At 45.4% G+C, this 288,358-nt stretch overlaps 2 protein-coding genes, 3 non-coding genes and 2 pseudogenes across 5 annotated transcripts; 3 read left to right on the top strand and 4 right to left on the bottom strand.

Moving 5' to 3' along the window:
• Positions 1–44,718: 44,718 nt before the first annotated feature.
• On the bottom strand, positions 44,719–44,836 carry LOC126110052 (5S ribosomal RNA; annotated as a pseudogene).
• A 10,398-nt stretch (positions 44,837–55,234) lies between these two features.
• Positions 55,235–55,352, top strand: LOC126109930 (5S ribosomal RNA; annotated as a pseudogene).
• A 30,617-nt stretch (positions 55,353–85,969) lies between these two features.
• LOC126109486 (homeotic protein proboscipedia) lies at positions 85,970–231,903 on the bottom strand. The gene is made up of 7 exons (XM_049914512.1): positions 231,711–231,903; positions 218,282–218,482; positions 114,031–114,269; positions 96,344–96,601; positions 96,231–96,283; positions 87,342–87,641; positions 85,970–87,257 (listed from the first exon to the last, which is right to left on the bottom strand). The coding sequence occupies exons 1-7, from the start codon at positions 231,901–231,903 to the stop codon at positions 86,456–86,458; spliced, it is 2,046 nt and encodes a 681-aa protein (XP_049770469.1). The 3' UTR covers positions 85,970–86,455.
• Positions 122,385–122,459, bottom strand: Trnat-ugu (transfer RNA threonine (anticodon UGU)). Its single transcript has one exon. It is a non-coding gene; the product is annotated as a tRNA-Thr (tRNA).
• Trnap-cgg (transfer RNA proline (anticodon CGG)) lies at positions 167,289–167,363 on the top strand. The gene has a single exon. It is a non-coding gene; the product is annotated as a tRNA-Pro (tRNA).
• Positions 231,904–240,751: 8,848 nt separating the features above from the next.
• On the bottom strand, positions 240,752–246,500 carry LOC126109485 (WAS/WASL-interacting protein family member 1-like). The gene is made up of 2 exons (XM_049914511.1): positions 246,299–246,500; positions 240,752–241,383 (listed from the first exon to the last, which is right to left on the bottom strand). The coding sequence occupies exons 1-2, from the start codon at positions 246,498–246,500 to the stop codon at positions 240,752–240,754; spliced, it is 834 nt and encodes a 277-aa protein (XP_049770468.1).
• Trnat-ugu (transfer RNA threonine (anticodon UGU)) lies at positions 243,600–243,673 on the top strand. The gene has a single exon. It is a non-coding gene; the product is annotated as a tRNA-Thr (tRNA).
• Positions 246,501–288,358: the final 41,858 nt, after the last annotated feature.

The raw sequence follows: 288,358 nt of genomic DNA, 5'->3' as shown, positions 1-288,358 counted from the left end.
TACTTGGAGGCCATTTGCTGCCATTCATGGACTTCATTTTCCCAGACAACGATGGCATTTTTATAAATGACAGTGCACCGTGTTACCAGGCCACAATTGTCCTGAATTGGCTTGGATAACATTCTGGACAGTTCGAGCCAATGATTTGGCTACCCAGTCGCCCAACATGGATTTCCATCGACCATTTATGGGACATAGTCGAGAGGTCTTCTGGTCCAACTGCACCGATCATTGATTAAGATTGGTTGTGATCTGCTACTTGGAGACCATTTACTGCCATTCATGGACTTCATTTTCCCAAAAAACGATGGCATTTTTATAAATGACAGTGCACCGTGTTACCAGCCCACAATTGTTCTCAATTGGCTTGGATAACATTCTGGACAGTTCGAGCCAATGATTTGGCTACCCAGTCACCCAACATGGATTTCCATCGATCATTTATGGGACATAGTCGAGAGGTCTTCTGGTCCAACTGCACCGATCATTGATTAAGATTGGTTGTGATCTGCTACTTGGAGACCATTTACTGCCATTCATGGACTTCATTTTCCCAAACAACGATGGCATTTTTATAAATGACAGTGCACCGTATTACCAGGCCACAATTGTTCTCAATTGGCTTGGATAACATTCTGGACAGTTCGAGCCAATGATTTGGCTACCCAGTCACCCAACATGGATTTCCATCGATCATTTATGGGACATAGTCGAGAGGTCTTCTGGTCCAACTGCACCGATCATTGATTAAGATTGGTTGTGATCTGCTACTTGGAGACCATTTACTGCCATTCATGGACTTCATTTTCCCAAACAACGATGGCATTTTTATAAATGACAGTGCACCGTGTTACCAGCCCACAATTGTTCTCAATTGGCTTGGATAACATTCTGGACAGTTCGAGCCAATGATTTGGCTACCCAGTCACCCAACATGGATTTCCATCGATCATTTATGGGACATAGTCGAGAGGTCTTCTGGTCCAACTGCACCGATCATTGATTAAGATTGGTTGTGATCTGCTACTTGGAGACCATTTACTGCCATTCATGGACTTCATTTTCCCAAACAACGATGGCATTTTTATAAATGACAGTGCACCGTATTACCAGGCCACAATTGTTCTCAATTGGCTTGGATAACATTCTGGACAGTTCGAGCCAATGATTTGGCTACCCAGTCACCCAACATGGATTTCCATCGATCATTTATGGGACATAGTCGAGAGGTCTTCTGGTCCAACTGCACCGATCATTGATTAAGATTGGTTGTGATCTGCTACTTGGAGACCATTTACTGCCATTCATGGACTTCATTTTCCCAAAAAACGATGGCATTTTTATAAATGACAGTGCACCGTGTTACCAGCCCACAATTGTTCTCAATTGGCTTGGATAACATTCTGGACAGTTCGAGCCAATGATTTGGCTACCCAGTCGCCCAACATGTATTTCCATCGATCATTTATGGGACATAGTCGAGAGGTCTTCTGGTCCAACTGCACCGATCATTGATTAAGATTGGTTGTGATCTGCTACTTGGAGACCATTTACTGCCATTCATGGACTTCATTTTCCCAAACAACGATGGCATTTTTATAAATGACAGTGCACCGTATTACCAGGCCACAATTGTTCTCAATTGGCTTGGATAACATTCTGGACAGTTCGAGCCAATGATTTGGCTACCCAGTCACCCAACATGGATTTCCATCGATCATTTATGGGACATAGTCGAGAGGTCTTCTGGTCCAACTGCACCGATCATTGATTAAGATTGGTTGTGATCTGCTACTTGGAGACCATTTACTGCCATTCATGGACTTCATTTTCCCAAACAACGATGGCATTTTTATAAATGACAGTGCACCGTATTACCAGGCCACAATTGTTCTGAATTGGCTTGGATAACATTCTGGACAGTTCGAGCCAATGATTTGGCTACCCAGTCGCCGAACATGGACTCCCATCGACCATTTATGGGACATAGTCGAGAGGTCTTCTGGTCCAACTGCACCGATCATTGATTAAGATTGGTTGTGATCTGCTACTTGGAGACCATTTACTGCCATTCATGGACTTCATTTTCCCAAACAACGATGGCATTTTTATAAATGACAGTGCACCGTATTACCAGGCCACAATTGTTCTCAATTGGCTTGGATAACATTCTGGACAGTTCGAGCCAATGATTTGGCTACCCAGTCACCCAACATGGATTTCCATCGATCATTTATGGGACATAGTCGAGAGGTCTTCTGGTCCAACTGCACCGATCATTGATTAAGATTGGTTGTGATCTGCTACTTGGAGACCATTTACTGCCATTCATGGACTTCATTTTCCCAAACAACGATGGCATTTTTATAAATGACAGTGCACCGTATTACCAGGCCACAATTGTTCTGAATTGGCTTGGATAACATTCTGGACAGTTCGAGCCAATGATTTGGCTACCCAGTCGCCGAACATGGACTCCCATCGACCATTTATGGGACATAGTCGAGAGGTTGGTTCGTGCGCAACACCATGCACCGGGAACACTTTTGCATCTATGGACATCCATAGACGCAGCATGGCTCAGTTTTTCTGCAGGGGCTTCCAACGACTTTTTGAATCCATGCCACGTCAGGAAAAATGGGGTCTGACATTATCTTAAGAGATATCCTACGACTTTTGTCACATCCGCGTGTAAATGTGCTATTCCGATTGTGGTTGTTTGTGCCGGTATCTATGACTGTGTTTATTTTCTATGAAATTTAACAAAAACTTGAAACTTCCTGGCAGACTAAACTGTGTGCTGTACCGAGACTCGAACTCGGGACATTTGCCTTTCGTCGGCAAGTGCTCTACATTCTGGTAACATAATTTTAGTCCCGTTTCTGACTACAGTGTTTCAACTCTGATGGATATCATATAAAATGTTAACACTTCTTCTATTTAATTCTATCAGATTTCATGGATTTATGTATTTTCATTCAGAATTCTGAAAGTCTCTTTTCTTCTTGCGCTTAATCTTTACTATACATGCTCCATGGGTTAACCTGTAATTGTCTGTTTTGATATATTCTAATTGCGTGTATTTTATTTGTTCGTTGGTTTATGAGAGTTTTTCTGCTGTTTTAGTTGCTACGTAGGGGCAGTTTAAAGCCCCGAAAAAATTGTAAAATGGAATCGTCTTTGAGGCCAATATGCACGTTAAGACTGTGGATGACAGAGGCTTGCTGTTTATTGCACATTGGGTGCAGAACGCTTGTTTTATACATTTCTTTTAGTGCCTGTGGATCACATAATTCTATTTCACATATAGTTGTGTTCATCCTAATGGAAATAAACGAGTGTAAACTTTATTGTTTTCTATAAGAAGCGAAACTGTCTTCGAGGCAAATTAAACAATTTATGTTGTTTTGAGTAAATGGGTTCTTACTGGTAGTTTTCAATCCCTCGTCCTTGCTCTCTACCTTTTCTTTACGTAATTGCTCTATCAACTCTATCTGATACAGACATCGGACAGTTTAATGTTTTGTAACTTACCTTCTTTGTTGTTGGACTACGCTTATTGGTGACTCTTCCAAGGAATCTCAATCCCTCATTTGTATTACCTGCGTTTGGTTTTATGCGATCGTTGCACTTTAAATCGCTCCGTACGCATACTCTTAGATCTTTTAATGTCGTGACTGTTTCCAGTGAATGTTCTCCAATCGTGTAACTACACAATAATTGATCTTCCTATTTATGTGCAAAACTTTACATTTGTTTATCTTGAGCATCAATTGCCAACCCCTACAGCCAGCGTAGATCCTCTGAGGATGTTCATGCACTTCACTACAGTTTTCCAGCGCCGCCACGTCTCTGTACACAACAGCATCATCCGCGAAAAGCGTCATGAGCGTTACGACGTCATCCCTTAGGTCATTTATAGATATGCAAGCTTAGCACCTGCTGTTTCGCTCACGTTGCCTGTATGGTCTGCACGGATATAATATTGTTTTTCGTTAATCAAATTTTTATGTTTATCACAAACTGCAATTCTAAGCGCCGGCCGGAGTGGCCGAGCGGTTCTAGGCGCTTCAGTCTGGAACTGCGCGACCGCTACGGTCGCAGGTTCGAATCCTGCCTCGGGCGTGGATGTGTGTGATGTCCTTAGGTTAGTTGGGTTTAAGTAGTTCTAAGTTCTAGAGGACTGATGAACTCAGCTGTTAAGTCCCACAGTGCTCAGAGCCATTTTTGAACCTGAGAGCAGTAGAACCGTGGTCCTTTTCTGACCAAAAAGCGATTCTGGTAGCTGGAGGTCAAGGTTTTTATTAATCATGCCTTTTGCATTCTTGTGGATCTATTTGCATAGAACATTTAATCCCGTAACACCTATTTCTTTATATCTAAGCTAGAAGTGAAATACAAATTTTCACAGATTTAGCTTCAAAATTTTTTTTTAATATTTTATAACGACATATTTTCTTGAATTTTCATCGCGTTTTACCCCCCCCCCCCAAAAGGGGTTGAATTTCAAAAAACACTGGAACATGTAGTTTTTTATTTCTAACGCAGAAGCCAAATGAAAATTTCGAAGATATATATTTAAAAATGCTTTTATGACGAAGTATTTCATAAAACAGTTCATTCCCTATTTCACCCTATAAGGGGACATCCTCCTCTAGCATTACTTTTCCTCAAGAGTAGTTGTCGAAACCAGTATTATTTTTCGAATTTTGGACAGGTCAGTATTATCTCAGTTGCTGTTTGAAAGGTTTCATATAATTTTATACACAGTTTGATATGTTTAAAGCTAAAATTTATGAAAAGGAATTACTTTATAAAATATTTTAGTTTCGGTGTTATAATCGGTAAGTACTAGTTCTGAATGTACAGTTAAAATTATTTTTTTTGAAGTATTTGAATTACGAATTACTGGCACACTTGAAATTCCTGTTATTAATTACGCAATTCTGTATTGTTTACTATGTTCATTTCTGGATCCATTTATGAAATAATAACGGAAATTGATAATCGTACGGAAACTGGTAGGTATTAATTTGTTAAAAAAATATTAAACCCTTTAGAATACGGTTATTTCCGCAGAGCGTGGAAGTCGAATCACTTCTCCGATGTGATCGGACGGATTTTTTATGTTTTTGTGCGAACAATCTACACTCCTGGAAATTGAAATAAGAACACCGTGAATTCATTGTCCCAGGAAGGGGAAACTTTATTGACACATTCCTGGGGTCAGATACATCACATGATCACACTGACAGAACCACAGGCACATAGACACAGGCAACAGAGCATGCACAATGTTGGCACTAGTACAGTGTATATCCACCTTTCGCAGCAATGCAGGCTGCTATTCTCCCATGGAGACGATCGTAGAGATGCTGGATGTAGTCCTGTGGAACGGCTTGCCATGCCATTTCCACCTGGCGCCTCAGTTGGACCAGCGTTCGTGCTGGACGTGCAGACCGCGTGAGACGACGCTTCATCCAGTCCCAAACATGCTCAATGGGGGACAGATCCGGAGATCTTGCTGGCCAGGGTAGTTGACTTACACCTTCTAGAGCACGTTGGGTGGCACGGGATACATGCGGACGTGCATTGTCCTGTTGGAACAGCAAGTTCCCTTGCCGGTCTAGGAATGGTAGAACGATGGGTTCGATGACGGTTTGGATGTACAGTGCACTATTCAGTGTCCCCTCGACGATCACCAGTGGTGTACGGCCAGTGTAGGAGATCGCTCCCCACACCATGATGCCGGGTGTTGGCCTTGTGTGCCTCGGTCGTATGCAGTCCTGATTGTGGCGCTCACCTGCACGGCGCCAAACACGCATACGACCATCATTGGCACCAAGGCAGAAGCGACTCTCATCGCTGAAGACGACACGTCTCCACTCGTCCCTCCATTCACGCCTGTCGCGACACTACTGGAGGCGGCCTGCACGATGTTGGGGCGTGAGCGGAAGACGGCCTAACGGTGTGCGGGACCGTAGCCCAGCTTCATGGAGACGGTTGCGAATGGTCCTCGCCGATACCCCAGGAGCAACAGTGTCCCTAATTTGCTGGGAAGTGGCGGTGCGGTCCCCTACGGCACTGCGTAGGATCCTACGGTCTTGGCGTGCATCCGTGCGTCGCTGCGGTCCGGTCCCAGGTCGACGGGCACGTGCACCTTCCGCCGACCACTGCGACAACATCGATGTACTGTGGAGACCTCACGCCCCACGTGTTGAGCAATTCGGCGGTACGTCCACCCGGCCTCCCGCATGCCCACTATACGCCCTCGCTCAAAGTCCGTCAACTGCACATACGGTTCACGTCCACGCTGTCGCGGCATGCTACCAGTGTTAAAGATGCGATGGAGCTCCGTATGCCACGGCAAACTGGCTGACACTGACGGCGGCGGTGCACAAATGCTGCGCAGCTAGCGCCATTCGACGGCCAACACCGCGGTTCCTGGTGTGTCCGCTGTGCCGTGCGTGTGATCATTGCTTGCACAGCCCTCTCGCAGTGTCCGGAGCAAGTATGGTGGGTCTGACACACCGGTGTCAATGTGTTCTTTTTTCCATTTCCAGGAGTGTATTTCGGCTTTGTTGGAGTGAAAAATCAAAAGACTGTATGATATACTGAAATGTGAGAAAATATATTTGCGAAAAAATGCTGCTACAAATTTATTTAGTTCAAACCAACCGTGAAGACGTGATGTGAGATATTCAGCTTCAAGAATCAGACCCCTAGACAAGAAGAACTGGGGCCATCTCAACATGACAAGTTAAGTAAACTTGAAAGTTTATTGTGTGTAATCTTCGCTCCTCTCAAATCTTCATAAAAGACTTTGCTTATTATTTACGTGGACTGGGCAGTGCTTAATGTGGACAATAGATGGAAAAAGGAAGCCAGGGGGGCATTAGCAACAACCTTAAGCGTCGCATTTCCAAAAACACTGAAACTAAGAAGTCAAACACCAATTTTTCGTAGCTGTACCTATTCAAGATACTTTAGTACTTCTTTAATAAGGATTTATTTTCAAAAAATCAGCCAGTATTTCACACCATAGTGGCTCAATATCCGTAAACGCTGAAACAGGTGTTTCTTTATGCGCGACCGAGAAATCAAATAGCAAATTTTCGTAGGCCTGGCTTCGAAATTGCCTTAATAGCAACTTATTTTCGAAAACCTCTCATCCCCTATTTCTCCCACGTATGGGCTGAATATCGAAATATCCCTTCTTAAACGACGCCTACAGCATAAGATCAACACCTTCTGCAAATTTCAAGTTTCTATCCTTAGTGGTTTGGGCTGGGCGATGATAAGTCAGTGAATTGTGACATTGCCTTTTATGTATAGCGACTGTGGAAGGTATAGGTCCTACAACATTCCCTTGGGAACGCCTGAAGTTATCTCTACGTCTGAAAATTTCTGTTTGTTAAGAATAACATGCTGTGTTCTTTTTCCCAGGAACTTTTCAGTCCAATGACACAGCCACTGTGATATTCAGTACTCCCCCATTTGTTTATTAGGCGACAGTGCGTAACTGTGTCGACTGCCTTGCAGAAGTCAAATGACTCCATCTATGGAAGCGCTGATCTTTACCACTTTGTAGGTCTCGCAGTCGAACAGGGCGAACTGAGTTCCACGTTGTTTTCGAAAGCCATGTTACTCAGGTCAACTTTCACCGCGAGGCAACGAATGAATAATTCCAGCGGCACACCACTTTCGTCTTCCACGAATAGCCTCCGCGGACGTTCCTCGGAAGTGCACACCGACGCCTCAGAACTTTTAGGGCAACTCCGTTCGCGAGCAAACAGCAGGTAGATCTAGTTCCGTCCGGATAAGACCGGAGCTTCCGAGAAATTCCGGCGCGGTCCGTTCAAATATTTATTCTCTTAGCGGTACGAGAACGAGGGACATCGATCGCCAGTTCGGACCGTGCCGGGCAGTGGTGAATAATTTCTGGGCCGCGTGGGCGGAAGTTGAGGGCCTCCTCTGGCCCTTTGTCGTTAGGGCAGCGCGGCCGCAGAGGGCAGCTTGTGGGAAGGTGCTGAGTACACCCAGCTGGAGGACAGACGAAAGGGAGGTTAGAGAATTTTGTTCGACTCGAGCGATATATCGTCTCATGCTCCTCCCCCCCCCCCCTCCACCATGCCCCCCTCACTCTATCACGAGCCAGATAGTACGGTTTCTACAGTCTCCATATTGTTTTTACTACTTTGCTGACAGAGCTTGTAATATTTCTGGCTAGCCATCATATTAGGCTCCAAGAAGCTGTTCCCAGAGCAGTGGAGATGCAAGAAGTATATAGATGAAATGTGGTGTGAGGTACCTGTGACAGACGTTAGATTCGGTACCATTCCCGTGAGAAAGACCGCCTGCATAATGCTACTGCTCTATGATTGGCTGCTGTGTTCGCAGCAAGGGCGCCAAAACGTTGAAGTATAGTTATTATTATTAGTTAAACTACTCATTGGAATGACTTCAGTTTTTAATATAAATATCTCTCAACAGCTGACTATCAATCAGTCATTTTAGAATTATTAAAAACAATTTAAATCAAAAACAAAAGACTGACGAAGCACTTCGGAAGCGTTCGGGTCACGCCTTTTCTGGTATGGCGCGCGGAGTGTTTCGGGCTGTTCGTCTCTCTGGATTAGGCAGTCGAGAGGAACAGAGATGTTGTCTGTCGTAGGATGTGTTTCCACTCTGTCACTCTGGATTAGGCATTCAAGATGTACAGTCATGTTGTCTGCGGTTGGATGCGTTTGCCAGTATTCAGTATTAAGAGATTCACTCCGGTAGGCATGAGGTACAGACACATGCCAGAAATAGTGTAAAGGTACATTTTCGTAAACATTGTGTTTGATCATGTACTTTGCTGTATCAGAAGATGTCGTATTAAGATCATGCAGTCTTCTCGTGTGGCTATATTAAAATACGCGAGTGGCATCCCAAAGAAGTGATACATTATCTCAGAACAGAACCTCGCTAAAAGTCAGTTTCAGCCTCAAGGTACAGAACCTACGACCTGCGTGCTGTTTTCTGCGCTGGGGACATCAACTTGAAGACAGCAGGTTAGTGGACTATAACAGAACCTTCGTCTTCCGCACAGTGCAGTGGAAACAACTAGGCGCCTCACGTGTACTGCATGCACAGAACAAACGTGCTCAGTGACCCGTCATCTGCAGTAATGCAAAAATGGCTCTGAGCACTATGGGACTTAACATCTATGGTCATCAGTCCCCTACAACTTAGAACTTCTTAAACCTAACTCACCTAAGGACATCATACAACACCCAGTCATCACGAGGCTGAGAAAATCCCTGACTCTGCCGGGAATCGAACCCGGGAACCCGGACGTGGGAAGCGAGAACGCTACCGCACGACCACGAGCTGCGGACGCAGAGGAGGTAAAGGAGGATGATCGTTGTTAACACCAACACTCAATTCATTCTTCCTTTGTTGCCGTAAGCTACCCGTTTTTTTTTTTTTCTCTCATCAGTCTACTGACTGGTTTGATGCGGCCCGCCACGAATTCCTTTCCTGTGCTACCCTCTTCATCTCAGAGTAGCACTTGCGACCTACGTCCTCAATTATTTGCTTGACGTGTTCCAATCTCTGTCTTCCTCTACAGTTTTTGCCCTCTACAGCTCCCTCTAGTACCATGGAAGTCATTCCCTCATGTCTTAGCAGATGTCCTATCATCCTGTCCCTTCTCCTTATCACTGTTTTCCACATATTCCTTCCCTCTCCGATTCTGCGTAGAACCTCCTCATTCATTACCTTATCAGTCCACCTAATTTTCAACATTCGTCTATAGCACCACATCTCAAATGTTTCGATTCTCTTCCGTTCCGGTTTTCCCACAGTCCATGTTTCACTACCATACAATGCTGTACTCCAGACGTACATCCTCAGAAATTTCTTCCTCAAATTAAGGCCGGTATTTGATATTAGTAGACTTCTCTTGGCCAGAAATGCCTTTTTTGCCATAGCGAGTCTGCTTTTGATGTCCTCCTTGCTCCGTCCGTCATTGGTAATTTTACTGCCTAGGTAGCAGAATTCCTTAACTTCATTGACTTCGTGACCATCAATCCTGATGTTAAGCTTCTCGCTGTTCTCATTTCTACTACCTTCGTCTTTCTCCGATTTACTCTCAAACCATACTGTGTACTCATTAGACTGTTCATTCCGTTCAGCAGATCATTTAATTCTTCTTCACTTTCACTCAGGATAGCAATGTCATCAGCGAATCGTATCATTGATATCCTTTCACCTTGTATTTTAATTCCACTCCTGAGCCTTTCTTTTATTTCCATCATTGCTTCCTCGATGTACAGATTGAAGAGTAGGGGCGAAAGGCTACAGCCTTGGCTTACACCCTTCTTAATACGAGCACTTCGTTCTTGATTATAACAATAAAACATGACACTTTAAATGTTCAATCTAAGAGGGGCATTCACAATGTAATGCAAAAAATTTTTTTCTGAGGTCAGGTTGGTTTTTATTCAGGGTTCCAATCCATCATACGAGATCAGCTGAAGAAATTTCCGGAACGCTGTCCATAAAATTTTTCTACGCTTACCTTCAACTTATTGTCCGCAGCTCGCGGTCTTGCTGTAGCATTTTCGCTTCTCGCGCACGGGGTCCCAGGTTCGATTCCCGGCGGAGTCAGGGATTTTCCCTGCCCCAAGATGACTGGTTGTTGTGTCGTCTTCATCATCATCATTCATCCCCATTACGGTCGGAGGAAGGCAATGGCAAACGACCTCCGCTACGACCTTACCCAGTACGGCGGTGCGGGTTTCCCGCATCGTCCCCTACGCACCTCGGAGTATGGGACCTCATCATCGTTACCTTATTGTGCATGGTCTTCTTCGAAATACTCTGCTGCACAATTTCTACACCACTTCCGACATGGCGGGGTCAGGGATTTTCTATGCCTCGTGATGACTGGGTGTTGTGTGATGTTCTTAGGTTAGTTAGGTTTAAGTAGTTCTAAGTTCTAGGGGACTGATGACCATAGCTGTTAAGTCCCATAGTGCTCAGAGCCATTTGAACCATTTTTGAACTCCGGACGCCGTTTCCACTTCCGGAAGCGGTCTTGTACGCCTGTTGCTAGCTAGCGCGAAGCGCCGTCTACGAATTGTCTTTTATCTCGTCTGTCGTTGCAAATCTTCATTTCAACGGAGTTTTCAGCTTTGGAAATAAAAAAGTCCTCACGAGCCATACCCGGAGAGTATGGAAGATGAGGCAGCACAGTGATTTCGTTTTCTGTGCAACAGTCACGCACCAAAAGAGATGAATGCGCGGGTACGTTATCGGGATACAAGAGCCGTGAATTTTCTCGCCGCATTTCAGGCCTTCTCACTTTTCCTCGCATACGTCGCCACACGACCCGATAGTACCATCGACTAATTTTTCCCTGTGGCAGGAATTCATGAAGATCTAATACTTGAATGTCAAAGAAAACTGTCAACACGGGTTTGGCATTTGATCTGACCTGACGAGGTGTTTTGATCATGCAGAACCTTTTCCCACCCACGTTCGTTGGATGGTATGTGGCTGCTTTTATACACAGAAAAACAAAACTTTCGTACTTCGTTTCTGATCCAGAATATTACGCTATCTTGCTGTTCGCCTGTGTCGGGAGAGGTGTATCGCATGTGGCGAGAAAGGCTACGGAAACTGTAGCGCGAATTACGACCTCTTCTGCTCATTATTTATGTCTCTGTGTGTGATGGGGAAGTGCTTCTTTTGCGTGTGTGTGCTTTCTGTTCTGTGTCCTTGGTCAGTTCTCTCAGAGCGACACACGCGAACAGCAAGATGGCGTAATATTCTAGATCAGAAACAAAGTGCGAAAGTTTTCCTTCTCTCTGTATAAAAGCAGCCACATACCATCCAACGAACATGAGTACACGAATAGCTAAGAAACAGCTCAGTACACACCAAATACACTCCCGGAAATTGAAATAAGAACACCGTGAATTCATTGTCCAAGGAAGGGGAAACTTTATTGACACATTCCTGGGGTCAGATACATCACATGATCACACTGACAGAACCACAGGCACATAGACACAGGCAACAGAGCATGCACAATGTCGGCACTAGTACAGTGTATATCCACCTTTCGCAGCAATGCAGGCTGCTATTCTCCCATGGAGACGATCGTAGAGATGCTGGATGTAGTCCTGTGGAACAGCTTGCCATGCCATTTCCACCTGGCACCTCAGTTGGACCAGCGTTCGTGCTGGACATGCAGACCGCGTGAGACGACGCTTCATCCAGTCCCAAACATGCTCAATGGGGGACAGATCCGGAGATCTTGCTGGCCAGGGTAGTTGACTTACACCTTCTAGAGCACGTTGGGTGGCACGGGATACATGCGGACGTGCATTGTCCTGTTGGAACAGCAAGTTCCCTTGCCGGTCTAGGAATGGTAGAACGATGGGTTCGATGACCGTGCACTATTCAGTGTCCCCTCGACGATCACCAGTGGTGTACGGCCAGTGTAGGAGATCGCTCCCCACACCATGATGCCGGGTGTTGGCCCTGTGTGCCTCGGTCGTATGCAGTCCTGATTGTGGCGCTCACCTGCACGGCGCCAAACACGCATACGACCATCATTGGCACCAAGGCAGAAGCGACTCTCATCGCTGAAGACGACACGTCTCCATTCGTCCCTCCATTCACGCCTGTCGCGACACCACTGGAGGCGGGCTGCACGATGTTGGGGCGTGAGCGGAAGACGGCCTAACGGTGTGCGGGACCGTAGCCCAGCTTCATGGAGACGGTTGCGAATGGTCCTCGCCGATACCCCAGGAGCAACAGTGTCCCTAATTTGCTGGGAAGTGGCGGTGCGGTCCCCTACGGCACTGCGTAGGATCCTACGGTCTTGGCGTGCATCCGTGCGTCGCTGCGGTCCAGTCCCAGGTCGACGGGCACGTGCACCTTCCGCCGACCACTGGCGAAAACATCGATGTACTGTGGAGACCTCACGCCCCACGTGTTGAGCAATTCGGCGGTACGTCCACCCGGCCTCCCGCATGCCCACTATACGCCCTCGCTCAAAGTCTGTAAACTGCGCATACGGTTAACGTCCACGCTGTCGCCGCATGCTACCTGTGTTAAAGACTGCGATGGAGCTCCGTATGCCACGGCAAACTGGCTGACACTGACGGCGGCGGTGCACAAATGCTGCGCAGCTAGCGCCATTCGACGGCCAACACCGCAGTTCCTCGTGTGTCCGCTGTGCCGTGCGTGTGATCATTGCTTGTACAGCCCTCTCGCAGTGTCCGGAGCAAGTATGGTGTGGGTCTGACACACCGGTGTCAATGTGTTCTTTTTTCCATTTCCAGAAGTGTAGCTGGGTTTCCACAACACTACCACAACCCCAAGTATATATTGCTGACATACGAAGTTGACCTTTTAGTATTTCATTTACTAACAGCCGCTCACATGGTTGCAGATGACATGGTGTTCGCTAAGTAAAAAAACGGCAACAGAAAAAAAGGGCATAGAAAGTACACTCCCGGAAATGGAAAAAAGAACACATTGACACCGCTGTGTCAGACCCACCATACTTGCTCCGGACACTGCGAGAGGGCTGTACAAGCAATGATCACACGCACGGCACAGCGGACACACCAGGAACCGCGGTGTTGGCCGTCGAATGGCGCTAGCTGCGCAGCATTTGCGCACCGCCGCCGTCAGTGTCAGCCAGTTTGCCGTGGCATACGGAGCTCCATCGCAGTCTTTAACACTGGTAGCATGCCGCGACAGCGTGGACGTGAACCGTATGTGCAGTTGACGGACTTTGAGCGAGGGCGTATAGTGGGCATGCGGGAGGCCGGGTGGACGTACCGCCGAATTGCTCAACACGTGGGGCGTGAGGTCTCCACAGTACATCGATGTTGTCGCCAGTGGTCGGCGGAAGGTGCACGTGCCCGTCGACCTGGGACCGGACCGCAGCGACGCACGGATGCACGCCAAGACCGTAGGATCCTACGCAGTGCCGTAGGGGACCGCACCGCCACTTCCCAGCAAATTAGGGACACTGTTGCTCCTGGGGTATCGGCGAAGACCATTCGCAACCGTCTCCATGAAGCTGGGCTACGGTCCCACACACCGTTAGGCCGTCTTCCGCTCACGCCCCAACATCGTGCAGCCCGCCTCCAGTGGTGTCGCGACAGGCGTGAATGGAGGGACGAATGGAGACGTGTCGTCGTCAGCAATGAGAGTCGCTTCTGCCTTGGTGCCAATGATGGTCGTATGCGTGTTTGGCGCCGTGCAGGTAGGCGCCACAATCAGGACTGCATACGACCGAGGCACACAGGGCCAACAGCCGGCATCATGGTGTGGGGAGCGATCTCCTACACTGGCCGTACACCACTGGTGATCGTCGAGGGGACACTGAATAGTGCACGGTACATCCAAACCGTCATCGAACCCATCGTTCTACCATTCCTAGACCGGCAAGGGAACTTGCTGTTCCAACAGGACAATGCACGTCCGCATGTATCCTGTGCCACCCAACGTGCTCTAGAAGGTGTAAGTCAACTACCCTGGCCAGCAAGATCTCCGGATCTGTCCCCCATTGAGCATGTTTGGGACTGGATGAAGCGTCGTCTCACGCGGTCTGCACGTCCAGCACGAACGCTGGTCCAACTGAGGCGCGAGGTGGAAATGGCATGGCAAGCCGTTCCACAGGACTACATCCAGCATCTGTACGATCGTCTCCATGGGAGAATAGCAGCCTGCATTGCTGCGAAAGGTGGATATACACTGTACTAGTGCCGACATTGTGCATGCTCTGTTGCCTGTGTCTATGTGCCTGTGGTTCTGTCAGTGTGATCATGTGATGTATCTGACCCCAGGAATGTGTCAATAAAGTTTCCCCTTCCTGGGACAATGAATTCACGGTGTTCTTATTTCAATTTCCAGGAGTGTATGTTGCAAACAGCGCCAATAATTGCTTAGAACATGCTGTAACATACAATAAATAAGGCAGTATGAAAGTATCAATAGAAAACTGTATTTCAAAAGATGAATAGTAAAAGTGTAATAATGTTTTTCTGTGTTTGTATAACCATGCTATTTTCTGCATGTTTTAGATTAAAAAAAACCACTGATGATGGTGATATTTGCCGCCGAAACTAGTTTGGGATAATAAAGAAATAAACGAATAACAAGGTGTTTCATATCAAGGCGGACTCAATTTCTGATATTACTGTTTTTCTATGCAAACACGGACCAAATGGAAGAGTTCCAAGATAAAATCATAGCTCACACGGATATAGAGCCACTACCGGCTCGAACAGTGCCTTGTTGATTATCTGGGTCCATGGCTTCGTGGGGTCTGAGTCACACTTGAAACTTACCATCAGCTCTTACCATCTGAAATCGGGACTCATCTGACCAGACCACGGCTTTCCATTCAACTGATATGGTCACAGCCCAACGACAGGCGCTGCAGGCGATGACGTGCTGTTATAAAAGTGAATTTGGTATTCTCGGCACACTTTTGACACTGTGGATCTCGAAACATTGAATTCCTTAACGATTTCTGAAAGCGTTATGCGACTAGCTCCGGCTACCATTCTGTGTTTATAGTCAGTTAGTTCCCGTCGGAAACTTTTTCACATAAATCACCAGAGTAGAAATGATAGCACTGCCAATACACTGCTTGTGTACTCGACGCTACCGCCATCTGTATACGTGCATATCGCTATCCCATGACTTTTCTCACCTTAGTGTACTACGTAAGAAAAGAAATTCACTATCTTATATCTACACTACTGATGACAAACCATTGGAAACACTATCTACTATAAAATATCTAGGAGTAACTATCCAGAGTAGACTTAGAGAAAGTTTCTGACAATTTTGACTGGAATACTCTATTTCAAATTCTAAAGGTGGCAGGGGTAAAATACAGGGAGCGAAAGGCTATTTACAATTTGTACAGAAACCAGATGGCAGTTATAAGAGTCGAGAGGCATGAAAGGGAACCAGTGATTGGGAAGGGAGTGAGACAGGGTTGTAGTCTCTCCCCGATGTTATTCAATCTGTATATTGAGCAAGCAGTAAAGGAAACAAAATAAAAAATCGGAGTAGGAATTAAAATCCATGGAGAAGAAATAAAAACTTTGAGGTTCGCCAATGACACTGTAATTCTGTCAGAGACAGGAGAGAACTTGGAAGAGCAGCTGAACGGAATGGACAGTGTCTTGACAGGAGGATATAAGATGAACATCAACAAAAGCAAAACGAGGATAATGGAATGTAGTCGAATTAAGTCGGGTGATGCTGAGGGAATTATATTAGGAAATGAGACACTTAAAGTAGGAAAGAAGTTTTGCTATTTGGGGAGCAAAATAACTGATGATGGTCGAAGTAGAGAGGATATAAAATGTAGACTGGCAATGGCAAGGAAAGCGTTTCTGAAGAAGAGAAATTTGTTAACATCGAGTATAGATTTAAGTGTCAGGAAGTCATTTCTGAAAGTATTTGTATGGAAGTGAAACATGGACGATAAATAGTTTGGACAAGAAGAGAATAAAAGCTTTCGAAATGTGGTGCTACAGAAGAATGCTGAAGATTAGATGGGTAGATCACATAACTAATAAGGAGGTGTTGAATAGAATTGGAGAGAAGATGGGTTTGAGGCACAACTTGACAAGAAGAAGGGACCGGTTGGTAGCACATGTTCTGAGGCATCAAGGGATCACAAATTTAGCATTGGAGGGCAGCGTGGAGACTAAAAATGAAGACGGAGACCAAGAGATAAATACACTAAGCAGATTCAGAAGGATGTAGGTTGCAGTAAGTACTGGGAGATGAAGAAGCTTGCACAGGAGAGAGTAGCATGGAGACCTGCATCAAACCAGTCTCAGAACTGAAGACAACAACAACAACAACAAAACAACAACAACAACTATCCAGAGCGATCTTAAGTGGATTGACAACATAAGGCAAATAGTAGGAGAAGCAGATGCGAGACAGAGATTCATAGGAAAAATCTTTACGAAATTTAACTGATGCAAGGGGCATATAATGCGCTTGTTCGACCCGCTCTTCAGTATTGTTCATCAATCTGTGGCCGTTACCACGTAGAACTAATAGAAGCGAGAGGAAAGATCCCAAGAAAAATTGAGCGGCGCGTTTTGTCACAGGATTGCTTAGTCGGCTCGAGAGAATTACAGAGATGCTTGACAAACTGCAGTGGTACATAGTACTTCCTTGCATTTCTTTTTGTTTTGAAATAAACCGACACCCTAGCTGCCAACAGGCGTTGATATACATCATTGGGGGCATGTTGAAAATTTGTGCCCCGACCGGGACTCGAACCTGGGTCTCCCGCTTACATGGCAGACGCTCTATCCATCTGAGCCACCGAGGGCACAGAGGATAGTGGGCCTGCAGGGACTTACCCCTTGGAGGCTCCTCATGATCGATTTGATTATCATTTCGTTCTAGAGAAGCTGCACGGTCATCAATGGTATCTGATCTTTCGGGAACAGATACTACCTTCGTATATATTTACATACATAATCTTTTTGTTTTGTTTTTTCAGTCATCGGTCTTCTGACTGGTTGGATGCGGCCAGCCACAAATTCCTGTCCAGTGAGATCTCTTTTTATCTTAGAGGAGCACTTGCAGCGTACGTCCTCAATTATTTGGTCGATGTATCCCAGCCTCTGTCCCCTTCTACAGTTCCTAGCCTCTGAAGCTCCTTCTAGTACCGTGCAAGTTGTTCCCTCATGCCCTAACAGATGTGCCATCATTCTGCCCCTTCATCTTATCTGTATCTTCCATATATTGCTTTCCTCGCCGATTCCATGGTGTACCTCCCCATTACTTACCCTATCAGCTCACCTATTTTTCAACGTTCATCTATAGCACCATATGTCAAATGCACTGTCATGTCTCACTGCCACACAATTCAGTGCTTAAAACGTACATTCTCAGAAATTTATTCCTCTAATTAGCACCCACGTTTGATACAGCAGACATCTCTTGGCCAGGAATGCCAGTGCTAGTCTGCTTTTATGCCATTTCTTTCATTATTACTTCTTCGACGTACGGACTGAGCAGCAGAGGCGAAGGGCTATATCCATGTCATAAATCCTTTTCCACTGTTATTGTTCTGTCTTTCTTCCCCTGCATATTGCATATTACTCGCCTTTCCTTACAGCTTACCCCTATTTTTCTCGGATTTCACATTGTCGAACGCTTTTACCATGTCAACAAATCCTATGAAATTCTCTTGATTATTCAACAGTTTTGCTTCCATTATCAGCTGCAACGTCAGAACTGCCTGTCTAGTGCGTTTACCTTTCCTAAAGCAGAACTGATCATCATCTAGCAGATCCCGATTTTAATATTCCATTGTTCTGAATATTACTCTTGTCAGCAACTTGGATGGATGAACTGTTAAGCCTGATTGTGCGGTAATTCTCTCACTTGTCGGCTCTTGAAGTCTCGGGAATTATGTGTTAAAATGTGTGTGAAATCTTATGGAACTTAACTGCTAACGTCATCAGTCCCTAAGCTTACACACTACTTAACCTAAATTATCATAAGGACAAACACACTCGCCCATGGCCGAGGGAGGACTCGAACCTCCGCCGGGACCAGCCGCTGTTCAGATTACCAGCAATTACTCTAATTTTTATTGCTCTCCCACCACTTCAAAATGGTTCCAATAGCTCTGAGCACTATGGAACTTAACTTCTGAGGTCATTAATCCCCTAGAACTTAGAACTACTTAAACCTAAGTAACCTAAGGACATCACACACATCCATACCCGAGGCAGGGTTCGAACCTGCGACCGTAGCGATCGCGCGGTTCCAGACTGTAGCACCTAGGACCGCTCGGCCACCCTGGCCGGCTCTCCCATCACTACGACTACTTTATTTACTTGATGATTCAGTAGATGCAATAATCACAATCAAAATAATTGCACGACAATGGTGACTGCAGCGCCTCAGACCGCTCGGCTAATTCCGCGCGGCGGAATTGTGTGAATGATGTTTTTTCCGAAAGTCTGATAGTGTATCACCAGTCTCATAGATTGTACAGTAATGCGATTACTCGTTTTGGTGACACTTCGGCAAATTTTTGAGAAATTCGTATGGAATGTTGTCTATCCCTTCTACCTTATTTTATTTAAGTCTTCCAACACTCTTCTAAATTCTGATTCTAATACTGGATCCACTAACTCTTCCTATTGACTGATGTTTCTTCCATCACATTATCAGATAAATCCTCCCCCTCATAGAGGCCCTCCGTGTACTCTTCCACCTATCTGCTCTCTTGTCTGTATTTAACAGTGGAAATCCCATTGCACTTTTTACGTTACTGCCCCCTCACATACATCTCGCGAATGACTGGACGATCAATCAACACCAGGATCAAAGAACATAAGCGACTTTGCAGGTTGGGGCAGGTGGAGAAATCGGCCGTGGCAGAGCACGCGCTGAGTGAGACCGACCACGTAATAAAATTCGCCGACACTGAAGTTCTGGCTGTAGAGAAGCTCCATCACACGCGCTTATTTAGAGAAGCTGTATAAATACACAAACACGGGAACAGCTTCAACAAAAAGAGGAAAGCCGTAAGATAAACAGATCCTGGCTTCCCATACTGCAGCGAACGACCGTCGCAGGTAGCAAGAGGAGAACCGCACCGGAAATGACCGCGGAGAAGCCCTCGGACGTTGGCGCGCCAGGTACATATAGTCTGCGGCCGCGAGCTCGCCTCCAGTTAAACACAGGCAATGGAGGGTGAAGCTTTGACAATGCCAGCCACTCGTGCTGGCGAAACGTCAGAAAAATCATTAGATGAACGTCGGCCGAAGAACCCGAGACAGAAGCCAATAGGCAGTTTGTCTCTCAAAACTCTTCTAAATTCTGATCCTAATACTGGATCCACTATCTCTTCCTGTCGACTGGCGTTTCTTCTATCACGTTATCAGATAAGTCCTCCCCCTTACAGAGGCCCTCTGTATACTATTCCACCTATCCGCTCTCTTGTCTGTGTTTAACAGTGGAAATGCTGTTGCGCTTTTTATGTTACTGCCCTCTCACATAAATCTCGCGAAATGACCAAGACGAGGAAATTCGAGAATTTAGAATACGTAGAGTGGTAACTGGAAGAAACCAGCCCTCGATCACTATTTTTAACGAATTAACCGGGTTTCAACACTGCTAGGAGGGTCTTCCTCAGAATTTAAATCAAAGAATGGGGTGTAACATGGTCACAGAATTATGACTAAAAACGTGTGATAGAGAGTATAAGTACAGAATCATCGTGAAAGACTGGCAGTACTTATATCATTTACAGTTACAGGTTGCAAACGGACTGTAACGAGCAGCCCTTAGTGGCTCTCCATCACAGTTTTTTATCTTAAATATCTTTGTGACTAATGTCCTTTTGGCATATTTATTATTTTATAAATGACATACAAGTACTGCCAGTCTTTCACGATGATTCTGTACTTATACTCTGTGTCATGCGTTTTTAGTTTTAATTCTGCGACCATGTTATAGACCATTCTTTGATTTAAATTCTGTGGAAGACACTCCTAGCAGTGTTGAAACCCGGTTAATTCGTTAAAAATAGTGACCGAGGGCTGTTTTCTTCCAATTGTAACAATTCACGGTCTCTGAACGTGCAGCCATGTACAAAATTGTATGTAGAGTGGCTTACCGACAGTCACTGTTCCCATGCAGCATTCATTAGTGGACCAAGGATGGAAGGAAGATCAGTTAGTGGAATAAAAGGACCCTCCTGGACAAACAGTTATGACGCTTGTTGAGTATGATGTAAAGGTGTTGGCTGAAAACGTTTTCCGTTACATTATTACATAAGCGAGCGGCCAAAATGCCCCACATCTCCAGTCACAGGGATGGACATAGTCACAAGGATGGACATACAAGAATTTAATATTCCGTCTACGGGACACTAGATCTTCTTATGGTTATGTTAATGAATTTCGTTCTGGTCATTTGCGACCTAATCAAAAATGACTGAAAGCAACTGATACAAAATGTGGTAGTTCTCCAACGAATTATGGACTGACTGCGCAACCTTCGTTTGACGTGTAGCTGCACTAAGCCAGCGAGTCCCTGCTCTGGTACCTGGGAACACTTTCACTGCTTTAATGGTTAAATATCTTTCGACCGTTAAGATTAAGAACAGCCGTAACTTTTCTTAAGGACGACATTTCTGGGGACACAAAATCAAATTTACTACCCCAGTATCACATCTAAGATGAAAATTAATCTTAGCATAATTTGGTGCCACACCCAGAAATAAGTGGACGGTCAGGGTTGCCAAACTTCTCTTACGATGTTGCTGCTAGTTTATTAGCAGCAGTAATAACACGTGTCCATAGCTTTAGTCGATGCTAGACGGGTCCGTCATGCACCGTGGGCCATACTAACCAGGCGAGATGGCGCGCCGAGGCGAGGGTATCGGCCACGCGTTAAACTTCGGTTACACGATAAATCAGTCCAATCTAAACGCCGTAAATTCAACTAAATACCTAGGAATTACAATTACGAACAATTTAAATTGGAAAGGACATACAGAAAATGTTGTGGTGAAGGCTAACCAAAGACTGCGTTTCACTGCAGGACGCTAAGAAAATGTAACAGAGCTGCTAAGAAGACTGCCTACACTACGCTTGTCTATTCTCTTTTAGAATACTGTTGCGCGGTGTGGGATCCTTACCAGATAGTTCAAAGAAAGGCAGCACGTTTTGTATTATCGCGAAATATGGGAGAGAGTGTCACAGAAACGATACAGGATTTGGGACGGACCTATATCTCTAACGTCGATCAGTTGTAGAATTTTGGAACACGTATTATGTTCGAGTATAATGACTTTTCTTGAGACTAGAAATCTACTCTGTAGGAATCAGCATGGGTGTCGAAAAAGACGGTCGTGTGAAACCCAGCTCGCGCTATTCGTCCACGAGACTCAGAGGGCCATAGACACGGGTTCCCAGGCAGACGCCGTGTTTCTCGACTTCCGCAAGGCGTTCGATACAATTCCCCACAATCGTTTAATGAACAAAGTAAGAGCATATGGACTATCAGACCAATTGTGTGATTGGATTGAAGAGTTCCCAGATAACAGAACGCAGCATGTCATTCTCAATGGAGAGAAGTCTTCCGAAATGAGAGTGATTACAGGTGTGCCGCAGGGGAGTGTCATAGGACCGTTGCTATTCACAATATACATAAATGACCTTGTGGATGACATCGTAAGTTCACTGAGGCTTTTTGCAGATGATGCTGTGGTGTATCGAGAAGTTGTAACAATGGAAAATTGTACTGAAATACAGGAGGATCTGCAGCGAATTGACGCATGGTGCAGGGAATGGCAATTGAATCTCAATGTAGACAAGTGTAATGTGCTGCGAATACATAGAAATACAGATCCCTCATCATTTAGCTACAAAATAGCAGGTCAGCAACTGGAAGCAGTTAATTCCATAAATTATCTGGGAGTAGGCATTAGGAGTCATTTAAAATGGAATGATCATATAAAGTTGATCGTCGGTAAAGCAGCTGCCAGACTGAAATTCATTGGAAGAATCCTAAGGAAATACAATCGCGAAACAAAGGAAGTAGGTTACAGTACACTTGTTCGCCTACTGCTTGAATACTGCTCACCGGTGTGGGATCCGTACCAGATAGGGTTGATAGAAGAGAGAGAGAAGATTCAACGGAGAGCAGCGCGCTTCGTTACAGGATCATTTAGTAATCGCGAAAGCGTTACGGAGATGACAGATAAACTCCAGTGGAAGACACTGCAGGAGAGACGCTCAGTAGCTCGGTACGGACTTTCGTTAAAGTTTCGAGAACATACCTTCACCGAAGAGTCGAGCAGCATATTGCTCCCTGCTACGTATATCTCGCGAAGAGACCATGAGGATAAAATCAGAGAGATTAGAGCCCACACAGAAGCATACCGACAATCCTTCTTTCCACGAACAATACGAGACTGGAATAGAAGGGAGAACCGATAGAGGTACTCAGGGTACCCTCCGCCACACTCCGTCAGGTGGCTTGCGGAGTATGTATGTAGATGTAGATTAAAATAAAGGCGTTTTTCACTGTGACGGACTCTTCTCACGAAATTCCAATCACCAACTTTCTCCTCCGAATGCGAAAATATTTTGTTGACACCGACTTACATTGGGAGAAACGATCACCACGATAAAATAAGGGAAATCAGAGCTCGTACGGAAAAATATAGGTGTTCATTCTTCCCGCGCGCTATACGAGAATGGAATAGTAGAGAATTGTCAAGGTGGTTCGATGAACCCTCTGCCAGGCACTTAAATGTGATATGCAGAGTATCCATGCAGATGTAGATGTCCTTGGCCTGGTTTGCTATATCAAATTCACCCCATCTTTCTTACTCACCCAGTGCTTTCTCAACAGTACCACGAGAGTTAATAAGATTGTCGCCTGTGTGGGTAAAAAAGACGGTAGCACTTAGCCGGAGAATAGGTGCAGAATTCTTCCGCTTGCTGGAAAGTGGCGACCGCGCCAGGAGCGGTGGGTGGGTAAGGCGAAGTGCGGCGGGCCCGGGGCGGCGATTAAGCGCTGTATCGGCGCGGCCGTGTTTGTGTGCATACGTCTCTGTCAGCGGCACAAAGGGACGAGCGCCGACAAGCCACGGCGCTGCCACGGCCGCCGGCAAGATTGATGGACACCGCCTCCGCCTGCGGCCGGTGGTCTGTGGTCTGGCGCGCAGGTCGCTGGCGAGCCGGGCGGGCGGCCCTGGGAAGCGCACGGGGCAGCCAGCGCCAGTACACTGGCGCGCCAGTTTCCACAAGTGCAGCGCAAGGGCAGTCAGTTCTCATACTATGTACTGCTATCCGTAGTGTTCGGAATCAAGTGGAAGTTGCGAAACTAGCTTCGACTGGTGACATAGTGAACATGCAGCTCTCTCTTCTTCTTCACATTTTTATTTTAGCTGTATCTGTTTGAATAGAGGGCGCGTTTGCTTTGCAGTGCCCCCTTATGGTCCTCGATGTATCACTTTATGTTTGACCTCTGCTTAAGACAGTATTACTACTCAGGGCACGTATCGGTTAACAGCAATGATGATGGCTGTTAATCAGTTGAAATCGATTTGCAAAAGTGAATAAATAATATGATTTTGCGACTGGTTGCTGCATATTTCGTAATTTCAAAATAAGAAAAAAATGGTTCAAATGGCTCTGAGCACTATGGGACTTAACATCTATGGTCATCAGTCCCCTAAGAACTACTTAAACCTAACTAACCTAAGGACAGCATGCAACACCCAGTCATCACGAGGCAGAGAAAATCCCTGACCCCGCCGAGAATCGAACCCGGGAACCCGGGCGTGGGAAGCGAGAACGCTACCGCACGACCACGAGCTGCGGACTCAAAATGAGAAGGTTTTCACGAATACGGACTGCACCCAAATGGGAAAGCAGCTCTTCTGGACTGTCTATCGATGTCTCAGACACCAAACGCTTTAACTCCCGCCAGAGAAAGAAATCTACAGGAGGCCATCAACATGTCTCAAAGAATATTTGAATACCGCCTCTGAACATAGCAAGTGTGGTGGACCCCTGCTGGGAAAACTGTGCGTCTGTCACTTTTTGTCACATAAAAAGAAGTGTTTAACTGCTCTAAACATCTTTATAAATCGTTTTCTACACTCTGTGTAAGGATAGATTCAGAAATCTTACAATTATGAAGTGGGTTTACCATTCAGAAACCTTATTTGAATGTTGGTTTTGTGGTGTCACCGCCAGACACCACACTTGCTAGGTGGTAGCTTTTAAATCGGCCTCGGTCCGCTAGTATACGACGGACCCGCGTGTCGCCACTGTCAGTGATGGCAGACCGAGCGCCGCCACACGGCAGGTCTAGAGAGACCTGCCCCAGTTGTACAGCCGACTTAGCCAGAGATGGATCACTGACAACTACGCTCTCATTTGCCGAGACGATAGTTAGCATAGCCTTCAGCTACGTCATTTGTTACGACCTAGCAAGGCGCCATAGCATTTGATAATTATTATTGTTAAGCCTCTACAGTAACAAGAGCTATGTTCTACAATTGTGGATTAAAGTTAAGTATTCAAGAAACTACGTACTTTATTTACTAGACTCAACTCCTTTAACTGTTCTAGACCTCACGCCCTCCTGCGTGAGCTTATAGCGTGCATTTCGGCTTCCTCCAAACTCCGTGAATTGGCTCCTGCCAATTCACAACAGGTTTGTGAGAAGATAATGTTCTGGCTCGTGTAAGACGGAGAAACGGAGGAATTCATGTAGTGGCATAATCGTGGTCTGTCGAGAATATGGTTGATCGTTCCAAGACAACACTGATGACATTTTATATGAGCCCACGACTATTGTTGTTGTCGCAAGGGTCATCCTCTGTGCCAAACAGGAATCCAGTGGCTCCACGCGCCGAGACAACAGGCATTTCGTTAGCATACTGGGGCTAGCTGTTACACAGGCCAACTTGCTTTACCTCATGTAAGATGGAGAAACCACGGAATTCAGTAGCGACAGGATTGTGGCGTGTCGACAATGCGGTTGGTCATTCCATGACAATACTGCCGACTTTGTGCGTGACTCTCCTACTGTCACTGGGGTCGCAAGGGTCATACTCAGTGCCAAGCAGAGATCCAGTGGCTCCACGTGAGTAGCGCTCGAGATTGGTTGGTTGGTTTGGGGGATGAAAGGGACCAGACTGCTACGGTCATCGGTCCCAGCGCTCGAGAGGACAGGCATTTCGTCAGTAGACGGGGCAGCAGGGTACTATTCTTCCAATAGATGATAAAACCTGATCACTGAATGGCAGGCTATCAGTATTAGGGAGGCTGTGAGGGAAAATGTTCTTTCTACACTGATGTGCAAAACGTATTGACGAAAGTAACTTTCACGTGAATGATTGGAAAAGAGCACAGGTAGTCTCAGTCTTCAAGAAGGGTCGTCGAGCAGATGCGCAAAACTATAGACCTATATCTCTGACGTCGATCTGTTGTAGAATTTTGGAACATGTTTTTTGCTCGAGTATCATGTCGTTTTTGGAAACCCAGAATCTACTATGTAGGAATCAACACGGATTCCGGAAACAGCGATCGTGTGAGACCCAACTCGCTTTATTTGCTCATAAGACCCAGAAAATATTAGATACAGGCTCCCAGGTAGATACTATTTTCCTTGACTTCCGGGAGGTGTTCGATACAGTTCCGCACTGTCGCCTGATAAACAAAGTAAGAGGCTACGGGATATCAGACCAGCTGTGTGGCTGGATTGAAGAGTTTTTAGCAAACAGAACACAGCATGTTGTTATCAATGGAGAGACGTCTACAGACGTTAAAGTAACCTCTGGCGTACCACAGGGGAGTGTTATGGGACCATTGCTTTTCACAATATATATAAATGACCTAGTAGATAGTGTCGGAAGTTCCATGCGGCTTTTCGCGGATGATGCTGTAGTATACAGAGAAGTTGCAGCATTAGAAAACTGTAGCGAAATGCAGGAAGATCTGCAGCGGATAGGCACTTGGTGCAGGGAGTGGCAACTGACTCTTAACATAGACAAATATAATGTATTGCGAATACATAGAAAGAAGGATCCTTTATTGTATGATTATATGATAGCAGAACAAACACTGGTAGCAGTTACTTCTGTAAAATATCTGGGAGTATGCGTGCGGAACGATTTGAAGTGGAATGATCATATAAAATTAATTGTTGGTAAGGCGGGTACCAGGTTGAGATTCATTGGGAGAGTCCTTAGAAAATGTAGTCCATCAACAAAGGAGGTGGCTTACAAAACACTCGTTCGACCTATACTTGAGTATTGCGCATCAGTGTGGGATCCGTATCAGATCGGGTTGACAGAGGAGATAGAGAAGATCCAAAGAAGAGCGGCGCGTTTCGTCACAGGGTTATTTGGTAACCGTGATAGCGTTACGGAGATGTTTAACAAACTCAAGTGGCAGACTCTGCAAGAGAGGCGCTCTGCATCGCGGTGTAGCTTGCTCGCCAGGTTTCGAGAGGGTGCGTTTCTGGATGAGGTATCGAATATATTGCTTCCCCCTACTTATACCTCCCGAGGAGACCACGAATGTAAAATTAGAGAGATTAGAGCGCGCACGGAGGCTTTCAGACAGTCGTTCTTCCCGCGAACCATACGCGACTGGAAGGTAATGACAGTGGCACGTAAAGTGTCCTCCGCCACACACCGTTGGGTGGCTTGCGGAGTATAAATGTAGATGTAGATGTAGAATGAGATTTTCAGTCTGCAGCGGAGTGTGCGCTGATATGAAACTTCCTGACAGATTAAAACTGCGTGCCGGACCGAGACTCGAACTGACCAGCGAAGGTACCGTGTTCAAAGGATCTGGAGATGGCTACGCCCACGCAACATTATGCCTCGCCACACCATAACACCTGGATCAACAAAACGATCATGCCTGACAACGTTTATGTGCGCATCACGTGTCTTCACCTTTCACCTTGTGAAGGTACGTGCAGCATTATCGAACATGTTGACCAAGGGGCCATAGACCTCTGAGAAGGTCCGGCAACAAACACTTTCGCGAGCGACGAGATAGGCAACCAAGAGTTGCATTCACTTCACAAGGTGGTAATTCAGACTAGCGGCAATCTAATGAATGACTAATGATAGTCTTGCTGAAGCTATCTGATGTCCGATAAACCAAATGCAACTATGGAACAATACGCCAAAGCCGGAACTGACGGTCTGTACTACGCCCCCAGAATACTGTGTTAGAGCGCCCGGAACGAGAAAAGAACCACTACCACCAGAGTAGAAGAATCACCAACCGGCCTACAATCAAGAAAGCTGTCACAACTACACGCCTTACCGGACAGCAGCGGCAAGGCGAGGGAAAGGTACACTGCCATTACATACATTAACCCCCAGGGGAGGTAACTGGGGCGTTAGCGGCCACCATAGAAGAAAAATTACCACTGGTTGAACTTAACAAATTATAACAAGTTGAACGCAGTAAACAGTAATAAGAAGATAATCAGACCCGCCTTCCCCAAGCACTCCACTCGCTGCTCTTCGCCTCGGCGACACTACGACCAGCAACACGAACCCAAGTCAATGGAGAATCGCGAGATATACGAGGTGCATTCAAGTTCTAAGGCCTCCAATTTTTTTTTCTCCGGACTGGAAAGAGATAGAAACATGCGCATTGTTTTAAAATGAGGCCGCGTTCATTGTCACTACATCCCAGAGATGGCAGCACCGTACGGCAGATGGAATTTTACCGCCAGCGGCGAGAATGAGAACTGTTTTAAATACTTAAAATGGCGACGTTTTCCTTACTTGAACACCGTGCAATCATTCGTTTTCCGAATTTGCGTGGTGCGAAACTAATTGAAATTCATCGACAGTTGAAGGAGACATATGGTGATGGAGTTATGGATGTGTCAAAAGTGCATTCGCGGGTGCAACAATTTAATGAAGGCAGAACATCGTGTGACAACAAACCGAAACAACCTCGGGCTCGCACAAACCGGTCTGACGACTTGATCGAGAAAGTGGAGAGAATTGTTTTGGGGGATCGTCGAATGACTGTTGAACAGATCGCCTCCAGAGTTGGCATTTCTGTGGGTTCTAAGCACACAATCCTGCATGACGACCTGAAAATCCGAAAAGTGTCATCCAGGTGGGTGCCGCGAATGCTGACGGACGACCACGCGGCTGCCCGTGTGGCATGTTGCCAAGCAATATTGACGCGCAACGACAGCACGAATGGGACTTTCTTTTCGTCGGTTGTGACAATGGATGAGACGTGGATGCCATTTTTTCAATCCAGAAACAAAGCGCCAGTCAGCTCAATGGAAGCACACAGATTCACCGCCACCAAAAAAATTTCGGGTAACCGCCAATGCTGAAAAAATGATGGTGTCCATGTTCTGGGACAGCGAGGGCGTAATGCTTACCCATTGCGTTCCAAAGGGCTCTGCGGTAACAGGTGAATCCTACGAAAATGTTTTGAAGAACAGATTCCTTCCTGCACTGCAACAAAAACGTCCGGGAAGGGCTGCGCGTGTGCTGTTTCACCGAGACAACGCACCCGCACATCGAGCTAACGTTACGCAACAGTTTCTTCGTGATAACAACTTTGAAGTGATTCCTCATGCTCCCGACTCACCTGACCTGGCTCCTAGTGAATTTTCGCTTTTTCCAACAATGAAAGACACTCTCTGTGGCCGCACATTCACCAGCCGTGCTGCTATTGCCTCAGCGATTTTCCAGTGGTCAAAACAGACTCATAAAGAAGCCTTCGCCGCTGCTATGGAATCATGGCGTCAGCGTTGTGAAAAATGTGTACGTCTGCAGGGCGATTACGTCGAGAAGTAACGCCAGTTTCATCGATTTCGGGTGAGTAGTTAATTAGAAAAAAAATCGGAGGCCTTAGAACTTGAATGCACCTCGTAATAATGGTGGAGGTTTCTCTTCTTGGATTGAAATGCACTGATTTTAAAGATCGCTGGATCCGGTTTACGACGAGGTCTTGCACCCTCGTGACCACAGCCCTTCCATCTGGCAGTCCACGCGTGCCGCCAGCGGTCCCGGCGTTTTCTGGCACTGCACGAACCTGGCTCCTCCTGAGTCCCCAACCGTGTTGATGGACACGGATAGAAAAGTGTGCGGCCCAGATTATTTAAAAGATTAGCTGAATCACTTGCTGTCAGCTTTTACGAAAAATGGTTTCTCCTGTAAGGAGGTCGAGAAGAGAGAAAGCCGCTACTAACAAGAACACTAGCCGCCACTGCACGGAAAGTTTCCTTACCGTTTATTAACAAGATTACCCTTCTCACTGGGAAAGTATAGGCTTGAAACCATCTCTAGACTCACAAAGAAGATAAAAGAAGATTACGAACGACATGAGAGCTACAGCATCCGCTAGCGACACCTGGAGTATGTAAAATCCCAGATATTTGTGGGAAAGTATATATTGGAGCCACAAAAAGGGGTGTTATTCCATGGGGTCAAGTATATATAGGAACTACAAAAAGAAATATTAAGACTCGGTAAGTCGAAGACGAAAGGAATTGCCGCCTGCAACAACCGGAGAAAAAAATGGTACAAATGGCTGTAAGCACTAAGGGGCTTAACATCTGAGGTGATCAGTCCCCTACACTCAGAACTACTTAAACGTAACTAACCTAAGGACATCACACACATCCATGCCCGAGGCAGGATTCGAACCTGCGACCGTAGTAGCAGCGCAGTTCCGAACTGAAGCGCCTAGAACTGCTCGGCCACAGCAGCAAACGGACAAATCGGCTGTATCAGAACATGTTTTCCGACAAGGGAACCACGAAATGAAGTTCTGAATTCAGCGAGACGGGAGCTTTAATAAAAAACAACGCAGCATCGCACGTTCGTGTACAGCAAGGCTATGTAGATATACTGACTCCATAATAATTTTAGCAGGAAAGAAGAAGGTGTTAAGTTAGATATATCTATCTCGACCTTGCACCAACAAAATTATGATCGACTAGTTTTAATCTAAAGCGATGGCGCAATCAAAGGCAAAAGTGACAAAAAGCGGATTTCAGAGTACTTGCCGGCTCCACACAAAAGTTTTGTCTCAAGTACAGATAGTGTGAGGATCAGTGGACAAAGTTCAAAGCCATCGTACAATATGCATTAGATGAGTACGTGCCAAGCAAGATCGTAAGAGATGGAAAACAGAGATCGTGGTGCAACAACCGAGTTAGAAAACTGCTGCGGAAGCAAAGGGAACTTCACAGCAAACATAAGCAAAGCCAAAGCCTTGCAGAGAAACAAATATTACACGAAGCGAAATGTAGTGTGAGGAGGGCTATGCGAGAGGCGTTGAATGAATTGGAAAGTAAAGTTCTATGTACTGACTTGGCAGAAAATCCTAAGAAATTTTGGTCTTATGACAAAGCGGTAGGTGGATCAAAACAAAAATTTCCAGACACTCTGTGACCAAAATGGTACTGAAACAGAGGATGACAGACAAAAGGACGAAATACTAAACGTCTTTTTCCAAAGCTGTTTCACAAAGGAACTGCACTGTAGTTCTTTCTCTAGATTGTCACACAGATGACAAAATGGTAGATATCGAAATAGATGACAGAGGGATAGAAAAAAAATTAAAATCGCTCAAAAGAGGAAAGGCCGCCTGACCTGATGGGATACTAGTTCGGTTTTACACAGAGTAATCGAAGGAACTTGCCCCCCTTCTTGCAGCGGTGTACCGTAGGTCTCTAGAAGAGAGTAGCGTTCCAAAGGATAGGAAAAGGGCACAGGTCATCCCCGTTCTCAAGAAGGGAAGTCGAACAGATGTGCAGAACTATTGACCTATATCAATAACGTCAGTCAGTTGTAGAATTTTGGAACACGTATTATGTTCGAGTATAATGACTTTTATGGAGACTAGAAATCTACTCTGTAGTAATCAGCATGGGTTTCGAAAAAGACGATCGTGTGAAACCCCAGCTCGCGCTATTCGTCCACGAGACTCAGGGGGCCATAGACACGGGTTCCCAGCCAGACGCCGTGTTTCTTCACTTCTTCAAGGCGTTTGATACAGTTCCCCACAGTCGTTAAATGAACAAAGGAAGAGCATATGGACTATTAGACCAATTGTGTGATTGGATTGAAGAGTTCATAGATAACAGGACGCAGAATGACATTCTCAATGGAGAGAAGTGATTTCAGGTGTGCCGCAGGGGAGTGTCGTAGGACCGTTGCTATTCACAATATCCATAAATAACCATGTGGATAACATCGAAAGTTCACTGAGGCTTTATGCGGATGTTGCTGTAGTATATCGAGAAGTTGTAACAATGGAAATTTGTACTGAAATGTAGGAGGATCTGCAACGAACTGACGCATGGTGCAGGGAATGGCAATTGAATATCAATGTAGCAAGTGTAATGTGCTGCGAATACATAGAAAGAAAGATCCTTTATCATTTCGCTACAATATAGCAGGTCAGCAACTGGAAGCAGTTAATTCCATAAATTATCTGAGAGTACGCATTAGGAGTGATTTAAAATGGAATGATCATATAAAGTTGATCGTCGGTAAAGCAGATGCCAGACTGAGATTCATTGGAAGAATCCTAAAGAAACACAGTCTGAAAACAAAGGAAGTAGGTTACAGTACACTTGTTCGCCCGCTGCTTGAATATTGCTCACCAGTGTGGGATCCGTACCATATAGGGTTGATAGAGAAGATCCAACGGAGAGCAGCGCGCTTCGTTACAGGATCATTTAGTAATCGCGAAAGCGTTACGGAGATGATAGATAAACTCCAGTGGAAGACTCTGCAGGAGAGACGCTCAGCAGCTCGGTACGGGCTGTTGATAAAGTTTCGAGAACATACCTTCACCGAAGAGTCAAGCAGTATATTGCTCCCTCCTACGTATATCTCGCGAAGAGACCATGAGGATAAAATCAGAGAGATTAGAGCCCACACAGAGGCATACCGACAATCTTTCTTTCCACGACAATACGAGACTGGAGTAGAAGGGAGAACCGATAGAGGTACTCAAGGTACCCTCCGCCACACACCATCATGTGGCTTGCGGAGTATGGATGTAGATGTAGATATGTGATGTCCTTAGGTTAGTTAGGTATAAGTAGTTCTAAGCTCTAGGGGACCGATTACTTTAGAAGTCCTATAGTGGTCAGAGCCATTTGAACCTTTTTTTTTTTTTTTTTTGCTCCCCCCAGACAGTACAGGTGTCAAGCTCCTGTTCCCCTGGAAGACAACGGATTCGCGGCCTCCCATCGGCCTGATGAAGAAAGTGCCGGGATTTATCAGACCATGCAACTCTCTGCCACTGCGCCAACGCCAGTGCCTATGGTCACTTGCCCATTTCCGTCGTAGTTTTCGATGTCGTGGTGCTAACATTGGGACACGCGTGGGTCGTCGGCTGCGGAGGCCCATCGTTATGAGTGTTCGGCGCACTGTGTGTTCAGACGCACTTGTACACTGCTCAGCATTAAAGACTGATGTTAGTTCCGTCACAGTTCGCTGCCTGTCCTGTTTTACCAGCCTGCCCAGCCTGTAGTCTCCTAAATCTGTAATGTGAAGGCCGGCCGGTGTGGCCGAGCGGTTCTAGGCGCCCCAGTCTGGTACCGCGCGACCGCTACGGTTGCAGGTTCGAATCCTGCCTCGGGCATTGATGTGTTTGATGTCCTTAGGTTAGTTAGGTTTAAGTAGTTCTAAGTTCTAGGGGACTCATGACCTAAGATGTTAAGTCCCACAGTGCTCAGAGCCATTTGTTTTGTAATGTGGAGTGGCTGGCCGATGTGTGGACTTGGCTACACCAGGGAAGCGTCCTGGGACCTCTGCTGTTCCTGACCTATATAAATGACCTGGGTGACAATCTGAGCAGTTCTCTTAGGTTGTTCGCAGATGATGCTGTAATTTACCGTCTAGTAAGGTCATCCGAAGACCAGTATCAGTTACAAAGCGATTTAGAAAAGATTGCTGTATGGTGTGGCAGGTGTCAGTTGACGCTAATTAACGAAAAGTGTGAGGTGATCCACATGAGTTCCAAAAGAAATCCGTTGGAATTCGAAAAATAAAATGGTTCAAATGGCTCTGAGCACTATGGGACTTAACATCTATGGTCATCAGTCCCCTAGAACTTAGAACTACTTAAACCTAACTAACCTAAGGACAGCACACAACACCCAGCCATCATGAGGCAGAGAAAATCTCTGACCCCGCCGGGAATCGAACCCGGGAACCCGTGCGTGGGAAGCGAGAACGCTACCGCACGACCACGAGATGCGGGCGTTGGAATTCGATTACTAGATAAATAGTACAGTTCTCAAGGCTGTCAATTCAACTAAGTAACTGGGCGTTAAAATTACGAGCAACTTCAGTTGGAAAGACCACATAGAGAAGGCGAGCCAAAGCTCGCGTTTCATTGGCAGGACACTTAGATGATGCAGCAAGTCCACTGAAGAGACAGCTTACACTCCACTCGTTCGTCCTCTGTTAGAATATTGCTGCGCGGTGTGGGATCCTTACCAGGTGGGACTGACGGAGGACATCGATAGGGTGCAAAAAAGGGCAGATCGTTTTGTATTATCACGTAGTAGGGGAGAGAGTGTGGCAGATATGATACGCGAATTGGGATGGAAGTCACTACAGCAAAGACGATTTTCGTCGCGGCGAGATATACACTCCTGGAAATGGAAAAAAGAACACTTTGACACCGGTGTGTCAGACCCACCATACTTGCTCCGGACACTGCGAGAGGGCTGTACAAGCAATGATCACACGCACGGCACAGCGGACACACCAGGAACCGCGGTGTTGGCCGTCGAATGGCGCTAGCTGCGCAGCATTTGTGCACCGCCGCCGTCAGTGTCAGCCAGTTTGCCGTGGCATACGGAGCTCCATCGCAGTCTTTAACACTAGTAGCATGCCGCGACAGCGTGGACGTGAACCGTATGTGCAGTTGACGGACTTTGAGCGAGGGCGTATAGTGGGCATGCGGGAGGCCGGGTGGACGTACCGCCGAATTGCTCAACACGTGGGGCGTGAGGTCTCCACAGTACATCGATGTTGTCGCCAGTGGTCGGCGGAAGGTGCACGTGCCCGTCGACCTGGGACCGGACCGCAGCGACGCACGGATGCACGCCAAGACCGTAGGATCCTACGCAGTGCCGTAGGGGACCGCACCGCCACTTCCCAGCAAATTAGGGACACTGTTGCTCCTGGGGTATCGGCGAGGACCATTCGCAACCGTCTCCATGAAGCTGGGCTACGGTCCCGCACACCGTTAGGCCGTCTTCCGCTCACGCCCCAACATCGTGCAGCCCGCCTCCGGTGGTGTCGCGAGAGGCGTGAATGGAGGGACGAATGGAGACGTGTCGTCTTCAGCGATGAGAGTCGCTTCTGCCTTGGTGCCAATGCTGGTCGTATGCGTGTTTGGCGCCGTGCAGGTGAGCGCCACAATCAGGACTGCATACGACCGAGGCACACAGGGCCAACACCCGGCATCATGGTGTGGGGAGCGATCTCCTACACTGGCCGTACACCACTGGTGATCGTCGAGGGGACACTGAATTGTGCACGGTACATCCAAACCGTCATCGAACCCATCGTTCTACCATTCCTAGACCGGCAAGGGAACTTGCTGTTCCAACAGGACAATGCACGTCCAAATGTATCCCGTGCCACCCAACGTGCTCTAGAAGGTGTAAGTCAACTACCCTGGCCAGCAAGATCTCCGGATCTGTCCCCCATTGAGCATGTTTGGGACTGGATGAAGCGTCGTCTCACGCGGTCTGCACGTCCAGCACGAACGCTGGTCCAACTGAGGCGCCAGGTGGAAATGGCATGGCAAGCCGTTCCACAGGACTACATCCAGCATCTCTACGATCGTCTCCATGGGAGAATAGCAGCCTGCATTGCTGCGAAAGGTGGATATACACTGTACTAGTGCCGACATTGTGCATGCTCTGTTGCTTGTGTCTATGTGCCTGTGGTTCTGTCAGTGTGATCATGTGATGTATCTGACCCCAGGAATGTGTCAATAAAGTTTCCCCTTCCTGGGACAATGAATTCACGGTGTTCTTATTTCAATTTCCAGGAGTGTATTTACGAAATTTCAGTCACCAACTTTCTCTTCCGAATGCGAAAATATTTTGCTGAGCCCAACCTACATAGGTAGGAATGATCACCAAAATAAAATAAGAGAAATCAGAGCTCGAACAGAAAGGTTTAGGTGTTCGTTTATCCCACGCGCTGTTCGGGAGTGGAATGGTAGAGAGATAGTATGATTGTGGTTCGACGAACCCTCTGCCAAGCACTTGAATGTGAATTGCAGAGTAGTCACGTACATGTAGATGTACATGGGTTCGCCACGTGTTGAAGACACCACAGCACTTCTCGAACACCCAAGAAGTCGTGCAGTGCCAACCTTCTGGACTACCACCATCTGCCCTCCGTCAAATATACACTCCTGGAAATGGAAAAAAGAACACATTGACACCGGTGTGTCAGACCCACCATACTTGCTCCGGACACTGCGAGAGGGCTGTACAAGCAATGATCACACGCACGGCACAGCGGACACACCAGGAACCTCGGTGTTGGCCGTCGAATGGCGCTAGCTGCGCAGCATTTGTGCACCGCCGCCGTCAGTGTCAGCCAGTTTGCCGTGGCATCCGGAGCTCCATCGCAGTCTTTAACACTGGTAGCATGCCGCGACAGCGTGGACGTGAACCGTATGTGCAGTTGACGGACTGTGAGCGAGGGCGTATAGTGGGCATGCGGGAGGCCGGGTGGACGTACCGCCGAATTGCTCAACACGTGGGGCGTGAGGTCTCCACAGTACATCGATGTTGTCGCCAGTGGTCGGCGGAAGGTGCACGTGCCCGTCGACCTGGGACCGGACCGCAGCGACGCACGGATGCACGCCAAGACCGTAGGATCCTACGCAGTGCCGTAGGGGACCGCACCGCCACTTCCCAGCAAATTAGGGACACTGTTGCTCCTGGGGTATCGGCGAGGACCATTCGCAACCGTCTCCATGAAGCTGGGCTACGGTCCCGCACACCGTTAGGCCGTCTTCCGCTCACGCCCCAACATCGTGCAGCCCGCCTCCGGTGGTGTCGCGAGAGGCGTGAATGGAGGGACGAATGGAGACGTGTCGTCTTCAGCGATGAGAGTCGCTTCTGCCTTGGTGCCAATGCTGGTCGTATGCGTGTTTGGCGCCGTGCAGGTGAGCGCCACAATCAGGACTGCATACGACCGAGGCACACAGGGCCAACACCCGGCATCATGGTGTGGGGAGCGATCTCCTACACTGGCCGTACACCACTGGTGATCGTCGAGGGGACACTGAATTGTGCACGGTACATCCAAACCGTCATCGAACCCATCGTTCTACCATTCCTAGACCGGCAAGGGAACTTGCTGTTCCAACAGGACAATGCACGTCCAAATGTATCCCGTGCCACCCAACGTGCTCTAGAAGGTGTAAGTCAACTACCCTGGCCAGCAAGATCTCCGGATCTGTCCCCCATTGAGCATGTTTGGGACTGGATGAAGCGTCGTCTCACGCGGTCTGCACGTCCAGCACGAACGCTGGTCCAACTGAGGCGCCAGGTGGAAATGGCATGGCAAGCCGTTCCACAGGACTACATCCAGCATCTCTACGATCGTCTCCATGGGAGAATAGCAGCCTGCATTGCTGCGAAAGGTGGATATACACTGTACTAGTGCCGACATTGTGCATGCTCTGTTGCTTGTGTCTATGTGCCTGTGGTTCTGTCAGTGTGATCATGTGATGTATCTGACCCCAGGAATGTGTCAATAAAGTTTCCCCTTCCTGGGACAATGAATTCACGGTGTTCTTATTTCAATTTCCAGGAGTGTATTTACGAAATTTCAGTCACCAACTTTCTCTTCCGAATGCGAAAATATTTTGCTGAGCCCAACCTACATAGGTAGGAATGATCACCAAAATAAAATAAGAGAAATCAGAGCTCGAACAGAAAGGTTTAGGTGTTCGTTTATCCCACGCGCTGTTCGGGAGTGGAATGGTAGAGAGATAGTATGATTGTGGTTCGACGAACCCTCTGCCAAGCACTTGAATGTGAATTGCAGAGTAGTCACGTACATGTAGATGTACATGGGTTCGCCACGTGTTGAAGACACCACAGCACTTCTCGAACACCCAAGAAGTCGTGCAGTGCCAACCTTCTGGACTACCACCATCTGCCCTCCGTCAAATATACACTCCTGGAAATGGAAAAAAGAACACATTGACACCGGTGTGTCAGACCCACCATACTTGCTCCGGACACTGCGAGAGGGCTGTACAAGCAATGATCACACGCACGGCACAGCGGACACACCAGGAACCTCGGTGTTGGCCGTCGAATGGCGCTAGCTGCGCAGCATTTGTGCACCGCCGCCGTCAGTGTCAGCCAGTTTGCCGTGGCATACGGAGCTCCATCGCAGTCTTTAACACTGGTAGCATGCCGCGACAGCGTGGACGTGAACCGTATGTGCAGTTGACGGACTGTGAGCGAGGGCGTATAGTGGGCATGCGGGAGGCCGGGTGGACGTACCGCCGAATTGCTCAACACGTGGGGCGTGAGGTCTCCACAGTACATCGATGTTGTCGCCAGTGGTCGGCGGAAGGTGCACGTGCCCGTCGACCTGGGACCGGACCGCAGCGACGCACGGATGCACGCCAAGACCGTAGGATCCTACGCAGTGCCGTAGGGGACCGCACCGCCACTTCCCAGCAAATTAGGGACACTGTTGCTCCTGGGGTATCGGCGAGGACCATTCGCAACCGTCTACATGAAGCTGGGCTACGGTCCCGCACACCGTTAGGCCGTCTTCCGCTCACGCCCCAACATCGTGCAGCCCGCCTCCAGTGGTGTCGCGACAGGCGTGAATGGAGGGACGAATGGAGACGTGTCGTCTTCAGCGATGAGAGTCGCTTCTGCGTTGGTGCCAATGATGGTCGTATGCGTGTTTGGCGCCGTGCAGGTGAGCGCCACAATCAGGACTGCATACGACCGAGGCACACAGGGCCAACACCCGGCATCATGGTGTGGGGAGCGATCTCCTACACTGGCCGTACACCACTGGTGATCGTCGAGGGGACACTGAATAGTGCACGATACATCCAAACCGTCATCGAACCCATCGTTCTACCATTCCTAGACCGGCAAGGGAACTTGCTGTTCCAACAGGACAATGCACGTCCAAATGTATCCCGTGCCACCCAACGTGCTCTAGAAGGTGTAAGTCAACTACCCTGGCCAGCAAGATCTCCGGATCTGTCCCCCATTGAGCATGTTTGGGACTGGATGAAGCGTCGTCTCACGCGGTCTGCACGTCCAGCACGAACGCTGGTCCAACTGAGGCGCCAGGTGGAAATGGCATGGCAAGCCGTTCCACAGGACTACATCCAGCATCTCTACGATCGTCTCCATGGGAGAATAGCAGCCTGCATTGCTGCGAAAGGTGGATATACACTGTACTAGTGCCGACATTGTGCATGCTCTGTTGCCTGTGTCTATGTGCCAGTGGTTCTGTCAGTGTGATCATGTGATGTATCTGACCCCAGGAATGTGTCAATAAAGTTTCCCCTTCCTGGGACAATGAATTCACGGTGTTCTTATTTCAATTTCCAGGAGTGTAGGTACATTTCACACCTTCCATATTCTAAACACAGACAGCTCGCACATTGAAACTGTAAAATACAGTTTTCATTCTGCGTGTGTGAAAGTCTTACAGTGTGCATATACATCCTTCCCGCTTGTTTTAAAACTTAGTTCAACCTGGCGCCGTTACAGCATGTCTTCAAGATGGCTGCTACACTTGACGTTCGTCAGAAGCAACGTGCTGTCATGTAATTCCTGTGCTGTGAAAACGAGACAGTGGGAAACATCCACAAGAGGTTGAAAAAGGTGTAAGGAGATGCTGCTGTCGATCGCAGTACAGTTAGTCGGAGGGCAAGCAGGTTACGTGATGAAAGCGGGCACGGCAATATTGAGGATTGTCCTCGGAACGGCAGGCCTCGTACTGCACACACTCCAGACAATGTGCAGAGAGTTAACGAATTGGTGACTGCTGACAGACGCATCGCAGGGAACGAAGTGTCACGCAACGTTAGGATAGGGGAAGGAAGTGTTTGCAGAATACTGAAAGTGTTTGTGCAAGGTGCGTTCCCAGGATGTTGGCAGTGGCTCACAAGGAAACAAGAAAAACGGTATGCAGCGATCTTTTGGAACAGTACGAGAATGGTGGAGATGAATTTCTTGGAGAAATTGTGACAGGTGATGAAACATGGCTCCACCATTTTTCACCAGAGACGAAGAGTCAATCAGTGGAGTGGCATCATGCCCAAGAAAAAGTAATTCAAAGCCACACCTTCTACTGGAAAAGTTACGGCTACGGTGTTTCTCGATTCCGGAGGACTAATGCTTGTGGACATCATGCCAAGTGGAACCACCATAAATTCTGATGCATATGTGGCGATTCTGAAGAAACTTCAAGCTCGACCGAGTCGTGTTCGACCACATCACCAAAAGCAGGATGTTTTGCTGTTGCACGACAATGCACGGCCACATGTCAGTCGAAAAACCGTGGAAGCGATCCCAAAACTCGGATGGACAACACTGAAACACCCGCCTTACTGTCCTGACCTGGCTCCATGTGAGTATCATCTCTTTGGGAAACTGAAAGACTCTGCAGAGCTACATGTTCAGCAATGTACTATGAACGGTGTGCTGCGAAACACTTGTGAGTGCTCCAGCGTTGCGCTGGTTCGGCAGAGATGCCACAGATCACTGTCCATTCTACTTTACAGAGCAGGCAAGCGTCCGAACCCCACGCTCTGTGAAGAGTCGTGGAGATCCAACCACTCAGCTCATAGTGGTGGTTTCCCTGGCCTACCTCTTTCCATAGATGCTCACGACAGTAGCACGTAAACTTTCGAATAGCGTCGCCGTTTTCGAGACACTCCGTCACAGACTGGGTGTAATAACAACCTGCCCTTTGTCAACGTCGGTTACTTCAGGCGTTCTCCCCATTTGCAGCCCATATCTTCGCTAGGGTTATCCCCCTCCGCGTGTGCTCCACTTATATACAGGGTGATCAAAAACTCAGTATAAATTATAAAACTGAATAAATCACGGAATAACGTAGATAGAGAGGTACAAATTGACACACATGCTTGGAATGACATGGGGTTTTATTAGAACCGAAAAATACAAACGTTCAAAAAATGTCCGACAGATGGCTCTTCATCTGATCAGAATAGCAATAATTAGCATAACAGAGTAAGACAAAGCAAAGATGATGTTTTTTACAGGAAATGCTCAATATCTTCACCATCATTCCTCAACAATAACAGCAGTGGAGAAATAATGTGAACAGCACTGTAAAGTATGTCTGGAGTTATGGTGACACATTGGCGTCGGATGTTGTCTTTCAGCATCCCTAGAGATGTCGGTCGATCACGATACACTTGCGACTTCAGGTAACCCCAATGCCAATAATCGCACGGACTGAGGTCCGGGGACCTGGGAGGCCAAGCATGACGAAAGTGGCGGCTGAGCACACGTTCATCACCAAACGACGCGCGCAAGATGTCTTTCACGCGTCTAGCAAATTTTTTTTTGGTTCTAATAAAACACCATGTCATTCCAAGCATGTGTGTCAATTTTTACCTATCTACATTATTCCGTGGTTTATGAAGTTTTCAAATTTATACTGACTTCTTGATCACCCGGTACTTTTGTTACCGCGTCACGTGCCCGCAACGCCACCAAGTGACATCCAGAGTTTCGGTGGACAGTTGTCATAATGTTGTGGCTTATCAATGTACATGACAACATAGTTTGCGAAGGTCTTCTCTTCTGCAATAAATGCTACAGGAGTTCTTTCGATGGAAGAAAACAACGTTAATTGGGAAAACTCTGTTGGCGTGTGCGGAGATCGTAGTCGTAGTATGTACGCTGTTAGGGCCGGATTGCAACCACCGATCCGTATAGAGGCACCTCATGCTATCTGGGACATCTGTTATACTCGCAGATAAGCACTCGCATCAAAAAGCACCGGTCCTTGGCGTGATTCTTTAATTAGTAATCGAAATCGTAGAATTCGTTAAAAAGTTGGCCATTTAAACCAAGGTGTTTTCGATACATTTGCGTTCTTGAATCCTGACATTGCCAGGGAGCAGAAGGCGGTTGTAAGGTAATTTATTAAATAAAAAGGTTTTAGTGTAAAAAGCTTTTAATGGAAAGACCACAGTTTTCAGTATACAATTAAGACACGAATTCTACTTTGCATTGTTTCCTAAAAGCATGTCAGGTAGTCCAAGTTATAAAAATGCGGTCGACATGCATTGAAAAATATCATTAGCTGTAGTCATGCAGTGAAATGCCGGATTGTGAACCATAATAACTATAGTAATGAAGAAAACCGTAACTGGCAATTTTCCTTTGTTATTACCGTCATCTTGCGAGGTTATTGTTCGCGACCTGGTATTACATTGCACGACTACAGCTAATGTCGATGGATGTCCATAGCTTTTTTTCGATTTGAGCGATATGACGATGGTTGGAGAGAACAGTCGGAGCTAGTCATGGAGCTTTAATGGTATGCTGGAAACTGCAGTCCAGGCCTTAAAAGCCTTCTGCATCAAAACTTTTTTTTTCTTCAATAAACGTGCATCGACACAGGGGCTGAAGACATTTGCTTAATTTATTACAGTGCAAATGGTTCAAACGGCTCTGAGCACTATGGGACTCAACATCGGAGGTCATCAGTCCCCTAGAACTTAGAACTACTTAAACCTAACTAACCTAAGGACATCACACACATCCATGTCCGAGGCAGGATTCGAACATGAGTCCGTATCGGTCGCGCGGTTCCAGACTAAAGCGCCTAGAACCGATCGGCCACTCTGGCCGGCAATTTATTACAGTAACTCTCGCTGATGTTCACCTGGGAGTGCCTTGAAAAGGGCGTATCCACTCAACAATGAGTTTTACTCATACTTTGTTCAACAGAAATATTTTAGTGATATGTCAACAGTGAGTAAATAAATAACTATACAGGGTGAGTCACCTAACATTACCGCTGGATATATTTCATAAACCACATCAAATACTGACGAACCGATTCCACAGACAGAACGTGAGGAGAGGGGCTAGTGTAATTGGCTAATACAAACCATAAAAAAATGCACGAAAGTATGTTTTTTAACACAAACCTACGTTTTTTTTAATGGAACCCTGTTAGTTTTGTTAGCACATCTGAACATATAAACAAATATGTAATCAGTGCCGTTTGTTGCATTGTAAAATGTTAATTACATCCGGAGATATTGTAACCTAAAGTTGACGCTTGAGTACCACTCCTCCGCTGTTCGATAGTGTGTATCGGAGAGCACCGAATTACGTAGGGATCCAAAGGGAACGGTGATGGACCTTAGGTACACAAGAGACTGGAACAGCACATTACGTCCACATGCTAAAACCTTTTTATTGGTCTTTTTCACTGACGCACATGTACATTACCATGAGGGGTGAGGTACACGTACACACGTGGTTTCCGTTTTCAATTACGGAGTGGAATAGAGTGTGTCCCGACGTGTCAGGCCAATAGATGTTCAATGTGGTGGCCCTCATTTGCTGCACACAATTGCAATCTCTGGCGTAATGAATGTCGTACACGCCGCAGTACATCTGGTGTAATGTCGCCGAAGGCTGCCACAATACGTTGTTTCGTATCCTCTGGGGTTGTAGGCACATCACGGTACACATTCTCCTTTAACGTACCCCACAGAAAGAAGTCCAGAGGTGTAAGATCAGGAGAACGGGCTGGCCAATTTATGCGTCCTCCACGTCCTATGAAACGCCCGTCGAACATCCTGTCAAGGGTCAGCCTAGTGTTAACTGCGGAATGTGTAGGTGCACTATCATGCTGATACCACATACTTCTTTACCTAAGGTCCATCACCGTTCCGTTTGGATCCCTACATAATTCGGTGCTCTCCGATACACACGATCGAATAGCGGAGGAGTGGTACTCAAGCGTCAACTTTAGGTTACAATATCTCCGGATGTAATTAACATTTTACAATGCAACAAACGGCACTGATTACGTATTTGTTTATATGTTCAGGTGTTCTAACAAAACTAACGTGGTACAATTTTAAAAAACGTAGGTTTGTGTTAAAAAACATTTCCGTGCATTTTTGTATGGTTTGTAATAAACAATTACACTAGCCCCTCTCCTCACGTTCGGTCTGTGGAATCGGATCGTCAGTATTTGATGTGGTTTACGAAATATATCCAGCGGTAACGTTAGGTGACTCACCCTGTATACTGAGTTGACTAAACTCACATATGCAGATGGTGGCAGTGTCGTGTACACAATTATTAAAAGAGCGGTGCATTTGCGGAGATGTCATTTGTACTTAGATGATTCATGTACAAATATTTCCGACGCCGTTATGGCCGCACGACGGAAAATAACAGACTCTGAACGCGGAATGGTAGTTACAGCTAGACCTACGGGACATTCCATTCCGGAAATCATTCACGATTTCAGTATTACGAGATCCACTGTGTCAAAGAGCGTGCCGAGAATACCACATTTCGGGCATTTCCTCTCACCACGGACGACGCAGCGGCCGAGGGCCTTCACTTAACGACCGAGAGCAGCTGCGTTTGCGTAGAATTGTCAGTGCTGACAGACAAACAACACTGCCTGAAATAACCGAAACAGCATGGAACGCACGATGAACGCCTCCGCTAGGATAGTGTGGCGAAATTTGGTGTTCATGGGCTATGGCAAGAGACGACCTACAGGACTGCCTTTGCTAACAGCACGACATCGCCTGTAGCGCCTCTACTTGGCTCGTGACCATGCCTTCCTCGAACTGAAGACGGACTCTGCCTGCTGCTTTCCACATGAGAACCAGCTGTAACTGTGGGGATGTATACTTAAAAAGCACTCCGTCTTCAGGCGACAAGTGGCCCATCCGACCGCCGTGTCATCCTCACTATGTGGAGAGGTCAGCACACTGCTCTCCCTGTCGTTATGATGGTTTTCTGTGACCGGAGCCGCTACTAGTCGGTCGTGTAGCTCCTCACTTGGCATCACGAGGCTGAGTGCACCACGAGAAATGGCAACAGCGCATGGCGGCCCAGATGGTCACCCATCCAAGTGCCGGCCACGCCCGACAGCGCTTAACTCCGGTGATCTGACGGGAACCGGTGTATCCACTGCGGCAACGCCGTTGCCCGAACTAAACTTAAGTCTCTACAGGGTCAAAAGTATTTAAACCGACAAACTCTGGGAGGTTGTAGGGGACATCAAAACAAATACTTTAATCTTTAAGGATGGTTTGTGAAGCGGTGCAGTAGGTACTGGTAGATGAAGAAACTTGCACAGGATAGGGTAGCATGGAGAGCTGCATCAAACCAGTCTCAGGACTGAAGACCACAACAACAACAACAACAACAACAACAGTGAGGAAGATGTTTTCAAGTATGTTTTGTATTGTGAAGTGATGTTGTGTGTGTTAGGTGATATTGCAACAATAACAATAAAAAAGAAGTGTAACTTAAATTCGGAGTGCTGATTATTTTTTACATCACCATTGTGCTAACTTTCAAAGGTATAATCTTCAAGAATGGTTTGTGAAACACATCTATAAAACTTTTGAATATAGCAGAATAAAACCTAGGCCTCTTTGCATCCGCGCTTGGAATCATAACCACCTAGATTTTCAACGATTGAGCCATGATTTTAAGACGAGACCAGCGTGGGAAACTAAAAAAGATGAGTGCCAAGTTTTTTGATTATTACATGAAATGACATTATTAACTGTGCTCTAATGACACCTGCCACATAATATGACTGTTGTTTGCCCGAAAATGCAGTATTTAGCAGCGTGAGCAACACCACAATCGTTATTAAATGCTGACCTTTGTTGTGGTAAGGTTGTTAGAAGCTACGGTGCACGTCTGCGCTCACGCTTACCGAAACTTCATCTTCTGGAAGCAGCACCTCCAGCTTCAGGCACGGTCACACTAGAACAGCCCACTCCCCTTTGTCCTCTATCCACCCGCGGAGGGCGCTTGGCGCCTACCCGCGAAAAACGTGGGCGCACCTGAACTGGCCAAACAGAGGGCCGGAATCTCACAGGGAGGCGACCTCACGACGTTAAAATCGAGCAGAAATAGCAGTTACAAGGTTGGTAAGGCAGGTTGGGGAACTGACAACAGGGGAAACTTTGGCCACTACTGAACATTTAAACGACACCACGTGCAACCCTTGCGATCGGAAAAAGGATGGGATACGGAAGCAATCATGGCTACTAGGAAGACTCCTGCCCTGCCCATAAATAAAGACAAATCCTAGCGCCAAGCGCCTCTCACAGAGCAGTGTGAGACAAACTGTAAACATCGTCAAATAAAGTAGGCAAGTTATTAACAAGGCCTGAATTATTGTATTACCGAATACCAGAATGCTGGAATTAGAAATATGAAATACGAGCACTGAATGGTGAATGAAGTGCACATCTTTCAACATACACTACTTCCCATTAAAATTGCTGCACCACGAACATGACGTGCTACAGACGCGAAATTTTACCGACAGGAAGAAGATGCTGTGACATGCAATTGATTAGCTTTTCAGAGCATTCACACAAGGTTGGCGCCGGAGGCGACACCTACACCGAGTTGACATGAGGAAAGTTACAACAGATTTCTCATACACAAACAGCAGTTGACCGGCGTTGCCTGGTGAAAAGTTGTGTTGCCTCGTGTAAGGAGGGGAAATGCGTACCATGGCGTTTCCGACTTGGATAAAGGTCGAATTGTAGCCTATCGCGATTACGGTTTCTCGTATGGCGACATTGCAGCTCGCGGTGGTCGAGATCCAATGACTGTTAGCAGAATATGGAATCGGTGGGTTCAAGAGGGTAATACGGAACGCCGTGCTGGATTCCAACGGGCTCGTATCACTAGCAGTAACACGACAAGCATCTTATCCGCATGGCTGTAACGGATCGCGCCGGCCGCGGTGGCCGTGCGGTTCTAGGCGCTGCAGTCCGGTACGGTCACAGGTTCGAATCCTGCCTCGGGCATGGATGTGTGTGATGTCCTTAGGTTAGTTAGGTTTAAGTAGTTCTAAGTTCTAGGGGACTGATGACCTAAGATGTTACGTCCCATTGGGCTCAGAGCCATTTTTTCTAACGGATCGTGCAGCCACGTCTCGATCCCTGTGTCAACAGATAGGGACGTTTGCAAGACAACAACCATCTGGACGAACAGTTCGACGACGTTTGCAGCAGCACGGACTATCAGCTCGGAGACCATGGCTGCGATTACCTTTGACGCTGCATCACAGATAGGAGCGCCTGCGATGGTGTACTCAACGACGAAACAGGGTGCACGAATGGCAAAACTTCTGATGAATCCAGTTTCTGTTTACAGCATTATGATGGTCGTATGCGTGTTTGGTGACAGCGCGGTAAACGCACATTGGAAGCGTGTATTCGTCATCGCCGTACTGCTGTATCACCCAGCGTGATGGTATGGGGTGCCATTGGTTACACATCTCGGGCACCTCTTTTTCGCATTGACGCACTTTGAGCAGTGGACGTTACATTTCAGATGTGTTACGACCCGTGGCTCTACCCTTCATTCGATCCCTGCAAAACCCTACATTTCAGCAGGATAATGCACGACCGCATGTTGCAGGTCCTGTACGGACGTTTCTGGATACAGAAAATGTTCGACTGCTGTCCTGGCCAGAACATTCTCCAGATCTCTCACCAACTGAAAACGTCTGGTCAATGTTGGCCGAACAACTGGCTCGTCAGAATACGCCAGTGACTTCTCTTGATGAACTGTGGTATCGTGTTGAAGCTGCGTGGGCAGCTGTACCTGTACACGCCATCCGAGCTCTGTTTGACTGAATGCCCAGGCGTATCAAGGCCGTTATTACGGCCAGAGGTGGTTGTTCTGGGTATTGATTTCTCAGAATCTATGCACCCAAATTGCGTGAAAATGTAGTCACATGTCAGTTCTAGTATAATATATTTGTCCAATGAATACCCGTTTATCATCAGCATTTCTTCTTGGTGTAGCAATTTTAATGGCCAGTAGTTTATATACCGCTATCCCATGATCTTTGTCACCTCGGTGTATCAAGCTTATCATAATCACTCCTGTTCGTTTTGCACACTCCTGAGTAAGTATATTAGTGTATTTGTCTCTTTTTTTCTGCTTTTGTGGCGTAACCTATTTCCCAGGTATACCTCTGCTTTGACTGCCTGCGCCGGCGTCAGCTTTCCTGATGCTGCGAGAGACGCTTCCAGGGCGGTACAGACACTGAGGGCTGCCGACAGCTGCCGAGGTGCCGTGCCCCCATCATCCAGGCTTCCCCAGCCTGGGCGAGTCTCGGGTCTGGCAGGGGCGACGGGGCTGACGCTACCCTTGCCACCCCCGCGCGCCGATCGATCTTGGGGACTAAAAAGCGCGCCCTGGCGCCCTCTCCAGCGCGCCGGAAGCTGGAGGCTGGGGCTCTGGAGCCGCCCCTGTGTCGATAGAGTCGCCGTAAATAAGAGTCGACACACGCCAGCCGCCATACTTCAGAAAAGACGTCGCGCGCGCGCGCTTCTGCAGGGGAAGCACCCGACTGACGTCACACTTTATGCGCTGCCGCGGCCTGCCTCTCGATATTCTTCCGGCGCCTTCCGTAGACGAAACTGATCCGGAGTGTAGTTGCAGTATAATTATAGTACGAGTGAGGGATATGCGATGAGTAAATGGCCCAACGTGAGTTCATTACAATGCTCCACAAACCACTGGGGAACGGTCAGGCTCCGAGACACGGACAATTTTGGTGCTGAAAGATGGCGTCGCCGTCGAGGGAGACGTCAAAGCATAAAGGGATGCATGTGGTTCGCAGCCCGCCAGGGTGTCTTCGATTACTAATATAGGTCCCATGCATGCGCACGAGAATGCCTCCCATAGCATAACACCGCTCCCATCATCCTGTGGCAGTTGCGCGCTGCACGTTTCGAGCCGCCGTTCGCCTCCTTGACGGCGTTTGTGGAGGCGATCATCGACCTACTGTAGCAAAAATGTGATTCACGCGAAGAGCCGACGCGTTTCCATTGATAGACAGTCGAATCCCGGTGGTCCCGCGGCCACAGCAACCATAATTAACGATGTCGTTGGGTCAACATGTGGTCTGCTGCGGAGCTCCATGTCCAACAATGTACGATGAACGGTGTCCTCTGAAACACTTGTGGATGAACCAGCATTGTGCTCTCTCGGCAGACGCCACCGATCACCATCTATCCTACTTTACAGAACATACAAACGTGCGAACCCTCCATCCTGTGAAGAGTGGTAGATGTCCAACAGTTTAGCACCTAGTGGTCGTTTCACTGTTCTTCTACCTCCTCCTGTAGGAGTAGATGCTCACGACAGTAGCACGTGAATATTCCAGAGCCTTCGGCGTTTTAGGATACTATTTGACAGTCTGTGCGTAATAGTAATCTACCATTTGTCAAAGTCGCTTCAGTATATTTCCCTATTTGCAGCCCGTATCTTCACTAGAGTGAATCCCCGTCCGTGTTTGCTTCGCTTACATACTGGGTGATCAAAAAGTTAGTATAAACTTGAAAACTAAATAAATCACGGAATAATGTAGATAGAGAGGTACTAATTCACACACATGCTTGGAATGACATGGGGTTTTATTAAGCAAAAAAAAAAAAAAAAAAAAAAAAAAAAAATACAAACATTAAAAAAATGTCCTACAGATTGCACTTCATCTCATCAGAATAGCAATAATTAGCATAATAAAGTAAGACAAAGCAAAGATGATGTGCTTTACAGGAAACGCTCAATATGTACACCATCATTACTCCACAATAGCTGTAGTCGAGGAATAATGTTGTGAACAGCTCTGTAAAGCATGTCCGGAGGTATGGTGAGGCTTTGGCGTCGGATGTTGTCTTTCAGCATCCCTAGAAATGTCGGTCGATCACTATACACTTGCAACTTCAGGTAACCCCAAAGGCAAGAATCGAACGGACTGAGACCTGGGGGGCCAAACATGACGAAAATGGCGGCTCAGCACACGATCATCACCAAACGACGCCCGCAAGAGATCTTTCACGCGTCTAGCAATATGGGGTGGAGCGCCAACCTGCATAAACATCGTACGTTCCAGCAGGTGTTTATCAGCCAGGCTGGGGACGATGCGATTCTGTAACATATCGGCGTACCTCTCACCCGTCACGGTAGCAGTTACAAAACCAGAATCACGCATTTCCTCGAAGAAAAAAGGCCCGATAACGGTAGATGTGGTAAATCCAACCCATACCGTGACTTTCTCGTCGTGCAATGGAGTTTCCACGACAGGTATAGGATTTTCCGTAGCCCAAATTCTGCAGTTGTGGGCGTCGACAGACCCTCGGAGCGTGAAATGAGCTTCTTCGGTCCACAACACGTTATTCAACCAATCGTCACCTTCCGTCATCTTTTGAAACGCCCACACCGCAAATGCCCCCCGCTTCACTAAATCGCCAGGTAACAGTTCATGATGACGATGGATTTGGTACGGATAGCATCGGAGGGTACGCCCAAGTGCCAACCAAACAGTAGTGTACGGAATGCCGGTGCGACGTGCGACTGCACGAGCGCTGACTTCCCCGTGCATAGACGAACCCGCTACAGTCTCCATATCTTCCTGAACTGCCTCAGCAGCATTACGCCTTGTGCTCGGTGGGCCACTACGGGGTCTGTCAACAACCCGTGGCTTCGAACTTCGAAATCATTCTCGCCACAGCAGCATTTGTCAACCGACCTATGCCCTTTCGAATCCCCTTCCGATGGCGATAGGATCGTAACGCTAAACTAGCACATTCCCCATTCTGATAATACAGCTTCACTAAAAGCGCCTTTTCAGGTAACGTCAACATGCTGCGACTGCTGGGGCATCTAATTCTCTCTCTCATTACAGCTCCTTTTATACACCGAACGTGTAACTTACTGAAGTCCCTACAGATTGATGCTGAGGCAACGGGATCATTGTGGTCTTATCGTGAATCAATGGAAACCTGAACCCGTGGTAGTAATCGGAGACATCATGACAGCTGCAAGCTGCTAGAAAACTACTGCAGACTAGATCCATCCCTTCATAATTCACATCATCCCCGAAGCCGACTGCATCTTCCAGCAGGATAACTATCTGTTCAATCAAGCCAGAACAGCACTACAGTCTTTGGAGAACCGTGACAGTGACCTCACGTTGATGTTGTGGCCACCGTATTCGGCTGATCTGAACCAGATGTGAATCATCTCCGATGCTATCTTGTCACAGTCCCACACCCACATACCAGCGGTCCGTAATTTACAGGAATTCCTCGACTTGTGTGTAGAGATCCTGCGACATATACCCTTAGAAACCTGTCAATGTCTAGTCGGATTCATGGCAGGCAAATCTGCCGTGGTATTACAAAACTGGCCATTAAAATTGATACACCAAGAAGAAATGCAGATGATAAACGGGTGTTAATTGGAAAAATATATTATACTAGAACTGACATGTGATTACATTTTCACGCAATTTGGGTGCATAGATCCTGAGAAATAAGTACCAAGAACAACCACCTCTGGATGTAATAACGGCCTTGATGCGCCTGGGCATTGAGTCAAACAGAGCTTGGATGGCGTGAACAGGTACAGCTGACAATGCAGCTTCAACACGATACCACAGTTCATCAAGAATAGTGACTGGCGTATTGTGACGAGCCAGTTGCTCCGCCACCACTGACCAGACGTTTTCAATTGGTGAGAGACCTGGAGAACGTGCTGGCCAGGGCAACAGTCGAACATTTTCTGTATCGAGAAAGACCCGTACAGGACCTGCAACATGCGGTCGTGCATTATCCTGCTGAAATGTAGGGTTTCGTAGGGATCGAATGAAGGGTAGAGCCACGGGTCGTAACACATCTGAAATGTAACGTCAACTGTTCAAACTGCCGTCAATGCGAACAAGAGGTGACCGAGACTTGTAACCAATGGCACCGCATACCATCACGCCGGGTGATGCGCCAGTATGGCGATGAGGAATACACGCTTCCAAAGTGCGTTCACCGCGATGTCACCAAACACGGATACCACCATCATGATGCTGTAAACAGAACCTGGATTCATCCGAAAAATTGACGTTTTGTCATTCGTGCACCCAGGTTCGTCGTTGAGTATGCCATTGCAGGCGCTCCTGTCTGTGATGCAGCGTCAAGGATAACGGCAGCCATGGTCTCCGAGCTGATAGTTCATGCTGCTGCAAACGTCGTCGAACTGTTCGTGCAGATGGTTGTTGTGTTGCAAACGTCCCCATCTGTTGGCTCAGGGATCGATACGTGGCTTCACGATCCGTTACAGCCATGCGGATAAGATGCCTGTCAACTCGACTGCTAGTGATACGAGGCCGTTGGGATCCAGCACGGCGTTCCATATTACACTCCTGAACCCACCGACTCCATATTCTGCTAACAGTCATTGGATCTCGACCAACGCGAGCAGCAATGTCGTGATACGATAAACCGCAATAGCGATAGGCTACAATCCGACCTTTATCAAGGTCGGAAACGTGATGGTACGCATTTCCGCTCCTGACACATCACAACAACATTTCACCAGGCCACGCCGGTCAACTCCTGTTTGTGTATGAGAAATCGGTTGGAAACTTTCCTCATGTCAGCACGTTGTAGGTGTCACCATCGGCGCCGACATTGTGTGAATGCTCTGAAAAGTTAATGATCTGAATATCACAGCATCTTCTTCCTGTCGGTTAAATTTCGCGTCTGTAGCACGTCATCTTCGTGGTGTAGCAATTTTAATGGCCAGTAGTGTACTTTCCGAAGTCGGATCAACACGGTATTAAGCAGATGTTTTCAGTATTGTGGAACATCAGTGTATGTTTACCGAAACTACCAGTTAAAAATTGACTATACATCCGATATTGGCCAATCATACACGGTGGTGCACGACATATCAAACATTGTAAATTTTTTATGTAACTTGAATAAAAAAAACATGTGAGTTTATTCTTTTCTATACTAATCATCAGAGGTTTGCGCTCAGGGAGTGTGCTGTACATGATCAATATGTGCACAACGTTGACGCACCCCTTGTCTCAGACTGATCGTCATTATTCCGAGCATTCTACGGCACAAGTCTTCTGTGGGTCCCTCAGAAATTGTTGTGATAGCCCATCCTAATTGTGACACGTTAAGAGGATTGTTGCGTTAGACTGCCTCCACCAAATTTCAAAAAATTGTTCAAATGGCTCTAAGCACTATGGGACCATATATCTAAGGTCATCAGTCCCCTAGAACTACTTAAACATAACTAACCTAAGGATTTCCCACACATCCATGCCCGAGGCAGGATTCGAACCTGCGACCTTAGCGGTCGCACTGTTCCAGACTGAAGCGCCTAGAACCGCTCGGCCAAACGGCCGGCTGTTAATTATACCATCGACGAAGACTGACCCAATGATTCTACGGCTGAGAATGGCACCCCATCACCCCATACGCTCATATTTCCTCCCTAATTTTCAATCTCGTGTTCAACATCAGTCAGTACCTTCCCATACCCAAAACTCCAGAATCAGCAAAGACTAGTGGAAATGTGTGCCAGTCAAGGACTCAACACCAGGATCTCCTGCTTGCTAGGCGATTGCGTTAACCAATGGACCATTTTTTTAAAATAACCAACTGATTTCCTCAATTTACCTGGGCTGGAGGAAGTATGTAATGTTCAGATTTTGACCCTATGCTGCCGAATAGCTACAGAGTCCCCGTTCTTTGGTAGGTATGCAAATGGTTGCTAGGAAAAGGGCTATCCAAACACTTGACCCCTTATCTCTGTAATCAACAGAACTGTCGTGCACGGACTGGTAGCCAAAGTGTTAACGTTTACGGATAAGAGTTCTTGTACAGTCTCGAGAGCTTTCACGATGTAGTTTATTTGCTATTTCGTTTAAGACATGAACGGGCACCCTCATGTTTCTACAATTGAGCAAATCAGTGAAAGCATGTGTTCAGTCGATTTCAGCCGTTGAGAACATAGCTGAGAATTGCATTTTAAAAATTGCGATTGGTCAACAACTATCAACTAACGGACCCACCTCTTCGAAAAAAAAAGAAAAAAAAAGGTTCAAATGTGTGTGAAATCTTATGGGACTTAACTGCTAAGTTTATCAGTCCCTAATCTTACACACTACTTAACCTAAATTATCCTAAGGTCAAACACACACACCCATACCAAAGGGAGGACTCGAACCTCCGCCGGGACCAGCCGCACAGTCCATGACTGCAGCGCCTTAGACCGCTCGCCTAATCCCGCGTGATCCACCTCTTAGAAAAGCTATCTGACAGTGATGCGTTACGTGAACGTACTGCCTCTTACGATGTATCTATGGCATATGTTAATTTGCACATTTTTAACCACTGATTGTCCATATGGATATGGTATCCATTCTTTCAGATACCTTTGGTGATTCTGCACCTCTGTAAGAATGAAATTACAATGAAATCCAGAGTATTAGCTGCTTGTAGAGGTTGATAAATGTCAACGGAGACATTTGACAAAATATGTGCCCCGACCGGGACTCGAACCCGGCATCTCCTGCTTACACGGCTCTATCCGACTGAGCCATCTTTTTTTTATCAGAATGACTTGGTACTATCATGACTCTTCAGTAGACCATCGTCAAAACGTCATGCAGTATAAGGTGCAAATAGGAGAAAAAATTAATTATCATAACAGAATAATAAATAAAAGGAGCAAGGAAAAAAACCGAGAACGTAGCCGTAGGTCATATGATGTGCATCAACAATTATTTTTATATGCTTTTTTTTGTAATTTTTAAAAATTTTTTTGTTTTTATATATTTTTATTGTTTGTGCTAGAATCTAAAAGTAGAAGGAAAACGAAACAAGATTACGTTCGAAATAGCAAACAAAGAAAAATCCGACGTTGATTGCAATGATTGTATACGCTCATGTGTACCTATACTTCACCTATACACATTTACAATAGAAATGGAGCGATGCTGAGTAAAAATACACACCAAAACGGACAGGAAAAAAAGGAGACGACAAGCCGAAGCATATCAGATGGAAACAGACATAACAAAGAAAAACACTTATCACAAAAATTAAATTAAGCAAGACCTTGCCGCGGAAAACAAGATACAACATGTTGGCGAACACGTTTCGATATCGTGGCATTCGTAAGCATTTCCAATAGACAGTGATCTATTGCATGAAGTTCATGGGATCTTCCCCCTCGCCTTCTACAACGTAATGACCGAAGAGTCCCAGCAACCACATAACGGTATGGGTTTTCGACCGTGGAAAGAAACAACAATCAGGGCGTAATATGATGTCCGTAGTGTATGCAGTCTCAGAAGATCGAGTAAGAAAGGCCAATTGCGTCCTGATCAAAGAGCCGTTTGCCATGTGACCTCCACGAGTAAAGCGATGTCCTATCCTATCGGGAGAGGTACAACGACTACATAAATTCGCGTCACTAAGCCCAATAAGGAAAAGTTGCTCGGTCGTTGGAATCGAATTATTTACTACCTTATACCACGAGGGGCAACGGCCATGCCGCAGCGGTTACATCGGTTCCCGTGAGATCACCGAAGTTAAGCGCGGTCGGGCGTGGTCGGCACTTGGATGGGTGACCATCCAGGCCGCCATGCGCTGTTGCCATTTTTCGGGGTGCACTCAGCCTCGTGATGCCAATTTAGGAGCTACTCGACCGAATAGTAGCTGCTTCGGTCAAGAATACCATCATAACGACCGGGAGAGCGGTGTGCTGACCCCACGCCCCTCCTATCCGCATCCTCCACGGAGGATGACACGGCGGTCGGATGGTCCCGGTAAGCCACTCGTGGCCTGACGTCGGAGTGCTTTTTTTATACCACGAGGACGCTTCACGCATCGGCAAAATCGGAAGACTCATATTGCGCCAAACTGTCGTCCAGGTTGTTTGGGGCGATTCTATTTTAACAAGGTTCGGCCTAGGGACTGCTTCCCAACGAACCTTTAGGAATTTCGTGGTGAGGACAGGTTTCTGTGGTGTCACCGCCAGACACCACACTTGCTAGGTGGTAGCCTTTAAATCGGCCGCGGTCCGTTAGTATACGAGGTGCATTCAAGTTCTAAGGCCTCCGATTTTTTTTTCTAGTTAACTACTCACCCGAAATCGATGAAAGTGGCGTTACTTCTCGACATAATCGCCCTGCAGACGTACACATTTTTCACAACGCTGAAGCCATGATTCCAAGGCAGCGGCGAGGGCTTCTTTAGGAGTCTGTTTTGACCACTGGAAAATCGCTGAGGCAATAGCAGCACGGCTGGTGAATGTGCGGCCACGGAGAGTGTCTTTCATTGTTGGAAAAAGCCAAAAGTCACTAGGAGCCAGGTCAGGTGAGTAGGGAGCATGAGGAATCACTTCAAAGTTGTTATCACGAAGAAACTGTTGCGTAACGTTAGCTCGATGAGCGGGTGCGTTGGCTTGGTGAAACAGCACACGCGCAGCCCTTCCCGGACGTTTTTGTTGCAGCGCAGGAAGGAATTTATTCTTCGAAACAATTTCGTAGGATGCACCTGTTACCGTAGTGCCCTTTGGAACGCAATGGGTAAGGATTACGCCCTCGCTGTCCCAGAACAAGGACACCATCATTTTTTCAGCACTGGCGGTTACCCGAAATTTTTTTGGTGGCGGTGAATCTGTGTGCTTCCATTGACCTGACTGCCGCTTTGTTTTTGGGTTGAAAAATGACATCCACGTCTCATCCATTGTCACAACCGACGAAAAGAAAGTCCCATTCATGCTGTCGTTGCGCGTCAACATTGCTTGGCAACATGCCACACGGGCAGCCGTGTGGTCGTCCGTCAGCATTCGTGGCACCCACCTGGATGACACTTTTCGCATTTTCAGGTCGTCTTGCAGGATTGTGTGCACAGAACCCACAGAAATGCCAACTCTGGAGGCGATCTGTTCAACAGTCATTCGGCGATCCCCCAAAACAATTCTCTCCACTTTCTCGATCATTTCGTCAGACCGGCTTGTGCGAGCCCGAGGTTGTTTCGGTTTGTTGTCACACGATGTTCGCCTTCATTAAACTGTCGCACCCACGAACGCACTTTCGACACATCCATAACTCCATCACCACATGTCTCCTTCAACTGTCGATGAATTTCAATTGGTTTCACACCACGCAAATTCAGAAAACGAATGATTGCACGCTGTTCAAGTAAGGAAAACGTCGCCATTGTAAGTATTTAAAACAGTTCTCATTCTCGCTGCTGGTGGTAAAATTCGATCTGCCGTACGGTGCTGCCATCTCTGGGACGCGCCGTCATTTTAAAACAATGCGCATGTTTCTATCTCTTTCCAGTCCGGAGAAAAAAATCGGGGGCCTTAGAACTTGAATGCACCTCGTACGTCGGACCCGCGTGTCGCCACTATCAGTGATTGCAGACCGAGCGCCGCCAGACGGCAGGTCTAGAGAGACGTCCTAGCACTCGGCCCAGTTGTAGAACCGACTTTGCTAGCGATTGTTCACTGACACAATTCGCTCTCATTTGCCGAGACGATAGTTAGCATAACCATCAGCTACGTCATTTGCTTCTACCTAGCAAGGCGCCATTACCAGTTACTATTGATGCTGTAAAATATGTACCGTCAAGAGGGACGTTCACCATTTATGGATTAAAGTTATGTATTCCACCAGCTACGTCCGTTTTTCTAAAGTCTAATTTCCTTGTCCTGTTCCAGACCTCACGCCAGCCTGCGTGAGCTAAAACGCGTGCCTTTCGGCTTCCTCTAGTACCCGGTGTTGGCTCTCCTACCAACCCACAACAGTTTCCATAAGATGTCAGCCCCCAAATAGCTCACCGTAGATAGAAGTCACGAATGTGTTTTAACTGATAATTTATGCGACCAAAATCAATAGTGGGTTCAAGACTAGCAGGACGGACACAAAGAAATAAACAAGACGTGAATGTATGAGTTTCTTGAGTTATCGTCAAAACATTGCGACGCACACATAGCAACTGCGTCTCTCTTCGTATATCAGTCAGGTCCAGCCTCGTGATCATCTCATACCATAAGCAAAATATATGTCTTTTCCATAAGAAACGACCGGACAATTGTAGTTTCTTCGCCATCATCGAGGGAAGCGGATAAACTTGGGCCACCTAATAAACTCTGCATACGACATGTGTATCGAGTATTCGAATTTTCTGGAGCAGAGTAAGACAACGCTTTCGTGTTCTAGTATAGCTTCCTGAATTTTTTCCATAACAGACTTCCAATTGAGCGCCGCCATTTTGAGTGGACCACGACCAATGATGATACCGAGAGACGTATGCCAATCCACCGCAGTAGCCCATGGAACAACCACGTCATTAAAACCTCGCAAGGGAAGAAGCTTGCATTTACCTTCATTAAGTTTTGCACTTGAACTCCGATAAAACCGTCGATTACAGCTTTCAGGTGAGGTATCTCATCAGGATTGCGAAGTAGAACCATCACGTCATCTGCGAATGCACGAACAGCTATAGTTCCGCCAGAAAGCGTCCATCCTGTCAGCTGTGATGCTGGCATCCGAAGTAGTGGCTCCAGAGACAACACAAACATGGTCATTGGCACCGGGCTGCCTTGAGGCACTCCCCTACGTAAATTTATTGGGGGCGTCAGTTGGCCATTAACAACGACCGAAGCCTAAATACCCGTAAACAGATTTGAAAGCACTCGCCGTGTGTCAACACTGAAACCAACTGCCTCCAGAATCCGAAGCAGAAAGGCGTGGTTTACACGATCAAAAGCTTTATCGAAGTCTACAGAAGCAAGGGCACAAGGGACGGACGTGACAACAACAACCGAAACCACGTTACGACACTCAACTACAGGGGTAAGAATTTTACTACCAGGTACACAACTTTGATGTTTTGCAACAATCGTCTGCAGCAGAGTCGCCATCCTACTATTAACCGCCCTCGCCACAGTCTTACAATCAGAGTTCAACAAAGTAAGTGGGCGAAAGCTATCAGGGGCGGCCGGTCCAGTGCGTTTCGGAATTAAAACAATTTTTCCCACTTTGAACGAGGTCGGCATTACTGACTTTATGCCCAAGGGTAAATAAGTATTAATGGCATTCTCTTGCCACACATACTTACAAGGGAACATTCTCAAGTGTTAGTTAACGAGCTTTATGAAACCTGTAACGTGTGTAGTCGGGTCAAAATAGCGTGATACATGTTTTTTGTGTATGCCCAATTTCAATTTTAAGTGTTAAAACACAACCCGAAAGGTGATTTAGAATTTTAAGTTGGGAGGTAATATCTTTGAAACGATGATATACAAAAAATGTTTTCATATAAATGTCTATGTGTTTAATATTCCTGAAAACTGCATAATCAATTTCAAAACTGAATTTTTACAAATTTTCCCACCATCGTTAATTAATTTTGAAAAATTAAAACTTTTGTTACAGCATAAACTAAAGAAGCTTTCCAACCACATGCCTCCCCATATAATAAAACTGGATCCTGAATAACCACATTTGGAAAATAAACTGTGCACAATGTGTTGTCAGATTATTTTCAACATACCTAATTAAAATACCTAAATATTCATTACTATTCTAGTTGTATGTTTTAGCTCTATCTGTTTTATGTTCTAAATTGTGTTTACGCTTTACATTCAGTTTTTGGTTTCACACTTAAATAATAAGTAACTCATTATTATGAAAGAATTACAGTAATGGTAATGTGCAAGGTAATGCTTTAAACAGGTCTTTTTTTTTTACACCATGCACATAAAATTATCGACATTTCTTTACGGAATATACACGACGGAGATGACAACATAAAACAAAATTCAGCAGGATTTCAAATCGTCACGGGTAATCCTCTAACATCTTGATTTGTATCAGACATATTTCAGTATATTGGTAAGTCTTGGCGAAGAGAATTGATTATGTACTAGTGAATGCAGTTTGATTGTATTCTTTATCAAGTGGAGACTGACAAGATAATCATTCAACAGAATTAGATCTGATAGTATTCTCACAAAGTTCTTCTAACACTGAAAGCCATAAACGGTCCACGGCTGTACCTGTGCCATCGAGTCCTTTGGGGTCGTCAGATGTTTCTTCTCTTTGGCTAAGACATTTCATTCGAAAGGGAGGCAAAGGTAGCACCCAACAACGGCCAAAAGTGCACGTTAAATTCCTTTGGGAGGCCATCTAGATCCAGGGACTTTTGAGAAGGCGACCCCACAGTAAGTTTGTAAACTTCCTCAGGCTGAAAGGCAGCTAAGAGCGTTGCATTATGTTTAGGTGTAGCTGTCGTATCCAAGACGCTGACAAGTGGGTCGCAGATGTCTACATACTACTGGTGTAAGTTACGCACTGTTATCAGCTTGCTCTGATACGATACGTCCATCATTTGTCGTGAGAGAATGAATACAAGCGCGTAGGCAACGGTTCTGATGGCGAAGCAAATGATGTAAGGAAGTCAGTTCTTCCGTCGCCAATGAACGCGGCTTCGATCGGATTTTCAAATCTTCCATTTATATTCTCTACAAGGTCAACAATTTTGCCTTTACATGCCTAACCCCCACAAATCGCAGAGGGGCGTGATCCGAAGCAGCATAAAGTTCACGCAGAATGGTATAGTAATATTCATAAGTTCTCCGAAAGTCTCGCGCTTTCGCATCACAGAAAAGTATCAAAGTTTGTAGTGTGTAGAAAAATATCCGCTAGCAGACACAATAAAAGACTATTTGTCATACGACCGGTTTCGGGCTTCGCCCATATCAAATGTTTAGACATTCATGAAAATGTTTATACTGCTGGAGATCACTGTATAAATACAAAAAAAAAAAAAATTATTTACTGGTGACTAAACAGATACAAGTGGGACAATTGTAAGTGGCAAGGCAGCATTTTACGAAAATATATCTGTACTTAGATAAAGATGAACCAACATTATTATAGTTATGCTGTAGTGATAGTTTTGCAACTTAGTTACACACTTATTTCAGTTTTACCAAGTTTAGCTGCATGTTTCACTAGTATGATGTGCACTCGTGAAATGCACTATGTTTGCAAACAAACATGAGGGCTGTGGTCAAAGAACTTAGACGTAGCAGATGTTAAGATGTTGCTCATACAGAATCATGTAGGTTATGGTCAAAGAACTTAGCCACAGGAAGTGCAAGGGTGTTGCACATATAGAACCTTAAAAAGCTATTTAGACTGCGAAGTTTTTTGATCCATATTTTTGTTGGAGAACTTAGATCTAGGAAGTACAATGATGTTACATACATGAAAGTTTGAAAGCTATTACAAATTATATAATGACAGTTACAGCTTGTGTTTACAATATCTGGGTTGTATCCATTTCTACTTGCAATTTCTTTGATAATGTTCATTTGTTTTTATTCATCATGGGGGCTGAGTGGGATTTTATGTATACGATTAAGTGTCGATCTGAAGAACGCCATTTTGTGTTGTACTGGATGACATTGTAAGTAGGCTGTTAAGGTTTTTATGTTGGTAACGGCCACGTAGCGCTCTGTATGAAAATCACTGGCTGTGCTGTGTGCAGTCTGTGGCTGACTGGCATTGTTGGAACATTTGCCATTGTAGTGTTGGGCAGTTGGATGTGAACAGCGCATAGCGTTGCGCAGTTGGAGGTGAACCGCCAGCAGTGGTGGATGTGGGGAGGGAGATGGCAGAGTTTTGAGAGCGGACGATCTGGACGTGTGTCCATCAGAGAGAGTAAATTTGTAAGACTGGATGTCATGAACTGATATATATATATATATATATATATATATATATATATATATATATATATATATATATATATATATATATATAATGACTTTATATATATAATGACTTTTCAACACTATTAAGGTAAGTACATTGTTTGTTCTCTATCAAAATCTTTCATTTGCTAAGTATGCCTATCAGTAGTTAGTGCTTTCAGTAGTTAGAATCTTTTATTTAGCTGGCAGTATTGGCGCTCGCTGTATTGCAGTAGTTCGAGTAACGAAGATTTTTGTGAGGTAAGTGATTCATGAAATTATTGGTTATTATTATTCAGGGCCATTCTTTTGTAGGGATTTTTGAAAGTCAGATTGCGTTGCGTTAAAAATATTGTGTGTCAGTTTATTGATGATCAGAATAAGTGAAGAGAGAAATGTCTGAGCACGTTCAGTTTTGCTCAGCTGTTTGGAAATCAAATAACGTAAGGGATTTATCAGCACTGTCATTCAAAAAATTTTCTAAGGGGACGTTTCAGCATGAGGAGTTGTTAATGACAGCGTCACTGTCACCACAGCGTAACTATAATAATGATGTTTCATCTTTATGTAAGTACAGATATATTTCGTCAAATGCTGCCTTGCCACTTACAATTGTCCCACTTGTATTTGCTTAGCCACCAGCAAATAATTTTTTTGGATTCATACAGTGATCTCCAGCCGTATAAACATGTAAATGAATGTATAAACACCTGAGGATGGGCGCAAGCCCGAAACCGGTCGTGTGACAAATAAATAACCTTTTATTTTGACTGGTAGCGGATATTTTTCTACACCCTATAAAGGAACCGTCACGGAGTTCGACGGCATCCACTGTGGATAAAATTCATATCAAAGTTTGCCTGAGCCTCGGTTTTGCTAGCTGTGTCCACCAGTCAAGGGTGGAAGAGTATTTCCCAGTGGACTGTAGAGTACTCGCCCACATGAGCCGCATCAGGTCATCGAGAGAGTGCTCAGCTAGGTGAGCGACGTTTAGCATCCACGGAGGGCGAAACAATTTGATTGGTTGCCGTTCAAGACCGAGAGTTGTGGCCACAGCACTGTAATCCGTCAACGAAGCTGGGATGACTTCAAGAGTAAGGCAGTCTGTTAAGTAAAACCTATCTAACTTCCTACTAGAAGTCGCAGTAAAGTGGGTAAATTTGACGAACGTCGGGTATTTACAAATCCAGACGTCTTTAAGGCCTAATGAGCGGACAAATTCATGTGATTTACGACAGAAATTAAAATTTGGATATTGATCCACAGGACGCAGTACACAGTTAAAATCACCACCCAACAGATACCCGGAGGACTCTTAGGCAACAGATAAAAGAACATCCTCTTTATAAAAACGCGAACGATCTTCCGTGCGACCAGTGCCAGAAGGGGCATACAAAAGAAGCAAGGTAAGATTAAAAAGTTGACACCCTATGCCCCTGACAGAATCCAACATTTCCACCTCAGCAATAGGAACGCCTTCGCGGAAGAATAAGGCGGTCCCCTTAGAATATTTTAGTGCTACATTAAAGGTCATACGAAAACCAGGTAAGGAGAAGTTACTAAATGATGATGATGATGTTTGGTTTGTGGGGCGCTCAACTGCGTGGTTATCAGCACCCGTACAATTACCCAATCTTTGCTCAGTCCAATTTCGCTACTTTCCTGGATGATGATGAAATGATGAGGACAACACAAACACCCAGTCATCTCGAGGCGGGTGAAAATCCCTGACCCCGCCGGGAATCGAACCCGGGACCCCGTGCTCGGGAAGCGAGAAAAGTTACTAAATAACACCCCCTGTAAGAAGACTATGTCCGCACATGAATCATAAATGAACTGACGCAGCGAAGCCAACCGCAATTCTGATTCCACGCGATTAACATTTAAGCAAAGGAACGTGTGGGCGTGGGCGATTTATCACAGCTATACAGGGATGTACGGAACGTACTGAGCAGAATTAGGTAGACAGCTGAGCGTCAAGGTCCATTGCGGAGTCCACAGAGGAATCAGACATCGGGGGACCAGAACCCACATCGTCAGAACCTTTCTTCTTAGATTTCTTACGTGCCACCGCGCGGTCAGGTTGTATACGCTGTTTCTGTCGGCTACGTGGCATGGCGGCCTCTACAGACGGAGGTGTGGGAGGGGTCATAGGCACAGCCTCCTGCCCCTCAGAACAAGGGTCATGCACTGCAGGTCCAGTCACTGAGGCGGAAGCAGTCTGTGGAACTACCAACATGACAGGTGATACTTGGTCGCTAATTTTATTCTCCTCAGGAATTGTTGTAATTCGGGAAACCGTTGGCGTCTGAAGACGAAGGAGCAGGAGGACATTGCATCATTTCAGAATGTAACGGTGGACACAAAAACGAAGTGGGAGGGAGGGGGGGGACTCTGCTCCCTCTCCACACACAGACAGCTCAAGAGGAGCCACTTCGCGAACAGGAGGGATTTCGGAGAGAACTTCTTCGCCACTCTCCGAACCACGGATGGGAGGCATTGTAACATCGAGAGGAGCAGGGGACACAATCGATACGGAGGAGGTTGGGGCAGAAGGCACAGCCAAATCCTCACTTTCACCATCTTGTGTGCGACGTCGCTTATTTGTCACTGATGCTGAACCTGTCGCGGAGGTAAAGGCGGAAATTCAGTTACACGATTATCAGATGTGACTGTTTGTTCATTATGATCTGAAGCAGAAGTAGGTCGGACGTCGGAACAAGATCAGTACCCGTCAATTTGCGACGTCGCATTAATGATGGCTTTACAAAAACAGACATAATGTCTTACGGGATAACAGCAATCAGTGATTTTATAATGTTACTTAAAATCCGTCTTGATTGCAAAATTTTTTTTTTATTATTCATATGACCGGTTTCGGTTCATTCAGAACCATCTTCAGATCTGATATTTCAGTTACAGGAGTAACCCGTCCAAATCCAGCAACTTTCACATGCTGTGGCTACAGGTGTAGTAGCAGACAGCTAGTTTGGCATCGAGAATGTGAACTTTCTCTTACTGCTGTGGTAGAGACCAAGGCAGAAAGGACCAGATGACCACAATGTGAAGTGACACTGCGATTTACTCGTAAAATAACCTTCTTGCGGTCGAAAACCTAAAGTTTCCAACCAACTGCCACATATTACACTCATTCATCACCATTAGAAGTAAATGTCTAGAGGATCTAGTAGGATACACATGCTAGCATGTGAAAGTTGCTAGATTTGGACGGGTTACTCCTGTAACTGAAATATCAGATCTGAAGATGGTTCTGAATGAACCGAAACCGGTCATATGAATAATAAAAAAAATTTTTGCAATCAAGACGGATTTTAAGTAACATTATAAAATGATGGCTTTAATACAAATACCCTCCAAAGGCAATTAGAACGTGTCCACTTTCATGACATAGGAAGGAGGTTCCCTCTTGACCAGTATACATGACACGGAAGCGATAACCACACACTAGTAATGTGATGGAATACAGCGCTAGACATGTGTTTCCAAGGAACGGATTCCACTATAATACTGTGTGTCGAGTAGACCAACGTTCGCGACGGGCACTTTTCACATTACCATAAAGAGTCAATGTGTCCTTTAGACACATTGGTATAGTCAATTTCAGCATCTGCGAGTGACACCATACTAATGGAATTATCGCGATGCTAAAAAGCGACTTGAGAACCATGTCGCGACAGTAATCTTTCAACGTGAAGGGGATCTGTTTTCACGTAAAACACGTACTCGTCTGCATCAAAATAAGCGGTGTGCACCTGGTCAGAGTTCACATGAATTGTATCGACAAGCGAATCGTGGATTTCTAGAGACCCGGGCAGCACATGTCGCGTTGATTTATCGAAAGTGAAGCTCACAGTACCTTTTCGTGGAAACCGTGGCAGCCACAGCGGAGCCGCCAACGCCGCTGCAAGGAGACGATTACAGACAGTAAGACGGAGCGGAGGCACTACGACCCACTCGGCAGACAGAACGACACTGACGAGGAAAACTCGACACAAGCGACGCTGCGGCAAGAGAAATAAACAAGAACCTTCCCGCTCGGCGCTCGAAGCGGATCTGCACCATACGGACACAGTGTTTGTTGCAAATGCGCAGACTGTGTCGGCACAATCCCTGGCCGACTAACAATCTCACAGAGCACCACCCCGTAAAAGTCCTCCATGCTCGCTAATTTTAGATTCCCGCTGGAGGTCGAACGTAAATGTGTACCCACACTGGAGGTTGTGCATTCATTGCTCATCGAGACGAATCAGTTACGTATGAATACTTGGTGTCTGTTCTTTCGGACACGTCAACATTGGACCTCCAGCAGGAATCCAAAAGTAGCTAGCATGGAGAACATTGGTGGGCACTACGGGTAGGTGGCGGTAGTGGAAATGTGAGTCAGCCAGGGAACATGGCCGGCCAGAGTGGCCGAGCGGTTCTAGGCGCTACAGTCCGGAGCCGCGCGACCGCTACGGTCGCAGGTTCGAATCCTGCCTCGGGCATGGATGTGTGTGATGTCCTTAGGTTAGTTAGGTTTAAGTAGTTCTAGGGGACTGATGACCTCAGAAGTTAAGTCCCATAGTGCTCAGAGCCATTTGAACATGCCGAGATAGCGCAGGTTTTCCGTGTAGCGCAGTGCTGAACACACCAGCCTTGTAAGCGGGACGTTCTGCGTTCGACTCCCGGTCATGCACGCATTTTCACTCATGGCCACTGATGCCACACAAAGTCCCGGTGCAGCTGGTAGCATTTGTCCCATCTACATCTACGTCCATACTGCGCAAGCTACCCGCCGGTGTGTGGCGGAGGGCACCTTGAGTATCTCTATCGGTTCTCCCTTCTAATCCAGTCTCGTATTGAAACTTCCTGGCAGATTAAAACTGTGTGCCCGACCTAGACTCGAATTCGGGACCTTTGCCTTTCGCGGGCAAGTGCTCTACCAACTGAGCTACCGAAGTACGACTCACGCCCGGTACTCACAGCTTTACTTCTGCCAGTACCTCGTCTCCTACCTCAGTCTCGTATTGTTCGTGGAAAAAAAAGATTGTCGGTATGCCTCTGTGTGGGCTCTAATCTCTCTGATTTTATCCTCATGGTCTCTTCGCGAGATATACGTAGGAGTGAGCGATATACTGCTTGACTCCTCGGTGAAGGTAGGTCGTCGAAACTTCAACAAAAGCCCGTACCGAGCTACTGAACGTCTCTCTTGCAGAGTCTTCCAATGGAGTTTATCTACCATCTCCGTAACGCTTTCGCGATTACTAAATGACCCTATAACGAAGCGCGCTGCTCTCCGTTGGATCATCTCTAACTCTTCTATGAACCGTATCTGGTACGGATCCCACACCGCTGGGCAGTATTCAAGCAGTGTGCGAACAAGCGTACTGTAACCTACTTCCTTTGTTTAAGGACTGCATTTCCTTAGGATTCTCCCATGAATCTCAGTCTGGCATCTGCTTTACCGACGATTAACTTTATATGGTCATTGCATTTTAAATCACTCCTAATGCGTACTCCCAGATAATTTATGGAATTAACTGCTTCCAGTTGCTGACCTACATTGTAGCTGAATGATAAAGGATCTTTCTTTCTATGTATTCGTAGCACATTACACTTGTCTACATTGAGATTCAATTGCCATTCCTTGTACCATGCGTCAATTCGTTGCAGATCCTCCTGCACTTCAGTTCAATTTTCCATTGTTATAACCTCACTATATACTACAGCATCATCCGCAAAAAGCCTCGGTGAACTTCCGATGTTATCCACAAGGTCATTTATGTATATTGTGAATAGCAACGGTCCTACGACACTCCCCTGCGGCACGCCTTAAATCACTCTTACTTTGGAAGACTTCTCTCCATTGAGAATGACATGCTGCGTTCTGTTATCTAGGAACTATTCAATCCAATCATATAATTGGTCTGATAGTCCATATGCTCTGACTTTGTTCATTAAACGACTGTGGGGAACTGTTTCGAACGACTTGCGGAAGTCAAGAAACACGGCATCTACCTGGGAACTCGTGTCTATGGCCCTCTGAGTACCGTGAACGAATAGCGCGAGCTGGGTTTCACACGATCGTCTTTTTCGAAACCCATGCTGATTCCACAGAGTAGATTTCTAGTCTCCAGAAAAGTCATTATACTCGAACATAATACGTGTTCCAAAATTCTACAACTGATCGACGTTAGAGATGTAGGTCTATAGTTCTGCACATCTGTTCGACGTCCCTTCTTGAAAACGGGGATGACCTGTGCCCTTTTCCAATTTTTGGGAACGCTACGCTCTTGTAGAGACCTACGGTACACCGGTGCAAGAAGGGGGGCTAGTTCCTTCACATACTCTGTGTAAAATCGAACTGGTATCCCATCAGGTCCAGCGACCTTTCCTCTTTTGAGCGATTTTAATTGTTTTTCTATCCCTCTTTCATCTATTTCGATATCTACCATTTTGTCATCTGTGTGACAATCTAGAGAAGGAACTGCAGTGCAGTCTTCCTCTGTGAAACAGCTTTGGAAAAAGACATTTAGTATTTCGGCCTTTAGTCTATCATCCTCTGTTTCAGTACCATTTTGGTCACGTTGCTTGCTCCCCCTCTCCCTTCAGTTTACACATGTGGAAACACTGACTGGATTCCACATTCCTGTGAAACTCTGCAGCCTGCATAAAGACAGATCCTTGTAATGTTGTTGCATTAATTTGTTATGAAAGCGGTGCTGATAGAGAATAAAAGCCGTTTAAAAGCTGTGAGCTGTCTGGGGAAGTTAACCTTGCATTACTGCGCAACTGTTTCACCAGGTATCCAGTCTAGCTTACCAAATTCCCAACCAGACTAACATTAATTATAATGTTTTAATAGTCATACGACAACCGGTGATATATATATAAAAGAGAGAATTTAAATAAAAAGAAATAAATCAGTTTATATTTGGAAATTTATTTTAACTTTGATCATTGAAATTTCAGCATATTAAATTTGATTCATAACTAAACTGGTGCCTTATTTAGGATTGTGAAGATGTGAGTTTGTAATCGTACAGAACACATCAAATATGGAGCCAAGATTGGGAGACTGCATATAACACTCCATTCATAAAATAACACACAAAGAACGTTGAAACATATGCAAGAGGAAATTAACCACAACCAACAGATTCAATTTTCACCCAAAGAAGTTACGTTCGTAGTGCAATCCTGTCCGTCATGTAATTACCACACACTGGTATACTAAATTCATACTAAGTCTCTGTGAAATCTTCCCGAAAAGAGTAGCTGAGGGCTACTTTGATGATTACACCACATGCTTCACGTAGTCAACATGGTTTACACAAAAAGTGTAACCCCACAATAATTTTGATAATTAAAATAAATTACATCGAAACGCAATTTACTAAAGAAAAATCTCGAACTGGATACTATTGTCTTATTATTAACCTGATGGGTCAAACAATTGTATAAGCACATGGTACTGGTCTCACAAAGTAGACCCCACGTGGGTTGAACATAAAGAAAAGTTGCTTTATTGAAAAATATTGTCAATATGAGACGTTATAATCTCACGCACATTCGCAGTTAAGATTGATGATCTTAGTTAGAGTTACTGATCAACACGTGGTTCCACTTTACTCACAAAGTAGTGACAAAGCAACTACTGGAAAATATTCTGAACTTCACACTTCCTATACCAACATGACAAGGGACGGACAGGACCATACTAAGGATAGAAACCCCTTTGCTTTTAGAAAGAGTAGCTACCTGTTCCGACGTTGGTCCTACTATTCTCTAGCAGACAGGCTTGTCTGCTACCATCAAGCATACAACTAGAAATACATTTGCTCATTCATTCTTTCACACAGAAGGGAAGGTGGATGACAGTATCTTATCATACACAGTATATAAAAGAAAGCGGATGTAGGTTCCGTATGAGACTGTGTGACATGAATTACATATAAACTGTGTTTTAAAGTGTAGTAGTGTGACAGATCGTTCTTGTTTATTTGTAAAAGTAACACGTTCCACTACCCAGTCTCCTCCCAGATAGTAAGAAACGCCACAGTAAATTTAGAAGTGGAATGTATGGCGTAAATGACAACAGATTTAAGAAATTAACATGAAAGGAATCCAACAGAGACCTTTCATCCTACTAGAAAGCATATATCAAGACATCGCAAAGAAAATTAATTCAGTGTTATCTCCATTTACAAGATTTAGAGATACCACAAAGGCAAATTCCAATTATTATGGATGCTGAATGAGCTGCAAAATCGGGCAGGAGGCACAGAAATTAACAACGGAAACTGAAATTAGGTTTACAATTACGATCGCGAATTGCCGTATTATCTGTTTGCTGTGGTGACGACAACCAAGGATGTGTGCCCACCACGTTACGACTGCGCTGTCTGCTACATCTACAGCTAGGGTGAACCATTTTCATACTACTTCTCTACCATTCCACTCTCGAACTGCTCGTGGGAAAACGGAACACCTAAATCTTTCCGTTCGAGCTCTGATTTCTCTTATTTTATTATGATGATCATTTCTCCCTACGTAGGTGGGTGCCAACAAAATATTTACGCATTTGAAAGAGAGACTTGCTGACTGAAATTTCGTAAATAGATCTCACCGCAAAGAAAACCGCCTTTGTTTCAGTGACTACCATCCCAACTCGCGTATCATATCAGTGACACTCTCAACCCTATTGCGCTATAACACGAAACGAGCTGCCCTTCTTTGCACTTTTTCGATGTCCTCCGTCAATCCCACCTGGTATGGAACCCATACCACGCTGCAATATTCCAGCAGAAGACGGACAGGAGTAATGTAGGCTGTCTCTTTAGTGGGTTTGTCGCACTTTCTAAGTGTCCTGCCAACAAACTGCAGTCTTTGTTTCGCCTTCCCCACAATATTATCTATGTGGTTTTTCCAATTTAAGTTGCTCGTAATTTTAATTCCTAGGTATTTAGTCGAATTGACAGCCCTTAGATTTGTGCGATTTCTCGTATATCCAAAATTTATCGGATTTCTTTTAGTACCAATGTGGATGACCTCGCAATTTTCTTTTTTTAGTGCCAATTGTCTTCGTACCATGCAGAAATTGTCTGTAGATCATTTTGTAATTGGAATTGATCGTCTGATGATTTTACTAAACCGTAAATTACAGCCTCATCTGCAAACAATCTAAGATGGCTGCTCAGATTATCACCTAGATCATTTATGTAAATCAGGAACAGCAGAGGGCCTATGACACTACCTTGCGGAACGTCAGATATCTATTCTGTTCTACTCGATGATTTACTGTCTATCACTAGGAACTGTTACCTCTCTGAGAGGAAATCACGAATCCAGTCACGCCATATGCACGCAATTTGATTAATAGTCGCTTGTGAGGAACGGTTTCAAAAGCCTTTTGGAACTCTAGGAATATGGAATCGATCTCAGATCCCTTGTAAGAGTACATATGAATTACGACTCTGGTATTAATACCCTGAAGCTATTTCCCTGTTCATAAAATTTAACCCATGAATGAATAAAGCAATGTGACTTGACTGCTGTTAACGAAAAACATGGTACTGACGAGAAATTTAATCCCACAACTGAATATAAAAGATTATCTAACATGTAAAAATGATTACATCAGTGTTCTCCAACCGTTCCAATGCAGCCTACAAGAGTTAACATGTCATTTCTTACATAATATACTCGTACGATGCCCAATTTTTTACTTATGGTTTAATGGCTATTAAAAGCAGAATGAATTGCTGAAATGTATTGTCTGGAAATCTCACCTGCAACACGTGTCTAGAAGTCCCTGTAACTTGGGACTTATCTTACTTGGACTGAAAACCTTCTATAAAATTAGTAAATTTTTCCATCTGCTGAAGGCGGGTTTAAGTGGCATGAATTGTTCTGAAGGCTGATCTTTTATAACATGTAGTGCTCGCATCTGTTACCGTTCAGGACAGTAGCTAAATGAACATATGTACCAATAACTCTACTGGTTTCAGAAGCAAATAATGCATGAGAAATTCTAAATCAATTTCAGTTATTATTCTTCTCTGTATACAGAAAGGCAGTGTCCTGACTCTTCATCGGCCAGCACAAACCACTAAGAATACTAACTTGAATTTTACAAAGGGCGTTGCTATTACACTATAGGTGTCGTTTAACAAGGGATTTTACTAAATTCCATCCGTAAGAGGGTGAAATAGGAGATGAAGGGTTTATCGAGAAATGTAGATGTTACGGCAATTTTGAAGCTAATTACACTATAGGTGTCGTTTAACAAGGGATTTTACTAAATTCCGTCCGTAAGAGGGTGAAATAGGAGATGAAGGGTTTTTCGAAAAATGTAGATGTTACGGCAATTTTGAAGCTACACTTACGAAAATTAGTATTTCGTTTTTCTGTCAGAAATAAAGAAATCCGTATTTCAGCATTTTTGGAAATGTAATCCTATGGGGGCGAAATAGTGGGTGAAAGCCCTTTTTTGAAAATATATCATTAATGGAGAACTACTAAAGCATTTTCAGAGCTACATCCACGAACATTGGTATTTGACTTCTTGGTTACAAATAAAAAAATTTGTGTTTCAGTGTTGTTGTAAATTGAAGGCTAACGGGGTAAAATAGGGGATGAGATTTATTCTGAAAATATTTTATTATGTAAGCGTTCTTAATGCTGCATCTATGAAAATTTAAATTTGGCTACTCAGTGAGAAACAAAAAAAAATGAATTTCATTGTTTTTGAAATTTAACACCTGAGGTGGTGAAGTAGGGTCAGATTGATTCACTGTCTCATCATCACCCAGCCGAAATTGCTACGGAAAGAAACCATAAATTTGGAGAAGATGTGGATCTAACGCTGTAGGCATAGTTTCAGAATGGACTGTTCGAAATGCCACTCGTAAGGGGGGAAACAGCGGATGAAAAGCTTTTCGAAAACATGGCAATTTTGAAGATCGAACTACGAAGACTGGTATTTGATTTCTCAGTCAGACGTAAAAAAGACGTGTTTCAGCATTTTTGGAATTTCAGCCACTAAAGGGGTGAAACAATGGAAGAAAATTTTTGAAGAGCACATCATTACTGAAGAACTACTACAGGATTTTTAAAGCTACACTCCTGGAAATTGAAATAAGAACACCGTGAATTCATTGTCCCAGGAAGGGGAAACTTTATTGACACATTCCTGGGGTCAGATACATCACATGATCACACTGACAGAACCACAGGCACATAGACACAGGCAACAGAGCATGCACAATGTCGGCACTAGTACAGTGTATATCCACCTTTCGCAGCAATGCAGGCTGCTATTCTCCCATGGAGACGATTGTAGAGATGCTGGATGTAGTCCTGTGGAACGGCTTGCCATGCCATTTCCACCTGGCGCCTCAGTTGGACCAGCGTTCGTGCTGGACGTGCAGACCGCGTGAGACGACGCTTCATCCAGTCCCAAACATGCTCAATGGGGGACAGATCCGGAGATCTTGCTGGCCAGGGTAGTTGACTTACACCTTCTAGAGCACGTTGGGTGGCACGGGATACATGCGGACGTGCATTGTCCTGTTGGAACAGCAAGTTCCCTTGCCGGTCTAGGAATGGTAGAACGATGGGTTCGATGACGGTTTGGATGTACCGTGCACTATTCAGTGTCCCCTCGACGATCACCAGTGTTGTACGGCCAGTGTAGAAGATCGCTCCCCACACCATGATGCCGGGTGTTGGCCCTGTGTGCCTCGGTCGTATGCAGTCCTGGTTGTGGCGCTCACCTGCACGGCGCCAAACACGCATACGACCATCATTGGCACCAAGGCAGAAGCGACTCTCATCGCTGAAGACGACACGTCTCCATTCGTCCCTCCATTCACGCCTGTCGCACCACTGGCGGCGGGCTGCACGATGTTGGGGCGTGAGCGGGAGACGGCCTAACGGTGTGCGGGACCGTAGCCCAGCTTCATGGAGACGGTTGCGAATGGTCCTCGCCGATACCCCAGGAGCAACAGTGTCCCTAATTTGCTGGGAAGTGGCGGTACGGTCCCCTACGGCACTGCGTAGGATCCTACGGTCTTGGCGTGCATCCGTGCGTCGCTGCGGTCCGGTCCCAGGTCGACGGGCACGTGCACCTTCCGCCGACCACTGGCGACAACATCGATGTACTGTGGAGACCTCACGCCCCACGTGTTGAGCAATTCGGCGGTGCGTCCACCCGGCCTCCCGCATGCCCACTATACGCCCTCGCTCAAAGTCCGTCAACTGCACATACGGTTCACGTCCACGCTGTCGCGGCATGCTACCAGTGTTAAAGACTGCGATGGAGCTCCGTATGCCACGGCAAACTGGCTGACACTGACGGCGGCGGTGCACAAATGCTGCGCAGCTAGCGCCATTCGACGGCCAACACCGCGGTTCCTGGTGTGTCCGCTGTGCCGTGCGTGTGATCATTGCTTGTACAGCCGTCTCGCAGTGTCCGGAGCAAGTATGGTGGGTCTGACACACCGGTGTCAATGTGTTCTTTTTTCCATTTCCAGGAGTGTATATGTTATGTCTTATTAGAATTATTATACACGCCCTGGAAGAGCCTGTACACGAGAGTACTATGTTCACTGTTCAATGATTAGAGAAAACAGCAACCATGCAAGCTGAATAGGTAAAAGTCACTTGAGATATAGAAGGTCAGTAAGGCAGGTAGCTGGCTTGGAGGATATGCTTCAGGTGGATACGTTTTAGGATATGGGTCAGTGAAATTATTAACTGCGTCGTTATACTTGCTGATAGTATACTGTGTACTGCTCAAAAGAATCACTGCACGTTAAAAGGACCCTACACGTGTTCCAAAACTCGAACCAATATCGTTTCGTAAAATCAGCTGACGCACTGAATTTCTCTTCAGTGGTTGTCAACAATGTAATTTCATTATCACTCAATAGTTTGCATTGTCCACATTTAGAAATATTTCTCTTAGAGATGTGATACTTCAGTGCGGTAGCTAGCATGCGTCAAAGTTGTAATTCATTCGTTTGATGTCTTCCTGTAGTAATAGTGAGAAGCACTAATACTGTAACCTCTTTAGTTAATGATAAACACAGGCGTTGTTCTGAATACTCTTAAGTACATTGTGTAATAAAGTACACTTCAACGTGACGTAACATGATCCAATCTAATTTGTCGATGACTGATCTCTTTTCAGTAACTATAAGTTTTTCCGTAAAAGTCAAAATTAACTTTCTTAACTTTCATTGCTACTGAATGCTATTGCTGTAATAAACAAATAATGAATTTTCAAGGCGCCTTGCCCAATTCTTACCGTATTTCAGATCACTAAGCTGTCTTTTCTTTCTTTTTTTGAAGAAGTGAACAAAATTTACGATTCTATCTAATTCTCGGACTCGCAACGGTCTATATTACAGGTCACTAGACACCATGTGCAATAACAGTCCTACAAACACTTGGGATCAAAAGCATCCGGACACCGCTAAAAACATACGTTTTTCATATTAGGTGCATTGTGCTGACACCTGCTGCCAGGTACTACATATCAGCGACCTCAGTAGTCATTAGACATCGTGAGAGAGCAGAATGGGGCGCTCCGCTAAACTGACGGACTTCGAACTTTGTCAGATGATTTGGTGTCACTTGTGTCATACGTCTGTAAGCGAGATTCCCACACTCCTAAGCATCCCTAGGGCCACTGTTTCCGATGTGACAGTAAAGTGGGAACGTGAAGGGACACGTACAGCACAAAAGCGTACAGCCCGACCTCGTCCGTTGACTGACAGAGACCGCTGACAGTTGAAGAGGGTCGTAATGTGTAATAGGCAGACATCTATCCAGACCATCGCACAGGAATTCCAAACTGCATCAACATCCACCGCAATTTCTATGACAGTTAGGCGGGAGGTGAGAAAACTTGCATTTCATGGTCGAGCGGCTGCTCATAAGGCACTCATCGCGCCATAAATGCCAAACGACGCCTCTCTTGTTTTAACATTGGACGATTGAACAGTAGAGAAACGTTGTGCGGAGTGACGAATCGCGGTACACAATGTGGCGATCTGATGGCAGGATGTGGGTGTGGCGCATGCCCGGTGAACGTCATCTGCCGCCGTGTGTAGTGCCAACAGTAAAATTCGGAGGCTGTGGTGTTATGGTGTGGTCGTGTTTTTCATGGACGGGGCTTGCACCCCTTGTTGTTTTGCGTGGCACTATCACAGCACAGGCCTACATTGTTTCCCACTGTTGAAGAGCAATTCGGCGATGGCGACTGCATCTTTCAACGCGATCGAGCACCTGTTCATAGCCGGTCGGAGTGGCCGTGCGGTTCTAGGCGCTACAGTCTGGAGCCGAGCGACCGCTACTTTCGCAGGTTAGAATCCTTCCTCGGGCACGGATGTGTGTGGTGTCCTTAGGTTAGTTAGGTTCAATTAGCAATTTCTAGGCGACTGATGACCTCAGAAGTTAAGTCGCTTAGTCCTCAGAGCCATTTGAACCATTTTGAACCTGTTCATAATGCACGGCCTGTGGCGGAGTGGTTACACGACAATAACATCCCTGTAATTGACTGGCCTGCACAGAGTCCTTTGGGATGTGTTGGTCGTGCGGACCTCACCGACCGACATTGATACCTCTCCTTAGTGCAGAACGCTGACAAGGCCGCGCGGGATTAGCCGAGCGGTCTTAGACGCTGCAGTCATGGACTGTGCGGCTGATCCCGGCAGATGTTCGAGTCCTCCCTCGGGCGTGGGTGTGTGTGTTTGTCCTTAGGATAATTTAGGTTAAGTAGTGTGGAATCTTAGGGACTGATGACCTTAACAGTTAAGTACCATAAGATTTCACACACATTTGAACATTTAGAACTCCGTCAAAAATGGGCTGCCATTCCCCAAGAAACATCCCAGCACCTCATTGAACGTATGCCTGCGAGAGTGGAAGCTGCCATCAGGGCCAAGGCTGGGCCAACACCATACTGAATTCCCGCATTACCGATGGAGGGCGCCAGGTGTCCGGATACTTTTGATCACATAGTGTATATTCCACTTTAGTGCATTACTTTCAATCACTGTGCGCTGGGTTAGAGTTATTCAGCTTTGTACATTTCATTATGCAAAATGCTATGATGATCCTTCCAAACTGAAACACAAACATTTGTCAACGCGTTACATTAAATAGTGAGTGCCTGTTAAGAGAGTGAAACTATGCAAGCTGCTAGTGTCGTAAAGGATGGTATGGTGTTTCCTATAATATTTTATTATGAGTAACCTCTGAAATTATTGCAAAAAATTTTGGTAAATTCCATTGTAAAAAATAAAAAAAACTGAGAAATATATATTAAGGATTGAAAATGCTATAACCATGAATCGAATTTTCTCATATGCTTCATTACAGTGTCGTACAGAGTTAAGTGTTGCAAGAGTTTGTAAGATGAATATAAATGAAAGTAAAACAAGAAAAAATTGATTGTACATATTCGAAATAAATCAGATGATATTAATAGAATTCGATTACGAAATGAGTCACTGGAAGCAGTGGATGTGTTTCGCCATTTCGGCAGCAAAATTGCTGACGATGGAAGAATATGTGAGGGTAACAAATGTACACTGGCAGCAGGAACAAAAGCGTTTCTGAAAAAGTGTAAGCTGTTAACACAGAATATAAATTTCATAGAGTACGTACGTACGTAAATCTATGGAGTGAGTATATTCTACTGCGCATGCTCTAGTCACGTGATTTTGGGGCGACGTTGCTTGTGTGCGGTAATAGCGAAACTTGAATATCACACGAATTCGCCTTGTTTTATGTACGTCTATGCACGTTTTAGTAACAACTACGGTGCAGTACTGTCTTTGCTACAGATGTAAAGAGAAGTATGTTACAGGAGGACCAGTTACATCTCGTAGGTATGTACAACAAATGCATAAATGTAAATATCATATTGATACGAGACGTGTTGAAAAACATCGAAACACGGTATTATGAAGTCTTCTATTATAAACATAATTTCTGCGATTGTGTGGCCGTGTGTTTACGAGACAAGTGATAGATAAAGTTGCATGTTTGAGTAAACTGCCAGTCAATGTATACATACTGATGCTATGTTCATAAGCATATAAGATTTATACATGGCAGTCTGATTAATTTCCTCCAATCTATGCGGTTTCTCAAACCCTTATGTGTACCTAAGTATTTCTGCATGAGGCAGTTTTCTATGCAGCGTCGTTTAACGTAATTAGTTAGAACAGATTCGACAATATGAATCAGTGCAACAAGAAACCTAAAACAGAATTTCGTTGGCTGTCAGTTATTCTATTACGCTACTCCAAATTCGGACACTGATCGTGAGCTTTTTATTTTTTTGTGAGTAGTGTATCGCTTTACTTTTTTGATGAGATGGTGAAAAAATGTTATAGACATTTTACTTGTCTACAAAAAGCAGAAGGGCAAATAAAGAAAAATTGAAAATAATAGAGGATAAGCAGTTGGTGCACTTACCATATTTGCAGTAACGATTTCACATTTCCAAATCCGTTCTTTTTTCGTGACTCTTCAGCATCGGCTACAGTGTCATTAATTAGAACAGAGGTTAGGTAATATGAATAAGTACAATAGGAAAGGTAAAAAATATTGTTGTCTGCACTTATTATCCCTTTAACGAAAAACCTAACTGAAGTAGAAACTTAGCTGTGAAACTGTGGCGAAAAAGCACGATACCATTGCTCTACATATCTTTAAGCCAACTTCAGTTCCTGATATCTAACGGTTAAGTATGTAAAACGTGTATATAATGTTTCACGGTGCTTCTGAAGGTGACATATCTGTGGAAGCAAATTAATAACACTCAAATACGCTACGTGCTATACGGGCTAAATGCAACGTCCCAAAATCACGTGACTTGAGCTGCAGCAGAGGACAGAATTCTCGGTCTGTGCATCCGAATGCTCACTGCAAAGATATTTACCCTTTATGGTACATTTAAGTGTTAGGAAGTAATTTATGAAGAAATTTGTATTGAGTTGTACGAAACTTGAACGATAAGAATTTCATATTAGAAGAGAGTAGAAGTTTTTGAAGTGTGGGGCTGTAGAGGAGTGCAGATTAGATGGGTAGAGCGACTAACTAACGTGTTGGCACTGAATCGAATTGGAGGAAAAAAAGGTAACTGTGTGGCACAACTTCACTGAAAGAAGGGATCAGTTTACTGCATACATTCTGAAGCAGCAAGGAATCTTCGACTCGGCAGTGGAGCGAAGTTCGTAGGGGTCTAAAAATTATATAGGAAGACTTAGGCTTGAATACAGTAATCACGTTAATATGGATGTAGTTTGCAGTAGAGGAGGAAGATGCATGAACAGGATAGTCTAACATGGAGAGGTACATCAGACCAGTCTTCAGACTGAAGACCACAACAACAACAACAACAACAACAACAACAATTAGAGTTGTAAACCTAGCGCAGGGTACCTAGTCTACCATAAGCAGGCGTGTAGATTACGGTACTGGCTTTCGTGAGTTAGGTCATACTGCATTACCTATATGTTGGATGTGTTGCATACCTATCCGGCGTTAAACGATCATTTTCTTTACATATGCGATCCGTCCCTTCCTAGGTTCCCCTAAAACCCGAAGGTGCTGAGTGAGAATATACTGTATAAAGAGCCTATAGAACATTTTTGTTCTACATTATTACCCTCCTGTCTTTTATTTAAGAATAAACAGTATTTATAGCGAAATTGATACTGTCGGTGTTCAGTTCAGGTTTTATTCGCAAATGATTGATATATAACGTGAAACAGAGGTGTGTCCTAATAAAAATAAAGAAAACGATACAGATTTATAATATAGCGCTGGGAAACACAATTTCCTCAACAAAACGGTAAAATCAAAAAACTGATAAACGAAATGATACCAAACATAGCTTCATCACTTCGCCGGTCTTATTAAAAACATCTTTCTGCTATTCACCAACCAACTTTCGCATTAATCAAAAACAATGGGAAACTCTTGCCTTTGATAGTGGTGAATAACTTTCTGCTGAGTAGAAAATAATAATTCTATACATTTTTTATGTTTGTGCATGTAAACAGTACTAGCATCAAAAGTAATTGCTCTGGTTACATAAAAGTGGAGAAATCATATGATCGGCCAGTTTTTATGTCTTACGAAACGCAAATTATACCCTGTAAGGATAAAAATACACAAATGAATAACACTGATATGCAGTTCTAATTATGTGCAAAAAAAGAAAAAGAAAGAAAAGCGAAGATAAGTCGACGGCTTCCATATCCTCTCTTACACATTCATGTATGTTTCTTTCCCTTCCAGTTCTACCAATACTCCGGTAATCCCACCGTTTACTACATCATTTATGTAGTGTACTAAAACAAACTCTAACAACAGCTCATTGTGTGACAATATGAACGAAATATGTTTCCTGATTTCTCGATCATCCTGTGTATTAACAGAGTAACCTGATGTACTTACCCTGTAATCCTTATCACTTTGCACCTCATAACGAAATGGCTTTCTTATTACCCTTAGAACAAGCAACGCAGAAAGTTAAATTTAAAAAAAAAAGAAATATTTTGAGAAAGGATCAAAGATGAAACAATGAGTGAACACCGTAAGCTAAAACTTTGTGTAATTTTATTTCTGTTACGCCACAGAACGAGTGGCGTATTTTTCATTTATAGAGCTGTACATAATAATCATAAAGGAATAGTAATTATTGATTAGTAATAATAAAGTTCATTATTGTGGTATTTACATTAAACAACAAAGGAACAACAACATTAATATCAGCTAGTAATAAGCTATCGTGTAATATTAAAGAACAGATTTGTTCAAATATTGCCCCTTCTTTCTTTTCTTTTTTTATTTCAATCTCCTTTAACAAAGTTTTGATTAACTCTTACAAAGTTTTCACTTGTTTCTTTTAGACGATTCTCTCCTACTTTCACCACAATGGACTGAAAAAAGCACTATACATCTAAAACGATAGTACGAGGAAAAGTTGTAGTCAGTTTTGTTGTAGCAATAAATTACACAATAATCATTTGGGCAGGAATTCTGCAACAGTTCTCAAGCCCTTTTATTGCAAACTGTCGATTGCAGAATAGTTCCACGTAACAACATTTTTCGTTCTTTGATTCCCACATTTTATTTCGTTTTACAAACCGAACACTAAACGGTTGCGTTTTTCATTTTCTTCCTGCAAACGGCGGCCCAAATCTGCGTTCGCGTGTCACACGCCGTCACGGAAACTCATATTTTGTTTTACACATCACATACACACGAGATTTCAGGCTCCTCGCACATAAACTTTCGAAATGACTCCGTTTTTTGTTTCGTAGTTTATCAGCACCGGGGAATTTCTTCCGCGGTGCATGACGGGATGGTGTGCATTATTTTACCACAGTCTTTTCCCTCCCTGGAGGAGCGTATTACAAGCTGTTACCTTCATTATGAACTAGCGACAATGTGTCCGCCGCACTGGCGGCGATGAATCTTGCCACTGTGTGGGCGACAGAAAGGACGGCAATTTGGCTGGGGAGAGGAAACAAAAGACTCTCTCGCCGCGATGGACACTTGAATACCGTACGCTATGAGTGCGGTCGCGGCGACAGGGGAATTTGAGGGCCTTTCACCGACGTGATTCATGGGGCCTCCGCATCTGAACCCTACCTGATCGAGCCTTCATTAAAATCTGCTCTCGATAACAATAGGCGTCCATCAGTGAATTTTCCGCCTTCGTACAAATAGTAAGTTGGTGTAAGCCTAAGAGCACAGTAGGCGGAATACACAACTGCCGTCAACATGTTCAGATTAGGCATCAAACTATCAGCATACCTAATTTAACTTAGAACCGGAAAAGCAGTAACTTTAAACGAATTTAGAAAAAATTGTAATTTTACAGGTCAGGTAACGCATGTGAAAGCTGTCGAACGAAATGACCATTAATTTTTTTTATTCACATTTATTTTTAGGGTAGGTGTTGAACAAAAAATATTTTTTTTTTTTATTTAGGGAAGCCCATATATTTTCGATCTGTTCATTGAAATAGTATCAGACGGTGCTAAAGAGCAAGCGCGTTGGTTTGACGTTGGAAAATGGTACACCGCTATGTGGCACCAGCGGGGATGAGTTGGATATGACATGGAAGAGTTGAAGGAAATCTTTGAAAGACAGAGAACAAGGGGAACAAACAATCCAGTTGGGTGGACAAGTCGTAAAGAAAGCTCTGTTTGTTGACATTGTCAACATTCGAAGGGGCGGACAAGCTATCTGTTGTAATATATCCTCGAAGTCTCACCAAAAAATATATATATACATAATTTGTTTGTAATCTTGACTTCGAGATATATATATATATCCTCGAAGTCAAGATTACTTTATTGTGATTACTAGTTTCAGCTACAAAAGAGACATCTTCAGATCATAAACACAGCCTTGATTACTGTAACTGCCATAACGGCTTAACATATAGTCATAAAAATTCAGGGTGACGGTGTTGATACAGAATGTGTAGGTGGAATGACGCGAGACATGGCTCGTATACAACAAGCTATAACTAGGGTCTTAAAACTAAGGCATAAAGCTTAGGAACTGACACATTTAATCAATATTTGTGTCGTCTGTAGCATAAATACTGGTTAAATGTGTTAGTCACTAATCTTTAACGATATTGTGTATTAGTTTTACGACCTTCCTTCCATCTGACTGTATACGACCGATTTGTCACATTATTCCTCCTACACAGTGTTTATGAATGTTATCACACAAATATTTATGACGATGTGTTAAGCTGTTATGGCAGTTACACTAATCAAGATTATATTTATGGTCTGAACGTGGCGCATGTATAGCTGCAACTAATAATCACAATGAAATTTGTTTGCGCTCTAGGGTTCGATGATATAAAATCCTTAATACGTAGAAAAATTGAAGAAAGTCGACAGCTTTGACTACTTAGGATCAACGGTATTCTCTGATAATTCAGATTTCACAATAGACTGTAGAATGCAGATAAGTTGGATGAACAGGAAAAGGTCGTCAGGTGTATTGTGCGATAGATGAATAAATCTGGAGACTAAAGGAAGAGTGAGATGTGCTATGCTGTGTTGATCCGAGACATGAGCATCAACTTACGCACAGGTTAAGGCAGTAGAATGGCTGAAATGATGAAAGTGAAGAAAAATTTGTAGCGGCGCCAGAGACAGTAGGATCAGAAGCGTGAGAGTGTGAGGCAGTGTTAAAGTGACGAAGATTTCGAAGAAAGTTCAGGAGAGAAGATTGACATGTTGTGGAGAAGGGACAACACCTACATTGACAAGAGAATTGGGGAAATGTTAGTGGAAGGTGGCCCAGGAGAAGTAGTAGCAAGAACAAGGTAGATTGACTGTGTACCAGAGGACTTGTGAGAGAAACGTCTAAGGAAAAGGGAAGTACGGAGCCGAAGAAAATGTATTTCCCAGAACGACGACCTCACTAATTTTAGTACAAGGTAATTTTCATATTATTTTGTTGGTTAAAGATGCAGATTACGGGTGTGAAACCTGCATGTCTTGGCGGCCATCATTTCATGGGATATAGCTTTCCGTGCGAAGTTGTGATGGAAGGAAGCCTTTTACGTCGGTTCCTGAGACATTTTGCGGTTGATAACAAGGCTGAAAATCCAGGTTCGCGTTTTGTCTCAGGACACAGTTTAGATTTGTCAGTAGTGTTCGCAGCATTTTCTAAAAAATATTGTGGTCTCGTGACAAATAAGAAAGTTGGGAAATGATGAAACGATCGAAGTACGGAGCGAAGTTCGGATCAGTTGCTTTAGAATGTTCACTTCTGAGCTCAGAAACCGGCTTAGAACTATACGAAGAAATGAAAGTTCAGTAAAAAAGTCATGGATCAGAGTTTCACTGAGTACTTAAATGTTGAAGGTTGGTTCACAAATGAAAAGATTGGCTTTCATTGTTTTTGTGCGAGAAATTGAAAGTGAGAAATTATCGAACAACATCACGAATAGCGTAGAGTAGTAATTTTATTGGTTCGGCATGCGGAGCGTTGACGAGAAAATTACACACGCCACGGAGGTAATTTCTCCCGCCGAGTGACGTAACGGGTAATAAGGGACGCTACAAGCGAAGCTCGACTTCAGTCTTGCAGCGAGATGATAGTTTTCCGTGAGAGGCAATAATTTATTGGAAATGAGACTTGCCTACATTTGGTTAATCCCTAACGTCAACTTGAAGGTGCGTTCTTAGTTCTCTGGCGTAAGTAATATCTAGGAAAAGAATATAATCGGTGGTTTCTGCTAGAAATATAGTGAATATCTAATTTATTTATGCTCAAGATATCAGTAAGCGTATTCTAAGTGTGTAACTGATGGTAATATGTATTCCGTAGCCTTCTTCAGAATTATAATAATTCTGAAAACGCCACGTACAACAGTATCGAGAAGTTACGCTCCATGGTAATTGCTAAAGCAGTTGTACACTGAAAATAATTTTATAGATTCTGATTCTGGTGAAATTTTACAGAATTAAAAAAACGTTTAATGTCATGCTAAATACGGTAAGCAATATACTGATGGATGATTCTCGTTATTAAATGGTAACGCACGTTCGCACATTGTAAACAGTACGTATGTCTCCTTTGAGTAAATCATTGCAAAATGTGTTTCTAATTCTGCTTTATCCCACGCTAAATTCTATGTAATATTGGTCTTCTCCCCTGTTAAAAGAAACAGTTTTCTGGAAAGCGTGTAAAGTAGAGAACGTTCATGGAGGACTCGCAGCAACTGATGGAAATGCAACACTTGAAATAGGCATTACATTGATTACAGACTATCATGATTATGTGGATGACTAAAGGTATGTTCAAAAAAAAAAATTATTGGTCATTTTCGTTGGACAGCTTTGGTACAGGCGAGGCTCAGGAAATGTGATCCAATCCGCATCTACAATATCCGTGTAACTGGTCACAAAATAGAAAGTTTACGAGAAACTGGTTAGCATATTGCGAAACCTTGCTTTGTCAGCGCAGGGAATAGGCCGTTACAGAATGCATGAGACGATTTTTCTGGAAGAAAACTGTATCCGCGATCAAAACTACGATGGCACAGGAAATCCAAGTAAACCTGCAGCTACCAGTGCTCAAAAGATTAATACGGTGACGTATATTCGGTTAAATGAATGGTAGCTCCTAGTATACACGAATTACTTGCTATATGTAGACGAAATCTGCGGCTGAGTTTAAGAGACATGTGAAGTAGCTTCTCAATATGTTTCAGGTCATGAACATTTCCTTCCCGGCACGTTCTAGAGTACTTTGCCGCGGTTCCCACCATCCTGTACAAATGACGAATTAGGACAAAACGACCAGTGCTGTAAGTTCCACACTGCGTAACATTTTGAGGAAAACGCGCTTCCGTCACGCCCAGAGTTGCTTTCTGACAGAAACGACGGAAAAAAGAGAGATCCTGATTACGGCCTGCTATCTAGTCACAGAGTAGCGCCTCGGTGTTATGTTTAATTACCCACCGGAAGCGAGCAATTTTAATTATACGGAAGCACAAGGTGTGGAAAACCGCAGAGATAGAGCACTATATGAAGATAATATGTCCACTTTAATACAGCGCCGATTATTAACTCTGGCACGCCAACGAAGCAATTTGTGAGAATAGAATGCACGGTCGTATCTGCATAAACTCGAGGGAAAGAAGTGAGCTGCTGCAAGAAAATCTGGATAAGTTTGAGACAAAGTGCAGTACATACAACGGATGTGTTTATACCATTAAAAAGTGGATTCGAGACCAAATAATTACTTGGAACAGACTGTCACCTCGATGAAATCCGCTCTCTTCGCCATACAAATGAAAAACATTCGTAGCAAGTGTGACTCCTGTATTCATTTAGGAATGTAATTTGTGACGATCAAGCGCGTAAAAAAAGGGCAAATTAATGTGTTTGACGGAAGGCAGACACGCAGAAAAAAGTGATTTCATTCAGGAACGATATATAGAATAACTTTAACGAACAGATGATTTTCTTCAAGTGACCAAAATTTCAGATGTTTGGTATACTCTCGCTCGACCAAATTTTTTAGATATACAAAAAAAAAAAATAATAATGATATTAAGGAAAGAGTGAGACAGACCTTGCCATGTGAAGCGGAAGTAATATAGCTCTTTGGTTCTTCCCATACGTTTGACATCTATGCCAGCAAATAAAAAGCGTCCTACGATAAAATATAGCAAACTAATTTGACAGCAAAACCGGCAGGAAGGAAACCGGTTGACTAGGGACATTCTAGATCAGTGATTAAAACCTTGTGTATCAAACGTTCATTTTGAAACGCTAAAGTGTGTCAAAATTGTCCATACTTAAACTGAATCATACTCTTTTTTTTAATTGAGAAAGTGGAATGGCACTCCGGAGAGGTACAGGAAAGAGGAGATGCGTGTGTGTGTGTGTGTGTGTGTGTGTGTGTGTGTCGCGCGACGCTGGTCAATTTGAGGTCAGATAAAGAACGTTTGCGACTGTTGAACTTTTTGACACCTTCGCATTGATTTTAAAAGCATGCTTCACACACGCTAATAATTCAACTTCATTTAGATCACAGGTAAAATTCTGAGAAACGCGAGGAGCCCTCTAGTTCGTTAAGGCAATGGGAAAACAACTCCATATCCAGTATAGTAGTGTTCATCTAAAAAGCGTGTCGGGTTCGTAACAATTTCTGAGTGATGAACGACTGTAGTGGCATCATCAATGCGTAATTAAAGCTATTCGTCACTGGGCAGTTGAGGCAACCACCGACACACAGCCTCGTAACTTCAGTAGAGCATAACTTTCAGCTTTGCTGGAAATACTCTGGGGCGAAGTTGGGGAAGCTGCTGGATCAGCTGCCATTTTCCAGTTATTGAAGCTGTCCGCCGGACGGCAGCTGCAGAAATGTTCGACACACGGAGTCTTCAGTCCACAGAGCGTAGGCTTCAGCTCAGTTGGTAGTATTCGGGGGCAAAGTCATTGGCGAGGTTGCTCAGGAAGTTGAAATCGGCCGAGCTGTTGCTGCTCTCTGGAGGCGGTTCGCTGTAGAAATGGTGGAAGCCGCCCCCGCCGCCTCCAGTGCCGAAGCCGCCGCTCTCTCCGGAGCCCTCCGAGGGGTGGACGCTGGTGGGCGGCGTCATGATCGTCGCGGAAGACGCCGACGCCGGCGTCGGGGGCGCGCCATTGGGCGTCGTCTGGTTGCTGCCGCCGTTGTTGCTGTTGTTGTTGGGCGTGCCGGGGTTGTTGTTGTTGTTGTTGCTGGCGCCGTTGGCAGTGCCGTTGGAGTTGGCGTTGGTCAAGGGGAAAGGGTCGGGCGACGAGACGAAATTGGACGGGATGGTGGAAGCGTCGCCCCCCTGGTGCACGAGGTGGTGCCCTTGGTGCTGGTGGTGCTCGTAGTAGTGGTGGTGCTGCTGCTGGTGCTTGCCGTACTCGAGCTGCTGCTGCCCGTGGTTCAGTTGGTGGTGCTGGTGGTGGGGATGCTGCACAAAGGATTGGTGCTGCGCTACGATGGGGCCGGCCTGGTGCTGCTGTTGCTGTTGCTGCGGCTGGTGGTGCTGGTGCGGGTGGGCGTGGTGGTGGTGATGGTGGTGGTGCATGCCGTCGTGGTAGTACTCTGGCCCAGTCTGGTGGTGCACCATGTGCTGGTGGTGAACGCTCTCCGGGTTGTAGGCACCGCCCCCGTCGGCGTAGACCCCGGCGGCGTACGCGGCCGCCGTGTACTGGTCGTGGTGGGGGTAGTTGTGGTGGTGCTGCTGGTAGCCGGCGGCCACCATCTGCTGCGGCTGGTGCTGCTGGTGGTGTGCGGGTGGCTGCTGGTGCTGTTGGTGCTGGTGCTGGTGCTGCCGGTAGCCCGCGTAGCCGGCAGTGGCCTCGGGCTGATAGCCGTTGTAGCTGGTGTAGCCGCCCCCGGACTGGTGCGCGGGCAGAGCGTGGTACTGGTGGTGGGGCAGACCCTGCTGAGGCTGCATCGGCGGGGGAGGCTGCTGTTGTGGGGGCGGCTGTGGGGGTGGCTGTGGGGCCTGGTAGGCTGGGTTCACCACCACACCCCCACCACTGCCTACCGTCCTCACGCCCCCAGACGTGGTTCCCCGTGGCGACGGATGCATGCCGTTCGGTCGAGGGTATTGCCTGCAGAAAGACGTACAAGGTTACTGATAACTTATCAACTGTTCACTTTATTGTGGTCGTATCTGTATCTATGCGAGATGCTTTTAAGGGGGGGTAGGACGTCAAACGGGCCGACTTGGAGCAGGAGATGCACCATAGGACATTTTAATTTCCACTGTCTATACTTTTACAAGTAAATTCATGAAACTTTGTCAGCAAGACCAGGAATGATTCAGGATTCACACTCGTAGCAGCTGAAGTTGAAAAATATAATAAAATAATTCTTTTTACTTGTGAAATTTCATCATTTTTTCACTTACTATTGGCTGCATTTGCTGCTATAGGTACACTTTTCTTCATAAGTAAGAGAGACTGTTCGATGAGCGGACGAAGATTCTGGTCACTCTCTTGCCCTTGGGTTATAAAACTGCCACTAAAGGCAGAAGAATTCATAACGATAAACGGCATAAGGATGCAGAAGGCAACGAGAACCACTGCATTAGAGAAACATAATCAGTATCCTCAGGACATACGGCCCACGACTGTAAAAGTATAATGATGGTCTCTTTATTGGCAAAAGATTCCGGAATACTCCCACATTCTGATGTCCGGGAGGAGACTGCCAAGGGGAAATGACCATGAGGAAAATACTGAATAACCCACGAAACGATAACGTTCTAGGATTGGGGGGGGGGGGGGGGGATGGAATGTCAGAAGTTTGAATGTCGTAGGGAAGCCAGAATATCTGTAAAGCGAAATGCCAAGTCTCAATCTAGACAGAATGGCAGTCAGTGATGTGAAATGGAAAGAGGCCAAGGATTTCTGGTCAGACGAGTATAGCATAGTATCAACAATTGCAGAAAATGGTTTAACGGGCGTGGGATTCATTATGAATAGCAAGGAAGGGCAGAAAGTGTGTTACTGTGAACAGTTCAGTGATAGGCTTGTTCTCATCAGCAAACCTAACCGACGACAATTGTTCAGATATACGTGCCCACTTCGTGGTCAGAAGATGAAGGGATAGAGAAAGCATATGAGTAGATTGAATGGGTAATTTAGTATGTAAGGGGAGATAAAAATCTAATAGCCATAACTGGAATGCGGGTATAGGGACAGGAGAAGAAGAAAGGGTTACGAGAGTATGTAAGCTTGGTAGTACGAACGAGAGAGGAGAATGACTGAGTTCTGAAGTAAATTTCAGCTAACGAATATTCTGTTCAAGAATCATAAGAGGAGGAGCTATACTTGGAAAAGACCGGGAGGTACAGGAAGATATCAGATAGATCACATGATGGTCAGACAGAAATTCCGAAATCAGATACAGAATTGTATGGCGTACACGGGAGAAGATATAGACTCAGATGACAATTTAGTATTGATTAAGCGTAGGCTCAAGTTTAAGAGACTAGTAAGAGTGAATCAATGCCAAGGAAGTGGGAAACGTAAGTACTAGGGAATGAAGGGAAACGCTTCTGTAAAGTTATAAATACTGCAATAAGGAACAGCTCGGATGGCAGTGCGTTTGGGGAGGAATAAACATCTGTAAAATAAGTAATCACGGATACTGGGAAGAAAAACATAGGTATAAAGAAGAGAGCTTCTAAGAAACCATGGGTCACAGAAGAAATACTTCAGCTTATCGGCGAAAGAAGCAAGTACAAAAAAGTTCAGGGAAATTAGGGAATACAGAAATACAAGTAGCTGAAGAAAGAAAGAAATAGGAAATGCAGGGAAGCTAAGACGAAATGGCTGCATGAAAAATGTGTAGAAATCTGAAACGAAGTGATTGTCGGAAAGACTCACTCAGGATATAGAAAAGTCAAAACAACCTCCAGCGAAATTTAAAAAAAGCAAGGGTAGTACCATAAAGAGTGCAATGGAAATTCCAGTGTTAGAGTAGAGCGAATATGTGGAAAAAGTCCACTGAAGGCCTCTATGAATGAGAAAATTCGTCTTATGTTAGAAACAGGAGTCGAAGTAGAAGAGAGAGGGCATACAGAATTAGAATCAGACTTTATTAGGGCTTTGGAAGACTTAAGATCAAATAAGGCCGAAGGGCTTGATAACATTTTATCAGAATTTGTAAAATGATTGGAGGAAGTGCCAATAAACAACTATTCACGTTGGTGTGCAGAATCTACGACTCTGGCGATAAACCAACTGACTGGAAAAATATCATCCACACAATTCCGAAAACTACAAGAGTTGACAAGTGAGAGAATTATCGCACAATCAACTTAACATATCATACATCCAAGTTGCTGACAATACTAATATACAGAAGAATGCAAAAGGAAATTGAGTATATGTTAGATGACGTCCAGTTTGACTTTAGGAAAAGTAAGGCACAAGAGAGCCAGTTCTGACGTTGCGGTTAATAATAGAAGGAAGACTAAAGAAAAATCAAGACACGTTCTGGGGATTTGTTGACCTGGAAAAAGCGTTCGCCAGTGTAAAATGGTGCAAGATGTTGGAAATTCTGATGCAAATAGGGATTAGCTATAGGGAGAGACGGCTAATACACAATATGTACAAGAGCCAAGAGAGAATATTAAGAGTGGAAGACCAAGAGCAAAATGCTCGAATTAAAAACAGTGTAAGACAGGGATGTAGTCTTTCGCTCCTGTTGTACTGTCTCTAAGTCGAAGAAGTAATGGAAGTAAAAAGAAGGGTTGAGAGTTGGATTAAAATTCAAGGTGGAAGGATAACAGTGATAAGATTCGCTGATTAGATCGCTATCCTGGAGAAAGTGAAGAAGAATTACAGGACCTGCTGAACGTAATGAACAGTCTAATGAATACTGAATATGGACCGAGAGTAAAGCGAAGAAAGATTAAAGTAATGAGAAGTAGAGGAAATGAGAATAGCGAGGAACTGAACATCATGATTGGTAAGTTAAGGAATTTTACTAGCTCGGCAGCAAAATACCAATGACGGACGGAGCAAGGAGGACATCAAAAGCAGCTTAGCACTGGCAGAACAGGTATCCCTGGGCAGGAGAAGTCTACAAGTATCAAACATAGGCGTTATTCTGTGGAAGAAATTTCTTAAAATGTAACTTGTGAACATAGCTTTGCATGGTAGTGAAACATGTACAGTGGAAAAACCGGAAAAGGAGAGAATCGAGGCATCTTAGATGTGGTGTTACAGAGGAAATTTGAAAATTAGGTGGTCTGATAAGATAAGGAATGAAGAGGTTCTCCGCAGACTCGGAAATGAAAGGAGTACATGGAAAAAACTGACAAACAGGAGGGACAGGATGATAGGACAACTGTTAAGACATCAGGGAATGACTCCCATGGTGCTAGAAGGAGCTGTAGTGGGAAAAAACTGTAGAGGAAGAGAGAGGTTGAAATACGTTCAGTAAACAAATGCGGACATAGGTAGCATCTGATACTCTGAGATGAAGAGGTTGGCGTCGGAGAGGAATTCGTGGCGTACCGCGTCAAACCAGCCAGAATATGGAGAGCGGTAAATGTATGAATCTGAGGTAACAGACCCTGGTCCGGAAAACGACAGAGTCGAAAGTATATTTACAAATTTGAAAAACATCACTAGTGATTATTATTATTATTATTATTATTATTATTATTATTTCTACGTCCGCGCCGATAGCTGAGTGGTCAGCGCGGCGGTCTGTCACGCCAAGGCGCCCGGGTTCGATTCCCGGCTGGGTCGGAGATTTTCTCCGTTCAGGGACTGGGTGTTGTGTTGTCCGCATTATCATTTCATCATCATCAGTGGAAGGCAACGGGAAACCACCCCTGGAATCACTTCCCTAGACGCTCTTGCGTTGGACCTCTCTGACGAGGCTTCCCCCATGACAAGGCAGAACACAAAGTAAAGTTTATTGTTTCTACAGTTTCTATGAGAATTTAAAAATTATTACGTCAATTATCAAAAATACTAGTTACACATATATTTGTTTACGCTTCTGAAGATCAATGTTAAACAACATTTGTGTATAGCGAAATACGTCACTGACCTCTTTTTTTTTTTTTAAGCGCGTTTTTAGAAGTTCTTTTTGAGAATGGATTGACGTTGAATGCCAGTGTGTTAAGACACACATTGTTATGGAAGGGTATTGTTATCGAATATTTCGTGGAGTATGATGTGTTGCTCAAAACACGGTTATGAATGACGAAAATATTCGAGAGAAAAATCTTGGTAATTTATCATTTCACAGTTGACGCATAAAAAATTTACGGTCCTAGATGTTTGAAAACATGGTGTGCCAATGATAAACATCGAGAAAACTACAAAGAGACGAAAAAAAAATCTTAGTTTTGTTTGAAGTTTTTGCGCCACGATAATTTATGTCTCTTTTGTATGATCTCAAGGAATGAGAATTACGCAAATGACACCATTGTTCACCTCGGAGGTTTGCTGAATAATTTTGGACATTACTTTTATCCTTTCACAAAAGAATAGATTAGAACTTCAGAAATATTCTATGCATTGGAAAAAGCGCTGGCATAAGTGCGTTATATCCAATCCGGACTAGTTCCAAGGCTATAATACTGATGTGGTGGCCTATAGGAGTCTACTAGTATCAAACATAGGCCTTAATTTGTGAAGGAAATTTCCAGAATTTGCTTTAGGAGCACCGCATTTTATGGTTGTGACTGTTGGAAAACCGGAGCAGTAGAGAATCGAAGCATTTGAGATGTGGTGCTACAGAAGAATGTTGAAAATTAGGTGGACTGATAAGGTAATGAATGAGGAGGTTCTGCGCAGAATCAGAGAGGAAAGGAATATGTCAAGAAACTCACAAGGAGAACGGACAGGATGGTAGGACACCAGGGAAAACTTACATGGTACTAGACGGAGCTGTAGAGCGCAAAAACTGTGAGAGGAAGACAGAGATTGGAATAAGTCCAGCAAATAATTGAGCTACTGTGAGGTGAAGAGGTTAACATAGGTGACGAATTCGTGGCGAGTCGCATCAAATAGTTCAGAAGACTTATCACTCAAAAAGAAAAATAAATAAACAAATAAAATAACATAAAATAAAAATTAAAAATGGCCAAGTCAGGAGTGAAAAAAAACTTATGTAGACGAATAAGTTAAATTCTTAACAAACAATAAAAATTCCGATTATTATTTCCATTGATGTGACAAAAGTTCAAAAATGGTTCAAATGGCTCTGAGCACTATGGGACCTAACATCTGAGGTCATCAGTCCCCTAGACTTAGAATAGATAAACCTAACCAACCTAAGGACATCACACATATCCATGCCCGAGGCAGGATTCGAACCTGCGACCGTAGCAGCAGCGCGGTTCCGGACTGAAGCGCGTAGAACCGCTCGGCCACACTGGCCAGCGCGACAAAAGTCATGAGACATGTTCGAATATCGTGGCAAATTTCCTTCTGCCCGGCGCAGTGCAGCAATCGACGGAACATGGACTCAACAACTCGTTGGAAGTCTCCTGCGGAAAAATTGTTTGATATGCTGCCTCTATAACCGTCCATGATCGCGAAAGAGTCGTACAGGACTTTGCGCGCGAACTGACCTCTCGATTATGTTCCATAAATGTCGGAGGGTATTAATGTCGGGCGACCTCGGTGGTCAAATCATTCGCTTTAATTGTGCAGAACATTCTCCAAGCGAGTCACGAAGAATTATGGCCGGGTGACATGACACATTGTCATGCATAAAAATTCCATGGTTGATCATACAATGTAAGCTTTCACGGCCGGTATTGTCTTCACTTAAAACTTCCGGGCTGATAGGCCGTGGCCGAAGTATAAAACACTCTCCTGACGTTTCGTCTCCTACTGCGGGAGACATCCTCGGAGGTAAAGCGGCGAACTGCCCAGTTCGCCGCTTTACCTCCGAGGATGTCTCCCGCAGTAGGAGACGAAACGTCAGGAGAGTGTTTTATACTTCGACCACGGCCTATCAGCCCGGAAGTTTTAAGTGAAGAATTCCATGGTTGGTCGGAAATATGAATGCCATGAGTGACTGCAAGTGGGCTCCAAGCAGCTGAAAATATTTATTTCCAAACAATGATCGTTTTAGTTGGAACACAGGCTCCAGAGCCTTTCAGTTGAACACAGCCCACACCCCTTCGGAGCCACCACCAGCTTGCACAGTGCCTTGATGACAACTTGGATCCATGGCTTCGTGGGTCTGCGCCACACTCAAGCATTACCATCAGCTCTTACTAACTGATATCGGGGCTCATCTGTCCATGCCACGAATACCAGTCTAAGGTGCAGCCGACGAATCCAGGAGAGGCGCTGCAGGCGATGTAGTGCCTTTAGCAAAGGCAGTCGCGGCCATTTAACGCAATGTTGCTTGTCTGTTAGCACTGACAACTCTAGCAAACGCCGCTGCTCTCGGTCGTTAAGCGAAGGCCGTCGGCCACTCTATTGTCCGTGATGAGAGGTAATGTCTGAAATTTTGGTATGCTTGGCACACTCTTGACACTGTGGTTAGAGGAATATTGAATTCCCCAAAGATTAAGGAAATGAAATGTCCTTTGCAGCTAACTGTAACTAGCATTTCGCGTTCAGTCTGTTAATTCACGCCGTAAGGCTGTATTTTCGTCAGAGAGCTTTTCACATACATCACCTGACTACAAATGACGGCTCCAGTAATGCACAACCCTTTTGTAGGTTCTGTAGGCCATATGAGTATGTACACCATTTCGCCAGTTGCAGCTGACGTTTTTATGGAACACTTTGAGGCGGACCGCGGTGGCGGAGCGGTTCTAGGCCCTCCAGTCCGGAACCGCGCTGCTGCTGCGGTCGCAGGTTCGAATCCTGCCTCGGGCATGGATGTGTGTGATGTCCTTAGGTTTAAGTAGTTCTAAGTCTAGGGGGACTGATGACCTAAGATGTTGAGTCCCATAGTGCTCAGAGCCATTTGAACCATTTTTTGAACACTTTGAGCAACAAGCGTTAAGAAGTGCTCCTTTGAAGCCTTCTTGCTGGCTCCGCTATGTGGACGATACATTTGTTATATGGACACACGGCGAAGAAGAACTTCATGTGTTCCACAATTTGCCGGCCGAGGTGGCCGAGCGGTTCTAGGCGCTACAGTCTGGAACCGCGCGACCGCTACGGTCGCAGGTTCGAATCCTGCCTCGGGCATGGATGTGTGTGATGTCCTTAGGTTAGTTAGGTTTAAGTAGTTCTAAGTTCTAGGGGACTGATGACCTCAGTAGTTAAGTCCCATAGTGCTCAGAGCCATTTTTTGTTCCACTATTTCTGAAATGGAATTCACCCCAAAAACAAATTCACCTTGGAGGTTGAGAGTGAGGTCGGTCTCCCGTTCCTAGATGTGTTGGTATACAGAGCATCTGATAACACTCTAGGTCACAGAGTGTAAAGAAAGCCGACTAACACAAACAGGTATTTAGATGCCACTTCGCACCACCACCCAGCCCAGAAGCAAGCAGAACTCATCACTCTGTCTTCACGTGCCTTCCGTATCAGCGATGACGACAACTTGGAATCGGAATTGAATGTTTTAGAGGACATTGAAGGCAAATGAGTATGATAGTTATTCAGTCGACAGGGCTTTAAGGCGGAATATTTATACCGCTATTAAGAATAACGAGGAACCGCCTTCTCACTCCGTCAGGTTACCGTTCGTTTCTGGGGTCACTGACCGCATACGCAGAATTTTAAAGATAAATGGTATTCAGACATCTTTCATTAGTCAAAACAAAATAAAAGACTTTTTCCGACGGAAAACGGATACACCTGATTACCTCCACAATGCAGGCGTCTATCAAGCGTCATGTGGCTGCGGCAAAGTGTATATCGGCGAAACGGGAAGAACTGTTAAAGAACGCATTAAGCAACACGAACAGCAGGGGCGGCTAAGGCAAAGTGCCCAATCGGCAGTCGCGGAACGAGAACTGTGGCTCTGACATCGATTTTAATAACGTACGTGTATTGGCTAAAGAAACAAACATTTATAGAAGAAAGGTCAGAGAAGCGGTTGAAATGTCTAAGAATGCATCTAATTTCAATAGAGAGGACGGCTATAGGCTTCCGGCATCGTTGTTCCCCGCCTTCAAGGAAGTAAATACGCGGCTGCGGTGTGTGAGCGGCATAAACAACACGCCGCAAGTCACCTCGGCGGACAATATATTTTGGGTAAACGTTCCCACTCTCTAGCTCTGTCCGTTTCGAACCTAGCCACTGATGACGACCAAGCAATAGCCGTAGCAGGTATTTCAACCAATAACCCTTCACGAGCGTAAGTGTGGAATAGTGCCTTTCTGTCCAATGACGATGGGCCGCCAATGGTATTTATAGGAGATGAGCTACCAACCTTCTGCATCAGAGCGGGAATATTAGCCTATGACTATGGCCCACCAATGGTAGCCATATGAATTTTAACCAGTGCTATCACTTCTCCAGCACGAACGCCAGAAAACTCCCACTTTATAAGTGGACGCGACACTCGTCTCTGACAGTGTTCTAGCAGTAGTGGACACCAAAAGATCCTGAGGAAGATCAGAGCAGAGGGGTCGAAACGTCGAACATTTTAGAAGTAACATGACGCGGCCTAATAACCCAGAAGATTTTAACTTCGGCTGCCCCACGACTTGTCACCTACTTTACCTAGGTATTTTTTTTTTTTTGTACCTGAGGAAGGGGTTGTTGTCCTGGTAGAGCCTCTGGGGGCTGAAGCACGGCTGCTGCACGGCGACGGGGGCGGCGCCGCGTCTGCCCCCAGCGGCGGAGGCGGGGGCGGCGACGGCAGCGGCGGCGGCGGCCACGGCGCCCCTCAGCACGCCGGGGGGCGGCACCCCGCTCTGCGGCCGGCCGTAGGCTCCACCCCCGGGCACCCCTCCCCCGGCTCCGCCCCCGCCGCCCCCGGGACTGGGCGTGGAGGCGGGCGTCAGCGCCGCAGAGTCCAGCACGGAGACGGTCTCCCGCTTGGTGGACACCAGCAGCGACGTGGGCGGCGGGGGCGTCTTGCCCGCGGCGGCCGCCGACTCCTGCTTCACCGCTGCCTGCACAGTGCGGACGCGAACGTCAAAACATCGAATCATTCCTCAATAAAAATAATAATAAAGAAAATGTTATACTGTGACGCAGTACGTCTGCTTTTGAGCCCCTACATCACATCAAGTAAGACAAACACTCCATCTGCACTTCTATTCACTACAATGTACATCACGAAGGGTACACAAAGGCGTACAGTGATTAGCAGTTATCAATGACGGTGCAACATTTACGAGTGTACTGATGAACAGATTATCACAAACCGTGAATTTATCTTTCCGAGCAATGCAAGCAAATTTAATTCTCTCAGGTTCATAATATTGCGTGCTCTTTATATTCCACACTACTCAGGACTTTGCTGTTGTTGTTGAGACTGGTTTGATGCAGCTCCCCATGCTACTCTATCCTGTGCAAGCTTCTTTATCTCCCAGTATCTATTGCAACCTACATCCTTCTGAATCTGCTTAGTGTATTTATCTCTAGGTCTCCCTCTACGATTTTTACCCTCCAAGCTGCCCTCCCTTGACGCCTCAGAACGTGTCCTACCAACCGATCCCTTCTTCTAGTCAAGTTGTACCACAAACTCCTCCCCAATACTATTCAATACCTCCTCATTAGTTATGTGATATACTCATCTAATCTTCAGCATTCTTCTGTAACACCACATTTCGAAAGCTTCTATTCTCTTCTTGTCCGAACTATTTATCGTCCATGATTCACTTCCATACATGGCTACATTTCATAAAAATACTTTCAGAAACGACTTCCTGACACTTAAATCTATACTCGATATTAACAAATTTCTCTTCTTCAGAAACGCTTTCCTTGCCATTGCCAGTCTATATTTTATATCCTCTCTACTTCGACCATCATCAGTTATTTTGTTCCCCAAATAGCAAAACTCCTTTACTACTTTAAGTGTCTCATTTCCTAATCTAATTCTCTCAGCATCACCCGACTTAATTCGACGACATTCCATTATCCCAGTTTTGCTTCTGCTGATGTTCATCTTATATCCTCCTTTCAAGACTTTGCTGAGAAACGATATATCTATGAGAAAACTCTGAAAGAATGGACGAGACATTCTGGGAAGGAGGAGGGAAGAAATTGGGGGAAAAAGCCACAAGAGACCCACACATTGGACTAAACCCCAGAAAACAATCCGAAACACATATTTTTTAATGTTCCTAAACAACAGTCATATAGTATCTTTTTAAACGAACATACCGGCATTTGGCTGTTTTATTGTTTATTTGAGTTCAACGCAGGTTTCGGGCTTTTATGCCATATTTAAATATTTGATCTTACATCTTCAACCTACATTTCAGGACACTTAACATGCTGCCAGGCTCAAAGCTGGCCAGAAATTAAGGAAAGTATTGCCTCCCGACGAAATCACCATGGTGATTTTACACCTGACATTTCGTGGGGAGGCAATACTTTTCTTAATTTATGCCAGCTTTGAGCCTGACAGCATGTTAAGTGTCCTGCAATGTATGTTGGAGATATAAAATAAAATATTTGAATATGGCATAAAAGCCCGAAACCTGCGTTGAACTCAAATAAACAATAAAACAGCCAAAGGTCGGTTGGTTCCCTTTAAAAAAAAAAAAATAGAAGAAAATATATCAGTATGACATAATGTGAGTCACACTTCAACTGCGTACTCATCAAGGAAGGGCTAAGTGGCATACCAGAGGCCAAACAGGAGACATTGCCACAAACAACTACGGAATGGGTTCTATTAGCTATAGAAGAGGTCAAAGATGCCGTTAAAACACCAACAACAGAAAAGCTGTACGTGCCGACAGATTGTATAGCGAATATTTAAAAAGGCGCAGCCCATTTACTAAGGCCAATGCGGAGATAGCTCTACAACGAGCGCACAGAAACAGCCTCCATTCCATAAGAGTGGAGACAGTGAATAGCAATAGTGCTATATTAGGGGCGTCCCAAGGACCCCAGCAAACATAGAGGCATAGCACCAGAAAACTTACGTTTCAAAATATTCACTAAAATATTAACGGAAAGAATAAATCAAAGAATCGATGAACACCTCCCCGGAAACCAGATGGGATTCAAGAAAGGAAGGTCAGCTCTGAGCGCAACGGAACTCGTACTAAAGTGTGTACGGAAATCTCTAAAGTGTGTACGGAAAACCTTTAAAAAAAGAGAAAAGTTTTATGTAGTAGTTGTAGACTTCGCTAAAGCTTTTGGCCGGGACTGTTCAAACTCCTGTAGGCTCTGTAACGGTGTGCATTTGGAGTGATACGGGACCCCTGATAAGTCTACATGCGACTCTGACAGGTGACACGTACGTAAGCATTCTGTCTGATCACCTCATCATTCATTCCAATTCTGCGTTTCGGCAAGCTTGGAAATTCCAGCAGGACAATGCGACACCCCACACGTGTGGCTCAAGGAACACTGTCCTAAGTTTCAATAATTCCGGTGGTCACTGCACTCCTCAGACTTAAACATTATTGAGCACATCTGGGATGTCTTCCAACGTGATTTTGAGAAGAGATCCCCACCCCCTCGCACTGCTACGGGTTTATGGACAAGCGTGCAGGATTCATGTTGTCAGTTCCCTCCAGCACTACTTCAGACATTAGTAGAGCCCATGCTACGTCGCGTTGTGGCAGTTCTGAATGCTGGCGGGGGCCCTACACGATATTAGGAAGGTGTACCAATTTCTTTGACTCTTCAGTGTATAATAATCTGTTTGCCCCTACACGTACATCAAGTGTACGTATTTCCGCCCCATTCGGACAATTCCTTCGTGCGCGTCTTCTTTTCTGTCTTAGAGTGTAGATCCTAGGGCAGGGCTTAACAACTGGCCGGTTCTGAGCGCGAGTACTCGCGTCTGCTCTGGCACGTGCTCGCGAGCAGGTGCAAGGTAGCGGTGTAGGGAGGGAGGGGAAATGCGCGCGCACGTTTGAATGTGATCTCGCGTTCTTAGCATATTTAACTAGCCATCTGAATGCTTTGAACATTTTACTACAAGGTAAATACCTGCTAATTACTCATTTCATAGATCGAATACGAGCTTTTAAAATGAAATTGACACTTTGGGTGAGTCAGCTGGAAACAAGAAACCTAGCTCATTTTCCTAAATTATCATCCATGCAAGATGTTCACAAAGCCTGTGAACGTTATTCACATAGTTTAGTTGATCAGCGCTTTCAAGATCTGACAGCACTAGACAGTTATTTTGATCTGTTCTCTCCATATTCAGCGAATATTTAAGAGATTCGTCCTGAGCTGAGCAAGAAATTATTGACCTGCAGTGTGACAGAGAATACAGAGACAAATTTCAGAACAAGAAAAACATTTTGGAATTCTACAGACACTTCCCTCGGGATAGATTTCCTCGTTTGCACAAACTGACGGCTACAATAATATCAATGTTCGGTTCCACGTATGTTCGTGAACAACTGTTCTCTGCAATGAAATGTAACAAGACGAGCCTGAGAAACGCATTGTCTGATCCAAATTTAAACTGCACGCTGCGCGTAAAATGAACAAGAACAATTACTCCGAACATAGACGCAATTGTAAAGGGCAAACAGTACAAGATAACCGAGAATCCCACACTTCAGTGACACCTTTTATTGTGTAACAGTTCACAAATGAATGCGAATGTAGAGCCATACACTAAGCTAATAAAATTATGTGGCACGTGTACATTCTCCTTTACTTGTTTCCTTTGTCGCAGTAATAATTCGTGAGTGATATCCCTGCAGGTGGCCGCGGATTTACGAGGTGCATTCAAGTTCTAAGGCCTCCAATTTTTTTTCTCCAGACTGGAAAGAGATAGAAACATGCGCATTGTTTTAAAATGAGGCCGCGTTTATTGTCAATACGTCCCAGAGATGGCAGCACCGTACGGCAGATGGAATTTTACAGCCAGCGGCGAGAATGAGAACTGTTTTAAATACTTAAAATGGCGACGTTTTCCTTACTTGAACAGCGTGCAATCATTCGTTTTCTGAATTTGCTTGGTGTGAAACCAATTGAAATTCATCGACAGTTGAAGGAGACATGTGGTGATGGAGTTATGGATGTGTCGAAAGTGCGTTCGTGGGTGCGACAGTTTAATGAAGGCAGAACATCGTGTGACAACAAACCGAAACAACCTCGGGCTCGCACAAGCCGGTCTGACGACATGAACGAGAAAGTGGAGAGAATTGTTTTGGGGGATCGCCGAATGACTGTCGAACAGATCGCCTCCAGAGTTGGGTTCTGTGCACACAATCCTGCATGACGACCTGAAAATGCGAAAAGTGTCATCCAGGTGGGTGCCACGAATGCTGACGGACGACCACACGGCTGCCCGTGTGGCATGTTGCCAAGCAATGTTGAAATGTTGACGAAAATGTTTTGAAGAACAAATTTCTTCCTGCAGTGCAACAAAAACGTCCGGGGGGGATGCGCGTGTGCTGTTTCACCAAGACAACGCACCCGCACATCGAGCTAACGTTACGCAACAGTTTCTTCGTGATAACAACTGTGAAGTGATTCCTCATGGTCCCTACTCACCTGACCTGGCTCCTAGTGACTTTTGGCTTTTTCCAACAATGAAAGACACTCTCCGTGGCCGCACATTCGCCAGCCGTGCTGCTATTGCCTCAGCGATTTTCCAGTGGTCAAAACAGACTCCTAAAGAAGCCTTCGCCGCTGCCATGGAATCATGGCGTCAACGTTGTGAAAAATGTGTACGTCTGCAGGGCGATTATGTCGAGAAGTAACGCCAGTTTTATCGATTTCGGGTGAGTAGTTAATTAGAAAAAAAATCAGAGGCCTTAGAACTTGAATGCACCTCGTACATTGACTGGCGGCAGCTGTTGTGTGCCCCACGTGACTTTCCCCACTCTCCGCTCTGGTCCGGTAGTGGAGGTAGCGTGCTCGTGCTGCTCCGTGCTCGCGCCTTGCTGCTCACAGCTTGCTACGCGAGCACGTATGTTGTGAAGCCCTGACCTAGGGAATTGAAATCTATGAGACGTGTCTGGCATTTAAGTGATGAATGAATCAGTGTATCAAGATTCCATAGGGTAGGCTGAAGGGGAGGGCAGTGGGGGGAAGTGCCTTCTCTCCACCTGCTGTGTGGACGCCCAGTCTTGCAGTGCTGTTGCTGGAAGAGATGACCGACCAGACTGGTACGTACGTGCTGCTGGTGCGGCCCGCCAGGTGGCGACCCGGTGGAGCGCGAGTCGTCCTCGGTGGCCATCTTGTCGAAGGCGCTGCTGATGGAGCTGGACACGCTGCTCGCCCCCGAGCTGGCCGTGCCAGTGCCGCCCCCGGAGGCGGCGGTCACGGGGGGCGGCGGCGCCGCGCCCGGGGCGGAGGCTGACGTCGGGGGCGGCGGCTGCGCGCCGGGTGCCGCGATGTCACAGTTCTGGCAGCTGCCGGCACCGCCTGCAGAAGCGGAGGACGAGGCCTCAGACCACACAAAACAACTGCCGCAGAGCATACCTCATGTCTGCTGATCCCCCTGCTGAAATGCAACTCGCTGTTTGGTGGTTCTGCTGGAGAACTGCAAGCTACAAATCCAATATGTGGTGATTCTGCCGCTGAAGTGTGGATGGAGGACAACACGCAACAAACTCGGCACATAGTGATCTTACCACCGAAGTCCAAGTGGAGAGCTGCGCACAACAGAAATAATATCTGAAATGATAATTAAATCGAGACCCTAAGCTGTCGACAGGCGTTGATATACATCGACGGGGACAGTTGAAAATGTGTGCCCTGACTGGGACTTCAACCCTTGATTTTTTCACATGCAGTCCAACAACCATATTTCACTGGCAGAATCACCGAAGATTTGAATTTGTGAAATGACGTGCTCCACCCACTTTCAGCTAGAGAATCACTAGATAGTGGTTCTGTTGCATGCAGATCTCCACTTGGACTACAGTGGTAAGATCACCAGATACTGGACTGGTTGAACCCAATGGCAGAATCACCGATTATTGGATTTGTAGCACACAGTCCTCTATCTGTAATTCAGTGGCAATATCACCAGATATTAGGTTTGTCGCCTGCAGTCCTGCAGCTGTATTTCAGGGGAAAAATCAACAGACATTTAATTCAAAAAATGGCTCTGAGCACTATGGGACTTAACTACTGACGTCATCAGTCCCCTAGAACTTAGAACTACTTAAACCTAACTAACCTAAGGACATCACACACATCCATGCCCGAGGCAGGATTCGAACCTGCGACCGTAGCGGTCACGCGGTTCCAAACTGACGCGCTTAGAACCACACGGCCACACCGGCCGGCGACATTTAACTTGTGAAATGTAGTCCAGCATTCACATTTCAGCACGATAATCACAAGGTCTCTGCGGTATGCACTTCTCTACTTCGGTGACAGAATCACCAGATACTGGGTTTGTTGCATGCAGGCTTTCACCCGCACTACCCAATCAGGATCACCAAATATTGAGTTTGTCACATGCAGTCGTGCAGCCGTATTTCAGAGACAGAATCACCAGACTTAGGATTTGTGAAATGCAGTCCTCCATCCACACTTCAGCAGAGAATCACAAGATACTAGTTCTATATGAAGATGGTATCTGTTCTTTCAGACATCTCCGAATGAACAGATACCATCAGTGACCATGAAGCTCTCTTAGAATGAAATGATAATTAAATAAAGACCCTAAGCTGTCGACAGGCGTTGATATACATCAACGGGGACAGTTGAAAATGTGTCCCCTGACTGGGACTTCAACCCGGGATCTCCTGCTTACCTGGCAGACGCTCTGTCCATTGGTGGAGAGCCTGTGACCATCGTACGTTGGCTGGGGCTTGGCAGCACACACAGAGATAAGTAATACCATTGACTTGTTACACTTGTATTGACTTGTATTGTATTGTATTATATTATTGACTTGTACCGTGTATTTGTAAAAAAACTTTATGGGTTCTTGCCCCTGTAGGTGTTTGTTTTAGCCTTTGACTATGCGCCCGCATCTCGTGGTCGTGCGGTAGCGTTCTCGCTTCCCACGCCCGGGTTCCCGGGTTCGATTCCCGGCGGGGTCAGGGATTTTCTCCCGCCTCGTGATGGCTGGGTGTTGTGTGATGTCCTTTGGTTAGTTAAGTTTAAGTAGTTCTAAGTTATAGGGGACTGCTGACCATAGATGTTAAGTCCCATAGTGCTCAGAGCCATTTGAACCATTTGAACCTTTAACTATGCCCATTTAGGCAAGTTGTTTTATAAAATTGTTCTGAAGAAGGCGTGGTTACCCACGCTGAATCCTAGGTAAACACCAGGTACTTTGTGCAATGGAGGCGGATTTTTGTAATTGTTTCTATCCATCTGAGCTACCGAGGGCGCAGAGGATACTGCGATTGCAGGGACTTTTCCCTTGCACGCTCCTGTGAGACCCACATTCCCAACATAATGTCCACACACTACATTCTGTTCTTTCTGTGGGTCTCACGGGACCATCTACATATAAAACCCTCCTGGCACATTAAAACTGTGTGTCGGGCCGAGACTCACACTCCACACTCCACTGAAGAGTGAAAATCTCATTCTGGAAACATCTCCCAGGCTGTGGCTAAGCCATGTCTCCGCAATATCCTTTCTTTCAGGAGTGCCAGTTCTGCAAGGTTCGCAGGAGAGCTTCTGTAAAGTTTGGAAGGTAGGAGACGAGTAAAGCTGTGAGGGCGGGGCGTGAGTCGTGCTTGGGTAACTCAGTTGTTAGAGCTCTTGCCCGCGAAAGGCGAAGGTCCCGAGTTCGAGTCTCGGCCCGGCACACAAATCTGCCAGGAAGTTTCACATCAGCGAACACTCCGCTGCAGAGTGAAAATTTCGTTCGGGAGGCATCTTCATATAGTTAAGGCTAACTGGCGAAGCGTGAGTCGTGCTTGGGTAACTCAGTTGGTAGAGCACTTGCCCGCGAAAGGCAAAGGTCCCGAGTTCGAATCTCGGCACGGCACACAGTTTTAATCTGCCAGGAAGTTTCACATCAGCGCATACTCCGCTGCAGAGTGAAAATCTCGTTCTGGAGGCATCTTCATATAGTTAAGGCTAACTGGCCATTGATTTTCTTCTTCTGTGCTGGATGCACACACATTGCCCGAACTCTTACGGTTCTAGGTAAGATTGTCTGCCTCGAGTAATGAGTCTAATGGGCAGGGGCCCTATGAATGTAGTGTGTGGACATTAAGTTGGGAATGTGGGCCTCACGGGGAGCGTGCAGTCACACTATCCTCTGTGCCCTCGTTGGCTCAGATGGATAGAGCGTCTGCCATGTAAGTAGAAGGTCTCAGGTTCCAGTCCTAGTCGGGGCACACATTTTCAAGTGTCCCTGTTGATGTATATCAACGCCTGTCGACAGCTTAGGGTCTTTATTTAATTATCATTTCATTCTAAGAGAGCTTCATGGTCACTGATGGTATCTGTTCATTCGGAGATGTCTGAAAGAACAGATACCATCTTCATATAGAACTAGTATCTTGGGATGGAGGACTGCAAAAAAATGGTTCAAATGGCTCTCAGCATTATGCGACTTAACTTCTGAGTTCAGCAGTCACCTAGAACTTAGAACTAATTAAACCTAACTAACCTAAGGACATCACACACATCCATGCCCGAGGCAGGATTCGAACCTGAGACCGTAGCGGTCGCTCGGTTCCAGACTGTAGCGCCTAGAACCGCACGGCCACTCCGGCCGGCGAGGACTGCATTTCACAAATCCTAAGTCTGGTGATTCTGTCTCTGAAATACGGCTGCACGACTGCATGTGACAAACTCAATATAAGGTGATCCTGATTGGGTAGTGCGGGTGAAAGCCTGCATGCAACAAACCCAGTATCTGGTGATTCTGTCACCGAAGTAGAGAAGTGCATACCGCAGAGACCTTGTGATTATCCTGCTGAAACGTGAATGCTGGACTACATTTCACAAATAAAATGTCTGGTGATTTTTCCCCTGAAATACAGCTGCAGGACTGCAGGCGACAAACCTAATATCTGGTGATATTGCCACCGAATTACAGATAGAGGACTGTGTGCAACAAATCCAATAATCGGTGATTCTGCCATTTGGTTCAACCAGTCCAGTATCTGGTGATCTTACCACTGAAGTCCAAGTGGAGATCTGCATGCAACAGAACCACTATCTAGTGATTCTCTAGCTGAAAGTGGGTGGAGCACGTCATTTCACAAATTCAAATGTTTGGTGATTCTGCCAGCGAAATATGGTTGTTGGACTGCATGTGAAAAAATCAATTTCTTGTGATTCCGTCACTTTAGTGTGAGTGGAACTGCATCCAATAAACTCAGCATTTGGCCATTGTGTCACTTAAGTGTGGGTGGTGGACTGCGTGGAACAAACCCAATATGTAGTGATCTTACTACTTCAGTGCACGTGGAGAACTATATACAACGGAAACCGTATCATATGATTCTCTTGCTCAGGTACGGATGTAGAATTGCATTTCACAAATTCAATGTCTGGCGATTCCGCCACTGAAATATGGTTGCAGGACTGCATGTGGCATAATCAGTGTCAGGTGATACAGTTACTGCAGTGCCTGTGGAGGACTGAGTGCAACAAATCCAGTATCTACTGGTTCTACCACTGACGTGTGGGTGGAGGGTGTAATCTCCCCACGGAAATTTACCCTCTACCACGCAATAATTAATAATGGTCAACCAAATCATCCACATTTATTCACTTTTGGAAAGTATCTGATCGGATTTCTAGTAATATATGCGCCGGCAGCTCGTCGACGCCAAGGTATTTTTCTAGTAAGATTATTCTTTGGAATAACAGAGATACATAGATGTATTATCCATGGTTATTATAGAGGGAGAAGGAGTACAGCTTCGGAAGTATCTGTTGGAAGATTGTCGGGTTGCTAAAAGAGACATATTTGCTCTTCTTCTCGCTAAAGCGAGCTATTAAAGTTTGTGCCACTAGCGAGTTATTGGCGGATAGAGAAAAACGGTAAACGAAAATTAAGTAAGACTTGGAATCAACAGAAAACGGAACATGTAATGGAGATGGATTGAATATACTATTTTCCTCAGAAGTAAGGTTTGTGACCCTTTTATTCTAGAGTGAATGACGAATGAGTTCTCTGTCTGAATCATTGATGATTGCCTTGGCCCTGTAATTAGTGGGCAAGTTTCAGCTGTGACGAAGAGAGCCTGCAGTCACCGAGTTTTGATAAAATCGTCCAAAAAGGCTTTGTCCACATCTGAAATTCTAAATCTGTCGTAAAAATGAACGAATGGTTCAAACGATCGATTTTTCCCAACTGAATGCAGCGCTTAACAATAATAACAAATGTAAAGATCTTTTCCAGCAAACCAGCCGCTGAATATTAAGACGAAGGGCTCCACCAGAGATACTATTGGGCTGATTCCACGTAAATGAAATAATATATTTAAAACTGTACACAGATAAAGGACAGAGAGAGAGAGAGAGAGAGAGAGAGAGAGAGCGAATGAAATTCGAGAAAATACTCAGAATCCTCCATTAGCATAATTGTTTGCCTGTCTTATCACGGGTCAGCCTCAAGATAAAACAGGAGGCCCTAACTGTATTGTACCGATTTGTGTGTGAGAGTGGAGGCGTAATAAAGGCGACAGATACACCTCTGTACAGACAAAACATTACACCAAGTTAGCGGCAAGCTGCATTCACATACTTTCATCAATTACAGTAGAATTCATTATAAGGGCACTGTGCAAGAAATCCAATACCCAGTACTCTTACTACTGAAATCCAAGTAGCGAACTGTATACAGCAGAACCAACGACTTGTGAATATCTTGCTCAAGTGTGGATGAGGACTGCATTTCACAAGTTCAATGTTGGTGATTCTGTCACTGAAATACGATTGCGGGACTGTATGTGACAAACTGAACATCTGGTGATTCTGCTGCTGTAGTGAAGGACTGTGTGAGAGAAACACGGTGTGTGGCGAATCTGCCACTAAAGTGTGTGTAGAGCTTCGACCACAGACACTAGTAGACAGGCCTTGCTGTGCAGAAGCTATGGGGCTGGTGTGGCTCCAACATAAACCACGTGACTGTTGGCAAAACGTGACGGGATTTCAAATCAGCGGTCTGCCATCCTATGTTTGTATCGGATTTTCCCCACATTTCTCAATTGACCGCCAAACGCTTCCAACAAAAACTACTTTTTTATTTGTGAAAAATTTTGCCAGAACTACATTTGACCTGGATTTGTTCAAAGTACCATTCATAAAATCTAACAAATACATCGAACGCCACTCTGGTGGGCAGCGGGACGAAATTACTATAAACTATCAATTAAAATAAAATGTCGTTAAAGTTCTTTTAAACAGAAGAGTGGGCTCGTGTCAAAACTTTAAACATTGGATTCGCCACGTTTCGAGCTCTAGTCACTTATAAAAGAAAATGGGCTATGGGAATTATATGTCAACTATAGGTGTCAAAATTGTTTACTTTAGGAGCTGGTCCATTTTAGAGTATCAATTTTAGGTGCACCTCAAAGATTCAGTTCCCACTATTTTTACAAAAGTTTAAATTATCAGTTTAAAAAAATGATATTTTAGATGAAAGGTGAGACTTTGCAGTTTCAGAAAATAATTTTGGAGCCTAGGTTTAAAAATTACAGACACTGTAAATACAAATTATAGATATACATTGTAAATAATAACTAACCCATCAAAACACTTCTCCGCGAAGTGTTTCGAGCAAAGGCGCGTATGTGCAAATGGCTTAAAGTTTTTCCGTTTCAGGGCCTGTATCCAAAGCTGCCTTCGGTTTTCATCCTTAGGGAACCTATGAGTAGGAACGAGAAAGAGTTATACTTACTTCTGTAGCCGAATTATCACAGATACTTTCCAAAATGTAATATGAGTCTGACTTTACAGGCCTCACTTTCAACACTCTAATTTACGTGATACTCTATTTCAAGTGTAAAAAACATATAAAAGTCACTTCAGGAGATTTCAATAAACGCATCTGCACTATCATAAAAACACTTACACGTGAAATGTCATGCCATTTCCCCGACAAAACGCTGAGTACAGCTATAAGCGCAACACGAAACAACCATGTTTTGCCAACATTCACGTGACTTCAGCCCAGAGATGTTGGAGCCACGAAAATGACGTCAGGGCCAGTCCATTATATTTATGGTCGAAGGTGTAGAGGTCTACTTGTGGTAAGTCAATTGTTTTGGTAATTATCGTAATGGCTGGGGGACTTCATACAACTAGAGTGATGTCTGTTATTCTTCCACTGTGATGCAACTGGAATATCGTCTGCGAGAGACGACTTGATGTCTGGTGATACTGCTACCCATGTGTAGGTGGAGGACTGTGTTTGATGAACCTGATTTTTGGTGATCATGTCGCTGATGTGTCGACGCTGTCTCACTGGTCCACACCCCGACATATTGAATATTTTTGGGAATAAATGACGCAGCGTAATAATTTGACCAAATCCAGGGGCGATGATTAACTCCCTCTCATTGTACGACATTAGCGAACTTTCAAGAGCCAACTGACGTGTGTTTTACTTTGAAATATGGACAATGGACTGTCCCTCAGAAGTTATCTGAGTTTACGACTACAGGTCCTTACAAATCCAGAAGCAGCTCCACACAAACACTGCTCCATTTCGATGTTAGCTATGAGAGCAACATCTTCCAGCTGCAAAAGAAAACAATAAAGCTCTCAGGGCGCTATGGCGCCTACTGTACGGCGAATAGCCTTCGACGCTGCAAAGTCGCCTTGCGTGGCTACACATAACCATTTGTGATTGTGATGATGATGATGATGATGGAGAGTGTTGTATGGGCGCACGACGGCAAGGTATTCAGCGCCCGCTCAGTAACGGATTGAGACGGGTGTCAAGAAAATACTCAGAACAGTAAGATAAAACAGAAGGTAAAACGTAGGTAACAAGGTTGGAAAAATATGTGCCCATCCACACCGAAACGCGGGCCACAGTATGCCGTCATCAGTAAGACATGGACACCACAAGAAGAAAGTGGTAGAGGGAGCTAAAACAACGTAGCAGATGGAAGTGGCTGGCTGACCGCAAGGAAATTGGGAGGAGCCAGCCACTGTGCAATACACTAAAACCTCCAGCCTAAAAGTTTAGGCCAGAGACCAGACACATCAAAAAACTTTACAACACACGTCTCATCATTAGCTAAAACACAGGGCAGATCCCCATCAACTTGTGCTTCTGCCCTTGCATCACCGTATAAAATGCAGTCTGTTGAAATGTGCCGTACAGAGATGTGCACACCACACGCATCACAAACCGGGGGATCCTCCCGCCGTAATAGAAAGCTATGTGTGAGAGGACAGTGCCCGATCCGAAGACGCGTGAGGGTCACTTCTTCCAGCCTGAGCAACCGGCAGGAGGTATGCCACGGCTGAGTTGCTGACTGCACCAACCGCAGTTTATTGGCCGTCACTGTCAGCCATTCTTCCTCCCACAACTCCGTGCACTTCTTGTGGAGCACAGAAGTGACAGACTGCCAGGGAATAGGACACTGGACCACACCCTGCTCTCTGCAGGCCTCCTTGGCAGCCCGATCGGCCTGTTCATTGCCCCATATTCCTACACGACCAGCTACCCAGCAGAAGGACACCTCCTTACTCCGCCGTTGGAGCAAGTACATACAGTTGGTCATATATCAGCTGGACCATCTCCTCAGTTGGGTACAGATTCTGCAATTATTGTAAGGTACTAAGAGAATCGGAGCAGGGTGATCAAAAAGACAGTATAGATTTGAAAACTGAATAAATCACGGAATAATGTAGATAGAGAGGTACAAAATGACACACGTGCTTGGAATGACATGAGGTTTTATAAGAACCAAAAAAATACAAAAGTTCGAAAAATGTCCGACAGATGGCGCTTCATCTGATCAGATTAGCAATAATTAGCATAACAAAGTAAGACAAAGCAAAAATGATGTTCTTTACAGGATATGCTCAATATGTAGTCCACCATCATTCCTCAACAATAGTTGTAGTCGAGGAATAATGTTGTGAACAGCACTGTAAAGCTTGTCCGGAGTTATGGTGAGGCATTGGCGTCGGATGTTGTCTTTCAGTATCCCTAGAGATGTCGGTCGATCACGATACACTTGCGACTTCAGGTAATCCCAAAGCCAGTAATCGCACGGACTGAGGCCTGGGGTCCTGGGAGGCCAAGCATGACGAATGTGGCGGCTGAGCACACGATCATCACCAAACGAGGGGCGCAAGAGATCTTTCACGCGTCTAGCAATATGGGGTGGAGCGCCATCCTGCATAAACATCGTACGTTCCAGCAGGTGTTTATCAGCTAGGCTGGGGATGATGCGATTCTGTAAGATATCAGCGTACCTCTCACCCGTCACGGTATCAGTCACAAAACCAGAAACACGCAGGTCAAAAAGATTTCGGGTTTGGAGCCGGTCGTCGTAAACTTCATTGCACGATATTTGGGCTGGACAACTGCCAGCCATCTTCAGGTGAGCCGATCAAGGACTGATCAGACGTTGATCGGCTCACCTGAAGATGGCTGTCAGTTGTCCAGCCGAAATATCGTGCAATGAAGTTTACGACGACCGGATGAAAACCCGAAATCTTTTTGACAAGTTGATTCGCCGGGAAAATTTCAAATTTTACACCAGAATCAAGCATTTCCTCGAAGAAAAAAGGCCCGATAACGGTAGATGTGGTACATCCAACCAATACCGTGACTTTCTCGTCGTGCAATGGAGTTTCCGCGACAGTTCTAGGATTTTCGGTAGCCCAAATTCTGCAGTTGTGGGCGTTGACAGACCCTCGGAGAGTGAAATGAGCTTCGTCGGTCCACAACACGTTACTCTTCCGCCATCTTTTGAAACGCCCACACCGCAAATGCCCTACGCTTCACTAAATCGCCAGGTAACAGTTCATGATGCTGATGGATTTTATACGGATAGCATCCGAGGGTACGCCTAAGTGCCAACCAAACAATAATTTATGGAATGCCGGTCTGACGTACGACTGCACGAGCGCAGACTTCCCCGTGCATAGACGAACCCGCTACAGTCTCCATTTCTTCCTGAACTGTTTCGGCAGCATTACGCCTTGGGCTCGGTCGGCCACTACGCGGTCTATCGTCTAAACAACCCGTGGCTACGAGCTTCGAAATCATTCTCGCCACAGCTGCATTTGTCAACGGACCTTTACCCGTTCGAATCCCCTTCCTATGGCGATAGGATCGTAACGCTGAACTAGCACATTCCCCATCTGATAATACAGCTTAACTAAAAGTGCCTTTTCAGGTAACGCCAGCACGCTGCGAATTCTGGCGCATTTGATTCTCTCTCTCTCTCATTACAGCTCCTTTTCTACACGATTGTCATGCGCAGTCACTGACGTTTTGCTGTCCAGCTCCATCTGTCGGACATTTTGTGAAATTTGTTTTTTTTTTTTTTATTCTAATAAAATCCCATGTCATTCCAAGCATGTGTGTCAATTTTTACCTCTCTATCTACTGGTTTTTAAGTTTTCAAATCTATACTGATTTTTTGATCACCCAGTAGACTACCCCGAACACGATTCATCTGCTCCAGTACCTTCAGGATCGCGTGGAGCTCCGCTGCGAAAACGGTATATTCATCAGGGAGGCGAATCCGGGGGTGTCACCCATGACCGTGGCCTCTACTGGACCCCCATCTCCAGACGATCCAAGCCAAGGCACGCTCCCGACTCGGTCTCCTCAAGCTCCTTTCCGGCCGTACTTGGGGTCTGGACCCCTCCACCATCCTCCATACCTATAAATCCCTCATACGCCCACCCTGCCTGGATCTCTGCTCCCCCTACCTTTTACAAATCAGATCCTAGAACGCCATGTTCTTCACCTCGCCTATCGCATCCGTCTCCCCTCCCCCACGCGGATCCTGTACGACCTTATTCCCTTCCCTGCACCTCCCGTAAACTCGATCCTCCTCACCCACTGGTCTCTCCCATCCTCTCCCACCCCCATCTGCTGCGGCACCTTTATTTCCATGTCACACCTGCTCCCCATCTCTCCACTCTCCACACCCACTCCCAAGGTGGCTTCCGCCAGCTCCCCCTCCCTGATGATGCCCTCCTCCCCTCTATCTACTCCTCCTACCGACTTTGATCCTCCCTCCCTGTGTTTGTTACTACAGGCACCCTCTCTCCCTTCTCTCTCCTTCCCTCCCTCCTCCCTTTCTCCCCACTCCTCCCCTGGGCTTCCCCTACCCCCATACCTCCATTCCTCCTCCCATCTCCTCTGCCATTGGCATCTTTGCTCTCCCCTCTCCCCCTCCCCCTTCTTCACCTCTTGGGAGGTCCCCGGACTCGCACACGCTACGTGGACGTTCGCTCGCTGGAGATCATCGCCATCAGTGTCTCGTGTGTGTCGTCGTGTTTAGTGTTTAGTGTTCGCCGTCACGCTCCTCCGTTCACCTGTTCCGCCGAAGTCGTCAGTGTTTGTGCGCCGTGCCGACAGTTTTCAGTGTGGTTTTCGTCGAGTGTGAACGGCTTCGTGTTTCTTGTATTCTGTGTCCACTGTTTTTGCCCACCATTTTGTTCAGTCTATGTGTCTTCTTAATAGTTTTCGTCGTCAATCCTGAGGCTGAAGAGCAGCGTAGGATGCTGCTGCCAGCCCGCCTGATGTACAGGTGTTTAAAATAACAATAAAGGAAAAAAAAGAATCTGGATAACATGATCGGGGAACACTACAGAACAGCCAAGGAAATTCTTTTGTTTGGAGCCACCAGTGAAAATGACGGTAAAACCGTGATGCACATCTAAAATGTTTAAAAAAAACCTGACTAACCTAAGGACATGACACACATCCATGCCCGAGGCAGGATTCGAACCTGCGACCGTAGCGGTCGCGCGGTTCCAGACTGAAGCGCCTAGAACCGCTCGGCCACACCGGCCGGCACACACACACACACACACACACACACACACACACACACACACAACCACACACACACACACACATGCCCGAGGGATGATTCGAACATCCGGCGGGAGCGGCCACGCAATCCGTGACATGGCGCTTCAAACCGCGCAGCCACTCCGCGCAGCCCCTTCTGTCCAAAACAGACCACAAAGGCTGAATGATACTGAGACCTGATAACTGCGGTGACCAGGGTACATGCGACGATTCGTCAGCGTGCTCACAAATCCAGTCCTGGACGATGCGACATTTGTGAACAGGGGGCCTGTCATATTGTAATCTGGTGTACATTTGTGACTATTAATACTGAGGACCACCATATGGAAGTATCAGAGCCAGGTCGACTTCAGCTTCGCGCCGCTCCCACTGACCTTTGCCCCCGGCGTCGTCGAGCAGCGCTGCGGCCAGCGCCTTCTCGGCCTTCTTGTCGCCCCTGCCGCCGCCGCCGCCGCCCCCACCGCCACCCCCGGAGGCGGAGTCCTTGCTGTCGGCGTCGCTGTCGCCCCCGGCGCCGCCGCCCGCCTTGCTGAGCGTCTGCCGCTTGTGTTTCATGCGGCGGTTCTGGAACCACACCTTCACCTGCCGCTCCGTGAGGTCCAGCGAGGCGGCGATCTCGATGCGCCGCGGCCGGCACAGGTACTTGTTGAAGTGGAACTCCTTCTCCAGCTCCAGCAGCTGCGTGTTGGTGTAGGCGGTGCGCAGTCGCCGCGGCAGCCCGTTCTCTGCAAGCACAAACCGGCACCACCCCGGTCAGGAATCCGTGCTTCCCATCTCGGCTACAGCGACACAAAGAACACTACACGTTGTAATGGTACTTGAATTACGTAACCATTGCGGCAGCTCACCATCAATATTCTACTGTGTTTCTGTAAAGTAGTTGACATATTTCTGAGACAACATTCACATTTGATTTCATTAATGTAGAGATACTTTGATACATCGATATGTTTGTATCGCAATGATATTATTCATATGTGTATTTTTTCTTTTGTCACTATGATCTTTGTAGTACTTGTAACTCTGATTTCTGGGCGCGTAAGCGATTATTAGTTAGTTACAGAGTCGGACCTCGAGAATGTCCAGTCTTGGACGTCATGTTGGAAAGACGCGTATTGTAGTCAGCTTATAAAATGTGAACTTTAACAGTGAGGCTTTCGAAATGTGGTGCTACAGAAGAATGCTGAAGATTAGATGGGTAGATCACATAACTGATGAGGAGGTATTGAACAGAAATGGGGAGAAGAGGAGTTTGTGGCACACCTTGACGAGAAGAAGGGACCGGTTGATAGGACATGTTCTGAGGCATCAAGGGATCACAAATTTAGTATTGGAGGGCAGTGTGGAGGGTAAAAATCGTAGAGGGAGACCAAGAGATGAATACACTAAGCAGATTCAGAAGGATGTAGGTTGCAGTAGGTACTGGGAGATGAAGAAACTTGCACAGGATAGGGTAGCATGGAGAGCTGCATCAAACCAGTCTCAGGACTGAAGACCACAACAACAACAACAACAACAACAACAGTGAGGAAGATGTTTTCAAGTATGTTTTGTATTGTGAAGTGATGTTGTGTGTGTTAGGCGATATTGCAACAATAACAATAAAAAAGAAATGTAACTTAAATTCGGAGTGCTGATTATTTTTTACATCACCATTGTGCTAACTTTCAAAGGTATAATCTTCAAGAATGGTTTGTGAAACACATCTGTAAAACTTTTGAATATAGCAGAATAAAACCTAGGCCTCTTTGCATCCGAGCTTGGAATCACCACCACCTAGATTTTCGACGATTGAGCCATGATTTTGCAACGAGAGCAGCGTGGGAAACACGAAAAGATGAGTGCCTAGTTTATTCATTATTACATGAAACGACTTTATTAACTGTGCTCTAATGACACCTGCCACATAATAACATTGTTGCCCAAAAATGCAGTATTTAGCAGCGTGAGCAACACCACAATCATCATTAAATTTTGACCTTTGTTGTTGTAGGGTTGTTAGAACGTGGACCCAACATCGATCCAAAAGACGTTTGAAAATATTGGTGATACCTCCTTGAGAGGAATCCATACGTACTGTCTGTAGTCCCTCATCTTGAGTCAATCGAAACAAGAAATGCCAGGTACGAACCTTACACATTAGCAATAACCATTTCGGCAAGGATTATCAGTAACTGCTCATAATCAACACCACTCGTGTCAAGTCAACACACTGTCGATTTGGGATACGTAAAGAAAATAAACACCAGACGTGTATTATATCTCAATCGAACGTATATGAGCCGTAGCTGGCCCGAGTGATGCTTGTCAAAACCTTGGTTGCAGTCCTCCTGTTTTATTTCTCCCGTCTGGACTACAGCGAGACAAAGAAAACTACATGTGGACCCAACATCGATCCAAAAGACGTTTTGGTAGAAATTGTTGGTGATCCCTCGTTGAGAGGAATCCATACTTTCTGTCTGTGGTCAAATATCTGGGGTCAATCGAAACAAGAAATGCCAGATACGAACCTTACAAATAACCAATGAACATTTTGGCAAGTATTACCACTAACTGCTCATAATCAGCACCAATCGTGTGAAGTCAACACACTGTCGATTTGGGATATGTGGAGACAAGAATCACCAGATGTGTATCCTGCCTCAATCGAACGTATATGTGGGCGGAAACAGTTACTGATTCCATGCTGTTACCCTAGGTTTGCTGCAGGCCACTATCAATGGACCAACCTATATATATATATATATATATATATATATATATATATATATATACGACTAACCCTGCACTACTTGAATATTTATTTTACCACTTTTCTATCAGAAACGAAAACAAAAAAAGTAAGTATTTGTACTGAAATATTGAAAAAAATGGTTTCCATGCGTTCGCGGAAACGCGTTTGAAATTCTGGAAAACTGTACAAAGAAATATGCATAATGTACAAATGAATAGGTACAGTGCCCAGATCAAGACACGAGATCCCAAACAGTTTCTGTACGTCGTGCGCAGCTCTTTCGCGTGTCTATGGCGCGGTTTTGTAAACGTCTGTGTGGTAACGACTCATCATGGTTCTATAGGCGCAACTGTTTTGCCCTACAGACGTTTGCGCTTCGCAGTTGAAAGCTAAAGCTATCAAAAGCGCTGCCAGGTACCCACTATTTCCGAAAGTTGAGTCGACTGCAGCAGTGTGTCAGTATTAAAGAATAACTATGCTAAAACTTCATGCACGATGCAGCAGTTTTCCAAGCATCTCATTGTTTATGACGTCATATAAGCTGAAATATGATCCGTAGGTTGTTCTTACGTCCACAGCGATTGTTGCCTGGCAGTATCGTACATATGTATTCAAATATGGTTGAAATGGGTTCAGTGATTCATCAGGAGAGATGGAACACACACACACACACACACACACACACACACACACACACACACGCGCGCGCGCTCGCTCGCACAGAATTCGAACCTGCGACCGTAGCGGTCGCTCGGCTCCAGACTGTAGCGCCTAGAACCGCACGGCCACTCCGCCCGGCTAAGAAGGTCAGATACCATATAACGCAGTCTATAATAAAGATAATAAAATACATCTAGACGCGGAATATATGGCAACGGCCTTGCCGCAGTGGATAAACCGATTCCCATGCGATCACCGAAGTTAAGTGCTGTCGGTCGTGGTCGGCACTTGGATGGGTGACCATCCTGGCCGCCATGAGCTGTTGCTAGTTTTCGGGGTTCACTCAGCTTCGTGATGCCAATTGAGGAGCTACTCGACAGAATAGTAGCGGCTTCGGTAAAGAAAACCATCATTACGACCGGGAGAGCGGTGTGCTGGGCCCACGCCCCTCCTATCCGCATCCTCCACTGAGGATGACACGGCGGTCGGATGGTGCCGGTTGGCCACTACTGGCCTGCCGACGGAGTGCTTTAGACCCGGAATACGACTCTCGAGCTCGGGTATTCTAAAGCAGAAGTCTACGCGATGCGCTAGCTGGACGGCACAACTACAAAGTTCTGAATGAAGACACTTGTCATTCAAAATGGTTCAAATGGCTCTGAGCACTATGGGACTTAACTTCTAAGGTCATCAGTCCCCTAGAACTTAGAACTACTTAAACCTAACTAACATAAGGACATCACACACATCCATGCCCGAGGCAGGATTCGAACCTGCGACCGTAGCGGCCGCGCGGTTCCAGACTGTAGCGCCTTTAACCGCTTGGCCACCACGGCCGGCCACTTGTCGTTAGTAAGATTGAGTGTTGCCTTTGCACGGGACGAAATTATGGTTCATACAGTACATACACCGGAGTTGGACGAAAATGTGGGAACACCAAAACACAAGACATTATCAAGCCTAACACGCTGTAGGAAAACCGTGGCATTCAAAACAGTTTCCGCCGGCCGAAGTGGCCGTGCGGTTCTAGGCGCTGCAGTCTGGAACCGCGAGACCGCTACGGTCGCAGGTTCGAATCCTGCCTCGGGCATGGATGTGTGTGATGTCCTTAGGTTAGTTAGGTTTAACTAGTTCTAAGTTCTAGGGGACTAATGATCTTAGAAGTTGAGTCCCATTGTGCTCAGAGCCAATTGAACCATTTGTTTCAAAACAGTTTCCAATCTTTCAGAGTGGATAAATACAGGTCTCCTGTGGATTTCAAGGGAACCATCCTTCCTGCAAAATATTGACCAATTCAGGTAACGACGACGGAGGTGGAGAGTAATCGCGCATCCTCTTCTCCAAAGCAGGCGACAAAGGCTCAATAATATTGTGAGCTGGTGGCTGTGGTAGCGAGGATAGATGCGACAGTTGGTCAGCGTGCTCACGAAACCAGTCCTGGACGATGTGAGTGGTGTGAACAGGGGCTCTGTAGTCTTGTAACGCTGCTACGGTCACAGGTTCGAATCCCGCCTCGGGCATGGACGTGATGTCCTTAGGTTATTTAGGTTTAAGTAGTTTTCTAAGTTCTAGGGGTGTGCGGTTCAGTCTACAACTCCGCGGTGAGACCAAAAGGTCTGAACGTCCGAAACAGTCACTGACTCACGACCAATTGCAAGTTAACAGATTGAGTCGATCAGTAGGTTTCTTGTAAAGAAGTGACCGCCATAATGTCTCGTTAGCTACACGAAACACGCCACGCGGAGTTTATGTACGAGACGAAATGTTCACACGCTAATATCTCCTCACAACGCTCAAACTCTCATAAAATACTAAACACCGTCGTTTTTCGTCACCGACACGAGAATTTCTAAATTTTGGTACAAATTCGATCAGTGCAATTTAACACAGGGGTTTACCAAAAGACGGCTACCTTGCAACTATGTCCATTCGTAGGTCTGAGGCACTAAGCGGCGGTCAAACGAGCAGCAAGTGATGAATTCCTGTTGGCTAGCATGTTAAGTAACCAATCAGATCGCCTCGAGCACCGCTACACTGCCGGCCGGAGTGGCCGAGCGGTTCTAGGCGCTACGGTCCGGAATCGCGCGACCGCTACGGTCGCAGTTTCGAATCCTGCCTCGGGCATGGATGTGTGTGATGTGCTTAGGTTTAAGTAGTTCTAAGTTCTAGGGGACTAATGACATCAGATGTAAAGTCCCATAGTGCTCAGAGCCATTTGAACCATTTGAACCTATACACTGGGCTATTTCTAATGCCAGTCAATCAGATTACCACAAGCAAATTAGACTAGAGATCTCGTAATCCCGAAATTAATGAAAACAAAATACGACTCCTCTCCACAAAATAAATTACTAATAAATTTAATACTCAATGCCCCTTCTGGCTGCCTTTTCCAAAATGAAGGTCACTCGATCATGCGACACAATGCCCCCATTGCACAACATATTTCTTACGTACACATTTACATGGTTTTAATAAAATATCATATTCTTACTTTAAGTATGTGCACTATGCACTCTCTCAGTCACGCGACAACACTCACACAACCAAAACACTGTTAAATAATTATTACTCAAAGTACTTCTAATGACGTCGGAAACCTGTGGTAATGAAACTAAAGAAAATCCCAGAAAATTGGACGATATGAAAAAAAAAATGGTTCAAATGGCTCTCAGCACTAAGGGACTTAACATCTGGGGTCATCAGTCCCCTAGAACTTAGAACTACTAAAAGCTAACTAACCTAAGGACATCACAAACATCCATGCCCGAGGCAGGATTCGAACCTGCGACCGTAGCAGTCGCGCCGTTCCGGACTATGTGAACGTATCATCTTAGTCGTAATTTCAATTGATGCTACAAGTGAATACATGACAGTCACTAACTCAGTTTCACAATGCCAGCACGGTTATTATGTGTTTTAGGTAAAAATTTATAACTCCGAATGTACTGAAGTTATTGATTTGAAATTTTAACAGTGCGGTTGTGTTATGCACGGAATTTAGTACACTGAGTATTAAAAAACGACTCTGAGCTCTATGCGACTTAACTTCTGAGGTGATCAGTCGCCTAGAACTTAGAACTAATTAAAGCTAACTAACCTAAGGACATCACACGCATCCATGTCCGAGGCAGGATTCGAACCTGCGACCGTAGCGGTCTCTCGGCTCCAGACTGTAGCGCCTAGAACCGCACGGCCACTCCGGCCGGCTGAGTACTAAAAATCTCGAATAATATTTAACAGTACTTCAGATTCATAGAGAGTATATATACAAGGGTTGGTACTTCAATAGTGGCAACTATTCAGTTACAGCTCGTGCAAAACAGATACGTGTTTCAAAGTTTTTACTGACCTTCAGAGTAGTCACCAGCATTGTGTATAACTCGTTGCCAGCGATGTGGAAGTCGTAGGATACTCTTAGCAGTGCCAGTTGTGTTGACAGTTGGAGCGGCGCGCTCTATTGCCCGACGAATTTGAAGCAGTTCTGAAGCGAATGCCGTGAAGTATTTCCTTCAGTTTAAGAATCGAGTTGTACTCACGAGAGTTTTAGTCAGGGGAGTGCGGTAGGTGGTATGGCACTTAGCAGCCCCATCAGTCAAACAAATCAGTAACAGCTTGCACTGTACGTGCTTGAGCATTGTCCCGCAAAATGATGGTCAGCTCCTGCAGAAAGCGTCATCACTTCTGTCTCTATGCTGTTCATTTTTGGAACACAACCTACGACCAGCTTAAAGACAGAAGCGACGATACTTTCTGCAGTACCTGAACGTCATTTTCAGGACAATACTCAAGCACGTACAGTGCAAGCTGTTACTGATTTGATTGACTGATGGGGCTGCTAAGTGCTATACCACCTTCTGCACTCTCCTGACTTAGGCCCTCGTGAGTACAACTCGATTTCTAAACTGAAGGAAACACTTCACGCCATTCGCTTCAGAACTGCTACAAATTTGTCGGGCAATAGACCGCGCCTTTCGAACTGTCAACACAATTGGCACTGCTAAGAGTATCCTACGACTTCCACATCGCTGGCAACGGGCTATACACAATGCTGGTGACTACTTTGAAGGTCAGTAACACCTATCTATTTTGTACGAGCTGTAAATAAATAGTTGCCACTGCTAAAGTTCCAACCCTCGTTATACGTAATGCACGCAGCGTTAGTCGAGTACACAGCTCGTCCGGCACAGAAGCCAGCGTCATCTGTGACGGCGTGAGAACCTAAAATCTGCTAACCTGCCGGCTCCACAGCAGGTAACGCTTTCATTGCAAGATGACAACGTAATAATTCGCTACGTTGCACAGTAGAAGGGAAGCGTGGGGAACGTGGTCACCGCCCCCGCCACCCCGCGGCCCCTGCGAGGAGACGTGAGGTGAGGTTAGCGGCTGACCTGTTGAGCTGCGGTCCGCTCACTGGCTGACCCCGGGGTCAGGCGCTCCATCACTCCGACGTGGGACCCGGCGCCGCTTCCACTCTTCCGGTTCCGCAAACAGCGGCGTGAGAATCAACGTCCCGCCATCGTGCAGCCACGTAAATACTCGGCCAGCCATTGTACAGTCTTAGCAACACGCTGCCTGTAACCGCAGATGGCTCCACCCGTTCAAATTCCACTAGCGTATGAAACGCAGTTCTCTGCGTAAATTTACAATGAAATGAACACCCTTAGCTGCTTACAGGCGTTGACATACGTGGCACAGATGAAAATGTTGAAAGGTGGCTACACTGAGCCACAGCGCCATAGATCGCGCCAGAGAGTATTGTTCCGCCGCCTCCACTGGCAGTACTTATTGAGACGTAGCGGCAGGCAGTTCTTACCGAGAAGTTGTGGTGGAGACTGCTTGTCGTGAAGTCAGTGTGAGATGTGGTAGTGGAGAGTGTTGTTCCATGTTTTATGCAGTGGTTTGATGGGAGAGATAGCAGATGTTGTTCTAATGGAGATATTGTAATGGTCAGAGTGCATTTCGTCAATATATATGGAGGTAATTTCTTTTATTCTTTTATTCTTTCAGTGACCTGAATAATGTGTCATTACAGGTTCAGTCAACAAAGCATCTGGCGTGTGTTCTTGTATTAGAGTGTAATTTTGGTTTTCTCGCACAATTATAGTATTTCTAATTTTCTTTTATTACGTCAGTATAAATGGTATTTAAAATTTCTTGTCTTGTTGAAGAAGAACCGTGCCAGATGTGTACATTGAGTCATACTTCCACACACAGAACAGCTACACTTGTGCTATGTTGGCTTCGTAGATTTTATAGTTGCTGGGGACTTAATTAGTTAATTGTGTTAACAGAAATTTTCTTACATTCTTTGTTGTCATTCTATGCAGTCAGATAGCGTAACAATTAATTGTCAGGGCCAGCCGTTTACGAGACTTGCGTAATCGGACTAACAACAAAAAAAAATTTGCATTTTTTTTATTTAATAAAGCCCCCATGCAATGTGTGTCCCGACCGGGACTCGAACCCGGGATCTCCTGCTTACATGGCAGACACTCTATCCATCTGAGCCACCGAGGACACAGAGGATAGCGCGACAGCAGGGATTTATCTCTGGCACGCCGCCCGCGAAACACACATTCTCAACGTATTGTCCCGCACTACATTCGTAGTGCCCCCGCCCATTATACTCATTACTCGCGGCGCGTTGCCGATTCCCGTAAGAGTTCGGGCACTGTTTGTGCATCCGCACAGAAGAAGATGGTCAAATGACAGGTGAGCCTTATAGTATCTGTTCTTTCGGACATGTCCGAAAGAACAGATACCATCTTCATATGAAATGGGTGATCAAAAAGTCAGTATAAATTTGAAAACTGAATAAATCACGGAATAATGTAGATACAGAGGTACAAATTGACACACATGCTTGGAATACATGGGGTTTTATTAGAACCAAAAAATACAAACGTTCAAAAACGTCTGACAGATGGCGCTTCATCTGATCAGAATAGCAATAATTAACATAACAAAGTAAGACAAAGCAAAGATGATGTTATTTACAGGAAATGCTCAGTATGTCCACCATCATTCCTCAACAATAGCTGTACTCGAGGAATAATGTTGTGAACAGTAGTGTAAAGCATGTCCGGAGTTATGATGAGGCATTGGCGTCGGATGTTGTCTTTCAGCATCCCTAGGGATGTCGGTCGACCACGATACACTTACGACTTCAGGTAACCCCAAAGCCAATAATCGCACGGACTGAGGTCTGGGGACCTGGGAGGCCAAGCATGACGAAAGTGATGGTTGAGCACACGATCATCACCAAACGACGCTCGCAAGAGATCTTTCACGCGTCTAGCAATATGGGGTGGAGCGCCATCCTGCATAAACATCGTACGTTCCAGCAGGTGTTTATCAGCCAGGCTGGAGATGATGCGACTCTGTAACAAATACCTCTGAGCACTATGTGACTTGACTTCTGACGTCATCAGTCAATTCTGTAACATATCGGCGTACCTCTCACCCGTCACGGTAGCAGTTTTGCTGTCCAGCGCCATCTGTCGTAAATTTTGTGACATTTGTTTGTTGTCATTCCAAGCATGTGTGTCAATTTTTACCTCTCTATTTACATTACTCCGTGGTTTATTACGTTTTCAAATTTATACTGATTTTTTAATCACCCGGTATATATAGTCATTATGGGTCGCCCCAAAAGTCGAAAGTGCGTCAGAGACCCAGTTTAGTGAAGGGTATGGTGATTCTCGCGTTCGACTGTGTTGGTGTTATCGTAACGCATTACGTTCCTCCACGGCAGACCGTTAATGCACAGTATTTCTGTTCGTTTTTGTAGCATCACCTGCGACCAGCTTTGCAAAAAATGCGGCGACACTTTCTGCTCAACCCACCCATCATTTTGCACGACAATGCGCGGGCGCATACAGCGCAAGCTGTGGCTGCTCTGTTCGGTCGATGGGACTTGGAAGTACTGTACTATCCACCATACTCCCCGGACTTAAGTCTTTGTGACTTTGATTTGATTCCGAAGATGAAGGAACCACTTCGTGGCATTCGCTTCAGAACTGTTCCAGAAATTCGGCAGGCAGTAGACGGTCCATTCGTACCATCAACAGAACAGGCTCTGCTAATGGTGTATCACACCTTCCACATCGCTGGCAACGAGTCCTACACAACAAAAAATGGTTCAAATGGCTCTGAGCACTATAGGACTTAACATCTGAGGTCATTAGTCCCCTAAGAACTACTTACACCTAACTAACGTAAGGACATCACACACATCCATGCCCGAGGCAGGATTCGAACCTGCGACCGTAGCGGTCTCGCGGTTCCAGACTGTAGCGCCTAGAACCGCACGGCCACTCCGGCCGGCTGTACACAACACTGGTGACTACTTTGAAGGACAGTAACAGGTGCAAACATGTAACTCTTTTGTATCGGTTACGAATAAATAGTTGCCACCATTTAAGTTCCAACCCACTGCCTCTGGAGTGTTTCACCTGTGCGTTGCCCCATGACACGCATATCCTCTCAACGCATCGAGCGACCTGTCATTCTTCGACAGCGAACAGCGTCAGATGGGAAGCTTTCGGCAGGTGCGCACCTCTCCGTGGGCTAACGTCAGGCGTTGTTTACAAGACCCCTCTCTCTCTCTCTCTCTCTCTCTCTCGCTCGCTCGCTCGCTCGCTCGCTCGCTCGCTCTTTCTCCCAACTCCGCCGCCGCCACCGCACAAGAACTTTTCAATTAAGTCCGCTCGCCGGAGCATGGTGCGTTCTTGCTTCCCGTGGACGGGGAGGGGCAGACTAAGCGTGGAGCTGCGGAACACAGCACGGCAGCAGAGGCCAGCCGCGTATAACTGGCAACTGGCTAAAAAGAATAACATAAAAGTGGAAGAGAGAGAGAGAGAGAGAGAGAGAGAGAGAGAGAGAGAGAGAGAGACGAAGAGCAGCAAGGCATGGAAATGAGGAGGGAGGGAGAGGGGAGGCAAAAAATAAGAGGGAGAGCAGAGAGAGATAGGCAGCAACTTGGCGTAAACAGCTGCTCCGGACCGCCTCAGCCCCGAGCGAACACGGAGCGGTAAACACAGCTTATCTCCTAGCGGGCGATATTGCGCCCTTCTTAAATTCCGCTGCTCTGCTAACGGAATTAAGCGCACGCTAACAGCTCTGCGTCTCCAGTCTGCAACACAGATGGATCTTGTGAAACCTGGTATTCATCCGCTGGCAAGGTTACACACGTTTTCAGCGACATACACTACTGGCCATTAAAATTGCTACATGACGAAGACGACGTGCTACAGACGCGAAATTTAAAAGACATGAAGAAGATGCCGTGATATGCAAATGATTAGTTTTTCAGAGCATTCACATGAGGCTGGCGTAGGTGGCGACACCTACAACGTGCTGACACGAGGAAAAGTTTCTTACCGATTTCTCATACACAAACAGCAGCTGACCGGCGTTGCCCGGTGAAACGTTGTTGTGATGCCTCGTGTAAGGAGGAGAAATGCGTACCATCACGTTTCCGACTCTGATAAAGGTCGGATTGTAGCCTATCGTGATTGCGGTTTATCGTATCGCGACATTGCTGCTCACGTTGGTCGAGATCCAATGACTGTTAGCAGAATATGGAATCGGTGGGTTCTGGAGGGTAATACGGAACGCCGTGCTGGATCCCAACGGCCTCGTATCACTAGCAGTCGAGATAACAGGCGTCTTATCCGCATGGCTGTAACGGATCGTGCAGCCACGTCTCGATCCCTGAGCCAACAGAAGGAGACGTTTGCAAGACAACAACCATCTGCACGAACAGTTCGACGACGTTTGCAGCATCATGGACTACCAGCTCGGAGACCGTGGCTGCGGTTACCCTTGACGCTGCATCATAAACAGGAGCGCCTGCGATGGTGTACTCAACGACGAACCTGGGTGTACGAATGGCAAAACGTCATTTTTTCGGATGAATCCAGGTTCTGTTTACAGCATCATGATGATCGCAACAGTGTTTGGCGACATCGCGGTGAACGCACATTGGGAGTTTGTATTCGTCATCGCCATACTGGCGTATCACCCAGCTTCATGGTATGGGGTGCCATTGGTTACACGTGTCGGTCACCTCTTGTTCGCATTGACGGCACTTTGAACAGTGGACGTTACATTTCAGATGTGTTACGACCCGTGGCTCTACCCTTCATTCGATTCCTGCGAAACCCTACATTTCAGCAGGATAATGCACGACCGCATGTTTCAGTTCCTGTAAGGGGCCTTTCTGTATACACAAAATGTTCGACTGCTGCCCTGGTCAGCACATTCTCCAGATCTCTCACCAATTGAAAACGTCTGGTCAATGGTGGCCGAGCAACTGACTCGTCACAATACGCCAGTCACTACTCTTGATGAACTGTGGTATCGTGTTGAAGCTGCATGGGCAGCTGTACCTGTACACGCCATCCAAGCTCTGTTGGACTCAATGCCCAGGCGTATCAAGGCCGGTACTACGGCCAGAGGTGGTTGTTCTGGGTACTGATTTCTCAGGAGCCATGCAACCAAATTGCGTGAAAATGTAATCACATGTCAGTTCTAGTATAATATATTTGTCCAATGAGTTCCCGTTTATCATTTCTTCTTGGTGTAGCAGTTTTAATGGCCAGTATTGTATATGGAATTCTTCTGAATAAGCGGCGTGTGCAGGGTTTCTGAAGGTTTAGGAGGTCGTTTTTATCCAGTATCAGTCCTTTCATTTTATGTCAGGGTGCGGTATAGATTAGTGAAATTCGAGTAAATCATTTCGATTTACTTTCACAGTAATATTTGTATAAACTGGTTTTACGAGCAACTGAACTTCGTGTTTACATTTTCTAATCACAATAAAACATTTAAATATTTCAAATAAGTTTTTCATTTTATAAAATGAAATCCCATAAATTCAAGTTATTCTAACAAGCATATAAAAAGACTTAACCCACAAATAAGTTTCTGTCATTGTCTGTTTTCCTATATCTTGTAAATCCGAGTGTGTCGAGGGTTTCCGCGGAAGTTGTATCACGGCAAAAAGTACGGGGAGATGTGTGATATTCGTGTTCGATATTCTGTGCTAAAAAGTAAAAAACTGAAACTGAACTAAAACATCGATCAAAAATAGAACTTAAAATTACTTCATAAAATCACCAGTTGCCCATGCGGCATACAAAAAAAAAGAAATATCCGGGCCTCTAACGGAGTGATTACAATCAACTTTCATCGAGAGCAATGATCCCAAGAAGGTAAGGAAAACTTTTGTTTCGCTTCCTGGTCTTGCATAACTTTTTGAAATATTGCAATAAACTCGTTACTTTGAAGTAAATTGTAGTTACTGTAATGAAATAAACTTCGTCGTCGAGAATGAGTTGTTACGTCCTGTAATGGGACATCCTCCTCCACCATTACTTTTCTTCAACACTACTTATCGAAATCCGTATTACTTTTCGAATTTTGGACAGGTCAATATTATCTCAGTTGCCTCTCTGAAAACCTTCATGTAATTTTTTTATACACAGTATGCTATATTTCGAGCTTCTGCTACCCTATAGTACAGAAGATAACTCAAAGAAACATGCACTGCTATGAAAATAAATTACGCTTATATTCAAAGACAATAATTATTCTGAAGTCCCCTGAACATTACAAGAGGCTCAACGTATCCTCAAGTGGCGAGGGATGGCAACATGTTATGCATCCAGGAAAATCGTAGAACATCACCGTTTCGTTGGTCCAGGGGTTACCGTGCTATATAATTTTTTTTTGGAAATTTGGGGCAAGTTCCTATGGGAGAAAACTACTGAGATTATCGGTCCCTAGGCTTACACGCTACTTAATCTAACTTTAACTTACGCTAAGGACAACACATACACCAATACCCGAGGGAGGACTCGAACCTCCGACGGAGGGAGCCACGCGAACAGTGACAAGGAGCCCCTGCCGGCGCGGCTACCCCGCGCGGCGTGCAATATAGTGTTATGTCCATAGCGCCGCTACAATGGCAGGTTATCAAGATTTAAGTGAGTTTGAACGTGCAGCTATAGTCGGCGCACGAGCTATGGGACACAGCATTTCCGAGGTAGCGATAAAGTGGGGATTTTCCCGTACGACCATTTCACGAGTGTACTGTGAATATCAGTAATCCGGTGAAACATCGAATCTCCGGCATCGCTGCGCCCATTAAAAGATGTTGCAAGAACGGGACTAACGACGACTGAAGAGCATCGTTCAACGTGACAGAAGTGCAACCCTTCCGCAAATTGCTGCAGATTTCGATGCTGTGTCATCAACAAGTGTCAGCCTGCCAATCATTCAAAGAAACATCATCGATAGGTGCTTTCGGAGCCGCAGATCCACTCGTGTACCCTTGATGACTGCACTACCCAAAGCGTAACGCCTCGTCAGGCCCGTCAAGACCGTAGTTGGTCTGTTGATGACTGGAAACATATTGCTTGGGCGGACGAGTCTTGTTTCGAATTGTATCGAGCTGGTGGACGTGAACGGTTATGGAGATAACCTCATGAGTCCATTGGACCCTGCATGTCAGCAGGGGACTGTTCAAGCCTGTGGAGGCACTGCAATGGCGTGGAACGTGTGCAGTTGGAGTGATGTGAGACCCCCGATACGTCTAGACACGACTCTGACAGGTGATACCTGCGTAAGAATCCTGTCTGATCACCTGCATCCATTCATGTCCATTGTGCATTCCGACGGACTTGGGCAATTCCAACAGGACAATGCGACAACCCACTCGTCCAGAATTGCTACAGAGTGCGCAGGTTCGAATCCTGCCTCGGGCATGGATGTGTGTGATGTCCTTAGGTTAGTTAGGTTTAAGTAGTTCTAAGTTCTAGGGGACTGATGACCATTGATGTTAAGTCCCATAGTGCTCAGAGCCATTTGAACCATTTGCAACAGAGTGGCTCCGGGAACACTCTTCTCAGTTAAAACACTTCCGCTGGCCATGAAACTCCCCACATACTACTGCCCATTAAAATTGCTACACCACGAAGATGACGGGCTACAGACGCGAAATTTAGCCGACAGGAAGAAGATGCTGTGATATGCGAATGATTAGCTTTTCAGAGCATTCACACAAGGTTGGCACCGGTGACGACACCTACAACGTGCTGACATGAGGAAAGTTTCCAACCGATTTCTCATACACAAACAGTAGTTGACCGGCGTTGCCTGGTGAAACGTTGTTGTGATGTCTCGTGTACGGAGGAGTAATGCGTACCATCAAGTTTCCGACTTTGATAAAGGTAAGATTGTAGCCTATCGCGATTGCGGTTTATTGTATCGCGACACTGCTGTTAGCAGAATATGGAATCGGTGGGTTCAAGAGGGTAATACGGAACGCCGTGCTGGATCCCAACGGCCTCGTATCACTAGCAGTCGAGATGACAGGCATCTTATCCGCATGGCTGTAACGGATCGTGCAGCCACGTCTCGATCCGTGGGTCAACAGCTGGGGATGTTTGCAAGACAACAACCATCTGCACGAACAGTTCGACGACGTTTACAGCAGCATGGATTATCAGCTCGGTGACCGTGGCTGCGGTTACCCTTGACGCTGCATCACAGACAGAAGCGCCTGCAATGGTGTGCTCGACGACGAACCTGGGTGCACGCATGGCAAAACGTCATTTTTTCGGATGAATCCAGGTTCTGTTTACAGCATCACGATGGTCGCATCCGTGTTTGGCGACATGTCGGTGAACGTACATTGGAAGCGTGCCATCGCCATACTGGCGTATCACCCCGCGTGATGGTATGGGGTGCCATTGGTTACACGTCTCGGTCACCTCTTATTCGCATTGACGGCACTTTGAACAGTGGACGTTACATTTCAGATGTGTTACAACCGTGGCTCTCCCCTTCATTCGATCCCTGCGAAACCCTACGTTTCAGCAGGATAACGCACGACCGCATGTTGCAGGTCCTGTACGGACCTTTCTGGATACAGAAAATGTTCGACTGCTGCTCTGGCCAGCACAGTCTCCAGCACCAATTGAAAACGTCTGGTCAATGGTGGCCGAACAACTGACTCGTCACAATACGCCAGTCACTACTCTTGATGAACTGTGGTATCATGTTGAAGCTGCATGGGGAGCTGTACCTGTACATGCCATTGAAGCTCTGTTTGACTCAGTGCCCAGGCGTATCAAGGCCGTTATTACGGCCAGAGGTGGTCGTTCTGGGTATTGATTTTCCAGGATCTGTGCACCCAAACTGCGTGAAAAGGTAATCATATGTCAGTACTAGTATAACATATTTGTCCAATTTGAATACCCGTTTACCATCTGCATTTCTTCTTGGTGTAGCAATTTTAATGGCGAGTAGTGTATTTCTGCATGTCGCCAAAGATGTGACAATCACAAGGTGACAGATCCGAGCTGTACAGAGAACGTTGTGGTGTTTACCAACCAAATCGGTGAAGCGTAGCCTTCGTCTAATTGGCAGTGTGGGGGCCTAGAGTTACCGTGCAACAGGATGTTTCCGACCTAAAGCATTCCTTGGCGTTGTGACTTTATGGCGTGTTGCAGCCTCCGCAAGGTGTCTTCACAGCACTGGAGATTGATAACTCGATGAGCAGAGGGCCACTGTAGTCGAAAAAGAAGGTCATCATGACCTTACGTAGTGCTACCATTTCGAGCCAAAGGGCAAACGTGAAAGCCAACAGTGGAAACTTTCCACATTTCTCCCACCAGAGAAATCCAAAGCTGTTCACACAAGTTCGCCCCCATATGCGAAGGACGTCTTCATAGGATGGGTGGGGGTAGCAGGTGTTAATTGTATGAAAGTCGGATTTTTTTACCAAATAGCTCGTTAATGACAGTCCTTCCTTTGAAGATGTCCTCTGCTGATAGTGACGTAACACTGGGCTTCTCACAAAAAAAAAAAAAAAAAAAAAAAAAATCTTTTGCCATGAAAGAACCTCCTCAGTCCTTATACGCCGGCCGGTGTGACCGAGCGGTTCTAGGTGCTACAGTCTGGAACCGCGCGACCGCTACGCTCGCAGGTTCGAATCGTGCCTCGGGCATGGATGTGTTTGATGTTCTTAGGTTAGTTACGTTCAAGTAGTTCTAAGTTCTAGGGGACTGATGACCTCAGATGTTAAGTCCCATAGTGCTCAGAGCCATTTGAACCATTTGAGTCCTTATACAGTGTGAAATGGTGACTGAGAAGAGTGTCCTGAACAACATTACATTAGAATTTACGTGATTTTCATACCACCATACCAATAATTATAGCTATTATAAGTCGTGTGATTTTAGATTGGGTAGGTCTTCCAAGTAAGTGTGGTAGGAGCAAACTATTAATGTTTATTTCCTCCTGGGCAGCATGTCACGTCTTAAAATGCTGATAGACGCAAAATGGTTAGTCTATACTCACAAGCGCAGTCCGCTTAGTGGTGCAGTTATGACCGTACAGAAAACGTCAGGTAATAACGCTTTAACGTGTCTGCGGGAAGATTATTCGATACAGGAAGGAAACATCCATCACGCAGATGTGCATACAAGTTAAGGTAACACATATAGAAATAGGTGCACTTAAACCCCTCTCTTTTTTTATAGCATCGTATGTATATGATTTTTTTCTACTTCAAACAACAAACTATGGTAGCTTTGCCCGGTTGTAGGCTACACTTTACACTACGTGCTTTCAGAGTAATGCTTATTTTCGTTTCTGCATGTTGCCAACAGGCTGCAGCACCTGCTTAAAAGAGCTGTTTGTCTTCCGAAAATAAAATTAACTTCTGTTTGGTTTTAGTGATGTTGGATTAGAATGTGTTTTGAATGTGCTGTAATATACTGATTTACCCAGCGCTATTAATAAACGGTTCTTTATCACACACTATTTCCATTAGCACTGGGACAACATTCGACTACGACCTATACCTTCATATTGCTTTGGCACCCTTTTCCTCATTTATAGGTGTTAAATATTGTCTTCCTAGTATTGCACGTATTTCAGTTATTAGTATTCGATTTGGACATGTTCTAAACTTTTGACGAATCACACTAATTTTCTTGGACGGATAGGGCTTTATCTGTGACCAGCGCTGTTTTCCCGACCGTCCTATCTCTCAAGTACGCGCATTTTACTTCACACTCATTTTGTAGGAGTTACGAATTTCAACTTCACCTTCACAATATATGTATTCGGTAATGTAATACGCCATAAAAAATCCATCACAGTTTGAGAAGAATGCTGATGCCTATACCTACAGCACTAGAAGAATTAAATAATCCTTATTACATCTTATGAAAGCTGTCAGACGCTCATAAAGGAGTTCAGTATGCATCAACAAAAACTTCTGATTATTTGCTCAGAATAATAGTATTTCTGACAGGCAAGATATCAAATTTTAAATGTAACATAAATTCATTTCTTCTGGGTTACTCCTTTATTATGAAGACGAATTTTCATTTAAAAGCGGCACTGAGGTCTGTTGGCCATTTTTTGGACTCTGAGTTTCTATAAAACTCCTATCACTTTTAGTATGTGTGTGTGTATCTATATTATTCCATGAATTAATGCATTTACTATTTTTTTGGGTCACCCTGAACGTCAAAAACAGTTTTAAATCAAGTATTGCAAAAGTGAAATGTTGAACAACAGCTCCGTCCTTGCACCAATGACGCAGATGAAGCTATATAGGGTGTTACAAAAAGGTACGGCCAAACTTTCAGGAAACATTCCTCAAAGACAAATAAAGAAAAGATAATATGTGGACATGTGTTCGGAAACACTTAATTTCCATGTTAGAGGTCATTTTAGTTTCGTCAGTATGTACTGTACTTCCTCGATTCACCGCCAGTTGGCCCAATTGAAGGAAGGTAATGTTGACTTCGGTGCTTGTGTTGACATGCGACTCATTGCTCTACAGTACTAGCATCAAGCACATCAGTACGTAGCATCAACAGGTTAGTGTTCATCACGAACGTGGTTTTGCAGTCAGTGCAATGTTTACAAATGCGGAGTTGGCAGATGCCCATTTGATGTATGGATTAGCACGGTGCAATAGCCGTGGCGCGGTACGTTTGTATCGAGACAGATTTCCAGAACGAAGGTGACCCGACAGGAAGACGTTCGAAGCAATTGATCGGCGTCGTAGGGAGCACGGAACATTCCAGCCTATGACTCGCGACTGGGGAAGACCTAGAACGACGAGGACACCTGCAATGGACGAGGCAATTCTTCGTGCAGTTGACGATAACCCTAATGTCAGCGTCAGAGAAGTTGCTACTGTACAAGGTAACGTTGACCACGTCACTGCATGGAGAGTGCTACAGGAGAACCAGTTGTTTCCGTACCATGTACAGCGTGTGCAGGCACTATCAGCACCTGATTGGCCTGCACGGGTACACTTCTGCGAATGGTTCATCCAAAAAGTGTCAATCCTCATCTCACTGCAGATGTTCTCTTTACGGATGAGGCTTCATTCCAACATGGTCAAATTGCAAATTTTCACAATCAACATGTGTGGGCTGACGATAATTTGCACGCAATTGTGCAGTCACGTCATCAACACAGATTTTCTGTGAACGTTTGGGCAGGCATTGTTGGTGATGTCTTGATTGAGCCCCATGTTCTTCCACCTACGCTCAATGGAGCACGTTATCATGATTTCATACGGGATACTCTACCTGAGCTGCTAGAGCATGTGCCTTTACAAGCACGACACAACATGTGGTTCATGCACGATGGAGCTCCTGCACATTTCAGTCGAAGTGTTCGTACGCCTCTCAACAACAGATTCGGTGACCGATGGATTGGTAGAGGCGGACCAATTCCATGGCCTCCACGCTCTCCTGACCTCAACCCTCTTGACTTTCATTTATGGGGGCATTTGAAAGCTCTTGTGTACGCAACCCCGGTACCAAATGTGGAGAGACTCTTCGTGCTCGTATTGTGGACGGCTGTGATACAATACGCCATTCTCCAGGGCTGCATCAGCGCATCAGGGATTCCATGCGACGGAGGGTGGATGCATGTATCCTCGCTAACGGAGGACATTTCACGTAACAGAGTGTTTGAAGTCACCTTGGTACGTTCTGTTGCTGTGTGTTTCCATTCCATTATTAGTGTGATTTGAAGAGAAGTAATAAAACGAGCTCTAACATGGAAAGTAAGCGTTTCCGGACACATGTCCACATAACATATTTTCTTTCTTTGAGTGTGAGGAATGTTTCCTGAAAGTTTGGCCGTACCTTTTTGTAACACCATGTGTGTATAATTAGTTAGGGTTGAGTAGTTTTAAGTTCTAGGGGACTGACGACCTCAGATGTTAAGTCCCATAGTGCTCAGAGCCATTGGAACCATTTGAATTTGCACTGAATGTTTACTAACATTCTGATGGGTCACGTGGCTAGTCCCAGCAATGTGAGACTAGTCTAGATCGACAAGTACCGTACAGACAGTTGCTTTCGTCTCGCAGGCCGCGGTCGTTTCCGAGATATCGCTGGACTCCGCCAGCAGCCGCGCCGCCGTAAGAAACGAGGGGAGATTTGTTTCCGCGGGGGCTGGGGGTGAGGGGGGAAGAGGGGGTGGAGTACAGTAGGGCAGGGCAGGGTGACGTTAATTGCCTTCCACTCCATCTCTCCCACGCAGCGCTCTGTATCGTGCAGGGGGCGAGCTCGCGACGGCGAACGGGAAGAAACGGAGGAGTCTAGCTGAGTCCCCCATCAGTTAGACAATCGCTGGTCACCACAGACCGAAGGGCCGCACCTCACCACACAACACACGCACTGTCTGCTCTTGACAGCGTCAGGTTATCGAGTGTCGTAGCCTGACACATAACTGGAAACTAAGAGTGCGTGATTTTTGGACAACATGGTTGTGGAGAAGAAGCAGCGATTAATGTGATTAATCAATTTATCTTAATCGCATTTATTATTATTATTATACCGCCAACCGGTTTCAACCCGACGTAGGGGTCATCTTCCACTGGTCGACTGCTGGTGGTATCACTCCTGTCTACATAACGGCAGGAAACTATCAACTATGTAGACAGGACTGACACCACCAGCAGTCGACCAATGGAAGATGACCCCTACGTCCGGTAGAAACTGGTTGGCGCTATAATAATACACTACTGGCCATTACAATTGCTACACCAAGAAGAAATGCAGATGATAAACGGGTATTCATTGCAAAAATACATTATACCAGAACTGACTTGTGTTTACATTGTCACGCAATTTGGGTGCATAGATCCTGAGAAATCATTACCCAGAACAACCACCTCTGGCCGTAATAACGGCCTTGATACGCCTGGGCATTGAGTCAAACACAGCTTGGTTGGGGTGTACAGATACAGCTGCACATGCAGCTTCAACACGATACCACAGTTCTTCAACATTAGTGACTGGCGAATTGTGACGAGCCAGTTGCTCGGCCACTATTGACCAGAGGTTTTCAGTCGGTGAGATATCTGGAGAATGTGCTGGCCAGGGCAGCGGTCAAACATTTTCTGTATCGAGAAAGGCCCTTACAGGACCTGCAACATGCGGTCGTGCATTATCCTGCTGAAATGTAGGGTTTCGCAGGGACCGAATGGAGGGTAGAGCCACGGGTCTTAACACATCTGAAATGTAACGTTCACTGTTAAAAGTGCCGTCAATGCGAACAAGAGGTGACCGAGACGTGTAATCAATGGCACCCCATACCATCACGCCGGGTGAGACGCCAGTATGGCGATGACGAATACACGCTTCCAATGTACGTTCACCGCGATGTCGCCAAACGCGGATGCGACCATAACGATCCTGTAAGCAGAACCTGGATTCGTCCGAAAAAATGACGTTTTGCCATTCGTGCACCCAGGTTCGTCGTTGAGTACACCATCGCAGACTCTCCTGTCTGTGATGCAGCGTCAAGGGTAACCGCAGCCGTAGTCTCCGTGCTGATAGTCCGTACTGCTGCAAACGTCGTCGAACTGTTCGTGCAGATGGTTGTTGTCTTGCAAACGTCCCCATCTGTTGACTCAGGGATCGAGACGTGGCTGCACCATCCGTTCCAGCCATGCTGATAAGATGGCTGTCATGTCGAATGCTAGTGATACGAGGCCGTTGGGATCCAGCACAAAGTTCCGTATTACCCTCCTGAAACCACCGATTCCACTGTCATTGTATCGCGACCAACGCGAGCAGCAATGTCGCGATACGATATACCGTAATCGCGATAGGCTACAATCCGACCTTTATCAAAGTCGGAAAAACACGAGGCATCACAACAACGTTACACCAGGCAACGCCGGTCAACCGTTGTTTGTGTATGAGAAATCGGTTGGAAACTTTCCTCATGCCAGCACGTTGTGGGTGTCGCCACCGGCGCCAACCTCGTGTGAATGCTCTGAAAAGCTAATCATTTGCATATCACAGCATCTTCTTCCTGTCGGTTAAATTTCGCTTCTGTAGCACGTCATCTTAGCTGTGTAGCAGTTTTAGTGGCCAGTAGTGTAAACGCGATTAATACTGTTTTTGAATAATTGATTAAGAATGCGGGAATCGAGATCGTTTCTTGAAAAGACATTTTTTCTGGGCTGATTTCTGATCAAAAATAGCGGAATATCAGGCTTTTGAGTCTTTAGTTTCCAAGAACTTCCGACAGGTGGCGGTGCTCTACGTAGCCTTCACAATGCAGTCTGTAACGAGGGCGCGTCCCAAGCACAGAGTTGTTAGTCACATCCCCCTGGTGGAAAAACAAATCTACGGCAACCTAGCAGTGAACAAAAGCACGGTGAGTCGTTGGTCGTCTGTCACGATAGCAACAAGGTCGCCCAAAATTGTCCATTCCACCGCGTGCCGGCCGGCCGCACAGAGCTGTGACTCCTGGTATGTTGGAACGTGTGGACACTCTCATTCGACGTGACCGACGGATCGCAGTCAGACACCTCGCAGTACACCTGAACCTTACTGTTGGTAGTATTGACACACATGTTGGGGTACTCGCAGGTATGGGCCCGCTGGGTTCTTTGCCGTCTAACAGAACAGCATAAAGAGCAAGCTGTGCGGAACTGCTTGCGCTTTACGAGGCTGAACGTGACAATTTTTTATCAAACGGCGTCACAGGCAATGAAACGTTGGTTCATAGCTTCAGGCAGATGCCATTTTCCTTGACTTCCGGGCCGGCCGAAGTGGCCGTGCGGTTAAAGGCGCTGCAGTCTGGAACCGCAAGACCGCTACGGTCGCAGGTTCGAATCCTGCCTCGGGCATGGATATTTGTGATGTCCTTAGGTTAGTTAGGTTTAACTAGTTCTAAGTTCTAGGGGACTAATGACCTCAGCAGTTGAGTCCCATAGTGCTCAGAGCCATTTGAACCATTTGACTTCCGGAAGGCGTTCGATATAGTTCCGCACTGTCGCCTGATAAACAAAGTAAGAGCCTACAGAATATCAGACCAGCTGTGTGGCTGGATTGAAGAGTTTTTCAAAACAAAACACAGCATGTTGTTCTCTATGGAGAGACGCCTACAGACGTTGAAGTAGCCTCTGGCGCGCCACAGGGGAGTGTTATGGGACCACTGCTTTTCACAATATATATAAATGATCTAGTAGACAGTGTCGGAAGTTCCATGCAGCTTTTCGCGGATGATACTGTAGTATACAGAGAAGATGCAGCATTAGAAAATTGCAGCGAAATGCGGGAAGATCTGCAGCGGATAGGCTCTTGGTGCAGGGATTGTCAACTGACCCTTAACATAGGCAAATGTGATGTATTGCGAATACGTAGAAAGAAGGAAGGATCCATTATTGTATGTTTATATGATAGCGGAAGAAACACTGGTAGCAGTTGCTTCTGTAAAATATCTGGAAGTATGCGTACGGAACGATTTGATGTGGAATGATCACATAAAATTAATTGTTGGTAAGGCGAGTGCCAGGTTAAGATTCATTGGGAGAGTCCTTAGAATATCTAGCCCATCAACAAAAGAGGTGGCTTACAAAACACTCGTTCTACCTATACTGGAGTATTGCTCATCAGTGTGGGATCCGTACCAAATCAAATAGCTCTGAGCACTATGGGACTTAACATCTGAGATCATCAGTCCCCTAGAACTTAGAACTACTTAAACCTAACTAACCTAAGGACTTCACACACATCCATGCCAGAGGCAGAATTCGAACCTGCGACCTCAGCAGTCGCGCGGCTACAAACTGTAGCGCCTAGAACCGCACGGCCACACCGGCCGGCGATCCGTACCCGGTCGGGTTGACAGAGGAGATAGAGAAGATCCAAAGAAGAGCGGCACGTTTCGTCACAGGGTTATTTGGTAAGCGTGATAGCGTCACCGAGATGTTTAGCAAACTCAAGTGGCGGACTCTGCAAGAGAGGCGCTCTTCATCGCGGTGTAGCTTGCTGTCCAGGTTTCGAGAGGGTGCGTTTCTGGATGAGGTATCGAATATATTGCTTCCCCCTACTTATACCTCCCGAGGAAATCACGAATGTAAAATTAGACAGATTCGAGCGCGCACGTAGGCTTTCCGGCAGTCGTTCTTCCCGCGAACCATACGCGACTGTTACAGGAAAGGGAGGTAAAGTGCCGTTCGCCACACACCGTTGGGTGGCTTGCGGAGTATAAATGTAGATGTAGATGAAACAAAACTGAAATCCATGGATTGGCAACACACCACCTCTCATCCGAAGAAAACGTTCAAAATTGCGCCCTCAGCTGGTGAAGTCAAGGCGAGGGTCTTCAGAGATTCTGTAGTGGTTATTCTGTTTGATGTCCTCCCTCGTGGTGGAACGATCAACTATGAAGTGTGCTGCGCTGCCCGCGGGAAACTGAAGAGACAACTTTGTATCACTTATTTTCGACCCATTTTGTATCTGTATCGATATGTCAATGTCTATTGTTCCTTATGTAGAGTATTGTACGAGTATCTATCAGGGAAATTCTCTGACTATGTATACATGTTACAGTTATGCGTAACTTTCGGACGATGCTGTTTTAAACAAGTGTCTCGAAACGCATCGTTGCAATGGCAGATGACACTGACAAATGACAGTTCCTCTCACCACGTGCCGTGTGCTTCCTGTGTGTTCCAGGCTGTGTGACTGACGCACCGAATTGCAATCAGCTGCGTGGTCCGCTATTCACGTCAGTAACAAGCCGCGAAATAGAGCTCCAAATGTTCTGTGATGTGGCTGGTGTCTGTGAGGGTACTTGTTTTGGTAAAGCGGTGCTGCCTCTCGACCGTTTCCATCTGCTTGGTCGTACACAAACACCATCTCGGTTTGTTCCCGACGTGGATACGCATTTTCTGGTGTTTTTAACAAAAGCACATTCAGGCGTTGCAAGGCAACTACGGAAAGCATGGTCAGACAAATGAAGAAACTAAAATAAATTAATCTAAAAGCAGTATCTAGCGTGAACAACAAACGCATATGTGGACTCTAGAAACCTCAAGAAATCGTTGAGGACGAAAGAGACTCACCTAAAGTGCTACCTCTAACGAAGAGGTGCACTGAAGAGCGAAAGAAACTGGTTGGTACACCCGCCTAATATCGTGGCGGGCACGTAGAAACGCGCTGCACGACGTGCCACGGACTCTACTAATGTCTAGAGTAGTGCTGGAGGGAACTGACACCATGAATCCTGCAGGTCTGTCCACAAATACGTAAAAGTACGAGCGGGTGGAGATCTCCTCTGAACGGCACCTTGCTAGGCATCCCAAATATGCTCAGTAATGTTCATGTCTGGGTGGCCAGCGAAAGAGTTTCAACTCAGAAGAGTGTTCCTGGAGTCACTCTGTAGCAATTCTGGGCGTGTGGGGTGTCGCATTGTCCTGCTGTGCCGGCCGCGGTGGCCGTGCGGTTCTGGCGCTGCAGTCCGGAACCGCGGGACTGCTACGGTCGCAGGTTCGAATCCTGCCTCGGGCAGGATGTCCTTAGGTTAGTTTGGTTTAAGTAGTCCTAAGTTCTAGGGGACTTATGACCTAAGATGTTGAGTCCCATAGTGCTCAGAGCCATTTGAACCAACCTATAACTACTTAAACCTAACTAACCTAAGGACGTCACACACATCCATGCCCGAGGCAGGTTTCGAACCTGCGACCGTAGCGGTCGCGCGGTTCCAGACTGTAGCACCTAGAACTGCTCGGCCACTTAAGCCGGCGTTGTCAGATCTGAGTCAGTTAACAACTATAGAGGACCTTTCAGTTTTCTTATTATTCATGTAAATTGCTGGCACTTGTTACTTATGTAATACAGACATATTTCTATTTTTATTGAACAGTATATGTTGCTGAAGAGAAAACACCCGGGTCCAGTCCTATCATTTGGGTCCCTTCCCGGAAATCATTTAGTTCCAAAGCACTACGCACTGGTCACTGCTGCTGCTTGGCTTAGCTACTGTTCCACACGTCGAGCCGGTGTGAGGTGTGACGTACAAACTGGCGATGCGTATCTGCGGGCCGTAGTACATTACGCGGAGCTGCGCTGACCACGCGTCCGTCGTATCTGAGCAGAGCATCGACACCCGCCGTGTTTACTTTCCTGGCTGTCAGCCGTAACGCCCTCTGTGCTTACACTCCGCTCCGTGTTTACTGGCGCTGTTTTCATGTGTGCGCGCACACAGCAATGACGCTATCTGACATCTGCGCCAGTCGGCGTGAAGTTCGATAGCGCCGCGTGCGAGGACGATTAACGATGCATACATCGACCGCGCGTGGTCGATTCACTGTTGGAAACAGCGCGTATCGAAGGAATAGCCTGCGGCATTTCAAGATAGCTGCTCCCGAGCACTTTGTTGATGTCCTAAGAAGAACTAGCTTCAGGGTGTCCAGAAAAGGACTCCCTGATTTCAAAATTAAATATCTCAGAAACAAAGATCGATAGAGGAATGTAGTAAACGGTATGTTTATTGTGAAAGCTGTAAGAAGTTTATACAGCAGTTTGAAATAATAGTTACAAAAGCTGCTAACAGATGGCGCTATAATCGCCATACGTAATGCCTAGTATAAATAGTGTTCCGAAGCCCAGAGCGATCAGTTCCACTACTGAAACGTGAAAGAAGGTTAGCTTACCGAAGGAAGAGATCAAAACCATGTACTCCATTGAACAACGCGTTTTTCTGGTGCTAGAGTACCACAGTTTAGAAGAGAGTCCTACGGCAACAAGGCGAAGTTTTCAAGCACGAATTAATGTTCCAAAAGGACCCGATGCGAAAACCATTCGTACGCTCTTCGCAAAATTTCAACGCACAGGCAGCGTAACTGATGATCTAGTGGGGCATGTTGGCCGCAAGCAAACCGCAGTTACGCCTGAAAATATCGCCACAGTTCCTGGAATTATTCAGCGAAATCCAATGTCATCCGTCCGTAGAATTGCATCTGAGACTGGTTTGAAGCGTTCCAACACGCAAAAAATACTGAGAAAGAGCCTACACATGTTTCCATGCAAAATTCAAACGCACCAGGTCATACCCGTACGAGCTGTGCAACGAAGGGTTGCCTTTGCTAATCAGATGCTCACAATGATTGATAGTGAAGGATTTGATGTTGGCTGCATCTGGTTTACAGATGAAGCACACTTCCACCTGGATGGATACGTGAATAAGCAGAACTGGCGATTTTGGGGTTCCGAAAAGCCATATTGGTGTGAAGCGAAACCCCTGTATTCTCCTAAAGCTACTGTGTGGGCTGCAGTATGCAGCAGAGGCATTATTGGCCCTTTTTTCATTCGAGAAACGGTCACTGGTGCACGTTACGTTGCAATTTTGGAACAATTTGTCGCCACACAGCAAGCGTTAGAGGATCGACCAGGTACTGAATGGTTTATGCAAGATGGAGCCCGACCACATCGGACCGAACTAGTGTTTCGCTTTCTCGAGGAATACTTCGGGAATCGAGTCATTGCTTTGGAATATCCCAAATTTACTGGTGCAGGCATGGATTGGCCTCCATATTCGCCGGATTTGACTCCCTGTGACTTTTCTTTGTGGGGCACAGTGAAAGACATGGTCTACCCGAAGCATCCCGCCACGCTGGACGAGCTCGAATCGGCGATCTCTGTGGCATGTGAATCCATTTCGGTTGAGACACTACGAAATGTGATGGCGAATTTCATTCTTCGTTTGCGCCACCTCTGTAGTGCAAATGGTGAACATTTTGAAAACATTGTGATGTGATTGTTTGCAAAGTTTGTTTTCATACGATTATTTCACTTATGCATGCTGATATGAGCTGTACAACGTACAGCACCATCTGTTAGCAGCTTTTGTAACTATTATTTCGAACTGCTGTATAAACTTCTTACAGCTTTCACAATAAACATACTGTTTACTGCATTCCTCTATCGATCTTTGTTTTCGAGATATTTAATTTTGAAATCATGGAGTCCTTTTCTGGACACCGTGTGTATACACTGAAACGCCAAAGAAAATGATATAGGTATGCATATTCAAATACAGAGATATGTAGACAGATAGAATAAGGCGCTACGGTTGGGAAGCCTATATAAGACAACAAGTGTCTCGCGCAGTTGTTACACGGGTTGCTGCTGCTACAATGGGAAATTATCAAGATTTCAGTGAGTTTGAATGCGGTATCACAGTAAGCGCACGAGCGATCTGACACGGCGTCCTAGAGGCAGCAATGGATAGTGGATTTTCCCGTACGACCATTTCACGAGTGTACCGTGGATATCAGGAATTCGGTAAAACATCAGATCTGAGATATCGCTACGGCCGGAACAAGATCTTGCAAGAACGGGAGCAACGGCGACTGAAGAGAATCGTTCAGCGTAACAGAAGTACAGCCCTTCCGCAAATTGCTGCAGATTTCAGTGCTGGGCCATCAACAAGTGTCAGTGTGTGAACCATTAAACGAAACATCATCGATAGGGGCTTTCGGAGCCGAAGGCCCACTCGTGTACCCTTAATGACTACACGACACAAAGCTTTACACCTCGCATGGGGCCGGCCGGAGTGGGCGAACGGTTAAAGGCGCTACAGTCTGGAACCGCACGACCGCTACGGTCGCAGGTTCGTATCCTGCCTCGGGCATGGATGTGTGTGATGTCCTTAGGTTAGTTAGGTTTAAGTAGTTCTAAGTTCTAGGGGACTTATGACCACAGCAGTTGAGTCCCATAGTGCTCAGAGCCATTTGAACCTCGCATGGGCACTGTTGATGACTGGAAACATACTGACTGCTCGGACGAGTTTCGTTTCAAATTGTATTGAGAGGATGGACGTGTACGGGCATGGAGATAAACTCATGATTTCTTGGATCCTGCATGTCAGCAGGGGACTGTTAAATCTAGTGGAGGCTCTGTAGTAGTGTGGGGCGTTTGCAATTGAAGTGATATGGGACCCCTTGTACGTCTAGATACGACTGTGACTTGTGACACGTATGTAAGCATCCTGTCTGATCACCTGCATCCATTCGTCTCCATTGTGCATGCCGATGGACTTAAGCAATTACAGCAGGACAAAGAATGGTTCAAATGGCTCTGAGCACTATGGGACTTAACACATGAGGTCATCAGTCCCCTAGAACTTAGAACTACTTAAACCTAACTAACCTAAGGACATCACACACATCCGTGCCCGAGGCAGGTTTCGAACCTGCGACTGTAGCGGTCGCACGGTTCCAGACTGAAGCGCCTAGAACCGCTCGGCCACACCGCCGGCTAGCGAGCCAGGTGTTACGTACTTTATCGGTGTGCATGCGACAGCATGCGTAACTAATATGTTCCAAAGGGCTGCGCATAAAAATGGGATTTCCCGGTTCTCATAACTCGTGTTCTATTGGTGTGAAGAAGGTAGGGTCCTTATCCCTTGTGATAGGGACCATTTGTAAAGCAAACTGAAGGATAGTTGTAAGTAGCTAGGTTTTTATGTTGGTAACGCCACGTAGCGCTCTATATGAAAATCACTGACTGTGCTATGTGAAGGCTGTGGTTGGTTCGCATTGTTGGAGTATATGCTATTGTAGTGTGGGGCAATGGCTGTTAACAGCGCGTAGCGTTGCGCCGTTGTAGGTGAGCCGCCAGCAGAGGTGGATGTGGGGAGAGAGATGGCGAAATTTTGAAGGCGGACGATCTGGAGGTGTGTCCATCAGAAAGAGAAAATTTGTAATATTGGATATCATGGACTGATATTATATATATATATGACTTTTGAACACTATTAAGGTAAATACATTGTTTGTTCTCTATCAAAATCATTCATTTGCTAACTGTGCCTATCAGTAGTTAGTGCCTTCAGTAGTTTGAATCTTTTATTTAGCTGGCAGTAGTGGCGCTCGCTGTATTGCAGTAGTTCGAGTAACGAAGATTTTGTGAGGTAAGTGATTTGTGAAAGGTAGTCTATAGGTTAATGTTTGTCAGGGCCATTCTCTTGTAGGGATTATTGAAAGTCAGATTGCGTTGCGCTAAAAATATTGGCTGTCAGTTTAGTGGATCAGAATAGGTAAAGAGCGAAATGTCTGAGTACGTTCAGTTCTGCTCAGTTGTTTGAAAATCAAATAATGTAAGAGGTTTATGAGCACAGTAATTCAATAATTTTTCTAAGGGGACGTTTCATAGTCTTAGTGTCACTATCCTAAGGCACAGGCGCTGGGGTGATCCTCAGTCCGCTTGATACTTTTGTTACCGCGTCAGTAAAATATTCGTATGGAGTGTAGCCATGTATGGATGTGAAACATGGACGATAAATGGTTTGGACATGAAGAGAATAGCAGCTTTCAAAATGCGGTGCTACAGAAGAATGCTGAAGATTTGATGGGTATAGATCACGTAACTAATGAGGAGGCATTGAATAGAATCGGGGAGAAGAGGAATTTGTGGCACAACTTGTCTAGAAGAAGGGATCGGTTGGTAGGACACTTTCTGCAGCATCAAGGCATCACCAATTTAGTGAAGGAGGGAAGCATGGAGGATAAGAATCGTAGAGGGAGACCAAGAGATGAATACACTAAGAAGATTCAGAAGGAAGTAAGTTGCAGCAGGTACTGGGAGATGAAGAAACTTGCACAGGATAGAGTAGCATGGAGAGCTGCATCAAACCAGTCTCTGGACTGAAGACCACAACAACAACAACAACAACAACAACAACGTCACGAGCCCACAACGCTACCAGGCAGCACCTAACATCGCTTTGGACAGTGATCATAATGTTTTGGCTCGTCAGGACATATTTCTGGGGGCAGTCACTGCAGGGAGTCTCACAGAATCCGAATTCCCGATTATCACGAGCGGTCACCTTGATGGCGAGGCGACAGCTCCCGATAAGCGGGATATCCGGGTTCGATTCCCAGTCCGACACAAGTTGTCATTCTCGTCAGTTCATTATACAGCTGACGGTAGTACATGTTCGCAACTGCGAATACATTTCGTGTATTATGAAATACCTCGAAGAAATGGTGCGTTGATAGGTAATAACCTCATATTCAGAAAATATCGATCTTGTGGAACACAACTAGCGCTCTATTCACAGAAATAAGTGTTGTCGACAGAGTATGTCATATTGACCCCATATTTCTAAATGTCTATAATACTTTCGGCACATCGTCACAAGCGGCTTCTAATTACATTGCGTGCCTATTCAGTTCCGTCGTAGTTGTGCGACTGGATTCGTGATTTCCTGTCAGAAACGTCACAATTCGCGAAGTCATCGAGTAAAACAGAAGTGATATCTGGCGTTCCCCAAGGTAGTGTTGTAAGCCCTCTGCTGTTCGTAATGTATATACACGATTTGGGAAAAAAATCGGAGCACCTCTCTGGTAGCAGATGCCGTCGTTTACCGTCTAAAAAGACACTGGAAAATCAACTGGAAAACGATTTGGACGATTTATCTGTCTGATGCAGACAGTGACAATCACGTAAATTATTCCCCAAGTCAACAGCACTTTCTCTCGACACATACTAGTAGGATGTAAAATTATAAATAATTTATAAATCTTTCTGTAACAGTTTTCAAAACTTTCAAAAATTTTCTTTATATTGCCTCATTTGCATTTAACATTAAAAATTTCTTTTGCAAAGTGATGACAAGTTTAGGTAGCTTAGCTATCATTTCCAGATGAGATGTAGTATTATGAATGCACTCGCGGTGTGCAACATCTTTGCATCGTCCAAAACGTTCTTATTTTAAATATTCAGGTAAAATGCAACACATTCTTATTTTAAAGCAGGTTTTATCTGAAGATTTAAAATATGGATGTTATGGACGATGCAATGGTACCGTACTGTACACTATGAGGACATTTATAATACTACATGTTATCTGAGGATGGTACTTAAGCTACCGAAACTGATCATCACTTTGTAAAAATATTCTAATGTTAAATGCGTTTGTGACAATACATAGAAAATTTTTGAACATTTAAAAAAATTTTACAGTATGTTCGTCAAACTTTTATAATTTTCTATTTGATTATCTGCATACGATCACTTTCTCGTATTCTGACAATTTTTCACATGTTACTCGTACAGCGATGGATGAGGTATCTTACACTGCATACCGATGTTGGACTAGAAGACTAGAAGTTACTATTTGTGGAAAATGTTAACTTAAAAGAGACCTTTAACTGAGATACATGAAAGTGCATCATGAATGCCAATCTTGATACCTATATTTTTTGAAGCTATCTTCTCGTATTATCTGATGACAAGCAACACTTTATTTTTTAAAGTACTTATTAACTGTTTAATTTTTGTACAGCATTGTCAGAGATGATAAACGCGACCACTGCGTTAGTCAAGTCTCTGTGCCCGACGTAAAAATATATACTTTCTGAAACGACAAACATATTTATTACTGACGCCTTCAATTGTAATATACTCATTGCTACTACTGCCTAACGTGCTTACATGAAGTACGGAGTACAATTAAAATCTGAAAACGATGATAGATTTTATGTCGGCCTTAGTGATAACAGGTAGCAAGCGAACACTAAATTCTAACCTATACGTTTCGTTTTTAATTACGTCTTTGTATTTTACATCCGTGTTTCTCGTTAAATTTCTCTTTAATCACGGGTAAATGTAAATATAAGAATTTTTAGCAGAGCAACGTAGTTCCCGCTGCAAACCGACCGCGTGGTGAAGAGATGCCGGGACTGGAGTTCAGTTAAGTAGTTTTAATTAGACATGGTATCAGGGACTTTAGGTTTTAATTTTAATGTTGGCTGTGCCTTACTCTGGAATGTTATAGTAATTTTATGCTCCTGAAGAAGGCTAGATTAATTTAGCCGAAACCTGGAAAAGACCAGAAAATTTGGGCAATTGAGGCTGATCCTTAATAAAAGGATCAGCCTCAATTGCCCAAATTTTTAAAAATTATAAGCAATACTAGTATCTCGAGACATGGGTAATGCACGAAAGCGACAAAAGTAGAATACAGGCTAGTGAAATGAAGTTCCAGAGGAGCAGGTTGGATGTAACAAGACGAGACAGATTGCGAAATGTGTATGTGAGGGAAAGACTAAAGGAGGAACCAGTACAGGACAGGATAGAAAAATCAAGACTGCAGTGGTATGGACACATGAAGAGAATGGATGAGGGAAGAATTCCAAAGAGGATGTTTGATCTGCAACTGGAGGGGAAGAGGCCCAGAGGAAGACCAAGGAATAGATGGGTGAAGGGAGTGAAGGAATGTGTGATGAGAAGAGGAGAGAGGTTAGTGTTGTTTAACGTCCCGTCGACAACGAGGTCATTAGAGACTGAGCGCAAGCTCGGGTTAGGGAAGGATGGGGTAGGAAATCGGCCGTGCCCTTTCAAAGGAACCATCCCGGCAAAGAGAAGAGAACTGGACGAAGGTGAGAGAAAAGGAGAGAACTGGACGAAGGTGGAAGAGGGGGAATGGTGGAAAGACAGAACACGATGGAGAGGCTTGCGTTCCCGACAGACCCAGCCAGTGGCTGGAAACTGTCCAAGATGATGATGATGACTAGTATCTCATTAATTAAAACTATAAAAATGCGAAAATTTGTCTCGAAACCCCTGTTAATAGTAAGTAATGAAACACGTGAGCTCATCCACATGAATACTCAAATGACTCTTCCCATTTTCCATTACTTGTATTGCCAAAGGGGAAGGGGGAGAGGTACTTTATATGCACCCTAAAAAAATTAAAAATTAGCAAATTTCGTTAATTATTGACTTTTACTCACAACATAATTTTTAAAGAGATATGGTCTAGGGTCCTAAGAGTCAAAATATTGAGTATGACATGCATTGTGAGAAGTCGCGTCTAATCAAGACCTTTTGGGTTAAGTATAACAGAAAAATTTAAGACCTTTGTGGAATCTGGTAGAAGACTTCATTGAAAACAATAATTTTTTTTTCAAAATTCTAAAATATAAAGTACATGGCTAAACTTTGAAAGGTATTGGTATTTCGTGGGCTAAATTTAGGTTACGCGTCAACAGACACAAATCTAAAGGCTTTGAATGGGATTCAAGTAGGACATCGAAAAAGTTCAGAGAAGGGCAACTAGTTTTGTATAATCGTGGAATAGGGAAGGGAGTGTCATGGATATAATACACGAGTTGGGATGGCAGCCATTAAGACAAAGACGTTTTTCGGTGAGGCGAGATCTTTTCACGAAAATTCAATCAATAGCTTTCTCCTCAAAATGCGAAAGTATTTTGTTGACTGCCAGCTACAAAAGGAGAAATAATCATCTTAGTACATCTACGTCTACATGTACTCTGAAATTCACGTGCCTGGCACAGGGTTCTTCGAACCGCCTTCAGACTATTTCTCTGCGTTCAAACACGTGGGAAATTTCATTTCTCTTATTTTATTATGGTTATCATTTATCCCTATGTAGGTTGATAATAATGAAATATTTTTACATTCGGAAGACAAAGTTGGTGAAATGGACGTAGGTTGCAGGAATGAAAAGGCACGATCTGCAGCTCGTGGTCGTGCGGTAGCGTTCTCGCTTCCCACGCCCGGGCTCCCGGGTTCGATTCCCGGCGGGGTCACGGATTTTCCCTGCTTCGTGATGACTGGGTGTTGTGTGATGTCCTTAGGTTAGTTAGGTTTAAGTAGTTCTAAGTTCTAGGGGACTGATGACCATAGATGTTAAGTCCCATAGTGCTCAGAGCCATTTTTGCTTGAGCACGGTAGAATAGCGAGATGAGCCCCATCAGACCAGTCTTGAATCGTAAGACCATAACAACAACAGCAACGAGGATCAGTGTGGTTATGCGGGCAATGTTTTCTCTGTGCTGGCGAAATTGCAGTGTTTCCTTAACGCAGGGAAACGCGTATGGAGCGAGGAACAGCTGCCGCTAGTTAGTGGCGTGGTCCGTGTGGCTTGGAAGGGGGAGGGGGGCGGCAGGAGGAGAGACGCAGTTGACTGACAGGCGGTTAGGACAGCGGCGGGAGGGGTGGTTGCGTGCCGGCCGCAGTAGGGGAGGGGAGTGGGGTGATTGACAGCTGCGGCGACCAATGACGTGCGCCGCATGCTGATGAACCCGCCTCCCCCTATCCTATCCAGTCTCTCTCTCTCTCTCTTTCTCTCTCTCTCTCTCTCTCTCTCTCTCTCTCTCTCTCTGTCTGTCCTCCTCCTTTCCCTTCGCCGCTCAACCTAGGTTGCCGTCGCTATGCACCGTGGCAGCCAGCTTACACACCGGTGCCCGAGACAACGTACGCCTCGACGCAACGATGGAACTCCGCAGCGCCCGTGCTTAGCGCAGGGGCGTCGCGGATGCGGGAAGAATCTCTCGCGTGACAAACAGCTCGCTCTGGTCACACACGACATCCCGCAAACAGTAGATGCCGGTGAACAGGTAGAGTGCGTCTTCCTAAATTTCAAAAAAAGCGTTCGACACTCCACCACACGTCGCCCATGCTCGTACGGTGTCTCTTCGCAAATACAGGGTGGGTCAAAAGTCACTACCCATGGTAACTTGATCGAAAATAAAAAAAAATGTCGGAATTCTGACTTAAATCAACACTGAAATGATCGTATGGCATAGTTGGCCGGGAGGCCACCGTATTGCAAATCCTTTTTAGTTGACGCCACTTCGGCGACTTGCGAGTCAATGATGATGAAATACACACATCGCCCAGTCATCACGAGGTAGAGAAAATCCCTGACCCCGCCGAGAATCGAACCCGTGACCCCGTGCGCGGGAAGCGAGAACCGTACCGCTGCGGACTTTATTTAAGCTACAGGATTATTTACAACATTCTTTCTCGAATTGTTTTCCATCTTTGTCCACAAGTTTCTTGAGGACCTGGGACGCTTAAGCATACATACAGAACCACTGTCTTAAAAAGCGCTGTAGATTCCTTCTTTCAAGTCCTCAGTTGTTTGCGGTTTTGTAGCGTACACCATATCTTTAATAGAGCCCCAAAATAAGAAATTCTTCGGTGTAAGATCACGAGATCTGTGTGTCATTTCCATTGCCCCTCGCCATCTAATAATTTTCCCACCAAATTACTTGTCAACTGCAATGAGCCTAGCCTTTCGGAATGTTCCATGGGTTAATTTTATTATTTAAATTATACGTATCTGATATGAAGATATCTCGGAATGCGTCTGATTGCAAAAAAAAAAAAAAAAAAAAAAAAAAAACTATTTTTCTGTTAATATATTTTTTTATTTATGTTCATCTATTTCGTAATATCGAAAATTAAAAAGCACAGTCGTCAAATTAAATTATCTATAAACACACTCACTGTAACAATAATATTGTTACGCTTCAGTTTCTATTTAAACAAAATTTCTATCTTTTCATTTATAATTTTCGTGATTTTACTATCGATAGTGAAATCGATTTTATAAAATAGCAAGTAACTACTGTGTTTCATATTGTCAAAATTCGCTACCTGTGTTATTAACATTAGGCTTATAAATCTTACATAAATAATTGCTTTCTGAAAACATTATACTATAAACTAAACTTGAAAAACTATTTCAGTTAAGACAGTCGTATTAATACTAATTCGGGCTACATGCTGTTCTAGAAACTGCTGGGAGGTGGACCCGGAATATATAATGTGTTTTTGGCGCCAAGAGCGTCAGAGTAGTTTCAGACGGACTGCACTAAGATGGCATGAGATTGGTTTTAGCATCTGCTGAGTTTGTTACATGTTGTTCTCTCATCGCTTATGTTCTTTGTATGGCTTAAGCAAGCTGTACAATGTGTGTATCTGAAAAGCACCAAATGTGTAATGGGGTAAACTGTGTTTCAAGAACGTGAAAATAATAGAAGAACATTGTTAAAAGCAGCGCAATGTTCCACCGACTTATCATTTAAACTACCCTGGACCAAATCTTTTCATTTAGTTATATAGAAACAAAGGAACCAACCCTAACATTGAGAATAATTTTACAGTGTAAGTACTTTTTATTTGCAGATATAATGCGTTGGCTCTTACTGTATATTTTAACTTTGTTTAAACTATGGGATAGTTATTACAACATAATAATTGTTCTTCATGATGTACGGACATTGAAGCGGAAGGAATTTGCACACAGTTGTTGCGTAATGGAGTGGGACTCCAATATGTTGAAAGTCGCCTTAGGTTATTTGCTGACCAGCGTTGGCAAAGGTTGTGAACATTTTCGTGTTATTTTCCCAAATTATGTTTCAACAAACAAGGAAGGCCCATCATGAGATACTACCTCAAACGCTAACACTAGGTTGATTTAAATGCCAGTCAAAAACAGTTCTATGGTTCCTTGTACATTAGTGTCTGTCGACGTGACCTGATAACTTGAAAGTGCCTCATCACTCCGAATTAGACAACAATTCATTATCATCTTTTCGTAATTCATTTAACATTGTCGGACAATATTGGAGCCTACAAGCAGGATCGTCCTGCAATAGCACACGTAAGAGACGAGGTATGTAACCTTTAAATTTGGCCTTATATTAACTTCACAGCACTGAAATTCCAGAAATATCTTGTTCGTGCGATAGACTACGAGTAGCATTTTTAGATCTCTGGATAACATCTTGCAAAACTTTATGCTTGGTTTCATCACTTATTGACAGCCTACCTGATATGTGGCGATTCACCACAGATTGTCTTTTCTGAAAATGTTCCCGTAAATTGTAAACACCCTTTTTTATAGGTGGAACAGAGTTGAAATTATTATTCCACTCTTTTGTTATTAAATTATAACCACCTTTGTACCACGTTTTTAAAAGCAAAAATTCTTTCTTCGTTAGAAAACAATCTCAGAATAGGCTAGAATGTACAGTGAACCAAGTCAGAGATGCTTTGTTTTCAGCAGTGCACTCTGGTGTTTGTATCAACAACCATCTGAAAAAATACTATAGCAGTGTGCTCTAGTGTTTTCATCTATTATTGTAACAAACAAATAAGGTTACCTCAATGTTTTCAGTGGATTACGGTGGTTTGTGACTTTTGACCCACCCCGTATGTGACTCGACCGAAGATATTTCAGTAATAAACACCCATACTTTATAACGGACGGCGAAGGTTCCACAGAAACGAACGAATACTGGGTGTGTCTTAACCTTTGAAGTCTCTCTGGCTACAATTGTGTGCATTAACTTTCACTGCGTGTTAGCTGCAGCAGAAGTATTTTTTCCCAATGGAAACCTCATATGCCCGCATCTCGTGGTCGTGCGGTAGCGTTCTCGCTTCCCACGCCCGGGTTCCCGGGTTCGATTCCCGGCGGGGTCAGGGATTTTCTCTGCCTCGTGATGGCTGGGTGTTGTGTGCTGTCCTTAGGTTAGTTAGGTTTAAGTAGTTCTAAGTTCTAGGGGACTGATGACCATAGAAGTTAAGTCCCATAGTGCTCAGAGCCATTTGAAACCTCATACACACATCTGTAAATGTTGAATCATTTCCTCAAGTACAAGTGCTGCCAACTGTGGGAAATCACTATACAAATATATCAACAAGTCAATGCAGCAGCGCGCAGTATCTTTTGACTGCCAGAATACATCGAAGAGGTTGGTTAGTTAGAGTCCAATGTACAGTTGAATATTTTTATTGTTATTTTGCGTGATAGTGAATAATCAGTTAATTTATTACAACAGTGAACATTTGAAAGTTAGCTATTTGGTTCGTAAAAAGAAGCTAAGGTTAAAAATCACAAATTTGAAAACGGGTGCATATTTTTGTATAAATCTTGCATTTAACATCATTAAAAAAATCTCCTAAGACTATTACAGCACAAAGAAAAAAATTTTCTTCCCCCCGAAAAAATTCAGGTCTGATAGGGATAGGGAAGCGTTACTAATGTACTCAACCATGGCCCACATAAACCATTTATCGGACAGGATCATCAGCGCTGTAACGCTGTTAGTAGCAGATGATGATGGCTACAGGAAAGCAGCGTCGTTACACGATCGGAAAAAAATTATAGAAATACTACAGTTAATAATTGTTCTCTTTAAATGTGGACAAGGGCTACGTTTGGGTTTCGAAACTCCGCCTTCTGTAAAGCGCGATGTATTTAATTTTTCTGTACTCCAGACATGTTACTACACCTAGGAGTGATCTTCTGTGGCTCTCGATTCATTTCTATAAAAATATTACGCAAAATTCATGGATGCGTTTCTATTTTACTCCTAAAAACTGTAACACATGTGATTTTATTTTGTTTTAATTGTTCGCGTGGAACTGCATTAATCGTGAAAATTGATTTGTACAGGTTGTCTTGTATATATGCGTTTTTATACTTTTTCAGGCTCTCAACAGCCTAGCAATCGAAAGAATTTGCTTAGAACGTTATTAATTTTGAAATCTCAGAGAGTAGTAGTTTTGTGCGTCCTGCATTTATTTTCCGATCCTATGTTTTCATGGTTCGTCCGCTAGGGGAGAAAGTTACTTCATTCGTGTGCATGTGTGTGTGTGTGTGTGTGTGTGTGTGTGTGTGTGTGTGTGTCTCGATGACTATGCCGACATGAGTTTAAGCTCATATCTAGTTCTTTGTATGTAAACTTGTGATAGGCCTACAAGTGAAAGTGAAGCGGAAAAGATGTAAAAAAAGTGTATGTAATTAGAACCAGACAACAAGCACATCAGCGATGCTCAACAGAATGGAAAATCCATAAGCACAAAAGATGCGCCACTACAACTCTCGGAAAATTATTTCAAAAATTAACACCTCTTTAAGCAAATTCTTCACAATGTTTTCGTGATGACATGCTATAAAACCTTTAATGGGCGTAAATGTAAGCTGACCTGTAAAAATCCACTGTCGTAATCAATGTAATTCCAAGTGAGCAACCTAAATAAAAATGCACATGTTACAGTTTTCAGCTAAAAAGAAAAAAACTATTAACTTTGTATAATGCTTTTATATAGGCCCAAATAAATCGAGATCAACGAAAGATGATACACAGGCACCGAAACGTATTTTGTAGAAGGCGAAGTTCAAAAGCATAAATTTAATTCGTAAATACTGAGAAAACATGAACAGAAGCTTCCAACCCTAACAAGATTAATAAGATAATGCCTATTAAAAACAGAAAGATCAGTACAGTATATGAGTCTGATTACAGATCACTGGTAAATTTCGTAGGGGAGACAGAGGCGCGTTTACACAGAACTCATTTTTGAGAACCATTCTTGCTAGAGCGCTACCGACAGTGGAAGATTAATGACGCCATCTACTGAGAGTTCTCACAAACTTCGCAGCAGCTGTAGCACGAAAAATGTATTTGTGTTTTTGTGCAAGATGAGTAAATTATTTTACTGAAATATCGAAGCCCATAGCGAGCATATCTCTTAGGGTTGAGACAATATAAACAGTTTACGGTAATTTATTTACTGTATAGGGAACACCTGTACGATTTTAAAGCCTGAAAGTTATTACTGTACATTCGAAACTAACTCAGACATGACGTTGGACACGTTCTCGCAGATCTGTTGGTGCACGTTTCTCACTATTTTGCATTGCCATTCTAACTGATACGTCTGTCAAGGTGATACCTCGTTGGTAGTTACTCAGAGAGCGCACAAAACATTGCTTTGAAGATTACAATTAACAATACAGCTGAAGGCCTGGCTTAGAAATCAAAAGCAATTAAAATAGAAGGTACAAATTAAAAAAATAATGCAATTGAAACAATTAGCAGCTGAAAGGCTACACTACACGTCTCAAGGACAACTATAATTTAAACACATTAATAAACAATTTTGCTAGCCAATAAATTTCCTGTTAATCTTACAACAGAACGGCCGAAAGCCTAATCAAAGAAATATTAACTTATTGCACGGCTGAAGGCCACAAACATATTTAAAACAACGGCTAAAGGCCTGAACAACAAGTCAGGCAAACAATTTAAAATAAACCTGTTCCTTCTTATAAAAATTTTTTTGTTTAAAGAATACACATGGCTGAAGGTCTTATTAAAAGGTGTTCACGTAAATCCTCGGTTGAATGCCACACATAACACATCGAACAACTAACAGCTTAGGGCCTGGATTACAACAATTTAAAGGAATTTTTTTTTCTTTTTAAAAGCGCTCCTAATTGCACTATTAAATACTGTCCTTGTTAGTGGAAATGTATCTGAAATGTAACTTCTTCCATTAATTCTCCATCTAATTCCAGTATTTCGTAGTAACGTACCAGTCGAGTGCCGTATGTCTTTTTCGCAATCGCGCTACAAGGCAGGTTGGAACGCTGGAGTTCCGAGCTTTCATCCATGCACGTACTTTCAGAGTGACTGCTAGCAGCTGGTAACTATTATTTAAATGCATCATGTGGATACATTCGACAATACTGGCTTTTTTCAAGGCCATCAGTCATCGTCACAGTACATACGAAATAATCTCTTTATTTCCCCCTCCCTCTCCCCCCCCCCCCCCCTTTCCCATGTTTGCGTTGCGTGTAATACTGCCAGCGGTCGGGACCTCGTGTGTATCTCTCTTCCGGACGAGTTGGCTTCTCCCACGCCTGGCGGTGATGGTGGGGGGGGGGGGGGGGGGGATTTTTGTCGTCCGCCGGGAAGGTCGAAACACGAAAAAACTCCAGGCCTGCCACGGATGTGGCTCTGCTACGGCCACCAGAGCGTGGCAATCTACAGGAACACACGCAAACACACACACACACACACACACACACACACACACACACACATAAGCGGACACATGATAACATACGTACACACATCACAAACAAAGATCAAACTACATACAGATACCACATCGCAAACAAGAGACGCAGACAACGAGGGATGGCAACAATGTATACAGTAAACAGACACAACCAACACACAGCGGAAATGAAGTCTTCAGTTGACTTGTGCTCGAAAACGTCGAACATCGGACATCCTGGTGCACGCATTCCAAGTAGATCGATCTCTATGATGACACATTTGCGTTAGTTCAAAAATGGCTCTGAGCACTATGGTCATCAGTCCCCTGGAACTTAGAACTACTTAAACCTAACTAACCTAAGGACATCACACAACACCCAGTCATCACGAGGCAGAGAAAATCCCTGACCCCACCGGGAATCGAACCCGGGAACCCGGGCGTGGGAAGCATTTGCGTTAGTAAAGTCACATAACTGTAAGCAGAGCCAAATACTTAACCTTACGAAACTTGTGCACCAAAATGTTGTTTCCTACTTTTAAAAAAATACTGTAATAAAGCAACATTCCAAGCGTGTTCGACCGGATTCAGATCTAGCGAGTTGGTTGTAATGGTACTTGAATTACGCAACCATTACGGCACCTCAACTCAACCTCTCGATTCCAGAAATGTTCTACTGTGTTTCTGTAAAGTAGTTAACCTATTTCTGAGACAACATTCAGATCTGATTTGATTAATGTAGAGGTACTTTGATACATCGATATGTTTATATTGCAATGATGTTATTCTGATGTGTATTCTTTCTCTTGTCACTATGATCTTTGACGTACTTGTAACTCTGATTTTTGGGCGCGTAACCGATTATTAGTTGTTAGAGTCGGACCTTGAAAAAATCAAGTGTTGGACGTCATGTTGGAAAGACGCATATTGTAATCAGCTTATAAAATGTGAACTTTAACAGTGAGGAAGATGTTTTCAAGTATGTTTTGTATTGTGAAGTGATGTTTTGTGTGTTACGTGATATTGCAATAAAAGCAATTAATAGGAAGTGTAACTTGAATTCGGAGTGCTGATTATTTTTTTTACATCACTATTGTGCTAACTTTGAATGGTTTAATCTTCAAGAATGGTTTGTGAAGTACATCTACAAAACTTTTGAATATAGCAGAATAAAACCTAGGCCTCTTTGCATCCGAGCTTGGAATCGTCACCACCTAGATTTTCAACGATTGAGCCATGATTTTACAACGAGACCAGCGTGGGAAACACGAAAAGATGAGTGCCTAGTTTATTCATTATTACATGAAATGACTTTATTAACTGTGCTCTAATGACACCTGCCACATAATAACTTTGTTGTTGCCCGAAAATGCAGTATTTAGCAGCGTGAGTGACACCAAAATCATTATTAAATGTTGACTTTTGTTGTGGTAGGGTTGTTAGATGGTGGACCAGTACTTCAAATGCAACTGGCCGCTGTGTTCCTTGACCAACTCCACCACACTCTTGGCCTTCTGACACGGCGCATTATCTTGCTGAAAAATGCCACTGACGTAGGGAAACGTGATCGTCACGAAAAAGCGTACATGGTCTGCAACTATAGTACGATACTTCTTGGGCGTTATTGCGCTTTGCACGAGCTCCACTCAGGAACCATTATACACTGCCCAGTAACGTTAATGTGACCACCGCCTATGTTCTACGTCAACGTGCAATGACCACTCACAGACGGAAGGTGGCAGCACACGCATTGGAGGTCATATACGAGGGGCTTTTGAAACGTCGGTGCAAAAATAAAAGCTATTTACGTGTTTGGGGTAAACCTTTTTTATTTTTCTACATAGTCAACTTTTAGACTTATACACTTCGTGCAACGCTGTTCTAATTTGTTGATGCCTTCCGAATAATAGGAATTGTCTAAGTATGCAAAATAGCTATTAGTTGCTGCAATCACCTCCTCGTTTGAATAACATCTTTGCCCCGCCAGCCATTTCTTCAAATTGGGGAACAAATAGTAGTTCGAGGGAGCCAAGTCTGGAGAATAGGGGGGATGTGAAACGAGTTGAAATCCTATTTTCACTAATTTTGCGACCACAACTGCTGAGGTTGTAAGTAGGCTGTTTAGATTTTTATATTGGTAATGCCACGTAGCGCTCTGTATGAAAATCACTGGCTGTGCTGTGTGCAGTCTGTGGCTAGTTTGCATTGTTGTCTGCCATTGTAGAGGGGCAGCTGGATGTTAACAGCGCGTAGCGTTGCGCAGTTAGATGTGAGCCGCCAGCAGTGGTGGATGTGAGGAGAGAGATGGCGGAGTTTTGAATTTACATATATTATGACTTTTGATGATATTAAGGTAAATACAGTGTTTGTTCTCTATTAAAATCTTTCATTTGCTAACTATCCCTATCAATAGTTAGTGCCTTCCGTAGTTTGAATCTTTTATTTAGCTGGCAGTAGTGGCGCTCGCCGTATTGCAGTAGTTCGAGTAACGGAGATTTTTGTGAGGTAAGTGATTTGTGAAAGGTATAGTCTAATGTTACTCAGGGCCATTCTTTTGCAGGGATCTTTGATAGTCAGATTGCGTTGCGCTAAATAATATTGTGTGTCAGGTTAAGCACAGTCTCGTATACAATTGTTCTAAGGGGACGTTACATAAGTATAAATTGTTCTAAGGGTACGTTTCATAATACGAGGGGGCTTTTGAAACGTCGGTGCAAAAATAAAAGCTACTTACGTGTTTGGAGTAAACCTTTTTTATTTTTCTACATAGTCAACTTTTGGACTTATACAATTCGTCCAACGCTGTTCTAATTTGTTGATGCCTTCCGAATAATAGGAATTGTCTAAGTATGCAAAATAGCTATCAGTTGCTGCAATCACCACCTCGTTTGAATGACATCTTTGTCCCGCCAGCCATTTCTTCAAATTGGGGAACAAATAGTAGTCCGAGGGAGCCCAGTCTGGAGAACAGGGGGGATGTGAAACGAGTTGAAATCCTATTTCCACTAATTTTGCGACCACAACTGCTGAGCTGTGTGCTGGTGCATTGTCGTGATGGAATAAGGACTTTTTTGCGATCCAATCGCCGGTGTTTTTCTTGCAGCTCGATTTTCAAATGATGAATAATATGCATCTGTAATAGTTTTACCCTTTTCTAGATAGTCGATGAGGATTATCCGTTGCGAATCCCAAAAGACAGTCGCAATAACCTTTCCGGCCGAAGGACTGGTCTTCGCCTTTTTTGGTGCCGCTTCTCCCATTGTTTCGATTGTTGTTTGGTCTCAGGAGTATAGTAATGTATCCATGTTTCATCCACAGTGACGAAACGACGCTCAAAGTCCTGCGGAATCTTCCTCAACGGCTGCTACCTCATACGATTCTGTTTTTGGTCAAGCGTGAGCAATCGCGGAACCCATCTTGCGGATAGCTTTTTCATGACCAAATGTTTACGCAAAATATTATGTACCCGTTCATTCGATATTCCCACAGCACAAGCAATCTCACGCACCTTAACTCTTCTGTCATCGCCGGCCGATGTGGCCGTGCGGTTAAAGGCGCTTCAGTCTGGAACCGCGTGACCGCTACGGTCGCAGGTTCGAATCCTGTCTCGGGCATGGATGTGTGTGATGTCCTTAGGTTAGTTAGGTTTAATTAGTTCTAAGTTCTAGGCGACTGATGACCTCAGATGTTAAGTCACATAGTGCTCAGAGCCATTTGAACCATTTCTTCTGTCATCCATCACCATATCATGGATCTTATCAACGATTTCTGGAGTTGTAACCTCCACATGGCATCCAGAACGTTCAGCAAGACTTGTGCCCATATGGCCACTCCGAAAATTTTGAAACTATTTATAAAATGTTCTAATTGAAGATGCAGAGGTACCTTAAGCTTCTCTTTAGTCTCCTGAGGCGTTTTGCCTTTCATAAAGTAATGTTTAATCACCACACGAAATTCTTCTTCGTCCATTTTTTTGACAATCACTCGACTTCCTCGATTCGCACGAATGCCAAACACAAAGAAATAGACCAATATGGCTGATGACCTCGATAGGCGCCGACGGTGCCATCTCTCGGACTTTGCACGGATTTTTCAAATGCCTTCTCGTAAAGCGTGTTTGGACGAGGGGGGGGGGGGGGGCGTACGAGGAAAAACTGTGTCGTCATTCTCATAACGGGGAAGCGGGGCGATTTATCTGATGTCCAAGAGGGCGTGATCATTGGCTTTCATGCCAAGGGTGGAAGCATTTCCGAAACGGCTAAGTTTGTGAACTTTTCGCATCCCACCATGGTTAAAGTGTACCACGGAAGGAAAAATGGCAATGTAGAAAATGGCGCCAACTGCGAAGCACCGCGGGCCTTAGTTGGCACCGGTGAACGACAGCTGTGGATTTGTGTACAGGCGAACAGACGTACAGCTGTTGAGCAACCGACAGTCCAGATGAACCAAAGGGCTACCAACGCCGTCTCCTCAGTGAGCGTTCAGTGAATTTGGCAGCCGATGGGTCTCCTTCGAACAATGGACAAATAAATGGTTCAAATGGCTCTGAGCACTATGGGACTTGACATCTGAGGTCATCAGTCCCCTAGAACTTAGAACTACTTAAACCTAACTAACCTAAGGACATCACACACATCGATGCCCGAGGCAGGGTTCGAAACTGCGACCGTAGAGGTCGCGCGGTTCCAGACTGTAGCGCCTTGAACCGCTCGGCCACACCGGCCGGCAATGGACAAATAGTTCTAGATTAATCTCATTTAAGACGGTTTACTTTTAAGTAACATTTCTCTGTATGTATGTATAAACACCTGAAGATGAACAGAACATGTTCTAAACGCGTTGTATTATGTTAGATTAAACATAAAATAAAAAAGTGACTGGTAGCAGAAATTAGATATAAATAATTATCCTACACAGTCAACAAACATAGCCATTATGGCCGAGAATAATCTCTGTGTGTTACTTTTAATGAGTAAATAAACGTAAACTATTGCTAAATTCGTTGCTACTACATCTCACAGCACCATTGGCCTCCCCAGCCAGGATCCTTAAAATCAATCAGTTTACACCTCCCCTCAATGACGTGTCAATAATTTTTATAAAAAAAATGTGTGTGAAATCTTATGGGACTTAACTGCTAAGGTCATCAGTCCCTAAGCTTACACACTACTTAACCTAAATTATCCTAAGGACAAACACACACACCCATGCCCGAGGGAGGACTCGAACCTCCGCCGGGACCAGCCGCACACTCCATGACTGCAGCGCTCTAGACCGCTCGGCTAATCCCGCGCGGCTGATTTTTATCATGGTTATTGTATATCCAATAAATGCATTGGTATTTTATTAAATCGTTAAACGAATTGTGAGATGGCGCCTATTTATCAGTTTAATTAATTAATGTGTAAATAAATTTGGACCACTAATCACAAATTTTGTGTTTGTTACTTGCTCGAGGCAAGCGAATCTGGCACTACTTGGAAGTCATTCTTCGGATTTAGGAAATCAGAAGAAATATTTCGCGAAGCTGATCTTACCAGTACCACGCACTGGTAAAAGACGACAGGTATCATTCAATATAGTGTTAGTCATCACCAGAAATCACTTATTCATAGTTACCCACAGTCCAGCTTCGCTTAGCATTCAAAATACAAAAATTTGTGACTTACTAGGAAGTACCTGACCTCTGTACCGCATTCTTATTAATTCCCTACGCACAGTCATTTTGCTAGGTGGATTGCTGGCAGCGCTACGGAACTGACCTTCCATCGAGCTACAGACCCCCTTGAAGATGTCCTCCGCAGATGGGGACGAAACGTTGGGAATCGACACAGAATTCATCAACCGACCACGGCATAACAGCCCGGATAATTATAATGGACATGACATTTCCGGCTGTGAAAATCTACATTTTAGTACGAAGAGTGATTGCTTCCCGTGACTTCCCCATGTAATCGTATTCCCGCCAAGAGGCATTAGCTTGCTACTGCCAACTGAAGGAGTGGCAGTTGAGTGCGAAACCTTTTTCGGCATTAATATAGTTGAAAACTAGACTGACGACCGAAAACAATATGACCACCTGCTTGATAGCTTGTTGGCTCATCTTCGAAATGCAATACAGCACCGATTCTGCGTACCATCGATTCTACAGTTTGTTGGTAGGCTACGTAATTCCCGTAAATAATGGATCATTCATTTGTGTACGTTGTGGCAGCGCGCGATAGCGACCCAGAAAGGTTCCATCGGATTCACATCGGGCGAATTTGGTGGCCAAGACATCAATTTGATTTTACTAACATGCTCTTCAGGCCGCTGTAGCACGATTCTGTCTTCCAGACTGTACTGCTGAAAGAACACCGGCGTTAGGGAAGACTTCAAGCATGAAGAGATACAGGTGGTGCACAGCTGAAATGATATCTTCGATTACTACCACAGGTCCCACGCAGGCGCAGGAGAATGTCTCCCATACCATAATGCTGCTCCCTAAGCTATCTCAGCAAAAAGCTTTTAAACTCCAAAAACGTTTCAGCAAAGGCGATTTTAGCCGAAAGACGGAAACATGAAAGGAAAAATGACATAGAAACTAAATATGCTCGAATAGCATGGGACGTGGTCTGGAAAAACATCAGTAGTGATGTTCGTGAGAACAGCGTGGTACAAGGTAGTCAATAACATCATTAGCACTAATAAGCGTCTCTTTGCCGTCAGTTTAAGTGACACTAACCTCTGCAGCAAATGCAACCTCGTTGAAAAAAATAGTTCAAATGGCTCTGAGCACTATGGGACTTAACATCTATGGTCATCAGTCCCCTAGAACTTAGAACTACTTAAACCTAACTAACCTAAGGACATCACACACATCCATGTCCGAGGCAGGATTCGAACCTGCGACCGTAGCAGTCGCGCGGCTCCGGACTGAGCGCCTAGAACCGCTAGACCACCACGGCCGGCAACACCTCGTTGATAGTGTGCCTCATCTTTACACATATGGAGATCGGATTATCAACTGGAGGTGGACCAGGGAGAAAATTGCTAAAAAAGAAGAACTTCAGCAAACAATGTACCGACTAACATTTTTTTCGGACTCAGGCAAAAAATAACAGTTATTTGGTTAAGGGGGGTAGGACTTCAAACGGGCCGACTTGCAGCAGGATGGGCTCCACAGGACATTTTAATTTCGACCGTCTATACTTTTACAAATAAATGCATAAAACTTTGTCAGCATGACCAGGAAGGATACAGAATTCACACTCATTGCAGTGAAAGTTCGAAAACATAACGAAATAATTTTTTTTAGATGTAAAATTTTGTCATTTTTTTCACTTACTAAGGGCAGCATTTGGTGCTATAGGTACACTTTTCTTCATGAGAGATTCTTCGATGAATTTTGCACAGCATACAAACCATACTAAAAGGTATATGAAACTCTAGAATTTTCAAAATCTATTAAATACTGTGGTAAAAATTGAGGTAATTAACTATAAAATTTGTGTTTTTTCTGAACATGAAGTTTAAAATATAACAGTTCATTCGTTGACTTTCATACACCTGTGAGTATGGTATGTATGCTGTGCAAAATTCATCGAAGAATCTCTCGAACTTATGAAGAAAAGTGTACCTATAGATACAAATGCGGCCATTAGTAAGTGAAAAAAATGATGAAATTTCGCACGTGCAAAAAATTTATTATGTTATGTTTTCGAACTTCCACTGCAATGAGTGTGAATCCTCAATCCTTCCTGGTGATGCTGACAAAGTTTTATGAATTTATTCGTAAAAGTGGAAATTAAAATGTCCTGCGATGCCTCTCCTGCTCCAAGTCGGCCCGTTTGACGTCCTACCCCCTCCCTCCCCCCCCCCCTTAATGGGCAAACATAGAAGTTACGTCTTTAACAATAATGGGAGCGATGAACATATTGAATACAAAATGTATATGGAAAATAAATTCGAGAAAACACTTAAGAATCAGAATCACAATAAGAAATATGGTAACATGCTCCGAATTGTCTTCAACAGAATGGGTATGGGACTGGACTCCCCGTAGAGAGGGTATGGGTTGGGTCATGTTCCCGACGCTAACGTCACCTGCAAGTCACACATGAAAAATAAATCAGTAGTACAGCAGATAAAAGAATATGATGGCAAACATCTGGTGTCTGATATAAAGGAAGATCTTGAACTCCCTAAGGATGCATTTAGAAGGCTGGAACTGACAAACATAACAAGGCAGTGAAGGACTTTGCGAAGTCGCTGTTTGGGACTGCTCTTCTGTCCACGTAATTTAAACCTGGAAGGAACACACATCAAGGATTTACTGAGTGATTGATTTGGGTCTGGGAAATGATGATGAGGAACCTCAGGCTGCAGAAGAAGAAAATGTGCATGCTGAACTGCCACCAGTTGAAGGTGACAGTGGAGGTGCTAAATGTGTGCTACTGCTAAAGACTGCACATCATCCCTCATTCTTTGAATGCTCTAATTTGTGACTGCAATTATCTGTCACCTGGACGACGGCGTTTATGGAGACGACCAGCGACCTAGTGTCGCAAAAATGTGAGTCACCCGAAGAGCCGACACGTTTGCAGAGATCCAAGGTCGAATCCCGACGGTTTCGTGCACCCTGCAGGCGTAATTGCAGAAGTCGTTGGGTCGACATGGGAAAGTGTGATGGTTCTATAAAGAGCACCGCATGTAGGTTGCTCGTGCGACCTATTCTTGACTACTGCTCGAGAGTTTGAGACCCGCACCGGAACGGATTGAAAAAAAAAAATGGTTCAAATGGCTCTGAGCACTATGGGACTTAACATCTATGGTCATCAGTCCCCTAGAACTTAGAACTACTTAAACCTAACTAACCTAAGGACATCACACACATCCATGCCCGTGGCAGGATTCGAACCTGCGACCGTAGCAGTCCCTTGGTTCCGGACTGCAGCGTCTAGAACCACACGGCCACCACGGCTGGCGATTGGAAAAAGAGAAAGAAGTAATTCAGAGGCGAGCTGACAGATTTGTTACCGGCAGTTTCGATCAGCATGCAAGTTGAGACGCCCTGCCTAAATCCGCAGGACAGAACTGGTGGCTGGAATTGTGGAAAGGGGCGCAAAGGGGGCTCGCAGTTACACTCAAACACATATAACTTTATTTAGTTGTCCAAACAATCCAGCAAAAATTTTTTGAACTTAGTTATCAGCTGAATAGGCCACACTATCTTGTGCACAACCACTTAAATTTAAAAACGGCTGAAAGACATTAACTTAGAATTCAGTCTCAAAACAGAATATTTAGAAGCAGAAGGCCTCACCTAAGTAAGATCTACAGCTTGGCTTTAGGCCCAACAAGTATAACACTTGAAAAGCAAGCAAGTTTAATTTAAAGACGGCTGGAGGCCCATGACTTAAGATTGCAGGTAAAAAAAAGAAAAAAAAAACGCAGAAGGCCTTATCTTCAATTAGGCTGAAAATCCCACACAGTCTGATACTTGAAAGAGAAGAACTTTAATTTAAAAACGGCTGAAGGCCCATTACTTAGAACAACTAAAATAATTTTTAGTAGGCAGAAGGCCCAAAGCTTTACTAAAAAAAATTTTAAATGAGGCTGAAGTCCCAAACAATGCAAGACTTGGCAAGTGAGGAACTTACAATTTTAAAGCGGCTGAAAGCCCATTATTTGAAACCCAACTGAAAGCATTCACATTCAAACCATCGGCTTTTAGCCATTAAAATACACTATCAGACACCAATAAGAAAAGCCAGTACAGCCAGCGGCGCTCAGAAGTTTCCGGGGGTCGGTCTGCACTTGAAATATTAATGTTCGCTTAGGGGAGACAGGTAGTCGGCCCAACTACATCCGATCCGCCGGCAAACCAACCGACAGACAGTCAACGGACCCACCGACGAGACGACTTGCTTTCCACCCGACCAGTGCACAAGGAACTCCAAAGCCGAAACGTAAAAGGCGTAGCCGCCCAAAACCAAGTATGCGTAAGCTGTCAAAACTACACACACTTGTTGGACAGCGACAACACGGTGAGGAAAAGACACTGCCTGAATTTTGCGTCAGCGTCCAGGGCAGGTAACCGGAACGATAACGGCCACAAGGCAGAAAATTCCGCTGGTGCACTTGGACTTCAAATAACTAAAATACAGTTAAACTCCATCGGACGGTGGCCAAACTTTCGCCAACTCGAACACTCGGTGTTGCTCACGGGAATACCCCCAACAGCCAACCATGAAAACCAACGGCACGATGTGAACAGTCTGGCTTCGGTAATTAAATCACCACTCAACTTTTGGTGTCCTGGGTGGATGAGCCACGAGCCTCGCAGCAACCGGAACAGCTCCCACACACTCCGACACTGCGTAGAGACCGCCAGCGGGCCCGGCCCACTGTGCCACGCGGAGATTTCCTGGCCGATGCACACCAACCGACCGACAGCCGCACACCGGCTAGCCGAAAACTATAAGCACCAGACCAAAGACAGTACAAGGTGCGAATATCGATACACACCGCTGCTGCCACACGTAGGAAGAACCACGGCATAACCGCAATAACCCCTGAAACCAAACGCAGAGTAACAGTCAAGGTTTAAACCAATGCAGAAGCCGGGGCCAGCAGGGCTCACTACTGTTACGGATATGCTTCGCGAGCTGAAGTGGGGATCTCTGGAAGAAAGAAGAGCAATACTGAGAAAGTTTACAGAACCCGCATTTGAAGCTGACTGCAGAACGATCCTATTGCCGCCACTATACATTTCGCGGAGGGGCCACAAAGATAAAATAACGAGAAATTAGGGCTCATACGGAGGCATATAGGCAATCGTTTTTTAGGCGCTTCAGTCCGGAACCGCGCTGCTGGTACGGTCGCAGGTTCGAATCCTGCCTCGGGCATGGATGTGTGTGACGTCCTTAGGTTAGTTACGTTTAAGTAGTTCTACGTTTAGGGGACTATTGACCTCAGAAGTTAAGTCCCATAGTGCTCAGAGCCATTTGAACCAATTTTCTAGGGGAGTGATGACCTAAAATGTTAAGTCCCATAGTGCTTAGACCCATTTGAACAATTTTTTGTAACTGCGAGTGAACAGGAAAGGAAATGTTTCGGGTGTGCAGACGCAAGAAATCTCCTTCTTCTTCCAATATTTCGGCTGTATACAGCGGAAACACCTTGCAGAAGTTTCATATCAGCGCACACTCCGCTGCAGAGTGAAAATCTCATTCTGGAAACATCCCTAGGCTGTGGCTAAGCCAAGTCTCCGCAATATCCTTTCTTTCAGGAGTGCTAGTTCTGCAAGGTTGTAAGGAGAGCTTCTGCTAAGTTTGGAAGGTAGGAGACGAGGTACTGGCAGAAGTAAAGCTGGGAGGACGGGGCGTGAGTCGTGCTTGGGTAGCTCAGTTGGTAGAGCACTTGCCCGCGGAAGGCAAAGGTCCCGAGTTCGAGTCTCGGTCAGGCACACAGTTTTACTCTGCCAGGAAGTTTCGTATCACCGCACACTCCGCTGCAGAGTGGAAATCTCATTCTGGACGTGTTAGTCCGCAGCTCGTGGTCGTGCGGTAGCGTTCTCGCTTCCCGCGCCCGGGTTCCCGGGTTCGATTCCCGGCGGGGTCAGAGATTTTCTCTGCCTCGTGATGACTGGGTGTTGTGTGCTGTCCTTAGGTTAGTTCGGTTTAAGTAGTTCTGAGTTCTAGGGGACTGATGACCATAGATGTTAAGTCCCATAGTGCTCAGAGCCATTTTTTGGACGTGTTAACTTATTACAGAACAACTCACGACTGAGCAGTTGCATCGATGTGCCGCTTGGACTAGAAGCAGCTTCCAGAGCAAGGTCAAAGATATTGTGGCTACACAAAGCCTGCATGGTTACCACATCTTGCAAAGGAAATTAGTCTCACTGCTTTACTGTCGCACCTCGTATTTCCTCGTGAAGTTTAACCCGGAGCCACGTTCCCCGTGGATAAGAATGTTGGGAGTGCTAAGCCGGCGATGTGTCTGCGTGGCGTGCCACACTCTCGCCGTCACTGTCTCGCTCTGCGTCAGGTGCCAGCGGCTCTGTCCTGGGAAGTTCGCGGTCGAGTTGCCAAGCCCAATATTTAGCGGCGACTTTCTGGCGCTCCGGTTGCGTCCTGACAGCCGGACGTCTCTCGCCACAGCCGATCTGTCAGCGCCGACGCGGTCGGACTGCCGCCTCGTCCCACATCCCAGGAAATACCACTCGCGTGGGCTCCCAACTTGCTTCATTCACACACGGCGCCTTGCACGTTGTAGATACAGACGAACACGACTACTGACAAAGATACGACTGCACAGAGTGTCATTGCCGATATACGAGGTGCATTCAAGTTCTAAGGCCTCCGATTTTTTCTCTAATTAACTACTCACCCGAAATCGATGAAACTGGCGTTACTTCTCGACGTAATCGCCCTGCAGACGTACATATTTTTCACAACGCTGACGCCATGATTCCATGGCAGCGGCGAAGGCTTCTTCAGGAGTCTGGTTTGACAACTGGAAAATGGCTGAGGCAATAGCAGCACGGCTGGTGAATGTGCGGCCACGGAGAGTGTCTTTCATTGTTGGAAAAAGCCAAAAGTCACTAGGAGGCAGGTCAGGTGAGTAGGGAGCATGAGGAATCACTTCAGAGTTGTTATCACGAAGAAACTGTTGCGTAACGTTAGTTCGATGTGCGGGTGCGTTGTCTTGGTGAAACAGCACACGCGCAGCCCTTCCCGGACGTTTTTGTTGCAGTGCAGGAAGCAATTTGTTTTTCAAAACATTTTCGTAGGATGCACCTGTTACCGTAGTGTCCTTTGGAACGCAATGGGTAAGGATTACGCCCTCGCTGTCCCAGAACATGGACACCATCAGTTTTTCAGCACTGGCGGTTACCCGAAATTTTTTTGGTGGCGGTGAATCTGTGTGCTTCCATTGAGCTGACTGGCGCTTTGTTTCTGGATTGAAAAATGGCATCCACGTCTCATCCATTGTCACAACCGACGAAAAGAAAGTCCCATTCGTGCTGTCGTTGTGCGTCAACATTGCTCGGCAACATGCCACACGGGCAGCCATGTGGTCGTCCGTCAGCATTCGTGGCACCAACCTGGATGACACTTTTCGCATTTTCAGGTCGTCATGCAGGATTGTGTGCACAGAAATGCTAACTCTGGAGGCGATCTGTTCAACAGTCATTCGGCAATCCCCCAAAACAATTCTCTCCACTTTCTCGATCGTGTCGTCACACCGGCTTGTGCGAGCCCGAGGTGTTTCGGTTTGTTGTCACACGATGTTCTGCCTTCATTAAACTGTCGCACCCACGAACGCACTTTCGACACATCCATAACTCCGCCACCACATGTCTCCTTCAACTGTCGATGAATTTCAATTGATTTCACACCACGCAAATTCAGAAAACGAATGATTGCACGCTGTTCAAGTAAGGAAAACGTCGCCATTCTATTTAAAACAGTTCTCATTCTCGCCGCTGGCGGTAAAATTCCATCTGCCGTACGGTGCTGCCATCTCTGGGACGCATTGACAATGAACGCGGCCTCATTTTAAAACAATGCGCATGTTTCTATCTGTTTCCAGTCCGGAGAAAAAAAATCGGAGGCCTTAAAACTTGAATGCACCTCGTATGTAGACTACACACGTACTTGAATAGCATGAACCTGGTATCTGTACAGGTATCATTTGTGATCTTGCAGCTCTAGAAGATTGATATTATAGTGAAGTCGAGACCTTTAGCTGCTTACAGGCGTTGATAAATATCAACGGGGACATTTTAAAAATGTGTGCCCGACCGGGTCTCGAACCCGGGACCTCCTGCTCACATGGCAGACGCTCTATCCGATTTTCTTTTTTTTTTCGGTATTGTTCGTTGCATTTGGTCTGGGCGGACGTCACAAGACACCAGTTCAAGTTGATCGTTGACTCCTTTACTCAGTTTTTTTATTACAGAGAACGAGCAGCGCTCTGGCCGAACACGCTGAGCTACCGTGCCGGCGGAATTTTTTCCATCACCAGGATTCGAACCAGCTTATCCACAGGTCGAGCGCCACTGCACAAGCGTGCGTTAGCGACCTCGGCCACGTAGGCGGGTATCCTTCTGAGCCACCGAGGACACAGTGGATAGTGCGGCTGCAGGGACTTATCTCTGGCACGCTCCCCGTGAGACCCACACTTTCATATATCTGTCCACACACTACCTTTGTAGTGCCCCTACCCACCATACTCATTACTCAGCGAAACGTCTAGCCTTCATTATAAATACATACTTGAACAGTCATTTGGTCGCAACTTTCCTCGATACTTTTAGAAATTCTGATGTAATGTTATGTATCTGTTTGACTAATAGAACCAAGTGTGTTATACTGGACGGCGAATATTCGACAGACACGAAAACATAAAATATTTCACAAGCTGCCACACTGTTGCCGATAAAACAGTGACCCGTATATACAATAAGTTTCCTATAATTTACGTCTATGGTCAAAAAATTTTTGTTAACGGATTACCGGTTTCGGTCTATAATGACCATTATCAGATCTGCAGCAAAAAATGGCAAAAAACATAAATACACTCGCAGATTGTCTATAACTTAAAAACGATAAATAGACCATAATATAAAGTACTGCTGACGCCAAAGTGGCATCGTCAAATGTTAAATGAAAAATCAGCACCAGCATCGTCAAATATACACTCCTGGAAATGGAAAAAAGAACACATTGACACCGGTGTGTCAGACCCACCATACTTGCTCCGGACACTGCGAGAGGGCTGTACAAGCAATGATCACACGCACGGCACAGCGGACACACCAGGAACCGCGGTGTTGGCCGTCGAATGGCGCTAGCTGCGCAGCATTTGTGCACCGCCGCCGTCAGTGTCAGCCAGTTTGCCGTGGCATACGGAGCTCCATCGCAGTCTTTAACACTGGTAGCATGCCGCGACAGCGTGGACGTGAACCGTATGTGCAGCTGACGGACTTTGAGCGAGGGCGTATAGTGGGCATGCGGGAGGCCGGGTGGACGTACCGCCGAATTGCTCAACACGTGGGGCGTGAGGTCTCCACAGTACATCGATGTTGTCGCCAGTGGTCGGCGGAAGGTGCACGTGCCCGTCGACCTGGGACCGGACCGCAGCGACGCACGGATGCACGCCAAGACCGTAGGATCCTACGCAGTGCCGTACGGGACCGCACCGCCACTTCCCAGCAAATTAGGGACACTGTTGCTCCTGGGGTATCGGCGAGGACCATTCGCAACCGTCTCCATGAAGCTGGGCTACGGTCCCGCACACCGTTAGGCCGTCTTCCGCTCACGCCCCAACATCGTGCAGCCCGCCTCCAGTGGTGTCGCGACAGGCGTGAATGGAGGGACGAATGGAGACGTGTCGTCTTCAGCGATGAGAGTCGCTTCTGCCTTGGTGCCAATGATGGTCGTATGCGTGTTTGGCGCCGTGCAGGTGAGCGCCACAATCAGGGCTGCATACGACCGAGGCACACAGGGCCAACACTCGGCATCATGGTGTGGGGAGCGATCTCCTACACTGGCCGTACACCACTGGTGATCGTCGAGGGGACACTGAATAGTGCACGGTACATCCAAACCGTCATCGAACCCATCGTTCTACCATTCCTAGACCGGCAAGGGAACTTGCTGTTCCAACAGGACAATGCACGTCCGCATGTATCCCGTGCCACCCAACGTGCTCTAGAAGGTGTAAGTCAACTACCCTGGCCAGCAAGATCTCCGGATCTGTCCCCCATTGAGCATGTTTGGGACTGGATGAAGCGTCGTCTCACGCGGTCTGCACGTCCAGCACGAACGCTGGTCCAACTGAGGCGCCAGGTGGAAATGGCATGGCAAGCCGTTCCACAGGACTACATCCAGCATCTCTACGATCGTCTCCATGGGAGAATAGCAGCCTGCATTGCTGCGAAAGGTGGATATACACTGTACTAGTGCCGACATTGTGCATGATCTGTTGCCTGTGTCTATGTGCCTGTGGTTCTGTCAGTGTGATCATGTGATGTATCTGACCCCAGGAATGTGTCAATAAAGTTTCCCCTTCCTGGGACAATGAATTCACGGTGTTCTTATTTCAATTTCCAGGAGTGTATAAACAACATCATATGCACGAGTCATGCTGTCAGTAACACTACTGTTCAAAACAAGCTGCCGTACAGTACCCACAACATGTTTGTGTTGTAAGTTCACTAGACGTCGCTAATGTAAGCATACACTAGTTTTCAATGATTAATTGAAGAGCGTAAAATAAAAGGGGATACAATAGTTGAAGTCTGTAATGGCCTTATAATGTACAAAAGGCATTACAGTAAGAAGAAGCGATGAAACAGAACACGACAAAAGTCAGATTGTTAAAAAGAGGAAGAGTTAAGAGACAGTAGTTGACATATGCTCAAGTGCCAATATTCTAGATAATGACATAAGTAATAAACATCTTCATAGTGGCTACTGTACGGCAGCTTGTTTTGAACAGTAGTACTACTGACAACATGACTCGTGCATTTGATGTTATTTATATGTATTTGACGATGCTGGTGCTGATTTTGCATTTAACATCTGACGATACCACTATGGCTGCAGTACATTAAGACTTTGTTTTTATAAAACAGGTGTGCCTCTTCATACTTAAAGCGCACAAATGCGCTTATATATATATATATATATATATATATATATATATATATATATATATGTCAGTAGTACTTCTCATTATGGTCTATTTAATGTTTTTAAGTCGTAGACAATCTGCGAATGTATTTATGTTTTTTCCCATTTTTTTGCTGCAAATCTGATTATGGTCATTATAGACCGAAACCGGTAATCTGTTAACAAAAAGTTTGTGACCATAGACGTAAATTAAAGGAAACTTATGACATATGATATATCCTGAGGATGCTTAATTATACCTGTTCTCACTCTATATACACGATTCTTCACATGGTATCAGCAGTATTGCAATATTGTTCACCGACAATGCTTTACCGTCACTGACTTTTCCAAAGACCTTATTTGTATCATATGTAAGTCTTTATGGGTGATACTGAGAAGCAATATGCAGTACAGCGAACAATTAAATTCAGTATTAGGAATGACGAATTAAGTGTTTTTGAGAAGGTTTCTGCTGAAGTGCAGTGCATTTGTAGATCAAATTTCGTAGAAGACGCTAGTCTGATCAACTTAGGGTTTGGCCTGTTGTTTCAAAAGAACGCAACTAACTTCAGACCGTCTAATGGTCGACTAATGCTAATATTCCATATTTCTATAAGGCTGAAAATCTAAACAGTTGTTTATGTTACTTCCTCTCCTTATTACATTCACTTTACAACACTCATTTCGAGCTTTCACCTTTCTAGTTATCATGTGTCGCGTCATTAGTTTCATTCTGCATTTTCCTGTATATTATTTTTCCAAGAAACTTGGATGCAAGAGCTTTTAAACTCACTGTACTACAGTTTTCGCATGCAGAAGATGTGGTGTCACCGCCAGACACCACACTTGCTAGGTGGTAGCCTTTAAATCGGCCGCGGTCCGTCAGTATACGTCGGACCCGCGTGTCGCAACTATCAGTGATTGCAGACCGAGCGCAGCCACACGGCAGGTCTAGAGAGACTTCCTGGCACTCGCCCCAGTTGTACAACCGACTTTGCTAGCGATGGTTCACTGACAAATTACGCTCTCATTTGCCGAGACGATAGTTAGCATAGCCTTCACCTACGTCATTTGCTACGACCTAGCAAGGCGCCATTACCAGTTACTATTGATACTGTAAAACATGTACCGTCAAGAGCGACGTTCACCATTTATGGATTAAAGTTAAGTATTCCACCAGCTACGTCAGTTTTTTCTACAGTCTAATTTCCTTGTCCTGTTCTAGACCTCACGCCAGCCTGCGTGAGCTAAAACGCGTGCCTTTCGGCTTCCTCTCATGCCGGTGTTGGCTCTCCTGCCAACCCACAACAGAAGACGTCCTGTAAACTGTAAATAAAGTTCTACCCAAACTGTACTACTGTACCTGTGCGCACAGAGCGTTGCTACGTACCCACTGTTTCTCAGCAGCTATACAGGCTCACTCCACGCTGGGAATAACGATTTACGTCATTACAGTCGTATTATACTGGACACGTCTTACTGCCAGAAAAAAGAATGTAATTCCCCACAGTTGGTGAAAAAAAAAGAAACAAAAAATGACGGTACCTGATGCTGTGTGAATGCGTTACGATTTACTAGTACAATGCAGCCCAGAAGTGAAAGTGTTATGTACCAAGTTTTACAGACGTTTCCTCTCTCGCTTGTTGACAACACTTTGCAAACGACATCGTTTATTTTCAGCTCACAGATTCCGTTACGTCACACGCAAAACAGCTGAGAGGGCAGCGGCCAGACAGGGGGAATCCCCGCGTACCCGGTGCCGGGCGGAACAGTCGGAGCACAGCAGGGGTGCCAACACCACGCTGCGATCGCCACGGGCGGCTAAACGCCGGCTATCATTCACGTCGCACGCCTTCCGTGTGGGCGTCCCGCGAATTGTCTGTGCAGCTCCCATAAATCACCTCTACGTCATCATTAGCGGCCTGATGCGCCCTGTTTACGAGTCACCGTCGTGTTTGGGAACACGCTGAATTTGTCTTTAAGAGTTCACTGTGGCATATACATTAGTTGACAGCTGCGATTTCACGCAGGTACTACGCGATAACATTTCCACTTTAGTATCTCAGTTTGGCTTTAGGAAACGTAAAGGGATCAGGGAGACAGTTCGAAAGTTGCTCTCGATAATGGACGAAATGCTTAGAAAAATCAAAACTGTCTCATACGGTTTGAAAAAAAAAAAAAGCATTCGACGACGTAAAATGGTAGGTAAAACTCTCGGAAGATTGGAATCAGGACGATAGTCTTTCTCCTATATTGAAACTTCCTGGCGGACCGAGACTCGAACTCGGGATCTTTGCCTTTCGCGGGCAAGTGCTCTACCGTCTGATCTACCCAAGCACGACTCACGCCCCGTCCTCACAGCTTGAATTCCGCAAGTACCTCGTCGCCTACCTTCCAAACTTCACAGAAGCTCTCCTGCAAAAGCCGGCCAGCGTGGCAGAGCGGTTCTAGGCGCTACAGTTTGGAACCGCGCGACCGCTACGGTCGCAGGTTCGAATCCTGCCTCGGGCATGGATGTGTGTTATGTCCTTAGGTTAGTTAGGTTTAAGTAGTTCTATGTTCTAGGGGACTGATGACCTCAGAAGATAAGTCCCATAGTGCTCGGAGCCATTTGAACCATTTCTCCTGCAAACCTTGCAGAACTAGCACTCCTGGAAGAAAGGATATTGCGGAGACATGGCTTAGCCACAGATTGGGGGATGTTTCCAGAATGAGATTTTCAGTCTGTAGCGTAGTGTGCGCCGATATGAAACTTCCTATTTCTCCTATATTGCTCAACCTCGGCATCTAAGAAGCAACGTCCGAAATGAAACAGCCTGAAAGGATATCAACGATAAGATTCGGTGTTGACATTGCTATTTTCTGTGACAAAGAGGGCCTGTCGAATGAAATGAACAGTCTAAAGAGCACGAGGTACGCACTAAGGGTAAACCGATGAAGGAGAATGTAATGAGGTGCAGCAGAAATGACATTAGCCATCGCCGGCCTGTGTGGCCGTGCGGTTCTAGGCGCTACAGTTTGGAACCGCGTGACTGCTACGGTCGCAGGTTCGAATCCTGCTTCGGGCATGCATGTGTGTGATGTCCTTACGTTAGTTAGGTTTAATTAGTTCTAAGTTCTAGGCGACTGATGACCTCAGCAGTTAAGTCGCATAGTGCTCAGAGCCATTTGAACCAACATTAGCTATCAATTTAACAACAAAACTGGATGCTCATCCAAAATCATGCCGAAGTCTTTTACTGCTTCTTTAAAGTTAATTGGACACCATTAAGAAGTATTGGAGGAATTTTTAGCACGTACCAGCACACATCAGCAGTTCCTTTTACCACCAAGGAAATAATTATGGACGTATTACATAGCTTCGTTCGGTACAGCTTTGTAGAAGCCCAAACTGAGCAGCTATTATTTCAGGGCTCATAGTCACAGCTTTGTGGAAACTTGTATAATGAATTTAATTACATTAAATAAAAATTTGGTCGTATATAACTAAGCAACATCGTAGCATAAAAAGCATTCACAGATATGTCTATTCCTAACGCAACTTATGGTATTTCTAACCTTAGCGGCCATCACACCTAGCTCCAAGATAATTTCCTCAGAGTAGCACAGGTTGCAGCATTATTCGTATGTACAGAGCCGGAGGATAGAGGGAGCGACCTGGTAGAAGAATAGGATACGTAACAGATTTCATTGAAGTTAGTTGAGAGTTCCTTTCATGTTTGCAATGTTAGTATGGATGTAGACATAAATCTCTAAGGTAGTATTCCGACATTAATTGCTGATATTGCTTGCAAACTTCAAGTATACTGCTTGATACATGGAAAAGAGTATTGTACTATCCGATGTACAGCATCATTCAGTATTGTAGTATGCGATACACCACCTGCACTGACGCACCAAAGAAACAGGTATAGGCATACATAGATATGTAAACAAGCAAAAAAAGGTTGTTACGATCGGCAACGCCTATATAAGACAACAAGTGTCTGGTGCAGTTGTTACATCGGTTACTGCTGCTACAATTGCAGGTTATCAAGATTTAAGCGAGTTTGAATCGGCGCACGAACGATACGACACAGCATCTCCGAATAAGAGATGGAGTGAGTACTTTCCCGTTAGACCATTCCACGAGTGTACCGTGAATATCAGGAATCCCGTAAAACATCAAATGTCAGACATGGCTGCGGCCGGAAAAAGATCCTGCAAGATTGGGACCAACAACGACTGAAGACAATCGTTCAGAAGTGCATCCCTTACGCAAATTGCTGCAGATTTCAATGCTGTGCCATTAGCTAGTGTCAGCGTGCGAACCATTCATCAAAACATCAATATGGGCTTTTGGAGCCGAGGGCACCGTCGTGTACCTTTGATGATTGCACGACACAAAGCTTTACGCCTCCACCGGGCATAACAACACCGACATTGGAATGTTGGTGACTGGAAACACGTTGCGTGGTCGGACGAGTCTCGTTTCAAATTGCTTCGAGCGGATGGACGTGTACGGGTATGGAGAGAACCTCATGAATCCATGGACCCTGCATCTCAGCAGGGGAGAGTTCAAGCTGGTGGAGGCTCTGTAATGGTGAGGGCTGTGTCCAGCTAGAGTGATATGGGACCCCTTATATGTGTAGATACGACGCTGACAGGTGACATATGTGTGCATCCTGTCTGATCGCCTGCATCCATTCGTGTCAATTCTGTATCCCGACGGACTTGGGCTATTCCAGCAGGACAATGCGACACCGCACACCTCCAGAATTGCCAGAGTGGCTGCAGCAACACCCTTCTGAGTTTAAACACTTCCGCTGGCCACCAAACTTCCCAGGCATGAACGTTATTGAGGATATCGGGGAGGCCTTTACAACATATTGTCCAGAAGAGATCACCACTCCCTTGTACTCTTACGGATTTATGGACAGCCCTCCAGCGTTGGCGGTGATAACCGCGCAGTTGAGCGCCCCACAAACCATATGATTCAAGGTGCAAATTCCTTGCAGCATAACTTCACACATTAGTTGAGTCCATAGTACATCATGTTGCAGCCCTTCTGCGTACATGCGGGGACCCTACACGATATTAGGCAGGTGTACCAGTTTCTTGGACTCTTCAGTGTAGATATAAATGTCTAAGATAGCATTCAGATGTGTGTTGATTCCTGATATTGCTTGCAAAGTATCCTACTTGATACATGGCAAAGAGTATTGTACAATCCTATACTGTTGTGTACATAGTTCCGCGTAGTCAGCGCATACACAACTTTGCCACTAGAGCGCGCCCCACTAAGCACAACAGCGCAGACGCAGCGCTCGTCCGCCTCCGCACTACGAGATGGCGCTGCCATAGAGACGGACCAAATTCTGCTTCCGCCGATCCGCGTATTAATATGTAACGCAGCCAATGCGATTTCTGCTAATGTAGAACCTTTTCTCCTCACGGATCACACTTGCGCAATGATACATGAACGCGCGAGGTATTATAACGAGTGTACAGATCTCCGATTAGTCAGTCTGCACCAGTCTGTACCAGTCTGCAATAGTCTGTACCAGACTTTACGAGTTCTACAATTGTCTATAGTCAAGTTTCAGTCTGCGCCTAGTAAGATTACCATATTCCTGTACATAGCCATGAAGATAAACGTATAGACACTTTTGGCAAGTATCAGAGATATATGTGAGAATAAGATTAACGTACCAATACCAAAGGAACTTCAGATTGTCAATTGTAAATAGCATCCAGAACCAAGTTAAGTAATTTTTATGCTTGTTATTATTTTAATAAATGTGTGTGAAAATTAATCAAGTTCTGTTTAAAGTCGGTCACCGTCAATCTGCTACTCTAAGCGTGCCAGTGGCATTTCTATCGTCTGACCTAAAGGCAGAAGATAAACACGCCACGGTAAGACGAGACATATTGCTGACACTCGCCTGCTTCGTTAGAGCGACAAGTCAAATAATCTAATGGTGTGTGTACTGAAGGTCTTACAGTACGCACACCACATATACAGGGCTATTGCAAATGATTGAAGCGATTTCATAAATTCACTGTAGCTCCATTCATTGACATATGGTCACGAAACACTACAGATACGTATAAAAACTCATAAAGTTTTGTTCGGCTGAAGCCGCACTTGAGGTTTCTGCCGTTAGAGCGCTCGAGAGCGCAGTGAGACAAAATGACGACAGGAGCCGAGAAAGCGTATGTCGTGCTTGAAATGCACTCACATCAGTCAGTCATAACAGTGCAACGACACTTCAGGACGTAGTTCAAGAAAGATCCACCAACTGCTAACTCCATTCGGCGATGGTATGCGCAGTTTAAAGCTTCTGGATGCCTCTGTAAGGGGAAATCAACGGGTCGGCCTGCAGTGAGCGAAGAAACGGTTGAACGCGTGCGGGCAAGTTTCACGCGTAGCCCGAGGAAATTTTGCTCATGCCACAACTGGAGACCGACAGCGCCGACTTCATCTTTCAACAGGATGGTGCTCCACCGCACTTCCATCATGATATTCGGCATTTCTTAAACAGGAGATTGGAAAACCGTTGGATCGGTCGTGGTGGAGATCATGATCAGCAATTCATGTCATGGCCTCCACGCTCTCCCGACTTAACCCCATGCGATTTCTTTCTGTGGGGTTATGTGCAAGATTCAGTGTTTAAACCTCCTCTACCAAGAAACGTGCCAGAACTACGAGCTCGCATCAACGATGCTTTCGAACTCATTGATGGGGACATGCTGCGCCGAGTGTGGGAGGAACTTGATTATCGCCTTGATGTCTGCCGAATCACTAAAGGGGCACATATCGAACATTTGTGAATGCCTAAAAAACTTTTTGAGTTTTTGTACGTGTGTGCAAAGCATTTTGAAAATATCTCAAATAATAAAGTTATTGTAGAGCTGTGAAATCGCTTCAATCATTTGTAATAACCCCGTACATTACTTCATTCACTATTGTACTATCCGATAGATCACCTATACCGTTACGCCGGTTTATTTTAAGTTTCAACTTTGGAGTGGCGTATTAAACCAGATTATCCTTTTAGTCTGGCAAACTCTCCAAGAATTCGACATGGAAACTACCTCTCCTGCAGTTTTTCACGTCCGTCCGCACGTCTCGAATGCGAATTCTGAATGCGGCGGCTGTTACTGAGCTGGAGAACAGAGCGTGCGGCAGCCACGTGCGTCTCGCCCGAACAGATGGCGGGATGGGGCGGGATGGCTCCTGGGGGGGAAGCTAATTTCTTGATAATTCCGAGGGTGAACTCGGCGCCGCCGACCTCGTAACAGATTGGCGCCGGCTGCGGAACGGCTCCTGCGTGGGAGGGACTGGGGCAGGGGGGGAAGGGGGTAGCGGAGCGGGGGTGGCTGCGACTTAGCGCATCGTGCCGGCGGCCCGCGGAAATGTTTGCCGCCGCCAGGAAATACGACGGCGGGGGTAAAATAAAGACGAAGAATGAGTCTGCTAGGAGGCCGCGCGAGGAATAAGAAAAAAAAAGGACTGTCCCGCCAGAAGGAACGCCGGCCAGCAACTTTGCTTTAATCTCGTGGTACTAATCTGCCACTGCAACCCCCGCCCACAAACCTCCCGATCCAACCCCCACCCCGCGCCGCGGAAAAGTAAAGGAGCTGCGGTACTACCCCGGAGCAGAGCTTTATCTCCCGGCGAAAACTACTTGCTCCGAGGAGCGGCCGGAATCGTGCCTGGAGCTCAGGAAGCGGATGCAAATCTCTCGGGAACGGCGCTGAGTGGTGTGCGTGAGTACGTGTGTGTGTGTGTGTGAGGGAGAGTTAGCATATGTATGTTCTGTAAAAATAAGAAAAGGGAGAAAAAATTAGGGAGAGCAAAATGTGGGGGAGAGAGAGAGGGACAGTCTGGGGTATTAGGTGTGAGGAGGAGCGAAGCGAAAGAAGTAATAGAGAGATAAAGTTGTGAGGGAGATACCACGGAACTTTTAGCGGCGCTGTAGTCGCAATTCCTAATGCTGTTTTCTGGCTGATAGAGCGCGTAACGAGAGCTGAATTCGGCAGGAAGAAATTGCAACAAAATGCAGGTGTGCTTTGTTTTGTAAATAAAACCGCCTTTTCTTGCTCCAGCTTAATTTATTTTTCCCAGACGCGTTTCGCCCTTTACTGGGAAAAGTAAATTAAGTTTCGGCAAGAACAAGCGGTTTTATTTACAAAACAAGTATTTCTGTGCTTGTTGTAGAGGATGGCGACGCAAACAAACTTGCAGGTATGCTGTTTAATGAGTTCAAAAAATGGCTTTGAGCACTACGGGACTTCACTTCTGAGGTCATCAGTCCCCTAGAACTTAGAACTACTTAAACCTAACTAAACTAAGGACATCACACCCATCCATTCCCGAGGCAGGATTCGAACCTGCGACCGTAGCAGTCCCGGACTGCAGCTCCTAGAACCGCTCGGTCACCGTGGCCGGCTGAGTTCCCGACGCAGCAGTGGTATATGTCCTATTGTAACGGGACATCCTCCTCTAGTATTACTTCTGTCAACAGTAGTTGTCGGTACCAGTATAATTTTCCGAATTTTGGACAGGTCAGTATTATCACACCTTCTTTTCTGAAAACTTACATAAAATTCGATACGCAGTATGTTATATTCCAAGCTAAAATTTATGAGCCGGAATTACTTTATTTGGATGTTATAATAAGTATTAGTTCTGAATACCTTGTGTTCTGCCTTATGGCAGGTCTTGTCTCGGGGTAGCCTCGTCAGAGAGGTCCACCACATGAGCGTCTAGGGAAGTGATTCCAGTGGTGGTTTTCCGTTGCCTCCCACTGATGACGATGAAATGATAATGAGGACAACACAACACCCAGTCCCTGAGCGGAGAATGTCTCCGACCCAGCCGGGCATCGAACCCGGGCCCCTTGGCGTAACAGACCGCCGCGCTGACCACTCAGCTATCGGGGCGGACTCTCAGCTATCATGGCTTAATATACAGTTAAAACTAATTTTTTTAGAAACATTTGAAATTACGAATTATTTGGCAAGCTTAAAATTTCTACTATTAATTACGCAATCTAGTACTGTTTACCATGTTTATTTACGGATTCATTTATGAAATAATAATCGAAACTCAGAGAATTTCATTTGTCAACAAAAATTGTAACCCTTTTGGAATATTGTTATTTCCTCTGAGACAGTAGTAATCATGCCTCTGATGTGATCGGAGGTATTTTTGTATTTTTTGCTTTGTTAATGTGAAAAATAAAAATACTGTATGATATGCTAAAGTGTGACAAAATGTCTTAACGTAACAACAAAATTTCTGCAACATAAAACTTCAAATTTATTTAGATCAATTCAACCATCAGGACCTAAAATGTGAGAATTTCAGCTTCAAGAATCAGACACCTACACAAGAAGAACTGGAGCCAACTCTACGTGAAAAGATAAGTAAACTAGAAAGTTCATTGCAATCTTCGTTCCTCTCCAATCTTCATAAAAGATTAATGTGGACAATAGCTGCAAGTAGGAAGGAGGGGGTAGATTACACTATACGTAACGAAAGAGAAATTTCACCACGGGAAAATTATGGAGGAGTAACTTTATTGGGTACAGCCTGAAAGGTATTTTCATTTATGCTGAACGAAATGTGGAAAAAAGTGTGCTGAAAATATCCTTGGAAAATACCAATGCGGTCTCCGGCCAAACAGATGCAATTCCGACCACCTGTCTGTTATTATGCAAACAACTGAAAATGTTTACAAATACGACACAGTTCTCCACTTCCTGTTTGCTGATTTTAATTTAGTTTCTAAACAGCAGTAACAGGCCAGTAATGTATAACGCAATTACAGTTCTGGACATCTGTGGCTAGCTAGGAAGGTTACTTGCGTCAACAGTAAAAGACGCAAAGACGAAAGTAAAAGTGAACAACAAAATGACCAAGAGCCTTAACTCTGTAAGTTTACACCAGGGCCAGTCAAACCATGGAGTTCTTTGTTTGTTATTGTAGAGGCCCCACCGCACATCAACAGCTAAGGAAAACGGCAGTGTCCTTTCGAGGGAACCATCTCGGGATTTGCCTGGAGCGATTTAGAGAAATCGCGGAAGACCCAAATCTGGGAGGTTGGACTCGGATTTGAACCGTCGTCCTCCCGAATGCGCGTCCAGTGTGATGACATGTTGAAAGAAACTGTTACTAACTGGTTTAGCGCTCAGGCGGCAGAGTTATTGATGCTCGGGTCCAAAAGCACGTGCCACGACTTCACAAATGTTTAAATGTTCACGGTGACAATTTTGGAACGTGAAAAATTGTGCATAAGTGACTCGTGATAGAATTTACGTTCATAAATAAAGTTTTTCTTTGAGAGGCACCCACGTGCCTTGTTCATACTGTGGCATCAAGCAGTCAGGCCTGCAAGATGAGTGGTCTGCCAAGCGGGTGGATTCATTCTTATTTATCGAGTAACATGAACTCTTGTACTCACAATTTAGTTACAAATTATCCTCCTGTATGAATAATACGCAACGGAAACACGGATCTGACTATCAGTAATTTACAGAACTCTGACTGTTCACTACCCACGGGCAATACCACATTTTCTTTCCTTTTTATTTCGGCTTTTATCAACACGTGGCCACCGCACTGAATATGAGTGGCGCACACATTATAAATTTTGGATATCATGACAACATACAATTCGAAGGAAAAGGCCACCAATCTTTTTCTTTTCACTATCTTATTTATTCCGATAAATTCTATAACCTAAACACACAAATTCTGTAACCTACAACAATAACACATGAGAAATTCCGCCCAGTGGGCATGGCTTAACATTGGTGATTCTCTACCTTACGGTCTCGTAATTATTTAACGCTACAGTGCAATTTCTGGATAGGATGGTGGATCTTTTATTATTTCTCACACTTCGACTCTCACAATCATCATCACGAAACTTTCCTCCAGACCGAGCAGTACAAAAGGAACACGCATAACCCACTAATCTTTTGAAACTACCTCGCTACTCTCCCATGCAAACCACACATACCCAAATTACATGACATACACCACACTACAATATGAAATACTACACAGGGAATAGTCACAACATTATCACTTTCAGCTTTCCCACTTCAATTAATATTTATCTCAGTTTCACACGACACTGCCCCACTTCGTAATTCTACTTTCCTACTATGAACTCTGGAGATATATGCGCGTCTTCCTGTGCAATGCAAGCCAAGTGGCGTTTCTGGATAGACGGCCGACTCACCTTGCTTCTCTCTCAGAGTTTGAATCTAGCGTCACACGGAATCATATCACGCAAAGTAATATTAAGAACGTATTCATCACACACGCGAGTCCTCAACTGATACCATGGACGAGTACTTCTCTTTATCTTTTGTCTCATACACAGTTTGAGACTCACACAGTACTCACCACGTGGAAGTACTCGTCTCTAATTTCGAGTCCTGCACACGCCATATCTTAAATATTTCAACTTATGGTACACACGCTATTTCATAAATATTTCAACTTATTGTACACACGCTAGTAATTCAGCTTAACTTAAGCACACGGAAGTATTTCAACGTATTGCTACACGTGGTTTCATTGTGACCATTGGTCACTTCCGAAGATTACTACAATCCCACTAATATTACCTGCCTGACATTTAATTCTCCCCACAAAAGTTCCTGAAATAGTGAAATTATTATTTCAAACTACTCTTAAATATTCCACATGCATACCATGTCTCCACTCTTTTGTCTTTACGGAGCACAACAAAGACAGGTCTTAACAGCACAAGATCCAGCGGCAGAGTGCTGGAACATGGCCGTTCTTCAGGTCCTCTCGCACCTCTGTCGAGGTGGGGGAAGACCATGCTACCGTATTGGTCAGCCACATTTCAGGCGCTCAAAGCTCAGGTAAATTTCATCTCTTTGGTTCCACCAAAGGATCGTCTCAAAGATGATCATATATTCACATTCACTATCTGCGGTTAGCAGACGACCATACATTCATTCATTTCACAGATCTCACCAAACTGGATGTAGGGATTTATTTTGTGGGAGTGCACATGTGATCAATTAAATAAATAAATTGTTATTCTTTCCTACACTGGTATCCGGCTTCGCTGTATTAATTGAATTTGAGTTATTTTACAAAAAAAATGTGTTGTTCTGACAAAAATAATGAAGTATGTTGTATCTATTTTCAATGTCGGGCGGCAGTCCAGAACCGCGGGACTGCTACGGCCGCAGGTTCGAATCCTGCCTCGGGCATGGGTGTGTGTGATGTCCTCAGGTTAGTTAGGTTTAAGTAGATTCAAGTTCTAGGGGACTTATGACCTACGATGTTGAGTCCCATAGTGCTCAGAGCCATTTGAACCAATGTCAGGCGGTACTGTACCCTTTCATCTTACTCCATTACAAATCGGTTCTTATTTTAAAAATGACCCTTGTATTAGAGACAGGATGCAAGCAGGTAATAGAATCTATCACGATAGTTTACATATGTTTCAATATTCTCTAATTAACAGAACAACGAAGTGCAGAGTATTCTGTCCCCATGTGCTGTCAGTTGTTACGTATAGAACAGAAATGTGGACGATGGCAAGCCCCCGTTGATTAACGGAAGTACGGTCTTGTGGAGTATGGTACGAAATTTGTAACTGGACTGAAGATTTCTCAGTACTCTTATTGTCTCGGATGAAGAGTCATCGACAGCTGTAGGAGTAACTTCATATGTACCTCAGAAAAGTGTGAAGGTACCCTCGCTGTGGCTGTTGTCTATTAATGGCGTGCTGACAAAGAGTGGTACAATCCGGATGTCAAACATTGAGCGGAAAATTCAATATGTTACTCTATTTATACGTTTTGCAATGCAGTGCAGTGCAACAGTAATAACTGTAACTATAACGCGATAGACACTGTTAATAGTAACTTCAGATTTTTTGAAGACGATTCTGTTATCCAGAATGAAGTACTGTCTGGGGAAAACTACCTAAACATTTTAGCAAATCCTGATAAGATTTTCAAAGTAGTTGGAAGGTTGGTAAGTTGTTTTACGTCTTCAGAAACAAAAACAAACACCGTCCTAAGAGGCCTTGAAGGCCCTAGGTACCGACCGGCCGCCGTGTCGTCCTTAGCCCTGACGTGTCACTGGATGCGGATATGGAGGGGCAAGTGGTCAGCATACTGATCTCACTGCCGTTGTCAGTTTCCGTGACTGGAGTTACTAGTTCTCAGTCAAGAAGCTCCTCAATTGACCACATAAGGACTGAATGTACGCCGCTTGCCTACATGGCAGACCAGAACACTGACCCACCCAAGTGCGAGCCAAGCCCGACACCTCTTAATTTCGGTGATCTGACGGGAACCGGTGTTACCACTGCAGCTAGGCCGTTGGCACTTTTCAGAAATGTAAAAATATTTTACAAAAGCCAGAAAAGTAGTATCGTACGACTACAATACCAATAAGTCATAGTTGGAACATAAAAAGGAAAAAAGATTCTGGGTATTAAAACTAAATGATCTAAAGGTTCAATGGCAGGTAGAGCGGTTGACAGACTCATTCACAGGATACTGATAAAAGTCAGTCAAGAAAGGAAATTGTTCTCAAATTATTTGTTTGAACCACCCTAGAATATTCTTCAAGTGTGCTGGATCGGCACAGCAAGTGGGATTCATTTATTTAGCTTATAACATCTAGGTACATTTTAATACTGAATTGCATTGCATTGTTTCCTTATATTTAATACTTAATCTCGAGCAAAATCCATTCCTTGCACATATTTGATGCAATCTATGGTTGCCATCAGGAATTCCTCAAAAAAAAAAAAAAAATGGTTCAAATGGTTCTGAGCACTATGGGACTTATCTTCTGACGTCATAAGTCCCCTAGAACTTAGAACTACTTAAACCTAACTAACCTAAGGACGTCACACACATCCATGCCCGAGGCAGGATGCGAACCCGCGACCGTAGTGGTCGCGCGGTTCTAGACTGTAGCGCCTAGAACCGCTCGGAAATCCCGGCCGGCGGAATTCCTCATATAACCTCTCATATACTCTGGTGTTACATTCTTCCCTACTGTGTTGCATAGTCTGGCTCAGTGCGCCACAGTCATATGCTGGCGAGGACTGGATCCCCCATTTAAAAGTGAAAATGCAAATCCTCCACGTCCCATTTTTAGTCTGTTGAGGGTTGACAGTAGGTTGCGAAGCTGACCAAACCCAGTGAATATCATAGTAATACAAGGCAATGATTGTCATGTCGCTGGCGCATTTCAGAGTCGTTTTTCTCCATCAAGGGTTGGTGATGTTCACCCTGTGAGACTGTTCGCAGGTGCAAGAGGAGGATGTCCTGGACAAAGTCTGTCGATATCGGCATCAGGGATCTCAGCATGTACCAGTAGCACAAGGTTTGCTAAGACCTAGTTTTTCCTTATTAGAGCTTCTTTCTTTCGCAAATTTTGGAGTAGCATGCCACTCAGGATAGGAAGCCAGATGGTAAGAGTAGACAGTGGTTCCCAAAATGATACTCATAGTATTATCAAGTTGGATATCAATTCTGTTTACACGAGAGCAGTTCAGCCTCGTCGGTGCGTACATCTCCGCCGCAGAGTATACCCGGCTCAATGCAGAGGTCCGTAGAGTTGTTGTTGATGATCTCCATGTGGTATCACAAACCCTTTGCATGAGATTACTTCCTTTATTCAGCTGAGGTATAATTTTTAAAAGCGTGAATCTCAGTCTTGTTGTTATGGTTAAGATGTGAGTCATAAATATAGACTTCCAGAGATCATACTGTTATCAAAATGGAAGCAAATCACTTTTGTCTTAGCAGGGCTGTTGAAGACATACAATGAAGGATACATATATTGTTACAGGGTTGTTCAGCCAACATAAGAGCCATGAGGAAATGTTGGAAAACCCACAATTTTAGACAGCTGAAGATGAACATAGACAGTTCCACGAAAGTTTACTTATGTATTTTCAAGAACGAGTATGGAGTAATCTAGGACTATAATACAGGCCCTTACGTGTCAGTGCTGTGGGGAGTCCGAAGGAAAAAGGAGTCAGGAGCGATGGCAGTCGAGTTTAGGTCTATTTTGCGCACCCCCGTGACGAATTCTCCGACGGCCAATCAGAGTTCACTAGTGTTCTCAGCGTTCTGTTGTGAATGTCGTAGCTAATATGAGCATTAACCATGATGGTAGAGACTGATTCAGCGAATTTTTATTCAATTTGTTGCGAGTTGTAACACCTGCTGGTGGCGGTAAGCGACAAATTCTGCACAAACAAGTGAACTTCCTTCGAGGGCAGAGCGCTTGACACGTGTCTCGAACTGGGTGAACAACGAGGGTCACTCCAAATGGAATGCACACTATTTTTGTGAAAATACAGTTTTCATTCTGCATGTGTGAAAGTTTTACGTTCTTTAGATACATCCTTCCCGCTTGTTTTCAAACTTAGTTCAACCTGGCGCCGTTACAGCATGTCTTCAAGATGGCTGCTACATTTGACGTTCGCCAGAAGCAACGTGCTGTCATAGAATTCCTGTGCTCTGAAAACGAGACAGTGGGAAACATCCACAAGGAGTATGGAGATGCTGATGTCGATCGCAGTACAGTTAGTCGGTGGGCAAGCAGGTTACGTGATGAAAGCGGGCACGGCAATATTGAGGATTGTCCTAGCAGCGGCAGGCCTCGTACTGCACACACTCCAGACAATGTGCAGAGAGTTAAGGAATTGGTGACTGCTGACAGACGCATCACAGTGAACGGATTGTCACGCTACGTTGGGACAGGGGAACGAAGTGTTTGCAGAATACTGAAAGGGTTGGCGTTAAAAAAGGTTTGTGCCACGTGGGTTCCCAGGATGCTGACAGTGGCTCACACAGAAACAAGAAAAACGGTATGCAGCGAACTTTTGGAACAGTACGAGAATGGTGGAGATGAATTTCTCGGAAGAATTGTGACAGGTGATGAAACATGGCTCCATCATTCTTCACCAGAAACGGAGAGGCAATCAATTTAGTGGCGTCATGCAAATTCACCCCAGAGAACATTCAAAACCACACCATCTGCTGGAAAAGTTATGGCTACGGTGTTTTTCGATTCCGAAGGACTCTTGTGGACATCATGCCAAGTGGAACCATCATAAATTCTGATGCATATGTGACGACACTGAAGAAACTTGAAGCTCGACTGTGTCGTGTTCGACCACATCGGCAATAGCAGGATGTTTTGCTGTTGCACGACAATGCACGCCCACATGTCAGTCAAAAAACCACTGAAGCAATCACAAAATTCGGATGGACAACACTGAACTCCCGCCTTACATTCCTGACCTGGCTCCATGTGACTATCATCTCTTTGGGAAACTGAACGGCTCTCTTCGTGGAACAAGGTTTGAAGATGACGACTCCGTTGTGCACGCTGCCGAACAGTGGCTCCAACAGGTTGGTCCAGAAATTTACCGTGCAGGTATACAGGCGCTGGTTCCAAGATGGCGCAATGCAGTAGAGGGATGGAAATTATGTGGAGAAATGAAAATATTGTTCCTAAAGGATGTATCTACACATTGTAAAACTTTCAAATATGTAGAATAAAAGATGGATTTAAAAAAAAAAAAAAGCGTGCATTTCTTTTGGAGTGACCCTCGTACCATCGGTCGTGAATCGGATCATAATTTCCACACACATACACAGAGGTGTTAGGCAAAACATCCTTCCCATGTTCCAAACTCGAATGGAACAGGAAGGGACCTTAATACTTGATACAGGGTTGGCAAAAACATTTCATGCCCATTGAGGTAGGCAACCCATCTTACATCCTTCACATGCAAGCCAGTTGGGTTGCCTACCTCAAGGGGCATGAAACATTTTTCTACGCCAGTATTATTTTGTCACCTTATAAGTTTGGAATTACAATATGCCACGCACATCGCGGTGGCTTGCTGAGTACGGATGCAGATTGTAGATGTCGCTGCAGACGTGGCGGTGCGTGTCCCTGGAAGGCCTCCAGGTCGCGCCGCGGTCACGCATAATTCTCCGCGCTCTCCGGCGCACCGCCGCGGCCGTCCCTGCGCAGAATTAAACGAGCTCGCTTTTCCGCTCCGTAAATTCGCTGCGACATAAGGAAGCCGCGAACTGCGCCTCTTTTGTAATGGGGGCCGCGGCGCACGCCAGAAGCTTGTCGGCATATTTAATAGGTGGCTCCACGCAGAGAGAGCACGCAGAAAAAAAGAATTACGCGGACGTTAACTGGCGCACAGATACCACAGTGCTTGTGGGAGAAATGAAAGAACGGAAATTTGTATTCGCTTTTTTTTTCATAGTCTCTGCAGACTTCAAATCAACTTTCTATTACACTACTGGCCATTAAAATTACTACACCAAGAAGAAATGCAGACGATAAACAGGTATTCTTTCGACAAATATATTATACTAGAACTGACATGTGATTACATTTTCACGCAATTTGGGTGCATAGATCCTGCGAAATCAGTACCCTTAACAACCATCTCTGGCCGTAATAACGGCCTTGATACGCCTGGGCATTGAGTCAAACAGAGCTTGGATGGCGTGTACAGGTACAGCTGCCCATGCAGCTTCAACATGATACCACAGTTCATCACGAGTAGTGACTGGGGTATAGTGACGAGCCAGTTGCTCGGCCACGTTTTGAATTGGTGAGAGATCTGGAGAATGTGCTGGCCAGGGCAGCAGTCGAACATTTTCTGTGTCCAGAAAGGCCCGTACAGGACGTGCAACATACGGTCGGCCATTATCCTGCTGAAATGTAGGGTTTCGAAGGGATCGAATGAAGGGTAGAGCCAGGGGTCGTAACACATCTGAAATGTAACGTCCACTGTTGAAACCGCCGTCAATGCGAACAAGAGGTCACCGAGGAGTGTAACCAATGGCACCTCATACCATCACGCCGGGTGATGCGCCAATATGGAGATGACGAATATACGCTACCAATGTGCGTTAACCGCGATGTCGCCAAACACGGATTCGACCATCATGATGCTGTAAACAGAACCTGGATTCATCCGAGAAAATGACGTTTTGCCATTCGTGCACCCAGGTGCGTCGTTGAGTACACCATCGCAGGCGCTCCTGTCTGTGATGCAGCGTCAAGGATAACCGCAGCCACGGTCTCCGAGATGATAGTCCATGCTGTTGCAAACGTAATAAAACTGTTCGTGCAGATGGTTGTTGTCTTGCAAACGTCCCCATGTGTTGACTCAGGTATCGAGACGTTGCTGCACGATTCGTTACAGCCATGCGGATAAGATGCCTGTCATCTCGACTGCTAGTGATACGAGGCCGTTGGGATCCAGCACGGCGTTCCGTATTACCCTCCTGAACCCACCGATTCCATATTCTGCTAACAGTCATTGGATCTCGAATCACGCGAGCAGCAATGTCGCGATACGATATACCGCAATCGCTGTGGGCTACAATACGACCTTTATCAAAGTAGGAAACGTGATGGTACGCTTTTCTCTTCCGTACACGAGGCATCACAACAACGTTTCACCAGGCAACGCCGGTCAACTGCCGTTTTTGTATGAGAAGTCGGTTGGAAACTTTCCTCATGTCAGCACGTTGCGGGTGTCGCCACCGGCGCCAACCTTGTGTGAATGCTCTGAAAAGCTAATCATTTGCATATCACAGCATCTTCTTCCTGTCGGTTAAATTTCGCGTCTGTAGCACGTCATCTTCGTGGTGTAGCAATTTTAATGGCCAGTAGTGTAGTTTTTCGTGTCCGGGCGAGTTTTCAGCCACAGCGTCCGATCTTTGCCGTCTCTTATAAAATTTTCGGGGCAGTATTAGGGCACTTCAATAGCTCCACTAATTCCCAGCCACAGATTTTGGAAGATGCAATTATAATAACTGACAGAACAATTTAACGTGTGTACCATATGCTGTACCTCACCGCCGTCGTGATGACTGGGTGTTGTGTGCTGTCCTTAGGTTAGTTAGCTTTAAGTAGTTCTAAGTTCTAGGGGACTGATGACCATAGCTGTTAAGTCCCATAGTGCTCAGAGCCATTTGAACCATTTTGTACCTCACCGCAACCCATCTGATGTTGCAGCAAATACCTTGATAGGATTGTCCTTACTGGTGCAACACCTGTTTCTTGATCGTTCTTCAATTCTGCCATTCCAACGTGCTACTTGTTGCCTCATGCTCTTGTCGTGGCTATGATTAGGGAGATTCTACGCTGACGGCAAGAAAATCGCAACACCAAGAACGAATTGTGGGACATAAACGAAAGTTTGTAGGCGTGTTTCTACACCTAAAATATCATATCTAATCCGATTTCGCGCCAGTCGCTTAAGACTGGCGCTAGTAGCACCCCTATGAGGATGAAAATCAGGTTTGTTTTAAATATACGCTGTAACAGCCGTGAGAATTACGTATCTTTGATAGTGGACTTGGTGAGTTGATGTCAGTCAAGAACGCCTTTAAGGAAGGTAGGACGTCAAACGGGCTGACTTGGAGCAGGAGAGCCACCACAGGACATTTTAATTTCTGTCTATACTTTTACAAACAAATTCATAAAACTTTGTCAGCATGGCCAGGGGGGATTCAGAATTAACACTAATAGCAGTGGAAGTTCAAAAACATAACAAAATAATTTTTTTTCATGTGAAATTTCATCATTTTTTCACTTAGAGTTGGCTGCATTTGTTGCTATAGGTTCCCTTCTCTTCATAAGTAAGAGACGTTCTTCGATGAATTTTGCACATCATACAAACCATACTTACAGGTGTATGAACAGAGTTAATTTAATTTATGAAAAAATGAATCAGCTGTTACATCTTAACTTCATGTTTAGAAAAAACCCAAATGTTATAGTTAATTATCTCAATTTTAAACACATTCTAGAGTTTCGTACCCCTGTAAATATGGTTTGTACGCTGTGGAAAATTGGTCCCTCCCGTGCTCCAAATCGGTCCGTTTGACGTCATACCCCCCTCAAGGCGGATCAAACACTGGTAGCAGCTACTTCTGTAAAATATCTGGGAGTATGCGTACGGAACGATTTGAAGTGGAATGATCATATAAAATTAATTGTTGGTAAGGCGGGTACCAGGTTGATATTCATTGGGAGAGTCCTTAGAAAACGCAGTCCATCAACAAAGGAGGTGGCTTACGAAACACTAGTTCGACCTATACTTGAGTGTTGCTCATCAGTGTGGGATCAGTACCAGGTCGGGTTGACAGAGGAGATAGAGAAGATCCAAAGAAGAGCGGCGCGTTTCGTCACAGGGTTATTTCGTAAGCGTGATAGTGTTGCGGAGATGTTTAGCAAACTCAAGTAGCAGACTCTGCAAGAGAGGCGCTCTGCATCGCGGTGTAGCTTGCTATCCAGGTTTCGAGAGGGTGCGTTTCTGGATGAGGTATCGAATACATTGCTTCCCACTACTTATACCTCCCGAGGAGATCACGAATGTAAAATTAGAGAGATTCGAGCTCGCACGGAGGCTTTCCGGCAGTCGTTCTTCCCGCGAACCGTACGCGACTGGAACAGGAAAGGGAGGTAATGACAGTGGCACGTAAAGTGCCCTCCGCCTCACACCGTTGGGTGGCTTGCGGAGTATAAATGTAGATGCAGATGTAGATGTAGAAGGCGACAAAGACACATTTCTGAACATCTCACTGAGTCTGAGCGAGGTCGAGTAATATGGCTACGAGAAGCTGGCTGCTCCTTCCGCGATACTGCACGCAGACTGGGCAGGAATGTAACTGCTGTACATGATTCCTGGCAGTGGTGGTCACGGGAACGTACGGCCGCAAGAAGACCGGTCTCTGAACGGCCACGTGGCGCTACCGAGAGGGAAGACCACCAGTGTGACGCTGCGCGGGATTAGCCGAGCGCTCTGAGGCGCTACAGTCATGGACTGTGTGCCTGGCCCCGGCGGAGGGTCGAGTCCTCCCTCGTGCATGGGTGTGTGTGTTTGTCCTGAGCATAATTTAGGTTAAGGGGCTCCGGAAAGGCTCAAAATCATGAAAAGTTCAATTTTTACCTTTTTCCGTTTTCTGAATCTGCAGACTATTACCTTTTAATAGATATATAATTTATGCAATTCCGAAGACTACAACTATTTTTAAATTTTTTTTTTTTTGAAATATGTTCTACATGGGCGTGACCCACTGTGGCGCTGTTAAACTGCTGTCAAATGGTGTTATTATTAACGTCCGTGTTCATCAGGTACATTTTAGTGATGTGAGATAAAGTATGTGTTGTGGCTAAGACCTATTTTCAGAGACTTAGCAGCACCTGAACTGTTGAAAAAGTGTATTCACGGAAAAACTGAAAACCCCAATGAAAGTGTAAATAGTGTTATATGGTCGAGACTGTATTTGTTGGAATAGAAACACTTCACTTTGGTGTGTATGATGCTGTTGCGACTTTCAATGATGGCAACATTGTAAGGTGCAAGGTATTTAGAAATATGGGAATGAAGATAGATTCTAACATGGTACGAGCGATGCTTGCTTTAGACAAGGAACGCCTTCGGGCTGCAGACAGGGCTGTAAAGAGTCTAGAAATACAAGCAAGAGTAAACAGGAGGAGGAACAAGAGGAAGCTGGAGGAGGAGTTTGCATAGGATGAAGATAATCCATCCTATGGACCTGGAATGCACTAAAAAGTTAATCCAATCTTTGTCGCTCGATTCCCAAAACTTTTATTTTCTCATACTAATTACATGTTTTCTAAGGATCTTCCAAACATATTTGTTTCAAACTTTCAGTAAATGTTACACAGTACCTTCTGCATAATTTAACACAGCCTTTTTCCAAAAAACTGTATATTTTTCAATATATAAATAAAAGATTGCAAAAAAATGTTGTGAACTTTCATTACAAATGAAAAAAAATCATCTTTAATAACTGAACTAAAATTTTGTAAAATTCCTGTGTTAAGTTGTAGCCCATATTCCAATAAATAATCTGTAAAAAGTTCAACTTCCTACCTCAAATACTTTGTGAGGAAAGATGTAATTTATAAGCGTTATTTTAACATTGCAAGTATAGGGTGTTCCGGAGCCCCTTAAGTAGTGTGTAAGCTTAGGGACTGATGACCTCAGCAGTTAAGTCCCTTAAGATTGCACACACATTTGAACATTTTTTGAACCACTGTCACACAATGAACTGTTAGAAATCGGTTACTTCAAGGACAGCACTGGCCCAAATGTCCTATAGAGTGCATTCCACTGCCCCAAAGAACCGCCGTTTGCGACTTGAGTCAAGAGCAAGGTGGAGAGCTCTTGTGTTTTCGAAGCCGGTTCAGCCTCAGTGGCGGTGATGACCGCATACTGGTTAGAAGGAAGTCAGCTGAGGGCTTGCAAGCAACCTGCTAGGCAGATTGGATCTACACCTGGAGTTATGGTCTGGGAAGCGATTTCGTATGACAACGCTCTTGTGGTTATCCAACGCACCCTGACTGCAAATTTGTACGTCACTCTTGTGAATCTACCTGCTGCGCTGCCATTCGTGAACAGCATTCCAGAGGGTGTTTTCCAGCAGGATAACTCTCGCCCACAAACAGCTGTTGTAACTCAAAATGCTCTACAGAGTATCGACATGTTGCCTCGACCTGGTCGATCACCAGACTCCAATCGTGCACATGTGGGACATCATCGGACAACAATTCCAGCTTCATCCCCAAACGGCATTAATCGTCCCTGTATAGAACGGCGAAGTGTAACAGGCGTGGCACTGCATCCTACAAACTGGCGTCCGGCATCTATACAATAGAATACAACGCATGCACGTTAGCAGGCTTGCACTCAACATTCGCCGCTTAAAAATGTACCACAAGTTTACGTATCCAGTGGTTTATCTTGCTCGTACATTAAATCGTGATGTTGCAATTTTAATCACTGAAATATGTTACCTAGACGAATGTATTGTAAGTAGGCTGTTTATGTTTTCTTTATGTAAGTAGGCTGTTTATGTTTTCTTATTGGCAACGTTACGTAGCGCTCTGTACGAAAATCACTGGCTGTGCTGTGTGCAGTCTGTGGCTAGTTTGCATTGTTGTCTGCCATTGTAGTGTTGGGCAGCTGGACGTGAACAGCGAGTAGCGTTGCGCAGTTGGAGGTGAGGAAATGAGATGGCGGATTTTTGAGTACAGAATGGATATTATGAACTGCTATGTATATTATGATTTTTCAACACTATTAAGGTAAATACATTGTTTGTTCTCTATTAAAATCTTTCATTTGCTAACTATGCCTATCAGTAGTTAGTGCCTTCAGTAGTTTGAATCTTTTATTTGGCTGGCAGTAGTGGCGCTCGCTGTATTGCAGTAGTTCGAGTAATGAAGATTTTTGTGAGGTAAGTGATTTGTGAAAGGTATAGTTTAATGTTTGTCAGGGCCATTCTTTTGAAGGGTTTTTTGAAAGTCAGATTGCGTTGCGCTAAAAATATTGTATGTCAGTTTAAGCACAGTCTTGTACAATTTTTCAAAGGGGACGTTTCAGTATTCCCGAAATTTCAGTACTCTACATTAATTAGTTTTTGGTGTTCCAATTTTTTTCGTCGCAGTATTTCCACATTGTTCATAAAACTCCTTCTAGATTTTAATCTTGTAGGAAACTTTCTGGCTTCACTGTACATTACATCTTGTAATCGTATTATTTGTCAAGCAGTGAAAGCAGCTGCTCTACCATTTCTATCCAGTGATGTGGCCCTCATGAAGTCAACAGTTCAGTGGCACGTTTCAGTCAGGGTTACATCGGCTTTTGCTGTGTAAGCATATCTAGTCCAGAATGGGCACGTATACTCGGCAGTGGAGAAGCATAACGCCTTACCAGCTGTTGGAAGAACAGAATGTTTTGCGCCACAATTATTGCAAAGTTCTTCAAAATGTATCTCGTCGTTGTTACTTGGTATATCCTCGAGATTTGGCTAAATATAGATAAACTGCAGTATGACGATTAAGAAAATAGTTAAGATTAATAATTCTTCTTTTAGATTCGACCATCTGAGGACCACGTTAATTCATGTCATCTTCACCCCTTCTCGTCTTTCTTCTTGTCCAGTATTCTTTCATTCTGATACTTTGCAACATTCTTCGCTCTTCTGTCCATGGTGATATTGTTCTATAGTCAAGTACTGCCCTCGAAACCTGTGAAAGGCCCGATTTACGATTTAAAAATCACCCTGTTCTATACATCTAGTTCTTGTATTCCTTTTTCTTCCATATCTCTTTGTACCTTTTCGATCGAGCGTACTCTAGTTCTCTTATTCACCAGAAACTGTGCTATTTGCTGTGTTAACATCCCTCGGTCCATTCTGAGGATATGTTCGAAGAACACGCTCCTTTTTTCCTGATAATTTCCGAGATTCTCTCTATCGTGCCATACAGTTCTTGGTCCTTTCTTCTTCTACACTCAGCATCTTCTGTTCTTTTAGGGCTCTGTATCCCGCTGAGTATCTTTCATCCCACCGGTTCTAGTCTCTTAAGTACTCCTCTTGTTACTAGGTTAAGTGTTTCTGTTATGTATAAGGTTCAAATGGCTCTGAGCGCTACGGGACTCAACTGCTGTGGTCATAAGTCCCCTAGAACTTAGAACTACTTAAACCTAAGTAACATAAGGACATCATGTACTGGACTGACAAGACAGCCAGTCCACAGTGACGGGTAACCGAAAGGCACGCGTTTAATTCACGCAGGATTGCTTAAGTCTGAAACAGGATACGTAATGAATGCTTTAAAGAAAAGTACGTAGCTGCTGGAATACTTAACTTTAATCCATCATTTGTATACAGCATTCTTGATGATACAAGTGAGACTCTCTCTAGAAAGGGTTAATGGCGCCTTGCTAGGTCGTAGCCATGGACTTAGCTGAAGGCTATTCTAACTATCTCTCGGCAAATGAGAGAAAGGCTTCGTCAGTGTAGTCGCTAGCAAAGTCTTTGTACAACTGGGGCGAGTGCTAGTACGTCTCTCTAGACCTGCCGTGTGGTGGCGCTCGGTCTACAATTACTGACAGTGGAGACACGAGGGTCCGACATGTACTAATGGACCGCGGCCGATTTAAAGCTACCACCTAGCAAGTGTGGTGTCTGGCGGTGACACCACACATCACACACATCCATGCCCAAGGCAGGAGTCGAACCTGCGACCGTAGCGGTCGTGCGGTTCCAGACTGTAGCGTATGTATAAGGCTTCAGGGCAAATAACTGTCTGGTAGTGTCTCAGTTTTGCACTGATCGGACCGTTCTTTGTATTATATTTGCTCATAGTTTGTACACTAAATTCTTTTTGCTTATTCGCGCTCCCATTGCTCTTTTTTATGTCCGCCCGGTTTCTATCCACTCCCCCAGATATTTAAATCTCTCCACCTTCTGAATTTTCTCTCCTTCGTTTGTCATTCATCTCGTAGTTGTCGTGTCGTTTGCCATATACTGCGTCGTCTCGGCAGAAATCAGCAGGCCTGCTTTAGTTGCATGTACTGTAGTTGTGTGGTTCGCTTAACCGCCTCTTCTAATGGTCCCGACAATATCACAGTATCGTCTGCGAATGCCAGACACCTGTAGTCCGCTTTCCTTGCACCCCAATCGTATTGCACCCACCCATTTCATTCCTTGTCGCCACACCCTGATTACCTTACGAAGGACACACTTAAAGATCAAACGGGGTATCCGTTAGAGTGCTGCAACGCTCGATGTTTGACCGGTCACGGCTCGCCTGTTTAGGCGGGACCGAGCCTCTTATGTCCGGCCCCACACGACTCGGCTCGGTCACGTACTCGCGCCATGTCTGTTGTCCGGATTCCGGACACGCGGATAACCGAGCATGGCCGGTCACCGCTGACGTCTCACCTCACCCCACCTCGCCCCGGCTCGCTGCACTGTACTGTACAAATCCCACGCCTTTCTCTCTCTCTCTCTCTCTCTCTCTCTCTATTTCTGTCTCTCTCTCTCTCTCTCTGTCTTTTAATACAAAAGTAACGTTTCCAAGAACGGGTACGTTACACAGCTAAATTCATAGAGCACTTTCTTTTATAACATTTACTCCCGTCTTCCTAACGTCCGGGAATTTTGTTATAAATAACACATTGATCAGAAGAGACCAATCTGTGTTAATGTAATGAGATGTAAGCGTCAAATAGTGCACCTGATTATGCGAATCAGTCCACATATCAACTATCGCAGCACATGTTTTATTAATAACTTCCGCAATAACAGAAGGCATTATACTGTTTCGTATCGCATCAGCTTGTTCTTTGACATGTCTACTTATAGTAGAGGGATGTGGCATGACATCTGCCACGTTAACTTTTCCATAATGCGCACCTAGATGTATTAATTCTTGGCCTAGTTCTCTCAAACCTTCACCGCAAACAGCATTAAAAGGTCTCATATCTTTAGCACACATTGCAACACACTTTGCTGTAATACTATTTTCTATTCCTGCCGGTATTCCTGAAGGAGCTGTATCTTTGTGAGGTTTCTTGCAACTGTGTTTCTTTAAAAGAGTGGTTCCCGATTGGAAACGCAATAATGTGGAGCAGTTTATGCACGATACGTATCCAGTAGACGCACTGTTTTCGTCTACAACCACCAAAAATATGCCCCGTACTTGGCTTTTTAGACCTTCCCGTCTCTTCAGTGTGTAAACATTGATTTCAATCTTACGTCTTACTGCACTTGCTTCCTCGCGCAGCATGATTACAGAGAGATACACACGACAAATGAGAAGCCCGTACTGGCTGCAGTGTCACACGGATAATAACACGTGTAATGTGTTTGCAGTTACGTGCTACGTATCCGGTCACGGCTTCTATGCTCGGTCACCAGAACTAGTGCGGGCAGCCTATCCAGTTAGGGTGTGCTCGCCCCATCTCGTATTTTGTGCTCGCTTACTCGGTCATGCAGGACTCTGGTATCCGTCACCTTGCTCACTACGGTTTTAATGTAGAAAGCCTCTGAAAATCTTCCTCTGAACTTGATTTAGCATGTTGTCTTGCTTCCAGTCTGTTCCACTGGATATTCTATCCACACTCATCTGCTCTAAAATTCGGAATAGTGTTTGTCTATCTACTGAATCACAAGCTTCCTCGAATTTTTGATCCTCTGTTTTGATACGCGATTGTTCTGTGCATGGTCTCCCCTTTCTGAAGGCCCCTCGGAATTCACTAATTTGTGCATTTAGTTATTCAGCAATGCTTTCTGAGAATAACTTACAAGTCTCTGGTATTAACTGCATCCCTCTGTGGTTCAAAAAATGGTTCAAATGGCTCTGAGCACTATGGGACTTAACAGTTGTGGTCATCAGTCCCCTAGAACTTAGAACTACTTGAACCTAACTAACCTAAGGACATCACACACATCCATGCCCTAGGCAGGATTCGAACCTGCGACCGTAGCAGTCGCGCGGTTCCGGACTGCGCGCCTAGAACCGCGAGACCACCGCGGCCGGCTCTGTGGTTCCTAGGCTCCGACTTATCCATTTTCAAGGTTAACTAGCCCCGTAAAAATTATTCCATTCCATTTTGGCGTTGTGGTACAGCAACCTTCTTTTGCTACTGTTAAAAGAAAAGAGAGCAGTAAGTTGCACAGTGTTTTTTCTTAACTCAAGAACGACGCGTGTCGCCGAGGTAGGTCATCAATAGATTATGTTAAAAAAATCAGAAATTTTCTGCCAAAAAGCATCCGTCAAAGAAGATATGATATCGAATATAATGAACAAAAAGGCAACCTCATGGAGGGGACGACAGGCGCAGCAGCGGAGAACAGGACCTACGCACTGTGTGAATACGGCTCTCTGGCGCAGCCGTAGTGTGCGGCTGTGTATACAGTTTGCACGCGAGACCCTGTTCTACGCTGCTATGCCTGTCTTCGCCTCGATGACGTTGATTTTTTGTACGTTTACCTTCTCTGATGGATACTTTTTGGCAGCAAATTCTGATTTTTTAACATAGCCTGATGATGCCCTGACTAGGCGAAACACGTCGTTCTTGAGTTAATAAAGTACACTGTCCAACTTATGAGTCTCAAGAGCAATACAAAGCTGCTGTATCACAACGCCAAGATGATGTTCAAAAATGTCGCGATACGATAAACCGCAATCACGTTAGGCTACAGTCCGACCTTTATCGAAGTCGGAAACGTGATGGTACGTATTTCTGCTCCTTACACGACGCATCACAACAACGTTTCACCAGGCAACGCCGTTCTACTGCTGTTTGTGTATGAGAAATCGGTTGGAAACTTTCCTCATGTCGGCACGTTGTAGGTGTCGCCGCCGGCGCCAACCTCGTGTGAATGCTCTGAAAAGCTAGCCATTTGCATATCACAGCATCTTCTTCCTGTCGGTTAAATTTCGCGTCTGTAGCACGTCACCTTCCTGGTGTAGCAATATTAATGGCCAGTAGTGTAAATAAATAAATAGTAAATGAAGACACAGTTCCAAGACGAGGAGAGAGCGTCAGAGTGGGGCGTTGTCACGGCTGGGACGCGGTCGCCGGTTTGGGCAAGGCGCAGCTGGCTGTCTGGGCAACGCCACCCAGACAGAAGGCCTGAGCGCTCCCTGCGAACAGCATGACGGGTAGCCAGCAGTAGTCATAACAAAAGGAAGCGACAAGTGTCTTATAACGTTGTGCTGAGCAAGGGAGTACGTGAATGCAGCACAACGTAACTCTTTTAGAACGTTTTTAACGTTGTTTATGTGATGCACAGTTCGAATTTGTATTAATAACAGACAAAATGCTGTACAGATGTTGTGTGACCGGGTGTAAAGGCAATTACCCGACGGGACCCAAGGTGCAAGTTTTGTCATTTCCAAAGGAAGAAAAATTATTAGAAAAATAATCCCAAGGGAAAATTTAACAATCAGCAAAACAACAAAGGTAGGTAATTTAAGTTCATTTACGATTATACTGTAGTATAAAGCAAACAATATGAGCCATAATCTTAAATTTACGCATCTCCTGGCACTTACTGTGTTAATCTTTTGAGAGTATTGTATTATTATTATTATTATTATTATTAACCCCAGTAGCTGCGCAGGATTAGCCGAGCGGTCTGAGGCGCTGTAGTCATGGACTGTGCGGCTGGTCCTGGCGGAGGTTCGAGTCCTTCCTCGGGCATGGGTGTGTGTGTTTGTCCTTACGATAATTTAGGTTAAGTAGTGTGTAAGCTTAGGGACTGATGACCTTAGCAGTTAAGTCCCATACTGTTTCATACACTAACCCCACTAATATACCTTAAATTCTGTAAGAGAAAATTAAAGCTAAACACCATTCATAAAGTGTGTCCATTGCAATTTTGATCTTCTATGTTGTCGCTGAATTCACAGAAGTTACAGTACATTAAACGCCAATTTCTGTTGGGTTATGAGCGTAACACACATATTTTCTTACTTGTTTTTATTTCCTGTTCGATTTTAGTTGTTTGCTCTCCATGAAAGTGAAACCTGATATGGAGCAAGAGCGAATCATTACGTGTTTCGGCGTTTTCCACGTAATGTGTTTAAAGAGATTGTTTTGTTATTGATGTTTTGTTATTGATGTAGATAACACATCTTTATTAAACCTTAGAAGAAACTGAATAAAGTGGTACAAATTTCAGGTCTGTAAGTCAAGTGGTTTTGGGATTTTGGCCTTTTTAAGGTTTCAAAGCAAGACAAAATGGCAGAATTTTGGTCATTTTAAAAAATAAGAACTCTAAAACAAAAGCACAAAAAATATTCAATTTTGGATTTTTCTTCATTTTGATAGAATAAAATGAAATATGCAAAATTCCGAATCATCAATGCTAAATTAAATTTTGTGTTGATGGATTTCACATGAAAGATCCTGATGTTTTCATTATTAAAAATCCTAATTTGTGTGCAGTTAAAAACATATGTATAGGCCTAATGAAGCCATCAATCCCGTTACAAGTTTTGGATTTGCAGTGTAAAGACAGGTAAGCTTTAATGTATTAGCGTGTGAAATAATTAATAGAAGAGAAATTTTGTTGAAATAGCGATGTACGACACTAGAAATATAATATGCAGCCAGAGAAAAGCGTTTCTAGAAGTGCTTGCCAGTAGAAGCTGCTCTTGGATGGACGGAACTTGTATGACTACTCTTGGCAGGCGAGCTGCTCAGCGCACAGGCCTTCTCTCTAGGTGGCGTTGGTCTGGGGCGGGGACTGCCGTGTTGCTGTTGAGAGCCGCTCCCTCGGCGGAGCGCTCAGTTTTGATAGCCGGGCAGCGCCACAGATGGCGCTTAAGCGCGCAAGTTAGCAACTCCGGCGCGTTACGGAGCGCCCCGGGGGTCCTTAATTAAGAGGTCATCTGCGGCTAAGTGCCCGCTCCGCGCGCCACCTGGACACCTCCCACTCCCGCCCGCCTTTCGCCGCTTCCTGTACAAGCGTTCCCAGCACGCTCCGGCACTGGAGACTGAAGTATCAAACGTCTCAGGGTCGAGACGTCACGTCAAGCGCAAGCATTCCGTTCATCGAAAAGCTTCGCTTCTGCTACACTGAAGAGCCAAAGGAACTGGTACAGCTGCCTAATACCGTGTAGGGGCCCTGCAAGCTGGCAGAAGTGCCGCAATACGACGTGGCATAGATTCGACTAATGCCTGTACTGCTGGAGTGAACTGACACCATGAATTTCTTTCTCTTTCTTTCTTTCTCGAGGCCTTTGTCCCGCCCCAAACGCGGGGTCGGCGTTGTTAGTACGGATTTGGCAGTGTTAATTGCAGAGGGTGGCCGGATGCCCTTCCTGCCACCACCCTGAACCCCCCTGGGACTGAAATAGTGTACCCCAGCATGAAATAGCGCGAACGTTTTCAAATGTCTGTGGGTCGTGTAACTGAGGCGACACTTGGGGACCAGCCCGGTATTCATCTAGCGGGATGTGGAAAACCGCCTAAAAACCACATCCAGGCTGGCTGGCACACCGGCCCTCATCGTTGATCCGCTGTGCGGATTCGATCTGGGGCCGGCGCGCCAGGAAGAAGCACATTAGCGCTCTCGGCTACCCTGGCGGGTTGTACCATGAATCCTGAATAGCTGCCCATAAATCCATAAGGTTATGAGGGGGAGAGATCTCTCCTGAACAGCACGTCGAAAGGCATCTCAGATATGCTCAATAATGTTCATATCTGGGCAGTCTGGTGGGCAGCGGAAGTTTTTAAACTGAGAAAAGTGTTCCTGGAGCCACTCTGTACCAATTATGGGAATTTAGTGGTGGCGCATTGTCGTGCTGGAATTGCCCAAGTCCGTCGAAATGCACAAATGGATATGGATGGATGCGGAGGTCAGACAGCATGCTTACGTGCGTGCCACCTCTCAGAGTCGTATCTAGACGTATCAGGGGTCCCATGTCACTCCAACTGCACACGCCCCGCACCATTACAGATACAGTGACACCATGAACCCTGCAGCCCTGTCCATAAATCCGTAAGAGTACGAGGCGATGCATATCACTTCTGAACAGCACGTTGCAACACATCCCAGATACCCTCAATAATGTTCGTGTCTGGCGAGTTTGGTGGCCAGCGGAAGTGTTAAAACTAATAAGGGTGTTCCTGCAGCCACTCTGTTGCAATTCTGGAGGTCTGAGGTGTCGCATTGTCCTGCTGGAATTGCCGAAATCCGTCGGAATGCACAATTGACATGAATGGATGCAGGCGATCAGACAGGATGCTTATATAGATGTCACCTGCCAGAGTCGTAACGAGAAGTATCAGGGTCATATATCACTCCAACTGCACGCGCCCCACGCTATTACAGAGCCTCCACCAGCTTGAACAGCCGCCTACTGACATGCAGGGCCCATGGACTCTAGAGGTTGTCTCCATACCCGTACACGTCCATCCGCTCGATACACTTTGAAACATGACTCGTCCGACCAGGTAACATGTTTCCAGTGATCGACAGTCCAATGTCGGTGTTGAGGGGCCCAGGCGAGGTGTAAAGCTTTGTGTCATGCACTCATCAAGGGTACACATATGGGCTTTCGGCTCCGAAAGCCCATATCGACGAAGTTTCGTTGAATGGTTCGCATGCTGACACTTGTTGGTGGTACAGCACTGAAATCTGCAGTAATTTGCGGAAGGGTTGCACCTCTGTCACGTAGAACGATTCTCTTCAGTCGTTGTCGGTCCCGTTTATGCAGGCTCTTTTTCCGGCAGAAGCGATGTCGGAGATTTCATGTTGTACCGGATACGTTATATTCACGGTACACTCATGAAATTGTCGCACGGAAAAATCCCCACTTCATCGCTACCTCGGAGATGCTATGTCCCATAGCTCGTGCGCCGACTATAACACCACGTTCAAACCCTCTTCAATCTTGATAACCTGCCGTTGTTTAGGTAGTTCTAAGCTCTAGGGGGCTGATGACCTCAGCAGATAAGTCCCATAGTGCTCAGAGCCATTTGAACCATTTTTTCCCCTGTAATTCACTGGCCCTCAGACAGTTGCTGGCGTCATTATCAAACAGCGTCTGTTTCACCTCCCTGTTTTGCAGGGTAGCACACTGTATGTTGAGTTGTACAAACATGTTAATATGAAGACACGAAAAATATTGTGAATAGCTTAGAGGAGGAATGAATGTATTATTTTCAAGGGGACAGTAAACATAAAGGGACAAAAATTAGATGTTTTCTCTGCAGCGAGAGGAGCCTAGACGTAAGGCACCCGCGGCGGCGACCGCATTAACAGTACAAGCAGCAGTGCAGCCAACGGAGCAGAAAAAAAGGAAACTAAAATACGGGCACCGTGCAGGGAGGGCGGTGTGGTGTGGAGGGGATCCCCATTGCCGCTATTATTTACGGCTTTCCGCTTGGAAATCTCCGTTTTAATTTCTTTCTGTGGCGCTGGTTCTTTCTCGGCTTCCCCAAGGCTGCCTTCTTCCGCCTGCGCTGTTGCTGGCGGTGTTCGCCGGTGGTGGTGCCGCCGGCCCGGTCTCGCTGGAAGCGCGCGGCGGGGGAAGCCCCGCGGCGCGGGGGAACGTTTTAATTCCGCAAACTGCCTGGCGGGCGCGCTGGGTGCAGGCGCCGGCGCAGGGCAGCCAACTTGCCGGCGCGCGCTCCTCTCCTCCCCTCCCCGATCGCCGGCCAGAAGCACGGAGCAGGCGGGCAGGATTTATGCTAACTCCGACTAACCGCGCATTACGACTTCCGGGCCGCAAGTCCTGCTGCGAAGAAGTGCTGATGTGCCCCCCCTCCCTGGCTTGGCTGGCTACGTTTCTTTCTCGCTCGCTTACACCCTCTTTTTACTTTTCCTTTCCTTTCTTTTTTTTTTCGCCTCAGCCCACCCTCCTCCTCCTCCTCCTCCGCTGGCGGGAGAAATATGTTTTGCCTGCAGAGGGGGCTTGCAAATACGCTGCCACCCTGCGTACCTCGTCCTTCAGGGCTCGCGAATCACTCCGCAGCCAAATCGCTCCCTTTTATTCACTTAGAGAAACACTGCAGATGCTGCGCTCAAAATACTCAGAGATCTCCAGCAGCCACGAAAACAGTCCTACATCATTCCACTTCCATGAGGAAACGCACCATCTTTCTAGACATTTGGATAGTATGATGTCTTTGGTTTCCGCATTACGATAAATCTGGACTGTACAGATTGTAATTCCAGCCTTGAATAGAGGATCAAGAATGTCTGATTGCAAAGTGGGGAAAGGGGGAAGGGAGGGGGTGGAGGGGGAGAGAGACCTATTTGCGCCTCATCGAAAAAACAGGGGTGGAGAAACAGGAACAATATTCTAAACTGCCTTAAACACTCTCCAAACATAGACACCTTATAACAAGTATTTACTAACTACAATGTGCAGAGTACCGGCGGAGGTTCGAGTCCTCCCACGGGCATGGGTGTGTGTGTGTGTTTGTCCTTAGGATAAGCAGTGTGTAAGCTTAGGGACTGAAGACCTTAGCAGTTAAGTCCCATAAGATTTCACACACATTTGAACATTTTTTGTGCAGAGTACCAGTACAGCTGTTACGAAATCCCTAAGTACGAATTTAAATTAAAACTTCGCGGGTTTTTGCAGCATAGGATCATAGTGTGAGCGCGAAATTTCGGAAACTCATCACTATTTTAGCATGAAAGGAAACACCCCACAGCACAGTTTTTATGGACTGATTACGTAATTTATGTTTCGATTGTGGTAACATTATATTACTCATTGTTGTGTCACCTGGCGATAACGATTTTATATTTCGCCTAACATGATGCTGTGAATACTTCAGACGACCGAAACCAGCTGTATAAATATTTACCAGCAGTTCAAGATGGTAATATGATATTTTGCAAAAATATAATAGCTGAGGAGCACCACCACCTGAAAACGTATTGGAATATGACATAGACAGATTTTTTTTGGTTCCACTGACTGTGATACCCAATAGGATAATTGAATGTGTTTTAACAGGTTAGGAGAAAACGATACAGTTTAATTAAATATGATGGTGACATTGAAGGTTCGATTGACCATTTTTAGTGACAATTACATTCTAAGAGTTCCAAATTGATGGAAGAATATCTGGCAGTTGGTTTGGTCAGAAGAGATTGTTGTCCTTTGGGTTGCCTCTTGTAACGGAACTCCGAAGCACACAGCAATAATCCATAAGCATCGCTTCATTCCAACAGACCTAATATCTTTGTTCCACTACAGAAATATCCAGATGGAATCTTTCTTCGTGTTCATCACCGATTACTTCACAGTTAGCAAGGAAAAAGTAGAAGTGTGAATTCTAAGGGAGATGTTGCATCCGAGGTGATGGTACTTTTCGTGATGTACGGTCACCACTTTACTGCAGTTTTTATCTCTTTTGCTGCCTAAAAATCCGCGAATGGCTCCCGTTTAAGGCTTCCAAAGCTTCCTTTTCATTACCTTCCGAAATTCAGTCAAACTGAGGATTCATTATAATTTGCAGAATTTGTGGTGCAACTAAAATACTTCTCATAATTTTCTCATGACTTGTGCTCTGACCTCCTCGGTTCATGCATCTGACAAAATTTTTCACCAAACCTAGGTTTATATAAAGAGATGGAGGGGGAACGTCTTTACGGTCCATTACAGTTTCTTTTTGGAGTTAATTTTTATTGCAGGCCCATCTGCTTGAATATAATGTTATAGGGAAAGATAGAAACACAGCCGACAGTCGCAATCCCCTGCCTTTTTTATTATTTCTACATATTCAGGTTTCAGATATAAATACTCATCTTCAAGGCATTTGAGTGAGCTGTAATCCAACAAACTCACAGCAGTATATGTCATCATATGACTTTACTGGTGTAGAGGCAGGAGAAAAATGGCACAAGAGTCCCTTATCGAATCAAAACTAGTTATGAATATAATGTGATTTCCTATCCCTATTATCCCACATATAAGAAAAGCATCAGTGTTTAATTCTGTTGCTGCATTTAAAACAGGGCATTTCAGCACTCGAGATGTAGAGCGTCCTGGAAGGCCAACTCAGGTCACAGTTGCCAAAACCGTGAATGCTGTTCATTTCATGATCCTTGAAGTTTGGCGGATAACTGGTAAAAGGATAACAGAGACCCTGGCCGCATTCCGACGTCTGGGTTTGTATTATTCGTGAGATTTCGTTCATGACGAAGCTCGCAGCCAAATGCGTTTCCGAATGTCTGAATGCAGACCAGAAGCGTGAACAGGTAGTTGCTTCACAGTCCATTTTGGCGAAGTTTCGCAAGGATCCTCTGGGATCACCATGCATGAGTCATGGATACACACTTGCGAACCGCCGACCGCGGTGGCCACGTGGTTCTAAGCGCTGCAGTCCGGAACCGCGCGACTGCTGCGGTCGCAGGTTCGAATCCTGCCTCGGGCATGGACGTGTGTGATGTCCTTAGGTTAGCTAGGTTTAAGTAGTTCTAAGTTCTAGGGGACTGACGACCTCAGATGTTCAGTCCCATAGTGCTCAGAGCCATTTGAACCATCTGAACTTGCGAACCAGAGACTAAAAAAAATAGGAAAAAGGTTGGAGACAGAGCGGTTCTCCACGTCCAAAGAAGTTGAAAACAGAAAGATAAGAAGTTGCTCGCATCCATCTTTCGAAATAAAGTTGGAATCCTATTTATTGACTACTTACAAACAAACAAGCAAGCTTCGTTCTAACAGAAGGCCCAACGGTACCGACCGGTTGCCGTGTCATCCTCAGTGATTTCCTGTCAGGAAGGTCGCAGTTCGTAGTAATAGACGGCAAATCATCAAGTAAAACTGAAGTGATATCAGGTGTTCCTCAGGGAAGCGTCCTGGGACCTCTGCTGTTCCTGATCTATATAAATGACCTGGGTGACAATCTGAGCAGTTCTCTTAGGTTGTTCGCAGATGATGCTGTGATTTACCGTCTAGTAAGGTCATCCGAAGACCAGTATCAGTTGCAAAGCAATTTAGAAAAGATTGCTGTATGGTGTGGCAGGTGGCAGTGTGAGGTGATCCACATGAGTTCCTAAAGAAATCCGTTGGAATTCGATTACTCGATAAATAGTACAATTCCCAAGGCTGTCAATTCAACTAAGTAACTGGGTGTTAAAATTACGAACAACTTCAGTTGGAAAGACCACATAGATAATATTGAGGGGAAGGCGAGCCAAAGGTTGCGTTTCATTGGCAGGACACTTAGAACATGCAACAAGTCCACTAAAGAGACAGCTTACACTACACTCGTTCTTCCTCTGTTAGAATATTGCTGCGCGGTGTGGGATCCTTACCAGGTGAGATTGACGGAGGACTTCGAAAGGGTGCAAAAAAGGGCAGCTCGTTTTGTATTATCACGTAATAGGGGAGAGAGTGTGGCAGATATGATACGCGAGTTGGGATGGAAGTCATTAAAGCAAAGACGTTTTTCGTCGCGGCGAGATCTATTTACGAAGTTTCAGTCACCAACTTTCTCTTCCGAATGCGAAAATATTTTGTTGAGCCCAACCTACATAGGTAAAAATGATCATCAAAATAAAATAGGAGAAATCAGAGCTCGAACAGAAAGGTTTAGATGTTCGTTTTTCCCGCGCGCTGTTCAGGAGTGGAGTGGTAGAGAGATAGTATGATTGAGGTTCGATGAACCCTCTGCCAAGCACTTAAATGTGAATTGCGGAGTAGACATGTAGATGTAGATGTAGTAGATGTAGTGACACTCGTCTGCGGATGCAGATACGGAGGGGCACGTGGTCAGCACACTGCTCTCCCGGCCGTTGTCAGTTTTCCTGATATGGAGCCGCTACTTCTCAGTGAAGCAGCTCCCTAGATGGCGTTACTTAAAATCCGTCTTGATTGCAAAAAAAATTTTTTTTTTATTTTATTATTCATATGACCGGTTTCGGTTCATTCAGAACCATCTTCAGAGCTGATATTTCAGTTACAGGAGTAACCCGTCCAAATCCAGCAACTTTCACATGCTACGTCACATTTTTGCAATCAAGACGGATTTTAAGTAACATTATAAAATCACTGATTGCTGTTATCCCATAAGACATTATGTCTGTTTTTGCAAAATCCCTAGATGGCATCACACGGGCCAGAGCAACCTCCTTGCTGACAGCACTCGGCAGCCCTGGACAGTCAGCCATCCAAGCCAAGCACGACAGTATTTAATCTTCGTTGATACATTGTGGATCGTGGGATGACGGCTGGCATGGACTTCTTGATGCAGTAATTTACCAACAGCCGTATGATTTGTAGAAGTTTACATTTTATTTTATGAACTTCTATTTGCTACCAGTTTCGGCATTACATTGATGCCATCTTCAGGTCCCATTCGTCACAGTCGTAAAATCGCTATACACGGAGGGAGCCATATAACTGGATCCGTGAATCAATCATCCTGCAGCAGTTCTTGGTGGCCCAAGAACTGGAACAGGGTCCACATAGCCTCGTGAGCTCAAATGAGGAGCTGCGGCGGGACCGTCAAGATTCATCTACTAGTAATAACGGCTGGAGCAACTGACAAAACTCCGCAGCTCGTGGTCATGCGGTAGCGTTCTCGCTTCCCAAGCCCGGGTTCCTGGGTTCGATTCCCGGCGGTGTCAGGGATTTTCTGTGCCTCGTGATGACTGGGTGTTGTGTGATGTCCTTAGGTTAGTTAGGTTTAAGTAGCTCTAAGTTCTAGGGGACTGATGACCATAGATGTTAAGTCCCATAGTGCTCAGAGCTATTTGAACCATTTTTTGAACTGACAAAATATCATACGGCCCACGATCTTAGATCACTCCTCATACTACCTTTTAGGCAGAAGTAGGCAAGTCGGAATCGTCGTAATGTCTAATCCCTGGGTGGTCTTACTTTCACTCTGAAATGAAATAAGTACCATGTGGTCATAACTGAAGGGCAGCTATTCACATAGGTGCAGTGTGTGCTGTGGTTATCGTATGGCAGCGAAACTTGGCAGGTTCTCTGATGTGTTACCGTGGAATCGATTTAGGCTGGAAAAGAAAATAGTTCCAATTTCGGACAACAGGTGCAAATCTGGCTCTATGAATGCAAGAAAGACGTGTAGAAATGTTTCCACATGTCACGGATTAGGAACGGGACGTGGTCAGAGAAAGACAAATGAGAACGACAAGAATGCTGATTTTATTATCAACCGCAGGTTACACAGTTTGTTCAGTATGAGCACCAGAGACCGACGAGATGCTACATCCTTAAAAAGATGTGATCAACAGTTACCCGCAGTTGTTCCGGTGGAATCAGAGAAACGTAGTTCCGGCATAATGGCCTTCAGATTACGTAGACAGCGAATATGTCCCTGGTAAACGCATTCTCTTAGATATCCCCAGAGACAAAAGTCACATGGATTCAGATCAGCTGATCTTGTAGGCTGTTGTCCCTTCTTGCATGAAAACAAAGGCTTTCACACAGCAGCGCTCTTCCAAATCAGGAATCACATGCCAAAGAATGAGGTCTCGATAACGTGCGGACATTATGGTACGCCTGACAGTGCCTGTGTGTATAGACTTTTCGAAGAAGAACGGATCAAGAACAAAGGTGCTTTTTAGTCCACACCACATAGTCACACACGGTGAGTGTAATGGCTCTTCGTGTGCAACACGCAATGTAACAGTGCCCTAATTTCAGTATTTCCGTGTATTCACATATTTTCTGTGTATCCTGAGTGAAAGTGAAGAAGAATTAAATGATCTGCTGAACGGAATGAACAGTCTACTGAGTACACAGTATGGTTTGGGAGTAAATCGGAGAAAGACGAAGGTAATGAGAAGTAGTAGAAATGAGAACAGCGAGAAACTTAACATTAGGATTGATGGTCACGAAGCCAATGAAGTTAAGGAATTCTGCTACCTAGGCAGCGAAATAACCCATGGCGGACGGAGCAAGGAGGACATCAAAAGCAGACTCGCTATGGCAAAAAAGGCATTTCTGGCCAAGAGAAGTCTACAAATATCAAATAACGGCCTTAATTTGAGGAAGAAATTTCTGAGGATGTACGTCTGGAGTACAGCATTGTATGGTAGTTAAACAAGGACTGTGGGAAAACCGGAACAGAAGAGAATCGAAGCATTTGAGATGTGGTGCTATAGACGAATGTTGAAAATTAGGTGGACTGATAAGGTAAGGAATGAGGAGGTTCAACGCAGAATCGGAGAGGAAAGGAATATGTGGGAAACACTGATAAGGAGAAGGGACAGGATGATAGGACGTCTGCTAAGACATGAGGGAATGAGTTCCATGGTACTAGAGGGAGCTGTAGAGGGCAAAAACTGTAGAGGAAGACAGAGATTGGAATACGTCAAGCAAATAATTGAGGACGTAGGTTGCAAGTGCTACTCTGAGATGAAGAGGTTAGCACAGGAAAGGAATTCGTGGCGGGCCGCATCAAACCAGTCAGTAGACTGATCAAAAAAAAAAAAAGAAAAAAAAAAAGTGTATTCACGGCACCGTGTAGCGCAAACTGTAACTCATCACCCCAAAGAATATTGCCCGGTCACAAGTTACCATCTTCAATCCGAGCCAGAAACTGAAGAGCAAGTTTAGAACTTTGGTGGTCATCTTGAGGTCTCAATTGCTGCACGCCCTGGAGCTTGTGCGGGTACCAGCGCAAAATAGACCGCAAAACTTACCGTAATGTTGACCATGGGATGGACAGTGAACAGTGCACTAGCACTAGTTCTGCACGGCGCATGTGCAGCAACAGCAATCCCAGAATGAGATTTTCACTCTGCAGCGGAGTGTGCGCTGATACGACACTTCCTGGCAGATTAAAACTGTGTGCCGGACGGAGACTCGAACTCGGGACGTTTGCCTTTCGCGGGCAAGTGCTCTACCAACTGAGCTACCCAAGCACAACTCACGCCCCATTCTCGCAGCTTTACAAGTTTGGAAGATAGGAGATGAGGTACTGGTAGAAGTAAAGCTGTGAAGATGGGGCGTGAGTCGTGCTTGGGTAGCTCAGCTGGTATAGCACTTGCCAGCGAAAGGCAAAGGTCCCGAGTTCGAGTCTCGCTCCGGCACAAAGTTTCAATCTGCCAGGAAGTTTCATATCAGCGCAGACTACGTTGCAGAGTGTAATTCTCATTCTGTAAATATCCCCCAGGCTGTGGCTAAGCCATGTCTCCGCAATATCCTTTCTTTCACGAGTGCTAGTTCTGCAAGGTTCGCAGGAGAGCTTCTGTAAAGTTTGGAAGGCAGTAGACGAGATACTGGCAGAAGTTAAGCTGTGAGGACCGGGCGTGAGTCGTGCTTGGGTAGCTCAGTTGGTATAGCACTTGCCAGCGAAAGGCAAAAAAAAAGAGAGGAGGAGATTAGTGTTTAACGTCCCGTCGACAACGAGGTCATTAGAGACGGAGCGCAAGCTCGGTTGAGGGAAGGTTGGGGAAGGAAATCGGCCGTGCCCTTTCAAAGGAACCATCCCGGCATTTGCCTGAACCGATTTAGAGAAATCACGGAAAACCTAAATCAGGTTGGCCAGAGATCGGATTGAACCGTCGTCCTCCCCTCTAGCGAAAGGCAAAGGTCCCGAGTTCGAGTCTCGGTCCGGCACACAGTTTTAATCTGCCAGGAAGTTTCAACAGCAACCCCGTCAACAACTTCCACTGGGATAGGACGCCTTCCTCTTCTACGTGACGCACCGAGCACACCGGTGTCTTCGCATTTCATTATCTTCTTTAAGCCATTTAATGACATCCGCCCTCGCCTCACACTTTTCAGTCGCCGGTACTCTGAATACTGCGTTGTAATTGCTGCCGTTGACATAAAACAAAGTCACAAACAGCGCGCGCTCCCTCTTCTCGGCAGCCATACTGTTCACTTATCCAGTAGTTTGTCAGATGGCAGCGTGGATGTCATACCGTCATACAGACAGTGTACAGCACCAGATTTGCACCTGGTGGCCACAGATGGAAGTAATTTGTTTCCCAGCGTAAATCGGTTACGCATTGACGGATTAGCATAGCTACCAATTTTCGCTGCCATACGATGATTGCAGCGGTGAGTAGCTGTATTTTAATTATAACCACATATGAAGGGCTTATTTCAGTAGTGGTACGAGTCCATTTTTGTTCCTTCTGAGATACACAGTCCTGAAAATTCTGCAGTTGAAATACCAAAAAATTTCAAGTATACAGGGTGGTCCATTGATCGTCACTGGGACAAATATCTCACAAAATAAGCGTCAAACGAAAAAACTACAAAGAACGAAACTCGTCTAGCTTGAAGGGGGAAACCAGATGGCGCTATGGTTGTCCCGATATATGGCACTGCCATAGGTCAAACGGATATCAACTGCGTTTTTCTTAAATAGGAACCCCCATTTTTTTTATTACATATTCGTGTAGTACGTAAAGAAATATGAATGTTTTAGTTGGACCACTTTTTTCGCTTTGTGATAGATGGCGCTGTAATAGTCACAAACGTATAAGTACGTGGTATCACGTAACATTCCGCCAGTGCGGACGGTATTTGCTTCGTGATACATTACCCGTGTTAAAATGGACCAATTGCGGAAAAGGTCGATATCGTTGTATGGCTATTGTGATCAAAATGCCCAACGGGTGCGTGCTATGTAGGTTGCTCGGTATCCTGGACGACATCATCCAAGTGTCCGGACCGTTCGCCGGATAGGTACGTTATTTAAGGAAACAGGAAGTGTTCAGCCACATGTGAAACGTCAACCACGACCTGCAACAAATGAAGATGCTCAAGTAGGTGTTTTAGCTGCTGTCGCGGCTAATCCGCACATCAGTAGCATACAAATTGAGAGAGAATTGGGAATCTCAAAAACGTCGGTGTTGAGAATGCTACATCTACTCCGATTGCACCCGTACCATATTTCTGTGCACCAGGAATTGTATGGCGACGACTGTGAACGTCGTGTACAGTTCTGCCACTGGGCAGAATAGAAATTACGGGACGATGACAGATTTTCTTGCACGTGTTCTATCTAGCGACGAAGCGCCATTCGCCAACAGCGGTAACATAAACCGGCTAATATGTATTATTGGGCAATGGAAAATCCACGATGGCTGCGACAAGTGGAACATGAGCGACCTTGGCGGGTTAATGTATGGTGCGGCATTATGGGAGGAAGGATAATTGGCCCCCATTTTATCGATGGCAATCTGAATGGTGCATTGTATGCTGATTTCCCACGTAGTGTTCCACCAATATTACTACAAGATGTTTCCCTGCATGACAGAATGGCGATGTACTTCCAACATGATGGATGTCGGGCACATAGCTGGAGTGCGGCTGAAGCGGCATTGAATAGCATATTTCATGACAGGTGGGTTGGTCGTCGAAGCACCATAACGTGGCCCGCAAGTTCACCGCATTTGATGTTCCCGGATTTCTTTCTCTGGGGAAATTTGAAGGATATTTGCTATCGTGATCCACCGACAACGCCTGACAACATGCGCCAGCGCATTGTCAATGCATGTGCGAACATTACGGAAGGCGAACTACTCGCTGTTGACAGGAATGTCGTTACCCGTATTGCCAAATGCATTGAGGTTGACGGAAATCATTCTGAGCCTTTATTGCATTAATGTGGTATTTACAGGTAATCACGCTGTAACAGCATGCGTTCTCAGAAATGATAGGTTCACAAAGGTACATGTATCACATTGGAACAACCGAAATGTTCAAACATACCTAAGTTCTGTATTTTAATTTAAGAAACCTACCTGTTACCAACTGTTCGTCTAAATTGTGAGCCATATGTTTGTAACTATTACAGCGCCATCTATCACAAAGCGAAAAAAGTGATCCAACTAAAACATGCATATTTCTTTACGTGCTACACGAATATGTAATATAAGTGGGGGTTCCTATTTAAAAAACGCAGTTGACATCCGTTTGACCTATGGCAGCGCCATCTAGGGCCCTTCATGCTAGACAAGTTTCGTTCTTTGTAGTTTTTTCGTTTGACACTTATTTCGTGAGATATTTGGCCCGGTCACAATCAATGGACCAGTCTGTATTCTCCTTTGCTATTTACAGCAGTCCGCCAACGCGGGGTTAACTTTTTGATTCTGCGACTGTAGAGAAATCTCGTGCTTTTCAGGCTAAGGACTCGTCTAGCTATACTTCGGAGCGCATTTTCATCCGTAAAAGTTCCTAGAACGTTGTTCGAGAGAGAGCGGGAAAGGTGAAAACCTGAGGGCGCAAGATCAGTGAAAAAGGTGGGTGCTGAACGGCTTCCCAACTCCTGTATAGAGTCGGTCAGTCAAGCAGTGAGCGAGCGGCCGTTGTCGCGGTTTAGCATCACCTCACGCAGTGTTTCTGATCGCTGGCCCTGAAATGTGACTGCAAGACGTCACAGTTGTTGACAGTAAATGTCAGCAGTGACGGTTACACCTCGAGGAAGCATCTGGTAGCACATCACACGGTCGCTGTTCCAACATACGTATAACATTATCTACTGTGGATGCGTGCAGGTATTTGTACGGGGACTCGTTGCTTTGTTTGGTGTCAAACATTCCGTTCTGTTCCTTATGTTAGTGTAAAGTCACTATTTCTCGTCACCAGTAACGACACAGTACAGGAATGGTCGGTGTTGTTCACAAGTAAATTGATGACGAGCAAGGAGAGATGGACGTACGGCTGCCTGCTGATTTTTGTGATTTTGGCTTAGAGCGAGTTCTGAACCTTCCCCATTGGATGCAAAAGTCGCACGATGCTGGGTTGTTCACAGTTATCGCGTATGCCAGTTCTCAAGTACACTGAAGTGCATCACTGTGGATTAATGCGTTTAAACGATCTTCATGAAACCCCGAAGGTCTTCCTGAGCGCGGAGAGTCACTAACGTCAAAACGATCCTCCTTGCAACGAGAAAAATATTTCTGGTATCTCAACTGCAGATTTTTTCCGCGCTTTTTCGACTTCAGGACTCTGTGTCTCGGAATGAACAAAAATTGACTTGTAACACTATTGAAATAAGCAGTACATTTGTTGTAATTCTTCACGCTTTCCCGGCGATCTGTTGACATCTTGGATATTCGGAAATCCAGCCGGATGTTCGCGTCGTTCTCGCACGATATTTCAACAGCTTGCCTCTCTGCCTTCTTCAGGTGCTACCTGAGACTGGTCCTTGGGTCGATCGAGTCCAGTTTTTATGCCTGGGAGGAGCTGGGCGTTCTCTAATCGGTCCGCGCCGCGTCGAGTGTTCCATCTGTGGTCCACGCCCGCGCCCGCCCCGTTCTGGCAGAACGGGCACCGACGGCAGTCGGAACATCTGCGACTGGAGGGGTCCATTGAAGTCGAATCTGGCGGGCGCGGACCACAGATGGAACACTCGACCCGACGCGGACCGATTAGGGAATGCCCAGCTCCTCCCAGGCATAAATACTGGACTCGATCGACCCAAGGAGTTTCCTCCCCCTCCCCCTTCACTTTTCCTCTCCTTCCCCCCCCCCTCCCTTTTTCCCGTCATCTGACCAGTTTCCCCCCACCTGCTCTCGGGTGTGGTATGTCGTATTTGTGCCAACTTTTAGCGCAGTATTTAAGTGAGTGTTCAGTGTTGTGCGTCCTTCCACAGTGTTGCGAACAGAAATCATGCTGTCGCTGGGTGTGCTTTTTATATCTCTTGTGAACAGAACCCAGACTGTCGCCGTGTTTTTTTAATTGTCTGTCTATTATTTTTCTGCTTCCTGTGTATTTCATTAGCTTCATCGACCGTGTGTTTTATGTTTTACGCTCCAGAACTTTCTGCCATTTTTACCTTTAAGTCACCAATTTTATCGCCAACTGTTATTATTTTATATTATCTTCATCTTTTTAAAACAAATTCTGTAGGCTGAAGAGCAGCGTAATAAGCTGCTGCCAGCCCGCCCCCTTTAGGGGGAATCGAAACTCAATAAAAGGAAAAAAAAAAGACCCAAGGACCAGTCTCAGGTAGCACCTGAAGAAGACAGCGAGGCACGCTGTTGAAATATCGTGCGAGAACGACGCGAACATCCGGCTGGATTCCCGAATATCCAAGATGACTACATTTGTTGTGTGCAGCGAACGACCCCACTACAATGCAAGCCGACTGAATTTGTAGCGCAGTGCAAGCAGCAAGAGTTTGCAGTGGTTTGGGGCTGAAGGTCTGGTAAGGGCTGGCGAATACTGCTGCTATAGGTCTCGTGGATTGGCTGTACGCGTGTCTCGCTTCCCCTGTGAGCCACACCGCACTGGTTCCTACGTAGCTGTTAATCCTCCTTTTGAACGACCCCCGGTGTCCGCCCTTGCGCGCGAGACCAAGTGGGGCTCCCGCTCGTGCATGCACGGGTGGCTTCACTGACGCCCAGCGCCGCGGCGTTTTGAGCACGAGGATAGGGAGACGTCTTCTTGCGGAGCGGCTTATCTGCCGCGGGCGTTGGCAGCGGCGGAGGCAGCGGTTCTTGCGCTGCCAGGGCTCGCTGCCAGGGCTGCGGCCCTGCCACGTGGCACCTGCGCGCCGCCACCGCCTCTGAACACCGCCCTTCCCGGCCCTTCTGCGCTATTAAACACCGCAGCCCGGCTCCAAGCGACTAATGAGGCCGCCCGGGACGCCGGCAGGGGTCGCACCTAAACGCTCCTCGCCGAATGCATAGGCGGTGTATGTTCCGGCGCAGAAGAGGCCAAAACTACAGGTGACCAACTTAATTTTACTTGCCTGGCCGGCTACTGGATAGCAGGTCAAAATCTAGCGGACAGATGATTTGCTCCACCGCAGCCAGTATCCAGCCAATCCAAAGTAATTTTGGTATATACGGGCAAGTATCGGGTACCCGGGCAATCCAGACTAATTTTAATGTCCGCCCAGACACCTATACACTGCTGGCCATTAAAATTGCTACACCATGAAGAAATGCAGATGACAAATGGGTATTCACTCGAAAAATATATTATACAAAATCTGACATGTGATTACATTTTCGCGCAATTTGGGTGCATACATCATAAGAAATCAGTACCCAGAACAACCACCTCTGGCATTGAGTCAAACAGAGCTTGGATGGCGTGTACAGGTACAGCTGCCCATGCAGCTTCAACACGATACCACAGCTCACAGCTGGTGTATTGTGACGAGGCAATTGATCGGCCACTATTGACCACACGTTTTTCAATTGGTGATAGATCTGGAGAATGTGCTAGCCACGGCATCAGTCGAACAGTTTCTGTATCCAGAAAGGCCCGTACAGGACCTGCAACATGCGGTCGTGCATTATCATGCTGAAATGTAGGATTTCGCAGGGATCGAATGAAACGTAGAGCCACGGGTCGTAACACATCTGAAATGTAACGTCCACTGCTCAAAGTGCCGTCAGTGCGAACAAGAGGTGAACGTGTGGCCTATGGCATCACATTCCATCACGCCGGGTGATACGCTAGTATGGCGACGACGAATACACGCTTCCAATGTGCGTTCACCGCGATGTCGCCAAACACGGAAGCGACCGTCATGATGCTGTAAACAGAACCTGGATTCATCCGAAAAAATGACGTTTCCCCATTCGTACACCAAGGTTCGTCATTGAGTACACCATCGCAGGTGCTCCTGCCTGTGATGCAGAGTCTAGGGTAACCGCAGCCACGGTCTCTGATCTGATAGTCCGTACTGCTGCATACGTCGTCGAACTGTTCGTGCAGACGGTGGTTGTCTTGCAAACCTCCCCATCTGTTGACTCAGGGATACAGACGTGGCTGCACGATCCGCTACAAAAATTATGTCTCTGAGCACCAAGGGGCTTAACTTCTGAGGTCATCAGTCCCCTAGAACTTAGAAGTACTTAAACCTAACTAACCTAAGGACATCACACACATCCATGCCCGAGGGAGGATTCAAACCTGCGACCGTAGCAGTCGCGCGGTTCCAGACTAAAGCGCCTACACCGACCGGCTCAGATGAAATCACCTTTTATTATTCAATAACAAAGTGCAATACACTACTGGGTATTACAATTGCTACACCATGAAGATGACGTGCTACAGACGCGAAATTTAACCTACAGGAATAAGATGCTGTGATATGCAAATGATTAGCCTTTCAGAGCTTTCACACAAGGTTGGCGCCGGTGGCGACACCTACAACGTGCTGACATGAGAAAAGTTTTCAACCGATTTCTCATACACGAACAGCAGTTGACCGGCGTTGCCTGGTGAAACGTTGTTGTGATGCCTCGTGTAAGGGGGAGAAATGCGCACCATCACGTTTCCGACTTTGATGAAGGTCGGATTGTAGCCTATCACGTTTGCGGTTTATCGTATCGCGACATTGCTGCTCGCGTTGGTCGAGATCCAATGACTGTTAGCAGAATATGGTATCGGTGGGTTCAGGAGGGTAATACGGAACGTCGTGCTGGATCCTAACTGCCTCGTATCACTAGCAGTCGAGATGACAGGCATCTTATCCACATGGCTGTAACGGATCGTGCAGCCACGTCTCGATCCCTAAGTCAATAGATGGGGACGTTTGCAATGGTGTACTCAACGACGAACCTGGGTGCACGAATGGCAAAACGTCATTTTTTCGGATGAATCCAGGTTCTGTTTACAGCATCATGATGGTCGCGTCCGTGTTTGGCGACATCGCGGTGAACGCACATTTGAAGCGTGTATTCGTCATCCCTGCGAACCCCTACATTTCAGCAGGATAATGCACGACCGCATGTTGCAGGTCCTGTACGGTCCTTTCTGGATACAGAAAACGTTCGACCGCTGCCCTGGCCAGCTCATTCTCCAGATCTCTCACCAATTGAAAACGGCTGGTCAATGGTGGCCGAGCAACTGGCTCGTCACAATACGCCAGTCACTACTCTTGATGAACTGTGGTATCGTGTTGAAGCTGCATGGGCAGCTGTACCTGTACACGCCATGCAAGCTCTGTTTGGCTCAATGCCTAGGCGTATCAAGGATGTTATTATTGCCAGATGTGGTTGTTCTGGGTACTGTATTCTCGGGATCTATGCACCCAAATTGCGTGAAAATGTAATCACATGTCAGTTCTAATATAATATATTTGTCCAATCAATACCCGTTTGTCATCTGCATTTTTTCTTGGTGTAGTAATTTTAATGGCCAGTAGTGTAGTATTTGTACTAAACTGGAGGCAAATCGTGATCAAAGTAAAGTCCCGCATTCTGTCCCTACACGGGAAAATCGTGCCCGAGCGACCGCCATGTCGTCCACTGCTAAAGCCGTCATTGGATGTGATATGGATGAGAATATAGCCAGCACAAATAGAAACTGGAACAACAACAAAAATGTTCAAATGTGTGTGAAATCTTATGGGACTTAATTGCTAAGGTCATCAGTCTCTAAGCTTACACACTACTCAACCTAAACTATCCTAAGGACAAACACACACACCCATGCCGGAGGGAGGACTCGAACCTGCGCTGGGATCAGCCTCAAAGTCTCGCCTTAGACCAGTCGGCTAATCTGGAACAACAGGCGTCTGCTGAATTTTGTGGTATTACAATCATGTAACATTGAACTGTTGACGAGGGAAAGTGAATGTGAGAGACAGGGAGAGAGAGGAAGAGATGGGGGATGGGGGAGAGAGGGTGGTAGGAGAAACCAGTTGCAATCAAAGGGAGAGAGAGAGAGGGAGGGAGATCGCATCCAACAAATGGCCGCCACTCTTTTTAAGCCGAGGAAGGCAATTTTTGCAACCGACACTCCGAAATTACTCTCCCGGCAGATAACGCCTCTGGTACGTGTGAGCAAGTGTGTATGTGCACTTCCTGCCGCCATAAACCACACGGAGGCGGTTCAGTACGTCCTCTCACACACAAACGCATTCGCGCTTTTCGTTCGCCGATAAGAGCGCGGCTCGCTTCCTGCAGTATTTCTGCAAGTCGCGGGCGGCCCTCGGCCCTTTTCCGCGGCCCTTAGGGCCCGGCCTGGGCCGTCCCTGACCGGAAATCATCAGAGCCAGCCAGGAGGGCGCATCTCCAGGGAAAGCGCCGCGCAGCTGCGAAATTAGCCCGCCCCCTCCACCTCCTCTTTCTCTTCCTCCTTCTCTTCCTCTTTATCTGCCGCCTCCCCCGCGCACCCCCCCCCCCCCCCGGCTACCCCACTCCACGCCCTGCGGGGGTTTTATCTCGGAGAAGCGCTTATAATAATGTGCCGCGCGCGCGCCGACGTGATAACAGATTCGCAGGAGCGCTTCTTCTAATTTTCCCCCTCCCCCCCTTCCCTCCCCCCAACCCTTCAGGCGCTGGCCTGGTTCTCTCCGCCTACCCCTGAACGACACATCTGCATTTCTTGCCGCCCTAACTGCTACCCCTATGCTCTCGCTATCAGCGGCGTGGTCCCTGCTAACACACAATTTACCTCGTGCGTACTCCCTCGCCTTTTCCTTCCAAACGTGTATGGCAAACTGTTCGCAACTTCACCTATCAGCCATCCACACTCACTTTGCGCTGTCACGTCTAAGGTGTTCTCTATTCCGATCATGCCTATTCTGAAATGCTCTGTCTTTTGCGTATCTGAACTCGCTGAACAAACAATAGGCCAACGAGCACACATCACAGTGCTGTCTATTTTACAGAACAGCTAATCCGCGGATCATGGTGCCAGCTCCCAAATGTCGCATGCCTATCTACCGGCAACCACGAACAACAAAAATTTTATTTTCATTATTTTCTTCAATGATGTCGCGACAACACTCCGGGACACACTTCCAAATCACGACACATACCACCTACTCAGACAAGAAGACAATTTTCACACTCTGAATGCATTGGCAGATGGGCTATCACGAAAAGTGTTAGTAGAATACCTGAGGGACCTAGACTAGGCATCAACTTGTAGACCACACCAATCGAGACCAGAGCCCATGGGCCGGCCGGGCTGGCCGACCGGTTCTAGGCGCTACAGTCTGGAACCACGCGACCGCTACGGTCGCAGGTTCGAATCCTGCCCCGGGCATGGATCTGTGTGATGTCCTTAGGTTAGTTAGGTTTAAGTAGTTCTAAGTCTAGGGGACTGATGAGCTCAGATGTTAAGTCCCATAGTGCTCAGAGCCATTTGAACCAGAGCCCATTCCCATACCGCCTGTGCGTGGCCTGGCCGACTTCCATCATAGTTGGAATACGCCACGTACAGGATTAGGGAGGGGGGTGGGGGAGGCGCAACACCATCGATCAAGACAACCACCGGATACGACGTGGGCTAAGTTAGTTTTGTAGGACTTAGATTAGGACACTAATTTAGGGAACTGCAGCGATTACTTACCTTGCCCAGTGCACTGCCAGGGGCATGCTCTTCGGGTTTAGCTCGTTGAGCCTGGCTATCCCAAGTAGGTTTACATACAACTGGTACCCCTGTGACGCTGCAGGTAATAAGAAATAGTCATAGTAGATTAGTTACGTAATAAGTAGTTAGATCAAATTGCCCATTGTCGTAGTAAACTAACACATTGTCGTAGTTAAACTGTAGCTCACTAACACAATTGTAAAAGCTGCATTGTAATCTTGTCTATGTATAATTAATATGACCCACTAATCATCTTAGAAGGTGGGTTAATATTGTATAATTATTATTGATTAGGAATCATTGCCTATATATGCTGTGTTCGGTTCCCGTCAGATCACCGAAGTTAAGCGCTGTCGGGCTTGGCCGGCACTTGGATGGGTGACCATCCAGGCCGCCATGCACTCAGCCTTCGGGGTGCACTCAGCCTCGTGATGCCAATTGAGGAGCTACTCGACCGAATAGCATCGGCTTCGGTCAAGAATACCATCGTACCATCGTAAGAACCAGGAGAGCGGTGTGCTGACCCCACACCCCTCCTATCCGCATCCTGATCTGAGGATGACACGGCGGTAGGATGGTCCCGGTAGGCCACTTTTGGCCTGAAGATGGAGTAATATATATATATACACACCACCGCCCACCGCGACAATGGATGCCGCCTGGTGGCGTTTCGGACACATGACGCGGTAACAAAACTATGTAAGCGGAGCAGACATGGACAGAGGGCCACACCAGCGAAGATATGGGCTGCAAATGGGAAAATGCACTGAGATAAGCGACAATGACAAAGGGCAGATTTTTATTACGCAGCACCTGTGAACGAATACCTCAAAAATGACGAAGCTGCTCGAATGTTCACGTGCTACTGTCGTGAGCATCTACGGAAAGAGGTAAAAGGACAGTTGCAACTAGGTGCTAAGTGGTTGGGCGTCTACAACTGTTCACAGACCATGGAGTTCAGATGCTTGTCTATTCTGTAAAGTAAGATAGATGGTGATCTGTGGCATCTCTGTCGAAAGAGCACAATGCTGGTGCGAGCACAAGTGTTTCGCAATACACCGTTCATCCTACATAGTTGAGCATGGAGCTCCGCAGCAGACCACCCATGCGTTTTCACATGCCGACCCAACGACACCGTCAGTTACGATTAAAGTCCCCACGGGACCATCGGAATTCGACCGTCGGTCAATGGAAACGTGTCGCCTCTTCGTGAGAATCACTTGCTACTCTAGATCGATGGTCGTCTCCACAAACGCCGCCATCGAGGTGAACGGCGGCTCGAAACATGCAGCACGCCACGGACGAAGACTGGTGTGAGCAGTACGAGGTGCATTCAAGTTCTAAGGACTCCGATTTTTTTTGTCCAGACTGGAAAGAGAAAGAAACATGCGCATTGTTTTAAAATGAGTCCACATTCATTGTCAATACGTCCCAGAGATGGCAGCACCGTACGGCAGATGGAATTTTACCGCCAGCGGCGAGAATGAGAACTGTTTTAAATACTTAAAATGGTGACGTTTTCCTTACTTGAACAGTGTGCAATCATTCGTTTTCTGAATTTGCGTAGTGTGAAACCAATTGAAACTCATCGACAGTTGAAGGAGACATGTGGTGATGGAGTTATTGATGTGTCGAAAGTGCGTTCGTGGGTGCGACAGTTTAATGAAGGCAGAACATCGTGTGACAACAAACCAAAACAACCTCAGGCTCGCACAAGCCGGTCTGACGACATGATCGAAAAAGTGGAGAGAATTGTTTTGGGGGATCGCCGATGACTGTCGAACAGATTGCCTCCAGAGTTGGCATTTCTGTGGTTTCTGTGCACACAATCCTGCATGACGACTTGAAAATGCGAAAAGTGTCATTCAGGTGGGTGCCACGAACACACGGCTGCCCGTGTGGCATGTGGCCAAGCAATGTTGACGCGCAACGACAGCACGAATAGGACTTTCTTTTTTTTTTCGGTTGTGACAATGGATGAGACGTGGATGCCATTTTTCAATCCAGAAACAAAGCGCCAGTCAGCTCAATGGAAGCATACAGATTCACCGCCACCAAAAAAATTTCGGGTAACCGCCAGTGCTGAAAAAATGATGGTGTCCATGTTCTGGGACGGCGTGGGCGTAATCCTTACCCATTGCGTTCCAAAGGGCACTACGGTAACAGGTGCATCCTATGAAAATGTTTTGAAGAACAAATTCCTTCCTGCACTGCAACAGAAACGTCCGGGAATGGCTGCGCATGTGCTGTTTCACCAAGACAACGCACCCGCACATTGAGCTAAGGTTACGCAACAGTTTCTTCGTGATAACAACTTTTAGTGATTCCTCATGCTCCCTACTCACCTGACCTGGCTCCTAGTGACTTTTGGCTTTTTCCAACAGTGAAAGACACTCTCCGTGGCCGCACATTCACCAGCCGTGCTGCTATTGCCTCAGCGATTTTCCAGTGGTCAAAACAGACTCCTAAAGAAGCCTTCGCCGCTGCCGTGGAATCATGGCGTTAGCGTTGTGAAAAATGTGTACGTCTGCAGGGCGATTACGTCGAGAAGTAACGCCAGTTTCATCGATTTCGGGTGAGTAGTTAATTAGAAAAAAAATCGGAGGCCTTAGAACTTGAATGCACCTCGTATTATGGTACGGGAGACATTCTACTGCGCTTGCATGAGAACTGTGGTAGAAATCGAAGACACGCTGACAGCTGTGAACCACCTGCATCCCTTCATGCTTGATGTCCTCCCGGACGGCGATATCGTCTTTCAGCAGTGTAATGTCCGTGTATCGGAGCCAGAACCGTGCTACAATGGTTTGAGGAGCGTTATAGTGAACTCATGTTGACCATCACCACCTACGCTGATCAGCGAACCATTATTTACGCGAATTACATGACCTGTGCTTAGACATCTAATGCCACATACCTCCAAAAACCTACCAACGAACTGTCGGAGCCTTGACATGCAGAATCAGTCATGTATTTCGTTCCAAAGATAGACAAACAAGCCATTATCAGGTGGTTATAATGTTTTGGTGCATCGGTGTATATTCTTTCATTAAGGGGAGCCGGAGGTGGTCAAATCCAAAAAATTACGATTTTTGTTTTGCTACCGAAAATTAATTGGAACATTCCTCTTTAATGTAAACTTTGAATTATTGTTCTACTCGCCCTATAAGTGGAGTTATTACCATTTTCCCCCACGCCTGCAGAGGAAATGGGCGACCGCTGAATGCATGTAACACCCTCTCGTGACTTCCTGGCGAACTGCTTAGGATTTTCTCGGCCTGTTACGCATACAGCGCCTTATGTTACGCATACAGCGAGCGTGCAGAGGTTGGCTACATTGTTTTCTGTGACAAATGAAGCGCTAAGAGCGCGGAACATCGTCTCTTTGCTGTTTACCATTTCGGCTTCGCAGGCTCAAACAAACTTTGGGTTCAAGTAAGCTCAGTGATGGAAAGACAATAGGAGGGAGAGGTAGGCTTACTGATGAGGTGATTGAACGTCTACAGAGATACTATGGGTACGCTATAAGGCAAAATACTAGTAATGTTAGTGACATGCGAAAAGCAGTGTGGGCATACTGCCTCTTCCAATGAATACCCTACATCTACATCTACATCTACATCCATACTCCGCAAGCCACCTGATGGTGTGTGGCGGAAGGTACCTTCAGTACCTCTATCGGTTCTCCCTTCTATTCCAGTCTCGTATTGTTCGTGGAAAGAAGGATTGTCTGTATGCCTCTGTGTGGGCTCTAATCTCTCTGATACCCTCAACACAGCCTGTGCCCAAAAGATTCCTGGTGCAAATATAATGCAAAAAAGGACTATGATCACAAACATGGTTTGCCAGCAGCTGTGATAAATGCAATAAAACCAATTTTTCATGACCTAGCACAGCCAGAATTGTTACACAAATGTCTACACGGAAAGACGCAGAATCCGAATGAGAGTGTAAACAATTTGATTTGGAAAGTGATTCCTAAAAGGGTGTATGTAAGCATAAAAACACTGCACTTTGGCATTTATGATGCAATAGCAACCTACAACCAAGGGAACAGTGTGAAGTGTGAAGTTCTGAAGGCATTAGGATTTACAGCTGGGGTGAACACTGTACGAGCACTAAGAAATATTGACAGAGAAAGGATAAGAGGAGCAGAAAGAAGAGAAAGGCATATGAAGTATAATGGAACAACAGGCCAGAAAAGAAGACAGAAGAGGAAGCTTTTGGAGGACGAAGAAGAAGACCCTGATAATCCATCCTATAGTGCAGGAATGTATTGACAAACTTTGATAGCCATTTCTCGTAAATTAGAATTTTTCGAATATAAGGAATATTTTCTCAAAATCCACTCAAGCTAGAGAGATGAAATTTTTATACAGCACTCCTAGTGGTCAAACTTACATTGTGACACAGCCATTTGGCAATATGTTCAGTAGTTTCATTTCAGTTTAATTATAAAGTAATTATTTGTAAAGAAATTTGGGGCATTAATAAAAAAAATAATTGGAAGGAAACTAGAAACGATACTCCAAAATCCCTCTGTCATAACTGCAATACTAAACCACTCTATATGTAAAAAAAAATTCAAATTTTTCTATTTGGTAGTTTATTCATAAATGATCCTCAAACTTAGTGATTTTAACATGGGCAGCATAGGCACCTCCGGCTCCCCTTAAAGGTAGGGTTTTAAAACTACCATAGGCTATTGTAGACTTTCATTAATAAGTGTAGACTATGGTATGTTTAGCCCGCCGGGTTGGCCATGCGGTCTAGCGCACGGCTTTCCAGGCGGGAAGGAGCGCCTGGTCCACGGCACGAATCTGCCCGGCGGACTTGTGTCGAGGTCCGGTGAATCGGCCAGTATGTGGATGGTTTTTAGGCGGTTTTCCATCTGCCTCGGCGAATGCGGGCTGGTTCCCCTTATTCCGCCTTATTACACTATGTCAGCAATTGCTGCGCAAACAAGTTCTCCACGTATGCGTACACCACCATTACTCTACGACGCAAACATAGGGGTTACACTCGTCTGGTGTGAGACGTTCCCTGGGGGGTTGACCGGGGGCCGAACCGTACAATAACCCTGTGTTCGGTGTGGGGCGGCGGAGGGGTGAAGTGGACTGTGGTAGTCGTCGTGGGGTTGTGGACCACTGTGGCTGCGGCGGGGATGGAGCCTCTCCGTCGTTTCTAGGTCCCCGGTTACAATGCAATACAATGGTATGCTTGCTTATGATGGTAATCATTACCCTCTGGTAATTTTCCTAATAGCTTTGGTCAGTTGAGGTTAAATCCGCACTACCTGTATAATAGGTGTGCTGCATACCTGTCGGACGTTACCTAATAACTTTCGCTTTCTCTGTATATGCGATCAGTGTCTTACTAGATTCCCCCAAAAACAGCAAGTGGTGAACTACCTAGAAACGGAGTGAGGTTATATAAAGGGCTGGGTAACCTATGGAACATTTTTGCTCTATATAACCGGCCGGAGTGGCCGAGCGGTTCTAGGCGCTACAGTCTGGAACCGCGCGACCGCTACGGTCGCAGGTTCGAATCTTGCCTCGCGCATGGATGTGTGTGATGTCCTTAGGTTAGTTAGGTTTACGTAGTTCTAAGTTCTAGGGGACTGATGACCTCAGAAGTTAAGTCCCATAGTGCTCAGAGCCATATGAACCATTTTTTTGCTCTGTATAGTTATCCTCTAGTCCTTTACCTAAAACTAAACAGTATTTATAGCGAAATTGAGATTGTCAGTGTTTAATCCAGGCTTTATTCGACAATTGTTGATTTGTAACGTCAAGCAGACAGATGTTGGAGTAAGAATTTTAAAAATACGGATTTATCATATAGCGCTACAAAAAGCAATTTCATCAACAAAAAGCTAAAATAAAATAAAATAAACACAAAACAAAAATATCTCCGACTTTGCTTCAATACTTCGTCGAACGTTTATAAAATATGTTTGTAGTATTCACAGACAGCTTCCGCATTTATCGATAGTAAAAGTTTCATGATGAACTACGTACTATTGAGTACAAAATAACAATAACTACATATGTTTGTGCGTGTAAACTGCACTTGCATCCAAAGTGGGTGCTTTGGTTACATAAAAGTGCAAAAGTTATGCGATCAGCTAATTTTTAATTACTTATAAAGTGCAATTTATTTTCTGTAAGGATATAAAACACACAATCTACTAACAATGAAAATAAAAGAAACCAGAAATCTATTCCCAGAGTATCTCTTACACATTGATTTATGTTTCTTTCCCTACCATCACTACCAATACGTACATCTACATCTACATCTACATCTACATCCATACTCCGCAAGCCACCTGATGGTGTGTGGCGGAGGGTACCTTCAGTACCTCTATCGGTTCTCCCTTCTATTCCAGTCTCGTATTGTTCGTGGAAAGAAGGATTGTCGGTATGCCTCTGTGTGGGCTCTAATCTCTCTGATTTTATCCTCATGGTCTCTTCGCGAGATATACGTAGGAGGGAGCAATATACTCTTCGGTGAAGGTATGTTCTCGAAACTTTGACAAAAGCCCGTACCGAGCTACTGAGAGTCTCTCCTGCAGAGTCTTCCACTGGTGTTTATCTATCATCTCCGTAACGCTTTCGCGATTACTAAATGATCCTGTAACGAAGCGCGCTGCTCTCCGTTGGATCTTCTCTATGTCTTGTATCAACCCTATCTGGTACGGATCCCACACTGCTGAGAAGTATTCAAGCAGTGGGCGAACAAGCGTACTGTAACCTACTTCCTTTGTTTTCGGATTGCATTTCCTTAGGATTCGTCCAATGAATCTCAGTCTGGCATCTGCTTTACCGACAATCAACATTATATGATCATTCCATTTTAAATCACTCCTAATGCGTACTCCCAGATAATTTATGGTATTAACTGCTTCCAGTTGCTGACCTGCTATTTTGTAGCTAAATGATAAAGGATCTATCTTTCTGTGTATTCGCAGCACATTACACTTGTCTACATTGAGATTCAGTTGCCATTCCGTGCACCATGCGTCAATTCGCTGCAGATCCTCCTGCATTTCAGTACAATTTTCCATTGTTACAACCTCTCGATACACCACAGCATCATCTGCAAAAAGCCTCAGTGAACTTCCGATGTCATCCACAAGGTCATTTATGTATATTGTGAATAGCAACGGTCCTATGACACTCCCCTGCGGCACACCTGAAATTATTCTTACTTCGGAAGACTTCTCTCCATTGAGAATGACATGCTGCGTTCTGTTATCTAGGAACTCCTCAATCCAATCACACAATTGGTCTGATAGTCCATATGCTCTTACTTTGTTCATTAAACGACTGTGGGGAACTGTATCGAAGAACACTACAGGGAAACTTTAGAGAATCGGCATCTGAAGCTGACTGCAGAACGATCCTACTGCCGCCAACATACATTTTGCGTAGAGACCACGAAGATAAGGTACGAGAAATTTGGGCTCATATGACAGGTTCTGAGGCATCAAGGGATCACCAATTTAGTATTGTTTGGAAGCTTGGAAGGTAAAAGAGGGAGACCAAATGAAGAATATAGTAAGCAGATTCAGAAGGATGTAGGTTGCTGTCGTTACTCTGAGATGAAGAAGCTTGCACAGGATTGAGTAGCACGGAGAGCTGCATCAAAGCAGTCTCTGGACTGAACGCCACAACAACAACGGAGGCATATAGACTGTCGTTTTTCCTTCGCTCTCTTCCCTGGCACAGGAAAGGAAACGACTAGTTGTGGTAAAGGGTACCCTCCGCCACGCACCGTACGGTGGCTTGCAGAGTACGTATGTACATGTAGTTGTATTGCGAAGGCTATGTCTGTCATTCTTCCCGCGCTCCAACAAGTGAATGACACGGGAAGTAACCCTAATGCATGACACAATGAAAAGTACCCTCCGCCACGCTCTTCACAGTGGTTTGCAGACTGTAGATTTAGGTGTAGGTCTAGGGGAGACACTTGCCCAGAGCTCGGTGGTTAAGTAGTTGGAGAGGCGGAGTAGTACAGGGTACCCTCCGCCACGCACCGTACGGTCGCTTGCAGAGTACGTGTGTACATGTAGTTGTATTGCGAAGGCTATGTCTGTCATTCTTACCGCGCTCCAACAAGTGAATGACACGGAAAGTAACTGTAATACGTGGCACAATGAAAAGCACCCTCCGCCACGCTTTTCTCAGTGGTTTGCAGACTGTAGATTTAGGTGTAGGTCTAGAGAAGACACCTGCACAGAGCTCGGTGGTTAAGTAGTTGGAGAGGCGGAGCGCATCAGCATGAAGTGCGACCCTGTCCCCCCTCCCCTCTCCTACGCCCCCCCCCCCGCCCCTCGGACACGCGGCTAGCTAGCTGCCGCCTCCTCCCTGCCGCCTTCCATCACGTGCGCGCCCGAAGAGGCGGGTGCGAGGTTTTTGCTTATCGCCGTAGCGACGGACGACTATCGATCGAGGTATCGTTCGCGTCGCCGCTCCTACTGTGTCTCCCTGGGGGAGTATTAGCGGCGGTGGCGGCCGGGGCGGCGGCGGGGGCGGAGGGGGTGGTGGAGTTTGGGGCGGTGAAGTGGCAAGCCGCCGGGGGCGAAGGCGCTGCCACCGGCTGATGCACGGCTGCCGGCGGAACGACGTCTCTCTCTCTATATATACAAGTGTTTAGCGCACAGTTTACCATCTCTAACTTCGTTTTCCTTCGCCGTACAATTTTGTCACTTCATGTATTCCACCCAATTCGAATCAAGAACAGTTGCCAGCATGAGTAAATTATAAGTAGTTATCCTCGCAGTAGTGAAGCAGTCTTCCAGTCCAGAATGTATACCAGTTAGGTTCTTCTCAGAGCATGCAACAGCTCCATACTTAACAATCATATACATCTACATCTACATGGATACTCTGCAAATCACATTTAAGTGCCGGGCAGAGGGTTCATCGAACCACCTTCACAATTTTCTATTATTCCAGTCTCATACGGGAGAGAGTGTCACAGAAATGATACAGCATTTCGGGTGGAAATAATTAAAAGAAAGGAGTTCTTCGTTGCGACGGGATCTTCTCACGAAATTCCAATCACCAGCTTACTCCTCCGAATGCGAAAATATTTTGTTGACACCGATCTACATACGGAGGAACGATCACCACGATAAAATAAGGGAAATCAGAGCTCTTACGGAAAGATATAGGGGTTCATTCTTTCTGCGCGCTATAAGAGATTGGAATAACAGAAAATTGTGAAGGTGGTTCGATGAACCCTCTGCCAGGCATTCAAATGTGATTTGCAGAGTATCCATGTAGATGTAGATATGCCCGTGGTAAGAATGAACACCTATATCTTTCCGTACGAGCTCTGATTTTCCTTATTTTATCGTGGTGATCGTTTCTCCCTATGTAGGTCGGCGTCAACAAAATATTTTCGCTTTGGGAGGAGAAAGTTGGTGATTGGAATTTCGTGAGGAGATTCCGTCGCAATGAAAAACGCCTTTCTTTTAATGATGTCCAGCCCAAATCCTGTATTGTTTCAGTGACACTCTCTCCCATATTTCGCGATAATACAAAACGTGCTGCCCTTCTTTGAACTTTGTCGATGCGCTCCGTCAGTCCTATCTGGTAAGGATCCCACACCGCGCAGCAGTATTCTAAAAGAGGACGGACAAGCGAAGTGTAGGCAGTCTCCTTAGTAGACCTGTTACATTTCGTAAGAGTCCTTGCAAATAAAACACAATCTTTGATTATGTGTTCCTTAAGTTATCCGTAATTGTAATTCCTAGGTATTTAGTTGAATTATAGCCTTTCGACTAAACTGATTTATCGTGTAACCGATCTTTAACTGATTCCTTTTAGCACTCATGTGCATGACCTCACTCTTTTTGTTATTTAGGGTTAACTGCCAAGTTTCGCACCATTCAGACATCGTTTCTAAATCGTTTTTCAATTTCTTTTAATCTTCTGATGACTTTATTAGTCAATAAACGACAGCCTCATCTGCAAACAACCTAAGACGGCTGCTCAGATTGTGTCCCATATCGTTTATGTAGATAAGGAACACCAAAGGGCCTATAACTCTATCTATGCGAACGCCAGATACCACTTCTGTTTTACACGATGACTTTCCGTCAGTTACTACGAACTGTGACCTCTCTGACGGGAAGTCACAAACCCAGTCACATAACTGAGACGATATTCCATAAGCACGCAATTTCACTATAAGCCGCTTGTGTGGTACAGTATCAAAAGACTTCCTGAAATCCAGAAATACGGAATCTATCTGAAATCCCTTGTCAATAGCACTCAACACTTTATGCGAATAAAGAGCTAGTTGAGTTTCACAAGAAGGGTATTTCCAAACCCACGTTGACTTTTTGTCAATAGACCGTTTCCTTCGAGGTAGTTCATAATGTTCCAACACAATTTATGATCCAGAATCCTGCTGCATATCGACGTTAACGACACCGGCCTGTAATTAAGTGGACTACTCCTACTCTTGAATTATTGGTGTTACCTGTCCAACTTTCCAGTCTTTGAGTACGCATCTTTCGTCGAGCGAACGGTTGGATTAGATTGTTAAGTATGGAGCTATTGCATCAGCATACTCTGAAAGGAACCTAATTGGTATACAGTCTAGACCAGAAGACTTGCTTTTATTAAGTGATTTAAGTTGCTTCACGACTCCGAGGATATTTACTTCTACGTTACTCATGTTGGCGGGCTGTTCTTGATTCGAATTCTGGAATATTTACTTCGTCTTCTCTTGTGAAGGCATTTCGGAAGAAAATGGTTCAAATGGCTCAGAGCACTATGGGACTCAACATCTGAGGTCATAAGTCCCCTAGAACTACTTAAACCTAACAACCGAAGGGCATCACACACATCCATGCCTGAGACAGGATTCGAACCTGCTACCGTAGCGGTCGCGTGGTTCCAGACTGAATCGCCTAGAACCGCTCGGCCACTTCAGCCGGCATTTCGGAAGACTGTGTTTAGTAACTCTGCTTTGGCAGCATTGTCTATGATAGTATCTCCATTGCTATCGCCCAGAGAGGGCATTGATCGTTTCTTGCCGCTAACATACTTCACATACTACCAGACTGTCTTCGGATTTTCTTCCAGGTCCAAATGGTTCAAATAGCTCTGAGCAGTATGGGACGTCGTCAGTCCCCTAGAACTTAGAACTACTTAAACCAAACTAACCTGAGGACATCACACACATCCTTGCCCGAGGCAGGATTCGACCCTGCGACCGTAGCGGTCGCGCGGTTCCAGACTGAAGTGCCTAGAACCTCTCGGCCCCAACGGCTGGCCTTTCTCCCACGTTTCGAGACAAAGTTTCGTTGTGGAAACTATTATAAGCATATCGCATTGAAGTCCACGCTAAATCCCGAGCTTCTGCAAAAGATTGCAATCTTGGGGATTTTCCGTCTTTTTAAATGTGGCATGTCTGTTTCGTTGTTTCTGCAACAGTGTTCTGAGCCGTTTTGTGTACCAAGGAGGATCAGCTCCGACGTTTATTTTTGGAGGATTTGGGGGTTACAATATTCAGTCTCGCTACGACAACCCTTTGTTCACTAATACCTGTGTCCGTTTTGATACTCATTATTAACTCAGGGTTATTTGTTGTTAAAAGGTCAAGTGTGTTTTCACAACCGGTCGGTTGACGAAAAATCCGTACCTAATGACTGGAAGTTGCACAGGTCACCACAATATTCAAGAAAGACAACCCTCTCACATACAGGCCCGTATCATTAACGTCGATATGCAGCAGAATTTTGGAACATATATTGTTTTCCAATATTATGAATTAACTTGAAGAGAACTGTCTATTGACACATAGTCAACACATATTTAGAAAACATCGTTCTTGTGAAACACAACTAGCTCTTTACACACAAAGTGTTGAGTGCTGTTGACTAGGAATTTCAAACTGTCTCAGTATTTTTAGATTTCCAGAAGACTTTTTTAACACTGTACCTCACAAGTGACTGCTGTTACTTATCTATGTAGACGATTTAGGAGATAATCTGAGCAACCATCTTAGGTTCTTTGCAGATGATGCTGTCGTTCATCAAAACAAATTGCAAAACGATTTATAAAAGATATCTGTATGGTATGAAAATTCGCAGTTTATCCTAAATAATGAAAAGTGTGAGGTCATCCACTTAAACATCGTTCACAAGATAAATCAATCAAATCCGAAATACTTACGAATTACTATTATTAACAACTTAAATTGAAAAGTAAGCAAAGAAAACGTTGTAGGGGAAGGCGAACCAAAGACTGCGATTTACGAACGTTGGAACTTTAATAGTGGCAACTATTTATTTACAGCTCGTACAAAATAGATACGTGTTTCAAGGTTTTACTGACCTTCAAAGTAGCCACCAGCAATGCGTATAAACCGTTGCCAGCGATGTGGAAGCCGTAGGACACTCTTGGCAGTGCCAGTTGTGTTGACAGTTCGAGCGGCGCGGCCTATTGCCCGACGAATTTTTAGCAGTTCTGGTGCGAATGCTGTGAGGTGTTCAGTTTACAAATCGAGTTGAAATCAAGGGAGTGCAGTATGTGGTATAGCACTTAGCAGCCCCATCAGTCAAACAAATCAGTAAAAGCTTGCACTGTAAGTGCTTGAACATTGTCCAGCGAAATGATGGTCAGGTCCTGCAAAAAGCGTCATCAGTTCTATCTCTATCTATCTCTATGCTGTTCATTTTTAGAACAAAACCTGCGACCAGCTTAGAGATACAAGTGAAGAACGAATAATACTGCGCCGGTCACACGCCGAAAGATATCAGAATAAAATACTATGTGTTTTTTTTTTCCAGTCTTCTCACTGGCTTGAAGCAGCCTGCCACAAATTCCTCTCCCGTGCCAACCTCTTCATCTCAGAGCAGAAATTCCACCCTGCGTCCTCAATTATTTGCTGTATATATTCAAGTCTCTAACTTTCTCTACAGTTTTTACCCTCTGCAGCTGCCTGTAACAAATTATTCCCTGATGTCTTAACAGATGTCCTTCCATCCTGTCCCTCCTTCTTGTCAGTGTTTTCCATATATTTCTTTCCTCGCAGATTCTGCGGAGAATCTCCTCATAATTATAATTCCACCTAAGTTTCACTATTTTTCTGTTGCACCACATCTCAAATGCACCGATTCTCCTTCGTACCGGTTGTCCCACAATCCATGTTTCACTACCATACAATGCTGTTCTGCAAACGTACATTCTCAGAAATTTCTTCCTCAAATTAAAGCCCATATTTGATATCTCTTAGCCAGGAAAGTCCTCTTAGCTAGAGCTAGTCTGCTTCTGATGGGTAATTTTACTACCTATGTAGCAGAACCCTTTAAGTTCATCCACTTCCTCACCATCATTTCTACTGCTACTCCTCATTACTTTGGTCTTTCTTCGATTTACTCTAATCTATGGGTCAAATGGCTCTGAAAATTATGGGACTTAACATCTGACATCATCAGTCCCCTAGAACTTAGAACTGCTTCAACCTAACACACATCCATGCCCGTGGCAGGATTCGAACCTGCGACCGTAGCGGTCGCGCGGTTCCAGACTGTAGCGCCTAGAACCGCTCGGCCACCCCGGCCGGATTACTCTAATCCATATCCTACACTCAGTGGATCATTCCATTCAGCAGATCTTATAATTCTTCTTCATATGCACTGAAGATAGCAATGGCATCATCGAATCTTATGTATCACATCCTTTCGCCTTAAATTTCAATTCCACTTTTTAACCTTTCTTTTATTTCCATCATTGCTTCCTCCATGTATAGATTTAACATCAGGAACGAAACACTGTATCCGTGTCTTACATCCATTTTAATCGGAGCACTTCGTTCTGGCAGAAACCATCAAGCTAACTGCCAAATTTTGAGGCACTCCTGATCTGGGCAAAACGAACAAAGAATTAGCTTCGCTCTAACGGCAATGGAATTCTCTTGCGGTGTTACTGGACGCGAGGCCCTGACTGGAATAATTTTCAGTCGACTGGTTCCATCTGACAGCACCTCGGCGACGTGCGCGTCGATCAAGATGAGATGGAAACGACCCCATCGGCAATCGAACGCTGGACACCAGGGTGTAAAGGCAGCAACGCTAGTTCACCACCGGCTGCCGACTTCGCTCTGATATGGGGTATTCACAACTGTAGCTGAAATTTTTCATTAGGAATAGATCCGCACCAGGTTTACTGGACAAAGCATTTATTTGGATAAAATCGTACACACGACCCGAGTTTCAGGATGTGAATCCCATCGTCAGGATATATATATATATATATATATATATATATATATATATATATATATATATATACTGGTACGTCTTTCTCGTACACATTTAAATATAACCTGATGTTTACATTCGAAAAGGCCTGTTAACGTTAAGGGGAGGTTTACTATCTTTTGGTTCAAAAAATCGATTTTTTTTAATTGCATTTTTTGATCCATAAAAGTGTTTAGAATCCACCGCTGAAACGGTTTTTCCGAATACGGAACGGAAATGTTTGTTATTCGCGGTGGAACAAAAAAAAAAAAAAATACACCTGCCTGAAATCGGCCTTTTTACGCAGCAGTTTTTTTCTTTCGGAGGATGAGTTCTTGTACCGGTTCTTGGGAGGAACTACACAAAAAATTCAAATGAAAGTTTGAACGCGTGTGTTTGGAAGTTAGCCCCCAAGCATCTGCATTCCGGTGCGAAAACTGTGGAGATTGCGGGTTTCCTGGCAGTGAGTAGCTTCAACGAAGGGTATTCAGTAATTCTGAAGACCATGACAACGATGGACGTCAGCTTGGGACTCTATTCGACGCAGTTCGCCAAGCATTCGGACGACCACCAGATTCAAGCGGCCAAAAACCGCTTGTCACCGGCCGTACGGGCGGCTCTGGAGCAGCGCATGATGGCCCAGATCGAGCAGAACGCCCTCTATGAGGAAGAGGAAGGACTAGTTTATGGACCCGGAAAAGCAGATTGAACGTAAGTTAATATTGCATTTATGTAGAGTCAAAACTTCAAACGCGTTTTTCTCGAAATGACTTTTTTTTATCGCGCGGTATGATACCTTCAAATCTCCCGAACCGATTGACATGATTCTTTGTTTCCGATGAAGCTAAGTAAATTGTCTAGGAGATGTACCACTTTTACTCTGGTCCATCAACTATAAACATTTTTACTTGGCCGACGAAATTGAAAAATCGATGGAAAAACCCCTATTTTTTCAAATGGCCGCCATTTTGTTTCCTGTGGTCCAAATAACTTAAAGAGAGGTACAACTCCTATACTTCGCTAACGTCAACTCAATTTTGATTTCAGACGAGCCGGCTGACCTGTGACATACCACGCGTGGAAGTCTACATCGAAATTTTGTTTCGTTCCAACGGCACTTCCGCTTTTGCTCTTCGACATTTCCGGTCGAAAAAATTCCAGTTTGTAGAGGAAATATCAATAAACATTTTCACTAAATTTGGCATTGATATGTATAACACATCGCGAAAAAAAATTCTCAAAGAACATGCTTTTTTCGAGAAAAAGATAGTAAACCTCCCCTTACGTAATGTAGAATCCCTTGCTTGTCTTTCGTAGCGCCTGAAGATGATATTTACGTCCTGAACCTCGGGTCGTTTTGTAAGTAGGCTGTTTAGGTTCTTATATTGGTAACGCCACCGCCACGTAGCGCTCTGCATGAAAATCACTGGCTGTGCTGTGTGCAGTCTGTGGCTGGTTGGCATTGTTGTAATATTCGCTATTGTAGTGCTGGGCAGTTGGCTGTTAACAGCGCGTAGCGTTGCGCAGTTGGAGGTGAGCCGCCAGCAGTGGTGGATGTGGGGAGAGAGATGGCGGAGTTTTGAGAGCGGATGATCTGGACGTGTGTCCATCAGAGACAGTAAATTTGCAAGACTGGATGTCATGAACTGATATATATTATGACTTTTGAACACTATTAAATACATTGTTTGTTCTCTATCAAAGTCTTTCATTTGCTAACTATGCCTATCAGTAGTTAGTGCCTTCAGTAGTTTGAATCTTTTATTTAGCTGGCAGTAGTGGCGCTCGCTGTATTGCAGTAGTTCGAGTGACGAAGATTTTGTGAGGTAAGTTATTTGTGAAAGGTATAGGTTATTGTTAGTCAGGGCCATTCTTTTCTAGGGATTATTGAAAGTCCGATTGCGTTGCTCTAAAACTATTGTGTGTCAGTTTAGTGTTGATCAGAATAGGTAAAGAGCGAAATGTGTGAGTACGTTCTGTTTTGCTCAGCTGTTTGAATATCAAATAACGCAAGGGGTTAATCAGCACAGTCATTCTTAAATTTTTCTAAGGGGACGTTTCAGTGTGTACGGTTTTTTACGCCGGCGGGAGAACCCCCAATCTGCAGTGCTTGTGGCGTCCAGATTACTGTCCGCCACATTTTACTTGACTGTCGTTTATTCTCTGACCAGAGGGCGGTGGTTTCCTTGCCACCGGATTTGCCCTCTACATTGCAAGACGAGGCAACGACTGTGGTTAAGGTCTTACGGTTTTGTGCCCTGTCCAATTTGTTGCCTCGGATTTTAGGGAGAGGATTTTAATGTGCTGCTGGGTGACTGGCTCACCCAGGTTTTAGGTAAGAGCTCCGCCAGTCACGTTTACCTACTTGTTTCACTTCGATTTCTGTTCTCTTTTCCTTGTGTTTCCTTTCCTTTTTTAGTGTGTTTCTTCTCCTCTTGTTTTGCCTCTGTATGTGAGGATTTGGAACTGCGTCAGGTCTGTGTCTTTTAGCCGTTCTCCTTGTTCGCTGTCCCGTCTTCGTGCCTTCACCGCACGTGTTCCTGTTTCTATGCGTTTGGGCGCTGATGACGACGCTGTTTAGCGCCCGAAAATCTTAAGCCGGCCAGTGTGGCCGTGCGGTTAAAGGCGCTTCAGTCTGGAACCGCGTGACTGCTACAGTCGCAGGTTCGAATCCTGCCTCGGGCATGGATGTGTGTGATGTCCTTAGGTTAGTTAGGTTTAATAAGTTCTAAGTTCTAGGCGACTGATGATCTTAGAAGTTAAGTCGCATAGTGCTCAGAGCCATTTGAACCATTTTTTTTTTAAATCTTAAACCACACACACACACACACACACACACACACACACACACACACTTATCCAAATGAAGGATTTGTCAAGTACGACCGGAGAAAAACAGAGTAAAGTGTACATCAAATAGATTCTGATCTAAAGGGGAATGTGAAGTGTTTTGGTTCAAATGGCTCTGAGCACTATGGGACAACTTCTGAGGTCATCAGTAGCCTAGAACTTAGAACTAGGTAAACCTAACTAACGTAAGGACATCACACACATCCATGCCCGAGGCAGGATTCGAACCTGCGACCGTAGCGGTCGCTCGGTTCCAGAGTGTAGCGCCTAGAACCGCTCGGCCACTCCGACCGGCGAAGTGTTTATGGGAGCGCTATTATGGCCTTCACTGTTCCCGCACATACTGCCGAGCCATTAACCTCGGCAGTGTCGGCGTTGCGGTTCACAGTGCGCGGTCAGCCACCCTGCTCAGCTGACAGGCGGCGGTGGCTCCAGACCCTCCAGAAACTGTCCCAGCCGCGATATATTCTCCAGGCGGGGCCCGTTTACGTCTGGGCGCACACCGCTGCGTGCGCAAGTCGCCACCGTTGTCCGGGGCGGGCGAGGAATGTCGGGGCCCAGGCAAGAAGGGGGTGGTCTCGGGTTGGGGGCGGCTGCGGGGGCGGCGGTGGCCGCGCACGTGCAGGAAGTGACCGGCCGCGGAAGGAAGCGCCCATTAATAACCTCTGTCTCCAGTAAAAGGGGCGCCGGGACCGCCTCAAAAGAGTTAACCCGGCGCCGCGCAGATGTGTTTAGGAAGGAGCGGTGAACCTCCCTCGCGGGGGCGGCGGGGGTGGAGCCGGCCGGCCGCGTGATGTATGCCCTGCGGTCAGCCGCCGGCCGCCGTGTCCATTCCGGCGCCTTGTTTTTGCCGCGCGCGACGGAGCTCATTAACGCCGGCGAGAAAGCGCGGGACCCGGGAAGGACCCTTGTGGGACCCCAGGCTGCGCGCCGCCCTTCTTCTCCTCCTCGGGTGTCTCCGCCGCCGCCGCCGCCGCCCGCGCCGCCCCCGGACAACCGCAAACCCGTGTCGGCTCCCTCGGCGAGACGACAAACGGGCCCTAATGTGACACCTCACAACTCACGGCGCACTGCTTGCCGGCCTGACCCCGCAGGGCATAACTCACCGCGCGCGCGCCAGCCCGGCTGGCGGCGCCAGAATGTGGGCTGCGTATATCTCTCTCACGTCCCGCTTATTAAACTGCGCTTTGCGCGCCCGGACGCTGGTCGCCCAGGCCTGCGGAACGCGTCCCTTCTCCCAGCAGTCCGCTCATCCCATCTCTAAAGCTACAGAAGTCCTGAAGAGAGACTTTGATTTCATCCACAGTGGATCAGAGGTCGTGGTTGTCAATTTCAATGTTAAAAATATATCGGCTCATCCACTTGTTTATAGTGTAAAACACTAAGATTGACGCGTTTCGGAAGTCAAGCTTCCATCATCAGAATAATAAAAAGTAAAAGAACCTGTTAAAACTCGCTAAAATGGAACATGCACCAGGTACAATAAAATTGATAGTAAAATTATCAATTTCTGGAGACGTTCAGCAAGAATATCAAGACGAGAAAGAATAAGAAATGAAGTAATCAGAGACAAGATGAAATGTAAAAATTCAATTATTGATTTCATCGAGCACAAACAACTTAAATGGTATGGACACATCAGACGAATGGAACAGGAAAGGTTACCAAAATGCATAATCGACTGGGTACCAATTGGAAGAAGAAAAAGGGGACGACCACCTGATACATGGAAACAGGGAGTTCAGTCAGCAATGAGGAAGAACAACATTCCTGAAGATTTATGGACAAATAGAGAAGAGTGGAGAACAATAATTAGTAACTTACTGTAATCTAGAATAGGTGCTGGAAAAATGTACTCACATTGTAAATCCAGAATAATAAAAAATAAAAATTATCAATAGTAGTGATTCTCCAGCAGAAATAGGTTCCCACTCAATGGTCTGAAGATGACCGCAGTAGTGGTCGAAACCGGTCACCTTAATAAATAAATCGTGATCAAGACCGTTTTTAATAGTAAATATTTGTAACTCATTGATCACTGCCACTCCCATAATGTATTCAAAAGTAACCAAATGTTCAGAATTGCTACAGAGTGGCTCTAGGAACACTCTTCAGAGTTTAAACACTTCCTCTGGCCACCAAACTGCTCAGACATGAACATTATTTAGCGTATCTGGGATGCCTTGCAATGTGTTGTTCAGAATAGATCTCCACCCCGTCCTACTCTTACGGATTAATGGACAGCTCTGCAGGAGTCATGGTGTCATTTCCCTCCAGCACTACTTCAGACATAAGTCTAGTCCACGCGACGTCGTGTCGCGGCACTTCTGCGTGCTTGCGGGGGCCCTACACGATGTTAGACAGGTGTACCAGTTTCTTTGGCCCTTCACTATATAAATGTTGCAGTTTCTTCTGAATGAGTCAATACCTTCAACGACAAATCCCCTCACGGAATGTATGAGCCTCTCCCTATGCACAGTCGTTGTTCTAGCTGGTTTGCTGTACTTCCGTACTCACCAGTGATTTCCTCCACTGTTTTCATGCGATTTTTTTGCCTCTGCAATGCTCGATGATCCCTGTTCGTCAATACATGAGATTCACCTCATCTTGGTTTGACTGTGGTTACCCCTCCGCTTTTCCACTTCACCAGTTGTTTACTTGAACAGCTTCAGAGGAGTTGAAATGTCTCTGCAGAATTTGTCATCCAAGTGGCATCCAATGATTAGTCCACTACCTAAGTCATTGAGCTCTCCTGACCGACGTCTTCTGCTGTTAACTGCTTCTCTACCGACAACACAATAATACCTGCTTGTACTTGTGGGTCCCCCTCTCAAGACATTAAGAGGTCAATTGCGCAATACATAGTATGAAATGATAATTGAATGGACACCCTAGCTGCAAACAGGCGTTGATGTACTTCATTGGGGACATGTTTGCAGCTAGGGTGTCCATTCAATTATCATTTCATTTCTAGCAAAGCTGCATGGTCATCCACGGTAACTCTTCTTTCGGGAACTGATACTACCGACATATATAGTTAAAATATGGCTTCCCGGCCATTGACCTTCTTGTGCGAACGCACACGCTATGCCCGAACTCGTACGGGACTTGGTAGATTAATCTGCAACGAGTAATGAGTATGATGGGCAAACATCTATTAGGCGCACTAAGAATGTAGTGGTGTGGACATGTTGGGAATGTGGATCTCACGGGGAGCGTGCAAGGGATAAGTCCCTGCAGACGCACTATCCTCTGTGCCCGGGTGGCTCAGATGGATACAGCGTCTGCCATGTAAGCAGGAGATCCCGGGTTCGAGTCCCGATCCGGGCACACATTTTCAACATGTCCCCAATGAAGTACATCAACGCCTGTTTGCAGCTAGCATGTCCATTCAATTATCATTTCACTTCCAGCAAAGCTGCATGGTCATCCACGGTAACTGTTCTTTCTGGAACTGATACTACCGACATATATCATTACATAGTAGTAGCCTGATATTTTTGACCAGATAGTTGTGGTGTAATTTCCAGTGCTGACGATAATTTTTGCCGACAAGTGACGAACTGCACGCAGTCTAAGCTGTAATTCACCTTACATGGCATTCTGGCACAGCTACAGTTTACTATTGATTTCACACCTCACTCTGCTGAATTGCTCTGAGAAGGCAGTTTTGCTTATTTCTCCGCTGCGCAGATGGCTATTTGAAGAAGCATCCTGTGGTGCTGAGAAAGTACACTACTGGCCATTAAATTTGCTACATCAGCAAGAATTGCAGATGATAAACGGGTATTCAAGTGGACAAAAATATTATACTAGAACTGACATGTGATTACAAAATGGTTCAAATGGCTCTGAGCACTATGGGACTTAACATCTGAGGTCATCACTCCCCTAGAACTTAGAACTATTTAAACCTAAGTATCCTAAGGACATCACACACATCCATGCCCGAAGCATGATTCGAACTTGTGACCATAGCGGTCGCGCGGCTCCAGACTGTAGCGTCTAGAACCGCTCGGCCACTCCGGCCGGCACATGTGATTACATTTTCAAATAATTTGGGTGCATAGATCCTGAGAAATCAGTATCCAGAACAACCACCTCTGGCCGTAATAACGACCTTGATACGCCTGGGCATTGAGTCAAACAGAGCTTGGATGGCATCTACAGGTACAGCTGCCCATGCAGTTTCAACACGATACCACAGTTCATCAAGAGTAGTGACTGGCGTATTGTGACGAGCCAGTTGCTCGGCCACCATTGACCAGACGTTTTCAATTGGTGAGAGATCAGGAGAATGTGCTGGCTAGGGCAGCACTCTAACATTTTCTATACCTAGAAAGGCCCGTACTGTGCCTGCAACATGCGGTCGTGCATTATCCTGCTGAAATGCAGGGTTTCGCAGGGATCGAATGACGGGTAGAGCCACGGGTTGTAACACATGTGAAATGAACCGTTCACTGTTCGAAGTGCCGTCAATGTGAACAGGAGGTGACCGAGACATGTAACCAATGGCACTCCATACCATCACGCCAGTATGGCGATCACGAATATACGCTTCCAATGTGCGTTCACCGCGATGTCCCCAAACACGGTTGCGACCATCATGATGCTGTAAACAGAACCTGGATTCATCCGAAAAAACGACGTTTTGCCATTCGTGCACCCAGGTTCGTCGTTGAGTACACCATCGCAGGCGCTCCTGTCTGTCATGCAGCGTCACGGGTAACCGTAGCCGTGGTCTCCGAGCTGATAGCCCGTGCTGTTGCAAACGTCGTCGAACTGTTGGTGCAGATGGTTGTTGTCTTGCCAACGTCCTCATCTGCTGACTCATGGTTAGAGTCGTGGCTGCACGATCCGTTACAGCCACGCGGATAAGATGCCCGTCATCTCGACTGCTAGTGATACGAGGCGGTTGGGATCCAGCACGGCATTCCGTATTAACATTCTGAACCCACCGATTCCATATTCTGCCAACAGTGATTGGATATCGACCAACGCGAGCAGCAATGTCGCGATACGATAAACCGCAATCGCCCGCATCTCGTGGTCGTGCGGTAGCGTTCTCGCTTCCCACGCCCGGGTTCCCGGGTTCGATTCCCGGCGGGGTCCGGGATTTTCTCTGGCTCGTGATGGCTGGGTGTTGTGTGCTGTCCTTAGGTTAGTTAGGTTTAGTAGTTCTAAGTTCTAGGGGACTGATGACCATAGATGTTAAGTCCCATAGTGCTCAGAGCCATTTGAACCATTTTTGATAAACCGCAATCGCGATAGGCTACAATCCGACCTTTATCAAAGTCGGAAACGTGATGGTACGCATTTCTCCTCCTTACACGAGGCATCACAACAACGTTTCACCAGGCAACGCCGGTCAACTGCTGTCTGTGTATGAGAAATCGGTTGGAAACTTTCCTCATGTCAGCACGTTGTAGGTGTCGCCACCGGCGCCAACCTTGTGTGAATGCTCTGAAAAGCTAATCATTTGCATATCACAGCATCTTCTTCCTGTCGGTTAAATTTCACGTTTCTAGGACGTCATCTTCGTGGTCTAGATATTTTATGGCCAGTAGTGTACCTTACGATGAGAAAAGACCACCAACTGCGACAGTCATTACGATTGTTCGAAACTGCTTTTTTTTTCGGACATTTGTCTTCCTGCAGTTTCATTATTATTCCTACAAATTTCCATTCCCACCATTCCATAAATGGTACCCCAAGGTGTGTCATGATGTCGTCTTCCTCCCTCCGCAAGACCCTTATTGTGCATACTTTTCCATTCACACCGGTCTTCCTCTCCTACCTCTGCTTTGCAGATCATCCTGAGGACTGGCTTTTGATCGGAAATTCCCTCCCTCCCCCTTCCACCGACCCTTACCCCTCCACAGTGACACCCCAGAGGAAATAATGTATTTTTGCTGGACGGCTTCCAGAGGTGGTGACGTACGGCGCCACGCCTACTCCTGGAAGAAAGCCCTGTGCCAAAGAAGCCCATTGCCGCCACTCGCGCCAAGGAGTCTCTCTGGGGAATCCCCCAGCTCTGTCGCAGCGCGAGAGCGGGCAGCGGTGGCGTCACTAGCAGGGTTACCAACTCCCGTGTTGGAATTAACTCCCGTGTTGGAATTAACACGGACGCCGCAAACACAGGTCGTTTGAAGCTCATTTCGCTATTCCTTCGTGAAGTCTGCAACAGGTTGTTCATAATGAATGGCACAAGCTGTGGTGAGGTGAAGTGAGTGGCATAACTAACAAACATTAGTAGGATGGGTAGATCAGGTGACATACGATATTAGGTTCAAAAGGCTCTGAGCACTATGGGACTAAACTCCTGAGGTCATCAGTCCCCTAAAACGTAGAACTACTTAAACCTAACTAACCTATGGACATCACACACATCCATGCCCAAGACAGGATTCGAACCTGCGACCGTAGCAGACTGCAGCGCCTAGAACCGCTCGGCCGCACCGGCCGGCGCTAACTGAACAGACAGAACGTATAACAGACTTATTTGTATCATAAGGAATGACTCCCAATAGAGTCCCAATTTTCCTACAACGTCGCTATCACCTCGTTGACCCTTCTCCAAGTAGGGTATTTAATTACGCGCCATCTGTTTTCATGAACTGAACGCAGGGTGGTATTATTTCTTAAGTACTCGAATACATAAATTACTTACTTAACAAAGGAAGTGCGCTATTACAACGACCAATTTCAGTCAGACAGCAAGATAATAAAGATGCAAAATCTTGTGTAGTGTGACCAAGAATCAAAAAATAACAATAATGTTCAGTTGACCGTCCTCTGAAAAAAATGTTCAAATGTGTGTGAAATCTTATGGGACTTAACTGCTGAGGTCATCACTCCCTAAGCTTACACACTACTTAACCTAATTTATCCTAAGGTCAAACACACGCACCCATTCCCGAGGGAGGACTCGAATCTCCGCCCTACACCGCCCGTCCTCTGAGTAATTTCACTTTATTTTACTGCGCCTGCTTACGTAGAACGAAAACAAAAGTGTTGCTGTACTGAAGTCGGGCAACAGTGCCTGAACTAATCAGTTGATCCACTAGTATTACTTTAAGAACGCTAGAGCACGAGCCGTTAAGATTATACAGGGAGTTCCAAAAAGGTACGGCCAGACTTTCAGGAAACATTCCTCACACACAAAGAAAGAATATATGTTACGTGGACATGGTCGGGAAACGCTTACTTTCCATGTTAGAGCTCATTTTATTACTTCTCTTCAAATCACATTAATCATGGAATGGAAACACACAGCAACAGAACGTACCAGCGTTACTTCAAACACTTTGTTACAGGAAATGTTCAAAATGTCCTCCGTTAGCGAGGATACATGCATCCACCCTCCGTCGCACGGTACCCCTGATGCGCTGATGCAGCCCTGGAGAATGGCATATTGCATCACAGCCGTCCACAATACGAGCACGAAGAGTCTCTGCATTTGGTACCGGGGTTGCGTAGACAAGAGCTTTCCAATGCCCCCATAAATGAAAGTCAAGAGGGTTAAGGTCAGGAGAGCGTGGAGGCCATGGAATTAGTCTGCCTCTACCAATCCATCGGTCACCGAATCTGTTGTTGAGAAGCGTATGAACACTTCGACTGAAATGTGCAGGAGCTCCATCGTGCATGAACCACATGTTGTGTCGTACTTGTAAAGGCACATGTTCTAGCAGTACAGGTAGAGTATCCCGTATGAAATCATGATAACGTGCTCCATTGAGCGTAGGTGGAAGAACATGGGGCCCAATCAAGACATCACCAACAATGCCAGCCCAAACGTTCACAGAAAATCTGTATTGACGACGTGATTGCACAATTGTGTGCGGATTCTTGTCAGCCCACACATGTTGATTGTGATAAATTACAATTTGATAACGTTGGAATGAAGCCTCATCCGTAAAGAGAATATTTGCACTGAAGTGAGGATTGACACATTGCCGGATGAACCATTCGCAGAAGTGTACCCATGGAGGCCAATCAGCTGCTGATAGTGCCTGCACACGTTGTACATGTACGGAAACAACTGGTTCTCCAGTAGCACTCTCCATACAGTGACGTGGTCAACGTTACCTTGTACAGTAGCAACTTCTCTGACGCTGACGTTAGGGTTATTGTCAACTGCACGAAGAATTGCCTCCAATTCCAATGCAGGTGTCCTCGTTGTTCTAGGTCTTCCCCAGTCGCGAGTCATAGGCTGGAATGTTCCGTGCTCCCTAAGACGCCGATCAATTGCTTCGAACGTCTTCCTGTCGGGACACCTTCGTTCTGGAAATCTGTCTCGATACAAACGTACCGCGCCACGGCTATTGTCCCGTGCTAATCCATACATCAAATGGGCATCTGCCAACTTCGCATTTGTAAACATTGCACTGACTGCGAAACCACGTTCGTGATGAACACTAACCTGCTGATGCTATGTACTGATGTGCTTGATGCTAGTACTGTAGAGCAATGAGTCGCATGTCAACACAAGCACCGAAGTCATCATTACCTTTCTTCAATTGGGCCAACTGGCGGTGAATCGAGGAAGTATAGTACATACTGACGAAACTAAAATGAGCTCTAATATGGAAATTAAGCGTTTCCGGACACATGTCCATATGACATCTTTTCTTTATTTGTATGTGAGGAATGTTTCCCGAAAGTTTGGGCGTACCTTTTTGTAACAACCTGTATATGTGCAAACTAATAAAAATCAGGGTGAAACTTATTCAAAATTTGTTTCGATTTTTATCGAAGTTTTGACAAGGACGTGGTAAAGTTGCAACAGTGGCTCGGGAAGTCCGTCATTTGGAGGAGTGACACAGCAACGGCTCCCTCTGCGATTTACAGGCCTACTTGCTATTCTAAGGAGGCAGGACGTTGGCCGCTCGTAGTCCAGATGTAAATACCTGCGCCCTGCCCACGCGGACCTTGCGTTCACCCTCCCCCCCCCCCCCCCACGCAGACGACAACGCGCCTCCCCCTATTTTCGCCATCCAGCCCCCTCTTCCAGCGCCCTCGCCGCTCCTTCGGCGACTGTGCTCTTTATTCGTCTTTTATGCACCTATCGTCGGGAGCAGCGCGCTCTGCATACGCAACAAATACCGGCCCCTCCCCCATTCCCACCCACATCTGGACGGCGCGGTGCCGCGACCCCACGCAAACAAAACGATAGCCGCGACGCTGCAGGGGTGACCACTGAAGACGCCGGTCTCCGAGCGGCAGAGTTTTCACTCCGGCGCTCCGCGGACGGAATTGTCAAGTACGCTGCGTCGTGCAGTGCCAGCTGTGAAGCCGAAGTCTTTCGCAGCTGAACGCGATTTATCATATAATGCCGGCCCCGGTGGCCGAGCGGGTCTAGACGGTTCAGTCCGGAACCGCGCGACTGCTACGGTCGCAGGTTGGAATCCTGCCTCGGGCATGGACGTGTGTGATGCTCTTAGGTTGTACGTAGGCTGTTTAGGTTTTTATGTTGGTAACGGCACGTAGCGCTCTGCACGAAAATCACTGACTGTGCTGTGTGCAGTCTGGGGCTGGTTGGCATTGTTGGAATATTCGCTATTGTAGTGTTGGGCAGTTGAATGTGAACAGCGCGTAGCGTTGCGCAGTTGGAGGTGAGCCGCCAACAGTGGTGATGTGGGAAGAGAGATGGCGGAGTTTTGAGAGCGGATGATCTAGACGTGTAACCATCAGAAAGAGTAAATGGATATCATGAAGTGATATATCATGAACTGATATATATCTGATGACTTTTGAACACTATTAAGGTAAATACATTGTTTGTTCTCTATCAAAATCGTTCATTTGCTAATTATGCCTACCAGTAGTTAGTGCATTCAGTAGTTAGAATCTTTTATTTAGCTGGCAGTGTTGGCGCTCGCTGTATTGCAGTAGTTCGAGCAACGAAGATTTTTATGAGGTAAGTGATTCATGAAAGGTATCGGTTATTGTTATTCAGGGCCATTTTTTCGTAGGGATTATTGAAAGCCGGCCGGAGTGGCCGTGCGGTTCTAGGCGCTACATTCTAGAACCGAGTGACCGCTACGATCGCAGGTTCGAATCCTTCCTTGGGCATGGATGTGTGTGATGTCCTTAGGTTAGTTAGGTTTAATTAGTTCTAAGTTCTAGGCGACTGATGACCTCAGAAATTAAGTCACATAGTACTCAGAGCCATTTGAACCATTTTTTTGATTACTGATAGTCAGATTGCGTTGCGCTAAAAAAAAAAAAAAAATTTGTGTCTCTTTACTGTTGACCAGAATAAGAAAAGAGAGAAATGTCTGAGTACGTTCAGTTTTGCTCAGCTGTTTGAAAATCAAATAACGTAAGGGGTTTACCAGCACAGTAATTCACAAATTTTTCTAAGGGGATATTTCAAGGTTAGTTAGGTTTAAGTAGTTCTAAGTATAGGCGGCTGATGACCTCAGATGTTAATTTCCATAGTGCTTATAGCCATTTGAACTATCTGTATGCGTGCATGTCCCTCTAACAGGAAGTAGGTGTCCTATTGATCTGATGGAATTACGTTGGCCTAGAGACATATTGGTCTCAACTTTATTTTGTATAGCGATGGAAACTGGAGCAATGAATTAAAATTTGTGCTACAGCTGGGATTGAAACTGGGTCTGCTCCTTACTAGGCAGATGTGCTAACCACTACACCGAGATACCTGAACATGAACAGATCACCCACGCCTGAGGTACAGGCGGGATTCCCCCATTACATAGAAAGCTGGGGTGCTATTCCAGTGTCAGGCAGCCTCGTCAGTACTGATGATTTAAGGAAGGAGAAAATGGAATGAAGGTGTGAATTGAAAGGACAAGCGACTAGAGTAATCTGTGCAGCTGTGATAGCCACAGTGCTGTGGTGGTGTAGTGGTTACTACATCTGCCTACTAATTGGAGGAAAATCTTCAAATCCCGGATGTGACATATATTGCGTAAATATTTTGTTGACACCCACGTAAGTAGGGAGAAACGATCATCATAGTAAAATAAGAGAAATCAGAGCTCGAACGGAAAGATTTAGGTATCCCTTTCTCCCACGCGCCATTCGAGAGTGAAATGGTAGAGAAGTAGTATGAAAATGGTTCGATGAACCCTCTGCCAGGCACTTAATTGCAAAGTAACCATGTAGATGTAGCTGTAGATGTATAATTCGTAGCTTCAGCTGCTATCCTTATAGAAAAGCAAGTTGAGACACGTGTGTCTCGTGGCAAACGTAATTCCATCTAATCAAAGTTGTCTTTCATCTGCAGAGTAAGTAAAGGCTCGATGACATGTAATGTGTGTAATATATCCACAAAAGGTCACTTTGTTATGGATCCGTCAAAACAGTTAATACCATTTCGTATTGCCTTTCTGTCCGCCTCTGTCTGAGTACTACTCAGGGTTGCGAACACTGTTTAATACACTTTCTAAATTTTATTAAGGTGTTTTGATCAGTCTCGCGTAATTAATAGACATTCACGGTAACAGCCAAATAGCTGCAGGATAAAGATTTACTGAAATCCTTGACCACTGTTTCGGTATATCTTAATATACCTTCCTCAAAAGCAAAAATACACTTGAACAGGAAGACACCTTCATTAGCAAAAAACGTAACTGATATAGAAGGAAAAACAAGCACTTATAGCTTAAAGTAACCATGAAAAATACCAAAGTATTACAAGCACAAAAACTTTTAGTCACTTATGAAAATCACATCCTGCATTGGAGATGCATAAAACTATCGTGCCGAAAGCGTCACCATAAGTTAAAATTAAAATATCCCCTCCATCTGTGCAGCATAGCTATGGTCGATGCGAACACGGCATATTAGCCTGTGAACGAGCGTGAAGAGGGTGTGGAAACACTGAGGCAGACTCACAAACTTGCCTTCTTTCAATCTGCAGTTCATCGTGCTGTGAAAACACCTTTAGAACAGGACTGTTTAGAAAAAGAAATTTCTTTAGTAAAATCCATAGATATTAACAATGGATACCACCCTAGATTAATTGACGAATTGTTAGGAAAAAGCAGCTGTAAAATGTTCAACCTTAGGAGATAACAGGGCCACGAAGGGTGAGGGTAATAACTTTATTTCTGTTCCATTTTTGGGGAACATATCATACAAGGGAAGGGAGTGGGACAAGGTTGTAGCCTCTCCCCGATGTTATTCAATATGTATATTGAGCAAGCAGTAAAGGAAACAAAAGAAAAATTTGGAGTAGGAATAAAATTCATGGAGAAGAAATAAAAACTTTGAGGTTCGCAAAAGGACTTGGAAGACCAGCTGAATGGAATGGACAGTGCCTTGAAAGGAGGACATAAGATGAACATCAACAAAAGCAAAACGAGGATAATGGAATGTAGTCTAATTAAATCGAGTGATGCTGCGGGAATTAGATTAGGAAATGAGACACTTAAAGTAGTAGATGAGTTTTGATATTTGGGGAGAAAAATAAGTTATGATGGTCGAAGTAGAGAGGATATAAAATGTAGACTGGCAATGGCAAGGAAAGCATTTCTGAAGAAGAGAAATTTGTTAACATCTAGTATAGATTTAAGTGTCAGGAAGTCGTTTCTGAAAGTATTTCTATGAAGTGTAACCATGTATGGAAGTGAAACGTGGACGATAAATAGTTTAGACAAGAAGAGAATAGAAGCTTTCGAAATGTGGTGCTACAAAAGAATGATGAAGATTAGATGGGTGGATCACATAACTAATGAGGAGGTATTGAATAGAATTAGGGAGAAGACAAATTTGTGGCGCAACTTGACTAGAAGAAGGGATCGGTTGGTGGGGCATATTCTGAGGCATCAAGGGATCACCAATTTAGTATTGGAGGGCAGCGTGGAGGGTAACAGTCGTAGAGGGAGACCACGAGATGAATACACTAAGCAGATTCAGAAGGATGTAGGTTGCAGTAGGTACTGGGAGATGAAGAAGCTTGCACAGGATAGAGTAGCATGGAGAGCTGCATCAAACCAGTCTCTGGACTGAAGACCAGAACAACAACATCATACAAGATAAGAAGACTTCTACAGAAGCAGTACGATTACAGAGCTGCCTTTTCCGTAAATAATAGCTTAAAGCAAAGAGTGATTCATATGGGGCTCGGGGAGAAGTTGGCACTATATCCGGAGTTTACAAAATTACTCTTAACGACTGCCCCAACTATTACGTTGGACAGACCCATTAAAGTAAGTTATAACGAACACGTGCTAAGTAAAAATGGGGAAAACGTGTACAAGTCCACGTTTGCTGAACATCTACAGCTCTTACAGCATACGCCACGTAAACTGAATGACGTTGAATTGCTACACGAAGTGAGTAAGGGTTACAAACCGGACCTGTTCGAGGAATTAGAAATTTTCAACCATCTGTCTCAAAAATCAAAAAGATAGATTCATTCTTCACGAGCAGGTGCAGCTTAGAAACAAAAATTTTTTGATTGTTTCAAACCCGTTCTTGCTCTAATTTAATATAGTTTGGCTGGCTAGAAGCTAGTTCTGTTGTCTGTTGATGCTGGTGGGATGCTCCTTTCCTGTCTTGTTGGGATTTTAAGTATTTTGATGATTGTTGTTCGTGGTTTTCGATGTGTATGTGTGGCTTAAATGATTCTGTTACGTTTTTTATTCATGACGACAGATGGTTTCAATTTACTACAACATTTTGTTCGTTTTCACTAGTATGTACGCTAGTCTTTAATTTGCGCGAGATTCTCGCACACAACACTAGTGCCCTCTCTCAAGCTTCACCTGCTTGACACTAGGACACTAGGACACAGGCAAATTGGTGTTCATATTTTCTATTGTATGCAGGTGTTTTAAATGGTTCTGATATGTTTTATTCAATAAGATAGAGGGTTTGAATTAGTACAACCTTTAAAATTTCGACGCGCATTAGTATGTATCCCCGGGTTTTAAAGTGCGCGAGTGTCCCGCGCATACCACAAGTGCCCCCTTTCGGTGAAACTGTCTGCCCTAGTGCTTCCACGCCCTCTTCACGCTAGTTCACAGGCTAAGTACTGATAGTATGCCGCGCTCGCATCGACTATCTCATCACAATTATGCTGTACAGATGAAGGCGATATTTTAATTTTAACTACTGCATCTCCACTGCAGGATGTGAGTTTCGTAAGTGACTAAAAGTTTTTGCTCTTGTAATACGAGGGCTATTCAGAAAGTAAGGAACGATAGGTCACGAAATGGAAATCACAGTGAAAATCAAAACTGATTCATTGGCAATATTTAGCTACAACTTCCAGCTACTTATCTCCATAGTAGCCGATCCGACTTGGACGTTTGTCATGGCGTTGTACCAACTTTCCAATCTCTCCTTACAGAAGGCAGTCGCCAGTGCTTTCCGCCAATTCCATACGCTGGCCTACATCGCGTTGTCTGTGCCAAAATGTTGCCTTCATAGCCGGATGAAACTCAGAGGGAGACAATTACCGGCTGTATTGTGGGTAATCAAACATTTCCAATTGAAAACGATGCAGGAGCAATTTCATTGCCCCTGTATAATTAGGCTGAGAATTGTCTTGAAGAAGAAAACGCACGACAGGTATGTAATGTTGGCTGCATAGCTTCAGGCGAAATTTCTCACCAGGCCCTCATACTTGGCGGGAGATGCTATTGTTCTAGGTATCTTTATGTGCCCCCTGTGTGCTCAGAACTAAAAAGAACGACGAAATGCGGTCGACGTGCATACTAGAGACACTGCCCAACACACCTGTGCAGATCTTCATCGGATTTTCACTGTGGTTTACATTTCGCGACCGATCGTTCCTTACTTTCAGAATAACCCTCGTATTTTGGTAATTTTCTTGGTACTTAAAGCTGTAAGTGTTTTTTCCCCTTCTATCTCAGTTATGTTGCTAAGTTTTTTTGCTAATGAAGGTGTCTTCCTGTTCAGGTGTATTTTTGCTTCTGATGAAGGTATATTTAGATATACCGAAACAGTGGTCAAAGGTGCCAATAAATGTTTATCTTGCAACTGTTTCGTTGTTGTCACTTACCGTGAAGATTTTCAACAGTTGCTGCATCAGCCACGTTTAAAATTTTGAAATGGACATTCCCTTGTATAGCAATTAAGATCTGCTGTCGTTATTGTGGCCTCCTTAGGCAGTACGAATTCATTCACATAATGTTACGCTTGATTCGTGTCCTCGCCGTTAAATCTATAACGACAGGAGCGCCCTGCGCTTGTGAGGACCCTCCATACAGAGGAGATAAGCGCGCATTGTCGCCGCGCCACTGTCGCAGCTATTTTGCTCCCTCTCGCAGGACGCTATCCGTCCGCGCCCTTTTCGAACCCTCTCCTCGCTCCTTGGGCGACTGCCCTCTTTATTCGTCTTTTATGCACTTATCGCCGAACCGAACCGCGAGGCATAAGTAACAAATAACGCTCCCCACATCTGTACGGCGAACCCGGCCAGCGCTCGGAGCAAACAGAACGATGGCTTCAGAGCCAGGGGTGTACAAGCACAGTACGCTTCATTTCACCGCACAGAACGTTTTCTTCCCTCATCACACAGTACATAAACACGAATCATATCAGAAAAATAAGACACAAATCATAAACTGACAAAAGGCGCTTCACGTATAACGACAGTTTTGCAAGTGAAAGTTTGGGTGAGTCTTGTCGTAAGAACGGAAATAACCGGCACGGGCGACGTTTGTTTACCCACCATTGCAACCATCTTACCGAGAAACTACGAATTGTAGTAATTACTTAGAGACTGTTTATAATTTAATTGTCGAAGTCCGATTGCTCAACGGAATAAAATTGGCAAACTCAAGAAGCACCAAACTTCCACGGTCTTGATCTTCTTTTAGATTCTTTCCTTTAATTTTTTTGTCTTTTTTTAGAGCTGTTTATACTTTATACATGTATTCTTATTCTCAGCATGGTGTGAGACAAGTCATTCCGAGACAGAAATACTTTCAGTCTCGTGAAACTTTAGTTTGAGGAATTTTCGTCACTTTGACACAACCGTCGCAGAAAAAAAGAGAGTTGAATTGTAGGTGGGTGTGACCTACGTTTTGTTTCGGTTTTATGGTCGATGGAACAACGGTAGGTTACGTTCGATTGGAGAATAATTTCGTAACGTTTCTCCGTTTAAACACAAAAGATACACTTAACAGAGGCTTTATGCATCAATAATACACTACTGGCCATTAAAATTGCTACACCACGAAGATGACGTGCTACAGACGCGAAAATTTACCGACAGGAAGAAAAATGGTTCAAATGGCTCTGAGCACTATGGGACTTAACATCTGAGGTCATCAGTCCCCTAGAACTTGGAACTGCTTAAACCTAACTAACCTAAGGACATCACAAACATCCATGCACGAGGCAGGATTCGAACTTGCGACCGTAGTGGTCGCGCCGTTCCAGACTAGAGCGCTTAGAACCGCTCGGCCACACCGGTCGGCAAACGACAGGAAGAAGATGCTGTGATACGCAAACAATTAGCTTTTCAGAGCATTCACACAAGGTTGGCTCTGGTGGCGACACTTACAACGTGCTGACATGAGGAAAGTTTCCAGCCGATCTCTCATACACAGTCGGCCGCGGTGGTCTAGCGGTTCTGGCGCTGCAGTCCGGAACCGCGGGACTGCTACGGTCGCAGGTTCGAATCCTGCCTCGGGCATGGGTGTGTGTGATGTCCTTAGGTTAGTTAGGTTTAAGTAGTTCTAAGTTCTAGGGGACTTATGACCTAAGATGTTGAGTCCCATAGTGCTCAGAGCCATTTGAACCATTTTTTTCTCATACACAAACAGCTGTTGACCGGCGTTGCCTGGTGAAACGTTGTTGTGATGCCTCGTGTAAGGAGGATTAATGCGTACCATCAGGTTTCCGACTTTGATAAAGGTCGGATTGTAACCTATCGTGATTGCGGTTTGTCGTATCGCGACATTGCTGCCCGCGTTGGTCGAGATCCAATGACTGTTAGCAGAATATGGAATTGGTGGGTACAGGAGGGTAATACGGAACGCCTTGCTGGATCCCAACGTCCTCGTATCACTAGCAGTCGAGATGACAGGCATCTTCTCCGCATGGCTGTAACGGATCGTGCAGCCACTTCTCGATGCCTGAGTCAACAAATGGGGACTCTTCCAAGACAACAACCGTCTACACGGATAGTTCGACGACGTTTACAGCAGCACGGACTATCAGCTCGGAGACCACGGCTGCGGTTACCCTTGACGCTGCATCACAGATAGTAGTGCCGGCGATGGTGTACTCAACGACGAACCTGGATCCACGAAGGGCAAAACGTCATTTTTTCGGATGAATCCAGGTTCTGTTTACAGCATCATGATGGTCGCATCAGTGTTTGGCGACATCGCGGTGAACGCACATTGGAAGCGTGTATTCGTCATCGCCATACTGGCGTATCACCCGGCGTGATGGTATGCGGTGCGATTGGTTACACGTCTCGGTCACCTCTTGTTCGCATTGACGGCACTTTGAACAGTGGACGTTACATTTCAGATGTGTTATGACCCGTTGCTCTACCCTTCATTCGATCCCTACATTTCAGCAGGATAATGCACGACCGCATGTTGCAGGTCCTATATGGGCCTTTCTGGATAGAGAAAATGTTCGACTGCTGGCCTGGCCAGCACATTCTTCTGATCTCTCATTAACTGAAAACGTCTGGTCAATGGTGGCCGAGCAACTGGCTCGTCACAATTCGCCAGTCACTACTCTTGATGAACTGTGGTATCGTGTTGTAGCTGCATGGACAGCTGTACCTGTACGTGCCATCCAAGCTCTGTTTGACTCAATGCCCAGGCTTATCAAGGCCGTTATTACCGCCAGAGGTGGTTGTTCTGCATACTGATTTCTCAGTATATATGCACCCAAATGGCGTGAAAATGTAATCACATGTCAGTTCTGGTATAATATATTTATCCAATGAATACCCGTTTATCATCTGCATCTCTTCTTGGTGTAGCAGTTTTAATGGCCAGTAGTGTATCGACAGGCGAAATTAAAACGATACGAACTTATACACGAATCTAATAGTTAGAACGGGGGTTAACTCAGTCTCAAATTCTGTATAGCGTCTGATAAGGATTCCGTTGGGCCTTGGAGCTTTATTCAGTTTCTAGCGATTTTACCACTTAGTCAACGATAAGCAGGGACGGCGGTTATCGCTGAAAAACCGGTTTTCGGGTGTATCCTTTCTTTCCACGCCAGTTTAGCCTGAGCGTTACAACCACTCAAAACAACTGATTCATTATACAATCGATTTTCGATCTTTTATCAGTATTGTTTCCCATAATAAAAATAAAAATCAACAAACATTCGAAAATTTTGGATCACTTTGTTTCAAGATACATGGAATCAAAATATAAAATTAAGCAGGCAAATAAATGAAAACTCAAAATGTTTCAAATTGCTCTGAGCACTATGGGACTTAACATCTGAGGTCATCAGTCCGCTAGTAGATATTCTGAAACATAACTAACCTAAGGACGTCACACACATCCATGCCCGAGGCAGGATATGAACCTGCGACCGTAGCAGTCTCGCGGTTTCGGACTGAAGCGCCTAGAACCGCTCTTCCACCGCGGCCGGCATGAAAAACTCACTCCAGTGTTAACTGATTTTCTCTAAAATTGATCAGTAATTGAAACTACAAAAAGTCACGAGTGTTTTCCTATCGATGTTTTGAAACTCTGCTCTAAAATCATGCTGCAATCGGAGATTATACCACTGTTTAGACATAACGAATACTCAGTGCTAAACGGTAAAATCCTGTTTCGCGTGTTAATTTGTCCGTTTACAAGGGCTACAGGATGATAAAGACTTGTTATGTAGACACAGGTAGGGGATCGGGTCCTCTATATTTTTATTGTATACTATCAGTGAATTGTTGTAAAGTTTTTAATTTATTACTTTCACCATAATTTCCGTCTTCTTTTATTTTCAAAGAAATTGCAGACAAACCACTAACCTTTTCAGCAAATGGAGCGTTGTACCTCACTGCAACGTCACTTCGTAAAAATATTTTCAGACTAGGGTTGGACCATTTTGCAATGCAACGGGGATCGTGCGACTACAGCAAGAAACTTCCCGTATAGACCAGGTGAGTGCAAGTCCTGCACACTGCACGTACATACGATTCATGTTAAGCCACGGCACAAGCTAACAGGGATGTTATTGTTGCACCAATTTTTATGCCACGTGTTTGTTGCTCGTTTCTGTCGGCATTGTTTTTAAAATTGAACTGGTTGCTTCTGCTATTTTCTATAACATTGCAATATTTCGAACCAATCCAAATTTTACAAATAAAATTTGCTGTTTCTTTAGAAAAGATTTAATTAGCAACGAAAAATTTTACCACTGCTGCTGTGGTTAATTGGTATTTCGGTTTTCTCAATCGATTATTAGTAAAAAATAAAGAAGACCTGTTGTAGCCGAGATCGAATAAATACCGAAAAATACCGGCTATTCAGTGCTAAAATACTGGTACTGGTTTTAACAGTCACTGTCTCTCATCCCTAGTTATCACCTAAGGAATTTATTTATCTACTTATTTCACTAATAGCACAGAGTAATCCACCGCCTTCAAATGTAAGGTGGGTCGGATGCTACTAAATCTAATATCAAAGACTTCTTATTGTCACGATTTTATTGGTATTCAGTTGTTAATGCTATTTAAAATAATGCAATTAACGTAATACATAAAAATTTATATAAGCTTATAGAGAATTTAATGCTTTCCGATTGTTAAAGTGGTTCTATACAATTTGTTTCTGCCTAGTTGAGGAGAATATAAGTAATATAATGCAAACAAAAAATATAATGAAGGTGGTGAAAAAAAGTTTCAATATGTAGAGGGAAGTGATATGCTACACTTAGATAGGTAGAATATGCGCTATATGACACAACAAGTGTCTGGCGCAGTTGTCAGATCGGTTACTGCTGTCACAGTGCTTATCAAGATGTATGTGAGCTAGAACGCGTCTCCGAGGTAGCGATGAAGTGGGGATTTTCCTGCACGACCATTTCAAGAGTGTACCGTGAATATCAGCAATCCGGTAAAACATCGAATCTTCGGCATCGCTGCGGCCGGGAAAAGATCCTGCAAGAACGGAACCAACGACGACTGAAGAGAATATTCACTGTGACAGAATTGCAACCCTTCCGCAAATTGCTGACGATTTCATTGCTGGGCCATCAACAAGTGTCAGCGTACGAACTATTCAACGAAACATCATCGATATGGGCTTTCGGAGACGAAGGTCAACTTATCTACCCTTGATGACTGCGCGACACAGCGTATTACGCCTCACCTGGGCCCGTCAACATCGACATTGGACTGTTGATGATGCCTAGTCGGAGGAGTCTCCTTTCAATTTGTATCGATCAGATGGACATGTACGGGTATGGAGACAACCTCATGAATCCATGGACCCTGCATGTCAGCTGGAGACGTTCCAAGCTGGTGGAGGCTCTGTAATGGTGTGGGGCGCATGCAGTTGGACTGATATGGGACGCCTGATACATCTAAATATGACTCTGACAAGTGACACGTACTTAAGCATCCTGTCTGATCACCTGCATCCATTCATGACCAGCGTGCATTCCGACGGACTTGGGCAATTCCAGCAGGACAATGCGACACCCCCACACGTCCAGAATTGCTACAGAGTGGCTCCAAGAGCACTCTTCTGAGTTTAAACACTGTCCCTGCCAAAGAAACTTCCCAGACATGAACTTTATTGAGCACATCTGGGATGCCTTGCAACGCGCTGTTCAGAAGAGATCTCCACCCCCTCACACTCTTAGGGATTTATGGTCATCGGTGCTGGATTCACGGTGTCAGTTCCCTCCAGCACTACTTCAGACATTAGTCGATTTTATGCCGCGTCGCGTTGCGGCACTTCTGCGTACTCGAGGGGCTCCTACAGGTTTTAGGCAGATATACCAGTTTCTTTGGCTCTTCAATTTACCTATTTCAGGTGAAAAGTCTCGGTAGACCCGTTCTCATCTGAAATAGTGTGTGTTTACGTAGATTTGTTGGGTTTGTGTGTATTGATATAGTACTTGGAGTGTTGTATGTCGGGTCGCTACGTGATTCGGTAGGCCTTGGATTTGTCTAAGTTTTGGTACTTGTGGTATATTCCGTTTGGTGCCTTAGATACATACACACCTGGTGTTATAAAGACCATACAGGGTGAAAAGTATTTAAACCGACAAACTCTGGGAGATTATAGGGGACGTCAAAACAAATATTTTCCCTAATGTCATTTTTTCCTATGAGGATTATTTAAACCGGCGGAGGACGTATTAAGCTATTCAGTTGTTACAGGCCGTATTACGCTCTTCAGTTGTAGGCATCTGCTGTCCACCAGTGTAGTAGTGCATTGTCTCTGTTTACTAATGTAGCGATACACCTGGGGTGAGTACACTGATATGGTTGGTGCGTACTACGTAGCGCACCACAACGGACGAGCTGCACAGCGGGTTTATCAACAACAATATCCTAATCGCCGTATCCCGCCTCATACGACTTTTGCTGCTGTGTACCAACGTCTGCGTGAGACCGGGCCATTAGACGAATGTAAGAACAGTCCTTCGAGAGCAGTTGTTACGTCCATTTCACTTACAGCGTGTCCACAACCTGGGACCAGTTGATTATCCACCGAGAGCACAGTTTTCGCAGTGGTACTTGGAACAGTGTGAAATGCACCCTACATTTTCATCCTCTGTGTTGTTTACCGATGAAGCAACGTTCGGGCGTTATGGAGTCTTCAACACGCACAATTCGCATGTTTGGAGTGAGGATAACCCACATGCCACAGTTACTAGCGCTCCTCAAGTGTGGTTCTTCGTTAATGTGTGGGTCGGTGTTGTAGGGGACTGTTTATTTGGGTCGTATCTGCTACCAAGGGCATTAAATGACAGGCACTATTACAATTTTCTCCCCAGAGCATTACCAGAATTGCTGGAAGACGTCCCGCTCCCTACAAGACAACGCATGTGGTTCCAACATGACGGGGCGCCGGCACATTTCAGTCGTCGTGTGCGTCGATTCCTGGACCGACGGTTCCCAGAAACGTGGATTGGCAGTGGTGGTCCTGTACCATGGCCTGCTCGATCCCCAGATATGTCCCCTCTGGACTTTTTTGTGTGGTGAGAGATGCGCAACCTTGTTTACGCAACTCCTGTTGCATCAGAAGAGGATCAGGTTGCCCGGATAGTAGCAGCTGCAGGAACAATTCAGGATACTCCTGGGGTTTTTGCCCGTGTCAGACAGAAAATGATCCGACGGTGTAAACTTTGTTTACGTCTCAATGGAGGAATTTTTCAAAATTGATATTGGGTTGTGTTAATGTGTTGTCTCTTGGTGATAAAAAATGGGAATGTGTTTATTGGTTTAATTAATTTGCCGCCAGAGAAATCTTCCTCTACCGGTTTAAATGCTCCTCATAGAAAAAAATGACATTAGGGAAAAATATTTGTTTCGATGTCCCGTACAACCTCCCAGAGTTTAAATACTCATCACCCTGTATACTAAGGAATGATCCAGAAACGAGACACTTGGGGCGGGGGGGGGGGGGGGGGGAGGGGATGGATATCTGCTCACGGGCAGGAAAGGTTATAAAGAAGCACCGCATCACATCAGCACTGCGTGGCGACATGTGTAAAACTGGGAGCTCTGTGGTCACCCCTGCTGCATCTGAGGGGTGATGACCGTCAGGGTTTCGGCGCTGGAATTTACATAGAATAAAATAAGGGGCCGTCCGCTCGTGTGGGTGGAGGGGGCGAGTGCCCGCTAGCGTACTGTGGCGGGGACGGCACGTCTGCTGGGGGCCGGAAGGGCGCAGCCGTGTATTATTATTTCTGCGAGGCGAGGCGGTCTCAAACGCAGATTCCGGCAGACGCCGCTGGGGCGACGGCGAAGCCGCCCGCCGGACACGGAGGGGCAGCGCGGGGGGGAGCGGTTCGAGATTTCCGCGCCGAGGGGGAGGAAAAAGCGCGAGGGTGGAACCGCTGGGAGGGATCGAAGCCGTCGCCAGGTGCTCCGCGTCTCGCGCGGAGAGTGGCAAGTTTCTCCGCTGTCGATACCATAGCGGGAGGAGACGAAAAAATGTCTCTTTTTTTAGCAGCGCCTGAGACCGTGTAATATGGGCAGGAACCGAGAGGGAACAATAGTAATGGATGGCAAAGACAGAAGTGCTCGGTGTAGAAACGACGTAAGGCAGAGATGCAGTCGTTTCTCTCCTACTGTTCGACCTCAACATCGGAGACACAGTGATGAAAAACATTCAGGAGTGGTTTTAAAATCCCAGTCATAAGATTAGCACTGCTGCCTCTAGATCATCGGCGACCCAGGTTCCATTCCCGATCGGAGATTATTTCCATTCTATACTCATGCTTATAAACTAAGGATAATGGTGGGCTGTTTGCGGGTTCAAATGACCTTGGGGATGACTATGCGGTGCATTTGACCTCGGTCGTCGCACAGTGGCGCTGGCAGCAGTCCACATACGCAGAGGTGTGTTGGTGCAGCGAGTAAGTGTGCAGACGTTTTCAGTGCTAATATTCACTGTGTTGAAAATGGCTCAAAGAACACGTATTAACGACGTTATAAGGGGTAGAATACTAGGGCGATTGGAGGCTGGTCAAACACAGCAGGTTGTAGCACGGGCCCTGCGTGTGCCACAAAGTGTGATCTCAAGATTATGGCAACGATTCCAGCAGACACGAAAGGTGTCCAGGCGCTACACTACGGGACGTCCACAGTATACAACATCACAAGAAGACCGATATCTCACCATCAGTGCCCGCAGACGGCCACGGAGTACTGCAGGTAGCCTTGCTCGGGACCTTACCGCAGCCACTGGAACAGTTGTCTCCAAACACACAGTCTACAGACGACTGAACAGACATGGTTTATTCGCCCGGAAACCTGCAAGGTACACTCCACGGACTCCTGGTCACAGGAGAGCCCGTAAAGCCTGGTGTCAAGTGGTGCCAGGTTATGTTCGCGGACAAGTATGGTCTGAACAGTAATTCTCGCTGGGTTTTCATCTGCCGTGAACCAAGAACCAGATACCAACCCCTTAATGTCCTTGAAAGGGACCTGTATGGAGGTCGTGGTTTGATGGTGTGGGGTGGGATTATGCTTGGTGCATGTAGAAAATGGTTCAAATGGCTCTGAGCACTATGGGACTTAACTTCTGAGGTCATCAGTCCCCTAGAACTTAGAACTACTTAAACCTAACTAACCTAAGGACATGACACACGTCCATGCCCGAGGCAGGATTCGAACCTGCGACCGTAGCGGACGCGCGGTTCCAGACTGTAGCGCCTAGAACCGCTCGGCCACTCCGGCCGGCGGTGCATGTACACACCTGCATGTCTTTGACAGACCAACTGTAACAGGTCAGGTGTACCGGGACGTCATTTTGCACCAGTATGTCCGCCTTTTCAGGGGTGCAGTGGGTCCCACCTTCCTTCTGATGGATGATAACGCACAGCCCCACCGAGCTGCCAACGTGGAGGAGTACCTTGAAACAGATGACATCAGGCGAATGGAGTGGTCTGCTTGTTCTCCAGACCTAAACCCCATCTAGGACGTCTGGGATGCTCTCGGTCAATGTATCGCTGCACGTCTTCAAACCCCTACGACACTTCAGGAGCTCCGACAGGCACCAGTGCAAGAATGGGAGGCTATACCCCAGCAGCTGCTCGACCGCCTGATCCAGAGTATGCCAACCCGTTGTGCGGCCTGTGTACGTGTTCATGGTGATCATATCCCATATTGATGTCAGGGTACATGTGCAGGAAATAGTGGCGTTTTGTAGCACATGTGTTTCGGAAGGGTTTTCTCAGCTTATCACCAATACGGTGGACTTACAGATCCGTGTCGTATGTGTTCTCTATGTGCCTATGCTATTAGCATCAGTTTTGTGTAGTTCCACGTTGTATGGCAGCACATTCTGCAATTATCCTTAATTTATGAGCATTGTAGTTACTCGCGTATCATGCTGTCCAGGCGGGCGCTGTCGTTACTGGTCCTACGCACCCATGGGTTTGTTTGACCTTCACACATTTACACTGGGGTGAGAAAAGTGGTGGGACACCATCGCACTTTTACGCTGAGGTGATAAAAGCCATGGTATACCTCCTGATACCCGGCGACGTGCAGCAGATCGACGTGCTATCGGCTCAACAAGTCTTTGGAAGACCATTGTACAAATACTGAGCTGTGGAGCTTCTACTGGCGTTCAAATGGTTCAAATGGCTCTAAGCACTATGGGACTTAACACCTGAGGTCATCAGTCCCCTAGACTTAAGCCTAACTAACCTAAGGACATCACACACATCCATGCCCGAGGCCTCGAACCTGCGACCGTAGCAGCAGCGCGGTTCCGGACTGAAGCGCCTAGAACCGCTAGCCCACAGCGGCGCGCTCTACTGCCGTCCACAACAGAGAAGATGTTGTGCACTAGCTGATCTCTTGATTATATCTATCAATGTTCGATCGGATTGATGTTGGTCAATCAGGGTTGCCAAATTATTCGTTCGAATTGTCCAGAATATTCTTCAAACCAACCGCGGCCCTGTGACATGGTGAATTGTCATCCATAAAAATTCCATCATTGTTTCGGGACATGAAGTCCACGAATGGCTGCGAATGGTCTCCAAGTATGTGCTTGACCAGAGGACCCAGTGCATTCCATGTAAACACAGCCCATACCATCACTGAGACACCACCAACATGCACAGAGCCTTGTTGACAACTTGAGTTCATGGCTTTGTGGATTTTAGGGGGGTTGTTCCGGGGAAGGAGACCAGACAGCGAGGTCATCAGTCTCATCGGATTAGGGAAATAAGTCGGCCGTGCCCTTTCAGAGGAACCATCCCGGCATTTGCCTGGAGTGATTTAGGGAAATCACGGAAACCCTAAATCAGGATGGCCGGACGCGGGATTGAACCGTCGTCCTCCCGAATGCGAGTCCAGTGTCTAACCACTGCGCCACCTCGCTCGGTGGCTTTGTGGAGTCGGCGCCACAGTCGAACCCTACCATCCTGCTCTTACCAACTGAAATTGGTACTCACCTGACCTGGCCACGGTTCAACGGATATGGTCACGAGCTCAGAAAAGGTGCTGCAGGCGATGTTGTGCTGTTAGTGAAGGCTCTTGCGTCGATGGACTGTTAGAATAGCCTATTAACGCCAGGTTTCGCCTCTGTGTCCTGACGGATACATTTGTTGTACGTCCCACATAGATTTCTGGCAGTGTTGCTTGTCTGTTAGCACTGACTACTCAAAGCAAACGCCACTGCTCTAGCTCGTTCATCGGAGGCCGTCAGCCACTGTTCTGTCCGTGGTGAGAGTCAATGCCTGAAATTTGGTACTATTGGCACATTCTTGACGACGTGGATGTAGGAACACTGAGTCCCCAATAATTTCCAAAATGGGATGTCCCATGCGTCAAGCTCCAACTACCATTCCACGTTCAAAGTATCTTAATTATCGTCGCACAGCCGTAATCACATCGGAAACCTTTTCACATGAATCACCCGAGCACAAATGATACCTCCGCGAATGCACGGCCTTATACCTTGCGTATCCGATACTACCTCCGTGTATATGTGCATATCCCTATCCCATGACTTTGTACAAAAGTGTATGTAGCCATAATTTGTATGACACGTAAAGATGAGGCTTTATGCTTCGAGACCGTCCTTCGAATAAATTAAGAAGTTACTGGCACCTGAAGTGGATTTTTGTTCTACAAATATGTTCCTCAGTTTTTATTTTCCCGTCAGGTGGCCCAAATGTGTTTCTCCATACAGTATTTTGCAGGCATCTGTCTACCCTTGTTCTCTTTGTCAATTGATTTTTCACTTCCATGGTTAAGTCGCCATTGGTCGTGATAACAGTCCCTAGATAATTAAAGTTCATCACTTGCTCAATTGACTTACCATCGACATCTAATTTACATTGCACAGTTAGCTTTTGCTATTACCATACGCCTATTTCTTGTAAATGAGGCTGCCATAATATACTGCGTAACATTTTTGCTAAACTGGTGAAGCAACAAATGTAAATTACCCTCATTACTTCCTGTCATTTTATAGCCCAGTTTCTTCCTTACATCATCAATAAAATTCATGTATCTAGCATAATTTCATCTGTGAATCCTTCGCGTATTTTAATTCTCGTTTTATTACCTGCATTCAATGCCGTCAATATGCATCGTCGTACCGATGTACCCTGTTGTCAGTCTCTTAATTACAAAATTACATTCTAATTCAAATGAAAACAGCATGCAGAATTGTCTGCCACGTTTCAAATCCACATCAGAATTGGGGTGTCATACCACTGAAGGGGTTGTCCTAACATGTAAGCAAAATATCGGATGATGGACCACGGGAGACATGGGGAGGGGAGGGGGGGGGGGGGCTGGGCATAAGCAGCAGATTAGCCCATGCAAAAAGCCCATGAAACAAAGGCTTAATTTGAGAATGTAGGGCTGGAGCATATCAGTGCACAGAATTGGATTCTGAACTGTGGAAAAATGATACGTAGGACTTATGCCGTACGTGTGCCTGTGAAGTGTACGTTGACAGTGTCATCAAAGGACCGCCGGGCTTAACAGCCCCTTACGATGGATCAAACTGCGGACAGGTCTGGAATGTCATCGAGGACATGGGCACAAATACTGGTGATCTGGCAGTGAAACGTTTCCTCCACAAATATTCAAACTGGCTTATCTCCGATACTGTGCGCCACTGAAAAGCCGGGGAAATAGCCTATGGGTTTTCATGTCTGAGATTGCGAGTATTAAAATATCTTACATAAATGGCCGTGACTTTTGATCGCACTGACGTAGAAGCTTCACTTTTCTACATCGCCAAGGAACCGTACACTTTACTTTGCGACGTCTATCAGTTCCTGGGGAAAAGGGTTTTGAACATTCGGACAGACAGACACAGCAACAACAAAGTGATCCTGTAAGAGTTTTTTTACCGTTAAAAATAATGCAACAAATTTTCGTATATCTAGGAACGAACAACAAGAGCTACGGTTGTTTTGTGGAGCTACACTACTGGCCATTAAAATTGCTACACCAAGAAGAAATGCAGATGATAAACGGGTATTCATTCGACATATATATAATACTAGAACTGACATTTGATTACATTTTCACGCAATTTGGGTGTATAGATCCTGAGAAATCAGTACCCAGAACAACCACCTCTGGCCATAATAACGGCCTTGATACGCCTGGGTATTGAGTCAAACAGAGCTTGGATGGCGTGTACAGGTACAGCTGCCCATGCAGCTTCAACACGATACCACAGGTCATCAAGAGTAGTGACTGGCGTATTGTGACGAGCCAGTTGCTCGGCCACCATTGACCAGACGTTTTCAGTTGGTGAGAGATCTGGAGAATGTGCTCGCCAGGGCAGCAGTCGAACATTTTCTGTATCCAGAAAGGCCCGTACGGGACCTGCAACGTGCGTTCGTGCAATATCCTGCTGAAATGTAGGGTTTCGAAGGGAGCGAATGAAGCGTAGAGCCACGGGTCGTAACACATCTGAAATGTAACGTCCACTGTTCAAAGTGCCGTCAATGCGAACAAGAGGTGACCGAGACGTGTAACCAATGGCACCCCATACCATCACGCCGGGTGATGGCGATGACAAATACACGCTTCCGAGGTGCGTTCACCGCGATGTCGCCAAACACGGATGCGACTATCATGTTGCTGTAAAGAGAGCCTGGATTGATCCGAAAAAATGACGTTTGGCCATTCGTGCAGCCAGGTTCGTCGTCGGATACACCATCGCAGGCGCTCCTGTCTGTGACGCAGCGTCAACGGTAACCGCAGCCATGGTCTCCGAGCTGATAGTCCATACTGCAGCAAACTTCGTCAAACTGTTCATGCAGATGGTTATTGTCTTGCAAACGTCCCCATCTGTTGACTCAGGGATCGAGACGTGGCTGCACGATCCGTTACAGCCATGCGGATAAGATGGCTGTCATCTCGACTGCTAGTGATACAAGGCCGTACGGATCCAGCACGGTGTTCCGTATTACCCTCCTGAACCTACAATTCCATATTCTGCAAACAGTCATTGGATCTCAACCAACGCGAGCAGCAATGTCGCGATACGATAAACCCCAATCGCGATAGGCTACAATACGACCTTTATCAAAGTCGGAAACGTGATGGTACGCATTTCTCCCCCTTACACGAGGCATCACAACAACGTTTCACCAGGCAACGCCGGTCAACTGCTGTTTGTGTATGAGAAATCGGTTGGAAACATTCTTCATATCAGCACGTTGTATGTGTCTCCACCGGCGCCAACCTTATGTGAATGCTCTGAAAAGCTAATCATATGCATATCACAGCATCTTCTTCCTGTCGGTTAAATTTCTCGTCTGTAGCACGTCATATTCGTGGTGTAGCAATTTTAATGGCCAGTAGTGTAGATACAATAATAGACAACGTCAGTGCGTCCATGAGAGCACTGAGAGGTGGTGTTGATGCTAGTGTCTATAAAAATTGGAGTAGTTTACTCCTGGTTAAAACGATCTGCCGTTATTGTGCGGCACTTGCAGCCTAAGCAGACTGCTGTTTAGGTACGCGTGCCTTTCTGTTATACGTGGAACGCCCAACACCTGCCTAAATACACTGAGGTGACAGAAGTCATGGGATAACGATATGCACAAACACAGATGGTAGTAGTACCGCGTACACGAGTTGTAATAGGACAGTGCATTGGCAGAGCTGTCATTTGTAGTCAGGAGAGTCACATGAAAAAGCTTGCGATGTAATAACGGCAGCACGATGGGCATCAACAGACTTTCTACATGGGATGGTAATTTGAGCTAGGCCCATTTTGGAAATCGTTTGGGAATTCATTATTCCGAGGTTCACATTGTCAAGAATTTCAGGGATTAACTCTCGCTATGGACAACGCAGTGGACGACGGCCTTCACTTAACGACCGAGAACAACGGCGTCGGTGCTCAGAGACCAGCAACTCTCCGTGAAATAACCGCAGAAACCAACGTGGGCGTATGGCGAACGTGTCACTCGGTGCGCCCGAATGTGCAGTTCATGGGCTATAGCAGCAGATGACCGATGCGACCGCCTTTGCTAACAACACGTCTCTCCTGGTCTCCATATCGGCTGTACACTGGACGACTGGAATTCAGAGGCTTGGAGATGCGTACCGATTTCAGTTGGTAAAAGCTGATGGTAGGGTGTGAAAGTTGCGCAGACCCCACGAAGCCATGGATCCAAGTTGTCAACAAGGCACTGTCCAAGCTCATGGTGGCTCCATTGTGGTGTGGGCTGTGTTTACGTGGAATGGACTGGGTACACTTGTCCAACTCGATTATTGGCTGGAAGTGACTATTTTCCGCTGCTTGGAGACCACTGACACCCATTAAGTACTTCATGTTCCCAAACAACGATGGAATTTTTATGGATGACAATGCGCCAATGTCACTAGATCATAACGGTTCGGTATTCCTTTGAAGAAGATTCTGAACACTTCGAGCGAATGATTTGACCACCCATGCGGCCCGACGTGAGTCACAGACTTATGGGACGTACAACACCCTCAGTGGCATTGTAGCGAGAGGGAAGTACTTCTCTGGGCTGTCTGATTAACCTGGTGTCTTGCTGTTTGGGTAAGTCCTTCGCCGCACAGAAGTAGCGCTCAGTCTCCAGATTCCATGTAGGCGGTGATCCTGCTGAACTGGGGTTTAGGGATGCCAGCTGTTAATTGTAAACAACGTTTGTACTGTTGTTGATGTTGTGGTCTTCAGTCCTGAGACTGGTTTGATGCAGCTCTCCATGCTACTCTATCCTGTGCAAGCTTCTTCATCTCCCAGTATCTACTGCAACCTACATCCTTCTGAATCTGCTTAGTGTATTCATCTCTTGGTCTCCCCCTACGATTTTTACCCTCCACGCTGCCCTCCAATACTAAATTGGTGATCCCTTGATGCCTCAGAACATGTCCTACCAACCGACCCCTTCTTCTGATCAAGTTGTACCACAAACTTCTCTTCTCCCCAATCCTATTCAATACTTCCTCATTAGTTATGTGATCTACCCATCTAATCTTCAGCATTCTTCTGTAGCACCATATTTCGAAAGATTCTATTCTCTTCTTGTCCAAACTATTTACCGTCCATGTTTCACTTCCATACATGGCTACAATCCATACAAATACTTTCAGAAACGACTTCCTGACACTTAAATCTATACTCGATGTTAACAAATTTCTCTTCTTCAGAAACGCTTTCCTTGCCATTGCCAGTCTACATTTTATATCCTCTCTACTTCGACCATCATCAGTTACTTTGCTCCCCAAATAGCAAAACTCCTATACTACTTGAAGTGTCTCATTTCCTAATCTAATTCCCTCAGCATCACCCGACTTAATTCGACTACATTCCATTATTCTCGTTTTGTTTTTGTTGATGTTCATCTTATATCCTCCTTTCAAGACACCATCCATTCCGTTCAACTGCTCTTCCAAGTCCTTTGCTGTCTGTGACAGAATTACAATGTCATCGGCGAACTTCAAAGTTTTTATTTCTTCTCCATGGATTTTAATACCTACTCCAAATTTTTCTTTTGTTTCCGTTACTGCTTGCTCAATATACAGATTGAATAACATCTGGGAGAGGCTACAACCCTGTCTTACTCCCTTCCCAACCACTGCTTCCCTTTCATGTCCCTCGACTCTTATAACTGCCATCTGGTTTCTGTACAAATTGTAAATAGCCTTTCGCTCCCTGTATTTTACCCCTGCCACCTTCAGAATTTGAAAGAGAGTATTCCAGTCAACATCGTCAAAAGCTTTCTCTAAGTCTACAAATGCTAGAAACGTAGGTTTGCCTTTTCTTAATCTTTCTTCTAAGATAAGTCGTAAGGTCAGTATTGCCTCACGTATTTCAGTATTTCTACGGAATCCAAACTGATCTTCCCCGAGGTCGTTTGTACTATACTGTTTTTAATACAGAAATTACTTTGTCACACACGTCACAGAATCAGCATTTGCAATATGGCGGCTCTGGACTACGCCGTTACTCGACCCTTTACACACATTAACACCGTTTTCTGACTTTACATAATGATAGACACTGCCCATGATACGTGGCGTTCTGATAACTAATAACTTCACTTTCTAGCTTGTTTAACAGCTGAAATATGTAGTCGCAGTCTTTCTTTTAGAGCCGTCCCGGTTACTCGAACGTGCGTTTTGAGTGGCTAGGCTCTGAGCACAATGGGACTTAACATCTATGGTCATCAGTCCCCTAGAACTTAGAACTACTTAAACCTAACTAACCTAAGGACATCACACAACACCCAGTCATCACGAGGCAGAGAAAATCCTTGTTCCCGCCGGGAATCGAACCCGGGAACCCGGGCGTGGGAAGCGAGAACGCTACCGCACGACCACGAGATGCGGACTTTTGAGTGGCTACTCGCGGCTAACTCGCACTGTCTTCCCGAAGGACAAGAGAGACCACCCCTTTCTCCCTCAGCCAATAAGGACTCTTCTCTCGTATATATATATATATATATATATATATATATATATATATATATATATATATATATACAGGGTTATTACAAATGATTGAAGCGATTTCACAGCTCTACAATAACTTTATTATTTGAGATATTTTCACAATGCTTTGCACACACATACAAAAACTCAAAAAGTTTTTTTAGGCATTCACAAATGTTCGATATGTGCCCCTTTAGTGATTCGGCAGACATCAAGCCGATAATCAAGTTCCTCCCACACTCGGCGCAGCATGTCCCCATCAATGAGTCCGAAAGCATCGTTGATGCGAGCTCGCAGTTCTGGCACGTTTCTTGGTAGAGGGGGTTTAAACACCGAATCTTTCACATAACCCCACAGAAAGAAATCGCATTGGGTTAAGTCGGGAGAGCGTGGAGGCCATGACATGAATTGGTGATCATGATCTCCACCACGACCGATCCATCGGTTTTCCAATCTCCTGTTTAAGAAATGCCGAACATCATGATGGAAGTGCGGTGGAGCACCATCCTGTTGAAAGATGATGTCGGCGCTGTCGGTCTCCAGTTGTGGCATGAGCCAATTTTCCGCGGGCTACGCGTGAAACTTGCCCGCACGCGTTCAACCGTTTCTTCGCTCACTGCAGGCCGACCCGTTGATTTCCCCTTACAGAGGCATCCAGAAGCTTTAAACTGCGCATACCATCGCCGAATGGAATTAGCAGTTGGTGGATCTTTGTTGAACTTCGTCCTGAAGTGTCGTTGCACTGTTATGACTGACTGATGTGAGTGCATTTCAAGCACGACATACGCTTTCTCGGCTCCTGTCGCCATTTTGTCTCACTGCGCTCTCGATCGCTCTGGCGGCAGAAGCCTGAAGTGCGGCTTCAGCCGAACAAAACTTTATGAGTTTTTCTACGTATCTGTAGTGTGTCGAGACCATATGTCAATGAATGGAGCTACAGTGAATTTATGAAATCGCTTCCATCATTTGTAATAGCCCTGTATATATATATATATATATATATATATATATATATATATATATATATATATATATATATATATATATATATATTGTTACGGAAGTTTGTCTCAGAGTGTAAGATCCTACTCCCGAATGGTCGGATCTTGTCCCTATTGAAGTTGCACAACTTTGCCTCCTACGATTTCATCACTAATACTCCCTGCTGACGCTTAATTGTCAAATGTACCGGGTGATCAAAAAGTCAGTATAAATTTGAAAACTGAATAAATCACGGAATAATGTAGATAGAGAGGAACAAATTGACACATATGCTTGGAATGACATGGGGTTTTATTAGACCCAAAGAAATACAAAAGTTCAAAAAATGTCCGACAAATGGCGCTACATCTGATCGGAATAGCAATAATTATCATAACAAACTAGGACAAAGCAAATATGATGTTCTTTACAGGAAATGCTCACTATCTCCACCATCATTCCTCAACAATAGCTGTAGTCGAGGAACAATGTTGTGAATAGCACTGTAAATCATGTCCGGAGTTATCGTGAGGCATTGGCGTCGGATGTTGTCCTTCAGAGATGTCGGTCGATCACGATACACTTGCGACTTCAGGTAACCCCAAAGCCAATAATGGCACGGACTGAGGTCTGGGGACCTGGAAGGCCAAGCATGACGAAAGTGGCGGCTGAACACACGATCATCACCAAACGACGCGCGCAAGAGATCTTTCACGCGTCTAGCAATATGGGGTGGAGCGCCATCCTGCACAAACATCGTACGTTCCAGCAGGTGTTTATCAGCCAGGCTGGGGATGATGCGATTCTGTAACATATCGGCGTACCTCTCACCCGCCACGGTAGGAGTTACGCGCCATCTGTCGGACATTTTGTCAACTTTGTTTTTTTTTTTTGTTCTAATAAAACCCCATGTCATTCCAAGCATGTGTGTCAATTTTTACCTCTCTATCTACATTATTCCGTGGTTTATTAAGTTTTCAAATTTATACTGACTTTTTGATCACCCAGTATAATATACGTTTACGGACATTGTGAAGGAAGTTTGTCGCGGAACACTGTCTCAGATTGTAAGATCCTACTCCCGAATAGTCGGATCTTGTCCCTACTGAAGTTGCACAACACTGGCTCCTATGATTTCATCACTAATACTCCCTGCTGAGGCTTGTCAAGTGTACATTTATCCTTGCTCTACTGAGCATTCCCGATCGCATAAATATATGCATAATATTTGGCTTAAACGCGTGAAGGGAACGCACATATGCAATACAGACGTTATGAATTTATTTGTAAAAGTATAGAGAGTCGAAATTAAAATGTCCTCTGTGGTGACTCTCCCGCTCCAAGTCGGCCCGTTTGACGTCCTAACCCCCCCCCCCCCCCCCCCCCCGCTGCCTTAACGGACGGCTAAAGAGGGAACATGGCTCAGTGTTTCTGCACAAGACTTCCAACGACTTGTTGAGTCGACGGCACACCGATATGGCACTCTACGCCAGGCAGGAGCGGCTCCAGACTGAAGCGCCTACACTTCAGTGTAACGCTGGCCACAGACATTTAGTCCTCAGATCACTCGCCGCTTGCCTGAGTTTGCAGGCCCAGAAGTGAGACAGCCAGCAGGCACGAAAGCACAGCAGAGCGATGCGGTAGGAAGCGGCGGACTCCAGTATTTGGTAGCCAGGCTGGGAGCGCGGACAGCGGGGATTAACACGGGCCATCCATATCTGCGGGGGTGGGCCAGGCCGACCGCTTTAGAGCCGAGGCGCGGCTGGGCGCTCCGCCGCCGGACAACAGGTTGCCGGTCCATCACCCGGACACCCTGCCGACACCCCGCCTCTGCCCCTGAGCGCGGGGAACCCCCGGCCGCAGTGCCGACGCAGGCTCGACAACTGCCCGGCTGTTCATTACTCAGGCGGCGCTGCCTACGTGCCGTCCGTCCTGCCGGTGGATAACTCGGCCCTCCATGTCCGAAATCTCACCTAGCACACTGTGTAAGACAGGGATGTAGTCTTTCGCTTCAACTGTTCGATCTGTACATCGAAGAACCAATGTTGTTGTTGTGGTCTTCAGTCGTGGGACTGGTTTGATGCAGCTCTCCGTGCTACTCTATACTGTGCAAGCTTCTTCATCTCCCAGTACCTACTGCAGCCTACATCCTTCTGAATCTGCTTAGTGTATTCATCTCTTGGTCTCCCTCTACGATTTTTACCCTCCACACTGCCCTCCATAACTAAATTGGTGATCCCATGATGCCTCAGAACATGTCCTACCAACCGATCCCTTCTTCTAGTCAAGTTGTGCCACAAACTCCTCTTCTCCCCATTTCTATTCAATACCTCTTCATTAGTTATCTCATCTACCCGTTGTTTAGCTGGCAGTATTGGCGCTCGCTGTATTGCAGTAGTTCAAGTAAGGAAGTTTTTTGTGAGGTAAGTGATTTGTGAAAGGTATAGGTTAATGTTAATCAGGGCCATTCTTTTGTAGGGATTATTGAAGTCAGATTGCGTTGCGTTAAAAAATATTGTGTGTCAGTTTAAGCACAGTCATGTATAATTTTTCTAAGGGGACGTTTCAACTGCAACAGAAACAAGCGTAACTTCAGCTGTGCCCCACGGCAGCGTAATAGGTCCGCCGCTTTTTACGATTTACATAAACGATCTGGTTGATGGTATTGACAGCGGCATTAGACTGTTTGCCGATGATGCTGTAGTCTACGGGAAAGTAGTATCACACGAAAGTTGTGAACAAATCAATGAGGATTTGCACGAATTAAATGCGTGGTGTAATGACTGGCAGTTATCTCTCAGTATCAGTAAGTGTAACCTACTGCGTATGACAAGGCGAAAATACCCATTAACGTACGATTACAAAATAAATTCCCAGTCTTTGGAAGCGATAACGTCCATCAAATATCTGGGTGTGACAATCCAAATGGTCTGAAGTGGAATGATCAGTTTACACAAGTAAACAAAGGCGAACTCTAGATTGCGGTTTATTGGTAGAATCCTGAAGCAATGCAGTCCTTCAACAAAGTAAATACCTTACAATACGATAGTTCGTCCAGTCTTAGGGTATTGTTCGTCTGTATGGGACCCTTACCATTTGGGTCTGATTCAAGAGATTGAGAAGGTCCGAAGAAGAGCGGCAAGATTCGTGACTGGTACATTTAGCCATCGCGAGAGCGTTACAAATCTCATTGAAAGTTTGAAGTGGGCATACTTCCAGATAGACGGCACGCTAAACTGAAGGGGCTGCTCACTAAATTTCGAAATCCGATCTTGACCGAGGATGTAGACCATATATTATTACCACCAACCTTCAAATCGCACAATGATCACCAATCAAAGATAAATAGATAAGGCGTTCAGACATTATAATGTTACTTAAAATCCGTCTTGATTGCTGTTATCCCATAAGACATTATGTCTGTTTTTGCAAAGTCCAGACACTCGATTTTCCCTGTCGCGATCAACGAGTGGGTTGGCGGGGGGGGGGGGGGGGGGGGGGGAGGGGGAATATGACTTTGGCGCGGATTGTGCGCTCCGCCACACACCGCTTGGTGGCTAGCGAAGTATACAGGTTGATTCAAAAAGAATACCACAACTTTAAAAATGTGTATTTAATGAAAGAAACATAATATAACCTTCTGTTATACATCATTTTTTTTCACTCAAAAACAAGTTCAGAGATGTTCAATATGGCCCCCTCCAGACACTCGAGCAATATCAACCCGATACTCCAGCTCGTTCCACACTCTCTGTAGCATATCAGGCGTACCAGTTTGGATAGCTGCTGTTATTTCTCGTTTCAAATCATCAATGGTGGCTGGGAGAGGTGGCCGAAACACCATATCCTTAACATACCCCCATAAGAAAAAATCGCAGGGGGTAAGATACGGGCTTCTTGGAGGCCAGTGATGAAGTGCTCTGTCACGGGCTGCCTGGCGGCCGATCCATCGCCTCGGATAGTTGACGTTCAGGTTTCATAACTAACCTTTTTCGTAGGACTCTCCATACAGTTGATTGTGGAATTTGCAGCTCTCTGCTAGCTCTGCTCATGCTTGCTGCATGCGTGCTACATTTTCATCACTCGTTCTCGGCCGTCCAGAACTTTTCCCTTTGCACAAACACCCATTCTCTGTAAACTGTTTATACCAACGTTTAATACACCACCTATCAGGAGGTTTAACACCATACTTCGTTCGAAATGCACGCTGAACAACTGTCGTCGATTCACTTCTGCCGTACTCAATAACACAGAAAGCTTTCTGTTGAGCGGTCGCCATCTTAGCATCAACTGACGTTGACGCCTAGTCAACAGCGCCTCAAGCGAACAAATGTACAACTAAATGAAACTTTATAGCTCCCTTAATTCGCCGACAGATAGTGCTTAGCTCTGCCTTTTGTCGTTGCAGAGTTTTAAATTCCGAAAGTTGTGGTATTCTTTTTGAATCACCCTGTATATGTAGATGTAGATGTTGAAATAAAAGAAGGGTTCCAGGGCGCAACTAAAATCGAAGGTGAAAGAATGTCAGTGATAACATTCGCCGGTGACACTGCTATCCTCAGTGTAAGCGAAGAAAAATTACAGGATCTGCTGAAAGGACTGAACAGTCTAATGAGTACAGAATATGGACTGAGAGTGAATCGATGAAAGATGAAAGCAGTGAGAGGTAGCAGAAAGGAGCACACCGAGAAATTTAACATCAGAATTGGTGATGACAAATTAGATGAAGTTAAGAAAATTCTGCTACATAGGATGCATAACAGGCCATAACAGATGGAGCGAGGAGGACATGAAAAGCAGACTAGCACCGGCATTCAAGGCCAAGGGAGTATCGAAAATAGGCCTTAATTTGAGGAACAAAATTATGAGAATGTGCGTTTGGAGCACTGCATTGTACGGAAAAACTTGGAAAGAAAAGAAGCATTTGAGATGTTTTGTTGCAGAAGAATGCTGAAAGGTGAACTGTAAAAAAAAAGAAGAAGAAGGGCACTGTGATGACACGACAACATGTACGGCAAACGTGTGTTTCAGAGTCTACTATGCGTTTAGACATTTTATTGCTTACATCGCAAGTTTTGTTACATAGATAACAAGTTTCAGCCAGTTCAGTGGTCGTCTTTAGATTCAATATTCACAGAAATTGCAATATATATGGCACTATACAGGGTGTTACAAAAAGGTACGGCCAAACTTTCAGGAAACATTCCTCACACACAAATAAAGAAAATATGTTATGTGGACATGTGTCCGGAAACGCTTAATTTCCATGTTAGAGCTCATTTTAGTTTCGTTCTTCCACCTACGCTCAATGGAGCACGTTATCATGATTTCATACGGGATACTCTACCTGTGCTGCTAGAACATGTACCTTTACAAGTACGACACAACATGTGGTTCATGCACGATGGAGCTCCTGCACATTTCAGTTTCGTTCGTACGCTTCTCAACAACAGATTCGGTGACCGAAGGATTGGTAGAGGCGCACCAATTCCATGGCCTCCACGCTCTCCTGGCCTCAACCCTCTTGACTTTCATTTACGGGGGCATTTGAAAGCTCTTGTCTACGCAACCCCGGTACCAAGTGTAGAGACTCATTGTGCTCGTATTGTGGACGGCTGTGATACAATACGCCATTCTCCAGGGCTGCATCAGCGCATCAGGGATTCCATGCGACGGAAGATGGATGCATGTATCCTCACTAACGGAGGACATTTTGAACATTTCCTGTAACAAAGTGTTTGAAGTCACGCTGGTACGTTCTGTTGCTGTGTGTTTCCGTGATTAATGTGATTTGAAGAGAAGCAATAAAATGAGCTCTAACATGGAAAGTAAGCGTTTCCGGACACATGTCAACATAACATATTTTCTTTCTTTGTGTGTGAGGAATGTTTCCTGAAAGTTTGGCCGTACCTTCTTGTAACACCCTGTATAGAGAGCTGAGCACTCTCACATGTGCGAAAAGAGTCTGGGCAGAATCCCATGTGTATGGTGATCTTACACTTTCTTACGTACCATCGATACCTTTGGCTTACGCAGTAGACATGATAGAAACTTATGAAACCATGGCTTTGCTGCAAAGGCAATCAAATATAAGGATCCTGAATGACGGCTTTGCTGTGATTTAAAAGTTGTTGCACTCCTTACAGGTTTACAGGCTGGATTCACGAAATACTGCTGCCTTTTGTGCCTTTGCGACACCCGTGAAACCAAAAACCACTATACAGTCAAGGAATGGCCTATAAGGAAGTCATATGTTCCTGAAAACGTAAATATGAACAATGCCCCATTGGTTGAGCGCGATAAAATCATTTTGTCTCCCCTTCATATCAATTTGGGCCTTATCAAGAACCTTGTAAAACCTCTGGATAAAGACGATGAGGCCTTCAATCACTTAAAAGAAAAGTTTCCCAAATTAAGTGAGGCCAAGCTGAAAGAGGGTATATTTGTTGGGCCACAAATAAAAAAATTGCTGTAAGATCCAACCTTTGATACCAAACTCACAAATATCCAATTATCTGCTTGGTCTTCTTTTAACGCAATTGTGACGGGCTTTCTGGTTAACAGAAAAGAGAAAAACTATGTTACCGTTGTGAATGATCTGTTGCACAACTATAAGAACATGGAGTGTAGCAGGTCGCTTAAAATGAACTTTTTGCATTGTCACCTTGATTTCTTACTGGAAAATGTGGGAGCCGTAAGCGATGAGCATGGTGAACGCTTTCACCAAGACATTCTTACCATGGAACACCGTTATCAAGGCCATTGGAACTCATCGATGATGGGTGTCTACTGCCGGGGTCTTGTTAGGGAGAGTGATGAAACGGCAAACAAAGAAAGAGCTCTGTCCTCGCATTTTTCAAAAACCAAAGACGATTAAAGGTGAAAACATCTTCTGAACTACTTTGGACCTTTTATTGGAATCATGCCCATACATACATACAAAATAGTATCGATTTCAAACGTTCTGAATGTGTATTTTTGTTTGACTTAATCGTGTCAGTTTTCGCTAGTATCATTTTTTTATTCTGCTGTGTATCTAGGAAATGTGACGTCATAGAGAAAAAAGATTTTACCAGTGTATTCAGCACCCCAAAATTAGGTAAATCCAACCATTTAGGAATCAAGCGCAGAAAAAAGTTTAAATTTGTTAACTAGTGTTTACTGTGCTCCATAAAGGTTGTGAACCTGAAATGTGCTCTTGGAACGAAACGGAATGGGACAGAATGGAATAGTGTCCCGTTCTGCTCCTTCATTCCTAACGCAAGAAGATTTCAAACTACATATCCTTTTTTTCCTTATTTTTCCAGATGGTGTGGACTAACATTAGAAAGACTGACAGACAGCAACTGAATACCGAATCAATTTAAATGACAGTTTCAGTCGTTTAATCATCCGAAATAGAGGATTTGAAAGGATATAAGGAGTTTAAGATACCCAAAACAATGTTTGAGAAGCTGAGAATAATGCCAATTACAAACTTGACAAATCAGATGAGAGCTCAGTGGCTTGGTTGTGTCTGGATACAGGGTGAGTCAGGAGATGCTTTGAGATGCGATAGTAATAGTGATTCTGAACAAAAAACTTCTTGTGGACGTATGCCCTATTGCGAATGGTTTCCGAGATACAACACGTTTAATATCACTTTTGCACGTTTTTCTTTAATAACTCGAAAACAGCACACTCCAACGAAAACGTGTCTCAGTACATAAAGTAAATTAAATTGGCTACAAAAAAAAGATCCTATTTATTTATTGCCTAGGACTGGCAGTAGCTTAGATGCTTTTTGTAGGCCAGTTTGAGGCAGTTTTCCGACTACATCAAAATGTTCGTCTCAACCTCCTTTATATTACTGTGGTACGTCGTAATCAATGACAATGAATAATACAGAAAATAAATAGAAATGTACATTAAAAGTGTTCTATCTCGGAAACCATTCGGAATAGGACATATATCCACATCAAGTTTTTCGTTCAGAATCGCTAATGCTATCACCCGCCAAAACATATACCTTTTCTCCTCACTCACACTGTATATGACAATGGATCAAAATGTTCAAGAAAGGAGTGTAATGCATGTGCTTTGCTATGTCTTCACACCAAAAGGGAACAAAACTTTTAAACTACCTAAAAGCGCTTGAATTTTTACTGACAAGACTGTGATAATTTGTTTTGGAACAATGGTAAGGGACCCAACTTAACATTTTTTACTTGTTAAACTAAAACGATATTCGAAGGCATCTCACGACTTTTCTCACCTCACTGTAAAATTATTGCTTTCATCTTCGTTTCAAATTGAAAAATGGCCCTGAAAGGGTGAAGATTTTGAAATAAATCATTGCACATTTACTGAAATCGAAAACACTTGTACCGGGCTGTGATGAGGCTTGGTCCTTAGTCGATGACCCTTTTCTTCTTTTTTTAACTGGGAAAATACTTTTGTGTGTATTAAAAAGCCCAGCAGTAATGTACGGTTCAGAAACATGGAGCACGACTAAGCGACAAAAGGGAAAACTAATAATATTTGAAAGAAGAGTAATGAGAAAGATATGGGGACCAGTTTCAGCTAACGGAAAATGGAGGAGGAGGAAAAACGAGCAAATCTACCTTCTAATGCGTCAACCAACTATCCTAAACAAGATAAAGAGCCTAAGAATACAATGGGTGAGCCATGTAGCCCGTATGCCAGATGGAAGGCAGGCGAAGGTGGCGCTAAAGGGGAAACAAAACACCAATGCCGCATTGGACGCCCAAGGCAGCGCTAGATGGACGACCTGGAAAAGGACCTAGCAGCCCTGGGAATTGGAGACACGAGCTGTCTAAGGCGCTGCAGTCATGAACTGTGCGGCTGATCCCGGCGGAGGTTCGAGTCCTCCCTCGGGCATGGGTGTGTGTGTTTGTCCTTAGGATAATTTAAGTAGTGTGTAAGCTTAGGGACTGATGACCTTAGCAGGTATGTCCCATAAGATTTCACACGCATTTGAACATTTGATTGAAGACACCTGGAGGAACCGGGCACAAAACAGAAAGCGATGGAGGCAGATTGTGGAAGCAGCGTGTGGTCTGCAGGGCCTATATTTGCTGGATATCTGTCTATATGTATAAAAAGGAAAATTTATCTTAGTAGGTATAATAAAGTAAAAGACCATTCTATTAATACACTACTGGCCATTAAAATTGCTACACCACGAATATGACGTGATACAGACGAGAAATTAAACCGACAGGAAGAAGATGCTGTGATATGCAAATGATCAGCTTCTCAGAGCATTCACAAAAGGTTGGCGCCGGTGGCGACACCTACAACGTGCTGACATGAGGAATGTTTCCAACCGATTTCTCGTACACAAACAGCAGTTGGCTGGCGTTGCCTGATGAAACGTCGTTGTGATGCCTCGTGCAAGGAGGATAAATGCGTACCATCACGTTTCCGACTTTGATAAAGGTCGGATTGCAGCCTATCACGATTGCAGTTTATCGTATCGCGACATTGCTGCTCGCGTTGGTCGAGATCCAATGACTGTTAGCAGAATATGGAATCGGTGGGTTCTGGAGGGTAATACGGAACGCCATGCTGGATCCCAACGGCCTCGTATCACTAGCAGTCGAGATGACACGCATCTTATCCGCATGGCTGTAACGGATGGTGCAGCCACGACTCGATCCCTGAGTCAACAGATGCGGAAGTTTCCAAGACAACGACCATCAGCGCGAACAGTTCGACGACGTTTACAACAGCATGGACTGTCAGCTCGGAGACCGTGGCTGCGGTTACCCTTGACGCTGCATCACAGACAGGAGCGCCTGCGATGGTGTACTCAACGACGAACCTGGGTGCACGAATGGCAAAACGTCATTTTTTCGGATGAATCCAGCTTCTGTTTACAGCATCATGATGGTCGCATCCGTGTTTAGCGACGTCGCGGTGAACGCACAATGGAAGCGACTATTCGTCATCGCCATACTGAAATATCACCCGGCGTGATGGTATGGGGTGCCATTGGTTGCACGTCTCGGTCTCCTATTGTTCGCATTGACTTTGAACTGTGGACGTTACATTTCAGATGTGTTGCGACCCGTAGCCCTACCCTTCTTTCGATCCCTGCGAAACCCTACATTTCAGCAGGATAATGCACGACCACATGTTGCAGGTCCTGTACGGGCCTTTCTGGATACAGAAAATGTTCGACTGCTGCCCTGGCCTGCACATCATCGAGATCTCTCACCAACTGAGAACGTCTGGTCAATGGTGGCCGAGCAACTGGCTCGTCACAATACGCCAGTCACTACTCTTGATGAACTGTGATATCGTGTTGAAGCTGCAGGGGCAGCTATACCTGTACACGCCATCCAAGATCTGTTTGACTCAATGCCCAGGCGTATCAAGGCCATTATTACGGCCAGAGGTGGTTGTTCTGGGTACTGATTTCTCAGGATCCATGCACCCAAATTGCGTGAAAATGTAATGACATGTCAGTTCTAGTATATTTGTCCAATGAATACCCGTTTATCATCTGCATTTCTTCTTGGTGTAGCGCTTTCAATGGCCAGTAGTGTACATACAAATAAAGTGGTATCTCCAAAATTAAGTGATGAAAATCGGGGAAGGGGTAAGATCTTCAATGTGTCCCTGTCATCTTTTCGCGTTTCCTGGAGGTTTGTGACGCGGGAATCCAACCGAGAGAGAAAGAGGGAGGCAGAGATGACAACTTGGGACGCGCAGGACGGAGGGCTAGACGTCGGGGGTGCCCCGTGCGGATGGCGGTAATACAGGCGGCGGCGAGTGGAAGCGAGGGGCTCAGAGGTATACAGTGGAGGGGGACCGGTGCTGCCATCTGACGCCGGCCGAGGGCGGCGGCAGGCAGGATGGAAATCTGACGAACGACCGTCGCTATTTTGTTATTCAGATGAGAGCCCGTGGCGGCGGCCATCTCCATAACACACATTTAAATACGGAGTCGGGGGCGGCGGGGGAGGCGGCGGGGGCGGTGTGTGTGATGCGCGTCCGCCCCGCCGCGACGCCGGCGGTGCGTGGCGGCTGTCCGCCGGAAACGGGGAAAAACGAAGGAAAAAAGGTAGGGGTGGTGTGTGGGGGGAGGGGGGAGGGGATATAAGACGACGAAAGGGACCTTGTGTGTCCGCCATGAGACAAAAGCGCGATAGGGTGGCCTTGTGTCTAAGACCACACAGGGTGACGTGGGATCAAAACGACTCTGCAATTTCTTTTAAAACTGCATACACTCAGCGACTGGCAGGTACTTCTTAAATCACTATCATTTTCCTACTGTTATGACTTTGCAAGCTTTCCCAAAGAAAGACTTACTCTCGGAATGGTAGTAGACACTAGAAACGCAGCGAGAGTGCAGTGTTGCGGGTTGCATACTTCACAAATCCAGGCGTTGCTGTTACAACTGTGCTAAACGACTTGCTTCGTTCCTACTTCAGTTCTGCAAGTAGAACGACTCTACGAAATGTGCCACTGAGCTCGATTCACACTCGTCCTGTCTCACTGGTCGCATTCGGAAGCACGACTGTACGTCCAGCCATCCTGATTTAGTCTTCGTACATCCATAATTAAAATGGACGATTTGGGATGTCAGCTAGTATAACATATGTTAAAAAATGACGAAATTCCTCCAGCTGTATTAAGGTGTTGGTTTTATTGGCAACTAGTTTCGATGTTGTTACATCGTCATCTTCAGGCCCATACTTGTTGACAGCAATCGTATGTGCCTAACACTAGTAGTCAGTGGAGAGATAGGCGTGATCCATGAGGAAGGCAGGTAGTAAATATTACCACCTGTTAGTAAATGTAGTATTGTAAGGTTTTTTTGGATATTTGTCAGTGGGGTGTATTGATTAAATTTTGTTTTTCTCTTTCTTTTGAGTTACGTAGAATTGTTTAGTTTATCTGGTTACTGGCTTCACTAGCGCTTCACGCACTAAATCAGCTGATATTGAAATTGTTTTTTTCTTTTTATTTCTGTTTAATGTCAGACAGATTCAAATGTAACTTCATTTATGTTGTTTGAAATAAATGTGTTGGATTGACCTTAATGAATTATGTGCAATCGAAGTAAGGGACCCAGTCCTTCATTAGTAACTTAACAGTGGTGTGTGGTTCGGGTTGTGAGCCCCGTGCTCGGACCACACACATCCATGCCCGAGGCAGGATTCGAACCTGCGACTGTAGCAGCAGCGCGGTTCCGGACTGAAACACCTAGAACCGCTCGGTCACAACGGCCGGCCGCGAGTTAAAGGTCAATAATCCTACGTACTGCGTGGGACTGCACTGAAATATTAATCGTTTGCCTTTCCAAGTACACTTCATGCCAATTTAAAGTTTGTCGCATGTCATTTCCGTAGCGTTGCAGCATTTAGCCAGTAATGCTGTCGGAGCTGGTAGACAACAAGGTAGTACAGAGGTTGATGACAGCTAAAAGTAAAATGGTGCTTGTGGTTCTTCGAGGTAGTGTCCCCTAACGCGAGGCACTTTACCCCTCTGAGACCAAGAGTCATGCAGCAGAGTTCACCTCGGTCCCGGAGGAGTGCTCGCAGGACTAATACGAAAATAATCGGCCGCACTTTGCGGTGAGCTGCCCGCAGACTTTCGAAGAGAAAAACACGCGGCTACGCCCCCTCACATTGGAAATAAGCCGCACTTTGCGAGTCTCTAGATGCGCTTGTGTCGCTTTTTATAGCTGCACACGTGTGTGTGTGTGTGTGTGTGTGTGTGTGTGTGTGTGTGTGTGTGTGAGTGAGTGTGAGTGTGTTCTCATAAGGGTTGAGGGGGCGGATCGTAAAAACAGCTCTGCAGCCCTCCCTTACTGACTCTTGGAAGCGATGATCGTGGTGGTGGTCGTGTGTCGGAGGGCCCCGGCAAGACAATATCGGGTTATTTCGCTCCGACCGCTTCACTGCTTCGCTCGGCCCCTGTTGCGCGGCCGACTGCAGGAAAATAGATGGATCTAAAGGACCTCTGCGACGGTTTGAGCTCTAGTTGAGAAAACTATCGAATTACAGGAGAGAATGACTAGCCTGCTCTTACAGTTAACTTCTACACGTGAAATCTCAAGTACAGGGTTATTACAAATGATTGAAGCGATTTCACAGCTCTACAATAACTTTATTATTCGAGATATTTTCACAATGCTTTGCACACACATACAAAAACTCAAAAAGTTTTTTTAGGCATTCATAAATGTTCGATATGTGCCCCTTTAGTGATTCGGCAGACATCAAGCCGATAATCAAGTTCCTCCCACACTCGGCGCAGCATGTCCCCATCGATGAGTTCGAAAGCATCGTTGATGCGAGCTCGCAGTTCTCGCACGTTTCTTGGTAGAGGAGGTTTAAACGCTGAATCTTTCACATCACTATGCGTGAAACTTGCCCGCACGCGTTCAACCGTTTCTTCGCTCACTGCAGGCCGACCCTTTGATTTCCCCTTACAGAGGCATCCAGAAGCTTTAAACTGCGCATACCATCGCCGAATGGAGTTAGCAGTTGGTGGATCTTTGTTGAACTTCGTCCTGAAGTGTCGTTGCACTGTTATGACTGACTGATGTGAGTGCATTTCAAGCACGACATACGCTTTCTCGGCTCCTGTCGCCATTTTGTCTCACTGCGCTCTCGAGCGCTCTGGCGGCAGTAACCTGAATTGCGGCTTCAGCCGAACAAAACTTTATGAGTTTTTCTACGTATCTGTAGTGTGTCGTGACCATATGTCAATGAATGGAGCTACAGTGAATTTATGAAATCGCTTCAATCATTTGTAATAGCCCTGTAGATGCCGGAAGAACTTAGTACAGTTATTTACTTTGTTACTATTTTATCTGCATACACCACCCTTTCACCCCCTCCCCCTCATATTTTCTAATTTGGTTTCTCCCATATCATCTGTTCCACATTCTCCTACTTAACTGCACATTTATTACCCTTTTTATTTCTCTCTCTCTTTATTCCCGAAACATAATTTTTGAACTAGAGCTGACACCGTGCTTATCTCTACTCTCGTATGTTTTGTTCTCCTTAGGTGTGTCAGCTCAACATCGTGCTCATCAGCGCTCTCAGAACTTCCCAATCTTTCCAGTTCCTATCTCGCCACTTCCCGAATGATGACGAGATGGTGAGGAAAACACGAACACCCAGTCTCTGAGGCAGAAAATCCCCGACCCGGCCGGGAATCGAACCCGGGACACCGTGATGCAGAGGCATCAACGAGACCACGAGCTTAATACGGGTCCACTGAAGACCACGTGCTAATTTCAGTTGCTAATTCGCTGTTGTTTCCCTAACGATTCTTGAAATGGACTGTCCCATATGTCTAGCTCCTACTACCACTCCGCGCTGTCGATATGGTTGCACTATCGGTCGGAGGAGGCATTCACGTATCGTACAGCCGTTACGGCGCCTTCCACGATCACCAGCGGCGTACGTCGGTCCCACATAATGCCACCCCAA

Source organism: Schistocerca cancellata, chromosome 12, assembly GCF_023864275.1.
Source record: "Schistocerca cancellata isolate TAMUIC-IGC-003103 chromosome 12, iqSchCanc2.1, whole genome shotgun sequence".
NCBI classification, from domain to species: domain Eukaryota; kingdom Metazoa; phylum Arthropoda; class Insecta; order Orthoptera; family Acrididae; genus Schistocerca; species Schistocerca cancellata.
This window is presented reverse-complemented; position numbering and strand designations above follow the sequence as displayed.

Bases quoted from the DNA above. Each gene is read 5' to 3' on its own strand.
- LOC126109486 (XM_049914512.1), bottom strand. From the start codon at position 231,903: ATGGTAAACTGTGCGCTAAACACTTGTATATATAGAGAGAGAGACGTC. The intron at 96,602-114,030 runs AAGGACTCCGCC...CGCACTGTGCAG, and splicing joins GCGACAGCGACGCCGACAGC to GCAGCGGTGAAGCAGGAGTC. The intron at 87,642-96,230 runs GTACAAAAAAAA...GTCTTTCTGCAG, and splicing joins GACAACAACCCCTTCCTCAG to GCAATACCCTCGACCGAACG.
- LOC126109485 (XM_049914511.1), bottom strand. From the start codon at position 246,500: ATGAGCTTCAAACGACCTGTGTTTGCGGCGTCCGTGTTAATTCCAACA. The intron at 241,384-246,298 runs GTAGGCGTGGCG...GTGTCACATTAG, and splicing joins CACAGGGCTTTCTTCCAGGA to GGCCCGTTTGTCGTCTCGCC.